General features: G+C 37.7%; 9 protein-coding genes and 1 pseudogene across 17 annotated transcripts; 5 read left to right on the forward strand and 5 right to left on the reverse strand.

Moving 5' to 3' along the window:
• Window positions 1-12,119: 12,119 nt before the first annotated feature.
• Window positions 12,120-29,138, forward strand: LOC139128521 (tax1-binding protein 1 homolog B-like). The gene is made up of 13 exons (XM_070694287.1): window positions 12,120-12,260; window positions 15,859-15,970; window positions 16,389-16,565; window positions 17,419-17,759; window positions 18,310-18,547; window positions 19,228-19,418; window positions 19,859-19,996; window positions 21,540-21,668; window positions 22,269-22,629; window positions 23,176-23,351; window positions 24,213-24,362; window positions 25,078-25,775; window positions 27,395-29,138. The coding sequence occupies exons 2-13, from the start codon at window positions 15,862-15,864 to the stop codon at window positions 27,633-27,635; spliced, it is 2,949 nt and encodes a 982-aa protein (XP_070550388.1). The 5' UTR covers window positions 12,120-12,260; window positions 15,859-15,861; the 3' UTR covers window positions 27,636-29,138.
• Window positions 29,139-31,744: 2,606 nt separating this feature from the next.
• LOC139128519 (non-homologous end-joining factor 1-like) lies at window positions 31,745-44,467 on the forward strand. Its single transcript, XM_070694286.1, has 8 exons — window positions 31,745-31,833; window positions 32,958-33,172; window positions 34,384-34,584; window positions 36,181-36,319; window positions 38,779-38,840; window positions 40,291-40,405; window positions 41,370-41,548; window positions 42,063-44,467. The coding sequence occupies exons 2-8, from the start codon at window positions 32,972-32,974 to the stop codon at window positions 42,162-42,164; spliced, it is 999 nt and encodes a 332-aa protein (XP_070550387.1). The 5' UTR covers window positions 31,745-31,833; window positions 32,958-32,971; the 3' UTR covers window positions 42,165-44,467.
• A 17,486-nt stretch (window positions 44,468-61,953) lies between these two features.
• LOC139128518 (sonic hedgehog protein-like) lies at window positions 61,954-102,780 on the forward strand. The gene is made up of 3 exons (XM_070694284.1): window positions 61,954-62,619; window positions 85,034-85,295; window positions 100,179-102,780. The coding sequence occupies exons 1-3, from the start codon at window positions 62,305-62,307 to the stop codon at window positions 100,847-100,849; spliced, it is 1,248 nt and encodes a 415-aa protein (XP_070550385.1). The 5' UTR covers window positions 61,954-62,304; the 3' UTR covers window positions 100,850-102,780.
• A 939-nt stretch (window positions 102,781-103,719) lies between these two features.
• Window positions 103,720-103,836, reverse strand: LOC139128523 (5S ribosomal RNA; annotated as a pseudogene).
• Window positions 103,837-112,944: 9,108 nt separating this feature from the next.
• LOC139128512 (fibrinogen-binding protein-like) lies at window positions 112,945-114,335 on the reverse strand. The gene is made up of 3 exons (XM_070694278.1): window positions 114,126-114,335; window positions 113,572-113,914; window positions 112,945-113,483 (listed from the first exon to the last, which is right to left on the reverse strand). Exons 1-3 carry the CDS (start codon window positions 114,333-114,335, stop codon window positions 112,945-112,947), a joined length of 1,092 nt encoding a protein of 363 aa, XP_070550379.1.
• A 303-nt stretch (window positions 114,336-114,638) lies between these two features.
• LOC139128513 (uncharacterized) lies at window positions 114,639-148,900 on the reverse strand. Of its 3 annotated transcripts, none has more exons than XM_070694280.1 (28): window positions 148,439-148,900; window positions 147,268-147,329; window positions 145,547-145,639; window positions 144,547-144,696; window positions 139,563-139,643; window positions 137,800-138,563; window positions 137,471-137,675; window positions 136,667-136,886; window positions 136,104-136,300; window positions 135,433-135,792; window positions 133,082-133,260; window positions 132,836-132,992; window positions 132,332-132,516; window positions 131,997-132,077; window positions 131,004-131,105; window positions 130,582-130,710; window positions 129,816-130,010; window positions 129,374-129,462; window positions 129,015-129,171; window positions 128,363-128,517; window positions 127,311-127,344; window positions 126,247-126,385; window positions 125,217-125,386; window positions 124,628-124,724; window positions 122,587-122,835; window positions 121,605-121,787; window positions 120,233-120,346; window positions 114,639-119,062 (listed from the first exon to the last, which is right to left on the reverse strand). In XM_070694280.1, exons 2-28 carry the CDS (start codon window positions 147,275-147,277, stop codon window positions 118,116-118,118), a joined length of 5,442 nt encoding a protein of 1,813 aa, XP_070550381.1. In that variant the 5' UTR covers window positions 147,278-147,329; window positions 148,439-148,900; the 3' UTR covers window positions 114,639-118,115. The 3 variants fall into 3 exon arrangements, with proteins under 3 accessions (XP_070550381.1, XP_070550382.1, XP_070550380.1); XM_070694281.1 differs by having other exon boundaries at window positions 122,629-122,835; window positions 124,628-124,733; XM_070694279.1 differs by having other exon boundaries at window positions 124,628-124,733.
• A 2,570-nt stretch (window positions 148,901-151,470) lies between these two features.
• LOC139128514 (tax1-binding protein 1 homolog B-like) lies at window positions 151,471-155,253 on the reverse strand. The gene is made up of 4 exons (XM_070694282.1): window positions 154,197-155,253; window positions 153,140-153,808; window positions 152,767-152,863; window positions 151,471-152,449 (listed from the first exon to the last, which is right to left on the reverse strand). The coding sequence occupies exons 1-4, from the start codon at window positions 155,217-155,219 to the stop codon at window positions 151,662-151,664; spliced, it is 2,577 nt and encodes an 858-aa protein (XP_070550383.1). The 5' UTR covers window positions 155,220-155,253; the 3' UTR covers window positions 151,471-151,661.
• Window positions 155,254-163,011: 7,758 nt separating this feature from the next.
• Window positions 163,012-193,462, reverse strand: LOC139128522 (glycerol-3-phosphate dehydrogenase [NAD(+)], cytoplasmic-like). Of its 3 annotated transcripts, none has more exons than XM_070694288.1 (9): window positions 193,258-193,462; window positions 181,448-181,625; window positions 179,249-179,389; window positions 170,809-170,947; window positions 168,517-168,629; window positions 167,821-168,051; window positions 166,978-167,084; window positions 164,944-165,072; window positions 163,012-163,503 (listed from the first exon to the last, which is right to left on the reverse strand). In XM_070694288.1, the coding sequence occupies exons 1-8, from the start codon at window positions 193,434-193,436 to the stop codon at window positions 164,967-164,969; spliced, it is 1,194 nt and encodes a 397-aa protein (XP_070550389.1). In that variant the 5' UTR covers window positions 193,437-193,462; the 3' UTR covers window positions 163,012-163,503; window positions 164,944-164,966. The 3 variants fall into 3 exon arrangements, with proteins under 3 accessions (XP_070550389.1, XP_070550391.1, XP_070550390.1); XM_070694289.1 differs by having other exon boundaries at window positions 163,316-163,503; window positions 164,959-165,072; XM_070694290.1 differs by lacking the exon at window positions 164,944-165,072.
• Window positions 193,463-208,562: 15,100 nt separating this feature from the next.
• On the forward strand, window positions 208,563-220,281 carry LOC139128506 (protein Daple-like). Of its 5 annotated transcripts, none has more exons than XM_070694272.1 (4): window positions 208,563-208,650; window positions 209,734-210,137; window positions 210,962-211,618; window positions 211,779-214,400. In XM_070694272.1, the coding sequence occupies exons 2-4, from the start codon at window positions 209,750-209,752 to the stop codon at window positions 213,065-213,067; spliced, it is 2,334 nt and encodes a 777-aa protein (XP_070550373.1). In that variant the 5' UTR covers window positions 208,563-208,650; window positions 209,734-209,749; the 3' UTR covers window positions 213,068-214,400. The 5 variants fall into 5 exon arrangements, 1 of the variants encoding a protein (XP_070550373.1); XR_011551322.1 differs by lacking the exons at window positions 208,563-208,650; window positions 209,734-210,137; window positions 210,962-211,618; window positions 211,779-214,400 and adding exons at window positions 217,291-217,425; window positions 217,702-217,848; window positions 218,893-218,967; window positions 219,702-220,281; XR_011551324.1 differs by lacking the exons at window positions 208,563-208,650; window positions 210,962-211,618; window positions 211,779-214,400 and adding exons at window positions 218,893-218,967; window positions 219,702-220,281 and having other exon boundaries at window positions 210,012-210,137.
• A 15,019-nt stretch (window positions 220,282-235,300) lies between these two features.
• Window positions 235,301-268,862, forward strand: LOC139128517 (dolichyl-diphosphooligosaccharide--protein glycosyltransferase subunit STT3B-like). The gene is made up of 18 exons (XM_070694283.1): window positions 235,301-235,511; window positions 237,081-237,189; window positions 238,619-238,728; window positions 240,048-240,136; window positions 240,657-240,745; window positions 241,599-241,664; window positions 244,695-244,794; window positions 245,508-245,606; window positions 250,918-251,064; window positions 251,788-251,836; window positions 252,035-252,189; window positions 252,806-253,029; window positions 257,122-257,309; window positions 259,323-259,494; window positions 259,929-260,102; window positions 263,670-263,783; window positions 264,726-264,938; window positions 268,598-268,862. The coding sequence occupies exons 1-18, from the start codon at window positions 235,336-235,338 to the stop codon at window positions 268,682-268,684; spliced, it is 2,361 nt and encodes a 786-aa protein (XP_070550384.1). The 5' UTR covers window positions 235,301-235,335; the 3' UTR covers window positions 268,685-268,862.
• Window positions 268,863-288,358: the final 19,496 nt, after the last annotated feature.

A 288,358-nucleotide genomic window follows, 5' to 3' on the forward strand; every position in this document is an offset into this window, starting at 1 on the left:
ATAGTGGATTTTGATGACCTATCATAGAATAATTATTTTTTCATTTTAAAAATTTTTAGGATAGTATATATCATAAAGATGGCCCGTCAATTACATACAGCATTCAAGGGAGCAGTTTTACGAAAAGAATTTCCTGAAGTCAAGCGAGTCAAGGATATCGGGGAGCTGGTGGATATTGAAGGTATGGTTAAAGGGGCCCGAAAGATGTACTCTGTTTATACCGAAATGGAAGTCAAATTATCGGATCCGAAATGGTAATACACAACCGCGTTCATTGTATGTTAAATTAAATGATACATACACAAAAGATGTAAGAGGATCGGGATCGGATGTGGGGCAACAATTAATAGATCGCTACGATCGTATGCTTGATACAATTGAAAATGTTGAGGGTTCTGGTCTCGTTCTCGAGGAGATACTTAATTTTGAAGTAATTCTAGTAGAAGTTTTACTCGGGGCTGGGGCCCCTACGGGAACGGAACGAGTCCAACTTCCCAGATGGTTAAAAAATAAGCATTGTGTTAGCGATCTGGTGCTACCTTCGGGCAGCGAGAACTGTTTTCAATACGCCATCGTAGCAAGTTTAAAGTTGACCGACCCCGAGTTTCGTGAAAAGAGGGGTGGTCAGGTAAGGAGAAACTGGAAGACGTACGCCCCATTTATTGCTGACTACTGTTGGGAGGGAATACCCACGCCCACGCCCGCCGATCTGACTGTATTCAGGCGCTTCGAGCAGCAAAATCCAGGCATCAAACTTCAAGTATTTCAGATCTACGAAAATGATCCCGCTCCCCCCGTCCGACATAACTGTGTTATATAGTGCCCCTGGCGGAGCCCTGACGGAACGGAAGGTGAAGCCCGTTCCGAAGGTGATAGGAATCAATAGCAAATATCTTACTGATAGTTGGTGAAGACGGCGGCCGTTCTCACTTCGTACCAATTACTGCGGAAAATCGCCTTCGTAATTCTCGTACTAATCGAAAGAATGAGCGCAGACGGAAGTGTATTTGCCCGGTTTGTAAAAGAGGTTTTAAGTCAACAGAAGAATTAGAAAAACATCAGGTGTACTGTGGAACAGACACTGCCCAGCCAGATTTTCCTAAGGAAGTGTGTCAATTTGAAGGACATCGGAAGAAGGTTCCTTCTCCCTACGTCGTCTATGCAGATACTGAGGCAATTATTGAGAAGGGGACCGGCCGGCACATTCCAATTTGTCTTTCGTATGTTATGGTGGAACGGGGGTGGGGAAGTTCCTCTTCGGAACGAGGCCCGGCCGACCCACTGTTTATGGTAAAAGAACATTCACAGGTCTCTCCTGTGTTACAGACTTTCTAAAGGATATGAAAGAACGGGCCGAGTATTATTCTAAATCGTATTATTGGAAAATAATACCGATGAGGGATCCTTCTAATTACCGGCGCGACGGATGTGATCCAGTCTGTATTGCATGTGGAGAGCCGGCAGGATACCGAGTAGTGAAGGAGGAGGCGACCTTCTATTGCGAAGGATGCCGGCCGTCGAGAACCATTCCTATCTACTTTCACAACCTCAAGGGATACGATGGTTCTTTATTTTGAAAGAATTACATGAAATCGTTACCGAAGGAGATGATGGGAAACCCCGGACCAGAGCCTAAAATTATAGCTAAGACGAGCAATGGAGGAATTATGGGTCTCTCGAAAACATTTATTTTTCACGCCTCAATTGTTGTTGCCGGAGGGAAGAGGGAGATAAAGAGACGTTTCTTTTCTATAAAGTTTATGGACAGTGCTCAGCTGATGATGGGGTCATTGGCGAAGTTGGCAAAAACTGTGCCGGAGACCCACGGGTGGACGGCGGCCCCACTTTCGTACCCGGACATTCAAAGGGCGAAAGGTTTCTTCCATACGAATATTTAGACTCGGTTGACAGACTGGGAGAGGAGGAGCTCCCGGAGAGAGGGGAATTTTATAGCGAATTGACGGAAGAGGGGATTTCGGAGTCTGATTACGAACATGCATTAAGAGTATGGGACGAAGTTGGATGTAAGACGATTCGTGATTATATGGAATTCTATTGTGAGACTGACGTTCTACTTCTTGCAAATATATTTGAAAATTTCCGTGACACATGTTTAGAAGCGTACAAGTTAGATCCAGCCCACTATATGTCAGCGCCTGGCTTGACATGGGATGCTATGTTACTTTACACGGGTAATAAGTTTAAACTCATTCAGATGCTGAGCAGATGACTTTCGTACAACGGGGAATTAGAGGTGGTATCAGCCAGTGTAATATTCATTATTTACAGACAATCATCCTGCTTACGGGAATTACGATCCAGAGAAGCCGGTGACCGAAATAAAATATCTCGATGCAAACAATCTCTACGGCTGGGCAATGAGTCAGCAATGCCTACGGGCGGACTTCATTGGATGACGATGGAAGAGTGGGAGGAATGGGCCGCCGAGGGGGAGCGGGGGGCGGAGCCGGCGGAGCGTGGGGACCTGGTTCCACCTTTCCACCAAGTTTTCTAGAAGTAGACTTAGAATATCCCCCCGAATTACATGAAGAACACAGCGATTTGCCATTAGCACCGCATCACTATGAATTTCCGAGGCAGGGCGGTCGACTGATTACAAGTGTGTTGGACAGAGAGTCCTATGTCTTACACTACAAGTTGCTGGAATTCTATCTTCGGATGGGAATGAGATTGAAAAAGATTTATCGGGTGCTTGCTTTCGATGAAGCTCCATGTCTCGCAAAATATATTGACTTTAACACTAAAATGAGGGCAAAGGGGAGGACAGATTTCGAAAAGAATTTCTATAAGCTGATGAATAATGCAATGTTCGGTAAGACAATAGAAGATGTTCGAAAGTACAGAGACTTTAAATTTGTTTCGGACTGGAACGGCACGGATAGTGGACGTAAAAAGATTCAGAAGTATAATCCAAAGATGAAACATATAACTTTCATAACTTCCGAAGAGGATGGCGATTCCTGCGACAGTGCCCTACTGGAACTGAAAACGGATGAGCATAGATATGTAAAACCAGTTTTCATCGGCGCCGCAGTACTGGAACTTTCTAAGCTGCTTATGTATGAGACGCATTACAATTACTTTCGGGTCAAGTTCCCTGGAATACGATTAGCCTACATGGATACTGACAGTTTTGTTTACAGTGTACCGATCCCGAACGCCTCCCCGGACCCGGACGGCTCACGCGTCAGCACTTTCAATGATATAGTCCGAGAAGATGTTGAAAAGAATGGTGAGAAGTCTATATATGATACTAGTGGGATGAGCGGACCCATGGTGACCCCAACTTTCCGAAGATTAATAAAAAAGTGATAGGTAATTTAAAGATGAGTTGAATGGTGAACCTATTCTTGATTTTGTCGGCATACGCTCGAAAGTGTATGCTTTTCGAACTCCAACTTCGGAGACGAAAAAAAATAAAGGGGTGAAAGATGTTTGTGTTAGAAAACATTTGAACTTTGAAGATTATAAAGATCTATTTGAAACTGGGAAGAAGCCGGAGCCGGCACAGTTTGTACAGTTTGTACGGAAAAAGGCTGGAGAAATCCGTAGTGAAAAGCGTAGTAAAATCATGATGGCGCCAAATGATATCAAACGTGTGCAGCTATACAATCCAGACACGGGCGAATGGCTGGCAGAAACATGGCCGATAGGACGGACGACGGGTCATGGTTATGGTTAATATTGTAAAGACATTAATCTACTATTTTCAACAGTGACCTGGGCATCACTGATAACATAAATGTGGGCAAATATATTATCATTGTGAGCGTCATCGCCACCCCACTCGGTATCTTTCTTCAGAATTTCAAGTTGAATTCCGTCCTTTGTGTTCATTACTTTAAGACCATTTCCATGAACTCAATATCTTAAAACTACGCAGATCGATAAACAGACAGAATTTATTCTTCAAATAATCGACCTCATCTATATCAATTTCACACCAATCTTTATCTTCAGCAAAATACCGTCGCACCTCTCGCCAAAATTGTCTTGGTATCATCTTCTGAGCGTACACTTTATTTGCAATGCCTTCGATTGATACAGACACAGATTCAATGGATGGGTTAAAGAAAAGTTCACTGTTCAGTTCTGTCTGATTCTGATTTTTAGTGAAGAGTATAGCGATACCTCTAATGCTACGTCGTGGTACATTTATATTTTCATTGATAACCGTGTCCGATTCTTTGAATGGGATTGTTCTAAAATAATGTATATGCTCGTAAAGGTAACTTTTTCCACCGTTGTAATAACCAGCAGTTGACCTCGCGAGATCGAGGTCCGAAATTGTTTCGTATTCCATTTGAATGTTTTTAATTTATAATTGGCTGTAACAACATTATTACTGACAAGTAATTGGGGGGCGGGTGCCAACGTAATTTCCCATTCAATATGACTCCCTAACGCTTTTGGATATGCAACTCCATGACCTGTTATTAGGGGATGAGTAAGACGAATAGCATATTTTGTTCTATATGTGTTGAGAAGTAAAATATCACCACGACGGCGGCATCTGCATCTTCGCAACCACTTCTCAATTTTCTTAGATTTTCGTTCTGAATTCCGTACAGTGTCATGTTAGTTCTCTCCTTTTTATGTTTGAAGAGATCGCGATAGCATTCAATAAGGTTATATTTATTCAAATCGAAAAGTGTCTGACCCTCAAATGTGAGTTTCATACGCTCCACCAAATTTTTTGCAACATTTTGTACTACTCGGTTATATTCATCTCCCATTACTTCGAGATCAAAAACCAGGTCGAAAGTATCTGGAACTAAGAGTACTCCGCTTTCTAACTTTGGACATCGTATGATAAGTGTCTGGCCTGATCTGCCTCACTGGATTATGAGCAATCACGTGATGAGTTCTTTCTGACTTCGTTCCATTCGGTATTCGGTTGGTGAAAGTCGGTGATAATGTTCTATCGTACCCCATTTTTCGTGTAATGTATATAGTAGAAGAAAAAAAGAAAATAAATCACATCTTTACATAAATATTTCCGTCTGCCTGAAAGATAAATCGATTGCCTGTGTCGCGAATCAATCGAAGAACCCAATATTCTTGGAGATGATGAGCCTCTGGTCATCCTCAGTATCCTGGAATACAGCTATGAATTCTAGTCGCTTAAAGAAGTTAGTCTTTTGACATTCCTTCACGAAAGCTAATATGTTATGATAAAGATTATCATCTTTGAGTCGGACACCTGGATTTGCTCGAAGTATATGTCGATTTACTCGTCGGAGTTTGCACCATTCCAATTCGACAGAGAAACCAACAGGTCTTTATTTTTAGAAAGAAACTTTGCAATATTCTTTTCACCAAACATGTTGATGCCATATTAATACATAATTTTATTTATAATGACTAATGTTAAACCAGTTAAAAATATCCATAGCTGTTCTCCAACAAATCCGACCACCGATCCTGCTGTTTTTAATAGAAAACTGACGAGGGAGCCGATTAAACCTGGTATTGCAGCAGCACTTTTTGCGGCCAAGGTTTTTAACCATTCGCCAAATTGCTTTACAATTTCTTTCGCTTTTGTATATACTTTGGGCGGACCTGAACCTCCTGTGTTTGCGCCAGTTCCTGCTCCCCCTCCTCCTCTAGTCACAGCCAGGGCAATTGTTGATATTGTCATTCCAAGGGCAGTCAGTATTGCAGCGATTGTTATACCATTTCGTTTAAATAACTCTGTCAGCTTCAGTCTCAGTGATAATTCTGGATCAGAAATTACATCACGAAGAGACCTAGTCGTAGCCAGACTTTCACGTGCCTCACTGATCTTACCATGTTCGTATTCAATTCGATCAACAATTTTAGCTTCTCTTGTTATGAGTTCAGCTAGTAGTTTTTCAGCTTTTTCTTTTGCTTGGGTGTGTTCTACAGGAATTTCCTCTAACTGTTTTTCAACTTCTCTTTTCTCTAGCCTTATTTTAACTTTTTCATTGTTAAGCTCGCCAAGACGCATATTCGCAATCCTTAATTCATCATTAATAGCTCTATATTCTGGGTTTAGATTGTTCCATTGTTCGATTTTATTTTCAAAAGCTTGTATTTTATCTGCATTACCAGAAGCATCTTGTCGTAATAATGTCAGTTCATCTTTGTATACACCCATGTCTTCTGGCGTCATCTTCTCAACCGGTATTTTATCGGTTATCACATCTTCAGAATGCAATGTACGACTCACATTTTTGGGCTCACTATATTTATATACTTTGTTTACAAATTCAGAACCTCCTTTTAAACTTTTTAATGTGGATTTCTCTAAAAATCTACTTCCTTTATCTGTTGTAACTCTGATTTTTTTATAATACAGATCACCACCTTTAATCTCAGCATTCATAATCAATTCGTCTCGTGCATACTGATTAGTAATATTATATTTGTCTAAGAGTTGTTCAGCCATATCTTGTGTAAGTTCTCTTCTCTGTCCAATCAAACGATCAACCTGTGGGCTAGCCAGGAAAGGATCAGCTTCTGCAAGGGCATTATCATCGTCTATAAAGAATGTTTCAGCAGTAGCGTCATCATCGTCATTTAAATTTGCATCATCGAAATCCTGGAGTGGTATATCTTCTCCTCCTTCTGCCATATTGTCTTTCTATATTACTACAATTATTTTTTATCCCCCCTTACATATACAGTAAAAATGCACATCTCAGTTGTTGAAAGCGTTGAACAGTTGGCTGATTACATAGAAAGAACAAGTGCTGCATATCGACGAAGTTATAAATTAATGGGTCGAATTGATATGGCTCTAATATTACTAAAGGAATTCTTGTAAGTTCTGCTGTAATAGCGGCAATTCCAACAGTTCCGGTACTGTTAGCCTTAACTCCTATACCAGGTGTTGTTATTGATGTGATACAAGGGAAAACTGGTGTAGCAAAGAGACGAGAGAAATATAAACATTATTACGTTCAATATAAACAGCTGCTTACACAAATACAAGAAAAAGGTGCAACCCTTCGGAACGAGGAGGCTCCGGAGTCAGAACTTATTCAGAACATATTTCATCAGGCGCTAGAAATACAAAAACAAGAAGGATTTAGTCCGCCGCTGGAGCGATATCTACGATATTATGGATTGAATGGATATGAAAGTTAGTTCGTACCGATAGGAACTTCGTGTTCAACATCAGCTAGACTCCGCGACCGCCGGACTGACAACGGGGGTCCTTTATATAGGCTAGTTTGATGGTGATGACTCACACGCCGTACACCTTCGGAACGTGTATAAACATGCTCAGCAGGGCCCGCTTAGTTCAGGACAATGCACTGTTGCGCGTGCGTGAGTTCATATATAGGTCAGGGTCATACTTTAGTTACATGGATGGTTAATTTTTCCTTCGCTTCATGTAGATAATGAATAAAATGGGGTTAAAATTCTTACTTCATCCCAGTTGTCCACGTTTACTTTACTACTTAAGATTATTAGATCGAACAAAAGACTGAGCTGTTCAGATAACCCGACCAACCCTATTTTTTACCTGCCGACCGTAAACTTTTTGGAGCTACGTAAATACGGACATTTTAAAAGAACGAAAAACCCTTAAAATCACGCGTTCGTAACTTGGCATTTGATTTTGCTTGAACGAGGATGTCTTTTCTGTTTTTCCCCCTTTTATATGTATAATACATTTTTCTGGAACTGTCGTGGCCAGTGATTGACCGTCCTGAACCCCTGAAAATGAATTTTTAAAAATAAAAATATTTTGGAAAACAAATTCCTGCCGACCAATACCAATTTAATTTTTGGCATGACATATACCATAAAGAACAAATAAAGAGTTGTATATTGTGTTCATGTTTATCAATTTAGAATTGTTTGTTTGTTTATCTAATTTTTGTTCCTTTGTTTACAAGTATAAGCTTAATCAATAAATGATACTTTAAACAGTTTCCCATACATGAAATAAATACCTTTCCTTTGCCATTAGGAGTTGGCATTCATCTGTTTCCACTACTCTCTGAAAGGGTATGTATAATAGACAGAGTGGTGGACACACATGAGTGTGACGGCCGTAGAGGGCGCACTACCTGCCCATTTGAGCAGGAAAACTAAATAAGTTATTCTGTTATTTGTACATTATATAAAATTACCAAAGTCAATTTATTACACAATTTCTGTCAGAAGGCAAGAAAGTCTATATTTTCTCGCTAAATTCTATACTAGTGACATTTTTTGTACTTCGAAGTTTTAAATCTTCAAGCAATTCTCGCTCCGTATAACGTCACTCTGATATTTGCCTTCCGAATGTCAGGGTAGTACGTCCATCCGTTACGACAGTTTCAACCCAAATAGAAAGGAAAAGTGTCAAACGTGTAAAGATAATTGAATATTATTCAACGGACCAATTGATCAAAAGCTTCCTTACAGAGCAGATGTTTTCTTCTCAACCATACGTAAATCAGTGTTTATTGTTGTTTCTCATGCTGACATTTACTGGAATAACTCAGTACGATCAAATTAATATTGACATTGATAACATTTGTGGTAAAAGTTGGAAAAAGCACTCGTTGTTGTGGTTCTAGAGTGAACTCCCACAATTTCAGTCAGAAGTAATCAAACATCGATTGACCCACAGTCTCGTGACGTTTACGAACTTCTGATCAAAAGAGTTTTTCTATCATAAAAGCACCCCAACCAACTTCAATTCTTTTACTAACACATGATTGTAGTCTACTTCCACAACAGTCTGAATCAATTTGATAACAGGAATCAGTGGCAAATCTCGTCCAACGGATTTCCTTTAACCTCACATTTAAATGTAAAATGGAATAAAGACACCTTTTTATGTTTTATCGAAAGATAATTAGACTACAATCCCGTTTTCATTGCATAGCTACTCATTCTGAAAATTTTATGACAAAACGAGGGAACTCCTCCCACCAAACAGGGGAGTGGGAGATTCTCATTGCGTCCATTCGTTTCATCATGACAGAAGGTATCCTTATCCCATTTTACATTTAAATGTGAGGTTAGCAAAGGAAAACCGTTGGACGTGTTTTGCCACGGATTTATTTTGCACCCTGGGTTTGAATTGAATCAGTTTTGAAAATAGAAGAAGCAAACTTTAGTTTGGAGTATCCACCAGTTATTCCTTTCACTGATCATGTTTTCGTAATATGCGAATTTTTCGTGGTCAGCGATGAAGAACAAACAAAAATGCACTCATTTTTCTTGATAGTGCAAGCCTCAGCCGGGAGTTGACGTGAACTTGAAACTCAAGTGACTCGTCAGAATAAATTAAACGTATTACAATCGTGTGCAAGCTTCATTATGTCATGACTAAATCTGTATGGCACCACTGCACTGTTTTTTGTTCTACGGTAAAATAATTACAACTATTCGCCGACAGTTTGAAAACTGTAACAGCATTATAGTTTGTAAACCTCTGCAGATATAATTATAATTAATATAACACGATTTGAACTAAATTTGGGATAATTGGATGGTGAAGTAAAATCTTTTTAACCTGAAAATGTCAGCTCATCTGCTTTTCTTTTTACGTTACACACTTGTCTTTATTAGCAATTTGAAATATTGAAACATTCAGCTATATGGTACCCAACATTTTTGAGCAAGTTGAAAAGTATGAAGATCCAATTATCCCAAATAAAGTTGCAATCGTGTCATATGTAAATTCGACATCATTACAAGAATACCAACACGGATATTTTTAACTGCAAAGATTGTACCTATATCCTCAACCCTACATTGACCAATAAAAAGCGCACACCATGATATTCACCATCTTTCCATTCTACTCTTCAAGTACCTAAGTGTCATAGTCACATCAACAGCCAATATTTAATTTCAAATTGTGCTAAATATTTGAAAATGATAACTCACGGCTTTCAAATTTGTTTGTGTAGGCTGTATTCTGGAAAAGGGAAGAGTTTATTCGGATAAAGTGTTTTTTCACAATTTGGAGTAGTAAATGTATTTTTGTAACGCATACTGGAAGCATTGCAAATAAGCCAACTCTTTCATGTCTTGCCAATTCTTCTTGGTGAGAGATTTATATATATATATATATATATATATATATATATATATATATATATATATATATATATATATATATATATATATATATATATATACACACACACAAAATGTATACAATGTGCCCTCCCAGTTATCACCATAATGGCTTTATGGCAATCTCTGAACTAGGGCACAGAGAGTACGGTTACACATTGTTGAGGATTGGAATATGGACTCACCAGAGTGCTCTAACGGCAACACGTACCATGAGCGAAGTATACTGCCAACAGTGAACGCCCCTTATTATACGCAAGAGGCTGCCCAACAATCTCAGAGTGCTCTAACTGCTATTAAAGCAGTGAGCGAAATACACAAAATGTATACAATGTGCCCTCCCGATGGCTTTATGGCAATCTCTGAACTTGGGCACAGAGAGTACGGTTAATATTAAACATATATTACCTGGTCATGAGGGTTATAGCGCCCGTCTATTACCCCGAGGGGCCGTGTGTTACCAGAAACACATAGCTATTCCCCGAGGCCGTAGGCCGAGGGGTATAGCGATGTGTTTCTGGTAACACACGGCCACGAGGGGTAATGAACGGGCGCTACAGCCCGAATAAAGTCCAGGTTATAGGTGTTTTAATAGGCCTATGATGTAATATGTTGGAGTGGTTCAGTAAGAAAACGTTTTTCCAAACAGGATCGCAATACTTCTGCAAAACGTTCAATGTACCTTTGATTATAGTTGTCGTCCGTTTCGAGTCCTTGTTTGAAACCAAAGCATTCAATTCTTCTTCAGAAAGTAGGATAAACCAAAAAAATTCTCGACTATCGTTTCGATCGGCCGCAGACGACATCTTTGTGTACATTCGGGTCCGCGCACGCGTCAATGTCGTTTTTGACGTCAGCGGGCATCATTTTTCGGAACTGATGCTTGGCAGGCAACAGTCTCATCAAATGATGCCTGATGACATCGTTTACATGGATCAGCACAAAAAGAATGCATCCCACGCGACTATCAACTGGCGAATTAGAATACAGACTGCGGATGAGGTATGTTACAAACGTATCTATTTTCCAGTCACGTGACGTATTCTGGCGAATCGCGACACGGAATTAGCAAGTGGTATGTATATATATATATATATATATATATATATATATATATATATATATATATATATATATATATATATATATATATATTCGACCGGTGTTAAAAAGGGAATCTAGATTTTATTTAATACAAAACATTTGTAATGAGAATTTAAAAATTGAACACAATATTATCGCAAACAGAAAGAATAAATTTAATACTCATTAAGAAATGGGGAAGTTTTTGGATTCTTGTAACATAGAACCGATTTAAAGGCTGATAAGCTTATGTAATTAATTATAATTTCATGACTGAATTATAGCTTTTCAGAGTCCTATTAATTTATGTAATTTTTGGTGATACTGACTCCAATGAAATCATTTTAAAATATGATAACTAGAAAAAATAAAAAGTCTAACCATCTCAAACTTTCTCTCGAAAAATTTTATCCCTGCCTCTTCCAAGACGTCAACGCCAAATGATTTCCACCGACCGACCTCCACGTAAAAATGAAGTTTCCCAACTTCCATTGAAGTAGTGTTGAAAAATAGATATATGTCAATACTAGAGTCAAATATCCCTGAATTGGAACATTTATTTTTTACATCCTTTCCCGGTATCGGGGATATCGAAGTGATAGGCCTAATCCAGGAAAATCAATGCGAGAATTCCTGTCACGGATAAGCTAACTCAGTCTGAACAGGTCGGTCTGTGCATAGACTAATGTCGAAGATATTCCCTTACGGACGGAAATAAAACTAATTTGATTTGTGGTATTTTCATCAAAATGCTCGAATTTCATTTACCTCTAAGCACGTGAATTTATGGGATCTTCAAAAAAAACAACCAAATAACTAAATAAATAAAGAAAGAAATGAATAATAAATTTAAAGTCTGAATTTACTTTATTACGTTGATACTTGCGGCATTGCACTGTGAACGTCGTACGTCATTACTGACTGTAACTGTATTAATTTACCTGTTTCTGAAGTGACGTCATTCCTAAATAAAACAGCGACGTCACACCGAACAACGCACCATCATACGTGACTGAATCACACTAACTTTTAAATTTGGAAGGATATGAAACGGCTTTTTCAATGCTATACCTGCTAGATCAGCTGTTAGGAGCATAACACAGGTTAGTATCGCAGGCTATCACTATTTTATGCGACGTAAAACGAAACATAAAGGCGTTAAAGTCTAGGCGCAGGCAATGTTTACATCGTCGGTCACATACAAGATGGCCGATTTTCAAAAACTCTAGTTTCATTTTGATATTCGCAATATTTCTAACAAAATATCAAGTCCTGTTTGACACACTTTGACTGAAGGGAAAGATACATGTAAGTTCCACGTATACAGATCGACCAGTATGCAGGTATGTCTGTCGTTTCTCCTTTGTTATGGGTGAATCAGTTGCTGTACTTCGGGATGTAACTTGTTGGCCATATTTATTACATCTACTGTTTCCTGTTAAGGCAGTGCGCGCCTCGAAAATGAAAGACTTAAACCTATGCTCAAACTTTCCGTTAGGAAAATTTGAATCTTTTCCTTTTGACATCAAAAATAAAAATCAGAGTTATCGCGCTAAATTTGGTACTAAAGATATAAATTACCCAATATTTACCAACACTTCAAATTCAACATGGCCGCCATGCATGTGTTAAGCCTGTGGGCTAAATAAATAATCGATTTTCTAACGAAAACTTATCTGCTCAATGAGCTCCAAAATCAGGCCCAACAAGTTGTAGACCAAAAACTAGTATAAAAGTTTGAACCGGAATATCTATCCCAAAGGTGCATTCTTACTGAATGTGACGGTGTGTGTATATCTGTGGTATCACTTGTCACATATACTGTCCTAATGGAAAGTTATACTCTGCTACTCAATGTGGAAATTTCCTTTCATTCAGTAAACTGATCTGTTTGGCAATCTTATCTTACACCAGTCTCTCTCAATACCACATTTACATTTTATCAATTCACAACAGGAATTCTCATACAACAGGTTTGTTCCCAGGCAGTTGATTGGCAGGCCATGACAACAAGACTTCACATGCACCGTGCATAGGTGTCATTCTGAACCAGTTTGCAGTGATATTACTGTCTTTCATTCAAGCATTACAGATATGCAAAGACCACATTTTTCATGGTCAAAACATATCTGATAGTGACATCATCATGTATCCTACTGTAACAAGTTAGATACTGTTTCACTGCAGTTCCGTAGTCATTACAAATGCATTGAATTGTCTATGTTTACATTGTAATGATTTAATGAGGTGAATGGTAGGGTAGGGCAACAATTCACAACAATCAATGTTACAGATATTTGGCTGATGTTCCATTAAATGCTATATGGTTATGAACGCTAAACAACACTGCATTAGTTAAAAGTGTTTTCTTGCCAAATTTTTTGCTTACATGTTTGAAGTGTTTGTGACATATAACTGGTGATTCATACATTATTTTGAGGAAAACATTCATGTTGATCTGGTGTTTCAACTTCATTATCATCAAATTCCATGTACTCAGTGTAAGTCACACATTTTTTGATGACATATCTATGGGACATTGCATCACCAACATAGGTGTACCTTCAACTGTACACAGATTGACAAAGGTATAATTATCATGAATCAGCAAGTCATATTGACAATGATAATATAAAATATAAATGTCAGGTACAAGTATTTTCAAAACAGAACCAATCAAAGTCATATCAACATTTAATAATGTCAGTTTCACTTTAGAAATAGATTCCATGATTCTTCCTCCGTACAATTGGCAGGATAAGGAACTTACATGACAATGGTAGGATTTAAATTCACTGTTTCTGCCAGTAAAACAATAGATTCTCTTATTATTTAATACATTAACTTGGATTTAGCAGTTTTTTGTTTCGGCAAGAATTGTGAAATTAAATCTCAGTGAATAACTAATGCTTTTACAGTACTTGTCATTATGTCTTACATTTATGGACAACCAATGATATGGTTGCTTAATTTGTAATCAGTCTTTCCATCGCTGTAAACATGAGTTTTCTTTTCTTCTGAGACAGGTCATTGTCTACTGTACACAACACAGTTACTGATTTGACCAGTCTGTGATCACCTTCATTAATAGAGTCACATTTATTTGATCAAGTTGAGTCATCAGTTCAGTGGCATTCAGCAAAACATAATTGGAAAAGATCAACAACAGGGAAAAGTTCAGCATTGCATAGTTTGAAAGGGTAAACAACAAGGGCATTTCACAACATTCCGCTGGCTTATAGTCCAGAATATTCTAAATATCTAAATCTGATATTATTTATAGTATCATTGTATCAATATTAACCCTTTGAGCATCAAAGTCTATTTTTGTCCCCTTTATAAAATAAACCTCAGTCAATTTTTCTCAGATTTTTGCCAAAATTTTGAGAAAAAACTGTAGCAAATGAAATGTGATGTCCATTTGGTCCAAAATTATCAAAAAATTACAGAAAGAATCATAAAAATTGGTAAAATTTTTCACTAAAATTTTGGCGGCAGAAAATCATAGCACTCAAAGGGTTTTAAATACACTCTGTAGTCAACTAACCTTTGACCTTGACTAACAGCTTGTGGTTTGTGCAGTAGGGATTGACTAGAGAGGAAATAGCTTAGCCTTGTGATTTAGAATTATTAATTGTTACTAAAACTATTTAGATTGTTGAATAAAGTCAGTGCATCCTTGAAGTCCAAATGATATACCAATGAGGCAAGATGTTTTCCATGATAAATTTTCACACTATGAATATTAAAATAATATCAGGATAATCTGAAGAAAGTTCTGTAGTTCCTCAAATTGACTCAAACTTTTCAAGGCCCTGATAGAGGGCACACTAATAATAATAATGGCTGTTATTGTGCTATGGCTTGTAAATTTAAAGATTGTGAACACATAGGTGTACATTCCTCCAAGCGCTGTGATTGGCTGATTGGTTGTACTAGTAAATGCAAAGGTGTACATACCTACATGATGACAAGGCTAACAAGTGTTTGTCGATAAATCAATCACTCACTCACAGTGTAAATATAATGCAAACACAATACAAGTCTCTCCATTGCTGCGGACTTTGTCCCAATGAAGAACCACAGAGATCAGCTGTCACTGTGTGTACAGTGACATCATGTTTTATTGAACAGGAAACGTTGCCCTTATGCTTGAAGTTAGTTGACTAATACACATAAATCAGCTCAATGAAATCCCACAGAAAATGTTGAGCAAGAATGAAGTCTCTTAGTTTTGTAGTCAATCAGAATCTAGATCCCATTGATCTGATCATGGGTCAAACAACAAGTGAGGTGTTTGAAAAGTTACGATTATAGAACCAAGAGTGTTTAAACAGTCACTAAATTTACTGAGAAATAAATTGGGCAGATCTGCATGTAGCCGCTCACCAAGAGTGTTTTAACAGTTCCTATACTATTGCAGTATGGTAGACCACTCAGTGCCTAAACAGTTGTACTAATGTAACATTAAACTGTGCAGAGCAACCAAAATATGATGTAGATTTTCTCACAGCCAGGTCACCAGCGAGGGACTGTGAGAGAGTCTTAATATGATGTACATGTACCTAAGTAATACTGCAGTAAATCTTAGACCATGGAACTGTGAATAAACTTTATAAACCCTAGTTAGGGGTGGTGCAGTCTAATCTGAAATAATGTGACCAATGACTCATTCACTATCATTGATTCTAATTCTTTCAGAGCATGGACTCCCAAGAAGTGTTTCTGGATACAGACAAACTTGAAGCAAAGCTGAACAGATCTGACTTTGCACAAGTAATATTTCAAAATGTTGCTGAAACTTACCCCCCAAGTAAGTGATCATTATGTTTCCTGAGAATTGTCCAACATACTACATGCTATATATATACCATGACAGATCACAGGATACAGAAGTGTACATACATGTATTTTTTGACTTGTTCTGATAATATGGTAATGTCACAGAGTTATGACCAAAGATCAGAACTGCATACAGATATGCTTAATCTGTTGTCGTTGTCTCTTGTGTCACATGATTTACCACTGCCTTGAGTGAAAAGACTGAATTTATTACACTTTGTAAAAATCCAAGAATACATTTGTTATGATTTGACATAACGAGACCTAGCAGAGCCATGGCGCTGGTCTTCAGTTGTTTTATAGACCATATTTCCTCATGAAATAAACTTACCTGTTTGTGTTACTGTATCTGTTGAATTATTGAAATGCTTATTCTCCGTTTTCACCAGATGCCCATGTAGAATGTCACTACACATTGACTGCAAGCATTCAGCCAAATTCCAGGGATTGGGTTGGTTTGTATAAAGTAGGATGGACATCAAGCCGAGACTATCATACATTCAACTATGCACCAGTTCCAACCCAACAACCTGGCAAAGAAATGGAAACAAGTGTCTTGTTTTCATGTAAGTTACTTTTATTGTTTTGTTAAGTATTTGTTTAAAAATCTCTTGTTTATTCAGGGTCTGCAAATCACAAAATTACATGTTACACTTCATGATATCAGTAATTAAATTTTCAGCAGAATTATAAAGATAAATTGCGTAAATGTAAACTACTGTGGTTCTATGTAGAATAGTCATGCATTTGAATCTAATCATTTTGTAATTGGATGTGAAACAGACAGTGACGCAATTAGATTTATTGGAAAATACCAAAGTTGTATCGATAAGTCACAACCGATCACTGCAAGGTGAAAAGCTGTTGTTGAATCAGTGTAGAACACAGAACATCAAGTGTCGCCATGATATCTCAGATTGTGGCCTTCTAATGCAGTTTTGCCAGTGCTGATGACATTCCAAATCTACACCATGAAGCTAGGTACTACGTTTGGGTTTACAAAGTCACATACACACCAAGAGCACATGGTTATGCAGTGTTTTTAGGTTTAGAAAGCCTCAAACAAACTTAAGACATATTAGACAAGTGATGTGAAATGATGCTGAATTTTGACATAGAGGGCGCTGTTCAGAGTAAAGTCAACATAGTCAAGAGGTATGTTCCCGATGAAATTAAATTGAAAGCAATTTGAATATATGTCTCTAAGAATTCGATCGAGAACAAAGGTTTGCAAGTTATGAATAAGAAAGGTACATACTTACAACAATAAGTGTTCCATGTCAAGAAATATGTCCGTTTAAATTGGATATCCCTGAGTAGATTCAAAATGAAACAGATATCTGAGAGAGACAGACAGACAGACAGAGATTCAGAGCTTGTTTTTAAGTCGTTAAACTGTATTAATTTTTCACTTCCTAGCTTACTATCTTCCCAAAGAAGATGGAGAATTCTATCAGTTTGTGTATGTGAATAGAAGTGGTGAAGTTAAAGGTGCCAGTACACCATTCCAGTTTAAGACCCCCTCAGCTGATGATTTTATTGAGATAGAAGACGAAAATACAGACATGTTGCTAATCAAGACAAAGACAGCATTCTGTGAGGAAAGACTGACTCAAGCCAACGAGGAAAATGCTAGACTGATCAGGCAGCTGAGAAAACTAGAAGATGACTTGAAAGGATTAACACAAACCAAAGAGAGTTTGGAAAAGGATATTGAAGAGCAGAAGAAAAACTATACACAGTTAGAGGGTTGGTATAAGGTGAGAATAGAAACACTTCAAACTTTTTGTAAACAGATACAATGTATCTATGATATAAGATACAGAGTATCTATGTGGTAATACACAGTGTATCTATGTTATATAATTAAGCAATAAAGCACACCCAGCGATGGTATACCACTCGGTTTTGACCAGTTCACGACATATATGGACGAGCATTAGCGAGTGCATATATGAAGTGAAGTGGTCAAAATCTCATGGGATACCATCACTGGGTGTGATTTATTGCTATTATATCATAACAGTATATTGAATTTCTGGCATGGAATGTCAAAAAAGGATTTTGCTTTCGCTGAGAGCTCAGGCGTGTGCCAACCTTGTTATATCCCGAATATACCACGGTTGTTTCATTGCTCAACCAATCAGATGACTGCATTGGCACCATCAATATACTGGTATGATGTAATGATGTATCTATGTACAACACCAGACTTTGTCCAGTTTGTATTCCAAGGATTTTCAATTAATTTGACCTTCTTGAGTTCAATTCGGATTCCTGACAAATAGTGTTCTGTTGTTGTGATCACAGAAAGCGTTGAGTAATGGTGGTGACATGGAACAGAAAAAATGTGTGGCAGAAAGAGCACTGAAGAAAAGTCAAGAAGTGATACAAACTCTGACAGAGGAGAAAGAAAAGTTGGAACTGACCGTCACTGAGGTCAAAGGTGAAATGGATGAATATCAAGACCGTGTTAAGGAATTGACCATTGTGATTTCTGAGTTGGAAAAAAAGATACAAGATTGTCAGACAGAAACTGATACATACAAGTATGTTTAAGGTAGTATGCACCTCGAAAGTAAAAGACTTAAACTTTTTCTCTAACTTTCCTCAAGGAATCTTTTAAACATTCTCTTTCAAAATCAAGAATAAAATTGGGGTCACCGTGCAAATTTTGGTACTAGAGAAACAAATTACCCAAGATTTACAGATATTAGATATTCAAAATGGGCCGCCATCCCTGTGTTAACTCTATGGAGAAAAATCAAAATTTTTGAATTTCGAAAACTAAGCCGGTGAAAAGTTTTCTTACACCAAGAGCTTTAAAATGACCCCCACATGGGGTATATCAGAAGAGAATTGTAAAAGTTTGAGAATCCGAACGTCTGTCCCCGAGGTGCCTTCTACCTTAAAACAACGTTGATGTGTGTGTGACCCTTGCATACAAAGTATATTTAACACCTGTGTGTTCATGTGTGTGTAAAACTTACATTAAAATATACATATGAATTTCCAGTGAGTTGAAAACAATTTATAGTCCAGAACTCTGGAATACTGTAGCTTGTCAGATTACCATAATAGTTGGCAAATAGAGCTGAAAAAGCCAGAATTTTGGTATTATTATTCATTTCAGTTGATAAGTTTTCAAAGTTATACATTGATCAGAACTAAGAAAGAATGTTGTACAAAATAAACACTTAGACACATATTTTACGATTGTTGAAATTCAGGAACACTTCCAGACTGCGGAAGGAGAAAACATGAAATTGAAGGAAGAGATTGTTACACTGAGAGAGCAACTGTCACAGACTGACTCTACTCTGGTGAAAAGCAAGGAAGAAAGTCAACTTTTGTATTCCAGAATTGATGAAGAAAAGAAGAAGTTTGAAAGACAACTGCATGTCACTGAGGCAGACAAGGTAATCAGTGAAATTATCAAATTCTATACTTAGTTACAACTGAACATAAAAATGTACATATAGGATACAATTTTCATTCTATGGCAATATAGCACATACCGTATGTTAACAGATGTTGTAATTTTTGTGATCTTTGGATTTATTAAACTTTACAACTTTTGGTTGTTTTTCCTGCCATGTGACATTTTGAAAAACCTTGACATGTTGACCATGTACGAAAACCAGAAATATTTCATGAATCCCACTGGAAAAGTAACACAGAAATGAATCTGTACAATTGGAATATCAGCATGCATGTAACAGATTGCTATGACAAAATGTAATTATATAGATGACTGTCAGTTTGTTTGGTCCGTGTATATTGGATTCACAATTGAGAGTGTTTATGACACAGATGTTTATATCAGAACTGAGTGTTTGATTGTTGTCTTTCATATCAGACACACATGAGAGCTCTGGAAGACAAGTTGAAGAATTCGGATGACAAAATTGCTGCTTTAGAAGACACCAAGAAACTACTGACAGAGGAAATAGACACTTTGAAACAAGTACAGGAGAATATGTCAAGAACTTTGGAGGTTTGTCTTACTTTACCGTACATTTGTTGAATGAAAATATTTCTCTGCTTTTATAACTTTTTAGGTTTGTATTGGCTTTACATTGGTTGAATGAAAATATTGCTATGTATCCTATAGCCATGGTTAGAGAACCCATTGTGTTCATCATGCAATCCTTACGTTATTGCTATGTATCGTATAGCCTTGGTTACAGAACCCATTGTGTTCACCATGCAATCCTTACGTTATTGCTATGTATCCTATAGCCATGGTTAGAGAACCCATTTGTGTTCACCATGCAATCCTTACGTTATTGCTATGTATCCTATAGCCATGGTTACAGAACCCATTGTGTTCACTATGCAATCCTTACGTCATTGCTATGTATCCTATAGCCATGGTTAGAGAACCCATTGTGTTCACCATGCAATCCTTACTCATTGCTATGTATCCTATAGCCATGGTTAGAGAACCCATTTGTGTTCACCATGCAATCCTTACGTTATTGCTATGTATCCTATAGCCATGGTTAGAGAACCCATTTGTGTTCACCATGCAATCCTTACGTCATTGCTATGTATCCTAGCCATGGTTAGAGAACCCATTGTGTTCACCATGCAATCCTTACGTCATTGCTATGTATCCTATAGCCATGGTTAGAACCCATTGTGTTCACCATGCAATCCTTACGTTATTGCTAGTATCCTATAGCCATGGTTACAGAACCCATTGTGTTCACCATGCAATCCTTACGTAATTGCTATGTATCCTATAGCCATGGTTAGAGAACCCATTGTGTTCACCATGCAATCCTTACGTTATTGCTATGTATCCTATAGCCATGGTTACAGAACCCATTGTATTCACTATGCAATCCTTACGTTATTGCTATGTATCCTATAGCCATGGTTACAGAACCCATTGTGTTCACCATGCAATCCTTACGTTATTGCTATGTATCCTATAGCCATGGTTAGAGAACCCATTTGTGTTCACCATGCAATCCTTACGTTATTGCTATGTATCCTATAGCCATGGTTACAGAACCCATTGTGTTCACCATGCAATCCTTACGTTATTGCTATGTATCCTATAGCCATGGTTAGAGAACCCATTTGTGTTCACCATGCAATCCTTACGTTATTGCTATGTATCCTATAGCCATGGTTAGAGAACCCATTTGTGTTCACCATGCAATCCTTACGTTATTGCTATGTTTCCTATAGCCATGGTTACCGAACCCATTGTGTTCACCATGCAATCCTTACGTTATTGCTATGTTTCCTATAGCCATGGTTAGAGAACCCATTGTGTTCACCATGCAATCCTTACGTTGGCAAATTCAGTTGTGACCAATAATGTTCAACTTGACACTCATAAATTCAACTGTAGGTACTTCAACATGAGTTTGGGAATAGAACAACAAACTTTATTTCACAGTTAGAAAAACAGTGAAAAGTACATGGAAAGGGTACAGCTTATGGAGTGGTCTTGGATTTTATGAGATAGAAATGGTATTCTACTGTGATGAATTTATCCTAGATGTAAACTGTTTTCATTTCAGATGAAAAGCACGGAAGCTGACAATTTGAAAACTGGATATCAGAAATTACAGAAGAGGTCTGAACAAACAAAATTGGAATTAAAAGAAGAAATCAAAGCAATGAGAGATGCAATGACTCAGTTAGATCAGGTAATATTATCATTTCAAATGGCTAGTTGATGTGACAGGAAATTTCACAAAGTATTCAAATGTTGTGAATTGTAACTCAATGTAAACAAGCATGGTAGCTCTTTTCTATGATTTATGAAAATGTCATGGCTCATCGTGAATGCAATTTTCTAACAAATAAGGTGTAAGACAAGGTGTAAGATTCTTGTTGAGAGAAAAGTAAAGAAACAGTGGGTGATTTAATAGTGGTGAAGTTTGTGATGTATTGGGTCAGATATCCCTGGATGTCCATCATTGGATATTTCATAGCTACCTATAGTGTTAGGGTTAGGATACCGAGTGGTTGACTGTCATACAAATGATCGTTCAAGTCAGCATTAATACAGAGGTTTAATTTTCAGTGATGTATGACACAGGGTGCCTTGACAAACATACCCCTTAGTTTACTATTCAGTTTTAATATGGCATATGTTAGGGCCAAGTAATGCTAAATCATGCTAGGGAGTCCTTAAGAGATAGTACTTCATATGGAGTAAATTTTATTTGATTAGATGTGCATTGTCATTGATAGATGACATCAGGAGTTTTCAAAAATATCTTGTTTGAAATATTTGATTACAGGAGAAGATGAAGCTGGTGAAAGAGATTCACAGACTTGATGCAGAACAGGAAGGTCCTCTGTTTGCTTTGCAACAAGTCAACAAACATCTCAAAGATAAACATGATAAACTGTACAAGAAGTATGAAGACCTGGTGAAACAGAGAGATGACTTGGTGAAGAAACATGTCAGCACAGATCAGGAGAGAAGTGATTTACAGCGTGAAGTGGAAGACCTCAGAGAACGGTTAGACATGGGAGCCGCTGCCTGGACTGAGAAATACAAAGAGTGTAAGAAACTAGAAACAAAAGTTAAAAAGTTGAGAAAGAATTCATCATCTTCAGGAAATATGGGAAAACAACAATCAGCTGATGAGGATATTGGTGAGTGTTGTATGTTTTCGTAATTGTGTTGCAATGATTTCTGAGTTTGAGGTAATGGTTTTGACCCAAGTTTTGGTCTCAAAATTTGAAATAAGCATGGTTATCAGTAGAACTTTCCGAGAGTCCATGGCATTGTATGTTGAATGTGAAAGGTCATGAACAGGAGGAAAGGTCACTGCAGATGGTTGTCATGGCAACAGTTCTATAATTCACAGGGAAAACAATGTTTATGGACATTAGACACAGATATGTAGACACAGATGTTTGCTGTTGTATCATGTCACAGTTTGTCATCTGCCTGTTCATAACACACAGATGACAGATATTGCTACCATTTTACATTCACATCAAAGAGATCCATTGTAGATTGCATAAAAAGCATTCAGCAGGATTTATGTGATGTTCAAGTCTACTTTTAACTAAAATTACCCAGATAATCTGTCAGATTATAGATTATAAAAGTATTATCTTCACCATGTTATAGTATCAGTTCATGAGACAGGGTAAATCAATAAATCAATTATTGTGTTTTATTCCTGACTGTAGTTCAAGAACAGCCACAGATGACAGCAAACAGAGAGAGAAGTGACTCTGGAACACAAATTGCAGAGAAGGATCAACACATTGCATTTGACAGTGTACTTCATACACAGCTGAGTGACTTAGAGAAAGAACTTATGGACAGAGAACAGAAATGTCAGAAATACAAGAAACTTTACCAGGTGAGTATCTGTGTATAAATGGTTTCTGTGCACCAGATGTTGTGTGTTCAGATACCTGATTGGATCATTGCCAGTGTAAGCACAATCAGGTTGAGTGAAACTAGATTAATTAATCTTCAAAGACACTTTCCTAATCAGAACAGTGCATAACAGAAGATGGAATCTACAGTATCACATAGCAGAATATAACATGTCTCATGGCAGAATATAACATGTTACATTGCAGAATATAGTATGTTACATTGCAGAATAAAGCTTGTTACATGGTAAAATATAGCTTGTTACATTGCAGAATATAGCTTGTTAAATGGTAAATATAGCATGTTATTTAAGCAGTAAAGCACACACCAGCGATGGTATACCACGAGATTTTGACCAGTTCACGACATATATGCACGAGCGATAGCGAGTGCATATATCAAGTGAACTGGTCAAAATCAAGTGGTTTACCGTCACTGGGTGTGATTTATAACTATTATATCATAACAGTATATTGAAATTCTGGTGTGGAATGTCAAAAACCGACTTTAACTCAATCTGAGAGCTCGCGCGCATGCCTGCCATGGTATATCGACAATATACATGTACCATGGTTGTTATCGCGTCTGGACCAATCAGATTGCAGCATTTCCACCATCAATATACTGGTATGATATAATAATCAGAATAACATGTATCACATGGCAGAATATGTAGCCTGTGACACGAGAAATTTAAAATCATAACGCCACAGAAAATGTAATTTTGATGTTATCAAATTGTAATTATCTATAAAGGACCCTATTTCCAAATATGTCCTTACTACTCAAGCTGATACAACATTGGACACAGTATAATTGATATTTTGTCATTGCATTGCAGGAAGAGAAAACCAAAGCTGAAGCTATGGAGACCAAACACTGTGAAAAAGTGACAGAACTGAAGAAAGCCTTGGATGATGAACGACAAAAATATCAAAATTTGATGAAGGAGTTGGAGGAAAGAAACAACCAACAGTGTCAAAGTTTACAGGTAAGGGTGTCGAGTAAGACAATTACTGTGATCAACACTGATATCGCATATATATGTATGTAATAGTAATTCAGTGAGCTCACAGCTACAGTATATATTAGATATATACTGAATCTTTACAGATAATTTAATGTTTAAACCGTATGTAATCATTTAAAGACTCCTGTAATAAAGGTATCTCTATGAGAAAATATTGAAACAAAAATACTAAAGAGATATTTTCCCTCATGGTGAAAGATGTGTATCACATGGAATATGATGTATTATGATATGGTATGATATGGCACACAGTGGAATTTGATGTGTCACATAGCAGAATACATTGTGTCATGCAGTACAATATATAGCATATCACACAGTATAATATAAAGTCTGACATGGCAGAATATAGTGTATCACATGGCAGGGTATGATATTTTGCGCAGCAGAATGTGATGTGTCACAAAGCAGAATATAGTGTATCATGCAGTAAAATACAGCTTGTCACACAGTAGAATATAAAGTATGACATGGCTGAATATCATGTATCACATGGCAGGATATAATATTTCACACAGCCGAATATGATGTGTCATATCAATATTAAAGTCAAAATGATCTGCAATAACAGAGATTTGTATTTATAGTATCAACACTGCCATGGTCAGTGTGAGCACAGAGATCGATCAACAAGTAGAATAGTCATTGATTTAGATTTGATGTATTTTATTGACAGGATGAAGTTCAACTGTTGAGGGAAGAGCTAGGAGTTGAAAGATCTGAGAGACAGAAAAAAGAAGAAGAGTATGTGAATTTACTTCGTCAGTTTGAAAACTCTGATGTATCTCTGCGTCCAGAGAGACCAGCTGCAGGAGACGTTGCTGCTGGACTGAGATTTCCAAATCCATACGAAGATGAAGCAAGAGAATTACGACGACAACATTTCAATGGAAACCCAGACCAAACAGACGGACTGAGTGGAGCAGTGCGTATGGCAAATGTAGGCGCACCACGACCACACCCAGCAGCTCCCCTGTTCAGACAGCCAATCAGAAACCAACCTCTTGGTCATCCCATGTTTGGAGGCAGACATGTCTTGCCACCACCGCCACCAACAAACACCACAGGGAGGCTACCACCACCCCCACCAAACACTACAGGGGTGTTACCACAGCCCAGGAACACTACAGGAAAGTTACCCCCGCCATTGGAGCCTGAAGTGTTGCCGTCAGCCAGACAAGCAGCAATCAGAAAGACAGCAGGGTTAAGAAACACTGGAACTAACGATGACCAGGCTATCTTACAAGAAGTGTTGGATGACGCCTCTTTGATGTCAAACATCGCTGGTACTGATGATGTGCGTATTAATGTTGGTTCAGAGAACAATGTGGCGCAATCAAACCAATCCATTGATGAGACAGTAATTGAAGACAGGTCAGTAACTACTCAAACATTGTCAACTTCTATTTCAATTGTCCATCCTGACCATGACATCTAAAGGAAAGTCATTCATTTCCAGTCCACCCTAAATTTGACAACTTGCTTTAATCATAGGCAAAGTTTGACTTGTGTAATTTGAAATAAGGCCAAAGTAAGTAAATTCTTTGTTTTGCATCCACGCATGCATAGGTTTTTGAGATTTTTTGCAGAAAAACACAAACTTTCCTTTTGAAAAGTGGCCATTGATGACTCTATTTTATCTCAAAAGCAAGTCATGGCTTTTAACTTTGCGGCCAAACTCTTCTTTGTGGCAGTCAGATGTCACTCATGAACCATTCGGTGATGTAAAACAGTACCCCTACACATTTACCCCAATTACACCAGATATTAAACAAGTACCAGCCTCTTACAGTGGACACATTAAACACACAATGAAGAAATCTAAAACTAATTAGAGGAAAGCAAACATCGATGATGAATGACTGTTTACTTTGATCCATTTGTCATGAAAATACAAACAGAGATCATAAAGTGTGTTACACTATGACAGGAGTATTCATGTTGTTTGAGAAAAATTGTCCTATAAAGGAAAACTGTTTTTGTGTTAAATTTTCTGTGTGTTTTTTACAGCCGCTTACCCACTGACCAAGTTTTAGTATTTTGAGTGGACGCAAAACAAAGAATTTACTTACTTTGGCCTAAATAGAAAGACAAAAATTGTTCTCTTTTTGATGAACAAAATTGGAATTTTATGGCAGAAAATGCAATTTAAATATGAATTGAAATCTCGTGTCAATTGTAAGATTGTCGGTAAGGTTAGTGGTTTTTGGAACCAACAAGGCTCCGTAAGAGTACATAGTCTAGTTTGACTGGCAACATGATTGGTGTGCCAGGGTATCTAGTCCAGTGTGCCTGGCAACATGATTGGTGTGCCAGGGTATCTAGTCCAGTGTGCCTGGCAACATGATTGGTGTGCCAGGGTATCTAGTCCAGTGTGCCTGGCAACATGATTGGTGTGCCAGGGTATCTAGTCCAGTGTGCCTGGCAACATGATTGATGTGCCAGGGTATCTAGTCCAGTGTGCCGGGCAACATGATTGTGTGCCAGGGTATCTAGTCCAGTGTGCCTGGCAACATGATCGGTGTGCCAGGGTATCTAGTCCAGTGTGCGTGGCAACATGATTGGTGTGCCAGGGTATCTAGTCCAGTGTGCCTGGCAACATGATTGGTGTGCCAGGGTACTAGTCCAGTGTGCCTGGCAACATGATTGGTGTGCCAGGGTATCTAGTCCAGTGTGCCTGGCAACATGATTGGTGTGCCAAGGGTTTTGAATCAACTAAAGGAAGCATTAGTTATCTAATATAATTGCGAGTGATTTCAGAAATATTACATCATATAGAAAGAGTAAAATTGACTCAAAATCTTAATTTGTAATATTTCAAAGTTCCAAGATTCACACTTGTTGGAAAAGAGTTTCATAAGATCAGCCCTTTTGGAATATTAAATTAGTCATGTGAATGGGAGTGAGATCAGGCAGATAGGGATAGTGATGTCTTGTACAACTTTGCTGTATTATTCCTCAATACTCAGGTACACTGTGTCTTTTACTTCCAGGGATGATGGTTTACAAGAATTCCATGATGCACCAGAATATCCGGAAGAGTCGGCAATGAAATGGTGCCCGGAATGTCATTTGTTATTTCCACCATCCTGTCCTCAAGATACCTTTGACCAGCATGTGGAGTCTCATTCCGGAAGAGTCTGTCCCATGTGTAAGGTTAAGTTTCCTAAAGATCCAGATGCACAGGAAAGTTTTGAACGCCACGTTCAGCAACACTTTGAACAAGATATGTAAATTTTAGAACACAAATACATTGATGATCTATTCAGACTAGATGATGTGTTTTAACTTCTTTAACTGATGTGGTATTCCAAATTACAAAAAATTCTCTACAAAACGGTATGATGTACCCTATTTGTATGGATATGCTTATAAACTTGTAAAGTTCTGCAAAATGAATATAACACATCAAAGCATGGTTTGCAAGCCAAGATATGTAGTCAAGATTTTTACAAAACATCACTCACTAAAGTTTTTCATCATTTTGTTCCGTATTGTTACACAATATGTGCATGTAATATAATTTATAATCAGGTAAGTACAAAGTGGGGTTTGATTTTAACAGCTTGAATTGCAGCGTGGTGATGATTCTATCAGCATGTATTATCAAATGAATCAATACTGTGCAGAGTAGTTTAACCGCAAAGTCTAAGTCAGCTGTATATGTATTATCTCTATATCTGCCAATAATAGGCCAACTGCTGTAACAAACCATTATTAATTTACATTATCGTTATCATTATTAATTTATTAATTTACAAGCATAATATTTTCAGTGTTAGAGGCAGTGTTTTCACAATGAATGCGTGTGTTTCACTAAAGTTAAAATGAATACTCTGCTACCAAAAGCAACCATGCTAGTACTAAACTGAGAGTCAGTGCATGGGTGAAGACTGTATCATAGATATGATTGTGTTTTACTGTGTGGTCTAGCAATATTTCTTACTTGCTAAAAACTAAACAGAGTCAAACAATCCAAGGTTTCTGCCACAATTCTTTTTGAGGTGACATTGTCGCCTCCAGCATGTTGTATGATTAAGTGTAAAGACAGAAATATCTGTGCTTCATGACAAACCACAATTTACATGGACATTGAAATTAATGTTTGGTACAAGTGATTCTCTTAAAAGCCGCAGTTTTACATGGAACTTTCAAATGTATGATGCGAATAGATGTATACATCTAATTAGGACAGGCAGTTGTCACTGTCTTGGACAGGCAGTTGTCACTGTCTTGAAGTTGTATTTTCTTTGTGAAATGTATTACTTTTCTGTTACTTTGTACATCATTGGTTGTGTTATCGGTTTCTCTTGGAGTTCAAATGTTTTTACTTTATGAATGGTATTAATTTCATTGAATAGAAAGATAATACTTGCTGCATTCAAACAGAATCAGAAGAAACAGTTTATTGATATTGCATCAACCAGTGAGAAGTAAAGATAAGAAATGTACAGCTTACCATGTTACACTATGTGATGGCTACCATGTTGCAGTGCGACTACCATGACACAGTGCTAGTTACCCTGTCACACAATGTGACAACTATTGTGTGACACTGACATGTCAAGCTATGTGACAACTACCGTGTCACTCTGTGTGACAGTTTAACAAGCTAAGCATGTATGGAAGTAAATTATTTGATAACTATCATCACTGTTATGATGTGGAATAAAGATTTTACTTGGTTTGTAAATTACTTCTTATTTAATCAGACTTAAATAAATCTTTACTAGCTTACCTGGTGTCGTTATTGTGAAATGTTTAGACTAAACTTTTTGAGGAAAGCTCTCATGAAAACATCCAATCAACATTTTGTTAATTGAATGACTGTATGAGTAATGTGAATGCAACCTTACTGTGGCTGCGGGTACATGTAAGGTGGAAATAAGTCAACTGACAATGTTTTAACACATTGGGAAAGAAGAAATGGTTCTGAGTATTGATGCATGCAGTAATTCTTGCATAACGTGAGCAAGGATTTAAAATCTTTATTTACAAAGATCATGGTCAGCTTGAATCAAAATGAAGACTATTGTAAAAGACTAGCATTCTTTTCTTATGTAGGAGCCTTAACTAAGAGCCCACGAAAATGATAGCAATGAGCGAGAATGTCTATAAACATACCACTGGGGGCGCTCTTTTCGCCAACAACTCAAAACGGACTTTCCCACACCAGAAAATTGATTCGCACTCAAACTAACATTTATTTAACACCTGCCAACAGGATTTTTGCGACCGAATGTTTTTAAGTAGCAAACATTTAGCTTAACGCTATTGTGGTGACTGAATTTATATATTGTATATCGGCAATAAATTTAGTTGAGATCTAGGGCAATGAATTTTTGTTGCAGATCAAGTTGGACAGTAAATTTATGGCAAATTTATATCATGGACCTGATGTTCACTTTGTTAGGATTCAGCAATTCTCTTCATGAATATGATGAAATGTATTCACATGATCGTTGAGGCAATTAAAAGGATTGTTATATCCGAGTTACAAAATTACAAAGCACAAAGAACTGTCATGCTTTGTTGTTAATGTAAAAACATGACTTTAGTTGTACCTTTGTAGATTTTTTTTGATATTGTATCATTTAAGGTACTCACAATTATTATAAGTAAACCATCACGAATTATTTGGTTTGGACACCTCTTCTACTTCCCCCTGGACCGGCCGACAACCGTAAGGGCAGACTCAGTGAGAGGCGACCGTTTACTTTTTGAACTGAACGCTGGGGGCGCTGTTCTGTCGCTTTTGAGGTGTACACGAATTTTCAGGGTAACTTGTAGAAAAAGCTAGGCAGTTTTAGGCAAAAAGAAAGCTTTTTCATTTTTATTTCATTCTTGATATAAAAAAGCGACGACACGATTATTAATTTGTTTGCATACTCATTTTTTTAGTTTTAAAATGGCTGGCCGCCATCAACATGCAAGATGAAAAACAAAAGATTCAATATTTTTTCCCTGTCAGTCAACCATTGTAACTACATTAAAAAATAAATAACAATTTTTCTCGAAATCTACTTTCCCTTAGTACGTCAGAAGAAACTTTGACCCTGGCTTGACAGATAAAGTGGTAAATATTCAGTCATTAGACAGAAAAGAAGAAAGATTTATTATAAATTCAGTAAATATTTCAGTACGATTTCACAAACATTTTATAGCTCTTTGACTACTTGGTTTAAGCCTAAGCCTTTAACGTTGGCCTACTCATAAATAAAAGATCGAAGTCATCAAAGAGGCCACACACATTTCCAAAGTCCTGATTAAAAGCTATGAAGTAAGTGTTAAAATTAATTTAAGCATATTTCTCCAGTGCAATTTCCAGTCATTATATATATATTCGCTATCCAAAGTACGTTAAATGTTTAACCCCCTTAAAATGTATATTTGCTCGTCGATCTAAATTTGCTTGTTAAAATTATTGTCCCATCCACGGAGGAAAATCTTCGTTTCCACAGAGTGAGCTTACAAATCTTGATGTTGTTATTTTTGCCTCTTATATTGCATAATACTTTGTTGTTGTTGTTGTTGTTGTTGTTGTTATTGTTCACGTGTTAACGTTGTTAATGTTGTTTAAAGTATATTGATTTTATAGCAAAATGAATTCATAGGATTCGAACCGGCTCTTCCAAATCGATGATTGTAATTACTGATCGCGGGTATCGATTACACTAAAGTCTATTTACAGCGTAGATATTGATAAATATTCCTTTACATTTTATGCAACGATATTGCTATGATTAAAACAAGCTTGACAGCCATAACAAATAAGTGGTTATTTTTTCAATTTTACCAGCAAGTAGGCAGAACACTATAAGCGTAAGCTTATCAAGAAGAATAACAAGATATCTATAAATTACTTGATCTACCACTAAATCTAGCCCTGTGTGCATCTGTATGTCTTACCGTTTGTACGTTTTGCAAAGTCTTGCACGTGAAGTTATCAACATTCATACAACAATCTCTCCATCTCTATGTTCAAGCATTTCCCCATAGCTTTTCAGGAAACAAATAGCGAAGCGACAAAAAAACCCTATCGCGTCATGCATCATCGTAAGACTTAGAAGATTGTGTAATGGGACGAAAATTTGTAAATGGTTGAAACTGTTATTAAGTCGTTGTCAGTTCATGGACCAGAACGAATAACGTTTATTTTTCGTCATCAAAATTTCATTTCGATTTATGAGAAGTGACCTGACTAAAAGCATGAACTACTTACTACTCTATGATTTAGTTATGTCACGGTGAATATTCGATTAATTATGTTAGTTGCACCGTAACTGCTTGGTGACTCCAGCCAATCAGAATAAGTTTACCCGGAAGTGCATCTTGTCGTTTTGACCGCGGGTCAAATTTAATTCCGACGGGGAGACAGTCCGTTCCGTGATCAGGCCTTCTTCCGTGATCGACAGACTATCGACTCGTAAAGGTTAGTTGTACATTTTATCAGCCATGTTGTGGTTTATCAGGACACTCTGATATCATGTGTGGTTTGTGATTTATCACTGAGTAATATCCATGACTGCAAAGTACCTGAGTTTCAGGAGGTCTGTAGGTACTCCCTTTAATGCGGTCCTACTAATTACTGCCCCTTTCGACCGTTTCGACCTTGTCTTCCCTCGTCATCTCCTCCACTCTAGTCAACTCGACCTATAATATTTCTTACGGTATCGAGAAGACAAAATTGTATCATGTTGTGTATCAAAACCGATAACACTATTGTTTTGGAGCAAACAGATTTTATCTCAGAAACACCATCCATTCTCCCAGGCAAGTTGCATGGTAGTAAAATGTAAAGTGTGAGGTGATCGGAGTGACTAGGGTACCGGGATTGAGGTGACTACAGTCAGTGACAAGGGGAATGTGAATTACTGCGGTTAATCATGCCAAAATTTTATACCAAATTATGTTGGCTGTGGAGTTGAGGTGCGTGGTGATGTCAAAAGAGGTTATCAATATAAAAACCAGCATTTACCCATTCAACTAAAATTTCAAACATTTTGCACAAAAATTATTGTGCTAGCTACCAACTGCTGTGCTAGCTGCTAATTACTTAGCTGCAGTACAGTAGCTCAAGGTTTTTGCCTTGGTATTTGGGTCGGACGGCAAAACCAGATCTGGTTTTGTCGTCAAACAGTAGCCCAGGCAAAACCTAAAGCTACTGTACTGCAGCTACCAATTGCAATGCTAGCTGCTGTGCTGGCTGCTAACTACTGAAATACTAACTGATGAATGATTTCATCAATGTAGGAAAATTTCATGTAATTGTCAGTGTTGGCCTGACTTGAGACAATTTGTATAAATTTCTAATTGACTCCAAGAGTTTTGAAAAGCTTTATGAAGGCATGTTTTATTCTTTGTAATCTCTGACGCTGTTGCAGTGCTACAATACTTGAAAAAAGTGAAATGCTTGCTATAAACAAATGGAAAGCTAAACTCTTACAGCACAATGGTTTGACCCAAATCCATTGTTATCAATGGCGATAGTGGATCTGTCCACAGGGAATTGGGGGTGTACAGGTTAAGTTAATCACATTTTCATGTTCCGTTTAGATACCTTCTGAAAGATGTCAAATAAGGAATTGTCATGGCGACGCCATTGGAAACCAGACTTGATGGCCAACACCTGGCAACCATTGACAATACAGAGGAACCAATACTTTATCAAGTTCCACATGAATGACGATAGCTATGAAATACTGGTCAATGACAGGGTACATACATGGTATGAAATGTGTGACTGTAAAATGTTCAAGAAACGTTGTAAGGTAAGATTGTTTGTGAACTACGGCTTCTTTGTGACCCAGGGCTTGTTTGGTACAGTGTGTTTCAATGAAATGAAACAATTAATAAAACAACCTAATTGTACAGAGAGTAAAGTTCAGGTTTAAAAGTCTGATAGTAAGTATCAGCCAAAGTTCAACCTTGAATAACATGGCTTTGTCAAGGCTGAATATTCACTCGGTATGTGGTAGTCCAAGTGAAAAACCATTTCTGAAAATAAAATAGTCCCAAGTCCACTTTCAGCCAAGCTGTGTGGTCAATATTAAGTCATATTATTACCGTTTCTGAAAATCTAACAAGTGAATGGTTTACAATTGATTTAGTTTGCATCCAGTCAGCCAGGGAATGCTAGTGAAGAAAACGCTTTCAAGTGAAAATGTAGTACGGTGTAAAGTGTAACAAAAGTACTCAATATTCTGTTTCAATATGCTAATGAAACAGTATTAATAGTAAAAAACACTCCAGACAAAAGATACATTATACTCCATACCCTCTCTTCCTTTTTATTCTGAATTGCAAAATGATGAATAAATTGCAATTGATGATCAATTGATCATTATTGGTCAAATTTTACCAGATTTTTACACTGTATGATCACTGACCAAAATAATTTACAAACGGCAAAACAGCTCTGAGCCAACACTGTCCATTCAGCTGTAGACTGCAGTTTCATTCCATGACACGTGAATAAGTAAGTGATTGTCCCATAGGACTAGAATATTTTTTAAACTCTTCACAGCAACTTTCAGGAAAAAGTTTTTCATCATTCATACGGTAATATGGAAACACACAATACGGTTATATGGAAACACACAATACGGTTATATGGAAACACACAATACGGTAATATGGGAAACACACAATACGGTAATATGGAAACATACAATACGGTAATATGGAAACATACAATACGGTAATATGGAAACATACAATACGGTAATATGGAAACATACAATACGGTAATATGGAAACATACAATACGGTAATATGGAAACACTCAATATCAGAAATGCACCAAAGTATTGTACTTCAGATTGTTCTGATCATGCAATGTGTTATGTTCTCAACTGTAAACAAAGATTAAAGTCCCTTTCATTGTACAGAAATTGAATCCATGGATAAATTCAGACTAATATGTGAATGTGCTGTATTCTGAACTGTAAACCAATTCAACACCTCTCCTCTCCTTATACAGAAATTAAATCCATCGATAGAAGCACCAGTCAGCAGACTTCTAGATCATCTGTGGAATAATTTACAGAAACAGAAGAAAGAATCAGAGTTCAGAGTTGAAGAGAAGACGTCATCAGAGTTTGTTCTGTCAATGAATTCAAGTTTAGCAGCTGGTGTACCATTCACATGGAAATTCAACTGTCAAACAGCGTCTCAAGACATGGTAAGGTCTTTGTCATCATCTTAAATTTCACCAGCCTTATCCATGGCCATTTTGTTACTTTGTATCTTGGCAGTGTTAGGCCAATTTTCAGCGGCTTGGAAGGTTAAATCTAATTAGTAGATTGAAATTATTTGCTGCAACTTAAGGTGTCTGAAACTAATTCTCTGTATAGATGATTGGCTGTTTTGAAGTGATTTGATAATTAGTATTATTCAAGGAACTGATAAGGTACAAACTACCAAGATGCTGCTCAATGCTCAATGCCAAGTATTTTTTTGTCGATATAGAATTCAGAGATTGTATTTTGCACGTAGTGAAATTTTGTTGAGTATCCACAACTTGATGAAATTGCAGAAAGTGAAGAAGAACAGTGCACATATAATGCGTTAATGATGTTGTAGGCAGTGATTTCTCAAATCAAATATTAAAGCTCGCGCTCATACTGTAAGTATTACCAATTAATAGAGTACCTATATGTAAGTATGTTCACTTTGCAAAGGCTGATAATACCAGTCTTTGAAGGGGATATAAGCTGTAACTTGTGGCAAGTTTTTCAGTATTGTCATGCTGAAATTTCGAGTATTCTTTTTGTCAACACAGCTTGTATGTGTGTAGTGATCATTGTTTATTCTTTACTAATTAATTCTAGTCCGGACTTAAATACAACTTTCAACAATAGAGATTATACACAGATAGGTTGTGTTGATATGCTCGATACTTGGCATTAAATTACAGTTGAGGGATTCAATGCAGAAAGTGTAGGGAAACCACAAAACAAAAGTTCTGAAAAAATAGCCAAATGATACATCTTATGGAGCTTTAACATTCTCATCGAAAGCCTACTACTTTTGTTGTGACGCCTGAAAATATGAAATGAACAAGCTTGTTTATTTGTCTGTCTACAACTTTGTAAATAAAATGCACGATAAGGTAAGAGACTTTGTCTGTACCGCAAATGAAGTACAGTCAAAGTCTCTCACTTAACCATTCATTTGACTTTAATACAAAATGCCTCTGTTTGAAAAGTTGCAGCGCTTGTCGTTGACATTGGAGAATTATTGTTCGACACTCACATAGCCAGAGTTCTCAGTTCAACCCTAAGAAACACTTGACTGAAACACAACTTACCCAAAGACATACAACATGTATGCCACACAGTGCTGTTGCATTCCCAAATTTGAGGCCCACTTTAATGGTTATAACTGTCAGTCCCAGCTATCAGTCTGAACAGATAAAATAGACGAACGTTTATTGTCATATTTTCTTACATTCATTGCTGTGGGATAATCCATCTTAAGAATGGCAAATACGCTGGGAAGAAGACTGTGTCCATAAAAGACAATCAGCAGTGATCAGTTGATAGTTCACAAAATAAAAGAGATGTGTCTGAGTCACTTTGAGTTAAGTACACAACAAACGTCTCTAGACTCTCTGATGTAAGGTGGAAAGTAGATCCCAGACATTAAAACTCAATAAAAACTCTGAATGTTTCAGATCAGTCTGTTGAGTATTGTAATATCTATGAAATTTTGAATTAAATCTTTAAAGTTTTCAGAAAAGACACTGTTGTTACAACACATATTAATTTTTCTGCAGATATCGTCCAATTTGACAGTTCCGTTGCTGACAATGGTGTCAGAGTTACAGAGAAGACAAGATGAATTATTCAAGTTGTTACAGAAGAAAGATACAGAGATTGAAGACTACAAACTAAGTGGAGCTAAAGTGTCAAGAAGTGAGTTGTCAAGAATATTTGCTTTGACACAGTGTTTATGGTGTAAAGGTGTACAAATGTTTGATGTGTGTGTTCAGCCAATAACATGGAATTTTGTGCATATGTGAACTACAACAAAAACACAGGTGTGTAAGATGCTTTGTGATCAAACAGCATTAATCAGAGTTCATGCAAGATTTTGATTTAATCTTCAGTGGTTCAAATTATCAAACTTGAAGAGCTATGTAAAATAGTAAATATAGTAAGGATAACTATTAACAGCTGGTACAGAATTGTATTTACTGTATTTTATTTTTGATTTGAGGGGCTTCATTTGAATAGGCTGGTGTTGATAGGAGGGGCTGACTGTTGGATGACAAGTTACTCAAATGTCAGATGCTGGGCTGTCATTCATGCATTTTTTAGATGATTCTGATGGAAAATTGTACCAGTAACTTTAGAAATGCAAAATTTAACAAATCTTAAGCCATGTTACCTGCAGAGCAACGTCAATTTACATACGTCACAATGACCTGTTCATAGATAGTGATTATTGTAAAGAATGGCTTCACATCATGATGTATTTATCTATGTCATGAATTTGCTGCATTGGACATAGTTTCCACAAACAGAAACGGAAACTATTTTAAGTCAACATTGTAAATGTCTTGATTTGATTTTTACCATTTGACTTCAACTAGATTTATTCTAATTAAAAAAGACATGACTTGTAAAATGCAATGCATTGTAAGGTCCATGAAATGGTCTAAACACAAATGTTAGAATCACTCCTATTGGCTCCAGGATACAATATATCCATTTCTGATATCTTCAATTATTATGTAAGTTTGCTGGACAATAGAGAGAGGTGTGAAATTGGCATTTCAAAAAAGGTTTATTCATTTGCTTTGAATTACATTTTACAGAACACCTTGAGACTGTACCATTTGACAAGACTGTCTTTGAGAATGAAATGAACACATTGAATTATATTTTACAGAACACCTGGAGACTGTACCATTTGATAAGACTGTCTTTGAGAATGAAATGAACACATTGAATTATATTTTACAGAACACCTGGAGACTGTACCATTTGATAAGACTGTCTTTGAGAATGAAATGAACACATTGAATTATATTTTACAGAACACCTGGAGACTGTACCATTTGATAAGACTGTCTTTGAGAATGAAATGAACACATTGAATTATATTTTACAGAACACCTGGAGACTGTACCATTTGATAAGTCTGTCTTTGAGAATGAAATGAACACATTGAATTATATTTTACAGAACACCTGGAGACTGTACCATTTGATAAGACTGTCTTTGAGAATGAAATGAACACATTGAATTATATTTTACAGAACACCTGGAGACTGTACCATTTGATAAGACTGTCTTTGAGAATGAAATGAACACATTGAATTACATTTTACAGAACACCTGGAGACTGTACCATTTGATAAGACTGTCTTTCAGAATGAAATGAACACATTGAATTATATTTTACAGAACACCTGGAGACTGTACCATTTGATAAGACTGTCTTTGAGAATGAAATGAACACATTGAATTATATTTTACAGAACACCTGGAGACTGTACCATTTGATAAGACTGTCTTTGAGAATGAAATGAACACATTGAATTATATTTTACAGAACACCTGGAGACTGTACCATTTGATAAGACTGTCTTTGAGAATGAAATGAACACATTGAATTATATTTTACAGAACACCTGGAGACTGTACCATTTGATAAGACTGTCTTTGAGAATGAAATGAACACATTGAATTATATTTTACAGAACACCTGGAGACTGTACCATTTGATAAGACTGTCTTTGAGAATGAAATGAACACATTGAATTTATATTTTACAGAACACCTGGAGACTGTACCATTTGATAAGACTGTCTTTGAGAATGAAATGAACACATTGAATTACATTTTACAGAACACCTGGAGACTGTACCATTTGATAAGACTGTCTTTGAGAATGAAATGAACACATTGAATTATATTTTACAGAACACCTTGAGACTGTACCATTTGATAAGACTGTCTTTGAGAATGAAATGAACACATTGAATTACATTTACAGAACACCTGGAGACTGTACCATTTGATAAGTCTGTCTTTGAGAATGAAATGAACACATTGAATTATATTTTACAGAACACCTGGAGACTGTACCATTTGATAAGACTGTCTTTGAGAATGAAATGAACACATTGAATTACATTTTACAGAACACCTGGAGACTGTACCATTTGACAAGTCTGTCTTTGAGAATGAAATGAACACATTGAATTATATTTTACAGAACACCTGGAGACTGTACCATTTGATAAGACTGTCTTTGAGAATGAAATGAACACATTGAATTATATTTTACAGAACACCTGGAGACTGTACCATTTGACAAGACTGTCTTTGAGAATGAAATGAACACATTGAATTATATTTTACAGAACACCTGGAGACTGTACCATTTGATAAGACTGTCTTTGAGAATGAAATGAACACATCACAGGTAAGACACTCTGACATGCATACCAGTGTAAGGGCCGTGGATAATTAAAACATGCGCACGGTAAACAAAACTAAGTGCGTTTGTCCTCAACCCCCCTCCCCTAAACGAAAGTTTGGAAGTGCGAAAATCAAACCAAGCCTCATTCTGTATCTGCATCCAATAATCGGCGATTAGCTATGTAATCACGCATACGCCACTGACCGCCCACCTCCCCGCATACCCCCTCTAAAATCAATCTCTGTTCAGCTCCAACTCAACCATGACGCAACCAACAGAATGAAATGAAACAGTGTATCCGAACTTATTATTACGTTATTTTACTCGTGCACTGATTCACATGTATGTCAATGCTGGTATATCCCGCCGTGCCGTACTGGCCTGGTACACGCCGAAAAAGTGCGATGTATGCGATACAGAAAACCGCGTAGCGAGATGTTGCAACAGGAAAACTTGTAGTGCGATTTTTGCGCACGCTAATCGAAATACAGCCGAACCCCCTCCCCCGTACAGAAGTTTCGTTTAACGTGCGCGTGTTTTAATTACCCACGGTCCCTAAACTTAGTTGACTTTTTGTGACAAATTTCAAATCCAATTTTTTTATCTCCTCCAACACCAAGCCACCCAATGAAACTATTAATCTATTACTATTAGTCCATTGATTATAACCATTTTGTATTTTGGTACACTTCTCACATTGGATATCCTGTTTAGCTATTCTAGCTCTCACTCCTTCACAGATATGCTTTCTTTATTGTACAGATCAATAATAAATACTGATTTGTTTGTCAGTCAAATTCAGCCTGCACCTACATTCAATATGATATGGTCACATTTTACCTGTCACACTTTTACTGGTCACACTTTAATTGTCACCATTTACCTTTCATCGGTTAACTGTCACATTTTAACTGTACTGCTTTCAAATCTTTTCTGGTTGCATAGTTTCTATGCTGCAGTTCCATAAATACTGACCTACCTATCAGACAAGTACAGGCAAGGTCCAGAAAAAATGATTTGTGGTCTCAGACCTGAGATTATCTATCTTCATTCAAACATTGACAGCAAGTGAAACAGTGTTAATACCTGATTAGTTTCATGTCTTTGTTTCGAGTTCTTATAGTGACAGCAGGACAAGCAATCATACACACACAGTTCTGACATTTTAACATTCTTTATGAACAGCGCCCTCATCGTTGACATGTCGGAGAGTCAAACCTCTTCACCTTGAGCTGTCCTTCACTATGTTATCTGGGTGACTTGACTTTGATGGTTGTCAGAGAATGTCCATGTGAGTAACAATGCATAGAGAATGCTAAAGAACAATGAAAGATGAGGTCAAGTTGGGTCAAATGAGGTCAAATGAGGTCAATGAATCACAGATATATTCCCACAGATGGAGTTTTGTATTTAATTCCTGGTGAAGTAATTGTCATGATTTGTTGATTTCCAGAGTTTTGAGAGAGAGGTGAAGTCTAGTGGGACCTCAGCGTTCACTTCATCAGGACAAGATCTGTATCAACAAATAATGATGAAAAATGCATGGTTAGAAAGAGACGTTGAAGACGGTAAGTTGTTTTGGAAAGTAGCACGGCCATTTTGAAGCTGAGATGGAAAATACAGAATTCTATGATATTTATTTGAATAAACCCTGGCAATATGTTCTTTGGATTGGAAATTTATCCTAGGGAATTTTTCCTCCTATCATCTATCAGCCTCAATCATTTGTATGGAAGTTCACTTTCCATATTAGAAGATACCATTGAAAACACACAGGTAGAAATGTGATAAATGTGAAATGTATCTATCTCTCTGGTGAGTTATTCTCTGCCCATTTTCACAACAATTCAACTTCCAAATTGTCTAACTTCACTGATATCATTGTCATAAATATCAATAATTAAAATCAATGTTGGCAAAACTTTGACTAAAATTTGAAGTATATCATGCAAAGAAGCAGAGCACATTGGGCATTGGTGCATAGGGAACATCAGATCAGTCATTGACACCGCATTGAACAAGTCAATTAGCATTTTTCATGACTTTACATAACCTCTATGTGACCCCTACATGACCTCACATCTTTGTGTTTTCACAAGGATGAATCCATGAATTTTACCATACACTCTGTAACACTGTCATCTACAGCTATTGAATTCTTTACGGAATTGATCCTAATGTTTTGTGATACTTTACAAGTGTGAATTTCACCAAGATCAAAATGTTGAATTTTTAATCACCAGAAACACCATGATGGAAGGTTATTTTGAGGTCATAAAAATAGTCTTTTGATCTAGAGAAGAAGTCTTTTCTGAACAAAATATTTGTTTTTACTTGAATGAATCACTAACCACAGCACCAATCATTTTCTCAATATGCAGATATTGTTTGTTTGTGTTGTTGATGTGTCAGAATTCACCAATAACATTCCATTTTCTGAAATGCAATATATCTGATATTGTGTTTATTATCTTTTATATTGTGTTTATTATCTTTTATATTGTGTTTATTATCGTTGATATTTTGACATAGAGGAATCAGATGAAGATGAAGAGGGTGTATCATCTTCAGACAGACTGACAAGTAGTGGTACATCACCAAGTGTCGATACCTCTAGGTTACCACCATCCTATCTCAAAGCTCAAAGATCACCATCACCAAAGAAATCACCGGCTAAATTATCACCGGAGAAATCACCAGCAAATGTAAAGGTCAGTCAGGGGTCATTGAAGGTCAGTCAATGTCACAGAGTGGTCACTGACAATCCATAATGTCATGTATAGTTTGTGTAAGGACCTTGAAGATGACATCATTGAAGGTTGGTTTAGGTCATGAAGTGGTCACTCCAGATTACTGTATGGATGACAAAAGGTCAGTCAAGGACAGTTGTGTCACAGGTCATTCAAGCTAAAGAGTGCTTTTGACCTTTCTTAAGGGCATTGTTCAGGCGTCAGATTATCTTGCCAGGAAATTTACAAAATATTACAATTTCAATGGAAAACAAAAGCCTATGACACCTTCATAATCCTCTTACAGACTAGAACAAACTTGATCCCTGGGATCAAGTCCCCTACCTTTAAGGGAGAATGTATACCTGATTGTTATTTAATTTTCAAACAAAATGAAAACTAGGAAGATGATCCACTCAATCATGGACAGACAATGAGAAATATAAAATTTAAATGGATCTATATTGTAAATCAAGATATGTTTGTTTGTTTGTAGGACACTGAGTTGATGAGGAGAGAAGCACTTGAAAGAAGACTTGCCATGGAAGAAAGTAAACTTGCAAGCAAGAAAAAAAAGACAAAGAAAGGATTGTTTTGAACTTGAAAATAATATTTGATGAAAGAACAGTGTATGCTGTGAATTTAATGATCAACTCAGAAGCATTGTTGAATATTGATCAGCAGTACTGGTAGTGGTACTTTGATTGCAGTGATATTTGTATCAGCAAAGCGGTACTTTTGTTGAAAACTTGTTCCAAACTCTTGCTCAAACTTTTCTTATGGAAGCTTTCAATTATTTATTGATAACTTAGAATATAATCAGGGATCACCATGGTAATATTTTGAATTGCAAAGCAAACATTCAATTATTTACTGATGTTTGAAAATTCAACACAATGGCCTTTCTCTGTGAATTCAATCAGTGATCAAACATAACATCATCTACTCTTGCAAAACATGACAGAACGCTTGATACAATGTAAGTTCCAAAACAAGATTACAAAAGTTATACAAATTTGAAAAGGCTGAAAAAACACCTATTAAACTCATACATATTTATTTACGCAATAATTTGACTAGCCCATACTGGACTCAAAGCAAACTTTGCACAACATAATGTACAAGGCCAACCTGAGTACATTATGGAGTGCAAAGTTTGCTTGAGTCCATTATGGGCTGGGAGGGGATGCATTATTGCTGTTTTGCCAGTGAATGTAGAAAATATCTTGGGCCACAATGCTGGATAATCTGATACATTATCAGTAATATTCTGTGGGTATGAAGTCACAAAACTCACTGGTATTTACAAAGCTGTAACATAATCTTTATTTTATTGGACTGGGCTGAGTTTAGCCTCAGTAAAGATTACTCAATCAATTTGCAATTCAAATCACCCAACAAATTCAATTTTGATGAAATTCAATAAATTATCCATTCCTTAGACATTACAACAATAGTCTAAACATCTCATGTATTTGAAATGTCAAAATTACCCATAATGCTATTCATTTGGTTTAATAATTGACTTTGTACTATTTGTATCCTGTATCTATTACAACAAGAGTGGATTAACCCTTTGCACTTTGACCTCTGACACCATGACCTCTGACATGATGCAGGAATTTTCATCCAAACAGAGTGCAAAGGTCAATAACCATACATGCAGCAATGTTCAAACACAGATTGGAACAGTAAATGAATCTAAAATTAATGTAAAACTTTGCACTACATAAATTTTAACAACTTTATCATTTTTACATTTTCTAATAAATGTAGTAATGTTCATTCATGATTGCATACTTGTATTGATGTATGGACCGACAATTTTATGTCAAAATATTTCCTAAATTCATGTTCTTGTTTGTCTTTTTTGGATTCTTTACACAGTTTATGAAGCAACCAGAGTGACAAAGTCACATTATCTTTGGATGTGTGTTGGTATTTCTCATCATTTTGGCAATACTGTAACATGAATCATTGTGACAAAATGAATGGCTGAATATAATCATAATACAACATACAGAACAGAACAGAACACAGTGTATAGGACTTTGATTTGCACTGTCAGTGTTTAGTTTCATTAATATGGTGAGATTTTATTTCACTGAACAGACAGTAACTGTGACTTGGTCCCTGTAGTTCTTATTTAAATGTTGTATCATGTACTTTCATATCAGCCTTTAGGTGCATTGATAGATGATATTATATTTAGCTTTCTCATGGCAGAGGAAAACACAGATAGGAACCGTTACTGTGTCCCAATAGTCCGTAGTTGGACATTGTACCGTACGTGTCATCATCAAAGACTATTTTAACTTCTCAGTTTGTGACAAAGTCACAGGTGAGACCTATAGTGAATGCGTAGAAATTACTTTTTTTTTCAAAACGGTAGTATAGATCTCAAAGACACCAGAATTTCACAACAGAACTCAAAACATTTCACAGCAGAATATACATAGATGATAATGATTTGGAGAATGGTATCAGTGTAATATGTAAATTGATGCAAATTAAGTAGGAAGCCCAAATGTAAAGAGATTCAGTGTTTCAGATCCAAAACACTGACAGATACAAATGTTATGATGATCATTAAAAGTTATTTTTATAATAACTGAACATTTAAAAGTGAATTTCTAGAAATTTCAATGTGTTTGTCAAAGTGTCAAAGTTTTTATGATTTCACAAAACAACTTAGAATTCTAACATGTAGCTGGATAGCTTGAAGTTCACCTTCAAAGTAATTTAACTTGCTGCTTGAGAAATACATTACATTGATAACCATCAATCAACTCAGACATTTATTGTAGATATTTTTGTCAGAAAATTAGACTTTTTGGAAATTTGTGACACATGCCATTAATGCATGCATATCAAATAAAATTCAGAAATTTTATAAAACCATTCCATGACCTCACTGATGAACTTCATCATGCAAATTCTCTACCATAATAATATTTCAACAGAATTATTGAAAAGGAAGGACAGAGACTTGATTTGTTCAATAATTACAGTGTTAATTAAGACTGTACTTTTTGATAAATGGACATTAAAATTGCCTTGTGTGTCAACACGTCTTCAATCAGTCAGTTCTGTGGTAGGTTCATGGTACTGGTGGCCAGTCGACTGGATGACACAGTGACATATACGGCAGTACATCATCATATTTCACAGGACGATACCATCCAGTAGGTTAGATATAAGTCACTTGACTCAATTTGACCATTTGAGGCCAGAGTCATTTCACTCACACAACGGTTAATTAGTGATTTCAAAAAGAAAGTGAAACACTATGAACTGAAAGTATTTACCAAGAAAGCTACCTAAGCATTGCACATTACGTCCCTGATACTGCTGCCCTTGCAAAGTTCAACCTTTTCTTGTCTTTACTCAAAGAATGGGAAAGGGGCATTTCGTTTTGTTGTCTGACTGAGATATCATGTTGTTTCCAAATGACGACGAATCATTTGACATTGCCAGTTCACACATGCCACTTTCTGTTTTGATGATCAATATTTCAAACAAGTACACAAGTGACAGGTACGTGAGCATGCATACTGCCACCGCATGACCAATGGTAAAAATCTTTCGTTTTACTAGTATGGTTTTAGTTCTGCTTTTGTCAGCTTTGGCATGAAATGGAGTGTATCAAACTTATCTGCCCTTTCAAGACGCCCTCAATGAAAAGTGAAAGAAGACATGACAAAAGCAATCTATTTTGGATTTTTGCATCATCATTACCCATAGAGAAATGATCCAGTGTGAATAAACTGGTGTACATTGTAAAATAACGAGCTGGGACGACAACGTAAAAGGGATGTAAAAAATGGTTGACATCAAGGGACGGTGAAAATATCGTATTTGTGTGACTTTTTAAAAAGAAATGGTTTTAGTGAATTTGCAATAATTAGTAATTCATCGACTTTGTTTGTCTTGGATCAAGTTATGTTTTAAAATACCTGCTGCCAGTAGCTATACTCGGCTGTCGTGAGGACATTTCATACTGGCTCTCTTCGTATGAAAACTCTCCATCAACTATTAAATTATAATTATTTGAGGAATCTGCGTTAGTTTTTGAAAACATCAACGATACAGAAATACACACATATCAGGAAAGTTCCATTGACGCCTGACCGAAAAACGCAATGTGAGCACACCAGTACAGCGCCCTCGCAATACGTTACTGAGCTTAGCTTTGGAACAGGGCTTTGTGTATCGATACATTGAAAAGAAATTAGCATTCAGATCCGGAGGGGACGTGGGTAGGGGGGATGGGGTTAGGTTATTTGGATGGATATATGCTTTATGGTCATTTCAATCATTTTTCAAATTTGTCATCGCTCAGCTACCTGGACATTCTGCTGTCGAAATTATCGATACGGTTTGAGAGAATTTTCTGTGTTCTGTCTTGTGCGCACTAGCTATTTCCTGTCATTTGTTTTCATAATCTGTTGTTTTATCAGGTTTTGGCGCCAATTCAATTTTCCGCAAGAGGCAGTCGTTAGACGATGTTGACAAAAATCACAAAGAAACATTCTGGTTAATTGCGTGATACCATAGTGATCAGGTCTGGTCAAGTGACAAGTGACATAAAAGGGTTGGGGGCAAATTATAAATTTGTACTCAAAATATAATTTTACTGAGTATATAAACGTAATAGGGATTTGGTAATGTGTGATAAGCAACGTAAATTGATGACAACTTTTGTACATTTCCGTTCTTTCACAATGTACTGTACACTTCATTACCGAGCCACACAGGTCGATGTACCAGAGACATCAAAGTCACGCAAACTTACAACATCCACCAACAGATATAGTATTGTGGTGGTTGCCCATAGCAACACCGGGCAGACGATAGTCTTGACAAAAGTACAGGGTCTTCCTTGTTGAGTCATATTCTATTTATATTTTTGTGTTTGAAAACAAGTCTTGGATTTTGCTGCATCTGTTTCTCTATCTTCGAATCGATATTTTTTCGATCGACCATGAGTCATGGTTCGTGTTTTGAAAAGTGAACTGTCTACAAAATGTGAGAAAAGAGGGCGCTGTCATGCCGATGACCGGATGAGGAGACTCCAGTTTGGTGAGAAAAGCATCATTGCAATGGTTGGGTTTGAGGAGTTACCATTAACAATGTGTGTTGGGGGAGGGGGAGGGGCCTGACTGCATTTAACTTTGATCTTCTGCCTACTGCTGGATGTAAGACTGCCGGGTGTAATGCGCATGTCAGGTTGTACATTTCAGACTATTGGAAATAGACTGTCTATTCTGATGCAAAAAGAAATTGACTTTTAAATTATTTCTTGTAAAGACACTCAGCATGCAATTTGCCCACAGTGTGAAAACTGATTGGTGTAGCCCCAACACGATAATTTCGTCATTGCAACAAATAATTTGCACAAAAGAAACAAAGTTTACATGTTTTGTAGACTTGCATAGAAAACAGCATTTGGAATTTTCTAGAAAAACGAGCATAGTGCGACAACTCTCTCTGTTTCTGGCCTTTGTGTCGTGAGTCGGGTTCGTACAGGGCTTTACACAGTGAGTATATCTTAACAGGAAAGTGGTAGCTGGCCTGAGTAATACTACACTGCTTAGAGGCCCCGTAAGGGATTCTGACTTAATGGTACCTGCCGGCGAAGTTCTGCTGGGGTTAACGGCCCAACCCAGGCCAATAAAACACTGGGAGTCGTGTATTACAGCTCTCTGCCATTCGGCTTATATTCTTTAATGGTTAAATACAGCATTCAACAGGAACTACACAGCAACAGCTTACTGGAACTAAAGCAACAGCTTTACTGCTAAACTCTCTGCTCTCTAAACTCTCTGCTTACTTTACTCAGGATCGTACGTAGCTCCACTCAGCAGGGAATGAATGTCTGGAATGCCAAGTATGCCCACTGGAACTATTGACAGCAACGGAGTACTGGAACGAACTGTCTGTTAAGACAGTCTGGCAAGGCTACAGCAGCAACACCAGAGTTTACGATGATACTCTGGGAACAGGAATGAGCAGCACACAGCCATTAACCAAGTCCTTAACTGGACTTACCCCTCTGCTCTGCTTAACAGGAACCGGGTCTCAGTGGGGTTGGCTGTCGGCACACTGGCCGCTGGATCAATGCTGAAGCCCCTCGAGGCTAAGTCAGCAGCTGCTCAGGATATCTGCAAGCCTTGCCGCCGAGACGTCTGAGATGTCTCGTACTCATACAGCAACTCCGTTCTATCAGCAACTCCGTCTATCTGCTTACAAAACTCTAAGTCCAGAGCTTAGAGATCTCTGCTACTACTGCTGGGCATAACAGCATCTCCTTCCCCTGTGCGTGGAGTAGCGCCCGATGCTAACTCAACAAAATCACACAAAACACTGGCTTAAGTATGACTTCTCCGCCAATCAGAAGCTACTTTTGCACACGAACAAAGCCTTAAGCCAATAACATACAATATCTTGCTCATTATGATTGCCTAATCTGTATATTAATATCCCTACTTAATATCATCTTAATACTAATACTGCCACGTTGGCAAAAACAACTGTCAGAAGAAGTGATAAATGACTACACACTCTAAGACAAAGAGACGCATTGGAATGCAGTCCAGTCATGTCATCGGATATGTCTACTGACCTCTTAAGTGCATGTACCAAGGACAGTACGCTACTCGCTACTATAATTAAACGTAAACACAACAATTAAAAGACACTTAACTAATTAAGAAACCATTACAAAGACGTTTACACATCCAGAAACGTCACAATAGGAATCAAGTGACGAATGTTCCCTTACAATACCATGCGAGAAGACAATCTTCCCAATTGAACGAACGAGAATTTACGAAGTTTCTACTTTTGGGGGTCATTCAAAATAAACACAACATTTCTACGGATCCAGACGAGGAGACTAAAATATTCACAAATCACCTCTAAAAAAGCATACCTTTCTCTGAGAGAATATCATATGCACTGTTCTTTTGGAAAGACCTTGGATAAACTGTAAAGATACATCATTGATACACAGCTTGAAGATTCATTTTCATCTGCATGACGACAACGAAGATTGTGGTCTGACTGAAAATATTGTCACGAGTTCTGTTATATCGCAAATCTTTAGGCCCGGTGATTGATTGATTGATTGATTGATTGATTGATTGATTGATTGATTTAGACAGCGTGAGAAAGGAAAAATGGTGAATGACGTATTTATCAGAGTTTCGCTTTGAGAGCATGTCTTGCAAACATTGTCATCGAGAAATTCCTCCGTGCGTCACGGAGACTGATATTGGCATTCTGACAGTTTTACACATTCATTGTTCAACCAGTTGTGGGTTCATTTTGAAGCTCAAAAATAAAGTTCCTACCGGCTTAGTTTCGTGAAAATCGAAAATTGAAGATTTCTCCATAGAAGTAACAGGAGTGCAGCCATTTTGAATTTCATATCGGTAAATGTCAGGTAATTTGTTTCCCTAATATCAAAATTGCTCGGTAATCCGTAACTGATATTCTGGTTTTGGTATGAGCATTACTCAAAACTTTTCTTATGGAAAGTTTGAGAACAAGTGTTTTAGTTTCGAGACGCAAAGCACCTTAAAGGGGAAACTCTCGACAGAGACCTGCCGCCCTGCAGTCCTCTACATTCCTTACGTGTAGCCTAAGTCTTTTCACAGTTCAATATACGTCTATACTACAGTCGGTCGTTCGATATCACCAGGCAGTGTCATGTATACGATATTATTTCTCAGATTGTGATTTCTAATTTCTTGATTTCAAAGGATGGCATTGATTTGTTTCAAGGTCAAGGAGAGAAAAGATTGATAATTGTAAAGACTGAAAAAATCGTTGCTACTTTCTTCCAGTGAAAGGAGATATCCGTTTGCATGGACAATGTCGCAGACAATTATCTGAGACAATTTATTGCTAGCATGAAGAATTGGGTTTTTTATTCTGGTTCTTCTACGTGATTTTAACAATGGTTTTTAAAAAGTTTCAATGTAAATTATTTTGAACTGATACTAGCCGTAATTACAGAACTTAGATTATGCAAGGTGAGAACACGAGATGACGATGTTCTATCGAGGACATCGAACTTTTATCTGAGACTGCGCAAAACTGTACTTCTTTACTGCTCGACGGCAGACGACCCCTTTTACGTTCTCTTCTCGAATTCTGAAAACCGTGCCTTCCTTTTTGATATAAAAATAAGTGTATAAAATAGTTGCGAACAATGTAACAGTTTTTGCATAGCCTGATGGTTCTCTTTCGTCCCAGTGATTTCCCCTCAACGACGTACCAACTCATGATCATTTCACGTGACAGCGCCCTCACAGTTTGCAGGTTGCGAAAGACCCAACATCATTTCCATATGAACGGTTCGGTAGTCGCCCGGGTTACTGATTTCATGTTTAGTTTCTGTGTTGGAAATTTTCCCCAATATTTACAATGGCATTCAGCATTTCATGATTTGGATCGTTTCATTTGCTGAATTTGTGTCTGAATGACCAAACTATAAATACTAAACTTCATGGCATTCTGTGAAAAGTGTTGATGACAGTATGAAATATCGCATGCTCGTATTTACTTGTTATTAACCCAATTCATTTGATTGTTAAATGCCTTCATTTTATGGAGTAAAACTAAGAAGAAAACATCCATTATTTGATTGTCGAAAACACAGAATCTGAACATCAAGCCGATCTTAAAATATTTGTTTGTTGTCAGTCAGTTTGTTGTCAGTCAGTTTGTTGTCAGTCTTTGTAACGATTTAAGAAAGAAGCACGACTTTCAATATTACTTCAAGTCAGACTTCCTTAAACTGACATTTAAAAAATAAACGCTTTCATTTTATCCTCAAACTTGCCAAATACATCAAGTAAAAACTACAGAGGGCGTGACTTCTTTCATGACAAAAAGTTCAGGCTTTTGTTTTCTTTGCGTCAGAAACGATTTGTTTTTCACGTCAAATCTTTAGGTCATCTGTTTTGATTTAATTATGACGGCTATCGACTGTCGAAACAAAATATAGATAATTCAAACGTTCATAAAATGTTTGTAGGTTGGAAAGTTTTAGACGAACTCAAGAGCATTTGCCTTAGGCTAATTATGATCTGACATGGCTGACGATGACTCAGGGTTTGTTATTGATTTGTGTTTGTTGCGATAAGGGTGTGTAGTGTATTGCAATCCACAGCGGAGTTTATCTCGATGTTCAAATTAAGGTCATGATTAACTGGATGCGTTCCATGTTGGTCTGAAAGAACAAGCAGCTACGCTGATCTAGCTAATGTTTTGTACCGCAGAACGGGACAACTCTATCTGTACTCTGGACATGCCCGTCTTTAATAGAGCTTTATGTGAAATACAGTCATGGCAATAAGTCAGAAAGAGACAGCAATCACAGGAAATGCCAACATCTCCTTGCCGCCTTCAATACAAATTGTACTCACTAATAATTCTGATAGTCGTTATCTTTGTGTTTATCAAGAAATGCTGAGGTTTCGTTTCCTACGGTACTCTAAATTTGTGTCTTAAGCAATGAAATGACATTGCTATTGATGGAAGCAGCCAGGCTGATGTAACGAGGAATCGACTACGCTACCAGAATAAAACATGGAGATCTTATTCTTAATTCTACCGTACTTTGAACACACGTCATGAATCATAATTCATCTAAAATCCAAATCCTACCAAGTATGGATCTGTAATAGACTCTCTGGACATCAGCTTGTATTCAAACGACAGTGTAAAGAGACTTTATCGCTGTTTTAGAGGAGATATAAGTTCCGGTTGCAAGTTTTGTATGTCAGGAAAAACCATTCATTTTTTTAAAACTTTTTCCAGTAACTCCTAGGGATTAAATGTGTTTGTATGTGTCCATCTAATCTCTTTTCTTTACTGAACATTATGGTCGTTAGTGTAACATGAATTTGCACGAGAGAGAGAGAGAGAGAGAGAGAGAGAGAGAGAGAGAGAGAGAGAGAGAGAGAGAGAGAGAGAGAGAGAGAGAGAGAGAGGGGGGGGAGGGAGGGAGGCGGGGCGTTGGAGAAGAAGTCATTATTTGAAAGTACAGACCAAAGTGGACCTAGGTCAGGGTAACGGTAAAATAAAAAGACGTAAATAACAGTGAACCTCTATTCCATAAATGTAATATACAGCTGCATGGCCATGCTGAAATGTCCAGTTTTACATGGCCATGCTGAAATGTCCATAGTTATGATTGGAGAGAGATCAATTAAGCGATTTGTACGCACAGTTGACTTTGCTTTTGCAGTTGTTGTATTTATGGTCATTGATTTCTACCATGTTGATGGGCGGATATGTTGCTATAGCAATCAATATAACCACCTGGCGTGTACTTAGTCCAATAATGCTAGAACTGAGAGGTGAACGAACATCTGACCAATCACAGCTTCAGAATGTCATACGCAGATGTATGAACAGACATTGCCAAACACAAGTAAAAGTTAGAATTGAGAACAGACAGTCAGAGTATATTGAGTAGAATGACGATGTGAAACTGCAAACAGAATGGGCAATGGTACATGACAGACGATATCAAAACTAGAGACTTCGTTTTCAAATAAACTGAAATGATAAATGTTGATACCAGTAACAGGATAACCATAGAAATGGCAGGAGACTCTAAGTATTGTAGCAGATATGGAGACTGGTAAGATTTTCAAGACAGGTGTTGACACCGTGATCCAAACTAGAACATCCATGCCTCTCCCAATAGACACATCATTTGCCGAGATCGCTGAGTCATAGATCAAGTGAGCGAACATCAATCGAAGTCTATTAAACTGTAGTAAGGCTTTTAAGTCAGTATTGTTACTAACCAAGATTAGTTATTCTATCCAGACAGTTTAATGTCTGTTTCCAGGTTACCGTTGCCACACTACTTAGCTAAGTTATCGTTGTCAATGTGGTACAGATCTGTCTGTCCATACATGTAGGCAGTTATGTTTTCGTTTTAATCCCATGTGCCATTGACACGTATAGCGTCCATGCCATCGACACGTATACCTTCGATGTTGTAGACACGCATACTGTTGACGACATTAACTAAGGCCAGGTAGAAATCGTAATCACAAATCTAAACTTCTTCGTGTCATGGACGCATATCTACGTACGTCGGTTGGATGCCACTGATGCCAGGATGTTCGTCCGTTTACTTCAGACAGTTTTACCTACTTAAAGGGGCAGTCTCCAATCCCTGGTTCTGGCATTAGTGGCTGTTCACATTGACTGTTTATGTAATTTAATAATTAGTTTGTTCTTCTTTGAAATGTGTGCAATGTTGGTCAGTTAGTCAAATTGCAATGTTGGTCAGTTAGTCAAATTGCAATGTTGGTCAGTTAGTCAAATTGCAATGTTGGTCAGTTAGTCAAATTGCAATGTTGGTCAGTTAGTCAAATTGCAATGTTGGTCAGTTAGTCAAATTGCTCAGAGTTAAAGCTGGAACAGAACCTGCTGCTTTAAGCTCTGTTATTGTTCAAATATATTTTGACGTTAAACATAATCTTCAAGAGTTCAATCAATCAATCAATCAATCAATCAATCAATCAATGGGAAAAGTGGTTATTTGAAACGTCATCGTTGTGTCAGAAACAGTAACTGTTGTCAATGAACTTTAGTTGAAAATCAAAATAGTGCCGCTGCTCCTAGGCCACCATGGTATTTATTTATTTATTTATTTATTTATTTATTTATTTATTTATTTATTTATTTATTTATTTATTAGAGATAAATTTGAATTTCAACGTTACCAATATCAGGATTGTTAGTCTAACCGTCCCTAACGCTACACTACCGCTAACTCTACACTGGTCTAACCGTCCATAACGTTGGTTATAATGGTTTTCTGGTTGTAAATATACAATAGGTAGCAATCCTGATACCGTCAAGATCGGCAGGTTTAGTCAACGTGTTCGGTGGGTTATAGGGCCAGGTTGAGACTAATTCTCCGGTTGGTATATATTCACAGGTATATTCTAGAATGATATTAGGTGAGTTGAATGTCCTTATTTCAGTGATGACGAAAACAACCTATAATGAATCGCATGTTACCAGACAGAGATTGCAAAAAGACATTTATGGTCAGATTGCATCGGGGGATAAGCTGTTGAATATTTCGTCAGCGGTATGTTAGTTTCAGATGTGTCCATGACTTTCAAATCAAACCTTCTTAAAAAGTTTCATCAACACCTCTGTTCAAAGCTTTCACTGGTACGCACGGTCTTACAGCTCAATGCCAGACCTCACTGTTTCAAATTACATGTACCACATTCAGCATGACCATGAATACACATTTTCATAGAAATTTGCGCCGCGAATTTTATGGCAACATGGTGTAGTTCACAATGCGGTATGTAAAAAACGAAATATCGCTCAAAGCTTAGATGGAGAGTAAAAAAGGACACTTGCACTGCAGTCAGTGGGTGTCAGGTCCAGTCACTGAGTGTCCGACATCGCAGAGTAAACCAACGGAAGAGAAGATCAGTGACACTAGCATTGCTAAATGAATTCCACTCATCGCTTTACGTTTCATTGTCGGTACGTCACCATAGGGTTTGTCTCTTGGCATACATTGAGTTGTTATTCAGGGCATAGCTAGTGATATCTGATATGCTTGCCAGTCCATTACATACTATTTCAGAGTAGTGCATCGAGTCTAATGCAAAGAATTCTGCTTTTAAATCCATTGTTCAGTCTATAGCATGCAACTGGACCAACGTAAAGCCCCGGCAACGTTTTTGTGTTTCAACTGCCGCCTTCTACAAAAGCATCTTAATGCCTATCTGGTTTCAAAATTTAAGACACCAACTCACAGAGTACAAAGATCTTCTGACTTTACAACATGAGTTAATCAATGCAACTGGACAAATTATCCAAACCTTGACAAAGTCCTGAACAATGTCCACTACAAATCCCAAAATAAGAGTGTGAATGGTGGTTCAATTACAGAATCCACGGTGAACAGTAAGGTGTATGTCACACAAATACGACCACATATATCAAGCAACGGCATTTTGTAAAATTGAACTTTTGAGTTTCTAGAGTTGCTTTCACAATATTGGATGTCGTGTCAATTTTGCGAGAGATTTCATTCTCGTCAACATACTTAGTTTCTAAACTTAAGACTTTGTTCAATTCTGAACGAAACTTCCTTTTTTGTAAACTTCTACATGGTGACGTCATTCAATACGCCATGCAAACATTCGATTCAGTACTGAGTTATCGTCTCAAAGAATCGATCTCTTCAAGTGATTTTTGTTGTGTGTGATGAGAAGGTGCGTGTCTACAGAGAAATGGATTGGGTGTTAGGTGAACTATAGTGACAAGTCATCGCAAGATACGGCAACTTCCGGCAAGGCCAGAAATAGTCTATCCATGAAAGGCAGTGTAAAGTCAGCCTAGATAAAGGCATTATATTGACGATAAGACTGCAAAGCTGCGATATATTTGAAAAGTTGACCTAAAATCAACTTCCTGGCTGATTCACCCGATTTCAGTTCCGATGATAGGTGAATCCGATGATAGGTACGGTGAATTTAATCTAGAAAGTCAACAGGAAGACGATCTGAATGAAAATAAATAAATACAATACTGTCAATTATCAGCCGCTTTGGATAATTGAAATCTTTCAATTGCAACATCTATTTGGAACTGTCAATTTGATAGTTTACTCCAACTTTCCGTCAAAAACAAACAAAATACTTTGCTAACTTCAACGGCTTTTCAAAAATATTACAAAGTTGCTGTCAGTAGCTATTAGACACGCTACATAATTTAGGATGAACTTGACGAAACAAACCAATTATAGCGGAGTTTTCTATAAATAGTACACTATTTTAGACCCATAAACATTCTGCATTGGTAATGAGTAATTATGGACTAATTTGCATACTCATTAATACAATTTGCATAAATGAAATATTTATATAGGAAATTGAACATTAGATGGTTTTCTGTGCGGTTCATGAAAAGATGCAATTAGGGTTCCTTTTGTCAAAAAGAGGGAGTGGATTTCAGAATGCCAAGGTCAGATTTTTGAACTTTAGCCGATGGAACAGTTCCAACGACGTAACTTACAAGATATCCGGGCATGCTGTAACTTTCTGTCTTCGCAAAGTGTGCCGCCATTGAAATCATCAAAGCAAAAGTCAACTTTTTTCCACAGAAACAAAACAATTATCCTTGTATCCTGTTTACTGATTTAGCTCCGGGCTTGTTTTCACGACGCAATTCTTGGATAACAGGAAAAATCTTCGCTTTTTAATCGATATTAGAACTAACTGTAGTGTGTTTATCAAACATGTATGTTGTACCGCTGGCTGTCCGGGGATTTTGCACCTTTGATCACTTTTAAGACACGCTGTGCAGTGGCTGTGGTTTGAAATGCATTATGTAAATGATGGTATAGCAGAGAGACAAATGATTAACTCTTGTGTCCCCCTTCGTTGTTTGAAATAAGTTGGCGTTCGGCCTTGTTCAACGCTCTGTCATTTTGGTCAAATTCAAAGTGAAGTGAAGTAGAAATAATGAATAAAGTAGTCTATTATGTAGTATATTGTTGACATAACCTTAACCATACTGTATTTGACAAAGTTTCTAACAATTATGGAAAAGAAGGGAATGGTGTTTCAAAATGACTTATTACATTTTCATGACACATATACTGAACGACGCCGTCAGTACAAAGTGTGTTTCTGCAGGTTTTATGAAATGAAGATACTTATGTAGAATTTATCCATCTTGAAGGAATAAGATGAGGTTGTAAAAGACGGTTATTGGCGTTTGTAAACTACAGCACTTCAATTACCATTGTTGAGTTTCCGTCAAATTCAATTTGTCGACAACTCCGATGACGATATTGACAGCATTGCTGACTTGATAAGTCTTGTTCTGGAAAATTTCAGGAATCCTTTTTGTTCAACTTTTCAAAATAGACTTCCTTTCACTGGTTTCTTAAGAAAGCAGTCAGGAAAAACACACCCTTATTTACAAAATTCATGGGATGACTTCAACTTCCCCAATGCAGGTAAAAATTTCAGAATTCAAAGTATTTCACGGACAGGATTGTTTGAAATAGAATCCCTGCACCCTTCCTTGATTTCACAATCCCTGAGAGTTAGCCAAAAGTATTCCTTTTCCTCACAAATAGGAACGCAAATTATCTCTACGGGACTTTCCATTTCGTTTTCCCCAACACAGAGAGTACGGTGCCGTGTTTGATAAGTTTGTGGCAATTACGCGGCAGCGAGTATAGCGTATCGTATCCATCAAACTGCAAGACTTGTAAATTAATTACAATATTCTGTCTATTTCGCCAAACACTTCATACGGTTAATTATTGCTAGCTGCATGACATTGGCAATGATGTCATCATCGTGTTCGTCCAACAGCAAAGTCACAAAATTGCTTTTAGCGTGACATCACGTGACTACATAGATATTTTATGGTATGTAATAACGGATGGATGACGATGTGAACGACCATGGGTCGCTAGGGACAATCCTGGGTCAACTTGAATAGAGGTCAACTGACCATTGAGGTCAACTGACCATTGAGAAAAGTAGAGATAAAGATTTGCTTCGAACACTTGACATGTCACGTGATAGCAAATGGAGACTATTTGGCCACAATCAAGACGCTATATGACCAAAATAAAGACGTTATATGGCCATAATCAAGACGCTGTATGGACATAATCAAGACGCTGTGTGGACATAATCAAGATGACACTGTGCACGGAATAATTCTGTATAACCCATGGACTGGAAGACATTTCTTTCATGCATTGTAGACATATTACAAGAAGCAGCATTGTACAACACGTCAATTTGACTTCGGTCACGGTCGAGTCTTATAATGACATTGGTATGGAAAAAGATGTGCATTTTGTACATGATGAAATAAAATGAAATAAGCTTGCTTTAGAGAAGTCCCGATAGTCAGACTGATTGCTCACGTCTGTACGAGACAGATATCATGTATTACTTGACCAATCAAAGACGAGGAAGAAAGAGATCAAAACTTAGATATGGCTGACTTGAACTTCTTATAATTTCTGTCAGCTGTAAATGGTATACTTCATCAAATCGAATTTTGATTCGACAGAAGAGGTTTTTGTAAAACATTAACGCCAGACTTTGGTAGTATGGAGAGTAGAATTTCGATCCAATGGGTTACAAAAACACACTAGAAAAGTTTTCAAAAGTTCGCTGACATAGGAAACTCAAGACATGGCGGAAAAGCCGGTAAAGTTGAAGAGTTGATGGCAATGGTCAGGAAAATTGACTCGATGAGAGATGAGAGAGTCAAGATAAGCCTATTAACGGCCAATATAAATGAATGTTTTGACATTCTAGGCCTGGCTTTCTTCTGAGATTTGTTATGTTGTTAAGTCAACGAGTCTTGCCCCGGGCCACAATCGGTCTGGTGTCGTTAGCATTTTTCAACAAAACCGAACAAGATGGCATATTATGGCAAACAAAGTAGAAGGCTAGCTTGATTTGAGGGTCTTTGTATGTGTTCAATTGTCTGGCATCCACTGTCGGCACAAAGGAATTAAATGCGCTGCCTGCTTGCTTACAGACCAGGTTAGTTTAATGAATAGATCCAGTCTCCCTGCTGTCACCAAATTGCTGTGAGAATTGAATAGTGTAAATCTCAGCATGGCTATAGAGTTGTTCACGACACACTCATTAGACAAACACTTGCTGACGTCTACTGCCATCTATTGTATGGTTTTTCTCTAGCTTCTAAGCCGTGCCCAGGGCTCTCTGCTTCCAAAACGACTGGCTTTCTTTACAAGTTTTGCTTCCCGCCTCACGGGTGTCCCCTTAAAGACTGTACCCCGTCAGACATTTGTTGAAAGCCTATCGGGGTTGAAAGATGGTCTTTTTTGTTGAAAACAAAGGGCGACAGGTTGGTAGCGCTATTGGTAGAGTTCTCAAGACACTAGTCACTCACGTCTAGGTGACATGATTGAACACTACAGAATTTTGTCTCACTCAAGTGCCGGATACGCTACAAGTGGTCCACAGTTTCATTTCAATATTGCCGCCCAGTGCCACTTTTTTCAAAGATTTGAACAATAGCAGGCGTCGTGTATACGCAGGACACGGCGCGTTCAGGACATTTTCAACTACTCGAAGGTTTTCTCTGTGGGTCGCACAGAGACACAAAGATGACAATTTGTAAAACAGTTGCTAAAAGTTTGTGTCTACACGTTGTGGTTGTTCTTTGGCGACGGAGAGCTGAGACATGACGTTAGGACCACAAAGTCACAGAGATGCTAGGAGTAAGGATTAAGAAGAATAAGTAGAATAATGATTGTCAGGAAGTGAAGGCAGATCCATTGTAAGCAATTTGTAGACCGCAATTACGTTTTGTGTGACTCAACTTACTTATGAACAATAGATATAGTACTTAGTGGCGCCGCAGATATAAAGGTGATCACAGTTATTTTAATTTATATCAATGTTTACACTTGACGGCTTTATCCCCATTACCTTCACTGGCATCTACTTTATCCCCTGTAGCTCTCTGTTCGGTGCAATTCATTACTTTCAACTTGAATTCTCTCTCTCTCTCTCTCTCTCTCTCTCTCTCTCTCTCTCTCTCTCTCTCTCTCTCTCTCTCTCTCTCATTAAAACCCCTCAGACGACGCTTTCTGGCAAGAACCAAAACTGCCAGAATTTGCCATAACTTACGATAGCAATACAGTATTTTACGATACTGTCGCAGTTTGTCATATTGTAGGTAGCTTTCATTTGAACGCTATCTAGACCGTTCTACTGTTCTAGGAGAACCTTGAATACCTTTCAGTTGGCAACTTGACAGAGCTTTAGCCAGCACAAGTGCATATTACGTCACTCTTGGATTTCGTGTACACGCTAAGAACAAATACATTTCCGTGGATTTTATCGGCGGTGCTTTCATTGGAGGACAAATATTTTTCTATCTAATTAAGTGACTATCCTCAATAGCACTGAAGCTAAGGCACTTATTCCAATACATGCACACAATTTTCTATAGTTCGACTTCAGGCAAGCGATATTTTCTCCGCTTTCATGTCTTGTCGATGTTCTGTAAAAATATATCAAATACACGGTGACCCGTTGGTAAAAGCCACAGTTTCCACTGCAACGTCATAAGGTTTCTCAACAAATGCCGTGAAATCCTTGAAACTCTCAGCCGGTGTTGTATTATGGGTAAAGTCATTGATTGTCTTGGAAAGAATTTCACGGTGTAACGTTACAATGCATTTCATGATTAAGGTCTTTCATGCTCTTCAATGTTCTAACGTTTACTCGTCTTGGCGGTTTCTACATCAAAGACATTTGCTTTTTGTCAATTTTATTGCAATATATTTGCAATGACACCATCAGCAGTCTGGCTGGTTGCTAGGATGACCACAAACAAAGTCGGTTGTAATGTCGATGGCTTTGAATTCAATCAAGTCCCTAACCAATTATTCGAACTTTAATACTAGGTTTCTGTTCAATAAGACAGTTAGATGATCAACTAATGAAAATTAACCACCAATTTTTAATGTTTTTCATGATTGAGGTGAAAACGTTTAGCATTTAATACGGCGACACGTTATAAAACACTTCCTTCAAAAATACGTAACGTCTAGTCGAGATGCCAACCATCACACCTAGGACGCTGTAACTCTAGATGGACGTGTAACTTTAACATTTGTCTTCATAATGGACCCACATAAAGCATAGAATGTATACAGATTCCTTGGCAACAGATTCCTTGGCAAATTAGGAGACCACATCTTCACTTAAATGGTCGTGGAGCTTAGCGGAAACGTGATGAAATTAGAAGTACCTTTATCGGTAAACCAGGGTCAGTTTTATGGAGTAAAATATTACAAGTATTTGGAAGGAAGGGATGAGGGTGTGTCCATTGACATAAGGTGTGCAGTGTGTGTTGACACTCAGTCCGTGGGAAATCCTAGCGGCAGACTCGACCTAGGTACCCGCCTTTTTACCGTAATGTCGAGGAGTTTATCCGCCCCTTCAACAGATAACCCGCTAATCGCATTCAATTTGCTGCTTCCGCAATGAATCAGAGACTTTCCTATCATTACTTGCAAATCATTACTTTGTCTTGTTAAAGCACGGTCCTTTGTGTAAGGACCGTGGTTCAAAGTCACTTCTACAGACATTTACTCCATCACAGCGTCATTTTATTTTTTACTTTTCTGTTGAAATCATTTTACATCGAGAATTAAGAGTTGGGGTTTACAGCCATAGATACTTGACGCCGAGAACACACTGCGTATTATCTCATAAACTCAAGCGATTTATGAAACCAGCCAAGTCTGTGTGCAGACTGCCCGCACCAAAATACATAGCATCGTTAAATGTCTAGCGCCCTCATAGGCAGTAATCTAGATTTAGTGTACAGTTACAACAAGGTACTGAAAGTAAGCCTTACCTTTCTTCTGCCACTCAAGGTAATTACAAAATTAGTGTTTTGTCATTGACCTAGAGTGCCTACAGACAGGTAACCTTGGAGACGGATATGTGAAATGTTTGCTCAGAAACCTGAACGTCAAAATGTGGACGGCAACTTTTAACGGGAACACTACCGGTGCGCTTTACAAACCACGGTGCACCGCTCACGCACCAAGTCAATCACAGTTGTGGATAAGTCGTGTCAAATCATCGATAAATTCACAGAAATTTCTCCGACTGATGTAAATTTGTCATCACTTAAAAATTCTTCATTCTACAACGATAGACCAACACCGTCATATGCAATTATTGCAATTATTTCACCAGAATACATTTCCATGGATCAGTTTGTTCCATGGATCAGTTTGTTCCATGGAACAAACTGATCCATGGATCAGTTTGTTGAAGCTTTATAATATCATCAAGTCTACCGAGCGAAATATACTACCTGCTCCCTCCCACCTGCTCCCTCCCCTCTCTCTCTCTCTCTCTCTCTCTCTCTCTCTCTCTCTCTCTCTCTCTCTCTCTCTCTCTCTCCTAAAACTTACAAATCGCTGCGAAATCACTGAAATCTATGGAAAGGCTAAACAATGCACAAAATGATATAAATGTGAAAACTGTTTATCTACTTTTCTGATTCTGCATAAAATGGTTTTCAAATGGAGTTTTATAATGAGTACGAAGTTCAAGTGTAAATCTGGGGACTTGACTTTTGAGTTACATTTGTTAGTGACTGCAAAAACCTTAAGCTTGTTCGTTGATTTGCTCAGGTTCATAGAATATGCCAAGATGTTCTTATTTAGTTTCAAGGTTTAAGGGTAAACTCCACATTTTGTGGAAAACGGTGAGTGGCGAGCTCTCCAGCCCGGCATGGGTTGTCACCGTGTTCTATAATGAGTGTTTGACATCTATCAGAACACAGCGACCAATCAGAGTGCGAGTATGTGTATGTGTGTCTGTGTGAATACCGTGTTGATTTTTGGCGAAGTCTTAGTGTTTGACAGATTGTGAAGAGAGAAGACTACACCATCGCTATCGGCTCTACCTTGAAGGAACCCGCCACTCTTTTCAGGATTGTGAAAGTCTCCAACCAGCAAGGCGCGACTCTCAGTCCATATATATAGGTGTGCCGCAGCACAGGTGCTATGATCTGTGATGGTTGCAAGCTGTCCCTGCTATAACGTTGTGCATATATGACAGGACATTTCCAAACCACATTTCAGACGAGATGAAGTAACGTCTTCTTAAACAGAGTTTTCTTCATCAATGTATCGTCAAAGTATGAAATTCAAGCAGACTATTTTAGTTTTGTCCATAGTCTTCTGTCTTCTCTTGTCCGATACCCAGGCTTGCGGCCCGGGTCGGAACTCACCTAACCCGCGGGGACCTAGTCGATTATCACCTTTTGTGTACAAACAGTATACGCCTAAGATATCTGAAGACACGGTGGGTGCTAGCGGGGCACCTGAAGGCAGAATTACTCGAGACGATGAAAGATTTAAGGAGCTGACACCTAACCACAACTCAGATATCATTTTTAAAGACGAGGAAGGCACAGGAGCTGATCGGCTGATGACACAGGTAAGTTCGCTAATTTCATGTCAATAAGAATTACAGTAATTGAGCTTGAATAGACCTCTCTCGGGATCCATTGTCAGACGCCAAAACTAACCGTGGCTATCAAGATCGACTTCTAAATGCTCTATTCTTTGCTCTAAACTGCAGACAAAAGACGACACGCGCTCCAGTTAGTCGGACCGTGTTAGACACGGCGTTTTCCATGTTATGGCTTTGTAAAAATCACTGACAAACAACAGTCAACGTGCGTACTTATCAGTATTGGCTTCCACCGTGCTTTACTCTAATCTTAACACGTTTTTTAATAAGTAATATATGAATACTGTGAGGTGGAACGGCCTCGTCAGCTGTGCGTTGATCTCACAGTGCACAGTCCCCTCGTGTCTCGGGATTGACTTCAATAATTCTTCTCACTGATTACAATCTGTATTCTTGTTTCGTCTTGGTCACTGTCATGGGTTCTCCTTAATGAAACCTTTAATTTCGTGCCTTGAATACTATAAGTTGTTCCCATGTACTCTGTCAGCGCTACTGCCGGAGTTAATGGCAGTGTACACAGCAGTAATACGCTTGTGTTAAAATCCAGATCGGCGCTTTTCAACTCACACCTTAACCTCGACAAGAATTTCAAGCAGAAAGCGAAGGAATTTCTCGTAACTTGTTCTTGGCATTAGTCTCACCAATACTGAATTTTGTTGTTTTATTTTGAAAACTAATACAGATTGACCTGTCTGCAGCATTGTCTAATTATGTCGTGGATTTTGTTTGGTGCTTACACTGTTTGAGGGCCAATGAACCGGTGTTTGTACAGGCCGCAGCATTGTAAACGTCGGCTTCACAGTAAAGTGTGTACACAGTGTGCTGACAAAAAGCATGCTTGAAAACAGACGGTGGACTGTAAAGATAAAACTGTGTGTAGTAGTTAGGGATCCAATGCAGTTAAATCACGTATATTGCTGTTAGTGTTCAACCGATCAATGGTGCATTCTGTACATGCTGCTTGCTTTATAATTGACTGCAGTGGCAAGTTCACAGAATTAAAAAAACCGCATAGGTCGAGTCCCTGGTGAGTGCTTGCTCGATATTCGGTGGTTTCAAAGAATTAGTCTTTTCCACGCCAGAATTATGACAAATTAAACGATTGCAACATTTTCGCTGACAAAATGGATCTGGTTCCTATCGCGTCAAAATAAAGCTGATCTTTAGCTTGAAACAGTTGGAGTAGGCCACTGTGGATATCTTAGAGCAATTAACACCGCATTGTTTACAGTGTATACAATGATCAATAACTTCAAAGGGATAGTTGATTGATTGATTGAGTAATTGAATGATTGATTGACTGATTGAATCACTGCGATTTAAGACGAGACTCTCATGAACTGTCATGATGAAGATATAAATAATGGAAGAGGAAATCCTTACAGACGAATAAGACATTTTTCCTCAGACTCTGTGAGATTCAAATCGAGAGAGAAATCACAAAGCTGTAATTTACACACTTTGTGATCGCATACTTTGTGAGTTTAATTCATGCAATGTTGTACTATCACTAGCTATGGGATGTCAAATCTACGACACGGCCATCGCTACCTATGGGATGTGAACTGTAAGAAGTCGACATTAAACTTCAGCTCACGTAGTAAGGCTAAGGATGCCAACTTTATGAATGAATACGGTCAATGTTTATTGGATAGGGCTAGATTTAATTATTACAAAGTGTGAAGGCTGGCGGACGCTGTGTCTTCATAAAATTAGACATCTTATAAACTGATCAAACGGTGTATTTTTATAAACGATTATCATTGTAGTCAGTACACAGTGCATTTAAGATACAATGCGCAGTCAGAGCGACGTAATAGTCGACGTCTCATTTGCATAGAAGACACATCTCACTGACTTCGATCACTAAGATAGAGAGAGATTTGCCTCACTTAGACTCTCATAAATTAACCCTATTTTAAGGCCATCTTTGCCGACTAACAGTCACTTTGTCATCTATTTCCATGGTTACAGTTCACAAATGCTTAATTTTGAAGGACGCCTCTACGCCATTGAAATAATTAACCATAAATTCGGAGATGAATTGAGTGGGACGTTTTCAGTTTGACGCCCCGACATCATTCACATTCTTAATTTACAAGGTTTCTTTACATTATCCGATTTAACCAAGGTGTCAGGAATTGTCTGAATCTAAATTAAGCTGACAATATTTTACTATTTTTGTCCAACTCAAGATGACCCTTTCATTGTAACTCGTCTTCCTACTGTAACACTTCCTTTCCTTAGCCGTATTTCCGTTCGATAATTTCGTCAAGTTGCTTCACAATGCAATACAATTTGAGGCTATTTTATCTGCGATAATTTCGTTTTCCTTACCGATTCATATTTTTGATGTCGAATTCTCTCTATGATAACTCATCAAGATTCTTATAATTTTATTTGGAATTTCTTCTGTAAGTGATTGTCGTTTCCTGTCTTTAAGCCTTGCATGTAAAAGTTCTATACTCTTAGCCAAAAAGCCACTCTATTTTAGTATCTATCGAATTTACTCTGATTAAGACAAATTGAATCCCACAGAATTTTAACAAATTACAGTACCACAAAGACAGTGAAGCGATTCAACCTGCCTACGCCTGACAGTTATGGATAGACACACAGCATTTGTCTCTCTCCATCTTTGCAAACTCTCATACTCTTGGCTGATGTCATAGTTTATGTGTACATAAATGGTTAATTTTAACGAAATTGTGACGTAATTTAACTTAGGCATTGAGAGATGAACTCAGGCCTTGACGCGGTACATGGTCACGTGACTCAATTAAACAAATAATGGCAGGCGCCATTTGGGTCACGTGTTCGGGTGAAAGTCTGAGCAGGATTGGAAAGAGAGTTATGAGTTTGATCAGCAGTGAGATGAGGTGTATGCCTAGTACAACCTTATGTCCTTCTTGAAAACATTTTCAAAATGCAGCTGAAATACCATTCCGTCTCATCAAACCATTCCGGAAATGTGTTTTATTGTATATTTTAAAGAAAAGAGAGGGGACCCACTTTTCTTATATCCATTTTATTTTATCGTATTTTCACGCTTCGTATGAAAGAAAATCAAGAATTTGTTTCAGCACGTAATCACGTGATTCGTTAGACATTTTCAATCCTTGTAGTGTGATAAGTTTTTCTGATAGGACGTCATCATTTGGATTAACTCTTAATAAAAGAACACTTTTGATTCTATGCTACGCTCTGTGACTGTTCTGGGTTCTATGTGCTGACCAGGCTGTATAAAATCTGATATATTTCTTAATTTGGGACAAAAACGATGATTTGAAAGGAGAGTGAAGAAGACACCTGAGACATAAACGAGCCACTGGAATTAACGTCAATTGATACTTTGTAAATACTTCAAAGTCAAGTGTATTGACAGCATTAGAACTTATCATGAAACGCCACAGAAAGTGTCGTAATGCGTGTACCGATAAGTGCAAAGGTCATTGTTGATTTACGTCATTTTAAGACAAGTCCGTGAACGTAAAACGGATGTAAATCTTTAAAATTTTAGAACGACGGTAAACAAGTAATTTGGGAACTTCTTTCATATAGTTCTACTTTCGAAGTTAAACGTAAATGCATAGATAGATAGATAGATAGATAGATAGATAGATAGATAGATAGATAGATAGATAGATAGATAGATAGACAGACAGACAGACAGACAGACAGACACACATACATGCATACATACATACATACATACATACATACATAATACATACATACATACATACATACATACATACATACATACATACATATATATGATTTTTGATTCCTATAATTTCGATATAACTTGGGATCAAAATGAATCACTGATAAATATGAATTATATTTCATAATAGTTCTTACTATTTCACATCGGTATGTACAGTTCTTTTAATCATGATGTAGATATTAACACTCCAAAAATATCTGTTTTCTGATGGAGACAGTGTTTCACCATCTGTCCGTTGTCTGACAAAACTAGAACTTTGAAGCAGTACACACAGTATCTGTGTCGAATTCATTGTTATTTACTTTCTTAAGGTATACTACTCGGAAAGTTGTATTCCAAGAAAATGTCTCCTACTTAAACCAATGGTGGCCAGAAATATGAATTCCGGTTTTCTTCAAATCAAGGGCACTGATGTCGTGGTAATCATTTCTCTTATTTGCTCCACAGTCACATGTGAAGTGTTGCTTCGAGTGGTACTTGCCACTTCTTGCGTCGCGAAATGACTTACAAAGTGCGTTGACCTTGAAATGATGAAACAATGAGAACGCTATGTGGCATTGACTGTTGAATTGAATGTTGGGTAATTTCTGTGTGAACGACAGCCACGGTTGGTGATGGTGCAATGACGCAGTGTGTTGCAATTGGTTTACTGCCCATGAAAAATAAGAAAGAAAACGAACATAGGGTGGTGGGGGTAGTAGTGGGGAGGGAGAACATAGGGTGGTGGGGGTAGTAGTAGGGAGGGAGAGATGGTACAGAGAACACGTATGAGGAGGTTCAAAATAGTAATCAGGATATCCTATTTTAAGACAAATATCAATAAAGCGGTATTCCATTTACGATTTGAGGCTAGCGTCAAAACGTTTAAACTTTAGCCGTCGTTTTACTAAATGTTGTTTATCGGCATTCTTTTGTACCACTTAACTACTGACCAAGGTCGACATTGTGAACACACTATTGACGTGTCCTATCGACGTCTCGGTATTTATAACACCACCTCTACTTTAAAACGTCCAAATGCAGGGGAGGGCTCTACAATGCAGGGGAGGGCCGCAATGGCTCTTAGTAATAGTAACTACTGTTTTGGGGGGAGGGGTGTAGAGGAGAGAAATTTCTCGAAGGCCTGTTTGACTTCTACTCCAAACTTTCATCAATACTTTGGCAACTTTTCTTCACCTTTACGCTGTTTACGTTATGTCTTCATTCACAGACTAGTCACTAGACTACTGTGTATGGTTGCTTCATTCACAGACTAGTCACTAGACTACTGTCCATGGTTGAAATCTTTCCATCAGATCAAATCTAATTTGAATTTAAACTCCTACAGTAACAAAATGTCAGACAACGAAAAGTATTTCTGTTCCTTGTTTGAATTTCTGGAACCGAACCAAATATTTTTCAATTTTTGCAGCATTTCGTGCTGACCTCATTCTGTAGTTTGACCAAAAAAATTACTTACACTGGTCTGCTTTTTAGTGGCCACATGTACGACCATCGTTATTCCGTTGTCAAGATGTAAAGTTTGGCCAATCACTTGGCTTCGCTATGGTCAGTACAGTGACGTTTGGCCAATCACTTGGCTTCGCTATGGTCAATACAATGAAGTCTGGTCCATGACTTGGCTTTGCTATGGTCAGTACAGTGAAATCTGGCCCATGGTTTGGCTTTGCTGTGGTCAGTTCTGCGTTTCACGTCCGCAAAAGGGATACCTTTTTTGATAAGGGTCAATTACGACACAATGTTGCCAATTTTGGATGTAAACTAACCGATTTCAGCAAAATTATTGTGTCAAGAATCTCACCAGGTGAAAAACAATCTGGAAGTCTTTCATTGGTGTGTATATGTCCTGATGTATCTAGTTTAAGCACAGTGCATCTGTGGATCACTTTTGAAATGAAAAAAAAACTTACCATGTTAACGGTAGACAGCCTATCACTTCGAAATATGTCTTTCTGATTCACTGTTGTCGATCGTACCACTATCTTTAATTCTCAACAAGGATAATTCTTAACTGACGTGAAATACACTTACAAGTTTTTGAAAGGAGACTAAACTCAGAAGAAAGAGTAAATCCTCGTCCACAAATCATACTTATCGCATCACTGACTTTCAGCAGTAGGAAAATACTATATTTTATGAGGCGAAATCCATTCATTGTGTGTATATGAATAATACTTATGTGCTGACAAACTTATCTAAAATATCATGTGGCAGTTTTAATTTTTTTCGAGTGACAGCTGCACTTGACTACAAAATACTTAGGTTGACGGAAATTTGCTTTCGAAACACAAATTCAGGTTATCACGTGACAAACTAAGCTATTTCATTTTTCATTGATCGAATATTTTTTCACCGAAAAGCGAAATAAATAAAGCAATAATTGTACGTTACCAAACTACTGCTCATTTATTCAGATATGTATTCATTGATAAAGTCAATATTCATTGATAAATTCAACATTCATTGATAAAGTCAATATTCATTGATAAATTCAACATTTATTGATAAAGTCAACATAATTGCTGGCTTTTCATTCATTAGGCCCTTGTTAATTCATTGATTGACTAGCCCTCTATTCATTTGATCGTCGCTCAATGATCACGTGATTCATGAAGTCACTGAATGGGTTTCCTTTGAAAGTTCAGCCTAGACTGCTCTGCTAATGACAGTTTCAAACACTTAGAAGAGAATCCATGGTTATACAAAGTACACACTGTTAAGACTTGAAAAAAGATCAGAGATATCTGAGGTGTTCACTTTATTCCTTTTGATGTGTTCTTATCAGTGTTTTTTATCTAAGCTATGATTCCACCTCTGTGTGTCTCTATTGCTTCTTATCTGCCTATAACGTGTACATAGCAAAGCAACTAAGTGACTGTCACAGAATGAACTCTACGCACAAGTACTAGCTTAATCCCTTGACAATATATTGCTATAAATTGTTCGCAAACGTTTTGTAGGAATAAGCGCGCGAAGAAGTCCATTCAGGCCAACAATTGAATCCACACATTCTTATAATTTGACAAGCAGTACCTTTTGATGAACGCATCTTCTAACAGATACATATCTGGATGTCATTGTCGTCACTTTGATGCAAATTTCAATTCACACACACACAAACATATGTTTAACTTTGATTGATCACGCCGTTACAGGATTGATACACTTACCGTTGGTCAGACACTGGTCAGATACAATGACAAAGTTAGAGAAAGGATAAAAAAAAGTAAAATACTCCGACGTATATAGACATGCATACATATGCACCAATAGACACTGACATAGACACTGACATAGACACTGACACAGACATTGACATAGACACATAGACACTGGCATAGGCACTGACATAGACACTAACATAGACATTGACATAGACACTGACATAGACACTGACATAGGCACTGACATAGACACTGACATAGGCACTGACATAGACACTGACATAGACACTGACATAGACACTGACATAGACACTGACATAGACACTTTCATAGACACTGACACTGACATAGACACTGACATAGACACTGACAGACACTGACATAGATCCGACATAGACACTGACATAGACACTGACATAGGCACTGACATAGACACTGACACAGACACTGACATAGACACTGACATAGACACTGACATAGACACTGACATAGACACTGACATAGACACCGACATAGACACTGACATAGACACTGACATAGACACTGACATAGACACTGACATAGACACTGACATAGACACTGACATAGACACTGACATAGACACTGACATAGACACTGACATAGACACTGACATAGACACTGACATAGACACTGACATAGACACTGACATAGACACTGACATAGACACTGACATATGCACTGACTGTCTGACTGATTTCTTTCAACTGATGGTATCATTTAAAGCCAGCAGTTACTTCTTAAATGTCAACCAGCCTCTGAGCGCAAAGAGAACGTTAACTACCAGTGTTTATAATAGAGGGGTCCAAAGAGAACGTTAACTACCAGTGTTTATAGTAGAGGGGTCCAAAGAGAACGTTAACTACCAGTGTTTATACTAGAGGGGTCCAAAGAGAACGTTAACTACCAGTGTTTATAATAGAGGGGTCCAGTTCTTTGAGACTAAATTTCCATTTCCATTTTGCACATATTAAACAAGGTGTAGTTGGCTTTCATGTGACGTGATATTGAAATCATTCTCTTAAGAAAGAGAAACGAAGACGATGACAATAAATTCATTCGTTAGAAGACAAAATGACCGTCAGTTAAAACTGCCAGCTGCAGCCAGCAGTTACAGACGCCATTAGATAGATATCTTAACAATTAGCAATTCTGCTTTTATAGCGACCAACGGAAGTGTAACTGTGTTGCACGGTGCTATCACTCTAATTCTATTCTCATTTACCCTATGACTGATTTCTACAAATCAACTTTTAAAGTTCCGATCGGAGCCGTCTGTCTGTATGGTCATAATCTTGTCAAAGTTAATATCTTTATGTCTGGTCTGTTTGATGACTTTATTACAACAACCGGGCCATCACTTCAAGACATGCCACGTTTACAGCCATTGGTAAAAAATTATCCTCGTGACTGTTACAGATGAAATAAAGATAACATAACAGGTGCTTCATTGTCCAAATGTATAAAATTTGAAGTCAAATGAAATCATTGATGATTTGTATACTTAGTATCGATGATAGAGTATCCTGGCCGTCCAAGTAATAAGATGGAAGTTTGTGGTTTGTGATAGAGTTAATTGTAACTTTTAGAAGCTCCATCAGGCAAAACAAATCACTTGACCTGACTTGTTGTGTAGTTTGAGTGATTGGTTTTAGTTAGATATACCTGCCCTGATAGCTATACACTCACAGCCAAAACGCTGCAAAGTATTCTTTGTTGGAACTGTTTATACCGACCAGGTTGTCGGATCGACAGAATTTCAAATCTATGTAAGGAGTCTTCCATTCAAGTTCGAAAGCAGTGCATCGAATGTTCTGTCTTTGAGTTCGAATTCTCCTCTGACTTCCTCCAGACGCTTTTGCCAAGTTTTACATCATCCGTGATGTCTCCCAATACAAAGTACGATAGCTTTTTCGTGTGTTCTTCCTAGTTCAGATTATACTAACACATGTACTAAAGTACTGCATGGGCAACTGTATCCTTGTTGCCTATCTCTGGACTGTACCTGCCTAACATGAAACAAACAGCCGCTTTTTCCAACCCTTTGTAATCCTTGTGATCAAATCGTTTTAAAGTGCATGGATTTAGCTGTATCTGTGTGCTTTCATCGGCCAAATTCTTCAACTGCCAACTCAACACTCAGATAGAATTTGCACAACCGCTTGACTTCATTTGAAAAGGACAATAAGTAAATCGTGGCTGTAAAGCCATAAGTTGCCATGGAGAATATTTTACAATCTTCATTCTACCCACACACAGTGTGATTTGTACCAGATCTTTTGGCAATAGTTTCATAACTTCGTTTATTTTCGGTGGCTTAGGAATTAATTTCATAACTTGATATTTTTACTCGATTGTTGAGGCGTTAATTTCACACGCTTTGTTGTGGGCAAGGGAAATGGTCATCACAACTAATGATGACCTCAATGCGAGCGTTACAGCAAACCCAACCCAACCCAGATGAATTCAGAACAATGCTCTGCTAAGACAGACAGACAGACAGACAAGGCAGATAGGACAGACAGACAGACAGACAGATAAACTGACAGACAAATAGCGAGATAACTATTCACATGCATCGATCGACTGATTTATTGAAGGTGTTTGTTTGTGTTTATCAATGATACATTTTTCGGCTTTTGTGGACACAGCAATAACGATTAAACAACAGGATTAACGGCAAATGTTGTGGAATTTGCCGATATTCAACATGAAGTCGATAGTAAAGTCGTGATACAGTGTATTAGCAAAGGATAATATGAAGTACAATACCCAGCCAAAAACTGTTCAACTTGCATGTCAAGTGTTTCCACCATTTGAGCAGCTTTAATCTTTGAATCAACAAAATATGCCTAAGTGGTGTCAGGCGGCAAAAGCCGCGCACCGTTGATTTATATATGTGCCGGCATTTTCAAAGAGGTAAAGATATTAACAGAACCCGATTCCTTCATAGAGATTTTATGACAAACATAAATTGTCACAACACACAAGCAAAGCTATTCCCTTAGATTACTGCAATTGGTTATTTGGGACAACTGCACACGGCTGGTCGCATCGCTTTCAACGGCACGTGATTAAATACTTGAAATACTCCTGCACTGAAATATTTGTCGGTTCCAGTACAATCTTCTGATATCTACAAATGATAACGTAATAGAAGTTTACTAGCAGATGGTATGCATGAAATGTGACAAACATTTGCAGAGTTAACCCTGCTAGGTCAAAGGTCATATCGGCTTCAAAATAGAAATACCTTTAATGTGTTTACAGGTAGAGAAATAAAAAAAATCGTTTTCTTTATTCAAATCACAACAGGGACAATTTCTAACCCTCGCTCAGTATATTTCCAAAAATATTGAATTAATTAACAACAATTGATTTCCGACACAAACCGATGATGTCGTCACATTTGCATTGACGTAACAAGAAACATGGACAACTATTAGAAAACTATTTTGCAAGTATGTATCGGCAGTGCAACCCTCCGCTGTCCTGACAAAAATCGATTTTTGCCACACCTGGCTTGAATCAACATCTATCTCGTTCTACCATCTGGTCAGTTTCTGCCATTCTTGATCTCGACACATTAATTCGATGAGTTTCAGGAGTGCTTTTAAATTTCTTCAACTTTTATCGGGTGAATTGTTCTCATACTTCAGTAAAATCAACATTTTTTGTCACAACAATCCTAAACATCTCGTCTGAGATTTCTGGGTTTGTCTCTTGTTTTCAAAGACGCCACTTTGAACCTTCAAGGTGACACATTCCATTGGATGTGGCCAGAATTTTAATCTCTGAAAAGTGACCTTAATTTTGATATCAGAAAAGTAAGCAATTATTTAAAACCTCATCTGTCGTTATAGAAACCGTAAAGTATAGACTCAACAAGCAGTTATTTCCTGTCTAGACTTGAGATAACTATTTTGAAATTATGTAATAACAAGTGGCCATTAGAATCGTTGCATTCAGTCTATTTCTCATTTAATAGTCGTGGTTGTCGTTCATGAAATGACCCGTTAGCTATCAGTATGGCCCGTAGTTAGATCACGGATGTGTCTTGAATAAAACTCTTCCGTATTTCATCTACACTGAAAAAGAGAAGAATGCTTTCTGCCTTCAGATGTCTGTGCTTCCAAATCAAATCAAATCAAATCAAATTAGATCAAATTAAATCGAATGCCAGCAACACAGTATGTACTGTTCGCTATTCCACCGAAAGCAAATGCGCGCCCTTTGCTAAGCGCTTTGACACAAGTTATAAAATCAATGGTATAGTCTGTTGTCTAGACAAAAACTACTGTGTGTGACAATTTGAACGATCATTTAAAATGCAAATATGTATTCTCAGTGCCAAGTACCCAGTACGATGTATTAGACTACTACATGATGAAATATGGACAACCGAGTATCCTATGGAAATGATATCATTGATACGGAATTGAATTCTAAATTAAAGTGATGGCAATGGGTTTTCATGTGACTGCCTGTTGTCCTTGTCTGACTGTCTGCGTTCCACTGTGACTGCCTTGGTTCCACTGTGACTGCCTTGGTTCCACTGTGACTGCCTTGGTTCCACTGTGACTGCCTTGGTTCCACTGTGACTGCCTTGGTTCCACTGTGACTGCCTTGGTTCCACTGCCTTGGTTCCACTGTGACTGCCTTGGTTCCACTGTGACTGCCTTGGTTCCACTGTGACTGCCTTGGTTCCACTGCCTTGGTTCCACTGTGACTGCCTTGGTTCCACTGCCTTGGTTCCACTGTGACTGCCTTGGTTCCACTGTGACTGCCTTGGTTCCACTGTGACTGCCTTGGTTCCACTGCCTTGGTTCCACTGTGACTGCCTTGGTTCCACTGTGACTGCCTTGGTTCCACTGTGACTGCCTTGGTTCCACTGCCTTGGTTCCACTGTGACTGCCTTGGTTCCACTGTGACTGCCTTGGTTCCACTGTGACTGCCTTGGTTCCACTGTGACTGCCTTGGTTCCACTGTGACTGCCTTGGTTCCACTGTGACTGCCTTGGTTCCACTGCCTTGGTTCCACTGTGACTGCCTTGGTTCCACTGTGACTGCTTGGTTCCACTGTGACTGCCTTGGTTCCACTGCCTTGGTTCCACTGTGACTGCCTTGGTTCCACTGTGACTGCCTTGGTTCCACTGTGACTGCCTTGGTTCCACTGTGACTGCCTTGGTTCCACTGCCTTGGTTCCACTGTGACTCTGCATAAAACGCAGAATGAAATCTGTGACAGCCTGGAGTTCGCTCCGTCTATTCGCCTTCACTGATATTTCAGTTAACACACAGAAAGCCAACGAACAATGCACTTCTAAAGGGGTCCTTATTATGATATGAACTGACTAATTTTAAGTCCATAGAGTATTTAATTAGCTGTTCATAATTTGCCCTCCAACTGAAAATTTTCCGACTTACCCTTCTGCACTCAAATTTCAGTTTTTCCTGTTCTCATATATTTTTGCCTGTTTTCCCTCCCCATTGCTAAATCCCCTCCCCATTGCTAATTTTGATGTTCCTTTGCCCTGTGGCAAAAAAATTCCCCTTAAAATTTTATCATTCCCCTGCAGACATGAAGCTTCCCTAACTGTGATGAAAAAAACCTGTCGATTTTCCCCATATTTAAAAAATATAATTTTATAAATAGGCTCAACTTTCCCCGTACCCGTTTTACAAGTAACTTCCCCTCTCCCAATCCCGGTCCCCAGGCCAATCTATCGATATCTGCCCTGCCCGACAAAAAACTAAAATCTGCTCCCAGTCAGCTAAAAATATGTCCCCTGCCCAAGCAAAATTAAAATTCGAAGTGCCCTCAAGAAATTGCTCCAAGAATAGTTTTTTTCCATGAATAGCTCCGGTAGCTGTACCTGAGAAATGTAATCACCATGCTGCATAACCTAGCTGCATTGATATGACGTGTGTTGCTGTACTCTTGATTAAGGCTGAAGTTTGACAGAAAAGTTTTCATTTGATCGGCAACTACGAGTATTGTTACAAACACGCCAGAAAGTATGTTATTGTTCTATTAATCTGAACTGACGTAGGCAGGGTTGTACATGTAGGTATTTTCACTGGGCTTGCGTGTCTGCAAAAATGTTTAAGAGTGACGATAATTAGATATCTCCGATAAAAAATGACAAAATATTGTGAAAATAGTGACTCTTTTCAATCGACAGAATGTAAAATCGCTATATTCAAAGCGAAGTCTACAAATTCATGTTACTGGTCCGGTGTCGATGTGACAAATTATGCAAGTGCCGAACCTCTGGATGTTTACAATCTTGTTTTGAAGTTTTGTTTGGCTTACAATACTTCAAGCAAAGTGTTTTGCCAAAGCAAACACTATTACAGTTTACAGTCACGTGACAGTACTTGTTCAAATGCCATCCATTGAGCCAAAGTTTCATCGCTGAAATGGTTGACACGATTCAGAACATTTGTACAAAAACACTTCTCAAACAGGTGGTTGCTTTGCTAGTTTTTTTATCCCTGAACTCCAGAAGATATTCTTAACAATACTGTTTGTAAATATATCTATTATTAAATGATTTTGGTCAGTAACAATTGCTATGTTTGATAAATATTCTAATTGCTTAGAAGTCAAAGCATTGCCCAGATTGATGTATTGCTGTAAGTTCATCTGATTAACACTTATTTTGTTCAACGCGTTTAAGTGATTATATTCTCTCACATGCCTCCACCAATTTCACAAGGACGCCGCTATTTCCATAGCAACCACGAAAACAGCTGAATAATCAGGACGTGACTTAAGTGTTGAGACCGGAATCGAATGGATTATGTGTAATTAATTGCTAGCTTGACATCCAAACTACTACTAGACGGCAAGCAACAACAATATTAAATACTATAGATTGAGGAGTATAACGAACTTAGACATACTGTAATTTTTAATTTAAAATTGAGAGAGCGATATTATCTACCTTTTTGTGATCCATGCCTTTCAAGCAACGATGAAAATACCAACAAACTACAAATTTCAAATCTTCAAGGTACTACAGTAACACAGCTACGTACAAAGCTGTTTTCTTATCTGCAGAAAACGAGAAAATCAATATTCACAATGCGACAAAAGCAATATTTCAAATAATTATTTTAATTTTGTAGCTTGTGTTAGTTTGATCAGTATCTGGTGAGTACCACTGAAGTATTTCATCGGAATTATTCTAGTCCTTGCCCCGATCTTCATGCATTCCTTTGCATAATTTAAATTATATTTACGTCGAACTCTAATTTAATATATTAATATATATTTGTAACAAATTATCCATTTTAATATATGATAGAATGTCTTCTAAAAACTTTTCATTCCAGCGGTTTGACAGTTTGTTGACCTCGCCGTTAATGGTGTCTGTTCTCTTTGCGGTAGTAGTTTTGTAAAGTAAAGCTCATGGTAAATTGGGGTCTCTGATCCCTCCTCTATAGCGTCTTCTATGCCGCCCATTTACTCTGTTGACTTGCTGAAATTTTCAGCCTTATCAAATTACACTGTAAAATAGACAAAGGCACAAGAATTTGTAGACCTGGAATTCTTGCTGGACGTAATTTTAGACTGTTCGGTAAAGGAGGGATGCCTTTTCCGGAAGATTTCAGATCCAAAACGGATCGTTGTGATGTGAATTAGTGTGTGTACCCTTCGGTGAGATTTTCACAATGTTTGTATTCACTCATCGGTCCAGTCTTGATACGCGTATCTTTCCACACCTTGGAAAATAGACTTATTTCGTCAGAAGAAAAAGAAGCAAACAACAACTTGAAGTCATTGGTTATGATATCGTAGTTAAATTTCATCGATGAATCTCAAAATATCCCCACTCTGATAAAATGGAATATGTGCCGTGTTCACTGAGATGACGGGCAAGGGTAAAACACTCATCATGTAGCGATACTAACATTGCAAACGAAGGAGCCTATATCTTGTGTAGTTTACTTCTAATTATAATGCAAAATACTCTTTAAAATAAATTTTGTTCGTTGTACGCTTTTTTGTTAATTTGTAGACTTGTTCTGGAACACTTCCAACATTAACTTTGTTTTTGACATCGACTGGACATTAGATTTGATGTAGTCTACAATATGTTTGTCGTTTTGCTTTAATTAAGCTATGTAGTATAGAATTGACATACTGAAACTGCAGCAGGTTAAAGCCAAAGTCATTTTCATTTCTCTTACTGGCAGTTTTCGCACATGTAACAACTTTGGTGTCTGGTACTTCTTGCTTATCATTTCGGAGACATTCAAAGTTGGTGTGTGTTTTGTTCTTCGATGAAATTTTCGTCAATGATTAGCTCAAACGTGTCCAATGCACAACACCAAAGACATGGAAATAATCCTAACTTACTCCGATTTGGTTGAGTTCATCATTGCAAATCACGTGACTTATCCGCCATATAACATTTAACAAATTTCACTCAAAGAGAGTCTGATAAGACGAACAACCTTAAAGTTGAAATTTCTTCATTTTGTTGCACTTGAAATCAATCGATGATATCAAATTTGATAAAAAATCCAGACCTGAACACATCGGGCGACACTGGTTGACCTCTTACCCTTCTCCTTCGCTTTGTTGGAGTTGTGTTAGGATCATAGCAACATTTAAATTAAATTTGAATTTCATGAAGATAATTTTGCCCAAGGTGATCTGTTAAGTGATGTTATTGCTCCCATTGCTAATTTGCATATATAGACTGCCTGTGTAGAAATGTCTATGACTTCTGCCGGTCTGTATAGACTGCCTGTGTATAAATGTATATGACTTCTGCCGGTCTATATAGACTGCCTGTGTATAAATGTATATGATTTCTGCCGGTCTGTACATATCTATGTCTACTGACTTCGATATTTCTGCCTGTCTAATAACGTCTGTGTCTACTGGCTTTGATATATCTGCCTGTCTAATAACGTATATGTCTACTGGCTTTGATATATCTGCCTGTCTAATAACGTCTATGTCTACTGGCTTTGACATCTCTGAGGACAGCTTATTTAGAACCAATACTGAAGTAGAATGGCTACACTTTGATTAATTCAAGACAAAAAATACCACATCCATATGATTGTTCATCGTGTCTGTAGCAAGGAGTTATTTTCACAATGATTTTCAAATGAGACACAGCTTATTGGTATCAAAACTAGTGAGACAGGGATACACATCCAAAAAGTTCTACGGTCGATATGACGACATTGTGGCCAAATATGACACCTCAATCACTCAACTGATTAGCGACAGCATTCCCGGCTGTGACTTATTACAGTGATTCATATACTGTATCACTTTATACAATATTTAGACAATTTTGGGACCAATCCTGACGGGTGTAGCATGCTAGCAGGGTACGCTTACCCATTCCGGACACCTGGTACCACCACTAACTATCAGTGGTTCAGAATGGTCCTTCTTAAATTTGTAAATCACAATTGTCCCATGGACCTGGTAATGCATTACCTTGAATGGAAATGATTATTGGACCAGTTTAATGTCATATTTTAAGGAACTATGACTGACATACATACTAAACACGAAACCCGACACATTATTCGGCAGAAAGACACGATACTTCAAATACTTGTCCGCCTAGCGTATCAACGGTCCCTAGTACAAATTAGACTTTTCTAAAACCCACGAAAAAAAATAAATGAAGTAGTGAATTGCATATACCATAAAATCTCTGATGTACCATTCATATTTTCAATAATTAATATGCATTTATCTATCTGTTTAGACATTTTCTTCTAAGGTTTTAAGATAAATGTTCAATGCAGTGAGCACGTTAGCAGACACTTCTTAGACAAATCATGTCAGTCTCGCTGATCCGCTCTCAATGTCTGATGTATCTGCATAAACTTTACGTCCTTCAACACAGTCTGGCATTTAATCTATTCACATGGACGTCTTCTCTCCTCTATACTTACCGCTACCCAGCTTTGCCACCGAGCAAGATCAAACTTTGCCAATGGTCAAGCTATTGAACAATAAGGCGTTCCAAACTAGGTGATTGGCCAATGAGGCGTTCCCAACTATAGATGATTGGCCAATGAGGCGTTCCCAACTAGGTGATTGGCCAACAAGGCCTTCACTTCAAATTGACTGGCCAATAAGGCGTCAGTGACACTTCATGTCATGCAAAGTCTAGTCTCATGTACTCAACGAATTTACCAATGGTACGGTCGACATGAAAGTCCAACGTGAAGCCCGATTTTGACTAAAATTATACTTTTTCTTTTCATATTACATCATAACGACAAAAATAAGATAACAGTTTAGTATAATGACACAACAATATCGAAATTGGGACGGAAGAACTTGACATTCACGTCGAAGATGAGTTGAAACCGATAACTCATTAGAGATGCAAACCCATTTTCCACCTAATATTCTAATTCTTCGTACAGAACAGCAAAATTTATTAATGATGTCCCCACGGACACCGTCCGGGGGGACTTATAGGTTTGGTCATGTCCGTGCGTGCGTCCGTGCGTGCGTGCGTGCGTCCGTTCACACAGATATCTCAGAGATGCAAGAAGCGATTTCATTCAAACTTGGTACAAGGATTACTTCTATGTCATACAGATGCCCATTGATTTGTTTTGGGATACGATCCAATATGGCCGCCAGGCGGCCATTTTATTACGATTTTTTCATGTACAGAGTCATAACTCAGACATGTTTCAACCAATTTTATTCAAAGTTGGTACAAGGACATTGACCAATGTCATAGATATGCACGTCAATTTTCTTTGTGATACGATCCAATATGGCCGCCAGGCGGCCATTTTATTACGATTTTTTCATGTACAGAGCCATAACTCAGACATGTTTCAACTGATTTTATTTTAAGTTGGTACAAAGACATTGACCAATGTCATAGATATGCACGTCAATTTTTTTGTGATACGATCCAATATGGCCGCCAGGCGGCCATTTTATTATGATTTTTTCATGTACAGAGCCACAACTCAGACATGTTTCAACCGATTTTATTCAACATTGCTACAAGGACATTGACCAATTTCATAGATATGCACGTCGATTTGTTTTGTGATACAATCCAATATGGCCGCTAGGCGGCCATTTTATTACAATTTTTTCATATACAGAGGCATAACTCAGGCATATCTCAACCGATTTTATTCAAAGTTGGTACAAGGACATTGACCAATGTCATAGATATGCAAGTCAATTTGTTTTGTGATACGATCCAATATGGCTGCTGTGTGGTCATTTTGTTACGATTTTTTTTTATATACAGAGGCATAACTCAGGCATATCTCAACTGATTTTATTCAAAGTTGGTACAAGGACATTGACCTATGTCATATATATTTACGTCGATTTTTTATGTGATACGATCCAATATGGTTGCTAGGCAGCCATTTTATTACGATGTTTCATGTACAGAGCCATAACTCAGACATATTTCCACCAGTATCATTCAAAGTTGACATTGACCTATTTCATACATATGCTCATCAATTTGTTTCACGTCATGTAGCAGTAACATGTCAATTATTGAAGTTTCGTAAGTAGGCTGATATGTCAAGAAATATGTACTGCATCAAATTCATGAAACTTTATACAGATGTTAACCGATGTTAAGCTCACATTGCTTTAACATTGAAAAGACATTTATCAGTGTCATTTTAATTAATTTGTAATTGCATAAGTAATGAACTTTTCTAATTAGGGTGATATAGCCACATAATACAACGTCAAATGTGATGAAACTTGATACAGATGTGATCTCATAGTGTTGTAAATACTGCATCAAACTTTATGAAATATGGTACCAGTGATAATCTGTTAAGTGTTAGAATTGTATGCAAAAATGTTTTGCAACATCCTGTTGATTAATTCCTAGTTGACTCATTTTATGAACTTTAGGATGGTGGCCTACATTGGTTTTATGTTTTCATCACCATGGAACTCATTCTTGGCCATTGAGCGCCATCTGTATCAAAGTATTTTTATCACAGACCTAATTAATGAAGAGGACTCTTTCCTCCCTGAGGACATGTAATCAAAGTACCCATTATTAACAAGTGGGGACTGTGTCATCAACGATGACTTGTTAATGATATCTTTAGAGATATTGCGCATAAATTTTACTCTGTACGTGTTGGAAGTAAGTAAAATTCCGTTTCACATCAAAACATGGACGCAACGAGCAGATTTCGTTGATCTTGACTTTGGTCTAGATAATGACCTCATGTGTAACGTTCGTAATATGTCAACAAAATGTGACCTTATCAAATTTAAGAACCTCTGTCGACAGACGCATTTATGTACGCGCCACTTTCTAAAGACACATTGACAAGGTGCTGGCACCACGCAGTGTTCGGCAAATACATGTACAGATACAGATGTGTTCAAGAAGGAAGGCAAATCATAAGACGGTGTCCTAGATAGTATCGTGACTGAAATCTCCTCTGACATTGCAATTCTCTAGAGAGGTTTGAATACTCATTATCTTGCTCAAAGTTGATTGATTTATTCTTTACTTTTAAATAACGTCTTGTAAGATTTCATAGATTGTGATCAAGATTCGCTCTCTTCATGTAGTACATACCCAGTCAATATTACCTGGTACACAGACTTCATGTAGTACATACCCAGTCAATATTACCTGGTACACAGACTTCATGTAGTACATACCCAGTCAATATTACCAGGTACACAGACTTCATGTAGTACATACCCAGTCAATATTACCTGGTACACAGACTTCATGTAGTACATACCCAGTCAATATTACCTGGTACACAGACTTCATGTAGTACATACCCAGTCAATATTACCTGGTACACAGACTTCATGTAGTACATACCCAGTCAATATTACCCGGTACACAGGCAATAAATAATGGCCGTTAGATGATCAAACCGTCACGTGCAAAACCGATTCTAGGCCCCTCCCCGGTAACCGATTTTGAGCTAGCTCCCCAAAACAGATTCTGATCCCCATTTCCCCTCAAAATCCCCGAACCTTTCCCCCAACTTGTACTAGCTGCTGATTCCAGGAATGCAGGAGCACTGCATGCTGGGAGCAGTGCATGGTGTACTGGTTGACTTAGTCTATGGGATAAACACACACATATAAGATAATCAAATACATGGTTTAATTGACCTACCTCAATTTACATTGGTTCATTGTGGATATCATCAAGTATCCCTACACACTAACAGTACAATCTCCTATGACGTCATTTGCCTATCTTAAGTTGTCCAATATTTATTTTACAGTATATCTTTGCTATAGAAACAGTACCATCTTCAAATCTACAGCCCATAATCTCCATATCACCTTAAACAACACAATTATGGAGATCTGTAAATGACCATTGTTAAGTTTCAACCTTGGATCATTCCTATCAGATTCTACAACGATAGCTGCACATTTCACGTTTCTAGAAAATGATAGAAAAAAAACTGACTTTTCTATGTTAGAAACATTGGGACACTTGTATATAATGGTTCTTAAAGAAAACTGTGGTTATTTCATTAATTTAGTCAGAGATAGACATCCAATGATAGTTTCAAGTGTTTCCTTTCCGAGTACATGCAGTCCTTCACTCTTATGTCCATCTACGTATGACCTTGCTCTGTCTATTGGTAACAATTTTTGTCATAATTTTTCTCATAATATAATAGTGAATCCTTCCGCTTAATTATGATTTGCAATCCACTGTTTACAAACAGGATGCGAAGAAAATGTTTTAAAGAATAATTATTTATTATTAAGCGGAGCTCAATTCAGAATTGTCAGACCAAGATTTAGGGAAGGTTTGTTCGTTTGGTCACCATTCAAGACTCTTTTCCTATTGGAAAACAAAATAATTTCCAGTCTACTTCAAGTCTATGATATACACATTTAGATCTAAAATTTTAAAGGTTTTGCCCGATTGGTGTCTTGTAATATGCGCAGTGTTGCTGGATTATTCGCTTCTGTATTATTTACATCAATTCAACAGTTACTTCCAGCAAATTTTAATATCGCTACATGTACGGATAAGATTTCCGTGGAGCGGACAATGCCTGTATTTTCTTTCAACTTATGGAAGAGTTTCGAGATGTGAGTGAGTTTGCGAATTGACCTTGAGTGTCAGACACATAAAAATGATCAGTCGTATCATAATGCATTGTGGGATTGAAACTGGCTGCCCTATGTTCAGCTACATTTGCAGTCTCTAAAATCAGAAAATGGTTGATGTCGTCTTTAACATTGATTGAGTATCTGAGCAGACATCTTTACTGATGAGATTTGTCATTGTGACAAGTGTGCACTTTGTCCCAAGCTAGTCCTTGAGATGCTGGCTTAATACTCTTATCTTAATCTTATCATATCTCAGAAGATAACGTTGTGCTATGTCTTGAAGGAAGGCAAAAACCATTTTACTTTTGTACACTAGAATCTGAACGTGAAAAATAAATATATTATCGGCATTAATCCCCCGGTGTCTGGACCAAAATGCTCGATGTGTTTGATACGTGATAGCTCTAATGTCATGTAACCATAGATTCGATGAATTGTTCAGATGACGTAACTGATAGCTACCAATCGACCACAGTTTGTCGTTACTCTTTTGGTTACGATATCAGCCCATCACGTGTCAATTTCCTTCCAAAAATAACCACAAAAATAATATGCAAACAAAGGATCGTCTGTTGAAAACTTCATCTTAAGCTCTCAGAGAGATATGCAGTGATCTAATTCCTCGACAAAAAGTGTATTTGGTCGCAGAAAACGTAGGAGGGAGACACTTATATCAGCCACCTTATGAGACGTCCGTGGGAAAAGTAAACCTTAAACGACAATTCTTGCATTGAACAATCTTTCTGACAAACATTTCGTAACTTTGACGCAAAAAGTCTTGTGATATGAAACACGCATTGATTGCTTGAGTGACTTTCTACCGAATGCTAGGTTTAATCCGGTATTACTCATCCAACAGACAATGCCCAATTACAGGATGCGGTACCCATTACCCACTATCAAATGGAGCAATGAGGAATAAAGTGCCTTGCTCATGAGCGCAACACCGTGTTGGAGTCCCAAACTCGCCATCCTCCGATAGTGAGACCAGTACCCCAACTACTACCCTACTACCCCACGCTGCCTCCTCAAGTTGATGTCTTACAACGTTGACAATGCTTGCCATTTTTGAAGTCGAAAAAAACGGGACAACTCATCAAGAAACGCAGTAAACCTTTCCCTTGATGATCAGAGTTCCTTCTCGTCAAAGTTTTCCTCTTTTTCTGCTGTCGGTTATTTCATCCCTCCCCTACTCATACACTCTATTGTATGTAATTTGATTCATCGAACAAACTGTATGGGAAGAAACAAAGCAAGACAACAAATGACGACATATTGCTTGATATCGTAATAAAATATAGCGATGCTGCCTTAATCTTACCCCCAATATCTTTTTTTCTCCTTTTTCACAGCGATGCAAAGATAAACTGAACTCTCTAGCAATTTTAGTCATGAACCAGTGGGAGGGTATTCAACTTCGAGTGACGGAAGGCTGGGACGAGGATGGACACCATGCAGAAAATTCACTCCATTACGAAGGACGTGCAGTAGACATTACGACAAGCGACAGAGACAAGAAAAAATACGGAATGTTAGCAAGACTGGCCGTACAGGCAGGATTTGACTGGGTTTACTTCGAATCCAAATCCCATGTACACTGCTCCGTCAGATCAGGTAAGATAATAGATTCATTTCGATCCAAGTAGTATGAACAGCTACATTGGATAAACGGTCTGCGATGTGATTTTCGAATTTTGACGCGTTTAAATGTAATAGCTAAGAGTCAACTAGTTGTTGGTTAGACTCGAATATCAGAAATCCGGTTTTGCTCTGAGTCTGATTATTACCATATTCTGACAACCATTGAAACGCTTTTCCGATGAGACAAAATGCTTCTCCGGGTACCTGAACATTTTCATTCTCACCGTCCGGGTTCTCATAAAGTTGCCGTCATTATAATAAGTAATTGAACCTTTTGATGGTTCAGTTTAAATAAAGTGAATATTGTTGAACCCTTCCAGTCTCTCAGATATAAATAAGGGTTGACCACAGACAGCTAAAACCAACGCACAAGGTCAAAGTTCAAAGGGACTATTAGTCCACTCGGAAAATGGCTATAGCAAAAATAGCCCCTTTTTGACATAAACTTTCCTGGTGAGAGTATGGAGAATAAAATGACGTAGCGAGTACCAAAGCAGTCTAGTAAATGACGTAGCGAGTACCAAAGCAGTCTAGTAAATGACGTAATGAGTACCAAAGCAGTCTAGTAAATGACGTAGCGAGTACCAAAGCAGTCTAGTAAATGACGTAGTGAGTACCAAAGCAGTCTAGTAAATGACGTAATGAGTACCAAAGCAGTCTAGTAAATGACGTAGCGAGTACCAAAGCAGTCTAGTAAATGACGTAATGAGTACCAAAGCAGTCTAGTAAATGACGTAGTGAGTACCAAAGCAGTCTAGTAAATGACGTAGCGAGTACCAAAGCAGTCTAGTAAATGACGTAGCGAGTACCAAAGCAGTCTAGTAAATGACGTAGTGAGTACCAAAGCAGTCTAGTAAATGACGTAATGAGTACCAAAGCAGTCTTGTAAATGACGTAGCGAGTACGAAAGCAATCTAGTAAATGACGTAGCGAGTACCAAAGCAGTCTTGTAAATGACGTAGCGAGTACCAAAGCAGTCTAGTAAATGACGTAGCGAGTACCAAAGCAGTCTAGTAAATGACGTAATGAGTACCAAAGCAGTCTAGTAAATGACGTAATGAGTACCAAAGCAGTCTAGTAAATGACGTAGCGAGTACCAAAGCAGTCTAGTAAATGACGTAGCGAGTACCAAAGCAGTCTAGTAAATGACGTAGCGAGTACCAAAGCAGTCTAGTAAATGACGTAGCGAGTACCAAAGCAGTCTAGTAAATGACGTAATGAGTACCAAAGCAGTCTAGTAAATGACGTAATGAGTACCAAAGCAGTCTAGTAAATGACGTAGCGAGTACCAAAGCAGTCTAGTAAATGACGTAGCGAGTACCAAAGCAGTCTAGTAAATGACGTAGCGAGTACCAAAGCAGTCTAGTAAATGACGTAATGAGTACCAAAGCAGTCTAGTAAATGACGTAGCGAGTACCAAAGCAGTCTAGTAAATGACGTAGCGAGTACCAAAGCAGTCTAGTAAATGACGTAGCGAGTACCAAAGCAGTCTAGTAAATGACGTAGCGAGTACCAAAGCAGTCTAGTAAATGACGTAGCGAGTACCAAAGCAGTCTAGTAAATGACGTAATGAGTACCAAAGCAGTCTAGTAAATGACGTAATGAGTACCAAAGCAGTCTAGTAAATGACGTAGCGAGTACCAAAGCAGTCTTGTAAATGACGTAGCGAGTACCAAAGCAGTCTAGTAAATGACGTAATGAGTACCAAAGTAGTCTTGTAAAGGACGTAGTGAGTACCAAAGCAGTCTAGTAAATGACGTAATGAGTACCAAACAGTCTAGTAAATGACGTAGCGAGTACCAAAGCAGTCTAGTAAATGACGTAGCGAGTACCAAAGCAGTCTAGTAAATGACGTAGCGAGTACCAAAGCAGTCTAGTAAATGACGTAATGAGTACCAAAGCAGTCTAGTAAATGACGTAGCGAGTACCAAAGCAGTCTAGTAAATGACGTAATGAGTACCAAAGCAGTCTAGTAAATGACGTAGCGAGTACCAAAGCAGTCTAGTAAATGACGTAGTGAGTACCAAAGCAGTCTAGTAAATGACGTAGTGAGTACCAAAGCAGTCTAGTAAATGACGTAGCGAGTACCAAAGCAGTCTAGTAAATGACGTAGCGAGTACCAAAGCAGTCTAGTAAATGACGTAATGAGTACCAAAGCAGTCTAGTAAATGACGTAGCGAAGCAGTCTTGCCATTAAGGTACAACTGATAGTTCTGTCGACAAGACAAAACTTAGATTAATATAGTCATCTTCCTAAAATTTGGAAGTGAAATCTAGCAACACGTGGTTGCATTATTTACAACAGCAAATATGAATGCTTTTTTTATCGAATATGGTCAGGCATTATCAGGGTTGAAGTGAGGTGACATACTAAACGCTTAGATAACACATGTTGATAGAATGACAAGCGGGCTGTTTGTCGAATGGCAAACTGAAACAGTCTGATAAACAACATTTTGAAAAGAGCGATTTTTTTCTCCAAATTGTCGATGAAGTCTGTATCCATGGTGATAAGTGAGTACGGTACAGTTAGTCTTTTGTGAGTGAGGCCGAGAGGTGATAACTTAATTGTATTCAAAGAGCTGTGACCAAACTAAGTCAAGCAGTGAGCACGGCGTGTTTAGTTAGACCCTTGGTGTAACTGAATGGAGTGGTTGACATTTGATAAGCCGCCATCGGAAGTCACCGGAAACCTATAAATCTGTTGTGATAATTATCCTAACTTGAAACTAAATAGAAAAACATATCCCATGATGCAACGTCATGTAAGCCATTCACGATATTACGCCGAGTTCTTCTTCAGTAAAATGCTGATAGTTCTAATGTCAAATATCAACTTAAGTAAGCAGCTTTTCCCCTAGATTACACAACTGTGTTGGTGAACTTACCACATGCTACTATTGGTACAAGACTAATATAGTACAATAATGAGGCTTCAAATCCCTGTCATCAATGCAATATTATGACTTTTGAAATACGCAGCTTGCAATGTAGTTGGTTATATCACTGCCCATGCTGCATTATCAATATCATTTTGTGCAAAATAACTGCTGAACGAGCCAAAATCTCTACATAGCCACTACAATGGTGAATGCAACTTGAACTGAGCGTATCTGCAATTAGAATACACACACTGATTCTTGTATCGTTAATAGCATACAGATATCTCAAGTTTATCGGAAGTTTATCTCTCAATTAATGTCCATTAATATTCCGTTGAGAAGATTCTGTAATTTTAAGTTTGTCCTGATTTGACCAGATTTGTCCTCATTTGACCGACTTTGTCCTCATTTGACCAGATATACTGCCTATAGCTGATATGCACTGACTGCCAATGACTGCAAACGACTACCATACTTTCAATGTGCAGTCATTCTTCGATCGTGTTCTGCCTTCTCATTGGTTATCAAGATGCAAATAATTAGTGTTCAAATTTCACCAGACGATGACTTTGCATTGGATCTTTGTTGGTATTTCATTTCATTTTGCACACACTCAGTCTGCTGTCCGTGTTCCAGTCACACACGCACTCTCTGTCTCTGTCTACACAAGTCACCTTCGGCGTCAACGTCTGTTCCAATGTCAACAAATTGACAGTTTGGAAAGTGTCATGCCTCGGAGACAAACCGCTTAAGTTAAGTACGCTCAATAAAATGGACGAAGATGGTAATTAGGCAAAAATCAATGAAATTAGTACTACAAGTGATTCAAGCAGAAATCTATCCAATTACAACACTTTATATTAAAGCTCAGCTAAAGTAATAAGATTTCATTGAAACACAATCCATAACTTCCTGATTGTCCAATCAGCTTAATATCCCTTTGCTTTGATCTTTTCCTGTTTGATCCCTTTTGACATCGACCAAAGTTTTTCATCAGGCTACAACCCTGCCCCTATGGAAAGCCAATCGTTCTGCTCTTCCATCAGTTTGTTTACCTGTCCTTAACTGACGACATGAATTTCACTGTATGGTGGCTTGGCCTTTGAATGTCCAGACACCTAAACCTTGTAAATGGGTGTAGCCTTACTCTGTCTTATTGTTCCATGCTTGTATTTTAAATATTTTTCTACTGGACACACTTGGCATACGATACCCTTGCTGGCCAAATAGCTGACTCGTCGTCTGTGAAGCAGAAAGAACGGACCACTTATCGCCTGCATCAGAGAATTCAAACCGCAATGAGTCTTTTCAGAGGCTGTATTTTATCTGGACTTCAGATCAAGTCTAACTCTGGCTGATCAAACCGTGATAACACATGCATTGACAAAATCATGCAGACGCATGTACAGGCTCTTTGGCATTTTTTGATTGGTGAAGGAGCCGTCTATCATAAACGCTGTCTGGATAAGATCCATTTATGCAGTGTCAACACAGTATTAATGTTAGCTCTATTACAGAGTATGAAGTTTGCATAGGTGTCGTGTTCTAGCTCTCTATTACAAAGTGACTACCTGCAAACTATAGAACAACGGCAGGGAACAAACACTGATCGCCGACGGCAGCTCCAGTCAAATCGACCTTCTTGATAATGTTTCACATTTAATAGACCTCAATGCATTTTCATTATTCAAGAAATGAGCAGACAAAATATGACATATTAACAGTGCCCTGGTGATCTGCAATAATAATAATAACTGACTATTAAAGGAACTGGTATAAAGACAGCACAATGTGGTTCAATGACAAAGAAATGTTATTAACTGAAGATGCAGTGTTTTGTACCGACAGTACAGTACCGGCAGTATAGTGTAGTGCAATGGCATTGTAGTGTGGTGTGGTGTACCGATAGTGTAGTGCAGTGACACTGTAGTGTGGTGTGGTGTACCAATAGTACATTGTAGTGTGGTGTGGTGTACCGATAGTGTAGTGTAATGACACTGTAGTGTTGTGTGGTGTACCGATAGTGTAGTGCGATGACACTGTAGTGTGGTGTGCTGAACCAATAGTGTAGTGTAATGACACTGTAGTGTTGTGTGGTGTACCGATAGTGTAGTGCGATGACACTGTAGTGTGGTGTGCTGAACCAATAGTGTAGTGTAATGACACTGTAGTGTGGTGTGGTGTACCAATAGTACATTGTAGTGTGGTGTGGTGTGCCAATAGTGTAGTGTAATGACACTGTAGTGTAGTGTGGTACCATTAGTGCAGTGCGATGTAATGAACGTGCAATATGGATTATAATGGTGAAGTGCGCTCTAACGATGCCAGTGTAGTGCGGTGATAGTAGAATGTGGTATAATGACACACTTATGTTGTCTAATGCAACTTTTGTCTTGTATCTACTGTCCAGTGTGTTTTAATGATGGTGTAGAGTGTTATGTGACAGTACAGTGTGATGTATTGATAGATAAGGGTTTCCTCGTGACTCTGTTACATCACAAAATAATGACTACGCTGCGGCATGGTGCAATGATAGTGTAGTAAATGCTTGTAGTTCTGTAGTATTGCACCTTGGTATTGTGTGTAATGACATTGGTGGCAGTATTGCACAATGGCAGTCCAACCAATCTAATGTAATGCAATGTTATTTCAGTGTCATGCAATGACGATGTTAGAGTGATATGTAGAGTCATTTTGGTGTAATGACGATTCAATGTAACCTATTGACAATCCCCTTTTGAAGTAATGATAACCGGGTTGCAAGAAAAGTGGAAGAGAATCACATATTTATCATCGACACGTGACCTGACACACGGCGATAAGATGCCAGCCAAATATACGAACACTGCCATGACAGAAACACGTGATGGGAATACACGCCATCAGTAACGGAATTTAATATTCCAGTAGCGAGTTGTGGTCGATTTAATGTCAGTCAGTATTGAACATGGTAGATAACACTTAATGTCGGTCGGCATTGAACTTGGCAGATAGCATGTTGTACCTGAGTCGATTTATATTCTTTAATCGTAAACTTGACAAAATACGTGTTAAGGTGACGGTCGTGTTCATAGCAATTCAACTTACTTACACTTTGACATTTACGACTAGACAGATGTCAGCACAATTCCACAAACAAGGTCGTCAAACGTGCCAAGTTACCAAGTCTCAATGTATTTGCTTAATTTTGTTATTTTCAGGCACACGTTGTTTGGTTCACTACCGTTCATTTTGTTTACTGCTGTTCATTAAGTAACCCTCCAACCTGGCTACCAGGTTAAATAGGAGAACAACATTTCCAGCTTCTCACTAACAGTGGCATTTTCTCTAACGTACTGTTGACTGGTAATTTTGAAGGGCGAAATGTTATTTTGAGGGACGCAATGCTATTTTGATAATGAAATAATTTGACATTTTTCAACACACACATTGGCAAGGAATCAAGGAATTCAGAAATATATTTGAAAGAGAAAAGAAAACAATTGTTGGACTCTAGAATAAACTTGTTTATTTGATTCAGCGGGTTGAAACCATGGAGTGAATGTCATTTGTAAGTCTTTATTAAATGCAGCAGGAAAGCAGGATATTTGCTATAAGACCAGTTCAAAAACTTTTTCACGTGGGGTAAATCAGTAATCTGTAGCAAAGTTGGCCTCTATTGTCATCCAGATTGCACACAAATCATTCACTCACGTGGACATTCATCAAATACCACAGCCACGGAGCAACACCCTTCTACATACAACATTAATTGGAACTCAGAAACACATGCAGCAACTCACACACACACACACTCATAATATTCAATACCCAGGATGACGGTACATAGCCCTTATTAACAGCAACATGTAAAATTTGATAGATCCGTTTACGTCAGTATCTAGAATAATAGAAAAAATTCCAATTACTTGCCCAGAAACACTCTTTTATAAAAAATAAGACAATTGTTTCAATCACGCAAAGTAAAAATAATTCATATTTTTAGAACGTAACGTAAAGTATTTTGATAATTATCGTAATCTATTCCTTGTTTTATTAATAATAATAATAATAATAATAATAATAATTATTATTATTATTATTATTATTATTATTATTATTTATTATTATTATTATTATTATTATTATTATTATTATTATATGTTTATTTTTATTATGTTTATTATTATTTATCAAGACGGTGTAAAGATTTACATATTTCCAAACAAAGCACTACAAAGCACCAAACTATTAGGGTTACAACTTTCCCTTGAACAGCATGTGAGCATGTAAGATGCAATTCTTCATCGTCTTGGAAAAGAATTCCAGGACAAAAATTCAGGCCATCAATTTTTTTTGACAGTGTTTCTTCTAGGTCGTTGTTGCTTCACTGCAAGCTCTGCAAATTTACATAGTGAGAATAGAAAGATTCGTTGCATGCTCAGGATGGTCGTTGATAAGTGATGTTCTTGTCACAGATACAGTCTTGAGATACCTAGGGAAAAGTCTACTAACTGCTCTAATTTGTAAAACACTGTCCAGAATGTACAATGTATCTCTAGCAATACGATGATAAAGCATCGTCAGATGTTTTGTGAGTGATTTGGATTCTTATCTCCTGCTCAATGTATAATTTGTGATCATACTATGACGTCATCCAACCTCGGCTCTCATTTGTCAAAGCGGAAGGTCCAATTGTTACTCACTGTATTATCATCTGTACAGTAGTTATTGGATGAACCCTTGCCATTGAATTTGTATTTTTCATCAAAGATTTTCGAATTCTTCAACTATCCAGCTAAAACCTGCTCTTTATATCGAAAGTATTGGTTAAAGTGCTTTCGCTTGAAGTATTGAAATTATAGCAATATCAATTATATTTCATTTTAGTAGATTATTGTCATTATTTTTGACGAATATTTGAAAATTTGTCAGAGTTTGTAAGCTTAATTATTCCGCAGGGTTATAGCCAGCATAATACATAATCGTTAAAATTAAAAATTTCAAAAGAAATTCATATGAATTGTTCAGGATGATACAGCTTAGAACTCAATCCCAGGGTTCAGTATTGTGACGTAACGATGTCTACAGAGAATAGATAGCGGTATGAATCTACATTCGTACAATCTGAAACTGTCAATTGTGTTCACTTGATTTCTTGGAAATACCTTTATTTTGAATTTTAACATTGATTTGTGTTCATTTTAATAACTTAGTCAATCGACCACAAAAAATCGAACATATTTATGAATATGAATGCATTTTAAGGTGTTCTAAACTTCATATCATATATTGCATTTAACTAAATCTCTGATAAGAAAATGATAGATTTCATACTTTATGCTTGTACATCCGTGTTTCACTAACTTACACAGTTAATTTAAAACTGACTTACACCGTTAGTTTAAAACCATAAATAATTGGCAAGAGCGGCGAAGAGACTGGCTTCCGATTTTCTTCTTTATTAATGAGACTGTTGGTCTGATTTGATAATATTCATCCGCTGTTTAGGCAATGTAGCCATGGCGTTGAATAGCTAATGAAGTCAGTGGCTGTGAAAATACGCCATGCATCATGTCAAGACTTAGCAAGGATCAACTGGGGACGGAAATATGACCTGATAAAATATTGAGCGCATAAACGCGTGGCTTTTGCCGGCAATCCTGCGAGATATTCATATTGTGGGATTGGATAGTTTCATTTGTAAGGTGATTTCAGTAATGCTGGATTACTGAGCGATGTCAGAATGATGGATGTTAGGAATTCAGCTGACAGTGTGTGGTTACAACGTCTATGAATTCAAACCTATCTCAATCACTACCGAGTTAAAAAAGCTTACAAACACAGCATCACACTGACACATTACTGTAGCCTGCACAATGGCTTGTCTACTTCAATACGGCGCCAAACAATCTCAACTACGGCGTCCTTCCATCTAAAAACCCTGCATTTGATACAGACGATAAAACATCAGCTTTAAATCACGTGATAAGATATGGTGTTGTTAAAAACAAGTTGTTGCTATAAGTCACGGTATACAGTATTTACTGCCAATACAAGAAAATATTGTTTCTAATTTGCTTCTTTATATAACTTTTTTCATTCGGAAATTTTGTTAGAAACGCCCACACTGAAAAAATTAGGTGTTTGATTTAGCGAGACGAAGACACCCCACAAGGCGATTAGATTATTTCAGTTAATGATACGTGTAATCTGCAAGTGGTAACCGTTATGATCGACCAATCACGATGATGACCGACATCGCGCAGAAAACACCAACCAATACCGAGATATACATGCAAATAAAACGATTTATTCGATTCCATGCTCGACAGTGATTGATCAATTCGATTCCATACCCGACGGTGATTGGTTAATTCGATTGAGTGCCCGACGGTGATTGGTCAATTCGATTCCATGCCCAAAGGTGGTTGTCAAATCCTGGGCAACACCTGTTGATTAGTTGACACTCCGAGACAAACTCACAAACATAAACAAACAAACAAACAAACAAACAAACAAATAAACAAAATGTCAATTACTAGAAAATTATGCGTGACAATGGATTGCACGTCAAATGCACTCAGTTCAGAGAATAATAACATGAACCTCGCTGACCTTTTAATCCGTTTACAATGATCTAAAACTCATCGGTTTTAATCCATCCAAAGGAAATAAGAGGCATCGTTCAACTCAGCGTGTTTAAGCCGGAAATAGCGTTTGACATAGAGAGGTGCTACAAGATATGGAGACTGGGTGCAACAAACCCAGCTATTCATGATAGAATGGTGGCATTTTAAAACAAAACTGAGTCCTTTTCACTTCTCTGTATTAAGTAGGAAAGTGAACAAAATGGCTAGCTGAAATTAACCCTTGATGCTAATCTCCTTAAAAAGAATGCATGTCACGTGACCTGGTGTGGCTTGTAACTCCCACAATTCGTTGGTTTGTTCGAAGTGTTGCATACAGTCCATATGATAGACAATTTTGTTGAGCTGACAGATTAAATGTTGTGAAAGGTTTCAGATGTTGAGTATATACCCAACTAAGGCCATTCAACGCCGGGTCTCATTGGAGGAAGTAATTTGACAAAACGAACATTACTGTTCATTTTCTCTACTACACAATACAGAACACGTAAATGTAAGGTATGTTTTCTGAATAACAAGTGTCAGATTATCTGATTGTATAAACATTACCCTTTTCAGCAGCAATTTGTTGCAGGGATAAATCCCTTAGGAATCTTAGATCTAAATTACCCTCACAACATATGTACCGTATCAACCACTCGGATGATATAGTGCGCATGTGTCAAGACAGAAACCTTTAACGAAATGCCCTCGCTTTGGTTCGTATCGTTGTACTGTTATATCTTAATTAATGCAGCTTACAAAATTAATCGATCAATTAATTAATTTACTTGAGTAGTTACTCATTCATCTTAATATGCACTTATTTGTTAATTTTCTTAATTGTTCATTTGCTCATTCTGTTTTTTGCTACATTTTGCGGTAAAATCTTTCAGAAGTCAATTTTAGCACTACCAATGGAATCAATTTAAGAAAAATAATTATTTATATATTTATGGAAATGATGTCTTGGTCTGCAAGAAGAATATCTCTTGAATACGAATTTACGTACTTTGAAGGTTGCCATGGTGACAGATAAATATGTACGACATCAATGTAACAGTTACAGGGTAACCTATTTTTTAAATCTGTCACGTGACAGTTCCTTAACTCTTGATGACTGACCTACCAGGTGTGTACTTTAAGGTGAAATTCAAAGACTTTACATGGCGTAGGGACAATAGTGGTAATGTCATTACGTGATGCCATGATTCCAGCCAATTTAAATAGTTTACATTCTCAAAGGAAACTAATTGTCTTGATCTGTTTTGTTCATTTAATCTTTAATGCTAATCTTAATTACGATCGTAATTATGATCAGGAATTGTGTCATTAGAATTTGAAACAAATTGAACCCTCTGTTCTAATCTTTTAGTCAACTGTTATAATTTGATGATTCAATAATTTATTTCACTGGCAAAAATTATACAAATGATGCAAATATGATACAAATACAATATTAGCAACAGAACAATAAAATGATAATAATAAAATCACACACACACACTGTTCTCCTGTTAGTACATTTAACAGATTCGCCAAATTCATTGTTCAATTGGATTTTTTGTCGACCTGTACCCTGCTTGGCCCTGAATTCATGATACAGAAACTGTTCAATTAACGTCAGATCATTAGCGCTGACTTCCCCGAAAGGGGAGGTGGCTACTAAATGTGTTGGAACAGTATTGCTTTCATTAAATGATAAGGTTAGATCACTGACATTTTGCGAAAGACTCCCCTCCCTCCGAGTCACCTCTAGGGCTCGCCTAAGGTACCCCACTCCCCTCCCTCCAAGTCACCTCTAGGGCTCGCCTAAGGTACCCCACTCCCCTCCCTCCGAGTCACCTCTAGGGCTCGCCTAAGGTACCCCACTCCCCTCCCTCCAAGTCACCTCTAGGGCTCGCCTAAGGTACCCCACTCCCCTCCCTCCGAGTCAACTCTAGGGCTCGCCTAAGGTACCCCACTCCCCTCCCTCCGAGTCAACTCTAGGGCTCGCCTAAGGTACCACACTCCCCTCCCTCCAAGTCAACTCTAGGGCTCGCTAAGGTACCACACTCCCCTCCCTCCAAGTCACCTCTAGGGCTCGCCTAAGGTACCCCACTCCCCTCCCTCCGAGTCACCTCTATGGCTCGCCTAAGGTACCCCACTCCCTCCCTCCGAGTCACCTCTAGGGCTCGCCTAAGGTACCCCACTCCCCTCCCTCCGAGTCAACTCTAGGGCTCGCCTAAGGTACCCCACTCCCCTCCCTCCGAGTCAACTCTAGGGCTCGCCTAAGGTACCCCACTCCCCTCCCTCCAAGTCACCTCTAGGGCTCGCCTAAGGTACCCCACTCCCCTCCCTCCGAGTCAACTCTAGGGCTCGCCTAAGGTACCCCACTCCCCTCCCTCCGAGTCAACTCTAGGGCTCGCCTAAGGTACCACACTCCCCTCCCTCCAAGTCAACTCTAGGGCTCGCCTAAGGTACCACACTCCCCTCCCTCCAAGTCACCTCTAGGGCTCGCCTAAGGTACCCCACTCCCCTCCCTCCGAGTCACCTCTAGGGCTCGCCTAAGGTACCCCACTCCCCTCCCTCCAAGTCACCTCTAGGCCTCGCCTAAGGTACCCCACTCCCCTCCCTCCAAGTCACCTCTAGGGCTCGCCTAAGGTACCCCACTCCCCTCCCTCCGAGTCACCTCTAGGGCTCGCCTAAGGTACCCCACTCCCCTCCCTCCAAGTCACCTCTAGGGCTCGCCTAAGGTACCCCACTCCCCTCCCTCCCTCCAAGTCACCTCTCTCGCCCAAGGTACCTCAAAGTAATTTTACGAAACAACTGCAATGTCACCGGGGCTGCAAAATAATTCACGTGTGTAGCCTACACCGTATCAAAAACACTTTACAATGGTTAAGAGATGACTATGTGTGGAGGAACAAATAATTGCCCATAATTAAACGTTTTACTTGGTGTTATGATTGCTACTAGCTTAGCATAGTAGAATCATTTTTGTAATTATTTAAGTAAAAGTCCTTTTTGGTGTGCACGGCTATGGTTTCTTGATTAAATCATCTATTTTCTCGAAGAAGTAGACACAAAACAGTCAATGCGGGAAATCGTTACAGGGAAACCAATCAAAGCTGCAAATGTAGATGTCAAACCATACACAGACTGCCTAGTTTCTTGCTTCCCAATATTCAATGTAGAGAGATTGTTTAAAGTCTGGTCATCTGTTCACGCTACTACCGATATGCATGATGAAAATTACTCAACTCTCTGCTACAAACAGACACAACAACTGCTACCTTGTAGGCAGCTGTTACTCACAATCCTAACAGGATACGAAGATTTCGTGTATCTTTGAAAATCATTACATTTACTGAATATACAATGGACTGAACACAGCAAGTATGATATTAAGAACACTTTACGTGACGGCTTTTTGTGAACTGCAAGTTGTAATGTCGGAACGACTGAATTGAAAACAAGGAGACGGAAGCTTTGATAGCCGATACCACGCCCACTGTACAAGTCTAGTAGATGCCACTCTTCAAATTTCGGTGGACGAAATGCGTCTACGACTCTTAATAAAACAATTTATGGTAAGATAAATGACATGAGTCATGAACTTTGACCTTTGGCGTCACGCAAAAACTCTTCTTAAAACTTGAAATTGGGCTTGAAGTTGCAAAGATAAAAGGTGGTTGATCATTTGACAACTTTACACTTGTAAATAGGACGATTTATCATCAAGAAGTGACAACTTTATAGACTTGAAACAAACGCTTCGGCGGTAAAAAATTAATATATAAACACAGGTGTTTTCTCTCTGTGCGATTTTGCCGCCTTAACCTCAGAGTACAGAGTGGTGACACAGGATTTAAAAGGTTGCATTGTTTAACAGATGGTTGTCTGTGATAGCTAGACTGACTTACTTTACTGATAGCGGGATTATAGGCCTTTCAACGTTACATCACAGCACAGACTTTGCAGATATGACAACGCTAACTTTTGATGTTGATTGACACTTTGTCCTACATCATTTGCTCTCACAGTGATCTTGGTGGGTAAAATAGCTGGTTATGGAATGGGGTGAGTTGGTGGGTAAAATAGCTGGTTATGGAATGGGGTGAGTTGGTTGGCTATGAAATAGGTGTGTAGGGTCGGAGGGAATGGGAAAACATACCAAGACTTCAATTTTCGCCCCGAATTCGATAATTCTTTGTAAATTTGAATGGCTGTTCAGCAAACAATTCTAATAAAATTAGACTCTGATGAACACCTCTGTCTTCTCGGAACATGTGGATGCAGCGTATATTAGTCTTTATCAATCCGTTGCTGTTGGTTTGATCTTCCAGACTTTATTCCAACAAAACTGGCTTCAAAAATTCAAAACACGGAAGCTTGAACGTTCACGTCTGACGCTGATTTGTCACCAATGTTCTCAGTGGTGATTAGCCTCGGTTTGACTTCTTTGATTTGGTTAGTGTTCCGTCGATAAAACCGTGCAACCAGGTTGATCAAAGTATTGTCTTTTCACCGTGCAACGAGAAAGCAGACCGCAAATATTGAAAGGCATAAAGAGACTGACGGGCTGAAACTCAAGTATTAATTTTAAATACTTTCTCAACTTAACCACGATTTGTATACCGGCGACCCTTTCAAAACATACTCTAGAAACTGTAAAACGCTGTTAAAAGTCGAAAAGGTATGGAGGTATTTAATGACGACAGGAGGCGTCAGCATTGACGGAAGTGTCTAATGGTTAGTAGATAGATGACTTGTTGACAAGTTAAAGGAAAACAGCGCCAACGCCACTCTGACCTGACCCCGTGCTTAACCTAGATTTGCTCTTCAGCCAACTGTCTTGCGATGATGTACCGAGACAGGACGGTTGAAGTTGATATTATTTGAATTTTCACTCGAGAATTATGAGTATTTAACCTTTAAATTGGGTCGTCAGTTATCTTGTTACGGTCAAGTTGATTGACATGTCAGAAATATGTGTCCTTGTTGGTTGATTAAATAGGTTACACGCCATGGTTCTTGTTTACTGATTTTGATAAAGTCGGCGTCTTAACTGACTGCGTTGACATGATACGAAGATGAAGTGTCATTTTGTCTTCAACCTGGACTTGAGAAATGTCTAAAATAATCATTATCGTTGTAAAGGTTTTGAACTACGTTAAACAGTGGATTCGATAAGCTTTTAGGAACTACGGAGCAATTGAGGTATTTGTTACCATGTAATAAAGTGATAGTCTGATGACCCCTGATAAACTCACCTCCACCGGTCAAAAGTCAAACGGCCCAATCAACAAATATTCACTCCAATTGAATATCTAAATGCATAGCTATAGATTATTGACTTCTACGTTTCGTGTTTTTCATTACAGAACACGCTGAAGGCCTCAAGTCAGGGGGGTGTTTCCCAACCAGTGCAACGGTTACCTTGGAAAATGGCCGTACAAAAACGATGGACCAAATCGAACTGAAGGATAAAGTTATGAGCGTAAACAAAGACGGGGATGTTGTCTTCAGTGAAGTCATCATGATCTTGGACAAGAACCCGACAGTGAAGCAAATTTATCACGTAATTGAAAACGAGGACTATGGGTACAAGTTGGTACTGTCCGCGGGTCATCTGGTGTATGCGTCGAAATTTAATGTGACCTTTGACCCCGGTACTAAACCAGTGTACGCAGAAGATGTAAAAATTGGACATTACATATATGTGGCCGAGGGTGTAGAAACGGGCACTCTGAAACCTGTCAAAGTTACAAATAAAACGAAAATTGAAGAATTCGGAGTTTATGCGCCATTGACTGTGGACGGTAGAATCGTTGTTGACGGTACGCTGACGTCATGCTATGCAATGGTGGACCACGATTTAGCACACTTTGCTTTCGCGCCTTTGCGTCTTTTACACCGGATTTCAACAACTCTTTGGTATTTCATGGCGCAATTTCAAAGTGAAGGGGTTCATTGGTATCCAAAGCTTGTCTATACCTTGACTGCAGGATATCTCGACCAGAGTCTCATTCATCCAAATGGAATTGTTGTTTGAGATAAACCGCCAAAATCTACAAACTCCATAGACATTCCAACTTTGTATTATCTTAACTCGCCTCTAGGGGGCGGTAGTACTTGAAGGAGAAATTTCTACAGTTTTCTGTTTGTATTGAGTTATGATCTCTTGACTGTTTGTGAAAGTTGTGAATGTAACAAGTACAATTTAAACTCTGATTGAATCATTTGAATTTAATCTGTACCTGAACAGCAATACATATTTAATTATCAAAGAAATATGAAACTATGCTCTCACTGAATAAAGCGATGGGAAGACAGAGACCTAGAAGAACTAGATATGAAGAGCTGTTGTTGTAGATTCAATATCTATTTATTACATACCAGATAGTTTACTTTCAAAATTCTACTTAAATGACGTCACCATTTTGTAGGTCACAAGATATTTTATTTATATTTTTGTAAGATAGAATCTTTGTGCCCATGCGTTGCTGAAACACAGTCCTTGTCACATAAAGACAGATGACGTCATATTCATGTTTTCAATCATTTTATCGGAACAGTATGTAACCGAAACACCAACATAAACCTAAATGTATGCAAGAAAGCCATTATAAAACAGTAGTGTGTTTCAAGGCAAAACAAATGAATAAATTATGACGTAGAGGTTACCCTTTATATTCCCTATAATGTGAACCAGAAATAACATACATATGACGTCACCAAAGTTTCTCATGCTAATCTCGATTAATGTTAATATTTTTATTGAAATTTAGGTGACAACTAGAAATATTCTGAGTATCCATAGTTACATTACAGAGTATATCGATTTCTATCTGACGAAAATCCTGTGTAAATATCGGAGAATAGGGTATGGAAATATTTCCCAGAATTCAATAGGGTTTGAGCTTGTTTTCTTTGCATTTCATAATAAAAGATTTAAATGCATGTATATATTTAAGGCTTTTGGTATGGTCACTTGTAATTTCCCGTGATTTGCAGAAGAGTTCAAATTAAAATCAAGCTATGAAAATAATTTGACAAATAAACTATCACTGTAGCTTGCAGTCCATCGACAATTACCCATCATATAACCTTTACTTCTAGTTAAGATCACGGAATAGAATCGTTGTAAATTAGAATTTCATTCTTTGAATATCAAATGCAACTTTAATGAGTAGACTAGGTGGTTCATCAGAATCTATTATCAAGAACTTACGACATCATTTTTCTTTGAAGTTGACTCCATATCTTTGTCAAGGTTATTCATTCTCTGGTCATAGTTTTGACAAGAATACAAATAACGCATCGAACAAAACAGAGAGAAGAGTACATAAGCTGAGAAACCTTATCTTTGTGATGATGATGACGAGGCGATAATACCATAAACTGTGAAAAAGTGTCGCTTATACTGTCAAATTATTCTGCAAATTGCTGTATTCTTCAATCATAAGTACTCTTTATACAAAAAATCGAATCTACAATTTAAGAATAAGGACTTTTACTTCAAAGCAAGTATGCAATTCATGATTAATCATGGACTTATTTTAATTCCAGACTTGACTGATTTTAAATTTCTCGTGGTTATCGGGTTTTTAGTTTTTTTCTTTTGCCATAATGGCCTTGCATTAATTTCAGGTTTAGGTACGTCACCTCTCTTTTAATAACCAGTATTATTTCACCAAACACACCATGCAATGTCATTCCTAAACACACACACAGAATCGTAATCCTAAACACAATCAGAAACATTTCTAACACAGTCAGCCAGCCACAACCCCCCCCCCACACACACACACAAACAGTCATTGCTATCGACATAAAGTATCATTCCTAATTCGTTCTGTCGAATCTGTAGACTCTAATTGCTAAAGGCTTGCAGCCACAGAGTTCAAAGGTCAATGACTATACAATTGCATAGCTTCTGTACTGAAAATATTTTCTAATAAAAGCTCTGATATAGCGATCAAATGTTTCAATGTGTTGGTGTCTGTACTTTTTATCCTGATAGTTGCAATTCTAGAGTTCAAGTAGTTTTTGATCCAATTAAGAACCCACCATGAACTTGAAAAAGCACGCCCCCTTCAACATAATCACCCATTGACTCGTCAATTATTAACAGTCAGAATGTAATTTTGTGTTCGACCAATTATGTACAAAGTCAATCAATGCTTACATGCGACATTGCGTCATCTAGAAACATGTGTGGTTACCAAAAGGTCTTTGTTTTGACGACAGGTATAGAGGAACACAAATACTTAAAAACTAAACATTTCACAACCTAAAAGCAATTGGACAAAATTATAAAAAAATGTTCACAGTGAGATAATCGGAGATATTAAGGTCAAGGGTCAATCGTCATTTCTATTAAATATCCTTCAGTTTAAATGATAACTGTGACGTCACACAATTCGATACAATTTAAGTGAATGTAATGGTAAGAGAGTACCAAGAGTGTGAATATTTTCATAGAGTTGCTTGCTACAAAGAAGCAGAGAAATCATTTCATTTCTGCCAAATGTCCTTCCATTTAAACAACGACGTTTGACCAAAAAACGATGATCGAATCAAAACATTCGCTTTAAAGCTGGACAGTTGTGTGGTCGTGTAAAATGTAGAGCGTGTGAAGATTCTTATGTCATCTATGGTTGATTTGAGTCAAAAACTTCAACAACAGGCAATGTGGGTGAACGACTTTTTTGATGAACGATTTTTTTTTGAAAATAATAAATTTATTGCAACATAGTCGCAAACAAAACAAATCTACATAACTGTGAATGCATTAAAATTACAATTGTCTTGTCTGAAAAACAATTAATTAGCTGTTTAATTACAAATATCATCATATAAATGCATTCAGGATCCATTCTTCTCCTTCAAGTCTTACAAGGCTTGAAAACTAATGAATAAAGCCAACAACACGTGGTATTCCCAGGCGGTCACCCATCCAAGTACTAACGTCAAACGTAGCTTAACTTCGGTGATCGGACGAGAACCGGTGTGTTCTAAGTGGTATGAACGACTTGCAGTTGTGGTTTTCTAAAACACTGCCCTCACAGTTCTTTTAATGAAAACCGGCTCTCAACGAATGAAACCACCAATTGCAACTGACATTTCTAGCAACAGCACTGGATATGGGCCACATCTTCCTCACGATGAAAATATGTGATGTTTAGAGGGCGCCTTTCAAGATGCATACATGTGATCACACTCAAAGCAATGTTCAAATTCAGTTGCAACATTCTAGCATTAACACACCTATGCTGTACAACACCCTACCATTAACACACATATGCTATACAACATCCTAGCATTAACACACCTATGCTGTACAACATCCTAGCATTAACACACCTATGCTGTACAACATCCTAGCATTAACACACCAATGCTGTACAACATCCTAGCACTACACACACCTATGCTGTACATCATCCTAGCATTAACACACCTATGCTGTACAACATCAGGTGCAGCCAAAGGAGCTATTCATCGAAAAAGCTATTCAGGAGCAATTTTTGAGGGCAGGGGAAATTTTAATTTTGCTAGGGCAGAGGACATGTTTTAGGTGGTAGAGGAGCAAATTTTAGTTTTTTTTGTAGGGCAGGGCGGATATCGGTTGATTTTCCTGGGGACAGGGCTTGGCGAAAAACTTTTTGAGGGGTATTGTTTCCAGGGCAGGGGAAATTGGCAAGTTTTTTTTCGCTATAGGGCGAGGGAGCTTCAAAAATTCAAAGTGGGGGGGAAACAGGCAAAAATAAGTGGGGAGTCGGTAAAAATGAAGTTTGAATGTGGGAGGGTAAGTCGAAAAATTTTCTGTGGGAGGGCAAATTATGAACAGCTAATTAATTACCCTCTTGACTTAAAATTAGTCAGTTCACATTATTTGTCATGCACAATATATCTTATCATAGTAAGGACCTTTTTAAAAGTGCATTGTTCGTTGGCTGCACTTGCAACATCCTAGCATTAACACACCAATGCTGTACAACATCCTAGCATTAACACACCAATGCTGTACAACATCCTAGCACTACACACACCTATGCTGTACATCATCCTAGCATTAACACACCTATGCTGTACATCATCCTAGCATTAACACACCTATGCTGTACAACATCCTAGCATTAACACACCAATGCTGTACAACATCCTAGCATTACACACACCTATGCTGTACAACATCCTAGCATTAACACATCTATGCTGTACAACATCTAGCATTAACACACCAATGCTGTACAACATCCTAGCATTAACACACCAATGCTGTACAACATCCTAGCATTAACACACCAATGCTGTACAACATCCTAGCATTAACACACCTATGCTGTACAACATCCTAGCATTAACACACCTATGCTGTACAACATCCTAGCACTACACACACCTATGCTGTACAACATCCTAGCATTAACACACCTATGCTGTACAACATCCTAGCATTAACACACCTATGCTGTACAACATCCTAGCATTAACATACCAATGCTGTACAACATCCTAGCACTACACACACATATGCTGTACAACATCCTAGCATTAACACACCAATGCTGTACATCATCCTAGCATTAACACACCTATGCTGTACAACATCCTAGCATTAACACACCTATGCTGTACAACATCCTAGCATTAACACACCAATGCTGTACAACATCCTAGCATTAACACACCAATGCTGTACAACATCCTAGCATTAACACACCAATGCTGTACAACATCCTAGCATTAACACACCAATGCTGTACATCATCCTAGCATTAACACACCTATGCTGTACAACATCCTAGCATTAACACACCAATGCTGTACATCATCCTAGCACTACACACACATATGCTGTACAACATCCTACTGTGACGTTTCTGGATGTGTAAACGTCTTTGTAATGGTTTCTTAATTAGTTAAGTGTCTTTTAATTGTTGTGTTTACGTTTAATTATAGTATCGAGTAGAGCACTGTCCTTGGTACATACACTTAAGAGGTCAGTAGACATATCCGATGACATGACTGGACTGCATTCCAATGCGTCTCTTTGTCTTAGAGTGTGTGGTCATTTATCACTTCTTCTGACAGTTGTTTTTGCCAACGTGGCAGTATTAGTATTAAGATGATATTAAGTAGGGATATTAATATACAGATTAGGCAATCATAATGAGCAGAATATTGTATGTCATTGGCTTAAGGCTATGATCGTGTGCAAAAGTAGCTTCTGATTGGCAGAGAAGTCATACTTAAGCCAGTGTTTTGTGTGATTTTGTTGAGTTAGCATCGGGCGCTACTCCACGCACAGGGGAAGGATGCTGTTATGCCCAGCAGTAGTAGCAGAGATCTCTAAGCTCTGGACTTAGAGTTTTGTAAGCAGATAGACGGAGTTGCTGATAGAACGGAGTTGCTGTATGAGTACGAGACATCTCAGACGTCTCGGCGGCAAGGCTTGCAGATATCCTGAGCAGCTGCTGACTTAGCCTCGAGGGGCTTCAGCATTGATCCAGCGGCCAGTGTGCCGACAGCCAACCCCACTGAGACCCGGTTCCTGTTAAGCAGAGCAGAGGGGTAAGTCCAGTTAAGGACTTGGTTAATGGCTGTGTGCTGCTCGTTCCTGTTCCCAGAGTATCACCGTAAACTCTGGTGTTGCTGCTGTAGCCTTGCCAGACTGTCTTAACAGACAGTTCGTTCCAGTACTCCGTAGCTGTCAATAGTTCCAGTGGGCATACTTGGCATTCCAGACATTCATTCCCTGCTGAGTGGAGCTACGTACGATCCTGAGTAAAGTAAGCAGAGAGTTTAGAGAGCAGAGAGTTTAGCAGTAAAGCTGTTGCTTTAGTTCCAGTAAGCTGTTGCTGTGTAGTTCCTGTTGAATGCTGTATTTAACATTAAAGAAATATAAGCCGAATGGCAGAGAGCTGTAATACACGACTCCCAGTGTTTTATTGGCCTGGGTTGGGCCGTTAACCCCAGCAGAACTTCGCCGGCAGGTACCATTAAGTCAGAAACCCTTACGGGGCCTCTAAGCAGTGTAGTATTACTCAGGCCAGCTACCACTTTCCTGTTAAGATATACTCACTGTGTAAAGCCCTGTACGAACCCGACTCACGACACAAAGGCCAGAAAGAGAAAGAGTTGTCGCACTAGCATTAACACACCTATGCTGTACATCATCCTAGCATTAACACACCAATGCTGTACAACATCCTAGCATTAAAACACCAATGCTGTACATCATCCTAACATTAACACACCTATGCTGTACAACATCCTAGCATTAACACACAATGCTGTACATCATCCTAGCATTAACGCACCTATGCTGTACAACATCCTAGCATTAACACACCAATGCTGTACATCATCCTAGCATTAACACACCAATGCTGTACAACATCCTAGCATTAACACACCAATGCTGTACAACATCCTAGCATTAACACACCTATGCTGTACATCATCCTAGCATTAACATACCTATGCTGTACAACATCCTAGCATTAACGCACCTATATGCTGTACAACATCATAGCATTAACACTCCAATGCTGTAGATGTTCTCAATTTGTGACATGTCAGTCTCCTAATGTGAAAATGTAAAATTCGAAAAATCTTTTGGAAACAGGTATACCTCTGTACTGAGAACATGACTTTGTTGTAAACTTGACGATGTTTGAAAGACTTGATATAAATAGACATCATTTCATTGACTACGGAATCAGACTTGCTTACTACTATGTTCAATAATTCCTGACAATGGCCATGGTCCGTAAAATGAGTAAGATTTCTGAATTTTTCGCATCATCAGATATGATAGGTCAGTAGTCTTAACGATATACAATATTTTGACAAACACGTAAAAATTGTAGATCCTGTTCTATATCTGTGAGAATAAAGTTTATAGAGTCATGGAACACGGGTACTGATATAAAATTCACCGACTGTATGTGTCAATAGCTTTGTATAGAGCCCGATGTGGTGTCTTTACTGATATAAACTTGTACCACAAATAGGAATAGATATCACAATGTCAGCAATACTTATCAGAAAAGAGATGAAAATTAGACGTTGTAGAACAATCTCTAAATTTATATTAACAGATCCTCGAAGTGTATGTAAAAACTTAGAAATAAAAGAAGATTATAAAGTGTTGAAGCACACAGAGATACTAATAATGAAGATGGAGATCGTGGCCTTTTTTGTTCACAGTGTGATTAAAATCAAGGAAGGCAAAAGGATCACCAAAAACATGACTTTGTGGTTTGTATTGTTCAATATCCAAAATGTCTCATGTTAATGTATAGTTGAACGAAAACATGAATGCATTGAGTAAAGCAGATATTATCAATTGCAAGTTCAAGGGATTCTTACACAAACTAGCCTCTGACGTTACGCGGGAAATGAAAAATATGCATATACAGAGATAACAAGTATAAAATTCTACCATACGCATCGTTCAGAAGAGGCTAGATCGTCGTAAGAGGGCGCAATATACAAAATTAAAATCCAGGATATCACCATGATGGTCTATGGTGTATATTTCCCCGACCAAAAACAAAAGCGTAAAATGTATTTATCACTAACTCAGATACGATGAAGATTATTGACATCGTGTATACATGTAGATCTGGAAATTTTGAATGACAGCTTCGAGGAAATCATTTTATTTGGCTATGTTGTTACTTTTATTGATTGAGACGTTGCTATGTTGTTACTTTTATTGATGGAGACGTTGCTATGTTGTTACTTTTATTGATGGAGACGTTGCTATGTTGTTACTTTTATTGATGGAGATGTTGCTATGTTTTTACTTTTATTGATGGAGACGTTGCTATGTTGTTAATTTTATTGATGGAGACGTTGCTATGTTGTTACTTTTATTGATGGAGACGTTGCTATGTTGTTACTTTTATTGATGGAGACGTTGCTATGTTGTTACTTTTATTGATGGAGACGTTGCTATGTTGTTACTTTTATTGATGGAGACGTTGCTATGTGTTACTTTTATTGATGGAGACGTTGCTATGTTGTTACTTTTATTGATTGAGACGTTGCTATGTTGTTACTTTTATTGATGGAGACGTTGCTATGTTGTTACTTTTATTGATGGAGACGTTGCATTGGTTTATCATTAAGCTTGGTCGTAGTTGCTAATAAACTTTCAGAGAAGCTGACCTAGTACATCTACCATCGCATCGACACCGTCAAGTTTAAATCTAGGTTTAATACGTGAAGGTGATATGTATCACAGTTACAGTGTAATTTTGAGCTGAAATTCTCTGGTGGTTAATAAGCTCAGAACCGCCGTAAATTATACATTTTCTGAAAGCCTACATATAGGGGAACATTTTGATAGCCACAGTGTCACCATTGTTTACATAACTATCACATGACAGGTAATTTGCATAACCTTTCAAAAATCGGTTTTCCCTATGTTTTGTCCCAATACCTCAAAATATCTGACTCAAACTTGCTGGAATACAAGCTGTCACAACACTCTTCTAAAGTTTGTCTAAAATTTTTATATCTTGCTTAGTTTTTTGAAGCACAATTCTAAAGAAATCAACTAGGGTTAAATTCACCTCAATGGAAGTTTTTCTGGCATAAAAATTGTTTAAGAAGGTTTAAAAAAATTCTGAGACACGCTTTTGAAGACCCTAAGAACAGCTTGCACTCACACAAATTTCAGCCACATATCTCAAAGCATTGAAACAAAACAAAGGGAAAACCGCTTTCTGAAAGGTTATGCAAATTACCTGTCACGTGATAGTTATGTAAACAATGGTGACACTATGATAAGCAAAATGTTCCCCTATATCTGGGCTTTCCGAAAATATATCATTTACGGGGTTCTGAGCTTCTTGACCACTGGATAATTGTTAGCTTAAAAAGGTCAATTTATTGTCTTGGAACCTTAATGCCAAATTATCAGTCACCGCTATGAACAGAGTCAGTTTGAAATGATATCCTGTGAACTTATCTCCAATCTTTGAAAGGGGTCTTCAAAACGTAACCGGGTGAAGAAAAGTGGTTTGCCTTGAAAATGAACGTGATCACGTGTAAATGAATATATGTAAACTGCTACACACTGTGACGTCACAGCAAGGTCAAGGTGATTGTGATAAACATTCCCTATATCTGTATATGTACATGAGTGTATCTGGTCCGATATACACACTGTGGTTAACAGTTTGTGACTTAGTTATTCATTGATCAGCTAGGTCAGTCTTTCAAAACACTGCATGTAAAAAGCCGTCAGAAATGACAGGTCGGTAGTATAGTAAGATAATTCTCGTGGTTGTAAAATCTGACACAGCAGATTACACTAATTGATACAGGGTTCAAGCCCACGATGTGACATGAGTGTTGAATCAATGATGAGAAAAATCCCAATTCTGCTCAAAAACGAGAAGAGAATTCATTAGAAATAAAGATTATGGTTTTTAAAAGAACACGATAAGAGTACTCACTTCAAAGAGTTGACAATGACGAACAACGTACTAAAAGAGCAGTGCGTACCCTCAGACAAAAAGACGTAACAGTGATCGTCCGTCCATTGACACCATTCCAGCTACTGTAAGTGAGTTGAAAATCTTCTGTATCTTCAGTATGTTTCAAATCCCGATTTTAGTGGCAGATTGACGAATTATCACGTTTCATGAAATAAGTGTACTGACTCGTTGTGTTACGCTGTATGCCAAGCACTACTGGAATTGGCGATGTTTGCAGGTATTACGTGCAAAAAATCACTTATTGTCGACACCTAGTATGATTTGACAATAGCCCGTACTTTGTTCACATCTGAAACGACTCCACAATAACCCGATATTAAAAGCTATATTCTAATCTGACAGCCCGAGTCAACAGATTTGAAGATAATTCGACTTTAAATCATTTTGAAGTGTTCACAGTAAAATGTGAGTTTTATCTTTAAGTGAAGTTTATCACATACGACTGTCATAAAATATTTGTAGGTGTGACGTCATCACCAAAACCATTGAGAAGATACATAAATAATCTCTAGTGATAACAATTTATCATCTCAAGCTATGCATACATTACAAATATTGATGAATTAATTTTGCATATACGAATATTAATATACGCACTGTAAACAGTCTATTTAACGACACAGTTTTTTAAATTTCTCGATAAAATTTCAAGTTCAGAGTGAAGCAGTTGAAACTACAGACTGATGGCACGACCTTCCAAACCCTATTATCACGTTAATTTCCACAACTTGATAACATCGTTGAAGTCTACACGATACATCACCCAACACGAGGCTTTGGAGTGCCGAATTCGCGAGCCTAAATTTGACTGTTACTTTAACAAATAATGTACTTACTATTCAGGGGGTTGGGGGTAGGGGTAGTCAAACTCGCAACAACGCCCGATATTAGTCCGTGAATCAATGGACGAGGAGTTCAATGGTTTTCGGATTAGTGAGGAGCGTACATGAAAAATAGCTGTACTGAGCGTAGAAAGCCATGATAACCTTAGATTGCTATCATGACACAGTGACATCGAAATGTTAGTGAATTAGATGAACAAATAACATATGGCCATCTTAGATTCTATAAAACCACACATATCTTTGTAATGTTACAGTAACATCGTACTCTAGTACTTTACATGTAAATGTTGAAACAATTGTGAGAGTTGGTATTTTATGCATGGGTGCTAGCATGCGCACTTTTTGGATTTTTTTTCACAACTTTACTTTTGAACAAAGATTGAGTCTTTGTAAATACACCACAGTCACTCATGGATTAATTATTAATCACAAACAGGAGGTATAAATGTACAAGTTTCAACAAGACAAAGAAGTGACCTAGCGGCAGACGTAGCGCCGTTTGCTGGAAACAATGTATGAATGGAATGGCTGAAAAATATCACCTGGATATCAAACAATGAACGGAATGTATCAGAATATGAAACAAAAAGCACCCGAAATTACTTTTCTTTAATCTTTTGACGAAATTACGGATAGTTTTCAATCGGATTCGAACCCACAACATGCGGCATCAGTCGCCTAGCTGAGAGGCCACAGACAGAACCACTCGGCTAATCTCCACTCCTAAAAAAGGGTGGTTCAATAGCCGGCTAAGTTGTTACATTTTTCTGACTGAGACCGCTCAACACGTTGTAGAGTTCGTGAAGCACTCACGCACGCATGCTCACTATCATACATCGCACACACACACTTAATCGAAGCGAAGAAACGAATTTCATCGCTTTAACTGGGCGAACGCTAACCTCGGGGACAATTGGAAAATGTAATGTTGACAGTTTTTTTGTCATGTAAAAGAGTTACAGTGTCATGAAGACATTAGGTTGATCATTATTGTCACGAAGACTGTCACATTCACTGTTATGTAGACTGTCACATTCACTGTCGTTTAGACTGTCACATTCACTGTTGTGTGCACTGTCACATTCACTGTTGTGTGGACTGTCACATTCACTGTTGTGTGGACTGTCACATTCACTGTTGTGTGGACTGTCACATTCACTGTTGTGTGGACTGTGACATTCACTGTCGTGTGGACTGTCACATTCACTGTTGTGTGGACTGTGACATTCACTGTTGGGTGGACTGTCACATTCACTGTCGTGTAGACTGTGACATTCACTGTTGGGTGGACTGTGACATTCACTGTCGAGTTGACTGTGACATTCACTGTCGTGTAGACTGTGACATTTACTGTCGTGTGGACTGTCACATTCACTGTCATGTGGGCTGTGACATTCACTGGTCGAGTGGACTGTCACATTCACTGTCCTGTGGACTGTCACACTCACGTCCTCTGGACTGTCACACTCACTGCCGTGTGGGCTGTCACATTCACTGTCGTGTAGACTCACATTCACTGCCGTGAGGACTGTCACATTCACATTCACTGTCATGTGGACTGTCACAGTCACTGCCGTGTGGACTGTCACATTCACTGTCGTGTGGACTGTCACATTCACTGTCGTGTGGACTGTCACATTCACTGTCGTGTGGACTGTCACATTCACTGTCATGTGGACTGTCACATTCACTGTCGTATGGAGCTGTCACATTCACTCTCGTGTGGACTGTCACATTCACTGCCTTGTAGACTGTCACATTCACTGTCATGTGGACTGTCAATTCACTGTCGTGTGGACTGTCACATTCACTGTCGTGTAGACTGCCACACTCACTGTCCTATGGACAGTGACATTCACTGTCGTGTGCACTGTCACATTCACTGTTGTGTGGACTGTCACATTCACAGTTGTGTGGACTGTCACAGTCACTGTCGTGTAGACTGTCACATTCCTGTCGTGTGGACTGTCACATTCACTGGCCTGTGGACTTTCACACTCACTGTCGTGTGGACTGTCACATTCACTGGCCTGTGGACTGTCACATTCACTGTCGTGTGGACTGTCACATTCACTGTCGTGTGGACTGTCACATTCACTGTCCTGTGGACTGTCACATTCACTGCCGTGTGGACTGTCACATTCACTGTGGTGTGGACTGTCACATTCACTGTCGTGTGGACTGTCACATTCACTGTCGTGTGGACTGTCACATTCACTGTCGTGTGGACTGTCACATTCACTGTCGTGTGGACTGTCACATTCACTGTCGTATAGACTGTCACATTCACTGTCGTGTGGACTGTCACATTCACTGCCTTGTAGACTGTCACATTCACTGTCATGTGGACTGTCAATTCACTGTCGTGTGGACTGTCACATTCACTGTCGTGTAGACTGCCACACTCACTGTCCTGTGGACTGTGACATTCACTGTCATGTGCACTGTCACATTCACAGTTGTGTGGACTTTCACAGTCACTGTCGTGTAGACTGTCACATTCCTGTCGTGTGGACTGTCACATTCACTGTTGTGTGGACTGTCACACTCACTGGCCTGTGGACTTTCACACTCACTGTCGTGTGGACTGTCACATTCACTGGCCTGTGGACTGTCACATTCAATGTTGTGTGCACTGTCACATTCACTGTTGTGTGGACTGTCACACTCACTGTCCTGTGGACTGTCACATTCACTGTCGTGTGGACTGTCACATTCACTGTCGTGTGGACTGTCACATTCACTGTCCTGTGGATTGTGACATTCATTGTCGTGTAGACTGTGACATTCACTGTCCTCTGGACTGTCACACTCACTGTCCTGTGCACTGTCACATTCACTGTCGTGCAGACTGTCACTTTACTGTCGTGCAGACTGTCACATTCATTGTCGTGCAGACTGTCACATTTACTGCCGTGTAGACTGTCACATTCACTGTTGTGTGGACTGTCACACTCACTGTCATGTGGACTGTCACATTCACTGTCGCGTGGACTGTCACACTCACTGTCCTGTGGACTGTCACATTCACTGTCATGTAGACTGTCACATTCACTGTCGTGTAGACTGTGACATTCACTGTCCTGTGGACTGTTACACTCACTGTCCTGTGGACTGTCACATTCACTGTCGTGTGGACCGTCACGTTCACTGTCGTGTTGACAGTCATTGTCATGTAGAGGTCACATTGATCATTATAAATTGTCAAGTAGACAGTCACACTGTCATGTAGACAGTCTGTCAACCGTTTATCGTCTTTAAGATATATATCATGTAGATAGTCACATTTTATGAGTGGAAAGATTTATCTTCTGAGACCCTGAGGCTGAAAAGCTGTTCAGACAAACGCAATGAAAAATGAATACCCATGATAAAAAATCAATTTAACTAAACAGAGAAATTTAATTTTCTATATTTCCAATCACCATATAAATACAATGACAGTATATCAAAATGACTGGATTCAAAAAAATTCAAATACAATAAAAAAAGTTTATTATCTTGTTAAAGTAAGGTGTTTCATAATAGAAGGTTTCTTCAGAGTAATGTACAGTCCTAGAACAATTCTGTCTTTTGTTGAACGTGATGTAATACAATAAATGTTTCATACTCTGTATTTTTTAAGTGAAATATGTGGAGAAAAAATAACACACCGTTCATGGTAAACCAACAGCACATTTACAAGGCTTAAAACAGCATAATAAAGGCTTAAAGAGAAATCACTGAACTGCTTACACGTATATTATTCGAATTCAGCAATGTTACAATTACTGCTTACAGGTATGTTATTCGAATTCAGCAATGTTACAATTGAACTGCTTACAGGTATGTTATTCGAATTCAGCGATGTTACAATTGAACTACTTACAGATATTATTCGAATTCAGCAATGTTACAATTGAACTGCTTACAGGTATGTTATTCGAATTCAGCAATGTTACAATTGAACTACTTACAGGTATGTTATTCAAATTCAGCAATGTTACAATTGAACTGCTTACAGGTATGTTATTCAAATTCAGCAATGTTACAATTGAACTACTTACAGGTATGTTATTCAAATTCAGCAATGTTACAATTGAACTACTTACAGGTATGTTATTCAAATTCAGCAATGTTACAATTGAACTGCTTACAGGTATGTTATTCAAATTCAGCAATGTTACAATTGAACTGCTTACAGGTATGTTATTCAAATTCAGCAATGTTACAATTGAACTGCTTACAGGTATGTTATTCAAATTCAGCAATGTTACAATTCTTTATTATTGTGTTTATCATTGGAGGTAACCCACGGTAGCAATAGGTAAGATTATTTGATGAATAGACCATGACATTAATTAGACAAATCAAGGAGAGTCAGCAGTGTTCACCATAGAAATTTGCATGACAATACCATTGACTGTACGTTAAAGGGCCAGTAATTTTAACATAGGATGGTTTTTACACTATATTTGGTTTAAATGTCAGCAATAATTCCTTGTTCAACACCAAAAGGCATGTTGATATAGACGGTATTCAGCTTGTCAACCCAGCCTGTACATGTGTAAACTGCATGTTCTTGTTGACAAGTTACTTCTGGTCCAGACTAAATTTCAAATGTAAACAATAATTATGCATTTCACACTTATATATGCTCTGTTGACAATCTATATAGAGGGTGATTCTTTGGGAGTAGAATAAGAACTTGCAATTGAATACAAAATAAAAATAATGAAAAAATCATCAAAATTTAGCATTTCTTTAATTTTCAAATGTATAAATGCACGGATATAATCAGTATTGTTAGTCTTCTCCTAGGGAGAACAGTGGACTGAGTTCAAGTAACACTTGAATATCTGAATATCAAGATATTACTACAAAACTATTAAAACATTTACAAGATTTTGTTAATACAGGGAATTATTAAAAGGACAAAAAATGAGACAAATACAGAATATATTTTTGATGACAAATATCTGTTCCTGTACTTGATCTAAAACTTTGAAATTTCTGATTGGACATGGCCGAGCACACAGCAGCATAATTTTCTATCAATTGACCTTTGATCTTGCTCTGAGTGCCAAAAAGAGCGACCCCGACATGATATTGAGAAAAAACCTGACCATGCTCCAATTCCACCAAAAGATACACACTGTAAGATGTAAAACGTAAACACATAATTTTTTCAAACATAACTGAGGCATTGACAGCTGTTGATCAGTAACTTGTATGTGAACTTACAGGCTGATTCTATATGATAGCTTTAGTGTCCAATAAACCAACACTCATTCTCTTGTCAAATTTGATGAGATTTGTGCTGTTATTTGACACTCTTTACTTCTCAACTTGTTAACAGTATCTTTGTAGTTGCTTGGATTTCCACTGAGCACTGGGCACTTGAAGAAAATAAATTATTCAAACAACAGCATTAGGTCATTTTATATTTTGATTCAAACCAGTTAATATGTATTTTCATGTAAGTACGTCCAATTAAACCATAGTTAACATTTAAACGTCAATCTCTGAACTCAGTCTTCCAACACGTTTGCTATACTCTATTGCACTGTCCCAAATAAGACCCTTCTTTGTGTTTTATTCCATTTATTTTGTCAGAAAATGCTAGCACGTACCAGCTGACCCATAAGAGTTTATCTGTAACATATTAACCCTTTGAACCCAGCTCGGAAATAAATGTCTGTGTGACATCATAGGTCACCAGGGGGTCAGGGTGCAAAGGGTTGACAAATTCAGCACAAAATATTGATATTGATATTAAATCCACTAAGTGCCATAAACACAGATAATGTCAATTTCAATTATTGATACTATCATAGTTTTATCAGTAATTTGCAATATAAACTATTTACAATACAGACATGAAAAGTCTTCAATATTGATCTATAATATCATCATTTACACAAACTAAAATCTGACAGTTATTTTTTACAAAATGTACATTGTTAAATAAAACATATTTCATTTTTATAGATTCATATTGATGTGAAACAAAACTGAAATCTTTCACAAATACCATGTCCAACATTATTCACTTCAAGGAAACATTTTCCATCAAAATGAAAAAAAAAAATTATTGATGTCATAAGCTTGCTTTTCACTATGTGATCTTTGGTAAAAGTTAAGCCATATTTTTTCACAAAATCACTTTTCATGGGACTATTGCTGTGACAGTTTTTTTCTCAATGGAAGCAGTTTATGTGTTCTTTGGTATTTTGTATTTTTTTTGGAAAAAATGTATCTTTATCATACAGTCTATAAATATATAAGTGACATGATATTGTGTGTCATTTAGTCTGTGTTTCAGCCATTTGTTTGGGAAGATTATGGCAAATGATAATATGAGGTTATTACGAAAATACTGCAAAGGATGCACGAGGACATTGGTGCAGCGTATCGCCCGACGCGAAACGGAGGGCGATGCGCGGCGCCAATGTCCGAGTGCATCCTTTGCGGTATTTTCGTAATAACCTTATCATTATACATTTTACATTACTGACTGGGGCATCAAAATGTCAGAGTAGTTACCGTTTTCGTGCTATGTCAACAATTTTTCTTCCGATTTTATCGCGCCAGTGTGGAACGCTACTCTCGGACGCGCTTCTGTAAACTTTGGAGTGTGTGCACTACACACGTACGTACAGAGCGCGCGCGACACTTGTTCTGGCACTCGTTCGAAGGGTCCCTTGAAACCGTTCCACAGTGAACGCGCACATACAGCCGTAGGGAATGGGGCGCCTTGAAACCGTACGTGTTACGGAACAAGCGTTCCGTACGGCATTTTTAGCACACGCAAAATTCACTTGTTCTCGATGGTCGATGTATAATAATGTTGGATACAATATCATGAAGTGATGCATGTAATCACAAGAAATAAAAATCAAAGTTTCATGTTTATGGCATTACATTGCGTTATTTTCTGTGTAAATGTTTGCTTTGACCTGTCATCATCTTAATTATCTTTCTTTGAAGATCTACTGAATGATCTTCTGAAAGATCTTCTCAGCATACTTGGTGACGGCAACAATCCACCTTTAAGGAATGGAAGTTTTTTGGAAGACGAAGGATTTACATTGGAATTCTTATCCACAGATTTACTTTCACTAGATTTTTCAGACAACGATGAACCAAAAGCCCTTATTGGTGATGAGAAAGAGGCTCTCCTCTTGTGACCTTTGACCTGGCATCTGTCAGGGTTTCCACCAATAGAATCTGAGCTTTCTGATAAAGCTGCTTCAGGCAGAGAACTGAAACTAAGACTTCTGCAGAACGCTGCTTTCTTGGATTTTACAGACACTGAAATATCATCTTTTGACTTTTGACCTTTGACCTTAGAATAACTCACATCAAGGTGAGATGAGTTCTGATGGTCTTGAGTTCTTAGTGAGGTTAAGTGACCATCTGTGTTTGTCTTGAAGTGAGAATTGTTTTCACTATCTCTAGTACTGTTAGTTTGTGATTGTATTGTTTGATCAGGGTCAGCTGTTGTCATAGTAATGCCTTCATTGACATTCTCATTGCTATGGTTACCATCTGGAGAAGACATTTCATTGGTCGGTATGCTATTGTCACTTGGTTTGCCAACTGATTGTGAAATATTTTGTTGGTCTTGATGGTATTGCAAATTTTCATAAAATGGCGTGAAATTTTTGTAGATACTTTTTGCAAAGTCAGTAGAACAGCCAGGACATTTCTCTCTAGATTCCATTCTGACATTTTCTGGTGGTTTCGGTAATGGAGCAAATTTTTTCATCAAAATCTGACATTCTTTCTGCATTTCTTTACACTTTGTTGACTTTGGTGGCGTCTGCGGCGTTGATGTCTGCGGCGTTGATGTCTGTGGCATTTGGTCTGCAGTACTTAGGTTTTCATTTGAATTCTGTCTGGTGTGTGCAACATCTGAAAATGAAGAAAGAAATAAGATAGCAGATTACTTTAGGTCATGGGGAGTCAGCTACTTACAGCTGCTACAGGTAACTGTTCTGAAAAGACAATTGACTATTTACTCATCAAGAGCAAAAGCCACCCACAATTCATTGCAGTCATTTTTTACATTTTAACTAACACTCCATCTTTAACCCTCAGCAAAAAGACATGACAAGTTGTACGGTACTCTTTCATTCTTGAATCCAAAATATGTCATGGAAAAGGTCCATAATATTTCTGTCTGCAAATTTGAAATCTAAATAGAATGTACTACCAGTGAATTCTACTGACATTAGTCTGTCTTCTTGAAAGTACAGTTTACAGACTTCAATGTATTTCTTGATACACTGGATATAGATAATCTTTGTTTCAAATATTAATGTAAAGTGTTTCTGTTTGCATCTTAAGCATCTTGCCTTGATACAATCTCTGCATACAATGTAAGCATTAAGTTTTGGTAAATGCAACGGCCAAATTAGCAAAAATCTCTAAATTGTCTGTTATCGAAAGGTTGCCGTACAATTTTATTGTTTTCTAACACTCTTGTAATGAATAATCCAGCAAGTACACCAGCAGAATTTCTGTATTTCTAGAATTTGAATTCATGTCAGCATCAGAAACTGATGTGATGTGACTGTCAGTACATGCCATGACTGTCAGTGACATACATGACTGTCAGTGACTACCACGACTGTCAGTGACAGACATGACTGTCAGTTACACATGCAACTGTCAGTGACATATTTACATGACTGTAAGTTACATACATGAATGTCAGTGACATACATGACTGTCAGTGACATACATGACTGTCAGTTACATACATGACTGTCAGTTACATACACGGCTGTCAGTGACATACATGACTGTCAGTGACATACACGGCTGTCAGTGACATACATGACTGTCAGTGACATACATGACTGTCAATGATACACATGAAAGAGGGTTGCTGAATTAATGTTTTATATATTAATAAGAATGAATGAATGAATGCAAAATTTGAACGCATATGAAATAACAAATTCATGAGTACAAATAATCTCAAAGTAGACTCAAACTGGCAAATATTGTCAATATTGACATATTTTACAAATAATAATGAAGGTGTTATTATTTTGACCCCAAAGGTAAATAACCTACCTGTTGTAAAGTGTTGAGTTTGTGACATCACCTCACTTTGACCTTTGACATGGAATTGTTTTGGAACTTGATAATGACTGTCCTCAGTACATTCTTGGTAACTCATACTTCTCTCTGTAAGGTCAAGGTCAACATCAAATCGGTTACAAATCTATTCAAAGAAAAGAAATCTTGAATAATTAAAGTAAATGAGATTTCATTGGTGGGAGTCGTGGCTGATTGGTGTCAAAGGTCAAGTTTAATATGAAGCTAACACTGACAGTCACATGGTGGTGTGGCTTGGAGTTCAACATTTCTCTCTCCGAAGTGGAAGTGTTGATACTGAGTTTAGAAACACAGAACTTAAGATAATAAAATACTCCTGATAAATTCATTGAATTTATCGATGATACAGGTTGTGTATCCATGACATTAAGTTGGCTGATTTTGACCTTCACCCCCATATCCCTCTCTAGAGATCCAACTTTACCATAGAAAATAATGGGATCATCGTCAAACCACGGTGGTAAAAGCTTTATAAAATAAAGATATTGTTGCTGAATCTTGTTCAATTATTCATGGCTAGCAATTAATTAATGATGACAAACTTCAATAAGGGCATGTTTTCCAATAATATCCAGTAAGTATACATGATTTATACATGATTTATTCATGGTAGTATATCCTGTAAGTATACATGATTTATTCATGGTAGTATATCAGTAATTATTATACACCTACTGCCGTAACCTATGGGAGTTTGACCGTCCAATAACTTTCCGTATTTTGTATAGTACGCGGAGTCCCGAATACGGGAGACGCGCGACGCACCTGTTTGACCTTCGACCTAGCGATTATCGGATGTAAACAAACTATGTTACGGTGAGTTATAGACATAATAACAACTTCCACCAAAACGTATTCGTAGTATAAGGTTTAAAACACGCTAAACACAAAACTGAATCTAAATGCAATTGATTTTTATTTTTAAAAAAGTAATTAAATTGAAATCATTCAGCGAAGTTTGCTTGTACTGCACTGAAAATTAATTGGCTTCGTGCCAACGCAAGGGACTTGTACTACGGAGCAGTAGATCGCGCGCGTTGCACTCATTTCACGCGTGCCGCATCCCTCAAAATTTACCATAGAATTAGTTTATACGGACGATTAATGGAGGGAGGTGTATAATAATAGGGTTATACACAAAATACGGCCCTGTATGGACTCGGGCTCAGTGAGTGACGTATTGGACTCGCCTTCGGCTCGTCAAATACGTCACTCACTGAGCCCTCGTCCATACAGGGCCGTATTTTGTATATAACCCTATAGTATACATGATTTATACATGGTAGTATATCTTAATTCAAAAAAGATAAGGATTGTTGATAAGCACCTTCTCTGAAAAAATTCTCCTTCCTTAACTTCAAACTTTGACTTCTTGTTAGTTTCCCTGGCGACAGTTTTCCTGGCAATGGCATTGGTCGTGATGGTAACACATTATAGTATGGTTCACAGGATAACACATATGGGTTTTCTTGGTTTCCATCTGTCTGGGCACAAATCCAGGAACGGGGAACTATGGGATACAATAATCAAAGATAAATAGTCTTATCCATCTCCATATTTACCAAGATTATGTGAATTCTGGATTTGGACTTTATATGACCTGGATTTGGACTGTACTGGATTTGGACATCTGAGTAGCTGAGTAATAGTTAATGTAGAGAGGTATAGCTGCAGCAATAGCTGATGTACAATGCTTGCTGATGTACATGCAGCATAGACCATACAGCTAGCCGATGTATAAGCTATTTACAGTGGTAGCTGATGTAGAACAGTAGCTGATGCAGATCAGTATAGCCAATGTAGAGAGGTTGCTAATGCACATCAGTAGCTGATGTAAATTCATGTACACAGGGTACCGGACATACAGAAATAGTGGATGTACAGTGGTTGCTGCTATAAAACAGTAACCAATGTACAGTGGTAGCGGATGTATAGGTTGTAGGTGATGAACAGCAGTGAAGGGCAAAGCACTATTTTAAACTTATGACTTTTAATACAATATAACCACAGTAATGTCATTTAATCAATATTGAGCAATTCTTGTTGACACTAGTCAGAACACTTTCCAGATTATTGCCAAGAAATTCTTATTGACTGACTGACTATTTGATTGATTGACTGTGACTGACTGATTGGTAGGTTGATTGATTGATTGATTGACTGTGACTAATTGATTGATTGATTGATTGATTGACTGTGACTAATTGATTGATTGATTGATTGATGCATAATCTTCACTTTCATTTGTATTTGAAGGATTCTTTCTCCTTTCATGTTTTGTAAATTTCATAATTATTGAATTGGTTTACCTTCAATAGGATTTTCACTTTTAGAAGCCATGACTGTTGTACCTTCCACTGTACTGTGTCCAGGTCTGGTTGTCTTCTCTCCATTGTACCACTGATCTGATAAATCTTCATTTAATCTTTCAGTCTGTTCTGTTGATCCCTCACTGTGCTGTTGCACTGCTGATATCTCATTGGTCAATTCCACTGAGCTTGTTGTTTTAATCATGGCTGTCACAGGTAAGGTTGCCTTCAACTTTGGTCTGAAAACATCTGATTGTTGGAATAAAACAAGTGATTGACATGACAGTTTATTGATTAAAACAGTAATATCACACTCTACTATTTTACTTCTATAACTTGAGACATTGATCGTACTTAATGACTGGAGATATTGATCGTACTAAAAACCTGCTTACAACACCATCAGCTGTGAAATGCATATACATTAGGTATACATTAGGTATACATTAGGTATACATTAGGTATACATTAGGTATACATTAGGTATACAGATCAGATAAATGAGACCTATGCTAAGGGAGTCCTCAGATATAAGGGAGGGGGGTATCAAAAGACAATTTTGTAACTGCCTTAATTCCCTTAAAACAATGTACTTGCATTTGGGTTACGGCCTTTCAACTTAGCGCCCAGTCAATTCAAACGACCCGTCATGACAGCGGCGCCGTCAGTGCCAAGTCCGTATACTTTATGGATATTTTCATCGCAGATTCCCTTTCTAATCAAATAGTCAATCAGTGCAGTTTCAACTCCAGCAGCGGTACAGTCCGTGATATGTTCATTACCTAGAAACGAAACCATCGCTTCACCATTTTCTATGTACCTTACGTAGATGGCGAATTGTGAATTGTGATATCGCATGTCTCGTCCAACATTATACCAATGTAGTCACTCGCACTGATGCTATCCATCAGAGACTTGGAAATTACGCGTTCGATGCACTCCTCAAATTCCATGACTATTTGAGGTCGTTTATAGTAGTCAATATTCAAACCATTCAGGTTTTGGGCATGCATTAAATCTGTAAACACGTCGTTTGGGAGATCGCGTTTTGCTATGAGGTAAACGGTACGCAACTGGGCGACATACGACTTCATACTATCGCTCTGACCTCGGGACTTCAAGTCATCTGCGGCTTTACAAGCAGAGGCAAAGTTAGACTTCAATGACAGAATCTGGATGCTCTGAACATGATTTCTTGAATCTTGGTGCCGAGGAAGGGTAGAGTTCTGAAAATTAGAACATCCATCCGTAAAAGGGTTCTTTGAATTAGCTTTCATACATACGTCGCACGTCATTACATTTCCATCTTCGAAATAACGCAACCATTTAAACTTGTCTAGCCAACTTTTTTGGAATGTACGGCCCTTCTTTGGCAAATTCGGTAGGGTTCCATCAGTTTTATCCGAATCGCCTGGCGTCGCTGCTTTCTCCGATACCGTATCTGAATTATGAAGCCGGCCTCTGCTGGTACCAGCACTACCGCCTAAGAATTTTCTGAGATCGGACTGACGTGGTTGTTTTGCAACCGCAATGATTAAAACATGCCTGATTCTTTGTTATGGACAATTGTCCAATCAAAGGGCGGTTTTCACAGCGAAAGCAGTCCCAACATCAGAACGCGTTCATGATACATGTGATAAGCATTGACCGTTGGTGATGTATGTTACAAGGTATCCGATTGGTAATTTGAAACAGCAGCCGAAATCTATCATGCGTCATAGTACCGCGATTTTACATATAAGGAAGTTGCATTTTGAACAGACCAATGATCTTTGCAAATGTTTGGACATTCCATTTCATGGAGGGACGGCCAGTGACTGTACGGATGTACATGTGTGTGTTTATTTTCTGCGTCCCATGGGACGCAACATTTATTTTTTTAGCGTACGGGTCGAGGTTTTATGCGTCAGAGACGCAATATCTTGCGTCATGTAAAACCCTGTCAAATAAAGCAGGAGTTTTGGAGACGTCACATTCCATCAATTTTTCAGACTGGAATGCTGATTGAATCCATATTTTACACCATCAAAGATCATCTCACCTCGTTTGGGAAGAAGATATCCATCAACTCCTGTAGGTACAAGATATCCATCCACATCCATTCTATCATTTCTCATGGAGTCTGTCTTGCATTGTGCCTGTATCATCAGAAAATTTCATCAGAGAAATCAATGAACATACTATTTCAAGTATGTTACATTGACAAGTTATTTTCTCTATTTAGGAGGGGGGTTTGAGTGGGGTAATCAAAAACAGCTACCAATACAGTGTGTTTTTAAAAAAAGACTAGACTATAACCCAGCAATGCAGACAATTATTATTTCTTGATTATAAGATTTTCGTATCATAACCAAGCTTGCATTTTTATTGAGAAATTCAACAAAAGTCATACCTGTATGGCTTATTACAGAGAAGAATAGGCTAAACCCAGAATTCAAATGGACCATGGTACAAACAACTCAGAATAGGTGTATTTCTATACGCATGCGTACACATGGATTTGTTTGTACAATAAAACCACTCCAGTCATCAACATACCAAATGCAGTCTAGAATTAACATTTTTACCAAAATGTTTAGAAAATTTATGTGAAGTCAAAAGTTTGTTAAGAGATTAGAAATCTCTAGTACCTGATCAATTCCAATGATTTCCAAGTAGTTGCTAGGCAACAGGCCAGATCTTCCATTAATTTCACATTTCCACCAGCCACGGTTTCTTTGTTCTTGTATTTGTATGACGTCAACGGCTTTCACGTCCAGTTCATCGTCTTCTTTAGCGTCATAGTTGTACAAAACTCTGGCTGCAAGAAAATGAGATGACCTATGACCTTGCTTGTGAAATCACGATCATTGTATTGTGCAATCGTTTTGAAAAGTGTTTACATCGTATTTGCACAAAAATTGTAAAAATGCGCGAACAAAGATGAAATTTCAATGACGTTACCTGTAACTATCAAAACCATTACCCTCCCCCACCGCGCACCGGTCGTCCTCCGAAAGGCCTAATCGTCTGAGGAACACGGTTGCTTGGAATTGCCAATGTGGTACATGCAAAGAGAATGTGATATCGCAGCGGTACTTGTGGCGTGTATCGAACGCGCTCGGGTCATTGAGGTCGTTGCCACAGTCCCTGTGGGACTGTGGCGATGACCTCAATGACCCGAGCGCGTGGACTGTGGCAACGACCTCAATGACCCGAGCGCGTTCGATACACGCCACAAGTACCGCTGCGATATCACAGCTAGCAAAGAGAATGTGACCACTCCAGGCGCCTGTGGGTGTACAGTCACTTGTGTGCACGGTTGATCTGCCTCGATCGCAATAAAAAAAAAACTACATCCCTTTGATGTTGGTTCCATACAAACAGGACAGTTTGTTCTGAGTTTGCCGTTAGCGTCAAGGAGCCTTATTTTCGCTTCCTTCACGATAACATTAAATCTGCGAAGGATTTAAACATGGCTGCGTTACACGGAGAACCTTGCCAGTGCACTTGATAAAGCGTCCGAGTGTAGAATTTATAGAAATAAAAAAAAACGCTAACGTTTTTGGGGCGTGGAGTTCAGTGTTTCAGCTTCCAAAACGAAGCCGTGTTCCTGGAGGACGAAAACACTTTGATTGAACTCCGATCAGTCCCTAGCGAGCTATCAGAGAAATAACAAACCTGCCGTCAAATCAAGCCAGCCGTCTTTGTCGTCCTTGTAGTCTGCTGGAATTGTCTCGTATATCGGGTCAGGTCGCCTGTATCCATGACTACCGCCTACGGGTGGATCAGGCAATGGTCGTCTGTGATGAGATGCACTCTAAACAAATGACAAATGTTAAATGATTAAACTACCGTTTTAAAGTTGGTCACTATGATCCATGTAACGTGACAACTGTCTAATGGAATTACCGAGACTGCATAATTTAATTTCCGCTGAGGGCGTGATTCGAATGCAGGCTTGAATATTAGGTCATGACCTTGCTTCTTTTTGTTGTGCCTCGGTACGAGTTCACAAAATGTGTTCACCCAATGAACATTCAAGGATATTCTGAGAGGTGGAGATGTTCTTCGTTTCGCAATTATCGTGCGTGTTTGATCGAAGGTTTATATAGTATTTGCGTTTGGCCACACACGCAAGGACAAACAAGTTATTGAATTTCTCAAAGTTTCCTCTATCCATCAAGTCTTTCATACCTGTTTTTTTATAGACGCTAGAAAAATAATTGGCGAGAATTTGGGAATACAGGAAAGAATAGTTCAACATTTCTTTCTACATCGTACATGGGTAGGGCGTCAAGACCAAATTTATTCCACCTGGCAGCGTGAGGGCGCTATCCCTGGGCTGGTGCGACTGTGTCCCGTGGTACCCGAGGGAAAATTTACTGTGGGGCTGGGAAAAGAATGTGTAAGCTTAAGCTTACATTTCTATTTACTAGGAGAACGAGATAGTGTTCATCGTTTTTTCTAGGCGTTTCAAATAAAAACGAGTCTGCCTTTCTCTTATCAATTGTCGACACAAAAAAGCCGAACAAAAGACAAATTTTAATTTATCAACGAGCATATCAACAGTGCCTTGACAGATGCACCAATCATCTTCCTACAGACGATAAACTCGAGATTGGCGGTTCCATGCACCTTGGCATGATGGGAACTATGTGTACTTCCCGGTAAGTAGACATACCATTATTTAATATTTTCATTTCAAAAAACATTAAACGACAATGAAAAAAGAGTCAACATACCCTAGATCTTTGATGAACTTCACCGCAACTGGCCCTGGACATGGTGAATAAAATTTATTAGCTCTCTGGACACAATGATAACACACAGCGTAACCGGGGCATAATCAGTTTATGGCCAGATGTACCAGCAACTATTTTCAAGTCATGACAAAATATTCATATAATCATGTAAATGGTAATAAATTCCATCAATACATTTTTAATTGTGTTGCAATTGAGAGTCGTGCATGTGCATCTGGGACAAGGTGTCTGTTCGTACAACATTTACTATATATATAAAGTCGTGGCAGTGTATAATATTGGCAAAGGGCTCTCAACATGAGTATTAGGCAAAAAAAATTGTGCTGTTCCGATAACATGGTTTTCAAAAATAGGGTAGATAGGTACGCAAAAAGATTTGATTTTCAAATTAATTTTATTTTTAAGCATGCGTTTTTCAGGGGTTTAAGGCGTCAAACACTGGCCAAATTTTTCCAGCATCACAGCATATAAAAAAAGAAAAACATAAAAGACATCCATGTTCAAGCAAAAATCAAATGCCAAGTAACGAACGCGTGATTTTATGGGGATTTTTCTTTCTGTTTTTTTACTTCAGTGTTTAGGTAGCTCTAAAAAGTCTAGGGTCGGCAGGTAAAAAAAGGGTAGGTCGGGTTATCGGAACAGCACAATATTTTTTCTTGGCCAAAATTTAGTCCGAATAATCCAATAAAAAAATTTCCTTAAAAGAATCCGATGTTGTTAAACATCGTTAACAGCAACGGGTACAAAATGTGTGTCCAACAAAACTATCAGTGATTTTTGACATTCGCATTGCCAAAGCGTAAATAAGGTACAGGAAAACAACAAAAGTAAGCTATGAGTTTCATGCTGTGTGGAATTATGGATAAAATTCCATGGCTGTTTCTCAGGAAAACATTTGCTTCGGGGAATGGAACATGGTGTCAAATACTTTTGTTACGTTTGTGCAATGCAAGTATGATTATAAGTACTTTTTCTGTAAGGGCATTATTATATTCTTGAATCAATGAACGGATTAGTTTGTTTATACTTACATGATATTTTCTTGACTTAAATTTCTCAGCACAGTTGCCACGTCAGGCCGTTGCTGTGGCGACAACGACCAACACTTGGATATTAAATCGTACAACCACTCAGGACAAGATGGCGGCCGTATTGGTAATTTTCTCTGCTTATGGCACTCTATAATCTGAAATTACATCAAAGATTTACGTATTGTCATCTGGATTTCTTCACAATTCTACTCATATAAAAACTAAGAAAGCAGTCTAACGTCGATTGATGTACACTCATACAACATGTTAAAGGGGGTGGTCGTCGGAACTCCGCTCAAAGGTTGCCAGGGACCCCTACGACCGATGTAAATACTGTATCTAGGGTACGTTGGCGATTGCTGAAAGTTGAAACATGCTTGTTAACAATGAATATCGTATACTTTATAATTTGCAGCTATGTTGAAGTGATACATATAGATGTCATGCATGAACACGCGCATTTCCGACGACCACCCCCTTTAATGTCAAAACTTGAGCGGTATTTTTAAAGGCAATTTACGAATGCACTGAACCAACGGAATAAACTGAAAAATCACCAAAAAAAACAATGCTTATAAATATCACATAGTGCACAAACCAATCACCGATATTATTACACAGTAGACAAGTTATTCTATCTGAATTTATTTACCTTTTTGTCGTCGACGGAACAATACGGCACAAGTCGCAGCAACGGGGTTTCCTTAGGTGCGCTATGGTGTAAGAACAGTTCCCACAGAACGCAACCTAAACTATAGACATCGCTGGATTTGGAATATGCACCAGATGTTATAACTTCAGGTGCTGACCTACAACGGCAAAAAGGCGGGAAATACTGCGATTATTCAGATCCCATCGTCGATCACAAATGCTGCATTAATGGTATAAATCGTTCATCTATCTCACTGAAGTACAAATACTGCATTAATGCTAAAGTCGTTCAGTCTATCTCACTGAAGTGTATACCGTTGTTGCTATGGAAATAGGAACTGCTTACTGGTTAAAACTTACCATCTATAAGAATCACTCTCTGCCTTGCAGAAATGAGTCAGACATTCTTGAGATAGTTTGACCAGTCTTGAAAGACGTCCTAATTTGACCTGAAGGACAGAAACCAGAATGAATATATTACGTTGTCACATTTTGACGAAAGTCAGACTTCATCATCATTGAACCATCAATATGACAGTGTGTGTCTTTGTAACAATTGTGTCTGATACATTCATTGTCAAACGGAGATTTCAAACAAAATTTTTTGACTACTCTGAAACAACGATACAAAGAGTAATCTCTACTAGACATTAAAATGAAATGTAAAAACAAAGGTATAATCATTGCAATTGGCACTTAAATATTATGTTATTAATCTTTAGAAGGACTTTGTTGTTTGTTATGATAGACTCGGTGCCACACACGTAGTATGGATATGTAGATTACATAATGGTTTGCTAACCTGTACTTGACCTTGTTGATTTCTGTAGACAAAACAATGTGATAACCTCATATCTCTGTGTATGAATCCGTTCTGATGAAGTTCGTATAATCCGCTGGTGATTTGAATGGCAAACTGTTTCAGTTGATTCACACTGCTACTTTGCTTTGACAGTACATAGCTCGCTAAATCGCCTTCATCCGGGTACTCACAAATCTGAAGACCAATAAATGATATCGGCAATTTTGAACTCTGCGCGCGATGAAAAAAATAGTGGCGAGAGTGATTTTGTACTTTATTAGTGTACTTTATTAGTGTACTTTATTAGTGTACTTTATTAGTGTACTTTATTAGTGTACTTTATTAGTGTACTTTATTAGTGTACTTTATTAGTGTCTCTAAATTACAACTTTATTAATATGGTAAGCAAAAATTTAAAGTCGTGAGATTTCATTCGGCACTACTTTTAACGTTTAACCTTTACTTAACCCAGCTCTCAAATTGTCAGCTAAGTACACATAGATTTAGCAATATAAGATGAGGCATTTTTGATAACGTTTATTGGTGCATGGGAACACGTCAGTGACTTTCGACCATTAAACATTAAATTCAATTTCAATATTATCTCTCGCAAAGTTTCACTACAGCTGGATGCGAACTCATCAGATATTGCAAGAAAACCGGCTACCATTCACCAGAAGTTTACATGAAATGGGCTTGGCGATGAAAATAGTGTGAAATTTTCCAGATTTTCCGTTTCTATGAAGACATTATTTTAATTACGTACCATATATTGACGTCCAAATATGAGCCCCTTAGGAATTGTAATGTATGTACAGCAACTCAGACTTGGAATGACGTCACTAAGATACCAACTCCCTCGGCCTTCTGGTATTTTCTCCATCAAACAGTTCAGCTAGAATGTGAACATGGTGAGATATAATGTGTACATAAGCTGAAATATGAAATAATGTAACAAATACATCAACTTTTGAAGGAATAGCATTAAGTATTATTCTGTTTTAGTTGAGGTGAAATGTTCACAAGACAAATTCTAGCAAGAAGCAGAAACATAATTGTTAAAATCCAGTTTAATGTAATTGTCAGGATTAAAATTAAACTTTAACCGACAAGATAATCTAGAATCTTAATCTTGGATTCGGTAATTGTGTTTTATCATTGATTCTCCTCGTTGTATTTCAAGCTTACCGATTGGTCCGTTGGGTTCTCAATCAGTTGCGAATGCATTGTGGGTATGTCGTCTGCTTTCACAGATTGCCAAGTGCAACACAATGGTTCATCGATACATATCTGTAGTAAATCAAATCGATTTACGTAAATGTGTCTTTCAGTGAAAATAACCATTCTTGTCTACATGCTACTGCCTGTAACACTTTCTACTGACATGTTAGGTTAGCATTGATTGGTTAACAGGTTCTCGTTAGTGAAATAAGGATAGCATTGATTGGTTACAGTGATAAGGGCTTCAAAAGTGAAAGACTTAACATTTTTCCTCAAACTTTCCTCATCTTTCAACCATTGTCTTTTAAAATCATGCTCAAAACCGGGGGTCATCGAGTAAATTTTGGTACTAGAGAAACAAATTACCCAAGATTTACAGATATTTGAAATTAAAAATGGCCGCCATCCCTGTGTTAACTCTATGTAAAGAAATAAAATGTTGTATTTTTGAAAAAGTAAGACGGTGAAATATTTTCTTACACTAACAGCTTTAAAATGAATCTTCACAAGTGGTAGGTCAGAGTAGAATTGATAGAATTTGAAAGCCCGAATGTCAGGTCCCGAGGCGCGTTCCAATTTAACTGTTCCATGAATTCACCGTCTGAAATTACTCTTTGCCAATGGAGAGCGCTTCTGTCGTGGTCTTTTGCGTTTTCTTTAACACAACTTCGTTGCGATCTGATTATTTCCATGCTGATTTCAACGTATGGATTTTACGACAATTCTAATGTTTAAATGTTGACATTCACAAAGCACGTCAGCTCGTCGTATGACGTCACGGCAATGTTGACAGTAGAGTGGCTGTTACAGAGTGCTTACAGTTAGTAATGCGTTTCCGATAATTTATTAATTGGTTTTGAAACTTTCCAAGACGTCAACGAGAAACATTTCAATCTGTTGACAAGGTAACCAAGTTGCTACGTTGTTGAAATGAACCATTGATTGTCTAGCACAACTTACCACGTGATCGATGCTTTCGTTTTCACTGCCTGGTTGGTGTTGTACTGACTGTATCAGTAGGTCAGGAGGCGGTTGAGGAATCTGGTGTGCAAAGGAAATTGAGATCACTGAATTTTGGGAAGAACATGCGCAGTATAGATCGACCGAATAAAATGGTACTTTAAAAAAATACCTCAATTCATCACAGGCGTCACGGTTTGATAGCAGCATCATTGAAAAACCTACATAACATTACCAGCGCCATCTCTGAACACTGTAACCCCGGCATTTAAGCGAGATAAATTGGACGCAGAGAGAGAGAGAGAGAGAGAGAGAGAGAGAGAGAGAGAGCTTACCATATTATTTCCATTATTTACGTCTGATTCATTTTCTTTCTTGATGTTTATTGATATTAATTTTTTCTCGATCTCATCGTTGCTTGTGCAATAGACATACTCATCATCAGTCACGGTAAAGTTGTTGCTATGACGACGTGCTTTCATAATTGGTGTCTTTGATGAGATCGGATGTGTTGAAGACTCTGTTACAGTTAGAAGAAATCAAGAGTAGACAGAGAAATTAGTGACAATTTGCGAAAATTTGTGAAAGGTAGACAGCAACATTACCATAGAAACACACTATGTAATCATTTCCCATTCCTTCTGAGAATTAAATACTAATGACAATGTCGAAAGATATTCTGAATTAAAAATTTTTTTCGAGCAAAGATTGATATATTTTCGATTTCGAAACGACGATTTGTTAAAGTTTGCCTTTATGTTTAACATTTTTTATTTTGATATCGTACTGGAAAATCTGCAGAATACAAGCTGGATGAGTGAAAAGTAATTCCTATTCACCTCCATCGGTTCGTTTGCTGATTTGTCGAAATTTCTCGATGATGACGTCAAAACCTGGTCTTTTGGACGGATCATTATCCATACACTGCATCATTAATTCAAACACGTCGTCATGGATACCGTCAGGTTTCTTAAAACGTAAGCGATGATGAACGATCTAGAAAAATAAAAAATAGCTTAACTGAGTACATTTTTAACAACGTATAAAGATTTCAACGACTGGAAATCTGAAAAATGACAGCCTACCTTGAACATGATGTCTTCTATTGTAAGTTGATTGTAGTCCTGATAAGGTTCACAGCCGTATGTAAGTATTTCATAACAAAGTACTGAAAACATCCATACATCGGATTTCATAGAATAACGTTGATAAACTACGGACTCAGCTGCTGACCAGAACACTGGAATCGATTCATCCAGACGCCCTGAACAGCAAACAAAAAAACAAATATGTTCAATAGCGCCTCTAACGTCGACAATTACGATCTAATTTTTCCACACGATCAGGCAGACTTTGGCAAATAATGTTGTGAAAAATTAAATGAAATTAAAAATTGTGTAATCTGCTAGATGATGTCGAGATATTTTTACATGTGTGTGTGTGTTTGATTTCGGGTGTATGTCAACATATTCACTGATATATCAACAGTCAGCTTTCTTTCGTTCGTCGACATGCAAATCAGTATAACAAGTACACTAACACAAATTAAAGGGGAAGTTCACCAAGGATGATTTTTACATATGTGCTAGCTTTGTGGTCACTTACCCCGGAAAAGCTATTTTCGCCATTTATAACTTGCATGATTTTTACAAAAACCGGTAGAAATAGTACAGGAAGTTGCCCATGTAATTTGAATCATGGGAAAAAGCGCCAAGCTTGGAGCTTGCATAATGTGATATGGAAGGTACCATTTTCCTCTGGGTATGGCATTGTCCACTCACCCATGCTTAAACCAGGCTGTGCGTATTTACATAACTTTTGTTTATACTGAGTATCCTTGCATAAACGATGAATCACTTATAATAAACTGTCCACTGTCAGATTTTGTGTTGCTGTTTACAACTGTGTTACTGCATGGATGTAAAAAATAGAAGGATACAGGACACTCCTTTGATCCTTTGTTCAAGGGATAGTTGCCGCCGATTCGTTATCTCGTAATCCCGTAACGGGATTAGCATGTTATTTTATTCATAGCGTGCCTTCGGGTTGTCATCGGTAAACGTCGAGTCTTTCCGTGCATTACCACAGACAGCGTAAAAATAGCGTCTTTCGTGCCAGTAATGTTGTTGTAGCAATAGTACGACCTTTTTCTATCTTAACGATGATATGCAGCTCATCGAGGAGGAAAACAATCGACTACATAGCTCCTGGCTCACTTTCTGTCTCCTGTAAACACGGTATAACAAGAACTGCGCATGTGTAATAACCTTTCCCCTTCTTGAACAATGCGTCAACCCGTGCAGAATGGTGACGCGACGCAATGAATTTCGGCGAAAAAATCACCAGGGAATTTTCGGCCAGGTACTCTGATCGATAAACATGACCAGACCGGAAAGTTATATATATGACTTTAGTTTTGGCGTAACAGTTCTTTCAGCAGTGTCTTTGAACGTCTGGAAAAGTGACTTCAAACGGGTGAACCATGGCCTGAACGACGAACGCATTTGCACGCAATCCTATGGGGACGAACTATCGGCGTACCGCAAATATAGCCCAACTTTAGAATACGATAACTTCAACGGCCAGGCGAACCAGCACTTAGGACAAACATTTTTTTTTAAGAGTTCATACCTTGAACCTTCTAATTAAGAAAAAATCAGACTCCGCGGTTAGATACTTTGTAAGTTAGAGTAATTTTACGATCAGGGGACTTTATCCAAGTCGGTTCCAAAGAATAGTCATAACTTGGTCAAATATGCGTCGATTTTCTCAGTCTTTGGTTTGTTTGAGCTCTGTGCAGTCTGGGCATTCAACACAAGCAATTTCACAAGTTTGAAAGTTTTTTTTATGAATTTGGCAACAATAATTTGATGTACATGATATTGTGAGTGAAGTGGGTGTGTCCGAGCCGTCCTGATCGCGGCAACCATGCCACAACTTCAAAGACCAGCGTAGACAAAGAAATAACAATAGGTGTGAAAGGGATTATAGGGCTGTCCTGTATCCTTCTATTTTTTACATCCATGGTTACTGTGAGTGGACAATGTGGGGGCCATACCCATCCGAAGATGGTCCCTTCCATATCACATGATGCAAGCTCCAAGTTTGGGGCTTTTTTCCCATGGTTCAAATTACATGGGCAACTTCCTGTACTATTTTTATCATTTTTGTAAAAAATCGGGCGAGTTATAAATGGTGAAAATAGCTTTTCTGGGGTAAATCACCACAGAGCTACCATATATGTAAAAATCATCCTTGGTGAACTTCCCCTTTAACGGTTCCTGCAAATATTGTTCCTTTGCCTTACGTGAAACCTGTTTTGAACAAGTCTAAAAAGTCCTAAAAAGATTGTTTATGTATAATTCTAATTTTGTCTCACAATACATCATCAATGGTTTGAAAGGAATTATTAATTTCGTTTTGAAACAAAGCCTACCTGTATATTCTCTGGTTTCTTCATCAACCTTAACAGCCAATTGGAATCCAGCAAGCAGTACTTGAAATTCACCATTGTCGTTGGATAGTAGTACTTTGCGCGCCATGACATTCCGATGAACGACGAGCTTCTCATTTAAGTACTGTAGGGCCCTGGCAACATCGATGGCAATACCTAGCAACAGTTGCCGTGATAACGAAATATTCCGGTTCCGGTTTGTCCTGAGATATCTTAGTAATGATGCGTGTGACGCAAACATAGTGACGTAATGGATTGGTGGAGTTGAGTTCCAATATGCCAACATCGGCAAAATGTTACGATTTTGTAAATCTTTTAGAATTTGGATTTCATTGCAGAGTTCTGAAAAGGGACAGAATAAAAACAAACAAGAAAAAAAAGGAACATAAATTTTAGCGGAGCCGTGAAAACAGCGAGCCATGGAAACCGTGAGCCCAAAAAACGGTCAGCTCTAGAAACAGTCAGCCCTAGTTACAGTCAGCCCTAGTAACAGTGGACCTTAGAAACGATGATGTCCATTTGTTCGTCACTTGGTTTCAGAAGATGTGTTTGAATAATGCAAGTAATGGGTTTGAAAAATAAAATCCTGATAAATGTTTAGTGATGGTTTTCATGCAAAGAATTAAGAAAACAAATTTCCTACTCATACTTACTTCTTATAGATTGAGTATCATTTTGATTTAGCTCTTCAACGGAATGTGTCGTAGAAACTTTCACAGCTACACTTTGCTTGGCGCCGATAATTGTACCTTTGTAAACGAACGAATGTTCCCCATCGTGGATGACGTCACTCAAATCAAGACCAATGTTCCGATGAATATTACAGAGATGGTTCTTGTTGATGCTATCTCTGTTTAAAACGGAAATAACAATAAAACATGTCACTGGAAAATAAAGCTGTAGTGATCACATACAGTCACTCGAAATTTGCAACCATCCTGAGCGGTGGTGTACGGTGTATCAGCCATCTTAATAAATATAGTCATTACTTTTTACTGGTCTTCAGTAGTGATTCTCATCAATACTTTTCAGCGATTTATTAGATTGATTCACACTTTTGTCATTTTACAACTCTGATAAAAAGTGATATGGAACATAACTTTAATACGTTACTTCCAACAATCAAACTGAATACAATGCCTTTCTCACTTGATATTTAATTTGTACAACACATATGGCCTATTAAAGGTGTAAAGTGTTGAAATTTCTGTGTTACCTTAGCAACGCCGAATTAAATTGACCATCCTTCATTAGCAACATGTGGCCAGTGTGGAAGGATATGACGTCAATATCGCTGTAAACCAATGGATGGCAGAGTTGGCTGATAAGATGAAGACCCCGGATGTAACCATTCACTTTTTTAAGCGCTGGGTTGTTGAAGAATTCGGCGATACTGAACACGTCTTCAGATTCAACAACAGAACAGATTCGAAGTTCTAAACATAAATAAAAGCTCTAATAAGTACTGATGGTTGGAGTTTACTTTTGATTTAATGTCAATTTGAACAGCGTCATTTTTCTCATTCGATTACAAACACTCTTTCGTCCGACGTCAGCTTTTCACGTGAGATGAATTTTCCGTAAACCGATAACTAACTGTGATTCAGTTGATGTAATGTGTGACAGGTACCGACGGTTCGATCGTTGTTCTTATGTGTCAAAGTGCATCTACTTGCAAGCTTCCAACACGCCATGCACAAAGTAATACTTTAGAGACAGAATAACTTCGCAAATCTGGTCAGAAAAAAATTGATAAAACATGATTCTTAATTTTATTAAGTTGAGTGAAAATGATTTCATTAACGCGGATGTAAGAAACTGTGTGACTATGTGACAATTTCTATTAATTACACAACCCTGACATATATTGCATTACGACTTGATCAAAAGTCATTAGAGATATTTAGTGTCATGACAAAACATCAAGAGCTGTCTAGCTTCATGGCAAAACATCAGGGAATGAACACAGGGAATGAACATGCACGAACATTAACAATGCAATATTTCAGTTTCTGGTTACCTCTGGATAGACTTGTATCGTTTGCAATTCTTGTCAGCACACACGCTGCACAGTATAAAAACACCCAGTCTTTCTTTTTTTCACGAATACTTCCCGAACGCCAAGGTCGTTTTCCAATCATTTCATTAACTTTGTATCTTAACAGTGTCTGCAGCGTTTGCAGAATTCGATATTGCACATACGCGTTCCCATGGTGATATTTCGTCTGAAATAAAATGAAAAATACAAATCACGTTTATTTAAGTCGTTTGAATTTTCGATCTTACATTTTCAATTGTTATGACGTCAGTTTAACTACAAATGAAGGAAATATGACAAGGGAGTTTTACCTTCAAGGCGAAATACAACAGAAATAAAGTTACTCCATATGATGTGTGTCCATCCGCGAGGCTAAATAGTTCCTTGACAGGATCCGTTTTAGTTTTCCTTGAGTTCTTCTCAGACAGGTCATCCAGTGTCTTCAAGGATTTGCCAAGATTATCACAACATCGTTTGAATTTCCCTTTGGGATATCTTACAACAGTTAAACTCTGACTCGCAAACCCGATTACAACTTCAAGTTCAGGGTCGTTTTTTGACTTCACCATATCTTGCAACAGTTTGTAGATGGAGTCAAAGCTGCGGACATCGAACGAACTCGGATATGTTGTAAAATTTCCTTTAGAGTAATGTAAAACTAAAAAACACAGGACATGACTGTAGACACGAATACGTTCTCGTTGATCGGCGAGTGATTCCGAACCAAGGAATTCAGTTTTCATTGTTTGACGGAGGTGGAATTCACAAGTTTGAATGCCTCTCGCTGATTGGGCGGTTAGTGGATCGCATAGAGTAATTTCATTCAAAGCTTGCAAGGCACGAGACATCACAATACTGCATGGTTTGTAACAGCTTAATATCGTCAATATCTGACGTGATTTCTCGTAATTCAAGGCGGCTTCCAAAGCTGGGTTGACCACATATTTTGGAATAATTTCTTCACAGAGATGTAAAATGGCACTGTTTCGTAAAGTTCCACTGGTCGATGCAAAACATTGCAGATAACCTTCCATGTTTTCATTGAAGAAATTCAACCAGCGACGTTTGTCGAATTCTGAAATAAAATGTAATAAAATGAAATTATGAATGTTGTAAATGTCATGACTTATTTCGAAAAAGGACCTTAAAGCTACAGTCCAACGAGAATGGCGTATGATATCCTCATAAGATGAATAAATTCATTGATAGAAAATGAAATGCTACCTATCAAAAGTCCTGACCCCATTTCTATTTTGTGAATCAGTGAAATTGATTTTGTCTCTAGTCGTATCACGGTCACTCCACACATTGTCACTCCACACATTGTCACTCCACACACTGTCACTCCACACACTGTCACTCCACACATTGTCACTCCACACAGTGTCACTCCACACATTGTCACTCCACACATTGTCACTCCACACACTGTCACTCCACACATTGTCACTCCACACATTGTCACTCCACACATTGTCACTCCACACATTGTCACTCCACACAGTGTCACTCCACACAGTGTCACTCCACACATTGTCACTCCACACATTGTCACTCCACACATTGTCACTCCACACATTGCCACTCCACACAGTGTCACTCCACACAGTGTCACTCCACACAGTGTCACTCCACACAGTGTCACTCCACACATTGTCACTCCACACATTGTCACTCCACAGATTGCCACTCCACACAGTGTCACTCCACACAGTGTCACTCCACACAGTGTCACTCCACACATTGTCACTCCACACATTGTCACTCCACACAGTGTCACTCCACACATTGTCACTCCACACACTGTCACTCCACACATTGTCACTCCACACATTGTCACTCCACACATTGTCACTCCACACATTGTGAATCTCCAATATGTGATCATATTGCTCCTTGGCTTTTTCTCTTCAGCGAACAAATTTTAAAAATTCTAAATTTGAATCTATCTTGCAAATCTAAGTAAATTTGAACACGGCAGATACCTTCAACCCAGTGTCAGTGTTTTGTTGTCGTTTTCAGTCTGATTGATTTCAAAGTGGCGATTTCTAAATTGACACGGTGGTTAACTTACGTTCGGTAGCAGTCAGTGACAGGTTCTGTGTAGTGCTTGTCAATTCTTTACCTTTTCTCATTTTTGGCATTCGATAATACACTGCAATAAAAAATGACAAAGATAAAGAATTAGCTTTGCCATTCTGGCGAGCCAGAGCAATAATTTCCGCTCCGCTGACCTACGCAAAAATCTTGACGGGTAGCGCTGAGCTGTTGCCGTAAAGAGGCGCGTGGTTTACGACGATGTAGCTTTGCCAACCATCTTTTAGATCAAAGGGGAACCGGATGATTGACGTATCCCCAACGACGGAGAAATATGTGGCATTTATGTTGATAAAAAGTGAAACAAATCTGTCGTTACGCTTACAACACGATTTGAACTAATTTTGGAGAATTGGATCTCCATAGTTTTCAAATTTCTCAAAAGTGTCAAGTGCTCTACAGCTGAATGTTGCAACATTACAAATTACTCATAAAAACAAGTGTGTAACTTAAAAAGAAAAGTGTATGTCCCGCATAAATTCAAAGTTAATTTTGCTTAAAATGAGCCATGCTATATGATTTTGCCATTTCTACTTTATCAAATAAATGCATCACCCCAATGAAACCACGCGGTTAAATATTATAAAAATGCAATAGGCCTATGTTGTGCGACTTTGAAGTTAGCTGCCATTCGGGTCGTTTCGGAATTCGCGGGCATTGCCACCGGAAATGACGTAACTAATAGAATGTACGAGTGAGTGTGTTCACCTCGGCCATAGCGAATGCTTACCGCTGTGGCTTCAACATGGTGAGAAGTTACGCCTTTGGTGGCTGAATTAACTGCAGCCATTGTCAGTTTATTGCATTTTAGAATGATGTATTAGCCGCATTTGACAAAATTACAAGAAAGGGTCGGAAAAGAGGCATTCAGACAAGCGTTTTCTGCGGTGCACATTTTCGAGTGCCGTGACTTAGAATAAACACGGTTCGGAAGCCAGATGTACGGTAAGATAGACTTTAATTCCTGGAGTTACTACATCGATTATGTAATCGCAATGCCGTACCAGTACGACCATTGTCACCAGAAAGCTTCGCGTGTATCATCATCAACTGTGGACAAGTGCGAGAACAGCAGCAAGACTGCGACAGGTTGCCCAAAACATGTCAAGGATGCGGGGGCCGCGGAGAAGTATGGCCGTGTTTACATCCCCAAGACTGATCGCCGATTCAGATGCTTTACGAAAGTGACATGACTGTACATAAATAAATGAATACAAGTACTAGATCCCATGCATGTGTGACTCTATAATTAGTAACGTTTAGGAGATATCTAATTTTATATTCCTAAAAGTTTACGTAGTGATTGACTGACTCTTTGCGAGACTGAACGATAGGTTGTGTATAATACAGCACGGCGCTGCCAGTAACAGTGACACAACGTGTAGCAAAGAAGTTTATACTGTTGACGAAGCAGTCGCGTTGTCGTCATCTGTTCCCTTCTGCTCGACTAAGTCTCCCCTAAAATATTTTAGCTTCTTTGAGAATTTCGCAGTCATGAAACAATGAACACTGTGCTTTATATCGCTGACACTTAATCAAGGAAAAAGACTGCGGAAGCGTAGCTGATCACTCCGTCCATAGACCCTAAAAACGGATGCTCCGTCACAGAAATGGCCGGCTGAGCCGCCCGGCCTCGGGTGCCAGTGTGCCCGATATTTACATCATGTCAATTTTAATGTATATCTTCCCGAGAATTTGGCTAGACATGTCTTTACGGTCACATATTTTTAAAAGTGCCAATGTTCATGTGAGGTTTTATAACGCCAAACTGAAGATTTTGCGGCGAGAGTACTACCTTTGGTGTTTATGCTAACATGACCCTCAGCCTGTTCCACTTCCAGCTGTTGAATGATAGGAAAGATGTGTGTTTGAACGGTGGACAATTTTCAACTTGATCTCTACTACATTTATCTACAAGCGCCATGGTGTAATTCAAATTTTTATATACAGATTTTGAACGAGGCAATTTGTGTTGAGAAGTAATAATAAGGTGGGATGGCAACTCCAGACTTATATTTATATTTTGTTAGCTTGCGGTTGTGTGTACGGTAGTGCACTGGTGTGTTTGACTGTGGTCACGGTGGGCTTGTCACTGACGCGACGGTCAACAAGAGTTCCGCTCTTGTTCTCGTTTAAGTTAAGGTTCCGACTGTTAAAATTTGCAGGCCTGTAAATTCTGAACAGCTTTGTCATATCTTCTGTGACGATGATATTCTCAGTTGCACTGCTTTCACTCATGAAATTATCACTATCTCCGTAGTCAATGCACGAAGTCACCATCACCCATTCTATTAGTGACGTCATAGCTACTTACGCCAAAACGGGGTGAGCTCGGCAATTTCCAGAAAATGTCGCCATGATGGAAATCGAAAAGTGCAACTTTTCCTGTGTTTTCGTCGAAATAACATAATACAACCGTCTAAAAACCGCTCAAATAAGCTTCAGTTTGCGTGTAAATGTTTGTTTTATTAATACCAATTTCATTGACAACCAAAACTATAGTATATGCCCAAAGTCAAACGAAAAAGTCTCAAAATGTGGCAGGACTCACCCTTTAAAAAGAAAAGCAGATGGGCTTACATTCGCAGATTAAACCGAAATTACTTCAGCATCAAATCATCCCAAATTAGTTCCGATCGTGTTTTACGTAAACTACTTAACATTTCTCTAGACCTTAATATTAAAGGCGACAATTTCTCTGAATAGTACAATAAAGTAATATTTAACAAAAGATGCAAAATCTTTACATATGCCTGTACCCCTTTATATATCTGGCGTATAGTACATTGCCCGGCAAATCTTGGTTTGGTCTGGTAAGTGCAGTTTGCCCTACTTTATATAGCTTTATACAGCTTTATAGTGGAACACAAAATATGTCTATAGGGGCAAAGAGTTCACTGCTTTTTGCGATGGACAGAGTGAAATCTTAAAACATGTAACCATAACGACCATAGCATTCAATGCAAAGAATGTGAAATGCCTTCATCTCACTTTGTACTCGTCGTTTGTGAATGTATTGTGTCAACAAGGCGTAAACTTTAAGTGTTTACAAATGAAACTTTTACAGCTTGAAAGAATAAGGATGTGACGGACAAAGGATTCCGTTTTGGTAGGAACTCTGACGTCACGGTTTTTGAATGAAAGTCTCTGTCACTGTGCCGTAATTACTGCTGTGGCAAACGATATAGGTGTTGCCTTTACCGCTATTTGACCATGCATAAACCATACACATTGGCGGCAAGCACAACTGTTCGTAGCACAACGTGTTCGTACACAGTTTATTGGTAGGCGGATGAGCCGCTATGTTTTATCCAGAGAAAGCGCGGACTGACAATTTTCATAATCGACGGACGTAGAACTTTAGCGGGCAAATCAGAACAAGCTAGGCCGATGAGCTGGTGTTACGATTTACCAATGTGGAGATTAACCTGATATAGGAAATAAATGTTGTTGGTGGTAAGAGCTTAGTATAGTGGGAAACTTTTGTTGTGGGGTCAGAGAGGAGTTTCCTAGGGGAGGGGATGGTAACAGTAGTGGGCGAGAAAGCAGATGCAAAGAGCTTTCACTGTAACTGTTTAAATAAAATTTTTCCCCCGAATATCTCCGAACAACATTTTTAAACACTGTAAAACATCTATAGTCGCAGTATGTATCTTGAAATTTGCTGGTTGACTTCCATACCTAATATGTCGCTTTGACAACAATAACTTTTCATGCAGACTTGACTGCAATACCCTCTTATGCAGACTCGGACTTTGAACGTACATTTTGATATCACGTTCAGATAAATTTTATACTGCTTAATACAATATATCTTTGAAAATTCCGGCACTCATAGATATCGATTACTGCACAAAAATGATGTCACTTGGCGTTTGAAAGGTCAGAGGTCACAGAGTACATTGTCTTCTCATCTCCTAAATCACTTGTAGTCAATAGTTGGCTTTGTTCCAGCAACCAAGGCATTACCAACAACAGACCATTGTGTTGATATGGTCACATATGTCAATTTAATGACTACCTTTCAACATTATCAATGGATGTCCTTTCCAAGTCTTTGTACTCATTAACTAGGAAGGCTTGCCATTGGCAATTGTCAAACTTTTCAGAATCTCTCAGTACGTGGTGCAATTTGTGAAACTCAAATCTTTGTTCAACATTGACTGCCGGCATTTAAGGCCCTGTGTCGGGTGTCAGATTGTCTTGTCAGGAAATTTACTAACTAGATTACGATTTCAAGGGAAAACAAAAGGCTATGACACCTCCATAATCTTCTATCGGACTAGAACAAACTTGATCCCTGGAATCGAGTCGCCGGCGACCCTACAAAGTTTATAAGATGACATGATCTAGAGTCATCACAATCTTCAAGACACTCTAAATTGTCAAGCTACTATTCAATGACGTCACCTTTCGCCTTGAAGACAACGCCATACTCATGGTGTCGTGTACATTTCAATTGTAGCTGGTAAACAAACACCTACTTCAAATTGACATTTGTAGTTCAAAAGTCTACCTGCCAATTGTACGCCAATTGTATACAGTGTTTTGTTATCATTGTCTTGATGACGTAATCTATATAAGATCGGAAAGTAGCATTTGTTGTCGGTTGTATATCACAATAAACAATGTATCCATTGATGTCTTTAGTTTTTCGGTGAAAAGTGAATTATTTTGAAAAAATTGGCTTGCAATGATTTTCATAAACTCTACCTGCATATTCTAATTGTGTACCGCCAGTTAAAATTTGTAATTAGTCATTTTGTAATCCCGATACAAATATTTAGCAATGTTCACTTTATCAAATTTGTGAATAAGTTTAGGACTCGGGCTTACTTATAGGACATTTCTTCACTGAATTTCATAAAATAGTTCCAAATTCTTACACTATGTACAATTTTTGCACACTTTAAAAGACCGAAGAAGGTAGATGACAACAGTATAAAACAAAACAAACCTACCAGGAGAACTTCCTGTGATCGGCTGAAACCGTTCGTATGTCGGAGCCTCGTCGGATTTCTTCGGCGGAAATTCAGAATACCTCGTCTCGTCGCTTGGATGTCTGTAATCTTGTGTGGACGATAGGAAATCTAAATGACGCACCAGACGGGCTATAACAAAAATATTACATGTCAAGGGAATGGCTGAGAATGATATCCATGGAAAAGTGATAAAGTCTGGCGTTTGTTGGTTTATTCTTTATGCACGGTGTTATCATCTTTATCTAAACCAGATACACTGATAGATAAACTTCTAGAACATCATATATGTCATCATACAGATCATCGTACAGATCAACATCTCCATCGAAATATAAATCAAATATTGTCACACCAGTCCTCATTATATGTAACCCTTACTTGCACATGAGCCGGAGGCCTTGAAACACAATAAACTAGAACTTGATCAACGTAATGTAAAAACAGAAAAGGACTAACGACATGTCCATGGACAATGTCATGAAGAACTGATGCGCGAATCGGGAATTCGGAACAACGGTTTGAAAGGGACATATTTTTTCAAGTTCATGATTATAGCATGCAAATTATGAAAATCTCTGGGAGTGTCATGTATTTACTTGAGAATTCGTAATATCATCAGTGTTGGAAACTGCCACAGTGTGGCTCTTCTTCTGACTGATAACTGTTTCAAAGTCTCATCCTTGTTCGATTGGTCATAAAATTTCGAACAACAAAACGAACCAGTCCAACATGACGTGTGCACATTTGTTATATATCTACTTCTGTGTCTGTTTCCTCCAGTGTAGATGAAACACGACTAGTAATGACATATGCATGTGTACCCGTTCGTTCAAGCATAGACCTCTACTGTCTATGGATCAAGACAGGAATAGATGGCAATATAATACGATCACAAAGAAAATAAATAAATATTGAAATCTGATGATTCTATCATTTCTGAATTTCAATATTCAAAATGTTAGAAATCAGTGAACCTTACCTTTCCTGTTTGGACTCGGTGTTCTGTATCGTCGTTTGTCACAATTCATTTTGGAGATTTCTGAAGCCGTCGCTATATCCTCCGAGTTCATCACTAATGACGAATTCAAATCATAATCAGTATTTATATGTGAGATAGTTGGACTCATTCCAAAAAACTAAAAATAGATACCGTCATGTATTAAGCTACTAGAACGATAAATAAACTAAAAGTAAAACTATCGCTACCGGAAAATATTAGGTTTTAATCAGCTGTTTATTGACACGATTGTATAAGTTCTCTATTTGTAGAGAGGGATCGCTTTCATAGCATGACTCCAAAGGTCGACATAAATTTGAAGAAAAGAAATAGGTCGATAGATAACAAAGATTAATGACTTTGATCAAGGAAGTTCAAGTTCGACTGTGCGATCTGTTCAAAGGAAATCGATCGCAATATACTTGCAATTGTTTGTGTCTCGGTCAGGGTCGTCTGCGTCAGGGTTTGCATGGGGTGGTATGACGTCATAAGACTAAACAAATGAGAGAGGAGTCACATGACATGTCACATTTTGTCTGATATGTCGTGTACATAATAAGATGGGAGCCGTATTTGGTATGTTGCTGTCCACGTTCTATGGAATATTCGTCCATTTGAACCCCATTTCTTCAAATTTGCCAGTTTTTATAACAAATCTTAAAATTTTTCTTTTTTAATCTGCTGTAAATTTTTCTCTCACTTTTTAAGATTTTCTAATTTTTTTGTCTCGATTTAACGTTATTTCTTACCGCTTATACACCTAGACATTTTATCTAAGTATTTTTCCATCATAGCTCTATAATACAGTTGGCGTATCTGATCACACCCTTCGTGTGGACTTAGACGCTATTAAACTATTATTACTACTCGTAATCCATATTCGTTGATCCAGTCATATCCTCATAATACATTCAGATCTTTCAATTACAGTTAAAGATCCATTAGCTGTAACTTTGGTCATTTTTTAAATTTTGTTTGTTCTGTGTATCATCTGCAGTTTCTGGTTTGAATCCCTGAACCATGGAGAAATTCCTAATATTTAGCTCATAAATATACCCTATGTGAGTATAATCTGCATTGTTATTGTTCAAATTTTGTATTCAGGTCCGGACTAGAATACATTTATCAACAATAACAATGGTCATTTCACATACACAGGCCGTGTTGGCAAACAGGGCACTGGGCATGATAATCGGATTATAGTAAAATTCTGTAGTTGATACACTGAAACAGAGTAGTGCAAAATAAGTCAAAAGTTACACCTTTAAGTACAATCGTCAACAGAGTTTGCAAACGAGGATTGATATTTAGGTTTTACAGCAAGATGTCTGCACAGAGAAACATAGTTGAAAACTGCCATGATATTTTCCTGTCGACGCCGACACGCTTCCAAATCTCCAAAGATTGCCGGCGTAATCTCATACTCATTACGCCGTATAAATTTCACTGGCTTTTGTCATGTCCTTTTAACATATGCCCTTTATCAGAACAATCATAATTTTACTCATCCAAGCATTTAATTTCAGAGAGTTGGAGATAATAAAAGATGTTTTATCCTTTATCAAAATAATTGACTGAGCTAAGGCTCTTTGCAAGTTATAAAAAAATATCTGTTCGTTGACAAAGACACAGATTCTCATCAATGCATAAGTTTTAGGCAGACCAGAGACAATAGAGAAAGTTTCTTTACTGGGCGGACTTACTTCTTGCCATTTTTTTTCAAGACTACGATCGTTCTTAGGTCAATCACATCTTGTTTATTGTTCTGTGAAAAAAATGAGAATAATTAGAAAATCCTGATGGCGATGACAATGATGATTTGTATCTGACAGTGTAGGGTTGGGTTAGGTGAAATTTGTTGTGATATCTTGGACGTTACCGTTTGTTGCAATGATACATCGACAATTAAACGGTCGTTGTGGTGTGAACATCACAAAGCAAACAGTTAAAGCTGTCTGGTTATCACGTAGTGAAAATCCACGTCTTTGTTTATGAATAAACCTAAACACTAAGCGTTAGTCTAATTCATCGTGGTGGTCAGTTGTGACGTCATCACTGGCCCAAGACTACAGCAGTAACTCCGGTCATACAGGTACTGACATAACAAAACTTTAAAAATGTCTCGATATCCTTTCAGCGGTCGAACCAGCTACCCCCACCCCCCCCCACCCACCCACCCTTACGGCGGAAATGGACCCAGGCGTTTTGTTGACCTAATAAAGGTCAGCACAGTGATTGTTATGCAAATTTCCATTTAAAGATTGTGCTCAGAATCCACCAAATAAAAAGTAGATTGACAATAAGGGAAACCAACGTCTTAATGTCCTTAGATAAAATTTATAAATCAGCAACGATTCATTGTTTTAATTTGAAATCTGTCTGAAAACCACATGTCGTTTTTGCTATTGACTAATCCTGCGTCTGCTTGGCATGTGTTTAAATTCAAGCCTCGTCCACTGTTATTGTGACCCACTCAGCAATTTTAATTAAATAGTTGAGTAACTGTATGTCCGGGAACTTGTATCTATTGTCGACACCTTACTGTTTCTACCGTCAATGACCGCCAGTGATCTGAAGAAACATTGATAAGATTTGATAAGATTTGATCTGGATAGCAAATGATTTGGGTGCATACAGCTCTGGGTGTGTCGACTCTTCAGTCTATGATCAATGCATCTGACACACAAATCGTGATGGAATTGGTATTGATAAAATCCTTGACGAATATTCTCTACTCCAGTGACGAAGACAGACTCTGATTTCAATGAACAGTCAATCACAGTCCCTCTATCCACAGGGACTGTCGGAGTCAATGAAGTAGATATACACAGACAATAAAGTGCATTTTAGTGATGTCTGAGTTTCAATACTTACTTGATTAAACCCTGTAACTCTGTCAATGAGATCACTAGTCTTATTCTTGAGCGAATTCTTCTTGCCTTGAGAAAGTTCGTCAGTTTAGTTGTTCTAGCCCCAGATTCTAGTAAGCGAGTTGTTTTGCTTTCAGTAGACGATGTATACGACAGTTAATGTTTGCACCAACACGACCGTAATCTGTGCATACATTGAGCACAGTATACAGTTAGCGACTGTCAACACCGTGTGTGTCAAAGGGTGACTTCATTTACGATCTCTGTCCTGTCATTGGAATTGGTCTGGAATATCCAAGATTGTAGTTGCATTCCAGTGGAACGGAAGGCAATTTCAGTGAGTTAAAACGCGAAGTCGTCCCCAAACCCAGACCGGTTATTCTAAAAGCTGCATAGCGAGAGAGATTTAAGTGTTGAGCCTGTGGACAAACCAAGCGACCAATTCAAAAAAGACGTGTCCTAACTTGAAAGACGGAGCACTGTGTATTAATAGTTATTCAAATGGCACAATAGCAACAATGGTGTGTTGGGTCACTCCGTCTTGGCACCTTACCAACATGGATGCCTTACAGACTTATTAACATATACATGACAAAATGTTCACAGTTTAATCAAGGCATGATAATCAGAATTAACAAATTTTCATGTTTTTAAAAAAAAAAGTCATTTGAAGTTATTGATTGGGTTATTTTCATAGAGTATTACAGAAGTATTTGAGTCCAATTTATCCCCCACAGAAATTCTCATTATTGCTACTTGCCTGGTAAATCCGATATCCAGCGTTCCATTGCATTGTTGAAACCATGCCGCTGGTGTTGCTAAGCAACTATATATAAGCTACCCACTACAACTAGCCTTGCTGATAGTGTTTCTGCATAGCAGTTGTTTTTCAAGCGCTTTGTAACAAAACACTTTGCATTTTTAAAAACCAAAACACCCTTGTTATGTACACCACTCATATACAGTGACTTTGACTGTAACCCAGTTGTAATAACGACTGTTTCTTCAAACAAAGTTCAAAAACTTAATGATTCTGAAAGCTATTTTCTGCTAGATTGAATTCGTCCGACAAGACACGGTACCGTCGTATTTGAAGTCAAAAAATCGTAAATAGAACATACGATAAGGTGTGCACACAGCACTTGAATATAACACAGATAAAAAAAATATAAAAAATAATAATAAACGATAAAAAAATAAACACAACACTTAAATAAAAATACTCAAAATAAAAAATATGCAAATGCCAACATAATATTGACAATATTTTATAAGACAATCCGTCGTGAGGATCGTGTAAACCAATTTTTAAGTTTCCGAATTGGTCGTTTTCTGCAAGCTGAACTTTTAACAGTACGACTATGTATTAACATTCAATTAAAATATGAACAATCGAAAGCACTACCCAGAGACCTACAAGCAACAACTGGGAATTTTAAAGAAAGTTGACAGGTGACGAAGGACAGTCACGTGATAAACTAGGTGTCACAAGGTAACGCGGAAATGTTCGTCTATTTTGTCAATAGTTTTGTAACCAAGATGCGAATGTGGCCGGCTATATACAAATTTTACATGAATTTAGCGTGCGCCTCAAAAGTGAAAAAAATTCAACTTTTGCTTAAACTTCCCAAGGAGATCGTCAATCATTCAATCTTGATTCGAAATCAACGATAAAACTCAGGGACACCGTGTCCATTTCAAAATAAAATTGCCTAAAATGTATCGAAAGTTAAACTTGACATCAGCTTCTATGCCAATACTAACCCTGTGGAGTAAAAACAAATTTTAGATTTTTTACGAAAAAAAAACAAGATTGCGACACTTTCATATACTCAATAAAGTCTAAGCAGCATACTAGCCATGGCAAGTAAGGGATTATTTTTAAAAGGCGGGAGTGACAGCTGAACCAAAGGCCAAACAAAAAATATGCGTTGCCGGTAACCCGACCTACCCGAGAAAACCCGCCGATGCGACCCTGGACATTTTTTCTCTTTTTTTTTGCTTTTCAAAAACATCCAAGCAAATTCTCTGAATTTTACCGTATTTTATAAGTCTCAACCAACAAAAAGGAACATAATCTTCCGACCTATCTACCCTTAATTTCTGAGACACGTTACTGGAAACACAAAATGTCTGTAGCTGAGTCTGTCGCTACGAGAAATCGCCGACATTTGTTTATTCAATATTTATTCATTAATCCAAATATTCAGTGCCTGTCGATAAATGTGTTGCTGACATGAAATCCGCCAAGATTATTTGTGATTGTGTGTAATATTGATGACGTCATCGTGTTTTAAAATATATTCCGTTAACAATTATACCACTCATTCATCCTACCAAACATATCGTATTCAAATCTGGGGTTATCTTTTTATGACTTTTCATGGCTGTTGACGTCGTTTTTAGAAAAGAATTACTGGCTTGATTACATTTTCTGAATTCCTTGCCCATACTTAAACTTTATTTGGACAAATTAACATATCGTGATGTACCGTTTACCTTAGTCGCATACTAGACTATAGTTCAGCTAGGATTATTTTCAGTGACCCCATCACATTGTAGACTTTAATCTATTGATTTCTGTTATTTATTTTGTGTTCTTCATCTGATGTAACAAACTCATACCATACAAATAACGATGAGGGAACCAGGGCGACAAAGTCACGTGACGTTGGATGTAAATGAACAACAGAAACAAATCAGTATTTTGGTGAATAATTAGCCATCATATCGATCTCGATGTTCATTAAAATTATTCTGCTATTTTTAGTGTTAATAAATCACCCAGCCCTGTACTTCGGTATGTATAGATAATCGGCAACAATTTAAAGTGCATGAAGGTATGTTTGCATATGTATGCTGTCAGTGCCAATATTTCATATATTCAGCGAGAAACGCATGTCAAACTCCATTCTCTTTCCCTTCCCATGCAGACATGTCAGCCTGGACATCTACTTTACAGAAATGTCATTTTAAGATTTTCACAAAGTAAAATGAAATAAAATAAAATGAAAGTGGACGTCAATTATTGTTGTTAATCGATGATCTTTAATACCTCTTCGAAATGACAGAAATCTGTTGGAAAATTTGACAGTCATGTGCTGATGTCTTGCCGTCTGATGTTGTAATATTCATACATCGGAGGAATAAATTTGTTGCAATTTGACATCATTTTCAAATCAGCAGCGGAGGATCGTTAAAATTTATCCAAAATCAGGGTCGCATAACTACAAACGCGCCATCATTGATCGACGTTTGGAGTGTCGGGGCCGACTTTCAGTTACAGTTTCGGACATTTCGGCCCAATCTATCTTATTAGTGGAGTTGTTGCTATTGGTCGCGAACGAGGATGAGTTGGTGTCGTTTGCTGCTGGGGCATTTTTGGCATTTCCACCACGGGACTCGTCCAATGCTGTTCCCGCCAGTCCCGCAAGAGTTGCCGGTGATCTTACAGTTTGCGAACGAGGTGACGTTTTCATTCTGTGGGCGCCACCAGGGAATGGTCGACGTTGTGAAGACGCAGTGTAAACTTTGGATTGATAGTTTCCATGGTGACGAAAATTCCCTGAACCTTTCCACTGATTCGGCTGGTCACGTGACTGGTAGTTCTTATTTTCTGAAACAACTTCAAATTTAGCAGGAGATAACTGGCTGGTGAGATTGTCGATGATATCCTGTTGGTTGATCACTTTCTCCTGAAGTTCTCGAATTCGAGCGCTGTTGCTTCTCTCAAGGCTGCTGTGTTGTTGTTTTTCAGACTCCAAATCATTATTCATTTGTTTTTCCTTGGCCATTGCATCGTTCAACATGCTGATTAGTTTGGTAATCTCTCCTTGTAGTTCCACAAGTTGACGTTCTCTGGCTGCTAATGCGTTGTTTAAGAACTTTTCCCGTTCACAGGCGTCGTTCAGGATTCGTTGGAGATGTTGGTTCTCAGACTGAAGATTAGATACTGCGGCAGAAATGTTGAGCATTTGAACGCGACGTAAACCTGGCAGACCACTGCGTTGTAAACCTTGGATTGGTATAGAACAGGAAATGATGAAAAACGATCAAATATGAGAGAGAGAGAGAGAGAGAGAGAGAGAGAGAGAGAGAGAGAGAGAACTTGATGAAACCACTTTTTATCATCGTGTTTGATGTAAAACAACCAAAATTGAAAGTCTCACGAGTCGCTTTGAAATTTATCCTCATTGAAATCGGTATCGTATCAGTCATTTAGACGCTATGTAAACCTGTCAAGGAAAGTCAGACATATGCACGCAAAGTGACTCACATCTGGAGTTTAGGGAAGGGCTGCGAAAGCAGAAATATAACTTGTAAAATACTCACAATCTGTCCGGATTTTACTGTCAACATTTTGTCCAGATTTAGTGGCTCTGATTAAACTACCTTTACGCATCTTGTCTTCAAAGGCACTAAGCTCTATCTGTTCAGGAAACAGAAAAATGAGACATTTCATCAAAGTAAGCAAATGAAAAGACTACGGGCCCTTACTTTTATTTAGGCAACGTTGAGGATATACTTTTGCTTATAGCAACGCAGTAACAGCATCCAAAAAATGCTTCAAAAACTCAAACTTCAAATAGTCGAAGCAGATATGAGTTACTGATGTCACGAATCTTTTTGAAACGATGTGTTATTAAAATGTTGAACATTCAGTGGGTTAGGCATAAAGATTTCCAATTTATGTTTGCATAATAACCTCTTTTCCATCTACGTCCTGTACATGAGTGTATCCTTCCGATGCCAGTGTGTACATAATTCCATCCATGTATTTTTCCAGTTCTTCATTTCGATCTTTCATCTTTCCATGCTCTTTAATCAACTCTTGATTTTGCATTTCCGTGTTCATATGTTCTTTCTTTATTTTCTCCAACTCATCTATGGTCGGACGTTCTCTCAGTTCATTCGTCACTTTACAAACTCTTTCCTCCAACGCCGCCTTCTCATTCAACATAGACTTTTTCTCGTCTTCTAGTTTTTGATTGGCTAGGAAGGTTAGATGTAGTCTGCTTTCAACATTTCCAAGCTTTTCACTCAGATGACACAAAGCTCCGTTTTCAGAAATCAAACTTTTTATCTGCTTGATCAGCTCTTCTGTTAAGATATTCTTCGACGTCAAGTCGGCCTCAAGTTGTTGAACTTGAACTTCCAGCTCCTTCTTCTCTCTCTGTAAACACTGCATTTGGTAGTTTGTACGGATAAACCTGTGCTCCTGTTCTAGAATGGATCGTTCCAGTGGACCGTACCATGTGACCGTAGGTAGAGATAGTCTGGGCGTAGGAAAACTTGTTGATTCTATCAGCGTGGCCAGTCGTTCGTTAAAGTTCTCTTCATCTTCAACTTTTGGACTCGTTAAACGCTTCAATATCTGAAAGAGATTACTTCATTCAATATTCTTTACGTAATTTCAAAACTCAAATATGCATCTTTCCATTGTTCAGAGTTGCAACTGTTTTCAAATATGACTGTAAAGAAATTGTACACACACACACACACACACACACACACACACACACACACACACACACACACACTCACACAAGATATTCTCGTTTGAATGACATTGCTCGACGCCTAAGAAGTTGTAGACATAATAATATCAATTACATCAATTACAAAATGATGATATCTGTCAATTAAGTTTCATCTTGCAATCTGACTGCCTCTCTGGAGATTGCAAGACGCATGAAACTCAAGTTATATTATTAATACATTGTACTGAGATTAAAGTAATGATGAAAATTATATATTAGTACCGTGGTTATTATACCCTCCATAGGTTCAGTTGAGTTGTCAACAGCTGCAATTGGATGTGTGGTGTTACCAGACTTTACCGCTGGGGGCGTTCTACAGGGTGTGAACAGAGGGTTTGGATTGTAAGGCAATAAAGCTCGCTCATTATTGCTATGGTGATCTTCCAACAAGAGATTGACTCGGCCGATGACGTATGAACTTCTAAGATTATTTTCGTCTTTGTCTTCAAATTTCAGCGTTTCCTTGTCAACGTGATGGACTGGAGTTTGTTTCTTCCTGTCATACGGTGTCACTGAGCGAGTTTTGCCCTTCATGTCTCTTCTCAGTTTCTTGTTTTTCCGTTTTCTTCGTCGTGCACCGAAAGTCGAAGATGAACGTTTGTCTGGTCGAAAATCAATTTTGAAGGATTGTGCTGTGGCGTCGTCTGACAGTTGAGTGACGTCATCTTCAGAGTCAGACGGTGATTTGTGTTGGTTTCGTGGCGGATTAAAATGATCGTCGATGAAGTCAAAGAGATCAAAGCGATCAGAATTAGAGCCAGTCTCTACGATTCTCAGACGACATTTATCTGTGTCTTGTGTGACGTCATTTGATCCGTGATGATCTTCCACCTTTTCACTGTCATCGTTGAAAACAAAACTGTCACTAGCACCGAGAATGTCACTGTCCTTGGTGACGTAAACAAACCGATATTGATCACATGACGACTTGATTGACGTGAGAGTTCTTGAAGGAAACAATACGTTATGAGTCTGGCATTTTGGATCTTCATCCGTAACCTTGGTAACCCACTGAAATGTTACATAATCTTTCTCAGACGACCAATTGACTGGATAAATGGCGATCCAATCACGTGATGACTGCGTGATTTTATTTCCCACAGTGTAGCTGACGAAAATATCTTCGTTTGGAAGATAGATGCGATGGACGTCGTTGAACTTGACAAGTTCAGCCGAAGAGTTGATGGTCTCACAGTCCGAAATGTCACTGGACGAGGATGAAGTGACCGGACTAGGACCGGCCATTTTGGGCCTTCCTTCGTCTTCCTTCCTTCGTCTTGTTGTACCTTCCTTCGTCTTCCTTCCTTCGTCTTGTTATTGACGATGTATCTATGAAACTGCAGTAATTATAAATGATAAGATAGTAGATAAGTTAGAGGTTACTAATTTTCCAACGGTCACACAGACAGGATAACAGAGTTGTTCATAAATATCCACTCCCTAGTGTGTGTCCTCTGAGTCCGATATTACAATCGTTATATCGATAATCATCTTTCAAATGTTTGGTCCATGAAAATATTTCATTCTATATTCCTTTTTCAACGGATGAACATTGTTGTTTTCAACACTGACATTGCCGTTGTATGGCGTCAATGTGAACATTGCTATTCTCATGATAATGTTGCTTGCTTTTAAAAACGCATACCTAATTTTGACTCTGTCAGTTTTTCTTTTTTACATGAACGGTCAATAGGATACGGCACGCTCCAGCGAATTATTTCATTGTACGGACAGTGAATTGAATATAAATTTTGACACTTCTAATCAACAAACATCTGATCTTAATAACAATTTTGTGAGTTCTAAAACAAACATAACGAAGATTTTAAATTAAAAAAAATCACTTACTTTCCTAAGTAACTAGTAAACGCAATGTCTTGTGAATTCTAAAACCTATTTTTAAACGTACGTAATAATCACCACGTCGTCTCGTATTGTCTGAACCACGTTATGATGTGTATTTGTATCTGCAAAACTTTTACCCAATCACAGCGTCGTACGTATGGAATATGTGACGTCAAAATAATGGAACAAAGACCCCGCATCATCTGAACCGCGCGTGTCGTTTCTATGGTGATTCGCCGTTCACTGTTCCGGCAGAACGCGTCATAGACCTTTTCCCGGTTATCCCACAATGCATTGCAGTGACTTTATCAAACATCGTATATAAGCTCAAAACAGCGAAAACATGCTGATTTGTGTTGTACAACGGATTGTTATAGAAGAATGACACAAATTTGCAATGCCAAATAATGCCCCGTGTATAATCTAACCATCAGCAACGAAAAATATAGGTCAGGATGTACCCTGCCATAGAGTTCTATGAGTAACGTACCCTGCGTGTACCCTACGGCTAAAAAGTTCTATGCGTAACGTACGCTTTGTATACCCTGGCGCGCACTGCATCATGGAACCGGTAAAAGAACTATTGGCGATATGTGTCCGCACGCAGCGAGTGATTTGCGCAGAATTAACTTGAGAGGGCGCGCGACTGCGATCGTGGGCAAAATAAAAGACCGCGGCCGACACAAGAAGACAGGCATAAATCTCATATCGTGAGGGCCTACAGCGAACATGCCAAATCTTTATACCATATATACTTTATACTTTATTACCAATATCAAATATACAAATATACAAGTCACACTAAATGGTGGCGAGGAAAAAAAGCAAAGTTCGAGTCAGAAATAATAGTTTAGAGCTAATCGAGCCTGGTCCCATTTTCATTAAATTTACATTGATTAATCTGTCACGAAAGGCTAATTATGTATACCGTTAATTAAAAATCAATAATTGAAGTGGAAATAAATAAATAAATAAATAAATAAATAAATAAATAAATAAATAATCACAAATCTTGATATTCATTTAAAAATGCTATCTTAATGATTTTATGAATAAAATCTTGTTGCTTTTGTCTTTTACGAATCGTCGTCGGTAAAGGTATGTTTGACCACAGGGCCTTGCGAGAATTATTAGTGTAGCAGTTATGAATATGATCAATAAATGTCTTGTATTAAACTATTTTTCATTATACAAGCCTTACCTGTGTCTAGTGTGTGACTATTACTTTACGCTAGCTATCCCTGTATAGTATTTCAAAGAAAACAGTCTATATCTGTTAATTGCCCTCCCTAATCCCCTTCATTAATTTGTTCTGCCGATCACTGACGCGAGGGCTTATCGCCCTGACCAAATAACTCGTTATGAGCTGCTAACGAGTTATTTGGTCAGGGCGATAAGCCCTCGCGTCAGTGATCGGCAGAAAAATTAATGAAGGGGATTAGGGAGGGCAATTAACAGATATAGACTGTTTTCTTTGAAATACTATACAGGGATAGCTAGCGTAAAGTATAGTCACACACTAGACACAGGTAAGGCTTGTATAATGAAAAATAGTTTAATACAAGACATTTATTGATCATATTCATAACTGCTACACTAATAATTCTCGCCAGGCCCTGTGGTTTGACCTCACATCAGTGTCATGATCACTTTATCGTCTATGGTGATGTGTTGATGTGTTCAATAGAGAGTACCTTTATTACATCAGGATTAATTTTTACAGCGAAAGGCCTTCATTTTAGGATCTACCTAAAGCCTTTGATCGATATCTTGTTGAGAGCATGTCTTGGCGAAAACTTTCCCTCTGTGAGTTATGCACTTATCAATCTTTCCTGAGGGGGTGCGGGTCTAAAAGGAGAATTTAAGATATTTTTTCCAAGTCATGTAAAAGTCGGCACACACTCAGGCTAAAATATATGTCAAGTACCCATGGATAGGCTGCACACAGACAGGGCTTGGCATCAGTCCAAATTTTAAATACGATCCGTATCGTCTCCATATCTCCTGTTGCCCCGAAATAACACTCCCCCGGTGAAAAATATTGATAAGCGGATTGAACACGATTGGGGCTTATTTGAGAGACTAGCATCTGTTTATCTGTTAATTGTTCAAATTTATCAAAAGTGTTAGGTGCCCTATAGCCGAAAGTTGCAATATTACAAAATTCACATACAAGTGAATCGCAAAATAAAAAAGTATATTAGCTTACAGTTTCTCATTAAACCACAGAATTTTTTTCGTTTTGTCTGTGATTAAACCATAATTACCACAATATTCTACTGTACCAAATTACTTCCAATCGTGGTATTGCCTAAGACAAGTTTTAATCCAACTAATGTCTCTAAAAAGTTACAGGTACACAGTAAACTGTATCCTACATCTACAAATTTGCAACAGCCCCGCTTTAATTCTGGTTTTGTACAGAATCTGTTTAAATAATTGACACGGCACAAGTTGGTCCATAGTTGGCCATTGAATCAGATCGCCTTGCTATTACGAATCATATCCTAAATAATGCAGTGTCTAGAAATACTACAACTATCTATGTTGTTCAGTGTGGCAATTTTTACAACAAGATGACAAAGGTGATCCTACATCCGAATTAGCAATAAAGTGTAATAAATTTTCTTCATGATAAACTACTCGCCACTTTTCTGACTGAAATTTGGCCGTCTTTCATCATGTCACCTTTCGAATTCGGGTAATGGTTGTAAACACCGTGATATGCTTGCACCGCGCAGTTACCGTTGAAAAAAATAGAATAACTTCTAGAGTTCACATATCATCATTTCAAATTACTCAGAAATTACTGAGAAAGCTAAGTGGGATTTTACTGTAAAGCCCCGTTAGCTTTCTTAGTAATTTGATTTCAAACATGATCGGGTGATCGATTTAACGCAAAGCATTCAGTTGAGAGGTGATCTCAAGTAAATAATATCACAAATATAACCATCTTAAGGAAAGTCGGTGAAAACGGTAGTGGTGATCCCTTCCAATCAGAAGTATTAGCCGACTTTATTTGTTTTTAAAAGTATAAACTTATAGATAAGATTATTGAAACAAGAATAGTGATGCTTGTCGACCCCGAGTTGCTATGGTAACATCCTGAGCACCATCGTCTAGAATCGATAGACTAACTTCTCGCTCAGAGTATGTTATACGTTACAGATTATGGATTGACCATCTTTGTAAGAGACAATAAATTTCTACATTTGTTTATTTCGTCTTCCTAATCTGGATTGAAGCCCTTTCATTCGTCTGGTACTCCCTAACCGCTGTACAACCAATCAGATTTAAGCCTAATGTGGTTGGTATCTCCAAAATCTCCATTCCATCGATCACACTGAAAGCCTTTACCTAGCTGGTACCTGACAATGGTAACCTGTGTGGAGAGCTAATGACAAATGAGAGAAGACACAATGGGTCACATGAGGAGTCCCATTCAGTGTTCTGCATAAAGTTTTCAAATTATTAACAGAGTAATAGGGTCGTTCACAGTTTACGTCACTGTTCTCTCATTAATATGAAAAAATAAATATTTGTCCGCATATTTAGATTACGCTTTTGAAAATTACGCATGCAAGAACGACGAAAATACATCTCAGTGGGCGACTGCTTGTGTAACAGTGAATACTAAAAAAATTATTCACGACTCAGAGTACAAGCTGCAAAAACAGCCACGCATGCAACATTGATAAAATTTGTCCGCATTTCAAGCTGCGTGTCCGATGTCGCGCGCGTACAGCTATATTTAGTAACAAACCTGTAACCGTGAACAGCGCTATTCATGGGTGTTGTATGCTTCTGAAAGTCATTTTACATAACGTCAAAAAGTAGTGATTTCCTTATTAATACATTTATGTCATGTAGGTTTTCCAGAATGCACAGCCTACAAAATAAGTGTAACTAGTTTGGAATACATCATAGATCAAATCTTCTCCTGGAATGTTTTCAGCAAGCTGAAACTCATGGAAGTTCTTTACTCTGACTTGATACATTGAGTGACTTGCAATCTTCAAGGCGGGCAAACATGGCATGATTCACATATTTTCATTAAAAATAAACAGAACTTACTAACAAAATAAATGTGTGGAAGATACTTAAACATTTATTCACAAAAAAATTAACTCAAAAAGTACTGAAGAACATGAACTTAAAATACACCGCTAGGAGACTGTATGTTTTGAGATTCTGCTGTGACACTTAGCAGACACAATGGCTGGGACAGTGGATGTATGGAGAAAGATGATGAGTCATGCAGTGACACTTAGCAGACACAATGGCTGGGACAGTGGATGTATGGAGAAAGATGATGAGTCATGCAGTGACACTTAGCAGACACAATGGCTGGGACAGTGGATGTATGGAGAAAGATGATGAGTCATGCTGTGACACTTAGCAGACACAATGGCTGGGACAGTGGATGTATGGAGAAAGATGATGAGTCATGCAGTGACACTTAGCAGACACAATGGCTGGGACAGTGGATGTATGGAGAAAGATGAGTCATGCTGTGACACTTAGCAGACACAATGGCTGGGACAGTGGATGTATGGAGAAAGATGAGTCATGCTGTGACACTTAGCAGACACAATGGCTGGGACAGTGGATGTATGGAGAAAGATGAGTCATGAAGATATTCTTATCAACATTATTCTGATATTGTTTCTTGTCTTTACAATAAAATGCAGTGAGAAAATTTTCAAATAAATTCAGTAACCAATGTACAAAGAACTAAAATAAAATAGCAAATGTCAGCACCATTCTGCTTAGTGCGTGTTTGATAATCTCAAACATTCTGCTTAGTGAATAGTTGATAATCTCAAACATTCTGCTTAGCGTGTGTTTGATAATCTCAAACATTCTGCCTTAATGTATGGTTGATAATCTCAAACATTCTGCTTAGTGTGTGTTTGATAATCTCAAACATTCTGCCTTAATGTATGGTTGATAATCTCAAACATTCTGCTTAGTGTGTGTTTGATAATCTCAAACATTCTGCCTTAATGTATGGTTGACAATTTCAAATATTGAACATCCCTGTGAAATGATGAGAATTAGTTTAGGAAAAGCAGCATGCACAAACACTCCATTCATCAAAACCTTATTTCATTTCTTATAAATTTCACTAATAAAACAATTACAATGACTTGCTTAAAAGTTTCCTGATATTAAAATGACTGAAATCAATGAAATGCCGACATCAACATTTGAAATCATTTTCACTATCTTCTGAAGTCTATCATCCCTGTTTTTTGTCTTCATGAAGATTTAAAGTGCAGCTTAGGTTTTTCAAATTGCTCAGATCACTCTTATTTTGTTGTACAAGACACAGTCCCTCCACAAGGGACTGTGTACAAGACACAGTCCCTCCACAAGGGACTGTGTACAAGACACAGTCCCTCCACAAGGGACTGTGTACAAGGGGTACCTGACTTACATAACTGAATCATTTGCATAAATACAAAGGTCATTAACATAAGGTCACAGAACACAATAGCAATAAAATCTACAAAAAATTAATAGTTCCCTGATATTTTCTTAAAAATTCACTGACAAAACAGAATTATCAAGACATCTCTGATCATCATCACCATGGAAACAGTTTACACGATTTATGAACAAAATTTTGATCAGCAAGACATTTGCAATACTTTTTGATTGCATCAATGACCTTTGGCCCTAATTGACTCTGTCTACATTACAGCAGGCAAGAGTGAAATTCAACTGTACAGGCACTCAGGAGCTAAGTGACCTCTGACCCTACTCTACAGGTCAGAGGTTGCAGAGTGATGCAATGCCAATACATGGCCAAGTTTTTCAGTCTATAGAACAGCCTTGCATAGTCAAAAAGTCCATGGATAATTTTGAAGTTTGTCAGATTACGAAGTGTAATTCACTTCTGTGTTGTACCAAATTCAGAATTCATTATGAATATATCTGATAAATTGTGATACTACATTCAGAACTAATTGTTGGTATATCTGGACATGTCCGTTATTGTCAACAATTTGTCAGTAATTCTACCAAGTACTGTCACATTACAGTGTCGATCTAAAAATCTCGACTACTAAATATTTCCTCTCCTTGTCTTTCCAATTACAAGTTCTGACATAGCCATTGTCATTGTATTTAGTTTATGGATACAAAATCACTGACAGAAATCTCTCTAGGTCTTAGTCTAAAACTGGGCTACACTGTTGTAAAGTCATTTCTATTATACTGTCATGAGAACTAAATTGGATTCAGTTTTTCTAGCAATTCCTACATTACAGGTTTCATTATCACCATACGGTATATTAGACTCTAGTACAGATGTATCTGTAATGATTTACATAATAATAACAATATCTAAAACAAAGACTAATTTTGACTTGACATTGTCCAGAATGGGAATATTACCAAGGACGGCACAACTTAACTGCATCTTACAACAGTAAAAACTATCTACTGTTGATTGACCAATCAGAGTGCTCAATTCAGGGTGTTTTATTTACTCGTAAAGCCTTGGTCACCAAATTCCAGAAACGAATGACAGCGCCGTAGTAAAGTACTGTCCAATCAAAAGTGAACATGTCATATTCTGTAGACATCTGGTACGTTTTTTCCATAATATTCAAATTTGGTAACACGGCGGAAACCAGCTGAAACACAAAATCTGCGGTGGTACAAACATAAACTAATGTCTCTCTTGCAGCCATATTGGATTGGGTGATGCCAGCCATATTGGATTGGGTGATGAAATAAATTGACTTGCATATACATGTCAAAGAGTGTTGTCCTTGTACCAACTTTGTGACAAATCAGTCTTGTCTGAGAAACAATTCCTGATGGACAGATGCATGGACGGACACAACCCAATCAATGAGTCCCCATTGGGGCCTTACTCCATTCGGGCCTTAGTCCAGCAGGGACTAAATATAAAAGGTATACTGTCACCTGTTCCCATTTTGCCACAGTTACCATGGAAAGAGAAAATCTAACAAATCACAGATTTAAAAAACAGCGCCCTCACACGGGCATTTTGAATGCCAAGGAATGCCCCTTTGACCATATATGGGCATATTTAGATTACAGGTGACAGTATACCTTTTTGAGGATTATTCTTTTCCAGAGTAGAAAGGGTGATAAGATGACAGGATAACTTGCCTTCTTTGATGGGATTACTGACAAGAAATGACCATATCATCAATTCCATAACAAAAGAATTCATTCACCTTTATATCATAAACGTACTACTTAGCGCTATTTTGTCACATTGTCGATTCTCTCTGATTTCAAAATAAATAGTTTGATTGTCCAGATTTGTAAAATACAATAAACCTTTCAACATAAAGAGAATTATTTATGATACAGTTCACAAAGTTATTGACAAGAAGGCAACTAATTAAATTAAAACACACCAAGTGAAGTGACATTTTTCACAAAAATCAGAAATAAAATGAAAAGAGCAGAAGTACCCTAAGCTAGTCTTTTTGTGTCAACATAATCCTTTCACAATGCCACAATTTACAATTACAGAGAATGTAAGAGACATCAATGAGGTCATGTGATGTGGAGGTCATGTGACTTATGGAGGTCATGTGACTACAGATGTTCAGGGTGATCATGAAGACATTTAATCATTTCTTGAGGAGGTAGACCATCAGCACAGATACGATGTATTGCCGTGAAAAGAGGAAATCTGAAATATTAAACAAATAACAAACAACCAGTTAACAGTCTGTAGCAATATGGGTAGGTGGAAGTTAGCTATAATTTTTTGATGCAGTAGTCTGGTTTAATAATTTATGTGACCAAAACAGCAGTTACTGTAGCAACCTAGCAGCTGTTGTCATGGTAATCTGTTAGTTGTGATGGATAGATAGCACTTCTGTTGAGTAAATTAATGATATTTGTCACTGGATTTTACAGTTCAGAAAACAAAATGAAATTCAGTTGTCTGCATCATGTAACTATCAGACTTCCATAAATGAAAGAGGATCAGGTTTCATTTTCCATGATGCATCAGTCAGAAGGCATCTCAAATTCCTCATTTAGATCTTCAAGGTCAATGTCATTGGAGATCACTGATCTTCAAGGTCAATGTCATTGGAGATCACTGATCTTCAAGGTCAATGTCATTGGAAATCACTGATCAAAATTGTGTTACGAGTTGTTTTATGATTGTGGCAATGACCAACACCTGTGACTGGGTATTAACAGACAAGCATTGCATATACAACTGGACATTGATGGCCACTCTATACAACTGGACATTGATGGCCACTCAGCTTGTCAGATTGACTTTTGCCATTTTCTTAAATTGACTAAGTACTGAATTCCTGCACTAATTCATCAAATTAATATAATGTACAATATACTGCAAAGTTTGTTGAAATACAATCCATTTAAGGAAAGACAGTTTGTAAAAACATACTTCATTTTTTTTCTCTTGCCCTGGTTGTTAGTAGTATTTTGTACACAGATTTCATTTTTACATAGTGACATATGAAATCTATTGGACAGGGGGTTTATTTCTCATCTACTTTTAAATACAAGTTGGCAATTAGTTTTTAAGTAAAAGTTTCCCTATTCTGACAAACTACGGTTGATTTCAATTTCAAGGCCAATAGTCTGAAATACTTGTCTGACATCTGTTGTGATAAAATTGTGAAATCATTATAAATTACAGGTGTACAGTGACATGCCGATTCTGTAACACTAATGTCTTACAGAAAAGGTATCTATGGTCACATCAGGGTTATTATATGTGATTAATTTGTTCCACCTTGGAATTATTGACACAAACAGGATACACCAGTGCAGGGTTTGTTAATATCAATATATCAGTATCACCATCATGGTTAACCCCAAGACAATTTGACAAAACAAATATCAAATAAGACAAAACAAAAAACAAAGCAAGTGAGATAGATAAGGGGATAGATAGAGTGAGGAACATTACACAAAACATGAAGGCAAAACTTTGGTGAGTTGATGTATTTGTGTCTTCTAAAGAAGGCACATCAAGATGGTTTAGACGGTGGAATGGTAGAAGTATGCAGTGATTGAAAGGGATGTGTTAGCAAGCGATGACAATTAATATGCAAAGCAGAACTGAGAGCCCATTGGATCAGCTCACCACTCATTTACATACAACATATTCTAGAGTAGTAATTGGTGTTCAGGATGGGAGAGAAGGCACTGTATCATCTCTGTGGCTGGCATGCCTTCACTACATATCTTATGCACTGCTGTAAATAGTGGGAACCTGTATAAAAAGCAAAGTGTTGGCAGAACATTGTCAGACAATACACTCAGAGAGAAAGAAGGATGCATCACATACATGGTACAGGGCACATGATGGAATTGCGCTATGCATGGTACAGGGCACCAAGGCACATGAATGTTTTACACTATACATGGTACAGGACACATGATGGTTTTTCACTTTACATGGTACAGGCACATGATGGTTTTTCACTACACATGGTACAAGGCACACGATGGAATATGACAACATAGCACAAGGCACATGTAATTACATTGCACAACATCATGGTACAGGGTATGTAATAGTGTTACACTATGCACATTGCAGAGCAAATAGTTGTAAAGAAGAAATACAAAAGAGGGCACACTGCATGTACAGGGCACATGATGGCAAACTTATATGAATGGCACAGGCAAAATGGTGGCAATCTAAAATGCATGGTACAGGGCACAACGTGGCAATCCAATATGCATGGTACAGGGCAAATGATGCAATACATTATAAATGCATATAATACACAAAAATCAACGTAAAGTATGATGTCTTCAATACCAGAATATTGTCACAAAGTTCATATTTCTTGAGGAGGCTGACATGTGGTGAAAGAAGTCGGCATTCATGATACAATAAGTGGACATAACAACACCATTTCATTATTTGAAGATTCCACTGCTATGTCAGATACACTACATATAAAACAAATATTGTCAGAGATATTGTTGCTGATATTAAGCTCTCATTTGATAAAATTTAAAGCTCCATAAGCTATAAATTTGGCCTATTTTTCAGAACTTTTGTTTTGTGGTTTCCCTACACTTTCTGCATTGAATCCCTCAACTGTAATTTAATGCCAAGTATCGAGCATATCAACACAACCTATGTGAGTACCGGTATATTCTCCATTGTTATTGTTGAAAATTGTATTCAAGTCCGGACTAGAATTCGTTTGTAAAAAATAAACAATGATCACTACACACATACAAGCTGTGTGACAAAAGGATTCGGGTCAGACAAGGTAGTTGATATACAGAAGCAGAATACTGAAAAACTTGCCACAAGTTACAGCTTATGCCTATTTAAGCTGGATGACTAAGCAAAGTAAAAATTTCATCATTTTCTTTAGACCTGGTAATTACATATGTTGTAGTAGGTAGCGAATAGACCTGACATACACTGGAGAAACTAGTGTTGCAATTTTACATTTTGAGAGACATCACATAGGAATACACATAATGCAGTGAGACTTGAATAAGATAAATATCAGATAATAAAGATGTCTAGCTGAAACATTGCTATTCTCTGTCAGAGTTGATTTCTACAATGTTCCTTTATAAGTGACTTTATGACTCAATCAAGAAATAAGTGAGTTGCTAATCAGATGATGAATATAGACATCCAAACAGACTGGTCAGCCGACGGTGAAAGCTCTTAACGATGGCTTTAGAGAAGAAATTTAAAGTTACCAGAAGATCATGGACAACAAAACCTTTCAGATTATCAACTCATCTGATACATGTAAGTTCTGTACTTCACTGACAGAGGAACTGAAAAGACATTTTAGACAGAGTCTTTGCTGGCGGCAATGGAAGAATAATCATGAATAAACTCTGGTTGAGTGAATCAAAACGACCCAAACTGGTCAAACAACTAAGATGGCTCTGAAAAGACACTCTACGCCATGTTGAAAAATTCAAAGCACGGTACAACAACAAAATGATAATGTCATATGATAGTGAGTACATATTCAATAAGTACTGTTACATGCTAGTGCTGGATTTAGGGGCCTTCCTATTTTGTCTTTGAGGGATGTGATATCATCAGTTTTTTGCAGTACCACTTCTAGAATGTTGCCAACCATTCTTACAACTCTTTCAGCGTAAGAACAACAGAGTCAATACTTACTTATCTTCCATATCTTTGTTTTTCAACATAAAATTCACTTCCCTCGCTGTGTGAGGACCCTGTAAACTCTGACCATTCAACATTTCAACTTCCAACTGTTTGATTGGCTGTTTAGGAAACAAAACATTCAATTGTTAAAAGACAAGCCTTTTGATTGGTTAATTTCAGAACAAAATCATTAACTTTAGATGCTGATTGGCTGATTACAAACAAATCATTCAATAGTTTAGACCTGTGCCCTTTGATTGGCTGTCTGGAAAGCAACACATTAAAGTGCATCATTTCAATGGCTGTTTCGAGGATATATCCATCCTTTCAAATTCTATCATTTGATCATTAGGTCTTAGCCTTGTACATACAGAGACAAACTTTGAATTTGCACTCATTAAAATCTGACATATGTAAATGTAAATATTCACTGGTTGGAATGACCAGTGGTTTTATTACTGTATCTAAGAATTCTACTCATCATCTATTACACAGACAGTATGTAGGTCAGCTTGCAACAATTACTGCATAGATCTTATAGTGAACACAATATCAGTTGCTACAGTTCCTACAAAGATCTTATACTATGAGATCAATGCTGCGTAGTCAGATATTTCAAATCCCTCAACCAGAATTGCATTTGAAGAATTAGTTCACCTTCATAATGCTATTTGACTTAAATATCCCTTGGGCACTAAATCTGACTGGTGCTACCAACTAATCTATTTCTTGTTCAAATTCAAATTGATTTCCTTTCTATTTCTAGTGCACAGTTGCAACCACATTACTGAAATTTTGACAACACACTTTTGTAAAATTGACATACAGTAACATAATATGGTATCATCAAATTACCTTCCCTGTCTTGACGAAAGCTTCAGCAACTCGACGATTACGACCACCGTAACATGTTGTTACCAAGTCACCCACACCACAACTTTCAAGGAAAGTGTCTGTTTTAACACCTTGATAAAATGTCTGTGCAAAAACCACCATTTCCATCAAACCAAGACGGATTACAGCAGCCTTTGTGTTGTCCCCGTAACCAAGACCATCAACGATACCAGCGCCAACCGCTACAACATTCTGAAATCAAAGCAGATAGAGTTAGATACCAGTACACTGTACAATTACTGAACAACCAGAAAGCCTCATTACAGATACATTTGTGTATTCAGTACGTGTCGGTCAGCAGGGATGGCACATTATTTTTAGATCCAGAATAGTTAACAAAATATGATAATTCAATGAAATCAGTGTTGTAACAATACATGTATATGCTCAGGTTTAGTTTCCATTCAAGTAATCTCGCCCTTTACACATTTTTAGGTTTGTTTTATCATGTATCTGAATAAAGGCCGAACCGAAAACTACATGTCAACACTGAGGAAATGCGAAAAATCACTTGTATTCAAGAATACACAGTGGTTGACAAGTATAAGGCCTGAACTTACAATCTCTCAAACTCCTGATTACCTGTAGTCTTGTGAACTCTGTGTAAAACCCAATCATACAGATTCAAAATTCCCAAAAATCATTAACTGTACATACCTTTAAAGCACCACACAGTTCTACGGTAGTAGCATCTTCTACAATAACACATCTGAATGTCTCTGTTTCAAATAATTCTTTCAGAAGTGGTCCATACTCTTGTTTGACTACACCTGAATTCAAATGTCAACTGTCATTACAAGCTGAATTCAAATGTAAACTGTCAGTACACCTGAATTCAAACATAAACTGTCAGTACACCTGAATTCAAATGTAAACTGTGACTACACCTGAATTCAAATGTCAACTGTCATTACAAGCTGTGAAAAGTAGTGTCAAACACACTGTGCTCACATGTGATCAGATGTGGTATATCAAAATGGATAAAATGCCAGCTTTATTGTAGTGTTTGGCTGTGCTTGGTTTCCTTAAACCATAATATACAATTTGGCAGTGCTGACAATGCTGTCAAACCTATATGACAATTGTATGTGCCAAACAATCTCCAAGTTATTGAACAACGATCTCAGTGTCATTGCCAAACGGGTAAATGTCCAACACAAACCGTTATTTACCAAGGAGACTTAAGCAATAGGTGTGTACATGTATTTTAGAACCCTGCAAACCTAATTCCAAAGAATGAATCAAGAGATTTGTGTGAAGGACATTATTTGACCTTCAATAACAAGCATTTCCTTAAAAATACAATTGTCCAAAAATGGCAGAAACCCTGCAAACCATATTTCAAAGCAATCTCAGCATTTGTTTCTGAACGAAATTTACATAACTGCACCATGCAGATGTAACACTTGGTAATTCATAGCCTGATAGGAAACAATGTAGTTTTTTGCCATTTTCTGCTTGTTTTGAAGTTATTATTTCCACTTTGGTGGTACCATAACTCCAATATACCATACCAGAATAGTATCAAATCAGTTTGGATGTCCTGACTACTTTCTATATGCTGGGGGACATATATTTAAATTCTATAATTTTTATCATCCTTTTCTGATCTACCACTTGTGCAGGTACATTTTAAAGCTCTTGATGTAAGAAAACTTTTTAGCATCTTAGTTTTTTCTAAAGAGTTAACACAGAGTTGGTGGCCAGTTTGAATTGAAAATATCCGTAAATCTTGGGTAATTTGTTTCTCTGGTAACAAATTTGCACAGTGACCCCTCATTTTTATTCTTGATTTTGAAAGAGAATGGTTGAAATATTCTTTGAGAAAAGTTTGAGCAAAAGTTTTTCTTTCACTTTCGAGGCGCATACTACCTTAAATGAAGACAAAAAGTCAAAAGAATGTTTTGTAGCTTCTGAAAAAAATAATGTGCTTGTTTGTCACGTTTTACTGTGCGTATATCATCCTTCACTACTGTAAGTTTGGATCAACATTGCCCTTTCCAAACCAGTGAGCTGTATTTTTCTCGTGACCAAGCTGGTCTTGCAGTTTTGTGCGCAGACTCAGTAGAGCTAAAACGAACAACTTAGAGGGTCAGATCTCTTGTTTTGAGTCGAGTTTTTCTCGATGTCAGATTTGCTCCAGTTGCTTTTTTTCAGTCATTTTAGAATGGTGAAAATAACAAACAGAAAGGTTGGTTGTCACCGACAGTTAATTTTAGGGTTTATTTGCTCCGAAAAATGGGTCAGTGTCTGTTCACTGAATTCAAAAACCGGGCCCATTGACACCACAGCTTGCTTCAATGCTTGTGCAGTCTGCACTGAACATGTTTCTGTGACAGTAAAGTCCAATTTTTCGTGTCAATTTTGCTATCAGAATTATTTTCAGAGTGTTATGGACATTCATATGATGCACAAAACCTTCAGTTCGTCTCCTTTTCTCAATCATACAGAGATGATGTGACACAGAAACCTTATCGGGCAATGAGCTTTTGTGAACGTAACTCTCAACTGGCTGATAGGCTTTCATATGCAAAATCAGCGTACCGAAATTTACTCGTGGTATTGTTTCAACAGTATTTTATTGAAGTAGTTCAAAAAGTATCAAAATCGAACTAAAATTAGTTTCATGCGTTTCACGTTTTTTCATATCATTATTTTTACTTCCGGGTTTACGAAGCTCTAAAATGTCTAGGGTCGGGGGGATAAAATTGAGGTAGATCGGGTAATCGGAACAGCACATATTTTTTTGGGGGGCCTTATTAGGGAAACAAATATCCTTAAACTGCAAAATGCATGGGCTACAGCCATTGTCAGTGGCCTACCAACTACAGAAAATGGTAGCGCAAGTGGACTACCAGGGAAAAAAGTTAATTTCGAGCCCTGTCAAACTTTCAAAGTACTGTAAAATTCATTTCAAGTCACAAGTAACATGAGAGGGACAATACTCACCTATTGTAGTCTCACAAAAATTGCCAGCAGCGACCTCTGGAGCAAGATTGGCACCCATCAATACATTACAATCAATCGATAGTGTGCTCTTTATCAGATGTGATATTAACTGTAAACCTTTATCTTTGATGTTTAAACCCTGTCAAGAAAACACAATTAATAAACACATGATAGAAATACTTTTTTTTATTTCTTGTGGCAAAAGTTTGCCACCGGATATAAAATCAGGTGGCAATTATGAAAAATCTGGTGGCAGTTTGTGATCGGTATAATACAACATTTTGTCATTGCCACATACTCATTCTAATTTATAAATTCTTGAAAATATGGTGAGTATACGTCACAAAAAATCAACCCATACTGCAGGCTTCGAAAAAAAATTTTCAAACTTACCAACCGTGGGACACGTGAATTTCATTTTTATTTGCTCGACAGGAAAAATACTTGCCCTAAATTTATAATAACTGTACTAGTAATTTGTAACAGAAAGCAAGAGTTTGGCCATATGAAGTGAATTCAAAGAGGGAAAAAACAGATTCAAACATGAACTACATTCTTGTTAAAATGAAGGACTATTACCAAATCTGAAATGTCGCAGAAGAAATGTGAGAATACTTTAGTTTTTTTCTGTAGATTTGGCCATCTAGAAAACATCTTTGAATTTGGAATTTTTCCACAACCTAATCCAAATTAAAATCTTTGCATAAGAGTAATAAGATTGTGTGATTTACAATGTGCATGGCTGGCTGCTGCTCTTTATTATCAAGCTGAGATTACAAACTACTCTGCTAGTGTTTATCTGCCAATGCATACGCACAGGTACATCTGCAACCCTTTTACCTGTTTACATGTTTACTCACTGAGCACAGCCGTCTTTCAAAGTTTTATTTTGATAAATGTATTCGTCAAGAGAGCAGATTCAAGTTTCGTTTTCGTTACTCTTCAGTGCAGATTTGTTTTCTGTAAGTGAGAGCCGATCCCTAACAACCAAGGTCACGTAATTTGAAACTGTCTGCATCTCACGCACTACGTAGCTGCAATATGTGGCCTCCTTGGTCGACTGAGCCCGTTTCGACTACGATGTAAACTTGTACTTTTTCATCTGGGTGTTGATTTACGTGAACAGTAAGCATTGCCGAGATCCATGGCTTCGAATAAGTTTACATCCATTTACCAAGCACAGGGTGCAATTACACTATCGATCGCGTGAAGCCGATCGACTGTCATACGACTCATGCTGCACTTGCACAAAGAGAATACCACTGTCAAGAGCATACCACTTTACGGCACACATACAAAACAGTGAGTTCACTCCGTGTCGTCGGAGAGAACATGTCGCAAAACTGTATTTTTACGACTTTTGTGTTTTACAACAGCAAGAACGATTATTTTGCGATGTCTGGCGGATTTTCAAGGGTTTTCAGAAAAAAACTTTTGAGAGTTGAAGGACTTACAATGATTGTAGGCGTGTACAGACCTAATGAAATACGTTTTCAAGCTTGAATTGTCCAGAGCTTTGTAATTAGTTAATTCAACCGCTGGTGCACTTGCCCGTCGGACGGGAAGCATATTGATTTTACTTGCCCGAACGCAAAATTCACTAGCCACGGGCGTCGGGCGATAGGAATTTTTGAGCCCTGTACTGGCTAATGAATTGCAAGTATTTACATGTATTGTTATTTAATTCATGCAGGCTGCAGTTTGGCTTTGTTTTCAAAATGTCACAACATGCTTTTATCTTGTGCCGTATGACTGCATATGCGGCTATCACAGAGGGCAACAACATGTCCAGTGTACAAAAGCTGCTGTCATCGATATGGAGATTAGCCAATCACAAGTTTGGATTCACGCTGTGTTTTCATTCATGCCAAAATGTCGCAATTAGTTTGGGGTTTTTTTTGGCTAATGATTTTTTCCGCCGTCATGACAATGCGTGTTCCTTCAGACTAGTGGTTCCTTCATTCAAGCTGTAGGATCGATGACATGATGACCCAAAATTTAGTGGCAGAAAAATACCACCAGAAAAAATTTTGGTGGCAGATTGACAGTTTTTGGTGGCAAATGCCACCATTGCCACCGATTATTTCGATCACTGAAACACATCATAGATATACATCATACTCTGTAACAGCTTGAGGAAGTGGCACACAGTGCATTAACCCATGCTGCTATCACATTGAAGATTTAAACTACTACCACAAGACGTACAACAGCCAAGAACCATATGGTGCAATAGAGCAGCAGAGATACGGCATGACAGGGATCTAGCTGGTAACCATAACAACACAGACCGGAATGGCATGGACAGACAGGGAGATGTCATGAAGTTGCTCCATACATGTTTCTGTACATGCAATGACACAATTCTGGAAAATGCTATCAGCTAGGGAATAGAAGATACTGATTTCACTGCGTGGTTTACATAGTACACTTATATGCTTTGTTCCGTGTTTTATACATGGAAGATATGTAGAAATGGTCCAAGCATAGCGCCTCTTTTGGCACAATAAAACTGGAGATATTCTAGAGGATTTATAATGGAGTAATTCAATGTTTCTGCTATACAAATTATTTTTTGCTGATTATGTCCATGTTCAAAAATCTATTCATGTCAAATGACAACCACTGTGGAAATAGACCGTCAAACACAATGACCAATTCCAAGCCTGTATCTTTCTCTGCAGAATCAAACTGACTACGAAATTCCTGGAAATATTATTACAATTGGTGAAATTTGAGCTTCAATTATAATAACTGAAATATAGAGAAAATTTAAAACACAAAGTTACATAATCAGCCAATTAGAATAGACATGGAGATTCAAGACCACTAATTCATTTCCCATAGGCCACCACAGTAGCATTGAGCTCGATTTTCCTATTTTAAAACATTCAGTGACATGAATCCTCTTAACAGGTGTTAGGTCAATGTCAGCTTGACTACTGATGAATTTTTCGTGTGGGCATTTGAGTTAGCACTGAAAATAGCGCCCTCAGTGGTGTTTTTGACAAATTCAGGCTTATTATTATGATTTCTATCCAATAATTGGCCTTAGAACTCCACATACTACCAGCCATTATTCACAACAGTCTGCACTTTGATTCAGGCAGAAAAATATCTTTACAAAAATACTTCACAGTAAAGTTCAATCTAGACAAGCATCCATGCAGGTATCAAAACTTCAAGGTCTGCACTATTTTTCTTCCTAACTATCTTCGTGGGTAACTAGCCCAGAAGTGAATTAATGGTGTTATGCCTGCAGCTGTACAGGTATGGCTAAAAGATCACATGGTCAGTGTCAAAGGTCAAATGATCAGTGTCAAAGGTCAAATGGTCAGTGTGAAAGGTCAAATGGTGAGCGTCAAGTAAAAATGATGACATGACAATGAAATGTGTTATAGTCAGCAGTCCCAATTCTTTGAGGATAAAAGACAATAACTTAAAATGATGAAATGGTGTTTACAAAGAAGGAAAACAGAAACTATGAATCAAGATGGAAATCCAATATGGCAGCTACGCGTACATTTTATGTGACATCAAGAATAGGACTTTTCTATTTGGCAGCAAGGAACACAGAGAGTCACTGAATTCAAAGTCTGGACAAAACTACTGTTAACTTTTTGGTTCAATAATAGAAAACTATGTGTTCTTTTAATGGCTTCTTTCTTCTAAAAAGTTATTTTATCCAGAATTATATGACACTTAGGCACCGCTAACAATAAATTAGTCTGTTCATCATAATAGCACTACACACAAACCAATACAACCACCAGAACCATTGTTATAGTGAAGTCAGTTTTAAAAATGACCAAATGAAAACATCATCTAAATCCATAGAGGGAAAATTACTTGCAACTTCACTTAGGCCAAAGTAATTAAATTCTTTGTTTTGCGTCCACTCTAAATGGGAAAAGGTACGCGTCTAAGCGGCTGAAAAACACACACAAGAAAATTAACACAATGTAATTTGATTGCAGCAAATACAAAATTGTAACAAAATTTTAGTTCAGAAAAGCAAAGCGGTTAATGTCCTAAAATTTCCTATTCAAATACACTGTGTGTGTTTTTCATGAAAACCTTCAAAACCTAGGCGGGTGGGGACGCAAAACAAAGAATTTAATTACTGTGGCCTTATCCAACTGTTCCAGTCACACTATTGTAAAATCTTTCAATCCTTCATTTGACATAAATCAGGGTAAGATCATACACACAGTGTACAGAATCTTCAAACATTTTCTAAATGAGAAGAGCTTTACGGGACATGACAGGTATGACCTGACAGATGTCAATAACCTTCATGTAAACAACATGATGCTGTCAACAATCTTACTATCATGTGATATCAACAATCCTAACACCACTGACCTTGACAACCTTACTACTGACCTTGACAACCTTACCACTACCTTGACAACCTTACCACTACCTTGACAACCTTACCACTACCTTGACAACCTTACGACTAACCTTGACAACCTTACCACTGACCTTGACAACCTTACCACTACCTTGACAACCTTACCACTGACCTTGACAACCTTACCACTGACCTTGACAACCTTACCACTACCTTGACAACCTTACCACTACCTTGACAACCTTACCACTACCTTGACAACCTTACCACTACCTTGACAACCTTACCACTACCTTGACAACCTTACCACTACCTTGACAACCTTACCACTACCTTGACAACCTTACCACTGACCTTGACAACCTTACCACTACCTTGACAACCTTACCACTACCTTGACAACCTTACCACTACCTTGACAACCTTACCACTACCTTGACAACCTTGCCACTACCTTGACAACCTACCACTACCTTGACAACCTTACCACTACCTTGACAACCTTACCACTACCTTGACAACCTTACCACTACCTTGACAACCTTACCACTACCTTGACAACCTTACCACTACCTTGACAACCTTACCACTCCATGAATGCTTTGAACATTCAGACTTCATACCTTGTGATTTACTGACTTTGCCAAGGGAGACTCTTTACAAAATACTTGTGGAAAACAAGTAATCAAAATATACCCCCACATTTGAATAACAATAATATCCTACCCTGTTACTGAAAACAAGGGTTGAAGCAATTCGGCAAGTTGTGTGATATTGAAATAACTTTCAAATTTGTGCTCTCTACTGCAGTGCAATGACTGGCTCAGTTACAAAGGCAATAGTTTATCCATTAAATCACAGCACAGCCAGAGACAGAATCTAGGCAGGCAACTCCACAACCTGGGTGTGTACCATTGGTACCATCAAAGGTTTTCAAGACAATGACATCACTTTCAGCTACAGAGGGCAGTGATATTTTCTGATAATATCTGACTAGCCTACAGTTCCTGACAGTGTGTGAAGGAAATGAGGGGAAATGCTAACAATGGTTATTAGTGAACAAAACATTATTCCATTTGACAGTATAAACTGAGATCACAAAATTATGCAAAAGCAGAAATAGAAAATGACTATATTCACGGTTTCACTTCCCCTTTGACATAAATAATTCAGAACAAGAGAAATTCTGTTTTTCTCAATGGGATTAAGGGCACTCTTCTTGCCTACGCTACACAACTGAAATATAATTTATTTCTTGAATTAATTAATATACATGAAAGACAATCTATCCCCTTGACTTGATATATTTCCAATAAATCTGCTTCACTTGATGAAGAACAAAATTTGAAGTTTTAAGCTTAGATGCCACACAGTGATTGCTATATGCAATGAGAATTATACTTTCAAATTCCAATTTACTCGTATTTTTTTGCACCCACATTTTAATATCATATCATTTTTTACTATTTTATTAACTACATGAAGGTCAACTTTCCTGCATTTGTTGCTTTGTTTATTGATGGCTTTGTTGACAAGATTTCAAATCTATCATAATTCTGTCTGCAGCTGTTACCAGTACAGTCAAACCTGTGTGTAAAATGGTCATACAAGAGACCAAGAAAAAGTGACTACTATATAGAGGTGGCCATTCTATAGAGGGTGGGTGTGGCATTACCTTCATTGTAGTTAGTGTGCTGAGTGGTGAATTAGAAACAAATAACATTATCTATCAAAAATAACAAAATTCAATATCATATATCCCTTGAAAATCATGATACATGCATTTAATATTTGAAACAATTATGATGCAGATATAAAATCAGTCAAAATATTAAAAAATTCTCGCAATCCAGTTTTAGTATTTTTTGACAGGATCATTCAAAGTCAGATATGCTGACTATTACAAACAGTTTTGTAATAAATTGCACCAACTTTATGTGGCCACTGATCACATTGTGGCCACTGATCACATACCGGTACTGTAAGAGAGATAGCTGTTCTTCAGAGGGGCTTTAACATGTAAAATGTTTCAGGGTAGCCACAAAGTGACCACTGTAATGAGATGACCGCTCAGTGAGAGTGACCACTAAGACAGGTGTGACTGTACTTCATTTCAGATATTAACGTTTTGATCTCAAAACGCCTATTTCCAGGAATGATACACAGGAGAAGTAATTTTGCATTGTGTAAAATACCTTCACTGGTTTCTGTGTTAAAAGAATTGAGACTAGCTGTCCTTGATGTCTGTGATGTGAAATTACAGATTGAGTAGTGATCATTTGACAAGCACTACGCACGGCGGTTAGTGGCTATCATTTTGAACAGCAGCAACACAACACAATCATTTCAAGAAAGCCAAAGTATTCAGTAAATCCAATACAAACATTATCGATGAAAGAAGCAAGATTATCAATGCACATAACAAACGACAGTGTTAAATTTCACATACACTGTTCAACTTGGTCATCTGGTAATTCTTTCTGTTTCTAAATTTCCCATGATTCTTTGATTTTTGTCTTTGTTTGGGAGATCCCATATCAGACTGCACCTGCAGATTGTAATTATGAAAGGTCAGTATTGTGAAATAATGACTCTAGGTGAGATCAATAAAAAGGAATAATGACTCCTCATAAAGAACATGGTGAAAGGTCAGGCATTAATAAAGACCCATGAAAGTGATCAAATAAGGTCAGTAAGTTAGAATAACGGCCTTTTAGTAAGGTCAATAATGAAAAGGTTTACATGGATGAACCAAGACAAAGTTTTAATTGAGACAAGAATTCTGAGAATTTATTGAAAGAACTTTGCAAAATTTTCTGAAACCACTGAAACTGAAGTATGGAACACCAAGTATGAATAACAAAATAAATGTCCAAAACACACAAACTGTTCATCTGAATTTGGCCATCCTGAGCAAACTTACAAACCCAATTTTAGGATATCAGACAAGGTTTTAGAAGATAGATTCCTTAAACAAAATTTGCACCATACCTGTCTTCCAAATATTTAGAGTTAGACAAAATTTGCACAAATCTGAAAGAGGCCATTGCTAAGATCTACAAACCTAATTTTAAAGCATTAACCCTTTCACCACCATGGTTTGTCCCAAATCCATTGTTTTCTATGGTAAAGTTGGACCTGTATACAGGGAACTGGGGGTGAAAGGGTTAAGTTGATGAATTTGACACATCAGTTTCACTGAATAACTCCAAACAGATGACATGTGGCTGTGGATGGATGATCAACAACATGCAGACCGCTGACCAACTTAATAGACTAGGGACAGCATTGCTATGAATCAAAAAAGTCTAACAGTCTTTCTTGCTCATAGTACAAAACAAACTGTGAATTTAATGACGTGGAGTAAGTCTGACAACAGATACATTTATGTCTGACAACAATTCGTTGACTATGAATGGAAAACCATGTCTCAAAACATGAAAGCTATAAACTCCAAAGAGTCAAAGTCTTTGTACAAGATAGAATCCTGCAGAGACTTTAATGCACCTGGATAAATTTGAATACCCTTTGTTATTCTTAAAAATATCAATTCAAAACATTGTGAAAATTTGCATTGAAGAGCGATACAAAATGCTAACAACTATTTCTTTAACCCTTTTCCTGCCAGACAGTATCACTTCCCAACATCAAAGTCAGTAAAAAGCAGTATTGAGCGAAAACGTGATGTGTTTTCACCCGCTTGGCTTGGTCTGTTATAGCATCTTTAGTCAAAAAAATCAACTTTACAGTATTTATGTTTTCAACAGCTTTCAAATGTACAGTATTATGTTAAAATACATCATATGGAATATGTTGTGTTTCATTAATTTTAACCACCTTGACCTGGTGGTGAAATATGGACTTGGCAGGAAAAGGGTTCATTTAAAAATTAACTGCAAAATAATGCTGCCAATGTATCATATTATGACATGTGAAAACAGAAAACGTAACCATAGCTACAGCATTGGTGATGATCATGTGGTGTTTACACATGATCACATGACAAACATGTGACGATGACAGAGTATCATCTGTGGTTGCTATGGATTATTGGAAATGAGAATTAAAGAGGGTGTGCTGTACCTTAATAAGTGAGACAGCAATGCTGTTTGGTTTGACGATGTCTTTCAGTTGATCACAAATCCCTGTTACAAACTGATGTGGTACAACAAAGACTAGGATATCAGCGCCATTGGCTGCTTCCTTCAAGTCTGGTACAGCAACCTGTAAACAGAATTCAAGATGATAGCAAATTCAATGCAGTTACACACACATATATCCTGGTAGGACGCACTGAACTTGAAGGCAATAGTGCAACATGGAAACATTGAAGTGATTCTGAAGTCAGTTGGATTTGAAGACATAACAGCTTTAAGCAATATCTACAAGAAATTTAGAAAGCTATGGTGTTGCATTAGTTCTTTGGTTTGAATTGACATTATTAGACAAGTAATTGGTATACAGTTCTACTCAGTGGAACAATCAGCTAAATTGTGCTGGATCTAGAAAGGACAATGATTGTTGCATTGACTGTTGATGCATTGACTGTTGATGCATTGACTGTTGATGCATTGACTGTTGATGCATTGACTGTTGATGCATTGACTGTTGATGCATTGACTGTTGATGCATTGACTGTTGATGTATTGACTGTTGATGCATTGACTGTTGATGCACTGACTGTTGATGCATTGACTGTTGATGCATTGACTGTTGATGCATTGACTGTTGATGCATTGACTGTTGATGCATTGACTGTTGATGCATTGACTGTTGATGCATTGACTGTTGATGCATTGACTGTTGATGCATTGACTGTTGATGCATTGACTGTTGATGCATTGACTGTTGGTGCATTGACTGTTGATGCATTGACTGTTGATGCATTGACTGTTGATGCATTGACTGTTGATGCATTGACTGTTGATGCATTGACTGTTGGTGCATTGACTGTTGGTGCATTGACTGTTGGTGCATTGACTGTTGGTGCATTGACTGTTGGTGCATTGACTGTTGGTGCATTGACTGTTGGTGCATTGACTGTTGGTGCATTGACTGTTGGTGTATTGACTGTTGATGCATTGACTGTTGATGCATTGACTGTTGATGCATTGACTGTTGGTGCATTGACTGTTGGTGCATTGACTGTTGATGCATTGACTGTTGATGCATTGACTGTTGATGCATTGACTGTTGATGTATTGACTGTTGATGCATTGACTGTTGGTGCATTGACTGTTGATGCATTGACTGTTGATGCATTGACTGTTGATGCATTGACTGTTGGTGCATTGACTGTTGGTGCATTGACTGTTGGTGCATTGACTGTTGATGCATTGACTGTTGATGCATTGACTGTTGGTGCATTGACTGTTGATGCATTGACTGTTGATGCACTGACTGTTGGTGCACTGACTGTTGGTGCATTGACTGTTGGTGCATTGACTGTTGGTGCACTGACTGTTGGTGCACTGACTGTTGATGCACTGACTGTTGATGCATTCACTGTTGATGCATTGACTGTTGATGCATTGACTGTTGATGCATTGACTGTTGATGCATTGACTGTTGATGCATTGACTGTTGATGCATTGACTGTTGTTGCATTGACTGTTGATGCATTGACTGTTGTTGTATTGACTGTGATTGTTTTGTACCATTATTGTGAGTGTTGTGTTGTAATTACGAGGCAAGTACAGTGATTGATTGATTAATTGATGAATGGATTGATTGATTGTACTTGCTTTGACTTAATCATCACAACAAGACACACAGCAATGGTATACCACAAGATTTTGACTGACAACTTTATTAGAACTTCAGAACTGAATGGTCCACTCAGACTGTTAACATATCTGATCCAAAAATGGCGGGTACTCGACAACAAGTAAACTGCACATGCTAAGGAGTAAAGCTCCTTGGCTTGGTGCATCCACCTTAGCTTGGTGAAAGTTATCATTGACCATTTTATAACATATATGCGCGAACAGTAGCAGGTGATTATATGAAGTGAACTGGTCAAAACCGAATGGTATACCATCGCTGGGTGTGATTTATTGCTATTATAGCATAACAGTATTGCTACAGTACACCACTCGGTTTTGACCAGTTCACTTTTATATGCACTTGTCACTGCGTCCTGAACTGGTCAAAATCTGGTGATATAACATCACTGGGTGTGCTTTACTGCTTAGGTAATCATTTATCATAATATTATAATATATAAATAACTCATATCAGCAGTTCATATCTGTATACCAACAGTACAATGTACATACTTACCACATTTTCTGGAATTTTATAACCAGGAAGATATTTCACATTTTCATGCTCTGTGTTTATGATTTCTGTCAACTTTTTCCCATTTACAGTTTCTTCAAAAACCCACATGTCAACACGATCTTGAAATTTGGAATTATTTATGACGTTGTTTCCCACAATCCTCGCGATTGCTGATCCCCTGTGAATTGGAACAGTATAAATTGAGTCATCACAGTATAACAACAGAAATAACAGAACAGTAGAAATTCATTCACTTCACAGAGTTTAGCCAAGAAAGATTAGTCTCTGGATATCCTCTCTTTAGATCCCTGGTAGAGGGCGCCACGATGTCAGCCATTCAACTGAATATGTAGTCCCACCGCCAAACTCAAATTGGTTGTCAAGACAACTCATACAATCATTATCTGAATGTTACTGTACTGGTTTCACTCATATGAGGTTCACTGCAATGTCAAATGCATCATGGGAAGTACAATTTTTTCATGCAACATTTTACATTCTGTTTCAATGCCCTGATACATTAAAATTATTTGAAGAATAAAAGGCATTAAACTTTACCGCTTCATTGTCAACTATTAAATCAAAGAGCTTGGCTTTTCATTTTACGTACAAACTGTTTTTTTTGAATAATGCCTTCACTGACAAATGGCCTCAATATTTGTTACTACAACATTGTATAGAATGTAATTGTAAATCTCATTTGCATACAAACTATGCACACCTGTCACAATAAACCAGTAATCTGATGTTGCACAGGCAATATGATTTACTCATTTGTCAAACGCTGAGTTGGTTCTGTAAAAAGCCCAAGGTAACGCTCTGTACCAGCAAAGGCTGCAAACAGATGTGTAAAGAAAACTTTCAGATTATGACTACACAGACAGTGTAGGCTGGTACATCTACATGTGTGGATCTGACTACACAGACAGTGTAGGCTGGTACATCTACATGTGTGGATCTGACTAAACAGACAGTGTAGGCTGGTACATCTACATGTGTGGATCTGACTACACAGACAGTGTAGGCTGGTACATCTACATGTGTGGATCTGACTACACAGACAGTGTAGGCTGGTACATCTACATGTGTGGATCTGACTACACAGACAGTGTAGGCTGGTACATCTACATGTGTGGATCTGACTACACAGACAGTGTAGGCTGGTACATCTACATGTGTGGATCTGACTACACAGACAGTGTAGGCTGGTACATCTACATGTGTGGATCTGACTACACAGACAGTGTAGGCTGGTACATCTACATGTGTGGATCTGACTAAACAGACAGTGTAGGCTGGTACATCTACATGTGTGGATCTGACTAAACAGACAGTGTAGGCTGGTACATCTACATGTGTGGATCTGACTAACAGACAGTGTAGGCTGGTACATCTACATGTGTGGATCTGACTACATAGACAGTGTAGGCTGGTACATCTACATGTGTGGATCTGACTAACAGACAGTGTAGGCTGGTACATCTACATGTGTGGATCTGACTAAACAGACAGTGTAGGCTGGTACATCTACATGTGTGGATCTGACTACACAGACAGTGTAGGCTGGTACATCTACATGTGTGGATCTGACTACATAGACAGTGTAGGCTGGTACATCTACATGTGTGGATCTGACTAAACAGACAGTGTAGGCTGGTACATCTACATGTGTGGATCTGACTAAACAGACAGTGTAGGCTGGTACATCTACATGTGTGGATCTGACTACACAGACAGTGTAGGCTGGTACATCTACATGTGTGGATCTGACTACACAGACAGTGTAGGCTGGTACATCTACATGTGTGGATCTGACTAAACAGACAGTGTAGGCTGGTACATCTACATGTGTGGATCTGACTAAACAGACAGTGTAGGCTGGTACATCTACATGTGTGGATCTGACTAAACAGACAGTGTAGGCTGGTACATCTACATGTGTGGATCTGACTAAACAGACAGTGTAGGCTGGTACATCTACATGTGTGGATCTGACTACACAGACAGTGTAGGCTGGTACATCTACATGTGTGGATCTGACTAAACAGACAGTGTAGGCTGGTACATCTACATGTGTGGATCTGACTAAACAGACAGTGTAGGCTGGTACATCTACATGTGTGGATCTGACTACACAGACAGTGTAGGCTGGTACATCTACATGTGTGGATCTGACTACACAGACAGTGTAGGCTGGTACATCTACATGTGTGGATCTGACTACACAGACAGTGTAGGCTGGTACATCTACATGTGTGGATCTGACTAAACAGACAGTGTAGGCTGGTACATCTACATGTGTGGATCTGACTAAACAGACAGTGTAGGCTGGTACATCTACATGTGTGGATCTGACTACACAGACAGTGTAGGCTGGTACATCTACATGTGTGGATCTGACTACACAGACAGTGTAGGCTGGTACATCTACATGTGTTGATCTGACTACACAGACAGTGTAGGCTGGTACATCTACATGTGTGCTACTGATCACATATTGTTACTGAAGTGAATTCTGTAATTTACAGATGATAATGGTAAATTACGGTGACATTGGCAGTCACTGGTAAGTCAGTTTCAAAAACTCACAGGCCTTCATTAATTCAGCAATTGTAGATTTAATGAAGATGACAAATCACCAATATCACAAATTACTCAGTGAAATCTGTAGCAGGTTGTTGGACCAGGATTGACATGAAACCATTGTCACAGTCCAACTCAGAACTGACCCTAATTTTGTTACCAAGCCTCATTTTGATATGATGTATACAATTTTGCTTGACATTTGTCTGATACATCTTCTTGTAATTTAATTTGGACTGAGGTCAGAGGTCAACTGATAGCCGACCTGTTAATGTCATCTTTGAACAACTCTGACACAAGATTTATAATGTATGCTAATTATGTGTACACCAACACAATAGGATCAACAACCAGTAAATGTTCATGTGCTTCCAAATTTACGTGTACACACAGAGCGTGTTGGTTGTTACAGGTTAAATTTCTATCTGTACATAACCTCTATCACTTGCTCAGACAAGAAAACAACCAGCAAGGTATTCTGTATGACAGTCACAGCATACATCAGACATGGTATGTAAGCACTGATTGCTGAAATTGACTTTTCATGGAAAATGATATTGAAGTACTTGATGTAACAATTACAAATGATAATTTATTCATGAAGTATTCCATGATAATGCAACATAGACACAACAATGATCAGTTTGTATTTGTTCATCTGTTACAAACATTGTCATCTTTGCAATGGCAGATATGGTTGACAACTGTTCACCAAGGACTATATAACCATAGGGCCTTGCACAAAAATCTGGCCCCAGGGATAGGGATGGGGTAGGGGTGTCTAAGCACAAGGTTCATATTGCTATGGTTTATTTTATTTTAATGCGTTTGACTATGATATATGATTTATACTACCAACCTTTCTTTGCAGCTTTGGTGTCTTTGTCTTATATTAGCGGTGATAATCTGGTGACAGCATCCACAGATTAGTAATTACCTTGGTACTTTAGCGAATTAGGCACTCAAACTCATCAGATAATAGACTAAATTACTACCTTGCTTGCTTGGCGAATTAGGCAATCAAACTGGTCAGATAATAGACGCAACACAGTGACAAAACTTTGCTTAAGATTGTCAAAGGACAAATACGTTGCACGGCGAAGGAGGAAAAGAAATCGTTACAAAACCAGTGCTAAAATAACACAAAGACACCAAAGATGCAAAGAAAGGTTGGTGGTCACATGATAGTAGGTATCCCAAGGAAATTTTTTGACTTTGTTATCACATATTTTTGTTAGTTTCACAGAAAAGTACATAAAATTTGATGAAAAATGATACCCTATTTTTTAAAATTATCCAAAGATTAAGCGAGATTTGACCTTCATTTGACCTTTCGGATAAATGACCTAGTCAAAATTTTGAAAATTGGCATTTTCAAGGCTTCCTAGAATTTTAAAAATTTACCTAAAGCAATTTATTTATCCAGTTTCCAGTGAGAAACAACCTACAAAATGACATTTGGAAGGTAAAAAGCATATGAGAAGTGGAGTTTTAGCACAATTCATTGACAAAGTTTGAGAAAACCCCATTTTCCAGGGGTCGTAAATTATCCAAAATGGCCATCCGGGCATTTTCACAAAGCTCAAAAAATAAAACTTTCAAGGTTAGGGGTCTTAAAATACTTGTACTGTTACTAAATGATGCCCTTTTAATGCCTATTTTTTTCTGTGTACTTCAGAAAACTGTAACTTGGAGAAAAATTGGCCTAAAAATGCAAATTTAGCCAATTTTACAGAGTGATAAAATTTGCCGAAATCACCGAAAATTCCACAATTTCAATCTCATACAAAATCAAAACCGTTAATGCAAATTACATGAAACTTTCAGGGTGTATTTAATTTTGCTTGTTCTTTGCAAATAACTAGTAAGTTTACCTTTATTAGTTTGAAATATGCTACCATGTGTTCTCAACTTTTGATTAAACTGCTAAAAAGACCGAAATTCCAAGATTGTGATGACTATGTCAAAATAGCTAATTTTGGACAACAAATTTTCAGAAGTATTCTTTAAAATGACTTTATATCAAAGACTACATTAAAAATTGCAAAATAAGCAAAAAGAAAGGGTATGTGTAAGGTAAGTACCAGCTTTTATTTTCTGTTATTCATTTTCATCAAGTAAAGAGATGATTCAAAGATAGCTGCTCAAGTCATGAAAAGTTTCTGGTACAAACTGTACCTTTTTTCTATTACATCTAACTCTGGCACTACACAACATCTACCTTTTGCAATAATACTAAATTCGCATGAAAAACAAATTTTGATTCTACATACTCATCAATATCCACAACAGAAGGCCACTTAAAGGTATTTCTATACCCAGCTGTCATGAATTGGACTGTAGCTACCTCTCCAGATTTGGCCTCAACAACTTCACCAATAAAGTATCCTTGATCATAAGCTACTGCTACAGGCCACCTTGACGTGTAAATTCATACTGAAAGTTCCATTCAGTTTCCTCATCATCAGAAAACTCATCAGATGAACAGTAAGCAAGCTCCGATTCAGAATCTGAATTGGAAATCTGATCATGCTTTCGTTTTCTACTCTCAGGCCGACTGTCAGACTGTAGCACTAAACCAGATTCTGCAACTGCAGAAGGATTGGAATTTAAATATGAAATAAAATCTGTTTTGAGACAATCAAAGGACTTTCTTCCCATTATTAGCCTGTCATCTTTCTTACCCATCACTTTCGTAATGTATCTAATTTCATTTTTCAGAACACTGATTTGTTGTGTTTTTGATTTGACCCTTGACAAAACCCTGGCAACATCACTTGCATTCTTGCACGGCCCACCATGACTAAATACACTTTCAGTTATGTTTTGTAGACCAGCTGCTTTTGCTGCTTCTTTCTCTTGCTTTTTTTTTCGAGTCTCCTCTAATCTTTCTGTGTTTTAATTTTCACATTTTTTTCAATCATCTTATACTTTTGGCGCATAGCCACAGCTTTTGAGCGAGCAAACTTTAACAAATGTTGTTGTTCATCGAAACTTTTGCAAACAACCACTCTGAGATGGTGTGATTTGTCTTCAACATTTGTATGCTTGAATGATAAAATAGTGATGCATGTCGTCTTTTAAACATGCCAAAATCCAAGTCACCAAACTCGTACTCGCTAACTAGATTTGTTAATCTACAATGTTTCATGGCATTTCTCTGAGTTCCTGGGTGGGTTCCGAACTGTACTTTCCCCCAGGGAGGAAATCTATGAGTTGTCGTTTTGTGACTACAATAAATGATGTCATCAGTTTTTCCAGTGTACTTTTAGTCAATGGTGAAGTAATCAAATCATCTGAGAACAAACTGTCATACACTTCATCCCTACGGGGATTGTATCTGTCACTGAACACTCCATTTTGGTCTCTTGCCATCAGTGATGTTGAATCTGTTTCCCATTCTTGAAACTTTTCAAGCATTGCTTGAATATAGATATACTGGTCAACATATTCAACATCACTTTGTAACATTGACCAAAATGGACCAGTCACCTTATAGTACAGGATCCCCAGGGCTCTTGTCAATGAAATTAGCTGTTGACAGTTACAGTCAAGTAGCACACTTTCCAGTTTCATATTCATAGACTCAAAATAATTTGTGAGAAAGTCTGATATATCAGCAGCATGGTGGGCTAAACTACCAGCCCCTTGAAAGAAATTATTAAAGCGATTCATTCTGAAACTGGTTATGTATGACTTCTTTTTCAAGTTTTCATCCAGAAAGGACACCCACTTCATTCTGCAGCCATTTTTCTCATCTCCTCTTGGTCCAAGCACATCACAACCAGTCCTAACAAACCGACAAGTTGCAGAGCCAGAGGCAGATTTAAATCGTTGGAATTTCGTTGAGGCATCACGACCTAAACCATGACCAAGCTCTGATGCAAGGTCTCTTTCAATTTCCTTCAATTTCGATTCAACAGCTGTGCTAAGACCAAGAAGGAAATGGGCATTGCAGAATAAAAAGTGGGTGTCCATTTCTGTCCCAAAATACTGAGTTTTGTATTCAGCTAAAAGCTTATTAAAGGATTTATTAACGCTAGATCGGTCACCCATAACAGCAAACATTTTTCCAAAATTTTTTTTAAAATTTCAACAAGACAGAAACTGTCAATACAGAGGCCAACTTCAAAGAAGTGTAGAGGGAGTGGGAGCACACAGCTACTCCAGTCATTCCATTACAAGAGTTCTGGTTTCACGATCCATATTTTGTATCAGTTTCTAAAATATCAAATGCATGTTTAATTAATCTGATTTGGTAATAATCTTTCACAAGTATGTCCAGGATGTCCATGTCTCGAATAGTTTAATAATTATACTTTCAAAATTAATTTTTTGTAACATGGGGAAATCAATTTAAACTTCCAAGCTTTCACTATTTTTTTCTCTATTCTCAAAATATTGACTGATGTCTTCAAAAAGTCAGTGAAAATATGATTGCACTTTTGGCCATTGCATTGTCACAGTGATTCTGTTGTCAAGTTGAGCGATGAACGCCATCTTTGATATGTCAGAGATAACATATATCCGATGAAAATCACGCATTTGTAGAAAGAGTCGATAAATAGAGTTAAAGATAGCTCACACTACGTCTTGGCATCATTTCTAATTTTTTTCCGGATGATATTCAACTTACTATTGTATCAATGCTCGCCGGTACTCGAGCTCGCTCAACTCAGATCGGCCAACAACATAGCCAATTAATCCATGACGGCATGACAACATACACACAGATCTCACGGAGGTAAAAAATCGTTTCACATTAGCGCTCGTAAATCAGAAATTATCACAGAAAAATACCATAACATATCTTCGAAACTCTTTATTTCGTAAAATACTCACTTATTTCAGAAAACAGTGTCGTTAACAGACCCATTTTAGACGGTGACTCGCAATGGCGATCGCGTTCACTCGCCCCGCTGCTGGTTTCCGCCATCTTTGACTCAAATAGTCTCACATACATAGCACCTTATTCGGCAACGGCGCTGCGTGTTGATCGTAGTTTGTAAAAAACGAAGTTCATAATCGAAAAGATCACTTCATGAGCTTTTTAAATATATTTTTTCCCTCGGATATAGTAAATTGTGGACGATTTGCGAACACTTTGAAATTTTGAATCGATTTTTAGCCATGAAATCGTCAGTGTTGAAAGGAAAAAAAAACACACGAATCGGCAGCTCTGAATTCTGTGAACATGGTAATCGTATTGACAACGCTATTTGCCAATCCAACACCGAGCGCGAAGGGAGATACAGAACATCGTTGCAATCCGTGATTTTGTAGAGTGCGTTCAGTTTGCCGTCCCGCACGCGTACGTGCGTGATCACGTGGATTGAAGTTAATTTTCTTGAATTTTCATTTCGTTAACATAATAACCACTCATATCAACAGAAAGCTGAGATAATAGTCTTTCATATGAAACTAATTTTGTAGAAAATATAAAAAAATATAAATAAGTTGTTAGGGTTTAAAAATCTGACATTTTTTATTTTTTCTTCAATGGCTACATTGTACACCTCTATCCACTATGCGTTTGGGATACATATCATAGTCAAACGTATTAAAATAAAGAAAAAACATAGCAATAAGATCCTTGTGCTTAGACACCCTAGTACCCCCATCCCTATCCCTGGGGACGGATTTTTGTGCGAGGCCCTATGATATAACTAACCTTGAGCTTGAACTGTACAACATAATATACATGCAGTATTATCTCAAACCATGGAGGTATCTTTCTACCTCCATGCTCAAACAAAGTGCCTGCACTCACTGCTAGTACATGTAATAGTCTCCTCTATGGAATCTCTCAAAACAGTATTTATAAGCTACAACTTGTTCAGAATACCTCTGCCCGCCTAATCACCAAACCAGGAAGTTCAATCATGTCACTCCTGTCCTTCGCGAGCTCCACTGGTTGCCGGTCAACAAGCGCATTGAATTCAAGATTTTGTTGCATACATTTCGCATAATTCACAATAGTGCACCACCTTACATGTGTGATCTGCTTTCCAAATACCGACAGGTTCGTTGTCTCCGCTCTGAGAATAGTTGCATGTTGAAGTTACCGAGAGTTTCAACCACTTCATTTGGTAACCGCGCATTTAGCTACGCTGTACCGAAATTATGGAATGACCTGCCGATTTTCATCAAACAGTGCACTTCCCTGGATCATTTTAGACGATTGCTTAAGACCCATCTTTTTAAACACGTCTATGGATTTTAATCTAGCCAATGTTTGACGCTTTTTATTGTTTTGTCCACGTTTTATTTTGCTGTTCGTGTTTCTTTTTTTTTATATTGGAGTTTAAAATTATTTTGTGAGTTCTTTACTTATGTCAAAGCGCCTTTGAGCACTTCATTAGTGGATATATGGCGCTATAAAAATGCTTAATAATAATAATAATACTTATGTCTCAAAGAACTAGTGTTTGATTAGGCCAAATATAAAAATATGTGCTGTTCCGATTACATGGTTTTCAAAAATAGGGTAGGTAGGTAGGGAATTTTTTTTTCAATTTTTTTTTTATTCCTCAATGTGCATTTTGTACGCGTTCAAACAAACTATCAGTAAATAATTTCCTCATGAAACACACTCAAATTGAATATCAAACTATTAAAATAAAATAAAATCGCGTGATTTCATGCGTTTCATGTTTTTTCATATAGTTATGCTTACTTCCTGGTTTATGAAGCTCAAAAAAGTCTAGGGTCGGAGGATAAAATTGGGGTAGGTCGGGTAATCGGAACAGCACATATTTTTTATTTTGGCCTTATTTGCATATCAATTTGCATTTTGGTGTTCTATTCAGTTCATAAGTACACTCAGTGTGACATTTTTCGGACAGGGTAGTAAATTTCGCCCAAAGTCGTTTCGTAAATGACCAGCAATACGAAATCTTATTACCATACCTTTCGAAACTTTATTGTGGTTATCCTCAAACTCAGTTGACACGACGGGAGTGGTATTTTGGGGTCAAAGTTGCCAAAGTTTTGACCCCATGTCGATGGCGTAGTAATCGGACTGCAATCCCAGAAATCGGACGTTGTGTTTGGAATGTGATTAGGAGCTAAGTATTGATAATTTGAAACTTCAAACCACCGATTTTTAATTTCGATGTGTTTAGAAAACTGTATATAAGAATATTTCATGATAATTAGTTATGTTTAATCCATGGACGACTCAACTATATTTCGACGTGTATAGCGCTTAGATATCGGACATGGGCTGTCTCCGTGTGTGTTGCTTTCGGCACCTTGTATCGTATGGTGTGGCTAACTTCGCTAAGTTTGTTCAGTGAGTATTACTTATAATTGTTTCCATTGCATATTTTGTTTGTATTAAAATCGCACAGGCATTATTTAATAAAAATAGCGAGTATATTTCATCGTATGGAATTATTTACCTGTCAAGCTTTTACGCGGTAAGTCACTTACTACGTTTACACATGCTAAATATTGTCTGTCCGAAAACTTGTACACTTCTTACGTTCATTAAATGTACTTTTTTCTCTCGAAACAACTGCGCAGTTTTCGTTGAAACTACATGCAATCGTAGAAAACAATGGAAGAATATTTTCAAAATCATTATTCTCCCCCACATTCAATATTCAATGCTAAATAAGGACTTTAGTCAAATTTCAGTTACTTGACCTGACGGCAGTATGTTGACAGTATCACTGACGCGGTATCAGACGACAATTTGTGACCGCCACTCGTAGCGAACTCGATAGCTTATACCAAAAAGCTATCGAAAACGGGACAACAGTGTCACCTGTTTTAATATGAGGTCACACGACCTGTAAAACGCTATCGATACGGAGCGAAGTGAGTGTAACTAACAGCATGTCACTAAATGTCTGAAAACTGAGGTCGTCCGAAAACTGTCACACTGAATGTAATTTATCAGCATTTGACTTGACAATGGAAAGTTACAGGACAAGCTGAAAGTAATCAGCACTGAACACTTCTTAATGAACATTTTTACTGTGTACTACCGGTTTGTAGGCCATGGAGCTCTGTTTCTAGCTCCATGGCAGGGCATATGCAATCTGGGAGACAATACATTATGATCCTGTATTGTGATATGAAGTGAATCTTCAGATCAACTGGCAGGCTTGTAATGTGAATTGATGTAAATGTAATAGTTGGAGTCATATAATAGTTGGATTTAATCGGCCAACTACAGTGTCTGCAAGACAAAAATAGTATCTTGAAAATATTTTATCAACAACCCCATCAACTGTGAACAGGGAAATTACATTTCCAATGTTACTCTGAGTTAGTTCATTGACTCAGCCCCACAATAAGGTCAGAGGTCAGTTGCAATGATCATGGTAGACCTACTACCAGTAACAAGCATGCTAAAATAACCATAGTTGATAAATCCAATGGGGCAATTAAAAAAGTATCTGACAATTCTGACATTTGAAACGACTCTATCAAAGCAATTCAATTGATAATTCCAAACTATGACATAATTGACACTTTATTTTGATATGACGAAGTTTGATTTGTTGTGAAATATTATATTACAAACTTTACACTGGTATACATCCAATACATGTAATACTGTATTTTTATTACATATCTGAGGCGATAGCCTAGATTCCTTTTCCGTCCGCTTGCCTCCGTGGGGACGGAGGTACGGAGGCAAGCGGACGGAAAAGGAATCTAGGCTAGAAGGCGAGGACTCAACTCGCCGATCAGAATTCATGTACCCAGTGGTAAATGCAGGTCAGGGTCTGTCATTATTATTTATTAGTTAAATTGTACTGATATAAATTCATTGTTCCATTGCGATCGTGTGATCTCTGACCAGGCGTCAAATGTCACGTCAAATTTTGACCATTTCACATGATAGATGAGGTCCCGTACATGCACGGTGACACGTGGCTGTATAAACTACTGTCTGCAGTTTATACAATGGCAGATCCAATTCACATGTAATATCACCAACTCTCGTCATCGTCGAATTCTACGTCTCCATTTGCTGAAATACACTGATACGTCCCGATGGCATACTACATTGTTCTAGTTACGAGCAATTAGGTAACTGATGGGTTATTCAGCAATTTCAAGGACGTGCTATATTCCCTTTTCAAATTCAACGCTTGGACAAAGAAGCGCAGCTCCGTTTAGGAACCTCACAACTGGGACGCTTGACAGCACCTCGATTAACTATAATATTATAATGTCTTTCTGGTTTTACAACAGTTTCTAATACTTACCAATTTCCCGACCCGACAATGCATACTTTCGACGGGGAAGACATTATCGTATACCTCCGGATCACAGATGAGTTTGTAGTAAATCTATTTAAAGGTTGCTCCGTTATTCGATGAGTGATCCTCGCAGAGATATTCGCCAGATGATGGCGAATCGTAACGAAGCGATGCAAATAATGCATACTGCCGATAACCTATGACCCCCCTCGTCTTCTCGTCAGTTGCGAGACACGGCGAGAGTACGATGAACGAATGTTGCTCAGGAGTTACAGAAAATTTATTCTTTTGTTTTCACGTGTAAGTTGAAAGTATCGTTGCTACATATGAAGTAATCCATTCGATCTCGAGAAGAGAAACAGGAATATCCAAAAAAGTCGCAAATAACTCGTTTAAAGTCGTTAGAACTTTCTTGACAATGCACATTGTACAGATGCGTTTGTTTTAGTTTAACTACGTACTGTGAAATTACTCGACTAAGTTCAACTATACTGACAAGTGCTGCTGTAATAGAATGTGTAAAGGAGGGTGCTAAAACGAGTAGGTATTATTTCCGGCAAAAAGGGTTTCTGCTGACTAAAAAGGTTGTTGTAGAATGTGTTAAGTGGCTGCAAAACGACAAAAGACATTACAAGACAAAAAAATTGCATGGAGTGAATGTCTTTCACATTTTCAGAAATAAATATGGCAAATTTTTCAATAGATGGTCACTGGTCACTTTGCCTTCAGTGATAGTGGTATTCTTGCAGTAATTGGAAAGAAACAGACTGACCTATGACCTTTTTTCAATCCTCCAAAAAGCGATATACAATTAAAACATTGAGCTTGGTAGCTCCATGATTAAAACAACTTCTGCCATAACCGCACTACTGCCAGTCCTACCCTTCCATTATCACACGTATTCAGCCCCTTACAACTGTCGGCCACCCCTAAAAATAATGGTACAGCCTGCTGGGCACTTCTGTCCTCTATTTATAATCATCTTTACTGCCTTGCAACAGATTTCACTGTCACTCTCGAGGTGCTTTATTCACTAATATGTCAAACAAATTTCATACCAGTGTAGGTTTTGTTATAAAATCTTGTACCTGTCAGTTTCTATGATACTCAGACTATAACTAATTTAACACCAACAGTGAAAGAAGGTACTTGTTTTCTAGGTTTTTATTTCCAATCGTCAACAACAAAGTTTCGTCTTCTAAAAGATAAGATATTGTTTAAAGAACATTGCGTTTTTTATATAAAATAATATGTTTGTATTATTTTCGTGTGCTAAAATCCTACCCCGTTGAGTATGCTAGTGTTTGGAAAGGTCTTTTGCTTATCTGAATACAGATTTCTGTTATTTCCTTCAATATGGTTTCCGAATAATATCCGAAAAGTAAAGTCGTATGTTTATGCTGTCAGTATATAATGTACACATCATCATTGTAATTATCATAACCATCATTATGTTTAGTACTGTCCATCACTGTTTGGTACTGTGCATCACTGTGTGGTACTGTGCATCACTGTTTGGTACTGCCCATCACTGTACTCTGCATATCACCGTTTGGTACTGTCCTTCACTGTTTGGTACTGTCCATCATAATGTATTCATAATACTGCAAATTAAAAAAGACTAATTCGACAATAAGGCATATTTCGCCGAGTGCACCGAATTTATTTGCTGCAGACTGCGCTGGTACTGCTTTAAGATGAAATATTACATGGTCTGTATGTTGGAACACACAATTGCAGTTTTGTACGGAATATACAGTTGCTTTTGTGTTTTGAAATAGCAAACTTGAAATCGTCAACGTCAACTCCATTCATTAAACCAGACATGACATTCGCATTTCCAGGTAAGAGAGTGCCGATACAGCCTTACAGGTCAAATATTACATCTGATATTTTATCAACAGGAAATCGATCCTGTTGGCCATGTCGGCTAGTTTTGGCAGAACACTTAAAATTCCGCGATACATGTTCATTTCTTGTTCGTCTTCGAAATATTTTAAATGATCATCCACACTGCTGTGATCTAAATTGGAAATGTCAAAGGTCACCGAGGTCAAAGTTGACCATGTGTTCATCATCACCTCCAGTTCCCCCATGGTTCGTTTCTGTAGGGCTGTCTTCATAGATTCTGGATAATTTTTCATTGTCATATAAATATTCATTTTACTTGTTGCCGAAATGTTCGAAAATTCTTGATATTTTGGAAGAAAGCATCGATGATAATATGACTATTTGACTCCTTGGGATCGTCAGTGCATTTATTTATTCTTTCCTCCAGTAATTTCAGTGATGTAATCTTCTCATCGTCTTGTAAAGGCAGTGACTTGAGTGCTCTGATGAAGTATTTGATAGCCTTGTCAAATTTGCTGAGCGACACCAAACATGCATTGAGTTGTTTAGAATAGTGTCTGTGTACTTTCTTCATAAAGTCCAAATGATGTTTTTTCTTCAGTTCTTGTTCTGAGAAAACAAACAAACAAACAGGTGAGTGTCACTTCGTTGATGAGTGATATCAATGAGGAAAAAATGATTAATGTTTCAGAAGGTCAAAGCTATTAACTTTCACATTGGCTGAATGAAAACGCTTGAAAAAGAATAGTGTGTAGCATTGATAGCAAAAACAGTCGTCGGGTGTTGGTGTACTGTCACGTGATCTGCTGTTGTCAGCATGAGATCACGTGTTTCATCAATGCGTCAGATTAAAAACAATTAACTTCAAGGATATATTGATAAATCTTTCAAAGCAAGAACAGGTGTAAGTTACAAATATACCGCATTGGATGATTATTTACGTTGGCTCAAGTATACCGTGCTTTGTCTGACTATGACTTTTTGACCGTGTCCGAACGACATCGTGGGCTATCATCAGGACAAATTTCAAATCCAGTGAGACAGTCTTTTGAATATGACGTCATCCTAGACTTCAAACAACGCTCCGCAATATACAATTTATTGACATCAGCTTGAGTCTTGAAGGAGAAATGTTGATATTTGCTTAAATTATTTCACTCTCGACAGATGTGAATCTATTGGTCGTTGGAATTCATTTTATCATGTCTTGGCACGTTGCAGCTGGTCCTACAAACTTTTATTGGAGATTCGATTAACTTCGTACTAGGGCATTGAGATAACTATTCATTTTAAATTAAACGATAAAAATCAACAAAAAACGCTCGAAAACGCCCAACAGAATAAACACTCGCCATTCTGTGTAACACTTTCATTGAGGACAGTGTTTGACGAAGTGATCAGTCCTTGCTTTGTGACGTAACAGTGTTAGAATGTGTTGCAATCTAATTAGAGCGTGTCAATACGGACCAAGGTATTAACACCAAGTAAAATATTGACCTAGGTAAGACCAAATAAATTATCAACAGTACAGTAATAAAGAAAATAACAACAATTGTCTCTATTGTAACTCATAATCATTACGGTCTTGTATTTCTTCCGAAAAACTTACGTCTTGTCAAACAAGCTACGGTAACCATCACAATGTGTGGAATTCGTTTCCGATTACGCGCTGCGAGTCTTACTGGTGCTGGATGAAGGTCGATACGATGAATCATGGGATAGTTTGCACGGAAAGTTCAATATGATCGATTCCTTATTTCGGTCTCTCAGTAATGCCGTACAGGAACGCCACACATCGGCTTATATATATGAAGAGTTACACAAACCGTGATATATCTGATATATATGAAGAGTTACACAAACCGTGATATATCTGATATATATGAAGAGTTACACAAACCGTGATATATCTGATATATATGAACAGTTACACAAACCGTGATATATCTGATATATATGAACAGTTACACAAACCGTGATATATCTGATATATATGAACAGTTACACATACCGTGATATATCTGATATATATGAACAGTTACACAAACCGTGATATATCTGATATATATGAACAGTTACACAAACCGTGATATATCTGATATATATGAAGAGTTACACAAACCGTGATATATCTGATATATATGAACAGTTACACAAACCGTGATATATCTGATATATATGAACAGTTACACAAACCGTGATATATCTGATATATATGAACAGTTACACAAACCGTGATATATCTGATATATATGAACAGTTACACAAACCGTGATATATCTGATATATATGAACAGTTACACAAACCGTGATATATCTGATATATATGAAGAGTTACACAAACCGTGATATATCTGATATATATGAACAGTTACACAAACCGTGATATATCTGATATATATGAACAGTTACACAAACCGTGATATATCTGATATATATGAAGAGTTACACAAACCGTGATATATCTGATATATATGAACAGTTACACAAACCATGATATATCTGATATATATTAAGAGTTACACAAACCGTGATATATCTGATATATATGAAGAGTTACACAAACCGTGATATATCTGATATATATGAACAGTTACACAAACCGTGATATATCTGATATATATGAACAGTTACACAAACCGTGATATATCTGATATATATGAACAGTTACACAAACCGTGATATATCTGATATATATGAACAGTTACACAAACCGTGATATATCTGATATATGCGCCCATAAAGAGGTCGAACTCAAGAAGTGGAAATCATATCGGAGTTTTTCTTTTATTTTAACAACGTAGAATAGATTGATAATGGAATAGTTTAATTGATTTATGGATTTATGGATCGATAAATCGGTACAAGAAATAATTGACAGGTTGATTGACTGGTATCCTAGCAACCTGTTATTGTCCATTGTACGTGCCGGGTTACACAGTAGCTGTAAATAACATGATTCCATGGCCTTTGTCCTTTGATCTCACATTCCACAGAATGACACCTGTACGACATGTTCCAGGGGCAGCCAATCAGCTGATTTTGACAAATGGCAGCTACAGATGGTGTGTACACGTATATATGCTATGCTACCATATTTATAATAAAATATAAATACTTAAGAGAATAAAAAAACGGTCGGTTAATTATTTTAATTGCATAATAACACACGTTGGAAAGTGCAGAACAGTCTGAGAACAAAACATTGCATTAAACGCTGCCAATGTCTTGTATTTCCCCCTACCTTACTGTGACCTCACTGTGACCTCACTATGACCAGCAAAGCACGACTCCTACGCTCTAAGCACAGAAAATATATCAGTACCCGCTGCCTACTTGGCATACTATTTTATCATGCCCATCGGCACACTTCTGAGAACAAACAAACCATACTGAAATGGAAGCAGAACAAACCCCATCCTCCGGCGAGCGAGTGTGGGAGAGCCCTCGTACGACGGATGATCTATTCAGATATCCATTCCACCCGTTGAGTCGTAGAACTGAGGAAAGCCCGCTGATACGGGAAAAGATTGCCCGCTCGTCCAGCACTGTAACTATTACAAAAGCCATGTTGTAGGAGTAGCTTTGTTGGCTGCCCCTAACACTTGTGTCAGAAGTTGGATTTTTTTTTCATTGGCAGATGACTGACAAAAGCCTTTCTATTTGTTTGTGTCTTAATTTAAGCATAGACAGTTCACCCGCTACAAAGTTATCGGTTCAGAGGCGCAGTCACCATGGCATCCGATCGCAGACTCAGACATCATGGACTATAAAATCTCCATGACAACATGGAGTAGAAAGAAAGACACTCTATACTCTAAGGCGTCATGTGGTTAATGCGTACATGGCGGTGTGGATGACTGTTTTGCATGTCTTGCAGTAACAATGAAAATCTCTTACAGCTGACGGCTGACGTGGGTATATTCGATACACCAAATTAATTACCCGGCAACTTAGTTGAGCAGTTTGCTACATGCCTGGTGTTTACCTGAACAAGAGTCCTGTGTTTTATTGTCTGATGACTGATAAGAAATCAACCAAACTCAGCAGACAGCTCCTCCACTGAGTAAAACGATATGCTTATACTGGAACAAACGATTTTCGACAGGCACCCGTAGTCCATGAAACAGTTTAGCCTCAACTACACCAGGTCGCCGTCGGCAAGTACGCGTTCGTTATGGATTCCGCGATACGTACAGATACCGTGGTAGTGCTTCGCTTAATATTGAGAAAACTTGGTGGGATGGGGGTTGGGGTTTATAAGGTAAAGCCTTACAGGGTGTGACTAGTTCTACTATTATTACTACCACTAATTTTGTATATGTTCTATTGTTTCTTGTATATTGTACGGCGCCCCAACTACAGGTCGTAAGTTTCCTATGATAAAACATAATCTCCATGGATTTGCAATTGGCCAATATCACTGCAATTATGCTAACATTACTGCAATTATGCCAATATCACTGCAATTATGCCAATATCACTGCAATTATGCCAATATCACTGCAATTATGCCAATATCACTGCAATTATGCCAATATCACTGCAATTATGCCATTATCGGCCATTGACAATCCCATCCGTTTAAGGACCATTACCATGATTTTGGTAAGCTTCGCTGTCCGGCAGGTGCCCTGTGATTTCTGTGCGATTGGTACAAAGAGCAGAATATGACAAATTAATAAGACCGTGTGTATCAAAGCAAAGGAATTTCCTCCAATCGTGTTTTGCTTTGAATATTGAAATATATTCGGACGAAATATGAAGTAGTTTGTTTGTTTGTGTAATTATATCGAGTTCGTATATTGTAGCATTCATGACACTGTATATATCACAACTTTGATCTGTACGGAAATATTGTCACGCTGAAGGGCGGCAATAAAAGCACTATTATTTACAACAACGATGTTCATAACAACATCAGACTATCGACTTTAATCAGTCATATTCATGATCAGATGCAAAATACAGCGAACCATTTCAACTGTGGAGGTTTACTGACAGTCTAGATTCTACTACATTTGCTAATATGAAAAGTTTACCCTGTGAATATCCGATAAACAGGTGTATCACGCCAAAGCTAATCCCGCAATCAGCAGCCAAACCTGGTGACGGAGAGCTGCAACGGTTTCTATGTAAGTTCACAACAACACAGCCGACCTGTCAGCGCTTGGCAAGCTCACAAGTTTAATTTATCAGCGTTCATTTGACTGTACTCTAACAGCGAACGTTGCGTTGGTCGCAAGGTAACGAGAACGTATGCAGTCTCCTTCAAGATTGGAATCTTTGAGTAGATTTGTCTTGTAAGCATGTATATGTGCCAGTCTGTGTTTGATAGTGAGCACAATGTCTCTCAGAGAACGGATCGTGGATGTGGTATTGGTTTGAATTCTCATTCTATGGTCATTTTTACATATCCTAGGCAACGATGACCACACTTTACAAATTGATAAGTGACGTGCCAGTTACCGAACAATACAATTTAATCTCGCATTCTGCGACCCTTTTGTTTTGATATTAACATAGTATTCGTTGCCATGGTAAATCTGTATGAATAACAAACACCTGAAGTGGCTTAACAGTTTCTTTTTTAAAACAGTCGTCAATACTTGAAGGCAAAAATTCATGAGAGACATCAACTGTCTTCAACAATCTTTTCACAGAGAATTTAGATCTGTTTCAAAGCGCTGAAATTGCCCACCAATCAAATTGCGGTGTTTACACAAATAGTTTGTTTTACCTGGTCCCATCACAGTCCTTCCACTCATATATATTTAGGGACTGTGCTGAAACCAGCTTCACTCCAAAATAGTTTCTGTGATTCGTTTAATTAATCTCAGATGCAAATCAGAGAGACATAACTGCACTACTTCCACAGTTGCACGAAGTGATTTGTGACTCAAAATACTGAGGTAAAGATTTCGAACACTAACCCGAGTCATTGCTCCTACCGTCTTCCGGTGTACCAATCGTCTCCATATTGGCAAAAAACACTAAGTGACGTCACACTCTAGTATAGAGTCGACGATTGTTCGGAACAAATTCGATCTTAATTACCCACTCTGTCTCTCCAACTTCCCGTCAGACCGTGTGAATTTGAAGCTTGTGTACTTTGGGATTCAACAATGTGGATTGCCGTTGTACCTTGGTCGTACAATAGACGAGAATAGCAGCACTATACGACACAACAACAGCGTGGACAATCTGAACACGACGAACAAATGTAACACGACACTAAAGGCTATACACCGTTTTATTGACTTAATCTTAGCACGTACAATGCCAGTCCAGAGGCCTCGCTATGTTCACAACTGTACTATGTAATTGATACGCCTATATCGTCTTTTGAGAGTTCTGTCATGACCCCACACAAACCGAACGTGTGCATGCATAACTCAGTGCAAGGGGTCTGTCTGTGTTTTCACAATGCTTAGTCCTCAACAATTCCGTTTTCTTTAACCGAGGTAATACAATACAATTTTAGAGTCAACTGATATAGCGGTGTTTTTAAAGAGTCCTGTAATTTTGAGTAAAACAGCCGTCTTATCTGGGAATACTGTATAGGTTCTCAAGGCAGAAAATATTCACTTTTACTTGTAAACGGTAAAACGTTACACTTCAACAAATCTATTCGGTTGTTTTAACTTTTTAGACAGCCACATATCATTTTTGAAACCATGAACAAAGTGGAATTACCGCTGTAAGATAACGCCGGAAAACCAGGCGTTTTAACCCCAAACAGTATTCATTTATAGTAATTATTCTCATCGATAAAATAATTATATCAAGTAGCGTAAAATTGCGACAGACATTTTGAAAAATGGCAGAGACTAAATGACTGGCGTTTGACGCAGTGGTGTCACCGATTTGATGACCGGATTAAAGTTGATACTTTAACATCTTCCAGAACACAATTTATGAATTTTTGGACACTACAACTTTTCACTTATCGTCCTATATTATTTATCATAGCAAACGTATGTGATCGTGCTATTTCATTTTTTCCACATTTTCTGTGTTTGCATGAGGTAGTTCTCGAAATAAAGGATAAAAATAATTTATTGTATTTTGAACAAGAGTTTGTTTTGTAGGAAACCTTAAATCTCGATCAGTGAGTCCGACTAGAACAGCGATAATTCATGTTACGCATTGACTTGATTAATTGGAAAGCTAAACGCTATCCAGACTAAATCAAGTTGTATGATAAAACATCGTTACCATGGTGACTAAGAGATGAAATCGACACGTCATTTACGATTGAAAGCTAAAACCATTTTAAAATCAGAAATGCATTAACAGACTAGAGATCATCGAGAAATGGACATGTTATCCTTCACAGTTTTCAAATACACCACATCCGTTTTCATACCGTAACTATAGATCACGGTATTTGCCAATGAAATGAAACCTGGCCGTGTTTATTTCAAAGATTCAATTAAAACCTTAGAATGTCACGTGATCAGAATATTTCGAAAGACTTTATTGAAATTTAGCCGTCAGGGATTCAGAGAGTATTATTTTGTGCTTGTGACGGTGAACTTGAAATCTGAATTTGTCTACAAGTAATGCAGAGCGCAGTTTCAAATGACCAACAGCTGCTCCAATGAATTGATCCAATGAACCGTGACAAGCAATTGATCCAATGAATAATGACAAACAATTGATCTAATGAATCCCATCAAATACCATTGAACGTAGTAGCATTGCTCGGCAATGCCAGGCTACGACTGTCAATGCCAACACGCCAAACACTTGACAAGTGCATAACATTTTAGAAACAGCTGTATCATGGGTGATTGGGGAAAACTGCCTTTCTATTGTTATTTTTGTCCCTGAAGTAAATTTTCTTGAATCTAAGTGTTCGAGAATTGCTGCCTTGCATCGGATGACTATACTTGATCTTATTGACAATTGTCGACTTCTAAACGGATAATTCAACGCCGACATCGCAGGTTAGGTATCGAATACGAGAAGAATAGGCGCAGACGACAACTTTTGACCGTAGACTCGAGAGAAACATGAGGATTGAATTTATAATACCAGCTGTGTCCGATTTGATCTGATCATATCACAGTCTTGTTCAAATCCGGTCATATCGAAATGCCTGGTGACTTGTCAGTATCGTCTACATATTTCATAAGATAACACTCAATATTGTTTCTTTCAAATAAATATTGTCATGACAACAACAATATTCCATGTGTAAACAATAACAACGTACATTTTCCGCAGTATTTTGAGCTTTGCGAGACACGTTCATTGTATTTCAACATTATTTCAAGAAGAGCATTGGCAATTTTTCGATCGAGTTTCAACTCACGACATACTATAGCGATCAAAACTGCTCGGCTAAGTCTCCCACCCAGCAGGAACCGAAGTTTGTTTTGTCATAGCAGGGACAAATGTCAGTACGCTGACTCTGCCATGGCAATTCGACAGGCAACATAGCCAAGAATATGTCGATGAGTTTGTTTACGAATGCGTGTACATCGACAGACCATTTGTTGAAAATGGACAGGGTCCAATTTGAAAATATAGACAATCAACTCATGACAGATGATCTTGACAGTGTAACAATCATTACATGCCATGAACACCAACTCCACCAATGATATGCCATGAACACCAACTCCCCCAATGATATGCTATAGACACTAACTTAAACAACGATATGCTATGAAAACTTAATTCAACTATAATGATATTCAAAATAACTTCTAAGCGTTAAAATACAGGTCCAATTATGCACCAGTCCTCTCTTTCACCGCAGATATACAACAGTAATTTTGATTTACATTCATCTGAGAATCCAAGTGACAAGTAGTTCAAAGACAGAATTTGGCGATGATTATAAATCGAAAGCCGTCTTCTTTCTGTGGCTTCATGTCATGTTACTGAGTGTACAATATTTGTTGCGACCCATCCGTCTTTGCTTCTTCTTTGCTGTTTATTGCTGTCATCAGCCGATACTGTAAACAAAGGAGCCGATGCTATCAGCCAAGGTGAACGACTGATGACACAATCAGCCAAGGAGTACAGCTAAGAATAAGCGAGGGCGGAAAGTTCACGCAACCATCTCTGAAATACATGGGATTTTAATCAATATGTTGCTGCTGTAGTCCACGTTCTGAAAGAGTAGTTGTCTCATAACAGCTGCTTGCCATAGCTTGGTTGATTGAAACAAAGGCGTCCATTTTGATGATGGAATTATTATGCATGTTACAGTGTTCAAATAAACTCTTTAAAATCGAAGCATTGGGTGTAGGCAACTAAAAAGTAGATGGCTCGTCAGTTTTTGAAATATGTTGATTGACGCGACGAGTGATCAGAATGATCATGTAAGATGGATAAAAGGAAGTGTTCAATATTTCCAGAAAACGCAGCCAGTATACGTACGCAAAGATGAAGAAGCTAGTTATGTTTAGCAACTCTTGATCCCAACACCTGTCATAATTTACGATCCTCCTAAAACTTAACGTGTATGAAAGAACATCGAACTCTATCTGTGAATTTCAGGTCCGTAATTACGATGCAAAGGACAAAAAATTCAAGTCTGCATAAAAAAGATCATAACACTGCCGATAAATTGTAGTACTCCTAATGAGTTTGTTCAGACCAACCATGGAACAGTCGATGAAGCACAGTATCCCGTACGCCTTGAACGATGGAACAGGTAAGAACAATTTGACCAGGAAACATGCTTTATTTGTGAAAACTAAAAGTCAACGAAGGAAAACGCAAACGTGACGTTGGTGAAAGGAAATGTGTCAGGATGCCCCGTAAGACTTTTGCGATCAAATAATTAGTATGACAAATGGCTTCGTTATTTTCCGATTTTAGACACATAGACACACCCACAAACTGGTGGGAATTGTGTAATCCCACAACAAAATGCGAGAGGACAAAATGGATGGTGTTTTACACACTATGCATGTGTTTGGGTGCATTTTTGTATATGTGTACGTGCATCTGTATTATGTGTGTGCCTGTATGTAAGCGTGTAAATCCCATAGAGTCATAGTTCTGATGTGGTGTTTGGCGTCATAGTTCAGATGCTGTTTGGTGTCAAGTGTAGCGCTCGTACAACTCTTTATGACGTATCACTGACAGCGCCCATGTAATGTAAGTGTTAAATCGCTCTAGACTCTAGCACCGATATGATGGATATATTATTCTGATAAATATGGTTGCCTTGGTGACGGTTGCTAATGACTATTTATAAATCATTGCAAGCGAATTTTAATGTAATCTTCCTCTTTATGATTAAGGCTAGATAAATTGCAAGAATAATCCAATAAATATGCAAAATTCTGAATTCAGTTGAGGGAGAAATTTTGACAAATTGAAAACAAGTAGACATGCGTGCATCTAATCGAACCATTGGCTTGGCAAATTATGCAAAGTATACTTAATATTCACTGTCTAAAAACAAAAACATGACGTTTATAAAAGCCGTTTATTTTCAATATTCTGGAACTGGTCCGTGGTTGTTTAGTCGTAATGGTTAGAATAGAATATGAATCGCTGATAACATCTTAGCAAGTAGACGTATTGCATGTAGATTAGTGATAACAAACATCCACAGACATTACACTACACTCCTACTAATCGACAATCGATACAATCTACCTGTGTTATCTTTCAAAGCACAGCAATACAAGTCAATACACAATTTATTGCAACAACTGATGTAAGATAATTTACTTACTTTGTTTTATTTCTCTTTCCTTGGCAAGTTGTCGTTGTCTTCGTCGTCTTGCCTTCTCCTCCATATTTCTGTCAACTTCATTCCAGGACTACGACCAGTGCTGATGACGTCACTCTTGTGAAGTCCCAAGCACTCGGCAGATAGATACAGGTCGCTCAACGGGACACATCCATTTATATATAGGGTCCGAAGAAGCTGACAAGGGTGACGAAAACAAAGTTACATCTGTGTTCTAGATTATTGTCGGCATTGTTGAGTGATGAGAAAGAAGTATTTCACTGGTGTCACAACCACTTGAAAATGTTTACGTTTTCATGAAAGCGTCCACTTAAAAATTTCTGCTCATTTAAACTCCAACCCCCTGTTAAATCGTGTTAGAATTTATTATCAAAATCAAAGCTTGCTTGTATACTCACCGGCAAAGTGTTAATGGCAATACAAGTTTACATACAACATTCCATAGTCGTTTATCGGTAGCTAACGGTCGACATCGACCGTCTTCACATAACTGTACTGAGACTAGTCTTGCAGTGTTGTATTTCAGCCCAGGGGGAAAGGTGGCGGTTAAACGTCACAATTCAACTTGACGTCATTTCGGCCGTAATGTAAATTTCACTCGTCTGTCAATTCGCTGCTGAATTCTGATCAGAATTCGTACTTCAGCTCGGTCAGAGCTATTTTATGGTGTACGTTACTATGGTTACTGTATCACAATTTTGAGTTTGAAGACTACTTAAGCTGCATATGTCACCATGCCAACCAAAGAGTATACCGTATTTCGCACCAAGGTCTGTTACATCCATTGAGAGGTTTATTTACGCATTTGAATGTTACCATGGAGACATGTTAACTATTTGCAAACTATGCCTGAGAAGCAATTCAAACTTTTCTATTTGGTATACATCTCCTTCTCGGGGTCATCGAGGTGACTGCGTCGTGTTTTTTTAACTTTCCTGTATTCAAAACGCTGTGTACGAGCTTATAATGATCTGTTTGGCGTCATATCAATAGCGCCCTCATTAAAGTTTGGTAGCAGCTCTCGTCACAGGGTACTGCAGGCATTATTCGTCTTGAGGTCGTCAATACGATTAATAAATGTCAAGTATTCATTTTTTTATTATACAAGCCATACCTGTGTCTAGTGTGTACCTGTTATTTTTCCCTCGCTATCTCTGTATAGTATTTCCAAGAAAACAGTCCATATCTGTTAATAACCTTCCCTAATCCCCTTCATTAATTCATTTGTTCTGCGGCGTCGGTGATCGGCAGAATAAATTAATGAAGGGGATTAGGGAGGGTAATTAAGAGATGGGAACTTTTTTCTTTGAAACACTATAGCTTACTGACATAGCGAGGGTCAAAGTAATCGGCACACTTGCGATACAGGTAAGGCTTGTATAATGAACAAAAAATAATAATGAATAATGTCCGCAGTACCCTGTGTTCTCATCAAAGACGGCAGTAACAAATTAACTGTATGTAGAGTTGACGTAGGCTTTGTGCCAAAGAAGTGGACACAACAATTTCAATGCGTGAAATGTGAACCCAAGTTTTCTTTCTATTTGTGAATAAAAGCGTTGTTCTTTTCTTAAAACATTATTGTCTGTGATTGAATGATATCCATTGCTAGTGGCAATCTGTTTGTCCATAATTAAGGCTGGAACGTTTTTATTTAATTTCCCTATGACGGTCATCGTATAGTGAGGATTAGCAGATTTCTAATTTGGAAATGGCTAGCAACTATAAAATCAGATATATTTCATTATTTCACGACATACGATTAGTGTTTTCACTTGTATGATCAGTGTCGTAACAATATATGCAAGTGTTGCGCAATATCTCTGGTTGTACAGTAGGGAGCGTTACGCAATAAAGAAATACATTTTTTTATGATGTCTTTGATATTTCCAAAAAAAAGAACCGTATTTTCTCTCAACAGTCTCCGCCTCTTCACCGTGACCTTATAATGTATGGGAACTCGTCATTGACTGACCCCGATCGCTCGGCTTTTCTCGGCATCAGTTACTGGTTGGTTCACCAACGATCTATGCATCAGCCTGCCAGAGTATAGGCCAAGGCCCCTACTGTTGCTTCAATTTAAATTGCGATCACCTCAACGCGACAGTCTGATGTTCTATAAGCTTACCGACAGTCTTGGGACAAGTCTAATCAGTTGGCCAACACCTCATCATCTCGACCTAGCCGCGTACTCGTGTGGTTTGTACACATGGAATAGAATTTTGTTGTTTATATTCTTATTGAGTAATAATTTGCTAACGGGGTTTATAGGATCTATGGCTAAAGGGAAAAAAGGAAGAAATAAGCTTAAATAGAAAGGAATGGACACCGGCGCAGAACTCTTTCTTCTTGGATCTCAAAGCCTTGGAAGCTGGAAGCTTTTACCGTTATTTAGGAGGTTAATAGTTGAAATGGATCAACAAAAAGAAAATACTTGTATCCTTCAATTTTATAACGCAACAACAACAACAACAACAACAACAACAACAACAACAACAACAACAACACAACAACATTTACACACACCCATATTTCTATTTACACCGTCATGCCAATTCACCAAGCAGCGTCTTTGAAATTTTGTCTGGATTTAATTCCATGTATCTGCAATATCCTCGTCAATACGCAGGATGCCACAAAAATTCAAGTAACAACCGTTTCTCCTGCTAATGTACCTGATGCGCAGAAATTTCATGGAATATGTCGTACCAATAAAATTTTTACTTGGAACGAGGCTGGGTAACAATGTCATAAGGGTTAAAGGTGAACCGTCGACGTCTGCAGATCTGCTGGGTGGTTGTGTCGTGGCTCCCCAGGTAGAGGTACGTAAAAACTTCCCTGGGTCCTGGAAGCGATATATTTGTTGCATCATCTTCAATATTTTTATCTGTGAATGAATAGACGTTGTCGGTACTGAATATCAATAATTCAAGTACAGATGTAGATCTAGATATTGGTCTGTCGTCAACCCTTGAATCGGGGCAGTCACGGGCAGTAATTAGTAGGACCCCTTGAATCACAGTCGTTTGGAGAGCTATTCAGTGCTGGGACTATTCGCCCCATAGACGAGTGTACAGAAGCGAGAAATACCCCGTATTTCTCGCTTCTGCACACTCGTCTATGGGGCGAATAGTCCCAGCGCTGAATAGCTCTCCAAACGACTGTGCTTGAATTTTACTGCCTGACCTCTCTCTTCCTAATCCTACCTCAATACACATCGACGATGTCATCGTTCGAGTGCGCTCAGAGCCAAGTAAATTGTTTGGAAGCTATACTCTTTAAGTTGTACTAATTTTGAGAAATTGGTATTCTTACAATTAAAGATTATTCTGTCGGAAAGCTCAAACCTTTATGGATGCAGATGTCATCTTGTAAGCTTTCAGTTCATAAACAAAACCAATATTTTGCGTTTGTCCATAAATTGTCACATTACATTCACGTGATGGTAAAAAACCCAATGCAAAGAGCTATAGATTAGTGAAACATCGCTAATACTCGTCCAATGGTGTAGGAGCATTATAATTTTTTATTTTTTTATCTTAATTGCTGTTCATATATCGCACCACAAAGTTTTATGAAGATCTAAACCTTAAAGGGACGCGGTTGTCGGCACTGCGCATGTGCGACTTTCTTGTTTACAAACAATGTATTTCATGCACTATATGTATATGTATCATGTCAACAAAGTTGCAACATATATATTTCATGATGTACATTATGACAAACGTGTTTAAACTCATAAGTCAGCAACATACCTTGGATACAGTGTTTACATCGGTCGTAGGTGTCCTTATCGACCTTTGAGCACAGTTCCGATGACTGCCTCCCTTTATGGTGTGCAATAGTGTTTAATATGGCAGAACAGTGTATCAGTATTGTTTTGTTTTAACATTCACACTCTGCAGCAAGATTAATGTTACCATGGCAACAAAACCTGACAACACATCTGGCTTCTGTAACTGCCATCATGAGTGTACCAATACATCGGATTGTACCTGGAAATATTTAAATTACGATAGTGATCTCCACCATGGCGGCTGTGCGGTGAAGTATTACAACATGGAATTCCTGGGTGTGTGTGGGAATTGTGGCAAGATGGTGGCAAGTGATCGTGACATCAAAACTGGGAGAAGGCAATGTCACACAGGAACTACTGATGCATCCAGTGAGAACAGCAAGGATGATGGCTTATGCCAGATAGATTCAGCTAATGAACATGCCAAGTTATTGACAACATCAAAAGATAAAAGTACCAAAGTTCTGTTGAAGCAGCCAATTACAAACAGGGAAATGGTCAAGACTTTAGCAGGTATGGTAATTTAACAATAAATTTCTGTTGGAACTGAAATTGAACAATTATGTGTAACTGTTCCATGTCTTTACCATCCTTAAAAATTTCTTAAAAACATCAAGATCATAGCGGCTTAATCTAGCATAACAATAAAGGTCCTGATACCATTGTGTATGATCTGAGACCAACATAGCCATTTGCTCAACTGATTTCAGTAGCAACTTTTTATACAAAAGTTAAAAGAAAGGCAAAATTTATGTTGTTTTAGTAATAGCAATGACAATGTAAATGGTTCATTGTTGAACAGGGCAACAAATTCACTTATCTTACAGTGAAAATTTATCTGTTCAATAAAGTCTACTTTTACAAGTATTCCATCCAAAGATTCTGAATAAGCAGTGTGCAATCACAGTTATGATGGTATGGGTTCATAATAGAATACTAACCACTTTGCACTGTGGAAGTAAAAATTGGGAGAACTGATTTTACCTGAGTTTGTATTTTTGAACTCTTGATATTCTTGCATTCATTTCACGATGTGCTGCTCTGCTACACGCAGAGTCTGACAGTGACAGCAGGATGTGTGTTGGACCAATGGACCCTCTATAGAGGGACTGTGGTTTGACTGACAACCCTGAACTGTGGTTGGACTGATAACTTGGCAGTGACTTCTAGATGTGTGTTAATACAGTATTAGTATGGTTTTGATATAAACACTGCACTCAGTTGCATATAAGACATATTTGTATTTTGAAGAGAGATGTCAAAACACACTAACTTGTCAAGGCATATGGTTACAAATATTTACAGCATCGTGAATTTTTTGTAAATTTGTTTTTTAGATTACAGAAGAACTGAAAAGTGTTCAAATTCATCAGAAGCCAAGGATTTTGATTGGCTGAAAACAAAAACTGTCATAGATGATGTCATAGCTCTGAACCAATCAGCAGATCAATGTCAACAAAAAGAGTCAAGAGGAGACAACCATGAATGTAATGAGGATGCCATAAGTAGTATGCTACAAGATGACAATACATCAAAATGTAAAGGGAATGATACTCCAGGTACATTAACTGATAAATGTACCAGTGACATCACAGATAAGGGTGTGAAGAACGGTGACATCATAGATGAGTTTGTAAGGACTGGTGACATCACAGTTGAGTGTGTACAGACCAGTGACATCACAACAGAGTGTGTAAAAACCAGTGATATCACAGCAAAGTGTGTACCGGTACAGACCAATGATATTACAGCAAAGTGTGTCCAGACCAATGGCATCACAGCAAAGTGTGTACAGACCAATGACATCACTGCAAAGTGTGTACAGACCAGTGACATCATAGAAAAGTGTGCACAGACTGGAGATAAACAACAAAACAATAAAACAAAGCCAGTGATTGATTATTTTCATCATCATGATCACAACTATACAGTGCAGCTGCCAAAACATGAAACTGTAGAAAAACAAAAAGAAGAAACAGTTAAAGATTCTGTCGGTAAGAACATAAATAAAAAGTGTCCTTTCTTAGAATTTGTCCAGCCTGACAATTTCATTTGTAAGACAATTTAGAGAAAAAGTAACTGTTGGATTGAGAACAGTTAAGTTGTATGTCCGATATCTACTCTGAAGTGATATTTTGAACTTTGACATTGCAGATTGCCATGGTGATGGTGACCTTGACGATATATGCGCACCATGTTTTGATGATGCCACTGACCCAATGATGGAAGACAAACACCAAGAAATAATGAATTCCTGGATTAAAAATTGTGCTAAATGCCATGAAATGCCTGCAGTTGTTGATGATAGTATTGAAAGAAATACCACAGCCAGTACAAGTCATAATCAGCACTGTCATCACTGTTTAAACAGCGATGTGACCAATGACAGTAGTTGTGTTGACAGTCAAAGACTGGCCAATAAAGACAGTAGTTGTGTTGACAGTCAAAGACTGGCCAATAAAGACAGTAGTTGTGTTGACAGTCGAAAACTAGCCAATCATGACAAGATACAACACAAACAAGAACAGCAACAGTCAATGAGTCAAATTTCTGAAAGTTCAAAGGTTGATGAAAAATCCATGGAGGAGCACAGCCTGTCACATGGTGTTTCTAGGGAAACAGTTGCCATGACAGCAAACAGTAGACATTCAAGGAATATTAGTATCAGTGACATGCAAATGACCAAGACAGTGTCAGATTCAGATTTGAGGGACAGTGATCAAGAAGTGGTAGATCAGAGTGTTGTCATGGAAACAGTGGAAGAATTTTCTCAAGTCAAAGATGCCTATGGTAGTGAAATTGAGTATGTGAGTAGAGTTTCAGTAGACTTGAACCATCAGCTGAACAATGATGGAGACTGTAGTACAATGGTTGAACAATCAAAACATACATGTCATAATGAAATGTCAAATATGAGAAGAAATGTGGAAGAGTCCATGAATAGTGAGGAATTGCCCTCCATCAAGAGGACATCATTTGATGGATCAACAAAAACCCAATACTCTGCAAAGATTGAAAATGATAAAATGTCAGAAAGAAACAGAAAAAATGCAATACTTGCCAGGGAAAACAGACAAAAGAAGAAACAGTATGTTGAAAAATTAGAATTGGAAAATAATTCTTTGAAATCAGAAAATCAGGAATTGAAGACAGAAGTGAAGAGTTTGATGAAAGAAATATCAAATTTAAAAGAAGAGACTACATATTTAAAGAGTGTACTTGCTCATCAAAGCACTTTGTCAGGATTGTTGAAAAATATTGAAAAAAGTAATGTAACCTTGACAACATCATTTAAAAGACAGCATTATGATGAACCAGAAGCGAAAAGGTTTAAAAATTCCACAACAAGTGGTGGAGTGTGCCTTCATGTTAGTGATAAAAATGTATCATTAGAATTCTGTGCAAAATGTGCTGCAATGGCTGGTAATCTTGACCAAACGTAGCAATTAGTCCGAAAGGAATACTTTGTTTTTTGTGTGTACATGTACAAGGATTTATTAAGATTTAAAAGTTTTTAAACAAATGATTTGCTTTTTGCAATTGCCGTTTTGAAGAATTTAATGAAAATCACTTCTCTGTAGGTAGTAGGCATACCTATGTAGTTGATAGTTGAAACCAATGAATGTGTGGCCCAATAGTTTAACTTTTTATATGTCCAATGTCGTTGATGACAAATGAATTAAGTCCAGACTAGAATTCATTTGTCAACTATAACGTTACGTCCTGCACACCGTAAAGTGTTGCGATGCTATGACGTTGTATTTCAATATCTTTAGTTAAACAAATAAAACATGAGTTTGTTTTATGAAACAAATAATCACAACACCATCACTGCTTCTGTCCTTTTAAATTGAAAGCCGTCAAACTTCCATGAGAGTGTTTCTACAAAACAGTTTTTATCATTGCCAGGCAGATGACAATATTACAAGATGTTCTTTGATATCAGTACTCACTTTCATTGCGCTTAGATTGTGTACACTTACTGAACTTCATAGAATGCTGCGGCAGTGTGAGAAAATAGCTTCAGGTCATAAGGACCTGCACTTCTGTGGCCTACAGTTCTAACATCTAGCTAAGCACAAGCCTAGCCTCGTTCAGCATTCTGTTGTCGGGAAAAGCATACTAGTAATACGGAGGCACCTGTCACTTACAGTGGCTACGTCAGTAATTTATGCAAAAAGGCATGAGAGGTGCCTAGATGCTATTTCTAAAGGATAACCATAGGGGGGGACTGCATTAGGGAGCCTTCAGTAATTACAAGGGGGAGGGAGTCCATGCACATATGTACTGTTAAATGTGATCCTCTCCTATCCTCCTGTCTAAAATGTGACCACCCCCAGTGCAATATACTTGACAACCACTGCAGTATTCTCCCCAGGAATGACTGAAACAGTGTCAGCTAATTGACATAATATTATGTTTAATTGTTATGTGAGTTAGGGACAGAAATTAAACGGGGGAGGGCTGGTGTTTTGGGAGGGAATGTCACAATGTATCAGGCAAGCATTTTTGAAGGGACATGATATTTTATACCTTTGTGGGAGGGTCGCCATATTTTATGCAACTAAAGAAGGCAAGATGTGGCTGATTTAGTGCTTCATCCCAAAATATCAAATCATAATACATGGAGTCTATCAGGCAAAATGTTGACAATTTCCCCCACAAAACAAGCTATATCTGTAATTTCTATATGTTTAATAATGTATTTAAATGTACTTTGCTTGAAGTGGGAAGTAAAAGGTGTGTTTGAGAACCTTGATTTACATACATGGGGGGGGGGGGGAGATAGTTTATCAGAGAACAATGAACAATGTTTTTCCAATATAAAACTAGCAATATCTGTGCATTTATGGATGTTTTATAATTAAGATGAATGTACTTTATTAGACTAGGGTGGTTACAACTCCATGTGTGTGCAAGAAATTTGATTTTGGAATTTCACCGAAATGTTGATTCACTATACATGCAATGAGATAACTATGAACAATTTTTTTTTAATATAAGACTAACAATGTCTGTTCATTTATAGATATTTGATAATTGTTATACACTTTGCCACCTGTCACATATGGTTTTGTCTCGTGTCTTTCATAAGTTTTAACTGTTCAAGGTGTTTAATGTAGGATACCACATCATTTTCTTAGCTTGTGAAGCTTGTTGTGTTCATACATTTAAAAGAACTGATATATTTTGTCTGCAATTTTCCTATTCAGGAAATATCAAATGGACAATTGAAGGTTTGGCAGTAAAATCAGCTTCTGTTTAAAGTGACCCTCCCCAAAGATAGGCTTATAAAATTTGACCCTCCCCCTTCCAGAGTTTTCTAAAAAGTGACCCTCCCTCCATTCCCCTGGCCCACCCCTTGTTATTATTGAAGGCTCCCTTAGCAGTATCCATGTCATTTTGCCCAAAATTACTGTTTTCATTTAATTCCCTACATTCTATGTTTAATTGGTAGATGTAACATTTTTTCAGAGGAGCAGCTTCTTCTGGTAGTAATTTCTTAATCTCTGTTTTGTAGAACAAAGTCTCAGATTGACTCTTGGAATAGCCATGATGGGAAATATTAGTTTTCAAAGTATACATTTTCATTCATTCAAGTTGTTTAGTCAAACACTCATATTTAGTTATAATATAAAATAAAGTTTCCAGATTTTACAATTCTAAGTGTGTACCTTGTCTTCGGTGTAGTGTCACTAGACTTGGTTCAAGTCTGTGATTTGTGAACGTTTGAGTGGAGTGGGGTAAACGCGATGAGTGGGATGAACGCTATACAGTTCAGTTCAGTATACTAGGGATTGAATATCTTGCCATAACGTCCTACGTCAAATCCTGTTAATGGTACGGAAGTATCTATCAATGTTATTCATGAAACTATTCACATCCTTCGAAAGTACTACATAGTCAGGTAAAGAGTTCCACTCATCAACAATGCGAAGGGAAAAGGAGTATTTGCGGATATCCAGTCTACACGATTTCTTTTGCATTTTCTCTGCATGTTGTCCTCTTGTAGTTTTAGACAAACATCGCTCCATTATTATGTTGCAGTCATCTATATTATTCAAGATCTTGTACACTTCTATCATATCACCTCTCACACGGCTAGTTTCCAAGGTAGTTAATTCAAGTGAGGATAATCTTTCAAAATGTGATTTGCCTCTACATTCTTGGATAGCCTTGGTAAAACGAGCCTGAACTTTCTCCAATATACATATAGGCACCATTTTACAAGTGGTATAGCCACAAACTGATGACGTCAAATCACCATACACAATACACAGTGTCACAATTACAAGGCATCTGTGTTTTGTGTATGGCGATTTGACGTCATCAGTTTGTGGCTATACCTCTTGTAAAATGATGCCAATTATATCCTTTTGTAACCAAGGAGACCACGCTTGAACAGCATACTCCAGGTGAGGCCTCACAAATTGCTTATGAAGGGAAGCCTGAGCATGATATCTCTTGTGTGCGACATGAATGATCTCTTGATCATACCAATTACACGATTTGCCTTTTTAACTGCCTCTGAACACTGACGACTGGGTTTTAAACTTCTGTGCACTATAACTCCAATATTATCTTTTTCTTCCTCAACTTCTTCCAAAAGCACATTGCCCATTTCATAATTCCATTTGGGATTATCACGTCCAACATGGATAACTTTGCACTTGTCAATATTAAATTTCATCAACCATTTATTAGACCAGTCCACTAGATGATCCAAATCCCTCTGCAACATTACGTGATCATTAAAGCTTTGAATTTCTCTATAAATCTTTGTGTCATAGGCAAATTTTTTCAGACGAGCATGAATATTGTCATCGATATCGTTTATAAAAATGACGGCGAAACTATAAAACTCACGACTGCGCAGACTCAAAGGTATTAAACGCGTTCAATCGTTGGGAAACCCTGGGCTGCCAAATTCAAATTAACACATGAGAGAGACACATGCATGAGAAACTACTTCAAATGATTTTATTTTTTAGAAATTCACTGACTTGAACCACAGGCGTGATGTTTTCTGGGTAGTTTCTATAAGTGTAGTTTATTCTACGTTTCGACGTTCTCTTCCGTAGCCTAATTAGGCTACGGAAAAGAACGTCCAAACGTAGAATAAACTACACTTATAGAAACTACCCAGAAAACATCACGCCTGTGGTTGAACCAAGTCTATAGTGTCGCCACAAACGCTTAGAAATAGTATAGTACGGCCAGTTATCGTTAGTTAGATACAGGTAGCAGTTGGAGAAGAAACAAAACTTCAAACTTTCGCTTTCCCCTTTTGGTTGCGACGGGGGGGGGGGGGGGGGGGGGGGGGGAATGTATTGTTATCTCAGAGATCGCTGACTCCACAGAATATTGAGTGTACCGTACTACTTCTTCAGTGGCAACATCTTGCGACCAGAATCCAACCGCGAGACCCGAACTGTAATTTGGTATTTAAGCACCCCTATCATTGGTCTAGCAATCAAATGCAGAGCCACGATCAAATTTTACAGTATTCACATTATTCGAATTTTGTCTTATTTTTACCTGAATAGTTGTAATCACGAACTAATTTTCTCATGGTGATTCGGCTAGGTGGCAGAAGTCAAAACGGTAAACAGGTAAACGTCAGTACAACGTTTTCGTGAGATGGAAATAACGTCATGGTTAAAAATAATTGACCAATCAACAGGGAGAATTCAAACCATGTGATTTAATATTGGCCAATCAGAATACAATATGTTGCAATAGTTACTGCATGGTGTCACATACTGAAATATATTTCGTCAAGAGAAGCCGACGCTGAAAGGTAACTTTTCCTATCCAAAATTTGTGGCTCCGTTCACGTTCTTGTATCCACAATTCTTGCTAAGCAGTGTATCAGAACGATTAGTAAGATCTCTACAACAATCGTGCTATAAGTTTAGGACAAGTGTTTGAGCGTGGCTGTGTGATTGTCTCGCCTGAAGTTGAACAGTTCTGTTGTGAACAAACTCTGCAATTTGACAAGTTTACGGGACAGGCACGATGTCGTTTGATCTGGAATTAGATACAGCGATTGATATCTACACACCTTGCCTTATAGACTCTCTTGACAAGTGTTTAGAAGAGGACACACTTTTTACAGACGATTTGGATCAGCTTGGTAAAGCAGCCACCCGACAACGAAGTGAATCGAGTATGTCATCCAACGACAGTGACCCAATGCTGTGTGATTTGTCGTCAGATCAAGGTATTTCACCTCACCATTCGTTGATTTCAGAAGATGATGACATAGATTTGCTGAAATTCCTTGTTAAAGATAACGAAATCGAGACTTTCCCATCTTCGGATGCAGTCGATGTTATTAATCCACCCGCGGAGATCACATCATCAGCCGGCGTGAAATCTAAAACAGACTGTCACTCTGATAGTTCCTCACTGGTACAGAGAAACCGGAAAAACGCCATCGCCGCCAGAGAAAATCGCCAAAAGAAGAAACGGTATCTAGAAGGACTTGAGTCTGAAAATTGCAAACTTTCTGCCGAAAACCGGACACTTAAAAGTGAATCTGGTGAACTCAAACGCAGGATCGAGTCTTTGGAAGAGGAAGTGATGTACTTGAAAAGCGTCTTAGCCCATCAAAGTACCCTCTCTAAGTTGCTGAAAAATATTGGTAAAACTGACCTCAACTTGACAACATCGTTTGCTGTGAGAGACTGCAGTGAACCAAAAGCAAAAAGACGACGGACTGTGAAGAAAGGAACCAGCGGTGGAGTTTGTCTTCATGTTTCTGAAGATACTGTTTCTGTGGAGTTCTGCTCTGAATGTGCTGGCATGGCAAATACCAAGACACGCTCTGAACGAAGACACCGTTGGAAATGCTGGAAAACTGAATATCTATATGCAACCAGCGAGTCAAAATCCGGGAAGAGTTGCTATGGTTACTGGGGAAATTCAGTGAAAAAAACTCCCAGGCGTACAAATAGTATTCTTGTTGAGATTTTAGAATTTCACATTTGATGTTGATGATAAATCAATATAAGTGAAATGAAGTCTTTGAATATGAATGTTACTGTATAGGGCAGTAAACATATTTGATATGTTCGGAGAAGAAGCAAAGACAAAACAGTAAACCTTAACAATGGATCAACAGAAAAATTGAAAAAAAAACCCGAGTTACCGTCCTGTTAACTAGTTATATAACTAAAGAAGGATGGCTAATTCTAACTCTATTTTCCTTTTAGATTGGTTGCCATTCAAGCAAGGTATACTATAGATTCATTTCTATTTTCAGAACACAGTGCAGTGTATTGCAGGGACTTGCTGAAGTGATGAAATGGAGTGATGTTGGCAGTCAATTTATTATTCGGTAAGGTTTTCACAAGTTTTAGTATTCACATTTCATTGCAGATTTCATTGTTCAGTATTCATTGTGTGTACAACAGTTATTTTGACAGTGTTTATGATTGACTTCGATACCAGTTTTATTCATACCTTGTGATTGTTAACTTGCAGTATATATAATTATTTTTTTTAGTTATTGTTCAGAAAGATGTCAGTTTTCTGTCAAATGCTATTGTTGCTTTCTTGAAATGACATTTGCAGAGGTGTTAGTCAGAAAGAAGATCTCTGAAATCACATCAACCTTTCTGTTTATCTATAATAGACATGACAATGATTTAAAGAGATTATTCACACGAAAAATTCTGTTTATTTGTTGAATCTATTCACTATTCCTACAAGCAGTGTGTGATCAGAAATTGCAACCAAACTGGTGTAGAATTACCAAATCAAACAATTCACATGGAAACGATGTAAATGATACTGAAAATATAGATTTGGAGATAATATTGTCATTTGGAACAAGATAGTTGACTGGATGTGCATGAATTTAGCCTGCAACTGATTCGTCGATGAAACGATGATAGAGGGACATTCTTTCCCTCATGCAAACTTTGCCGTCTGTTTATAGCATTAAAAGTAACATCAGGATTAAATAAGTGCAAAGTAAGCCATGCCATCTTTAAAATGCATTGCATGCTACATAGCAGTGAGTTGTGATTCTTATGGGAATTTTTCTTCTCTCTTGCTGCCCCAATGAAGATGACAACATTTGTCACTAGTGAGCGGATTGCCATGAGTTGCGGCAGATAAGCTGGAAAGTGGGAGAGGGCGCCGTTTGAAATAAGAATGAGGTATTTGGTAAACAGGTAGTATGATATAACCATTGAAATGTGGACATGATACACAGTCTGTAATTGTTGTGAAATTTTATCGTGAGATATCTGGGGTTGAAACTAATTCTGACGCCAAATTTGCTACCCTCCACAATAACAAAGATGCCATTGTGTTGAAATACACAGCATCGATGACTATCAAATACACAGCATTGATGACTATCAAATACACAGCATTGATGACTATCAAATACACAGCATTGATGACTATCAAATGCATCAAATGGAAAGACATTACGTAAAGAGTGACATGTGGAATAGTGCATGCAGTTTCAAAGAGTTGGTCTGAAATAGCCAATGTACAGTCCAGGAACCTGACATCATTGATGGAGAGACTCTGGCCAACACAATCCTACTTCATGATTTTTGCTATTTTATTTACCTTTGCATAGAGATGTTATTTAGCTTTCTAGAGATACGACATTAAAAGGTATTGATATTTCAAATTGCATGGTTTTCTCCTATTTCAGAAAGGTCAAAGGTTACATGCAAGATCAGCGTCAGTTGTGGCAGGCAGGTAGTAGAGTTCATCAACACAGACATGTCAGTACACGCCCTGATCCTGCAGACACAAATCTGTAATATGAAGTGTACACGCCTTGATCCTGCAGACACAAATCTGTAATATGAAGTGTAATGCTTAGAGTAAATGTGTGGCCATAAGACACATCAGACGTAATATTTCGGAAGTTGCGATAATAAGAAATGAGTGTTTAAGTACACTTTTCATTTAACACAATATTTGCTCTCATTGAAATTTTATCTTGTAACAATAACTGACATTACTGGTCAGCTTTGATGTTCCAACTTGCTTTTGAATTGGAATTCTGTCAGCAATGTCACAACTTGTTGCAAACCAAAGCTGACCAAGAAAGCATTTTGCAAAGTACATAATTCTGGTAACAAACAAAATAGTCATCAAAATTAGTTTTCCCAGAGCAATCTTGGTCGTGTAATCTATTGTCTATGTCCAAGACTGGAGAAAGCTAGTAGTGTTATGTACTCCCTGATGTCAATTTATAAATTTCCAACATATCTAAAGATCATCAATACTGTTTGATTATTCTCTCTCTGGGTTTGTCATAGATGTCAAGTCAAACACTAGTAGTTAGGAACCCAAATGAATTGTGTTGTCCTCGGTTGAACTGACTTCTAGAAAATAGTCTCTGACTAAAATGGTTTTGATAAAATGCGACTGCCTTATAATCCCGACTGAAAAAACTTGTGTGCTAATCCATAGTGACTTCATACATGTAAATTCTTCCGTAATTATCTTTCACCCAAGGTACATAAACCGCCAAACAGCTCTGGATCGCTGAACACTTTGTCTATAGTTTGAAAGAGATGAAATCTTTGTCAAAGCTTGCACCACTAGATGTTATTTTAAAATTACAAAGCCAAACCTTGAGACTTGTCATGGGTATTCAATAATGCACTATCATGTTGTTGTTGTGGAAAGTACATAGAGATGTGTAATGCCACTGAATATTTCATTCACTTTGAATTTTGAAGTCTTCTTGAGAGAATACCTATTCAGTACTTTATTATTTTCAGTGTGTGTTGAAATCTTGAATAATAACTTGTCCAAAGTCATCCCATTTTTATTCACAGATGCCACTGACTATATCACTAACCTTTCTAGACTACTGCTTTGAAATTAAACTTAGCTGGTGGAGGAAACGCCTAGGTTGAAGGCAAGTCTGGAATCCTGAGTGAAAATTTCAGCTTGCAGGGTACATAAGGCATGGCAAGCATCTTTTAACACAATTCATATGGGTTCCTAGCCACTACTGTCTATAATTGACTGATAGACTGTGATTGACCCCTCCTATAATCAATACTGGTGACATAGATCTTTGTGTCTGATTGGATTGAGGTGTGTACCTGTACAAACACACCAACCTGCTACATGTTGCATTTCTTGCATGTCACTTTTGACAACAACAATTGTATGTGAGTTGTCATGGTAATAAAGTGGTGTATATCGTGGACCATGGACTTTAGAATACTAACTTTAAAAGGGTTCAATGAACTTTTCAGAAATTTTAAAAGGACCGCAGTTTTCATCCTGAAGTTTTCTGGCTGTACAGTAATATTTGTATCCTGGTAAGTTTGCTATCGAGACGATGGTTCACTATCAAATATTAATGCATCTAGTCAAATGGCGTGTCTATTCAGGACTGGTTACAAAGTGTGAACCTTTTAGGGAAGATATTACCTGGAAGTATAAAAGCTGATGCATTAGAGAGTGAAAATTCATCTGCAATGTGTTGTTGACCCTAGTTATGAAGAGACCATTACAAGTCAAAATTTCCCATGAAAACCATAATCAGCTGTGAAAAAATTGAGATTTTTTTGAAATAAATTATGTAATTGTTGTTTTCATTTTGAGTAGACTGTTCACTGGATAAATGGCACTGGGTACGCCAAAGTTATTGTAAAATCCTTCAAGCATCTTCTACAAAGTCAAAAACAGCAGTGTTGTCATACACTGCACAGCCCTAGGTAGCAAATGGCTGATTTAATCCAGAATTCATAGTCTCTTTGGATCATCTCATGCTATTAATCCTAAATGAAAGAAGGAATCTTGAAATGCAAATTGTTGAGTTGATATACAAGCTTTGGTTTTCACCATGGACTTAAATATGTGACGTGACGCTCGCAAAAATGGAATTGTCATCATGCTATTCTTATTGTAGAATGCTTGAAAAATATTTTGAATGGTGATGTTTCGATTTATACAACCTTGATTGTACTTTGCCCAAGATGATGGCTACCAATATCTTTGATGACCAGACCTGTACTTCCAGCTTCCAAGAAGTATGTGTATTTTCATATTGGTCAGTAGGCCACTTTGCATCCCTGAGAGTTCAGCAGTTCAAAACCTAGAAAATTTACATGTGGAGGATTATTTACACTTGATAATTTTCATGCGATAGAAGTGCCTATTCAAAAATCAGGAAACTACTGTGTTTCACTGCTAAATTTACATTTCATAGTGACATGCAGGCATGCATAGGTTTCAAGGTAGAATGCGCCTTGGGAACAGATACTCGGACTCTTAAATGTTCACATTTATTGTTCTCTGGTCTACCCCTCACTGGGGCTCATTTTAACCCATTCACCCCCAATTCCCTGTAAACAGGTCCACACCCACCATTGATAACAATGGGTTTGGACCAAACCATTGTGGTGATAGGTTGAAGCTCTTCAATGGCTTAGTTTTATGAAAATCAAAAATTGAACTTTGCCTCTAGAGATAACACCGTGATAGCGGCCATTTTGAAAGTCAAATATCAGTAAATAGTGAGTAATATGTTTCTCTAGCAGTCATGTAATTACATTGGTTGAAAACATTGATTGTATTGGTTAATTGGTTGAAAACTTCATTCAGGAAAGTTTAAGAAAAAGTTCAATTCATTCTCTTTCTAGGCACATTCTTTTATACCAACTAACAATTTACAAAATTTGTGAACAAAGATTTGTAGACTGAAAAGCTACTTTGTGAAGTCTGATTGAATATGTTTTTGTTTCCATGAAAACTTCAGAATGCCCATCATGCAGAGACACAGAATTTAGTAACTTTAGCCTTGCTTAATGAAATCTTTTGAGATAAAAAGAATGCAGATAATGTTAAATCTTCATTTTTTACTGCCTTCTTGGCATCAAAGGATTGATTCCTTTCATTTACTATTAAAAAAATTTCAGTCTTTACAAATTTTCACTTCTTGTTTTTGGTGTTGGAATTTGGTCATATCGTTCTGCTTTCTGAAATGATTGTGTGGTACAGTCATTCATCAGATCTCTACTGCCGTTCTTCTAGCTCTAAATTCATTTCAGTGACATTGTTTAGCCCTTTGAGTGCTGTAATTTTTCTTATCAAAAATTTAGTGCAACATTTGACTAATTATTAGTGAATTTTTCTGTAATTTTTAGCTCCCATAGCCATATGTATATATGGCAATGGAAGCTATTCTTATAGGCTAGGGAAATGTCTGTATGTATGTATGTCTGTATGTCTGTACGTCTGTATGTCTGTATGTCTGTCCGTCAACATCAAAAACTCCAAAACCGCTGCACATTTCATCTTGATATTTGGTGTGTACATGGATGATGGGCTGTAGATGAGATTTTGTTCAAATGAAGTTGTCATTGCCAAAATATGCAAATTAAGTGAAAAATGTAAAAACAGTCAAAATTGAAAATCTCAATAACCACTGAGCAGATTACATAAAAAATTAGCATGTAAGTACTTTGGGCTGACCTGAAATAATTGCGCTTTTTTTGATTTTTTGATATTGTTGAAAATATACAAATTAGTGCCAAAAAAGGCGTTTTTGGTAAAAAATCTTCTTCTTCATGAACCGCTGGTCAGACAGCTTTGATATTTGGTATACAGCTCCCTAGGGATAACCCAAATTGGATTTGTTCAAATTGTGATGAAATATGCAAATCTGTATTTTTAAGGAATTTTTTGTCATTTTTGGTCAAAAATTTATTTCATCAAAACCGCTCGTCTGACAGCTTTGATATTTGGTATACAGGTCCCTAGGGATAACCAAATTTGGATTTGTTCAAATTGTGATGAAATATGCAAATCTGTATTTTTAAGGAATTTTTTTGTCATTTTTGGTCAAAAATTTATTTCATCAAAACCGCTCGTCTGACAGCTTTGATATTTGGTATACAGGTTCCTACAGATAAACTAAATATGATATATAGAATATATGATGAAATCTGCAATTTTGTATTTTTGGTGCAATTTTTGACATTTTTGGTCAAAAAATGTGTTTCTCAAAACTACTTGTCTGATGCCTTTGATATTTGGTATACAGGTTCCTGGGGTTCTCCTAGTGTGATATAGTGAAATTTGATGAAATCTTCAATTTTTGTATTTTTGGGTCAATTTTTGCCATTTTTGGTCAAAATATTTGTTTCTCAAAAGTTACTCATGTGATAGCTTTGATATTTTGTATACATTTTTATACATAATTATGATGAAATCATCAATTTTGTATATTTGCAGCTAATGTTGCCATTTTAGGTCAGGCCATCCTGAAATGAGCTATCAAAGATCTCAACCATCTTCATCAATACATATGTCACAAAAAGTTGCTCTCTACATAACACAGCAGAGCTCTGTCGACTATTGGGTCGCTTGTTTTTTTCAAAACCACTGGTCAGACAGCTTTAATATTTGGTTAACAGGTCCCTAGGATGACCTTAGTGAGATGATTTCATACAGTCAGGAAATACTTAATTTTGTATCCATGTCTATAGTAGCTTCAGGGACATTGGCCCTATGTTTAAGATAATGTTGTGATTCAGTAAGCATTTGAAATGGTAAACTGTATTTGGTGTTGAAATGCGGTAAAAAATAATGAGAAAACATAGCTGAGGTGATTTTAGCAGGTGTGGTTTCCAACAAATATATTCAAAGTTTTTTCAATGTTAAAGAGTGATGGAAGGGGGGGGGGGGGGGTCCTGGCAGATTTTGAAAAAAATCCAAACAAATGTCAATAAAAAAATCAGCCACAAAGGTGGGATAGTGGGAAAAAAAGAATGTACAGTGTATCGGATAAAAAAGATGTTCCTCATCAATCTTCCAGACAACCTCTTTTATCAAATGGTACACCCTGATGTATTTTTGTGTGCCATTAAACATGCAGTGTATTTTAGTTTAAGATGTCAATCAAGTTAGGTAAGGATTTGAAAGGAATAGTCAAGTTCACCACAGTTTAACTTTATCTCTTGTGTCATCATCCTGTGTAATTGGTTAACTTTGTAAGTTGCTCCAGATGTGGATATACCAGCTGTTCTGGAAGAAAACAATGTTTACTTTTCCCTATAGGGTTTCTGAGTTAATGATTGCATGTTGAAATCTCTCCATGTACTGGTGCATGGGCAAAATGTAAATATTTGTTGCATGTTATGTATTTCAGTCTATGTCAAATATTGTAAATGAAAAATCAAGAACAGTTTGCTGTGTGCTTGTACAGATAACATGTATGTCAATTAAATTATATAAAATAATTAAATATTAATATTAAATTAAATTATGTCAATTAAATATTAAACTGCCTTGCAGTTTGATTGTCTTAAAAATTATCACAGAAGTAGAAAATGAAAAGAAACTAATCAAATTGCTGTAACATATTCACCCTCAGTGTCTGTAGGCCTATACTTAACTATTTTATCATTACATTCAGCTTTTTGTTATATCTTTATCACTCTCCATGGGCCAAGGCACACTTGGGGTCAATGTCATCACTCTGTGCCAGTCTGTGAATGTCAGTCTGTCTGTATTTAGGCCCATGTTTCATACAATTGGTGGTTTGTTTTGATAACTATATTTGGTATATAGGGATAACCTAGCAATACAATTTTTTTGACAAAATGTGACATGACTTCGGTGACCTTTGACCTCAAATATACATATTTGTCCATAACTCAGTAACCACAAGTGCTACATCCTTCATGTATAGTATGATGGGACACCTTATGATGCCACATATTGTACCTCATTAATTATGTGCATATCTAATTTTGAGCAAGCCAATAGAGCCAGAGGTCTGATTTTGATATATAGGGATAACTATAGGAGAGAATTTTTTTGACAAATGTAATGTGACCTCGGTGACCTTTGACCTCAAATATACATATTTGTCCATTACTCAGTAACCACAAGTGCTACACCCTTCATATCTGGTATGATTGGACACCTTATGATGCCACATATTGTAGCTCATTAATATGCACATATCTCATTCTGAGCAAGCCAATAGAGCTGGATGTCTGATTTTTGGTATATAGGGATAACTATAGAAGAGAAATTTTTTGACCAAATGTCATGTGACCTTGATGACCTTTTATCTAAAATATATGTTTATGTCAATAAATAAGTAACTACAAGTGCTATGTCCTTTGTATTTAGTAGGATGGGAGACCTTATGACAACACATGCTTTACCTCATTAATTTTGCACACATCTAATTCTGGGCAAGTGAATAGAGCTAGAGGTCTGATTTTTTGGCATATAGGGATTAATTAGCAATATAATTTTTTTTTCAAAATGTCATGTAACCTCAATGACCTTTGACCTTGATTATACATATATATGCATATCTCAGTAACCACAAGTTCTATACCCTCCAATTTTGATAGGATATTAGACCTTAAGATGTCACATCTTGTACCTCATTTATTATGCGCATATGTATTTCTTGGCTGGCCAATACTGCTAGAGGTCTGATCTTTTTTCCCGATTTAGAACCATAACTTAGACATGCCCCATGTGTTTCAAATTGGGAACAATGACATAGACCTATTTGCCCATAGATCTCAACATATACACTCCAGTGATACTTCTTAATGACCACATTTCCCTGCCCCATCAAGACTAATACTCCTATTACAAGTGGGGACTGTCATTGTCAATGACTTGTTTAGTTAATGGTTGTATCACAGTATACGATATTCTAATTCTGTAGTTTTTCCATTTTATATTCTGAATAAATACATTAAACATATTTCACTATCTCCAGTACATTACATTTAAGTATTTTCACTTCATGCACTTTATCCCTTTCACACATGTTCAAATATCTGACCAGAGAACAAACACTAAATAGTCCAGGATGGGAGCTACAGTGTCATTGACGCTATTTTTGATAATTCTGGACCAAATAGATAACGCTTTCCATTGACTTCAGTTTTTGATCAAAATTTTGGAGAAAATCGGCGGGAAGATTTGTCTGGGTCTGAAAAACATTGTTCGGGTTAAATTTTATGAAGGGGACAAAAATTGACGATGGCACTCAAAGGGTTAATGTACATGGCATACATCATATCAGCAGTGTATTGACATAGGTGATCATACAGACTGTGAGAGTAGAGCTGACAAGATTGATGAAAAGTCAATAATATACAGAGAGGAGAACAACATGAGAATTATGTCAAGTGGACCTTGTCTCCGTAAACCCTTTGTGCTCTAAACAGTCTCTACACGGCAATGTGATCAAATTTGCAGGATAGATTAAATCTGATATGGTTGTATTCTGTAAATTGGTAAAAACTGCTCAGAGAACATATTGAGGAGCTTGCTGACAGCGTGCATCCTTTGACGCAAATGTTGTTTATTAGTTCAGAGACCAGCTCTGGAACTGTTAGTTTTTGCTCACTTTCCTTCTTTCTTTCTTTCTTCTTTCTTTCCTTTCCGGTTTTACTACCATAGAACATGCTATACACAAATTTTACCTTAATTACCCAGAATGCATTGCGACACGCTTATGACGTCATCGCTCAGCTCGGACGGGTTTTACGGGCATTTCTTGTTTGTTTATTTATTTTTATTTGGCATTGCTCAACTATCATATTGCGTTCAGTTATTAATAATTCTAGCTTTATTTCGCTTTGTTTTTTGTTGCTTTTTGATTTTATTTTTCTCTAAATACTCGCCGTACGTGGCTATACTGTTTCGCCCGAATGCTCATGAAACAACATGGCGGCGTATCGATCGCCTCGCTCGCACAGAGACAGAAAAGTAGCCTTTCCCTAAGTTTACAAGCGCGGCTGGGCACATCGTGTACCTAGGCGAGGTGGGTGTGCTCGAAAACGATGATCAATGCAAAATTTGGACTCAAAATCGGCTGTTTTGGCGGAGAAACTGCCCGCCGTATTTCTGAGGAGCCACCAGCGGTTTTTCCTATATCAGTCTGCGGGGCTGTGGTGGGAGGCCGTTTAACGCCGGTAACACACAGCCCTGCCATGCAGAGCTAGGCATTCATAGTGAACGTACTGTCTGTCATGCACCGGCATGCGTTGGCTGCACGTAAAAGCAACTCAACTTTCCAAGATCAAATGGTCAGTATCTTGTGAAAACAGCGAACATAGCAATGAAAATTGTTTTAGTCTGTGCTTTTAATCAAATGAAAATGCATGTGGCTCAATTTCAACGGCCTAGGTCCGATGTTTCCTCTCGTCTGATCATCGTCGTAAATGACACGCCTCTTTACGGCAACAACTCAGCGCTACCCGTCAAGCGATTGATTTTTGCGTAGGTCAGCGGAGCGAAAATTATTGCTCTGGCTCGCGAGAATGTCGTCTGATAAACATTTCCGTGCGTCGTCGCCCCCGTATGTATCTGTTGCGTTTTTACCGTACATGTAGGCATTTTAATCTGTGTACTGTAATTCCCCGGATGCCTTGCTTTTAGTTGTATTATCAATGGTGTTTACTGCTATCAGCCTGAATATTAAAATCCAAAGCACTCTTTCATTCTGCACCTATCTTTGTCACACATTCTCTTGTTTCTTCCGCTGCTCTGGTCTCTGGAACTTCGCTTTTGCTTGCAAATGCTTTCTAGTTAAATTATAAGTTTTACTAGTACTTTACTCCCATGAATACCAACATCAATATGTTACTCCAACGGACATCAAGAAAATGTAAGTGTGTGGGGATTTTTAGTTATCACTTGATTCAAATTATGAAATCTTGTTTATCAAATGTATTTAATGGACCACCACTGCATACAGACAAACATTTCAGTGATGTTTGATAGTTTTCTTGCCAAGAACGGTCTTCCAACATTTATTTTCCTGTCTATGTCTGAACCAAATGGTATGGTCTAACAATGTTTTGCCGATGGTATGCTCTAAAGAGTAGTGCTACAGTACCAATGAACTGTAAGGAAAGGCTGTTCTGTACTTAGGGACACTGTATACTTCCATAAGGTATGAATCTTTTGACAGTTCAATCCAAAAAAAGGTTGGTTTATAGTAAATCCTACGAAATCTCAAATCTTGCAAACATGTTTTATGTATTTAAAGGCCCGATAGCTGTATCTTTTTCGCATTATTTTTGTGATTTTACTTCCAAACTAAAACAAGTTCATGGGAATGTACTCATTGAGGGGTGTTTATACAAGTATAATAAACTGTCCACTGGGACTACATGTGCAATTTTGAGCAATATAAATAATAAATGTTTGCCCAAACATAAAATGGCGCCCCCCATGCAAATAAAGCAAAAACACAGTAGGCAGTGCATATATGCATTGGAATCTTCACAGAAACAACAGAGTAGTCCAATATAATGCATAGTGCTGAATGTTTTCCACTGTGACACCATATGCCATGTTTTCTTTGTAATATTACCAATTTTTAAAAATGACGGGAAATCAAAACGGTGAAAATTTTAACTGTCCAATTTTTCAGTGGTTAAAGATTATATCCTTTAAATCTGTAGAATTTAAAGAAAAACCAGAGAGAAAAAAATCTTTTTCAGCTCGACAAATTTCAAGAGTTGCAGCAGCTACAAGGGCTTTAACAAAATGTACGTTATGTTTTCAAGTTGGACTCTAACTTGATCTTCCTTGAAATAAACCAAACCTACAACAAAACATACCCCCCCCCCCCCATTTCTATAAGTAATCCATTAAGTTTGTACTTCACACAATTCAGAAATTTCTGATGTGGCTTTGATTCAGTCAATGTTAAGGGAGTTTCCAACAAGGTGCAATGTCATTGTGAAGGCTATCTTTGTTTCAATATAAATAAAAATAATCTTTATTTCTTGTATGGTGCATTAATAATACAATATCTCAAAGGCTTAAAGGCGGAGCCTCCCTTTAAAGGAGGAAGCGAAGCTATGGCGGCGTTCATTGTGTAAATGGACACCAAACAGCAACACGCGGGGCACACGCTCCAGAAAATGCCACATTTTAGTTTTCCCCGGCCGCATAAATGCAAACAAACTGCCCAGCGGTCAGCGCAAAGTTGCTGCCGATCGAACTCTGTGGTTATATTCAAAGTCTAACGCGACTGGAAGACAATTTTAAAGAAATTCGAGCGTTGGTGGTAGGGAATCAATGACTGTTGGCGATTTGAACTGACCGTCAATCAAACGCTTGTATAAACCCTGTTTGCAGGATTAGCAAAAGGTGACAAAAGGTTGAGATCAGTTTGTGTAATTGATGTTATAGAAATCAAACACCGTACTGGCCAGGTGTTTGACTGGGAGGAGAACTCAACTAATGCGAGAACCTGGGATTGAAAAGTGCGGCTTTAACATTAATTCGTAACAATTGACAATAAGAAGTGTACAATGAATTTGTTATCAAAAAAATCCTGTTATGGATGACATAGGTCGGCAGTTTTAAAGCCCTTAAAATTGCCAAGTGTGTGAATTATCCTGAAGGTGTGGAGATATTGAATTCCACAAGCAAAGCACATACATTAAGAAGACTATGGTAAGCTTTGTGACCAATGCATTGAATTTTGTAGAACTTAATTTCACCATTGGAAAGGGGTGCAACGTTTGACTGGTAGGTGTACTACATCAGGTCAACTGTCCATCAAGATTAAGATGTCACATGACTTCTTAGAACTTCAAAACTAATGCAAAGAATTTAAAAGTTGATTTGCTTCTGATCGCTGATGAGAAATCACTTGTTGAGCCCTTATCCAGCACATCTTTGTAATTTCTGTTTCTTTAGCTATGTTATCTTTGTGAGGTTCAATAGTAACTGATCCCCATTGCACTGCCCTCTAGTGGTAGAAGTAGTTAAACTACTTGTTTGCAGAATGGCACAGGACCAATAGAAACAAGCCTGCAGCTGTTGAAAGCGAGAATGTCTCATTGGAGAAAATAAAGAACTGATAGTTTATAAATTTCTTAATCAGGCTGTAGTCTTCTCTTTTTGAACTGAACTCTGATACAGGTGTTTGACAGGTAATCTAAACACTGGGAATGGAATGTTTGCAATGTTAGGTGTCTGTGTTGTAATAGTTATGAATTGTACTTTCATTCCGTAGTCTACCAATGTTAGTTTCTCAAGTTATCAAGTTATCACATTATATATTCTTGAAAGACTACAATGATAATAAATACTTCAGTGCCAGAAATACGTAAATCCTGCATATCAAGTTTTCATGCACACTACTTAAAACTATTATTTTGACAGCATTTTATATTCAGCAAGTGATGGTATAGTGGTAGTTGTTAAACCTTTACAACAAACGGTATAAAAAGCCATTAAAAAAAACATGATAAATTGTCTCTCTGCTAGATTGACAGATATATTGGCCAGGTATGCTTTCATTACAAAGAATACTGGTATTATGTTGAACTGCTGGCTCTGCACTTTTCACAGTGTCTCCATAAATATGTTACATCTTCATGTCCTCAGCAGTGAACTGATTCTGTCATAATACCGTAAAAAGCATAGTACCACTTTCATGTTAAAGTCTTATTGACCACCATATTTCTCATATATTCACTGGTTCTGACAACGTATGCCTAATGGGGTCTTATTATGTTTGTGACAATAAAGTGTGGAGGAACTAAAAAAGCATGTATACTTGTGGAATACTGACATCACTATACAACAGTCAGAAACCACCTAAGTAGATGCCTCTTGTGTTCAATGTGCAACTTTACCATGCAGACATGCAGTAAATTAAGCCTTTTGAGCGCCAAAATCAATTTTTTTTTGCCTTTCTAAAATATACCATAGCCAATTTTTTTCAGATTTTTTGCAAGAATTTTGATTAAAAGCTGTAGCTGATGAAATGTTATGTCCATTTGGCCATAATTTTAAAAAAATTACAAAAAATTTACAACAATTGGTAAAATGCACTAAAATTTTGGTGGGAAAAATTACAGCTCTCACAGGGTTAAACAAATGGGCTTGGGTCTATTCTTTGCTATGTTGAGACGCAGACTCAGGATCATGAAACTAAGGTGTGTCTGACTTTTCAAAGGTGAAATGATGAAACTTTCAGGAAACTGCTAGGTTGTTATCTCAAAGATGGATATAGCAATACAGAACAAAACAAAAACCAAACATTGTCAAAATCTTTTGGTGAATGTAAGTACGGTGCTCTATCGTGCTAAACTCATGATATTTTTTCCAATGAAACAGAGAGCAGATATTCCTTACTTGTAGTGTTCACAGTTAACCATCCTTCATTAACATATTCTGGTCTGAAATGTATGTATTACTGCTTTCATTGTTAATTAAGATTTCCACTGATACTAGAGGAATGTGATGAATAAAAGAATAAATTATCAAATAATTTCCTTGTTCTGAATTTTTTGTGGCTGTTCCAAGGGGCAGAGGCTGCAGTATTTTAAAATGTATATTCATAGCTACAAAATAACTTTCCCTGGCCTTCAACATTTACAAAGGATCAGCAGCCTCATCTGTTGAATGAATGTTTCTGTATGGTAGTTAGTGATGAATGTTTTTCTGTATGGTAGTGATGAATGTTTTCTGTATGGTAGTTCTGTGTACATGTCAATGGCTGCGCAAAAAACAATTCCTTGTTAAAGGCTCCCTAGCTTATACAAATATATTCATAAGGCTCCCTAGCTTGTTAGTACTATCAATTTGTACATTAACATGGTGGATTTTGGAGGCTGTATTATAATTTGCGTCTGAATTGAACTGATAGTCTATGTACACCGTGACTGATATTGTGATGAACAACACACACTTGCAAATTATGAAAAAATCATAAATTCTCATTGGAGCATTGAACCAGACACTGCATAAAGATAGTGTGTGAAGAGCCTTGACTACATTGTATGTGAATCAGAAATCGCAGAAATTGTAGAATGAAAAATGCTGATAATTCCAAAGCCTTTCAAAAGCTCATCCAAACTTTGTTTCAGTAATTTATCTGCAAAGTCTCCAACTGTCTTTACAGTGTATTGAAGAAGACGGTTGATGCTACTAAATCAGTTCTTTACGTTAAGAGAATTAAAACACATTTCTGTATCGTACATATACTTGCTAAGCACCTCTACCACCTCTAATATGGGAAATATCAGGCACATACATTTTCTGTAAAATTGAAGTGAGATTGATTGAATGCATATTCACATTTTATTAAGTAATGGATTGAGCCATTTAAATGGGGGGGGAGGCATGAGATTAGTTTAAAAAAGTCACAATTTTTAGATTCTAAGAGTCACCATATATGTTATTTAACACCAAATTTTCAACAGTTTCTATATCAGGAAGGGAGACCCCCTCCTGACATGACTCAGTGCATTCACTGTCGTACAACTGTCTGACCGGTCTCATTGAACACTCAGCGACTATTAACACACAGACTAGCTTCGAACCGTCCCTTTCATGGATTTTCTAGCTCAAAGCAAAATGCTTCCTTTTGTTGCATTTCACTGGTAGAGAATACCTGGCAAACTGATATTGAATCAGTTTTTTAAAATATAAAAAGTTCATATGATGCATACACAGCTTGAGTCCTTATCCTGCATGGCAACACCTGGCAACACCTAAACATCCCATTAGCCAAGTCCAGTCTAAGCAGCAGCATTTATAGCCAAAACCAGGACTATTTTGAGTTCCTTGGCATGGTCAGTAAAAATTATATTTACATTAATTGTTTCAGAGGCCAAAATTCAAATTTTCAAGTCTCAAAAATTTGTTCAAATACAAATGTTATAGTTTATTTTCTCAATGGTTTTAACCAAGGGTATCATGGTGACATGGACTTGGCAGGATATTAGGGTTAGAGTTGTACTGGGCCAGCAGAGGTGAAATATGATTTAGTCTTGTAGCTATCACCGAATGACACAATTTCAACATTTCACCACAGGGAATTGAGTAATCTTGTTGTTGTTGTTGTTGTTGTTGTTGTTGTTGTTATTGTTGTTGTTGATGGTGATGATGATGATGATGATTACGATAATAAAAAATATTAAAAAACAATGTGTCATTCCTTGCTGTTGTTTGTCGATGTTGTAGATAATTGTAAAAGAAAACTGTAATCGTGGCAAAAAACGTTGGGTGACCTACGTCGTTGTTTTGCCACGATTACAGTTTTCTTTTACAATTATCTACAACATCGACAATCAACAGCAAGGAATGACACATTGTTTTTTAATATTTTTTATTATCGTCATCATCCATCATTATCATCACCATCAACAACAACAACAACAACAACAAGATTACTCAATTCCCTGTGATTTCACCGAATGACACAATTTCAATATTTGCAAAAGTTCAGCATCAGGAGAGAATATCCCCTGCTTTCCTCCCCACACCGGTCATCAAAATGCTTTGTTTGGCTTAATTTAATTTAAGAACTGCTCCTGTATTCTGTATCAGCAGCAGTGACTTTACAAGAAAAGATTAATTGAAGTAGACAGGTAATTCCTGTATCAATAAAAATCATCCTTTGGAAAGGATTTTTTCGTACTACTATTCATGTTTGAAATTTCAATTTATTCCTGAAAATATTAGGATGTATTGTTTTTACTCGTACGCTTGCATTATTTATATTGCCTCAGTGACGAGTGAAAGACAAATTTTCATTCCGCAATAAAATGAGTACAAAATATAATATTACAGTTTCATATTTTTTTAGTTTCATATTTTCGTTCTGGCATGTATAATCTACGGCTTTCACGTGGGCTGCTCTGATTGGTCAACTACACACTTGCTCCGCTGATGGCGCTGTTCACTCAAGATGGCGGATACTGACAGTAAAGGAAAGCATGACATCCGTGGTTCGCTCGGAAATCCTGGGGGTTGGCTTGGCCTTCTCACATTCTTCGTTCTTGCGCTAGCATGCTTAGTTGGATTTTCTTCGAGATTGTTTGCAGTCATACGATTCGAGAGTATCATCCATGAATTCGACCCATGGTGAGTTATCATTGTCATGTCAGGCCGTGTTGTGTACCGCGCCGGGCCTTTTGTACGTGTATACTGAATGCAGGCATGGGCGCCGGTGTTGCTGTACACGATGTGTGTGATTGAACCCATTATTAGTTGTAGGCTGGTGATAATAGCGTAGAGGGGGCGTACTGATACCGATACTCATTTTGGTAAATATGAAGATATGGTGCATTTAAATGTCATCTTAAATTCTGACAAACAAAATCTTCGCTTTTCCAAGGGTCCAGTTTGGAGTTAGTAAATTTGATCGAATGCCCCGAGAAAATTATTTTAATTTTTATTGTAATTTTAATCGTACTAGTATCATACTTACAAGCCTTCACGTCTGACTGTATATGGAGTCCTTCAGGCAGGAAATATGTGTTCAACCGGTTTTGTTTCGTCTCTTTATTTGATATACTTGTATGCTTTCCAAGTAAATTGCAAGCACTGTGCATCCATTGGCGTCCATGATAAAGCCTAAGGGTCACAGGTACACAGGTAGTCCATGCATGACTTGTGTTATACTATGTTATAGCGTGGTTCACAGTCCCTCCACAAAATTTGTGGAGGGACCGTGCGTGGTTGTAGGTATCTTTAGCTATATGTGACATGATGTGTACTATTTTGTTGTTTGATGTTTGTGGCTAAAATAGTTTTGATGTAAAAATGGCAAAGTTACTGAGATTACAAATACCCTCTTTAATAATTCAAGGCAATATTTTAAATTGCTTCGCTGTAAGCACACTGGGTGTTACATGAATAATGATTGTGATCACATCAGTAAAATTTGAGACTTTGTCCAAACCACCTGACATTTACTTGCCCATCATAAATACTAGAATTGCTGACATTTGTATTGTCAACCAAATGCTGCACGTTGATCACATGCTGCAGCTTTTGTAGTCTTTTCAAATATCACTGAACAATTTATTTGTCCATGTAGATTTATTGGACTAGAACAGAATAATATCTCCACAGACTTGTTTTTTACTCCTCTGTCTATGGTATATCATTATAGGATCTGCCAATAGACTAGTTTTCTACTCCTCTGTCTGTAGTATATCATTATAGAATCGACCAATAGAATGACTGGTCTTTGTACATCATGACATAACATCCCGCAACAACTCCAAATGTTATCATCTCAATGCCACTTCTATCAGGTATACGAAAGGTTGTTCTCAGTTTTAGATAACAATTTTCTGAAGGTTTACATGAGTGAGTTGGTAAGATCACCTGAGTAGTGATAGATTGATAACTCATCAATATTATGCACCCACTGTTTTATGTTGTAAAGAAATGTCTTGATTTCTCAACGTAAAGAAATGTTGAAATCTTGTCTGCTATGGCCGTGTCATTGGTAGTGATTTCTGTACGCTTGCTGATTGCCCACTAAGCACTGAAACTCAATCTAGACCAATCATGGCACTTTTTGTACGTAATTGTTTACATGAAAAATTGGATATTTACAGTCTGTCTGTACCGTACATAAAATGCAACTCTATCTCCAATGTGATAGTTATAACTTTGTTCATTGTTTGGATTAATTTGTAGGTTCAACTATCGATCCACACATCACCTTGTGTCTCATGGCTTTTATAACTTTTTGAATTGGTTTGATGAGAGAGCATGGTATCCACTTGGAAGAATTGTTGGTGGTACAGTAAGTAACAGATACTGCTGTAGTACAACATAGTGTGTGCCGGGGATGGGATAGTTTACTCCTGTAGGAAAGGTGTACGTGTATGTGCCGCCAGAATGGGTCACTTTTTTGCGAAAAAAATCCCAAAATATGGGTCATTTTTTCATAAAAAATAACCCCTAAACATTGGTTGATAACAAAACAAATATCCCATGCTTTAGGGGAACCTTCACATGCAACAGAATAAAGGTGAAAATTCCCCCAATTTGTCAAGCAAATCCCTAGCAATGTGCCATATTTTTTGGAATATATATGAACAATTGTTTCAAACCTGGGCGGCACCACCCAACCCCTACCCCAAGTGTGTATCTGTATATAAATTATAATACATTTTGTTATTATGATGTTAAATGAATACCAGTGAGTGTCTGTAGTACAGCATTATAACAGATTACAAAATACAAATGGGGTAAATGCGTACATTGTTTTTTGAAAATAAAGTCTCAGCATGGTCAGTAGAGCTCACAAGATTATTGTTTAACAATTTATGATAATGATATCTTAATTTGCCTCCTGTTGTGTATTTTATTATGAACATGCTGTGTTTTGTTTTCAAGTTTGTGTCACAATTAATGCTGGAATTAACAAATGGTGGCAGATGAGCCGTGAAAACTACTTCAAAAATTGAACACAAAATCAATATGCCATGATATTCTCATACAGCGTGCATATTCCGGCAACTATGTTTCTGAAGCATACTTCTTTACATCACATAGTGCAGTGGTTGTCATGGTTGCAAGAAAATATTTTGTCATGTATAAACATGTATCTCAAAATCTGATTTTACAACTGTCATATTCCCGTGATTCATAGCATTATTCAGTGTAATGCAGAATATATGATGTGGTCACTGCATATGGAACACACAGTGTGGTTACTGCATATGGAACACACAGTATGGTTAAAACATTGTGACATTTTACTGCTGTGCTAAGTTCCATATCCACCATATGCTGACAAATGTTGGGAAAAAACCCAAGAATACGTAGCATCAATTAAAACATTGAATACCTTCATAAAACCAAACTCAGATCTTGATTCATTAATTATTGACCCAATAAGTGGCCAGAATAACATACCTGTGTTTTGTAACAAAGTTTTTAATTTGGAACTTGTTGATTGATTGATAAATCGCAAAACTTCTTTTTTCACCCTAGTATTATTAAGCTGCAAAAGAAAAACTCGGAGATCAATCAATCAATCTAAACTCTGAGATGTGTAAAACAGATGTAAGGCATTGTGTCAGTTGTTTCACGAATAATTTGCTGTAAATGAACAGAACAGATTGGCCTTTCATGAAATGTTGACAAATTTACGTATAACTAACAAGGAACTTAAAAAAAACATTTGCAATGAAGCAAAATTTTCAAATTCCATTTGTTTTTGCAAGGTGTATCCAGGGTTAATGGTGACTGCTGGAAGTATACACTGGGTTTTAAACACGCTGAACATACCAGTGCATATAAGAGATATGTGTGTATTTTTAGCACCGTTATTCAGGTAAGATTGATGTATTTTCAGTCACACTATTCATCTAAAATGCCAGTGATGTATTGGATCATTATAATTAGTAGATCATCTAGTATATAATAAAATCAAAGCTCAGTCATTTTATGTGATCTAGAAGTTCTTGCTTGAGTTTGCCTCATTGTGGCACGGCCCTGTAGCACCAAGAACAATGATTGTTGATGTAAGTAATTAGCTGCATGATGGGTTGCTTTACCAGTCATGTGATAACACGGACAAGAGATTGAGTTGAGTTGAAAACAGTAACTTTCAGCATAAAACTCATCTTTCAGAATGCTTTCTTTGAGCGATGTGAAAGTGTTCAGGTTCAGATTATTACATTCCTTTTTATGGAAACAAAATCAATGAATTCTTTTGAATATCAATTGCCCCACTTATATATTGGTATGAGTAGTCTTGTAATGGTTGCCAAGGTTACAAGTTTGATAAAAATAGCCTTTGTCATTACCAGTGTTAGAAATTATGAAACTTAAGAAAATTGCCGAGACAGCCATGAAATAATAGATGTGAAATATCACTGCTTGTCTTGTGACTGTGTTATGAAAGTTTTGATAAATTAAACACTGTTTTTGTTAGTAATAGTTTAATAGACAACTTTGGTCATCAATAATATATACAATGGCATATTACTAAATATATGGTCTGTTTTGCATTTAACGTCTGCCCCTGTTGATATCTGGCGTATTGCTGAGTGTTGTCAGCCAGTAATCCATGCATTTAGAGAATTAGTCATCTTAAAATTTAAGGAACAGTTTCATGAAGTGAGGTTTTGAAGAAATCTTTGTCTATAAAATGAATCTGTATTGTCAATCTGTTGACAAAACATGGACTTGCCTTAAACCTCAAAACTGATAGTTTAGTATTTTTGAAGAAAATTTGAAATTTTGCTGTCATTTAGTTCAGAAATCTGAAATGACTAAAAAGCAAAGCGCTGATAGCCAACAGATTTCAAATACGGCAAAATTCATGTTGACAGATTGACATGATACATTATACGTGGACAGATGGAATTGTTTAGAAAGATTTACCCAGTGGTATGTGTACCCTCTAAGGCACAGTATGAAATGTCACAACACAAATTGTCTTTGATTACAAGTGAATTATTTTTCTTCATGTAAAGACAGATCTGATCCAAAGAAATAGAAATTTAAGAATTGTAATAATGTAATGTTATCATTCTGTTTAAACAGATTGTGTGAAAAGTTGATGTGAATTATCTTGCTCGGTCAAACTGAATGAGTAGAACAGTACAGAATGTCCAATAAAACTCTGTATTTTGTTTTCTACATCAGTGGTTTAACAGCTCTAGCTACGTACTTGTTAACTAAAGAACTATGGAATGCCAGTGCTGGACTTTTAGCTGCAGCATTTATTGCCATTGGTAAGATCAATTACATTCCAAGTCATTTTTCTTTTCAAAAGTCTAATAAAATTTCACTTTAAAATGCTGATATCTGAGAATTGATCTTTTTAAATAATTTTTTGATACTTGATGATCACAACTGTTTAATTCAATGACAGAAGATTACACAGAGCATTCACATACTCTGTCATATATTTCCAGTTCAGTGTAGGAAAGTTAACTGTAACAGATTTCACTCACCAAATGCAAACATTTTTGTACTTTAAGCTGCTTAAACATAGTATTCTCCATAATTTTACTGGCATTTCCTGAAATTTTTGGTGGCAAATGCAAGTAATGACACAAAACTTTCTTGGCAGGCCAGTTACAATGTGATCTACAAACCATGATATGTTCATGATTTGTAATTTTATCTCAAAACATTTTCTTTTCTGTTGAAAAATGTAGGTACCCTGTACACAACCTGACAGGATAAGGGGGAAATAAGTCTCAGTTTGGAGTTAACATTTTTAACTCATGATATTTCTGTTGTTCTTAGTGCCTGGGTACATCTCAAGATCTGTGGCTGGCTCCTTTGACAATGAAGGAATTGCAATCTTTGCCTTACAGTTTACATATTTCTTATGGGTAAGTTTGTTCTTCTGAAATGAATAATTTAATACTTCATGACGTCCTAGACATTGCGATGTGAAGGCAAAGTGATGTCTTCCCATCAGATAAAGTTTAAAGGTCAGAATGATGCATCATGGGAGTGAAGATTGTGTAAATGCATTGCTAGTGAGATAAACTGATGTTAAAGTTTTCATTTGAAAACTTGAAGATTTTGAAATGTCTTCAGAACAGCAACTCATTCATATCAGACTGCATTTCATGAAATAGTTTGTTAAATTGATGTCTTCAGAGTAGCATTCTCAAGTACAACTTTATCCTTGAACAAAGTTAACCAAGGGTAAGTTGAAATATCAAAATGCAAAATGAAGATACACAAATTTTGAAGTATTCAGTCAAGTGAGAAACACAGACAGATACGGCAATATTACATTAGTGGTATCACACCAATGTTTTCTCACAGCAATTTATGAGAGAGTACTGTAGGCCTGATCAGCTTTTTAAAGTGGTTTACACTTTAGGTATAGAATTGCCAATCTTAGTCCATGTATCAAAGATGGCATGAACATATATTAAATCTGAATGGATTTGCCACCTCTGTAGTAAATAGTAATTCAGTTTTATGCCAGAAGTCCTTATTTGTCAAAGTCCATACTTTGAAAGCCAATGCTGGTTTATGCCACCCAGACGATCAACAAGTGTTCTATTCTATACAGATTGGAGTCCATTCACTTGATATGAAGCAGTAAACACAAACTGCAATACCTGTTTTACATGCAAATGTTGTAGACCGTGTCCAATACTTCAAAGTCAGTAAACATAGTTAAAAATATATCTTTTTGTAAACATATTGCTTCGTTTTAAATTTCAGGTGAAATCTGTGAAGACAGGATCTGTATTTTGGGCAATTTGTACATCTTTGGCGTATTTTTATATGGTATGTAAATGTGAGCTTTATGAAATAGAATAACTTATTTTTCAGGTAAAGTAGAACCACTTATCTTCCATGAACTGATCCAAGGAAAATAATTCACTGAGTTGATTTCACAAAATTGCAAAATTAAAATGGAACTCTGTACATGATTTAAGCAAGTGTTGATGTTAGTCTATGAGGCTGTGTTCATCAGCTAATGAACCCACTAGCTAGTGAACCCACTAGCTAGTGAACCAACCAGCTGAGTGAACCCACTAGCTAGTGAACCCACTAGCTAATGAACCAACCAGCTGAGTGAACCCCCTCAGCCAGTGAACCCACTAGCTAATGAACCCACTAGCTAGTGAACCCACTAGCTAATGAACCAACCAGCTGAGTGAAACCCCTCAGCCAGTGAACCCACTGGGGAGGTGAACCCACCAGCTGAGTGAACCCACTAGCTGAGTGAACCCCACAGCTAGTGAACCCACCAGCTGAGTGAACCCCTCAGCCAGTGAACCCACTGGGGAGGTGAACCCACCAGCTGAGTGAACCCACTAGCTGAGTGAACCCCACAGCTAGTGAACCCACCAGCTGAGTGACCTCCTCAGCTACGTGAACTGAGGCCAAAGTAATTAAATTCTTTGTTTTGCGTCCTTACCCGCTTAGGTTTTTAAGGTTTTCATGAAAAACACACACAGTGTATTTGAATAGGAAATTTTAGGACATAACCGCTTAGCTTTTCTGAACTAAAAATTTTGTTACAATTTTTATTTGCTGCAATCAAATTACATTGTGTTAATTTTCTTGTGTGTGTTTTTCAGCCGCTTAGACGCGTACCTTTTCCCATTTTGAGTGGACGCAAAACAAAGAATTTAATTACTTTGGCCTGACCAGCCAATGAGTGAACCCACCAGCTAATGAACCCACTAGCTGAGTGACCCACCAGCTAAGTGAACTCACTAACTAGTAACCCACCAGCCGAGAGAACCCACTAGATAACTGAACTCACTAACTTAAGAACCCACCAGCTAATGAACCCACCAGCTAAGTTTATTAAGTCCCCGCAAGCGGGGACTTATGGGTTAGGTCATGTCCGTCCCGGCGTCCTTCCGTCCGTGCACCTGTCATCAACGATTCTGTGGCATCTGTGAAGCGATCGTTTTGTAACTGGGCATAAATGTAGTACCATATGGTCTCTTGATGCACAGTCCTTATTATCTCAAAATAATTCAATTTAGTCACCAAAATTACTCTTGATGTCTTTTATTCAGACTTTTTTTCTCTGAATCCGAATCTGAAGCCAATGTTTGGATCATGTAATACACTGATGACGTAAATCACCGGACTGTTCGATTATTTATGGGGGAGACGCTAGCAAAGGTTGTAGTCGATTCCAAAAGGTATTTCGCAGGACTGGTGACGGTTTCGGTTGGTCAGTTTTAGGAGTTTTAGGCGTCAAGCGTTGTCTGTCGTGATGAACGAGAGCCACAGAAAGCTTTAGTAATTTGCAAAAAATGTCATCTCGTCAGTTTTAAACGTCATCGTTGACAAGCACTACGGTTGTTTTATGCGGGCTCCCGTAAAATAATGGTATGGTCAGACGATTTGAATCGCTGTGAATCACATGCAGTGAACACGTGCTCTGAAATGTGGCTGTCTGATAAAGTTATCTATCTGTTTGGGATCAGACGGTCCGTCATCACGGGACGAAAAAATGAAGGCGGCTTCGACGTCGACTGCATTTGCCACGAATGATGCCGTCCGCAAAGTAATGCAGTACCGAAAAACCGTCATTAATATTCAACTATTTTCGCCACTCGGAAGTTGAAAGAACGGCTAGTACGGGATCGAAATAAAATACTCGAGAAAGAACGTCGACTTTCAAAGTCTGAAGGAGCCATGCTCTGCCCGATGGCTATCCCTTGGTGGAGCGTAACGGTGCGAAGGCCCGCGCTGTTTTTGGAGTTTGGTGATGAATGCCGCAAATAACAACGTTGCAGACGGCCTGCTGAAGCAAACAATATTCGTTCGTATAGCCATGACATGCATGTTGATGATGCCGATCATTGACCAATGTAATTTTGTCTTTCATAGTCAGGATGCAAACCTTTCGATAATACAACCAATGATACAGTCGACCATCGCAGAATTACGGACAGTGTTAGATGTAAAGGAATCATGAACGCGAGTTCAGAGAAGAAATCGAAGCCAACCACACGACCTGATATATGCTAATGAGAGCTGCGTCATCCGCTTTGCCTGTGCAAACTCGCGTCGACGCTTCATCGCGCCGAACATTTGATACAGCGAACGGAGGAGCGATTTCCTGCCAACTGTACTACATGTACTAATATCCTATTGTGTCTTGACAAAGTCATAAATGCAAGTAAATACCCAGAGATTGACAATGAACTCCGTGACTACGGTATCGAGGCACTTGAAACTTCATCGATCATCTTGGATCAGACTACGTAAACCGTGAGCACTCACGGCAACGCGTTTAGAAACGACTTCAGACAAGCGAAGTTTACGCTGAGAACTCGGAGTCATGTCGTTTGCTAATTCAAGAATATGCGGAAAGGTTTCCTGCAGTTCGACAATTGACATGTATTGCAGTAGTAATTCCTGTATCCTTGGTTGCATGCGAAAAGGGCTTCAGCTGCTAAAACAGGAGCCCGTAGTAGATTTTCCGACGGCAATGTAGATAATTGATGTTGCTCTCAATGGAAGGGCCGTGTGTTGCCGATTTCCCGTACGGCAGAGCAGGGAGATATTTGCCTCGAGGGCTCGCAGAAACCCTAGGAATTCTTAGATGTTGAATGTTATTGACATGATACTCAGAATTCAACATTAACACAATTATCAGTAGTTTACAGCTACTAAACATTCCAAACAATGTAAACAGCGGGGACTGTGTCATCTTTCGATGACTTGTTTCAACACCATTTACTTAGAACAACAAGAAAACCAGAAAGGCAAACGTATAAAAAGTTTCAGCTTTTGGTCCCTTTGAAAGAATTATGTATATTTCATTATTTTGTTTATTTTTAGGTGTCAGCATGGGGTGGTTATGTCTTCATTATAAACCTCATACCACTTCATGTTTTTATACTCATGCTGATGGGAAGATACACACAAAAAGTTTACGTTGGTAAGTTTTTATTTATTGTTTAGTGACTGTAAGCAGTGTAAGTCAGTAACTTAGTGACTGTAAGCAGTGTAAGTCAGTAACTTAGTGACTGTAAGCAGTGTAAGTCAGTAACTTAGTGACTGTAAGCAGTGTAAGTCAGTAACTTAGTGTAAGTCAGTAAAGGCTGACTTACAAAAGGCAATGTGTTGAGCAATGTGAGAAGCAATGCATGTACTGCTGCTGTCCAGCTGACCATGAGTTCAGGCTGCCTTTGTCACATGATAAAAGGTCAAAGGTCATATCTGAGTTGACTGTAATAATGCAGGCAGCATGCCTTCACAGAACAATCTCTTGCAGTAATATGGTAGGATACAGGAACTTTGCCTGCACAAAACAGTTATGTAGTCAGAATTTGTGACTTCTAATCAGTCATGTCCGGAAAGGTTGGGAAAACAGTGGTGTTTATGTGAATTTTGTCCCGATTTGGTCTTTGTGAGCTCCTAATAACTAGACTGATGAGTTTTGACAGATTGTACATTGGATTCAAAAAGTCGCAAAAATGTGTACTTGCACTGCTTTGAAGTGATTTCATCACTTATCTGTGGAAAGTGTCTCAGCAGTGGTAGTGAAGTGAAAAGATAGAGAAGTAAAAATTAACACATGAAAGACACAATAGCCATCAGAAAACCTGGTCTCTGAGAATTGATTTGATGAATAATTTATTTTTTTTGCAGCATACACAGTGTTTTATATAATTGGAACTCTTTTGTCAATGCAAATACCATTTGTTGGGTTTCAACCTGTCAGAACAAGTGAACATATGGCTGCTGCAGGTAAGTACAGTGCCCTCTCTGTCTGTATCAAGGCGCCTGTACGGCGCTTATCTGACAAAACGTGCTTATCTGACAAAAATACCTAATTACTGCCTGTAGCCTTACTCATTTGTGGAAAGTAATCCCTCGCACAATACTTCGTCTGTTAAAACACACAAACGAAATATTAATTTGAGCAGTCTAAAATCACAAACATCACAAAAAAAGCCATATAATAGTGAAAAATACAGTAAATTTCATTGATTGCGTAAAATCGTCGAGCACCTCAATTAATCTCTGTATATATCGATCAACACATAGAGGCTGCCTTAAGGGTAGAGGAGAGGGCACGAGGTCACATGAGGTCGTGCGCTCTCACAGTGGCGGGAGTATCAAAACCACCACAATGGCAAGCAGAGTACTTGTGTTTTTAGCTCCGCTGTCAGCGACGCGGAGCTTATCAAATAGGTTGATTTTCCGTCGTCGTCGTCGTCGTCCGTCGTCGTCCGTCAACAATTGCCTTCTCCTCTGAAACCGCAAGTCCAATTGCTTTGAAATTTTATATGCAGTTCACTTGAGGTGACCTCACTTCAGTTTGTTCAAATCGTTGTGAAATTTGCATATTTGTATTTTTGGGGCATTTTTTGGTGTTTTTGGTAAAAAAATCTTCTTCTCTGAAATCGCTTGTCCGATCGCTTTGAAATTGATATGCAGTTTGCTTAGGGTGACTTCAGTCAGATTTGTTCAAATCGTGGTGAAATTTGCATATTTGTATTTTTAAGGCAATTTTTGTCATTTTTGGTAAAAAATCTTTAAAAATCTTCTTCTTCAAACTACCAGTCAGATAGCTTTGATAATCGCAATCATACCAATCCATAATCCAATAACACTAGGTCAAAATTTGTAAGACAATAGTTGTAAACATAGACACAAAACAGCACAGAACAGACAGTAAATAGACGGTACACAAACATATTTGGTACATAGGTCCCTAGGGATGATCTATTTCAGATTTGTTCAAATTGTGCAGAAATATGCAAATTTTCATTTTTAAGGCAATTTTTGCCATTTTTGGTCAAAAAATGTCTTTCTCAAAAAGTACTGGTCTGATAGTTTTGAAATTTGGTATACAGGTTTCTATCGACGAACTAAGTAATATGTATTGAATTTCTGATGAAATCTGTAATTTTTTATTTTGGGGGCAATTTTTGCCATTTTTGGTCAAAAAATGTGTATTTCCAAAACTGCTCATCTGATAGCTTTGAAATTTGGTATACAGGTTCCTACAGATTAACTAAATGATATTTATTGACATTATGATGAAATCTAGAATTTTGTAATTTTGGGGCAATTCTTACCATTTTTGGTCAAAACATGTTTTTCTCAAAAAGTACTGGTCTGATACCTTTGAAATTTGGTATACAGGTTTCTACAGATGAGCTAAGTAATATATATTGAATTTCTGATGAAATCTGTAATTTTGTATTTTTGGGGCAATTTTTGCCATTTTTGGTCAAAAAATGTGTATTTCCAAAACTACTCATCTGATAGCTTTGAAATTTGGTATACAGGTTTCTACAGATGAGCTAAGGAATATATATTGAATTTCTGATGAAATCTGTAATTTTGTATTTTTTGGGCAATTTTTGGTCAAAAAATGTGTATATTCAAAACTACTCATCTGATAGCTTTGAAATGTGGTATACAGGTTTCCATAGATGAACTAAATGATATTTATGAAATAATGATGAAACTGCAATTTTGAATTTTTGGGCAATTTTTCCTATTTTTGGTCAAAAAATGCGTGTCTCAAAAGTACTTGTTTCACAGCTTTGAAATTTGGTATACAGGTTTCTATAGATAACTAAATTTGATCTTTTGAAATTATGTTGAAATCTGCAATTTTTATTTTTGGGGGCAATTGTGGCCATTTTTGGTCAAAAAATTTATTCTCAAAAATTACTCATCAGATAGCTTTGGTTGACATGTTCTTAGGGATGATCCGCTGTGATATATTCAAAGTATGATGAAATCTTCAATTGTGTATTTTTACAGCTTATTTTAGCCACTTTTTTCTGGCCACTGCATCGAGATATCAAAGATTTCCACCTTCTTCATCAACATGTGTCAAAAATAGTTATTCTCTACATAAACACAGCGGAGCTATATCGGCCGCTAGGTCGCTTGTTGTTTTTCATCACCTTCCCCGATCGCTAATTTTGCCATTAAGGCCTAAGTACATTAAATTGTACTCAATAAACATGCAAGTGGATGAGAAGAAAAGCACCTACATGTTGCAATACGGAATATCTCCATGGTCTCAACTACAGTATACTGTAGCTGCAATAATTGTAGAGCGAGCGCGAGCCCGGCCGATGGAAGAAGAACCACAGTAAAAAAGAATAATTACAGGTCAACAATTTGAGAGTAGTTTACAGAAACAAAATCCTTCGTACAGAATACTCCATGAATTAACCCTTTGCAGCCCAGAGCGCCCTCAAACGCCCTATGGGGGTGCGGCCAAAGCGCCCGAAAGCGCCCGAACATTCCAGACTTCTGGGTCGATTTGAAAATGCGGGAAACGTAACGGTTTTCCGTGATGAACGTATCATCATTTTCTGATGACGTACTAAGCACATGTTAGGCTACATTTTCCCGCTCATAAATATACAGGTTGCCATTAAAAGTTTTTGCACAAAATCGATCGATGTTTTCTCGGACGCGTCGCTAAGTTTGAATTTTAATTTTTTGTTTACGTCCTGCCGTAGCGTTAACCCTCACTGAAAAATCGCGGATGTCGGTCGCTCGAATACCTAAATCATGAGAATTCTCCTTGACAATGACGAAAAGGAGTAATTTGAAGGCTTTTCAGACGTAGACACAGTGAGTGACATAGACGTTGGCGAGATCGATGCAGCGCTACGGCAAATACTCCAGTTTTAGGACTTCAAACTGTAACCGGAAGCGCCCGATATCTTGCGTGAGATCCATCGTCGTCCCTGGTATAAAATTTCGATCTTCCGAATTTTCTGGTCGCTGAATCTGGCCCTTATCATCGTTTAGGCGTCGGAGCTCATCCAATAGATTATTTTGTCTGTTGATTCCGTTTTCAAAACGTAGAAACAGTGAGTGACATGACGTAGGTGAGATCGATGCAGCGCTACGGCAAGTACATGCTGCATGCAAACTATAACCGGAAGCGCCCGATAAATAGTGTGAGATCTCATAGGGTCGCCTCATGGTAGGAAATTTCGATCTTCTGAATTTCTGGTCGCTGAATCTGGTTCTTATCATAGTTTAGGCATCGGAGCTCAGCCGATGATTATTTTTTCTGTTAATTCCGCCGCCTTTCCGTCAACAAGTTGTCGATGAAATCAACCACTACGCGACTCAGTGTCGATGGCCCGGCGCCGACGTAAACCAGTACTGGTATGAGACGAAGGTTGATGAAATGCGGGCGTTCATAGCAAAATATGATCGAAATTCACACCATGCCAGATGTAAACGACTACTGGTCAACAGACGACAGATTACAAGTACCGGGGATCGCAAAAGTAATGCCAAAGAACCGATATCAGAAGTATTTTCATGTCAATGATAATGAACTCGATGTGCCCGCCTGTGACCTCAACCGTGCATGATCGTACGTTCAAAGTTCGACCTCATCTTGACCTCAGGCGTTCAATTTTCTTTTCCCGCAAATTACGGTCATTTCGCCAGCTGTCGATTGATTAGACTATGATAAAATTCAAAGGCCATATGATCCAGTACATGCAAGCCAAGCCAGTCAAGTAGTATTTCAAAGTTTAGATGCTTACTTGTCCCCTTAGCGGATACTGTCTGAGATTCGATCCCCAGAATTTATTGGAAAGAAAGGCGGACGTACACGGTACAGGCGCCAAAAAGAGAACTATCGTACCCTCATTTTTTGAATTAAAGACACTTTAAATAAATAAATACTTTTATTTTGTTGTAAATTTGATAATTTTGTGTTCAATATTACTTTTACTTTATAATACGTTTAAAAATGATGCAAACATTTCCTCAATGTGCCATGAAATTTTGCACAAGTTGGTTGATGATATATAATAATATGTACGGCAAATTCTCGGCTCTATGATGCTACAACAATTACAAAATTAGAAAAACATTGATTTTCAAAATAACATCATGTAAAAAAAGAAGAAACACTCAAATTATGTGTTTTGTTTATTTTTATTTCATCTGGGACTTCTTACCTGAAAAGGAAAGTGTAAAACTGCGCAATAAATCAGCTGCCAGCTTCATTTGATGAGGAAAAGTGTCAAGAAAATTTCTTGAATTCCCCATAAGCAATATATCATTGGAAAGGAAATTTTATAAGCTTTAAAATAATTTCAGGTTGCTGTAGTCAGTTTTGAGCCACTTTTTTACAAATTTGGAATAAACAATACACTGTAATGATTACAGAATATTTTAATTTTTGAGTGGGGAGTTCTGGTCTCCACTGTACATTGTTATGCAAATGAGCTGGGCTGCAAAGGGTTAAAGTTAAATTGGCACACTCAGTGTACACAACATCGTACGAAGCGCGAAGCATGAAGTGCGCTGTGGCTAAAGCGACTCCCCAGGGTATTGCTAAAATGAGTTTTGTCAGATAAGCACCTTTTGTCAGATAGGCGCCGTACAGGCGCCCCTGTATCATAGCGCCCTCTAGAGTTGGTCCTGAATATGAATCAACAGAGTGACTGGCTCATTAACCCTTTGAACCCGGCCAGAGGGGTCAGGGTGCAAAGGGTTAAATCTTTGTCAACAATGAGGAGCCATGTTTATTATCAAGAGGCACATGGTGCATACGAGATAGAAACTAGATGTATTCATAAAAATTTTGTAGAGCAAGAAGGCTGGAATTAATTCAACAACTCCATGTTATTTAGAAGTAAAACTGATACCTCAGGTATTTAAAGTTTGAAGAATCTATCACAATATGATGTACTGTTCTTTTAAATTCTAAATGAAGATAAACCAATATTGAGCTGATCAACTGTGGCCTGCTGCAGAGTATAATTCTTGAACTCTGATATGTAATGCATGAATCCAGGATTATCTGAGGACGATGATAAGATAAACCAATATTGAGCTGATCAACTGTGACCTGCTGCAGACTATAATTCTTGAACTCTGATATGTAATGCATGAATCAAGGATTATCTGAGGACGATGATAAGATAAACCAATATTGAGCTGATCAACTGTGGCCTGCTGCAGAATATAATTCTTGAACTCTGATATGTAATGCATGAATCCAGGATTATCTGAGGACGATGATATCACGCTTCTTCTTTTATTGCAGGAACTTTTGCACTCATCCAGGCATATGCAGCACTGAAATATGTTCAAGATTTTTTGACAAAACAAGAATTTAAATCATTATTTGTGTTCGCAATTACATCAGTTGCTGGTCTGGTATTTCTAGCAGTAGTGTATCTAACATATGCAGGTAAGCTATCAAGATCTTGAAAACTAGCCACTCCAAGAAACCCAGTTACCATGACAACACAATACAATGATGTGTGACAGATTGAGTAGCTTGTTAACAAATTGTGTAGCTTGTGACAAGTTATTTGGCTTGTTGACAAGTTGTGTAGCTTGTATCAAATGTTTGGCTTGTTGACAAGTTGTATAGCTTGTGACAAGTTGTGTAGTTTATTGACAAGTTGTTTAGCTTGTTGGCAAGTTGACTAACTTGTTGACAAGTTGTGTAGCTTTTGACAAGTTATTTGGCTTCTTGACAAGTTATGTAGCTTGTTGACAAGTTGTATAGCTTGTTGACAAGTTGTGTAGCTTGTATCAAATTGTTTGGCTTGTTGACAAGTTGTTTGGCTTGTTGACAAGTTGTGTAGCTTGTTGACAAGTTGTTTGGCTTGTTGATAAGTTGTTTAGTTTGTTGACAAGTTGTTTAGCTTGTTGACAAGTTGTTAAACTTGTTGACAAGTTGTTTGGCTTGTTGACAAGTTGTTTCTGTTGTGACAAGTTGTTTTGCTTGTTGGCAAATTTTAGATTGTTGAGAACAAATTGTTAAGGCATTACAATAAATGTTCATGTTTATTCTGTCAGATATTTAAAATGATATAACTGATAGGAACTTCAATCAGTATGATTAGATTTGATATGATTTGATATGATTAGATTTGATATGATTTATTCCATGATTTATCCACAGGTTATGTAGCACCATGGAGTGGCAGGTTTTATTCACTCTATGATACAGGGTAAGTCATCACGCATTTGTTACACGGCAACCATCAGAAACAACAGATCATAGTAGAAAGTACTGTTTAAAAAGTAAAGTATTTCATTCTGTTTTTCCAATGATTTGATAAGGCACAATGTAAAATTTTATTCATATTGCTATGATTTACAACAATTTACACAGTCTCTTTTTATCTCTGTCTTTCCTCAATGACTAGGTACGCTAAAATCCACATCCCAATCATAGCATCAGTGTCAGAACATCAACCAACAACCTGGGTTTCTTTCTTCTTTGATCTTCACATCCTTATTTGTACATTCCCAGCTGGTCTCTGGTTTGTCATCAAAAATATCAACGATGAGAGAGTCTTCAGTAAGTTTGCTGTTTTGAGTTTTAATCTCCATGGTTAGGTTATTAGATGCATGGATTTTTTGAGTTCAAGTTGTATATGAAAACATGAAGACAATGTAACTTATGTAAGTTGTCTTGGTAACATGTTGTCATGATAACGGGTTTGTTAAGAATCTCTCTGGCTCAATGATACAAAACATAATATCAATTGTCAGTTATCTTTGAAGTTGTACCTTTTCCAGTTCAAAGAGCAGTTCAAGTGCTTTCATATTCCTCAGAATTATTTCATTCAAGTGAAGTTCTTCAAATTTGTTTGTTTGGATGTTTAGCATTATTAACTATAATAGTAAGTTCAGAAAGTAAATAAATGTCATATTATTATGTGACTGTATAGTTTGCAATATGGGGTCAAAACACATCTAATTGGACATTGTGGAGTCAAATATGCTCTGATAAAGTTAGTCTTTCAATATCGCATGCAAAAACTTTAATTTAGAAAGACATTGAAAACAGATAAAATTGAAATAAGAGAAAAGCTGTATGATCATAATTTAGTATTTAGATATATCAAGTTTAGAAATTGATGGTTTGTGGAATGACTCCAACTACATGATGATAATATTTTCTATATTGACAGTTGTACTCTATGCTATCAGTGCAGTGTACTTTGCCGGTGTCATGGTTCGCTTAATGTTAACGCTGACTCCCATAGTGTGTATCCTTGCGGCCATTGCATTCTCTAAAACATTGGATCATTATCTGTTGGATGATACGCCAAAGAAACAAGATGATGAAGATAGTGCAGATGAGGATGAAGATGATGATACAGAGAGAAAAAATCGTAAAAATTTGTACGACAAGGTGAGAAGGAAAATATAAACTCTGCAGCTATGTTGTCATGGCTACATAACAGCTATGTTGTCAAGGCGACATCACTAGTTTTATTGTAATCCATTTATAGCTGTTACCATGACAACATCTATGTTTGATCAACTTCCAACTTTTTACGTTCAAAGTTTCTCCTTAGAGGCTCAATAGCTGTATCTTTTAGCATCATTTTGTGATTTTACTTCCAAACTAAAACAAGTAAAACAAGGAGTGTACTCCTTGAGGGGTGTTTATACAGATAGAATTAACTGTCCATTGGGACTACATGTGCAATTTTGAGCAAGATAAATAATAAATGTTTGCCCAAATGTAAAATGCAAATGAATGAAAAACACTGTATGTCGTGCATATATGCATTGGAATCTTCACAGAAACAAAAGAGTAGTCCAATATAATGCATAGTGCTGAATGTTCTCCACTGAGATACCATATATTTTGTTTTCTTTGTAATATTACCAGTTTGTAAAAACAGTTTGAAATCAAAATAACGGTTAAAATTTAAATTTACATGTCCAATTTTTCAGTAGTTAAAGACTATATACTTTCAATCTGTAGAATTTAAAGAAAACCAGAGAAAAAATAGAAAACCTTTTTCAGGTTAACAAATTTCAAGAGTTACAGCTACAGGGACTTTAATATTGGTCAGTCTGATTCCTGTCATATACCGGTATTTAGAGTACAGGTGCAAGTGATGACCTTAAAGGGACATTATTTGTATCTTTGACTTTTTTTTCATTTTTCGATGACTGAAATCCCCGGTCAAATCAATAGGAGACCTAAATTGTGACTATGGACGGCTTCAAGGATATGTAAAACCACCTTCTTGCTCTTTACGGCAAGGTTCAATGTTGGTAAGGGCGTCCGCGCGATTTGAACCAACCGCCATGATTGAACCCAGCACATGACCAAATATTACTACGCATACGTCAACCATCAAAGTACAGCTGGAACGTGAAAGGTCTGTGACCTACACACTAACTTCGGCACAACGGATATCAAGTAGCACACTGCGCATAAACAAATGCACGTATCACAAACTACTGTCAAATAGTGAAAACTAAGCAGGGCATTTGCTTGTAAGTTGATTTTAGTATCGATGACACGGACTGTGGAACAAATAAAACCATAGACGCAATTGGGTCAATGGTAAAACTAAAACGATGTCAGATTGCTGTGGTGATAGTGAAACAGGTACAGAGTAATGCATTTCCTGTGCATTTGATCGTTAGCAAATCTTCATCAACTTTTAAGATTTTTACATGTAGGGCATTTTCTTGCCATTACGTTGGTTCGTTTTACAAACACGACATGACCACTTGTTGAACCTGGAAACATCGCACTCGGACTGAATCGCATTTCGAAACTGAGTACATCGCAATGACTGTTGCTTAGACCCGTTCGCTTAGGGGAGAACCATTTGATTTCTGGGGGGGGGGATATGGAGGATTTTGAGAAAAAAAAAATTGTCACCAGGTGCAATGGAAGAAAAAAAAAATTGATCCTGTCATGGCCTGAGAAAAAAAAAATTGTCATAACAGACAGAAGTGAAAAAAAAATTGTCACAATGTACCAGAAATGAGCAAAATTTGGAAACCGTATTCTCATGTATTCTTTGTCGGCGCGCCGCCATAGGCAGCACAAATGTTTTTACCACAAGCAATTCTTATGTTTTTTTCACAGCACTTATGATATAAGCATGCACTACATAGGTCTACTTTACACCTCAGTGCACTCAATGTTTTCCTTCCCTTTTCTGACCCAAGAAATCATATTTTATTTTGCACCCCCCTCTCGTTTGTTGTGCTCTCCCCCTTGAGTCTTCTAACAGTTTTACTGGTAAAAGACAAATTGAAAATACCTCTCAGATTGCACTACACTGCACCGTGGCGCACATCAATTTCTCAAAATTTTCACAGGATCTAGGACAAAACTGAACTGTTGTGAATTCATCCTTTATTATCACAGAAACATATGTTTTAATTGACCTCAGTTCAATGACCATTTTGACAGTTAAACATACCATATTCAGGCTTTTCATTAGAAGCTGGCAGCTGGAGAAATGACACAAGAAGGTCACAGATTTTCCGTTCCGCATATTCATTTGTTTTCAGTCTCTGCAAACAGAACTGTTTTCACAAAATGTATTGTCATTGTTTGGTTGTTGAATATTGTGACTCAAAACACTGGTCATGCATAAAGTGTAAAAAAAAATATCAGTGCTCAATGTCATTTTCAAACAGTTTTACCGAGTGCAAAATAAACTGAAACTCCTCTCAGATTGCACCATTAAACACATCAATTTCTCAAAATTTCCAATATGAAAGGGGGAACCTCCCTCTCGTGTTCTCCCTTGGGGTGTTCTAACTCTTTCACTTATTAAAAAAAATTAAAAAAACATCTCAGATTGCACCAGACTGCACCATTGCACACATCAATATCTTAAAAATTTCCATGCAAGATAGGGGAAAGCCCCTGTGACACTTTCCCCCTAAGCCTCTCGCGTGTTCTCCCCTGTACTTTCAAATTCTGCCCGGTCAGATATCCTAGTGAAAACCCTGTCATAATACCCATCAAAATTAAACAATATACTATATGGTTAGATACTGGTTATAGCGTGAGCTTTTATATCTTTATTTTATTGTGACTTTGAATTTCATTTCAAATAGGTACATCTATAAATAAAGTAAAGGGTAGTTATTATTACATATATGTAAAGACAATGCCATGAAAATTCCAACTGTATTCAAATTTGCGTCATTTTATGGACTCAAAACACGTCCTGATGCTTCAAATATTCATATTCTTTGCCAACTCTGGTCACATGATGTGTCATGTGACCAGTCACATGATCTGGAAATACAAAACATGTATGTAAAAGTGGGAAATTTCATACTGATTCAGAAAATATATGGTTTACTGGTACTAACTTGTTTTTTACTCTAAGCAGTGTTCGTGCATGCAATGACCACACCCAAGATTTTATCAATATTTACATGTAAGGGGCCTGGTATATAGGAATACATTGGCCTTGGTAGTCAAGGGGTTAAAGCCCCAATAGCTGCTAATTTTATGCATTATTTTCATGATTTTATTTTCAAACCAGAGTTGGTTCGTTTAAATGTACTTGCTGAAGGACGTGTATTGAAGTATCACTGCTCGCTGATTTGTACCATGCCTACACGTTTTAACAGGTTTAATAATAAATGGGTGCCACACCCATAAAATGGCGCCCCTCGTGAAAATACAAAAAACAGTATTTTCCTGCACATATACATCGTGATCATAACAGAAACAAGTATGATGCCATTTACTTGAATGCATCACACGGTAGCTAACATTTTGTTGTTGTATTCTTTATTTTTCTGTCATATGACGAGTTTTTGAAAATGGCGGGAAATCTAAAATGATGTTAAAACCTTTGCATTTACATGACACTCATGACACTCATGGCAGCGTTATACACTTTTTCAGTCTCTTAGGGGTCTATTTCAAAGAAACATCGAGGAAAACGAAGGATATTTGAGATCAACTTATTAAACATTTGCAGCTATTGGGGCTTTAACAGGTACCTAGGATGACCTTAGTGAGATAATTTCATACAGTCATGTAATACTTAATTTTGTATCCATGTCTATAGTAGTTTCAGGGACATTGGCCCTATGTTTGTAATTTTTGGTCATTTAATCTTTTAAAATGTTCAGAACTGTAGGTCAGGCAGCTTTGAAATTTAAAATTTATACCCCTAGAGATAACCTATCACAGATATATTCTAATCTTGCAGAGATTTCGAAAGTTTTATTTTTAAGGGTAATTTTTGACCAAAATTTCTTTTCATGAAACCCCTTGTGGGATGATCTTAATTAATGTGATATGCTCAAATTATGATGAAATCTTTAATTGTGTATTATTACAGCTATTGACAGGCCGTCCTGAAATGAACTATCAAAGATTTCCACCTTCTTCATCACCACATGTGTCACAAATTGTATTCTCTACATAACACAGCGGAGCTCTATCAGCTGTTAGGTCACCTGTATATTTTGATAAACTGATTCTTTTTCACAGGCTGGCAAAATTCGAAAGATTAAATCAGGACCAGCTGAAGATTCTGAAGGTCTTGGTAGTAATCTGAAGGGCATTGTTGTTATGGCTTTGATTATGATGTTAATGATGTTTGCAGTTCATTGTACCTGGGTAACTAGCAATGCGTATTCCAGTCCAAGTATTGTACTTGCATCTTACAACCATGATGGGTAAGTAGTGCAGAAACTGAAACACAAATATTTCTAGTCTTTACAAACACTTTCAGAACCAGCCCTAGTGTCTTCTCACAAAATCACTCTGCCACACAGGAATAGTCGTTAGAGACCGTATTTTCCAACACTCTCTCATTCCGAAAAATATGTAATTACTAGAAAGGAAAAGAAAGTATTTGTTCATAATACAGGGATGATCATCCGAGCTGGACAGTTGCCTATATGTTGTTTAACTTTTAGGTGCAGCACATAAAAGCTATGCAGATAGCATTGTAGGTGAAAAGTTACAGTTCTGTCTGTCACAAATGTCTTAGTGAAAGCATCCATTCATTCCATTCATGTTTATCTGTAGGTTTCATAAAAACTGATTGGTGTCCATCTGCATACAGTGTATTTAATTCTGTCTACCGAGAGTGTTGCCAAAAGACTGTTCTCTCTATTTACTAAGTTATTCACACAGTGTGTGTCTGCTGCACAAAAAGTAAACATAACATATAGGCAAGTGTCAAGCTTGTATGATCTGCCTGGTAAATGTCAATTATTCATTAGGAATTCAGTTTCCATCTTATTATCAATAATACATCGACGTAAACATGAATTTTACGCAGAGATTGGTACAGTTCAGTGACAGTGCATGTGTGTATGATGACAGTTAAATGTCAGTGCATGTGTGTGTGTTGACAGTCAGTGTCAGTGCATGTATGTGTGTTGACAGTTCGGTGTCAGTGCATGTATGTGTGTTGACAGTCAGTGCCAGTGCATGTGTGTACCGGTATGATGACAGATCAATGTCAGTGTGTGTGTGTTGACAGTCAGTGTCAGTGCAGTGTGTGTGTGACAGTCAGTGTCAGTGCATGTGTGTGTGTTGACAGTTCAGTGACAGTGCATGTGAGTACCGGTATGATGACAGATCAATGTCAGTGTGTGTGTGTTGACAGTCAGTGTCAGTGCATGTGTGTGTTGACAGTCAGTGTCAGTGCATGTGTGTGTGTTGACAGTCAGTGTCAGTGCAGTGTGTGTGTGTTGACAGTTCAGTCCAGTGCAGTGGATGGAGTACCGGTATGATGACAGATCAATGTCAGTGTGTGTGTGTGTGTTGACAGTCAGTGTCAGTGTGTGTGTGTTGACAGTCAGTGTCAGTGCATGTGTGTGTGTTGACAGTCAGTGTCAGTGCATGTGTGTGTGTTGACAGTCAGTGTCAGTGCATGTGTGTGTGTGTTGACAGTTTGGTGTCAGTGCATGTGTGTGTGTTGACAGTTTAGTGTCAGTGCATGTGTGTGTGTTGACAGTTCAGTGTCAGTGCATGTGTGTGTGTTGACAGTCAGTGTCAGTGCATGTGTGTGTGTTGACAGTCAGTGTCAGTGCATGTGTGTGTGTGACATGTTAGTGTCAGTGCATGTGTGTGTGTTGACAGTTTAGTGTCAGTGCATGTGGTGTGTGTTGACAGTCAGTGTCAGTGCATGTGTGTGTGTTGACAGTCAGTGTCAGTGCATGTGTGTGTGTTGACAGTTTGGTGTCAGTGCATGTGTGTCTGTTGACAGTCAGTGTCAGTGCATGTGTGTGTTGACAACAAAGGAAATCACAGGATATCTCTCACAGTTGTATTTTACGTACACAAACTTTGCAGACACAGTGCTGCAATAAACAAGATTTCCTGGAAAAGTTAGGCATAGTTGTAGTTAGAGATTGTTTTTGGTGAGTTAGGCCTAGTTGTAGTTAGAGATTGTTTTGGTGAGTTAGGCATAGTTGTAGTTAGAGATTGTTTTTGGTGAGTTAGGCATAGTTGTAGTTAGACATTGTTTTTGGTGAGTTAGGCATAGTTGTAGTTAGACATTGTTTTTGGTGGAGGTAAATTTCACCGTCATTAGGTTAGTCATTGACAAGTCATTGCTATTCAAGTTGAAGTAGCAGTAATGTAAAATAGAAATGTGAGCATACTTGAGATAATGCATCATGTATGAACTGTTTAATGCAGCCGTATCATGATATAAATATTGTGGTATGTGACAGGACCAGGAATATCCTTGATGATTTCCGGGAAGCATATCATTGGTTGCGACAAAACACAGATGATCATGCACGAGTGATGTCATGGTGGGATTATGGCTATCAAATCGCTGGAATGGGAAACCGAACAACACTTGTGGATAACAACACATGGAATAATAGTCACATCGCTTTGGTAAGATATTTTGTAGTATTTTTGCAAGATCCCTCTGGTGTAAAAAGTTGTTTTGCAAACTTTACACATGGATAGCATTCTGTACAATTCATCATGCAGGTCATTTTTTTTTATGTGATCCAGTATGGCTGCCAGAGAGCCATTTTGTCAATGGTGTAATAGACATTGTCCATGTACCACATCCCCACCAAGGTGTGACAAAAATAAACGTTACACTCAGCACAGAAAGATTGAAGGGAAAATATTTTTCAAATATTATGTGGTGTTAAGCAGCCATCTTGCGGTGATTCCATAATGATTCCCCCCTTGTCATTTGACCATTATTTAGGGATATTTATTTTCATTTTAACATAACTTATATTGGCCAAATATGTGTATATCACTACAACCAAGAAGTTTTGATCATTTTTAGCAAATTGAAATATTTATTTCAGGTTGGTAAAGCTATGTCATCAACGGAAGAAAAAGCTTATGAAATAATGAGAATGTTAGATGTAAACTACGTCCTTGTGATATTTGGTGGAGTGATTGGTTATTCTGGTGATGACATCAACAAATTTCTGTGGATGGTTAGAATTGCTGAAGGAGAACATCCGCAAGACATAAAGGTTGGTTTCTAGTCTTTGACTTGCCAGTTAATTACTAGAGTTTAGTGCAGCCAAATTGTCTGTTGAAGAGTTGGTGGATTGGTATATTAAAACTAAGGGACAATGTAATGTGACTCTATGATACTGAGTATCCTAATGTCGTGACTGTGTGGCAGAGTCAGTGTTTCCCCTGGGTTCCAAAATCTTGTAGCAAATTTGGCTAGAAGCCCTAAAAAATTATTCGCCAAACGAGATATTCAATTAGCCAAGCCGATACCACTGATCACAAATGACGTCATTTCTTTCTCATTAATATGCAAAAATAAATATTTGTCTGCATTTTCCGTAAGAATGACGGAAATAAACCCTGTTAGTGCTACTATGGATACTAAAAGTAACACCAATTTATGGTTCAGATTACAAGGTGCCAACATCATCCACGCATACAACATAAAATTTGTCCGAATTTCAAGCGACACTTGTCCAAAGTTAGGCGTATGCAACTATATTCGATTCAGTAACAAACCTGAAATCGCTATCGTGCGATACTGTACATATCGCTACAGACATCGGCACCAAACCTGGTTCAGCATACTAGTTTTTTCAAACGAATCAGATATCCATTATCGTAGCAGTTCGAAAGTAAAATACTCTCAGACTTGAGAAATATGTGCATTTTTTTAGACTTCCAATACATTTGCTTTACGCTTGAAGTTTAGCAAGCGAAGCTCGGACAGCGCACAGCGTATCAATGGCGCTTGGGTTAGGGGTCATCATCAAAGACGTAAGTGTGTATTCACAGCCACTTGAATCATGCCATGGATCGCGGAAATCACGTATCGTGCGATACTGTACATATCGCTACAGACATCGGCACCAAACCTGGTTCAGCATACTAGTTTTTTCAAACGAATCAGATATCCATTATCGTAGCAGTTCGAAAGTAAAATACTCTCAGACTTGAGAAATATGTGCATTTTTTTAGACTTCCAATACATTTGCTTTACGCTTGAAGTTTAGCAAGCGAAGCTCGGACAGCGCACAGCGTATCAATGGCGCTTGGGTCAGGGGTCATCATCAAAGACGTAAGTGTGTATTCACAGCCAGCTTGAATCATGCCATGGATCGCGGAAATCACGGATCATAAATCCAAATGTTCACGTCTATTATGTAAACAGAACCGTAAAATATCAAATATATACCATTTTGATATGGAGAAACATCTTTTTGTTTCACTGACTATCAAGTTAAATGCTCAAATATCGCGACAAGACTTAGCGTATTTGCACGATGTGAATGCGGAACTTGGCCGACTCAGCGGACGAGCGAGCGCCTTCTCTGAAAGTCTGTATACGATGTCACGTCACAATACACCACGGTCCGTGATACACTGAAAATTGCCGCGAATTTATATTTAAGGAAGCCAATTCACACAAGTTTCTAACGCCAGTAAAGGTATTTTCTTGTTGGCAGCAATACACCAGGAACATTTTCGCTATTCAAGTGTGCCTTACTCGCTCTACGTTCTAAAAAATGCCATGCGTATGCATGCCGCTACCTTCCTTTCCAAATTCACGGTCGACTTTCCTACATTGATCATAATCTTTCTTTCCATTTCATAGCTTTACTTGCACGTAGAATGTGTGTTGTAGGGGTGGTTCCCCCCATATTGGTGGAGCAGCCAAAGTCAAAAAGGAAAGTTTGCCGTTTTTGCTTAGTTTCACAGTCACTACTATCCTTCAGTGTTGACGATGACATGGCTGTCACTGCACGGAGTTATCACATATTGCGCGTAGTCAAACCCAAAACTTCGCAACATTTTAGTCAACTGGTCATGATATACATGCGGTACTATTGATTTGTGAGTTATTTCGTTACAATTTTTTCATACTGTATGTGTTACAAATAGGATCTCCTGACGCATAAGGTCGGGGATGTAGAGAGATAAAGCATGACGTCTCAAGTTGAATGCAGGACATCGATGTGCGCGCGGACAGACAAAGTGATGACGTCATAGTGCAATTTTCGATTCGCAAGTTTGGCTAACTTTTGCCAAAATCTTCTCGCCAAACGCTACTTTTTTCTCGCATTGCGATTTGGCGAACGGGCAGCGGAAACACTGAGAGTTATATCCTTTATTACATACCTCATGTATCTAATGTCACACGCTCCAATTCAATGGTAACTCGTTAATGACATCACAGGCCGCATAGTCATCACTTGACTGAAAGTGAACCGGAACTATTTTCAACTTGACAACTTTTAGATGCAAAAAATATCGAAATTTCATGTTTTGCATTTGAAATCCGGTTTGTGGAAAATTTTGTGTCAAAAAATTGATAAACCACATTTGCCAATAAACCTAAATATTTTGAGTGAAAACTGTGTAAGAGAGGCATGTAATGAAAACATAGCCCAAACAAGGGACTATGTACCGTCGGGGCAGGAGACAATTTGCTGTTCTTACGTCGGGCAAATGGTCAACCTACCCTCGGGCATATAGTCCATGTTTGGGCTATAATTACCGTACTCGTCCCAGTATAAGCCCCGGTTCTGCAGCACTAAACTGAAGTAAAACTAGGGGAGGGGCTTGTACTCGAGCAACCCCATGTTATCTGCCATGGGCGCTTAATTTATGCTAATTTTATGCACGATTTTTTTTAACACCACCCGATCTTTCTATCGCTTTCAAAAACGACTTACACATCCAAAGAAATTGATTACACAATCTCTGAATACAGAAGTGACATTTTGGTGAAATTTCAGCATCGGGAAAAAAACCCAAACTTGAAACAAAGACACGTCATGTATGCTGCTAATCAACAGTAATGTGAATTGACATGCATTGCCTACATGGAAAGGCAACTCAATATTCCAGTATTAAACTGTCTACATCTGTGAAAACAACAACATTGCAGTGAAAATTGTAATAGTCACCAGGAAAAAATCTTCACAAATAAAAGGGTAATTGCTTCAAACAAAAGAAACTGCGGAAAACATCATGGTCCAGAATGAAAATATACAATAGCGGACGTGAGTGAGACTATTCCATTTAGGCGGTGGGGGTCATTTTCCTTAGATGCTGTCAAGGGAACTCCAGTTTCCAATTGTTTTAGCATCTTTCAATAGTTTCTTTATCATCTAAAAGTGATTTTACCAAGTTTAATGACCAAATATACTCTCCTAACCTTTCTGTCTTTGAGTTACACTAGGGTAGGCGCTCATACATGGATGTAAGGCATTTTCAAAACCTCTGAAATGGGAGGGGGGGTTATACATGAGTAGGGCCTTATACTCGGACGAGTACAGTATATATGACTGTGTTGTAGAGAAATTCCCTTCACTTGACTGTGTTGTAGAGAAATTCCTTTCACTTGAATCAGAGTCACTGTGATTGCATCATGACGAATCAAATTGGCTTGAAAGCCACACTGATGATGTTAGGGAATGGTGTACTCCCCCAAAACCACTTTTGCTGTACACTACCTTTGACTGTGTAAGTTTTCAAACCAAATCCATGTGTTGACTTTGGCTGGGAAGTGATCATAACACACTAAACACTAAATCCATGTGTTGACTTCCTCACAGGAGAGTGATTATTACACACCAAATGGTGAATTTCGTGTTGACAGCGGTGGATCACCAACTTTACTCAACTGTCTCATGTACAAGTTATGCTACTATCGCTTTGGAGAAATGCAGGTGAGTTTCAACAATTGTTGAACCAATCAGTTTTGTCAGCAAAGTATTGACTTGTACACTTTGAAATGCAGAGTATTGACTTGTACACTTTGAAATGCAAAGTATTGACTTGTACACTTTGAAATGCAAAGTATTGACTTGTACACTTTGAAATGCAAAGTATTGACTTGTACACTTTGAAATGCAAAGTATTGACTTGCAAAGTATTGACCCGTACACTTTAAAGTGGAGGCAAGGGTTTGTGTTAAATGATTTACAAATACAAATGCAATACAGTCCAGCAGTTCAATAACATTAACAATGACTCACACAGGTTCATATTCAAATTAGTCTCTGTGTTGTCAGAGATTCCAATAGACAACAATTTTGAAGTCATCTATAAACTAAACATACACTGTTTTATCAAGATACAGTGAAAAGTACAGTTTCTGTCTCAGTAATGTTTGTTAATAACATTGTAGGTATTTAGGTAAGTGGTAAGGAAAATGAATACCATATACCAGTATTTGTATTATGCGTATGTAAATTAAGATGCACATCTGGCAGTTAAAAATCAAATTTATTCAGCTGACGGATATCTTTGATATTGCAAAACTGATATATTGAAAACCCTACATAGTCCAGCAGATATTGTGTTGTTAGAAATCATACTGAAAAAATAGAAAAACAAGTTTTGTAGGTTGAAATACTGGTAAATAGCATTCATTTTCCTTACAACTTACCTTATCAATGTCAGGCAAGAGGTCACCAGCCTTGTAAATGAACTGTCATAATTTTTCACAGCTCATGTACAATTTGTAACAGGTCATCCATAATGTGTAACAGCTTATCTCTAATAATGTTATTCAACCTTAGTGTTACATACAGAGATAACAACGATATTGTGCAACAATTGATGTTTTGACACTCGCTCACATGGCTAACACAATCCCTTCCTTTCAGCTTGATTTCCGCTCACCTCCTGGATTTGATAGAACACGGAATGTAGAGATTGGGAACAAAGATATAGACTTTAAACATTTAGAAGAAGCATACACAACTGAACACTGGTTGGTTAGGATATACAAAGTGAAAGATCTTGACAACAGAGAGAGTGCACATAAACCAATTCGACAGACAAAAATCAAAACAAAACCAAGATATAGTCCCAGAAAGGTAAGTTGCTGTTTTTAATCCAATGGTATTCAGAGTTGGTTTTTCTGTCGTTTCTGAAAACCAAAATCAGATTTGGTTTAAAGTATGAGCTGAAACAATTCTTCTGCAGGGCTCGAACTTAACTTTTTTACCTACTTGCCCCACGGGCAAGTTTCCAGAAATTTTACTTGCCCGAGGAACAAACTTACTTGCCCGATTTTTTTGTCTGTTTGCATTGTTTGGGCAGAGATCACGAAGACCAAGCAATCTCAAAATGTAGCTGACGGCATCATATCAATGCAGGTTCTGTTTTGTCAGTATTGATAATCGTGTTAATTGTTACGATCCATTAGTGTTGGTCTTCGTGATCTCTGCCCACTCGTCCACCAACATTCTAGTGCAGGATTGGGGTCATACAGTTGAAGGGTGGCCCATCAATCGATATTCGCATCAGCAAACCTCTTTCCAGAAGTTTTGAAACTTCCGTTGTCATTTCCTTTCAAAGTTTCATATATGTCGCACTTCTGCTTCTTCACTAACTTTCTACTGAACTTGATGCTGCGACCGCGCTATAGCTTTATCACCATCGATTTCTGAGTGGCCGGCCGGTTGAACGTGTATTGTATCCCCTGACACAGATCCTGTTCCGGAATCTGTGACTTTGTCAGGCGTAGATTTCAAAAAATTACATGAAAACAGGGTAGTTTGCTTCGCTATGACGTACAGTCTGCGTTGTCTCAGTCAGGTCACCGCGTGCAAAGTGGCTGTTGAAATTACTGACAACACCCCCTTGGAGTCAATAGCGACAAGCAAGTGAGATTAGACTTCCCGAGGGAGGAAAGACAACAGCTGAATATCACTCGCTGAATGTTGACGTCCATGGCCAGCTTGTCGGTTGTGATACCCGCTTCAGTGACTTGAAACAGCGAATATTGTTTAACAAAATTTCTTGAGTTTTTTATTCCCAGAACATGTAAATTTTATCAAAGTCTATCGCTTGCCCGACCGGGCAAGTGTAATTTATTTTTACCAGCCCGATGTCAGGTTTTACTTGCCCGGGCAAGCGGGCAACCGTTAAGTTCGAGCCCTGTTCTGCCATAGGATTATTGCCAAAGGAACTCTGCACTCACTTTATCAGGTATTATGGTTTATACGTCCTCTGTACCATCCATGTCAGGGACATTGGCCCTATGATTTTGTTGGTACAATCTGATTTGGCTGGCAGACAGCCATTTTGTTTCCATTTTTCATGTGTAAAGCCATTACTTAGACATGCAATGATTGATTTCTTTCAAGTCTGGCAAAAAGATAGTACACTGTGACTGACATATGCACATCAAATTATTTCGTTGTACAATCCAATATGGCTGCCATTTTGTTGCAAATTTTACATGTCTTAACCCTTTGCACCCTGACCCCCTGGTACTCTATGACATCATCGGACATTTCTGTCCTAGCCGGGTTCAAAGGGTTAAGCCACTACACGAACCTTTCACGACTGTTTTCTTTCAAATTTGCCACACAGACAACTCATTATGAGGTATCACAGAGGACTTACAGATTATGATCTGTCTGTCCATTTGTGCCTCTATGCACGAGTCTGTCTGTCCAGGGCCTGAAAAATTTGATTTTTATCCACTTGTCCCCGGACAAGTAGCCTCTATTTTTCTACTTGTCTGTAGCAGAAACTCACTTGCCCTGAAAATTTTCCAAAAAAATGATTCTGCTCTTACCCAGATTGTGGGACCTCTCCTACAATGGTTTGTGACAAATTGGTGGTATTTACAGTTTTTAGTCCCCACGGACACCGTCCGGGGGGACTTATAGGTTTGGTCATGTCCGTGCGTGCGTGCGTGCGTCCGTGCGTGCGTGCGTGCGTCCGTCCGTTCACGCAGATATCTCTGAGATGCCTGGAGCGATTTCATTCAAACTTGGTACAAGGATTACTTCATATGTCATACAGATGCACGTCAATTTGTTTTGTGATACGATCCAATATGGCCGCCAGGCGGCCATTTTATTGCGATTTTTTCATGTACAGAGCCATAACTCAGGCAGGTTCCAAACGATTTTATTCAAAGTCGGTACAAGGACATTGACCAATGTCATAGATATGCACGTCAATTTGTTTTGTGGTACGATCCAATATGGCCGCCAGGCAGCCATTTTATTACGATTTTTTCATGTACAGAGCCATTACTCAGGCATGTTTCGACCGATTTTATTCAGAGTTGGTACAAGGACATTGACCAATGTCATAGATATGCACATGAATTTGTTTTGTGATACGATCCAATATGGCCGCCAGGTGGCCATTTATTACGATTTTTTCGTGTACAGAGCCATCACTCAGGCACGTTTCAACCAATTTTATTCAGAATTGGTACAAGGACATTGACCAATGTCATAGATATGCACATCAATTTGTTTTGTGATACGATCCAATATGGCCGCCAGGTGGCCATTTTATTACGATTTTTTCATGTACAGAGCCATTACTCAGGCACGTTTCAACCTATTTTATTCAAAGTTGGTACAAGCTTATTGACAAATGTCATAGCTGTGCACGGCATTTTGTTTTGTGATACGATCCAAAATGGCCGCTGTGCGGCCATTTATTACGATTTTTTCATGTGCAGAGCCATAACTCAGGCATATCTCAACCGATTTTATTCAAAGTTGGTACAAGGACATTGACCTATGTCATACATATGCACGTCAATCTGTTTTGTGATACGATCCAATATGGCCACCAGACGGCCATTTATTACGATTTTTCATGTACAGAGCCATTTCTCAGGCATATCCGCATGTTTCGACCAATTTTATTCAAAGTTGGTACAAGGACATCGACCAATGTCATAGCTATGCACATCAATTTGTTTTGTGATGCGATCCAATATGGCCACTGTGCGACCATTTTGTTACGATTTTTTTCATGTCCTGAACCATAACTCAGACATGTATCAAGCGAATTCATTCAAAAGTATTTTTATCACAGACCTAATGAAGAGGACTCTATCCTCTCTGAGGACCTGTAATCAAAGCACCCATTAACAAGTGGGGACTGTGTCATCAACGATGACTTGTTAATTGTAAAAAAGTACATTACAATAATGAAATTAATTTAATATGCTTCAGTCTTTTGTGTGAATTCTTGCCAGTTACCGCATTAGATGTGTTTAACAGAAATAAATACTAGTAAGATGTTTCATCACACTTATGACTACAAAACCAGAAGTGATTGAAGACAATAGCCTAATGCAGACATTTAACATGGTTTTTTTACTACTGCTGTAAAGTTCACTTCATTTTTATAATTGCCCAAATGACTGATGCTTTTTCATTGAAATTGCAAAAAAAAAGGTTGAAAACACAAAATCTGAGAGGAACTCCTGTCTCTTCATAACTCATCTCATAGCTTTGTTTTACATGTCCTCAGGGATGATCTTAATGTGATATGTTCAAATTATGGTGAAATCTTCAATTGTGTATCTTTGCATCTATTTTTGCCATTTTTGGTCAAGCCATCCTGAAATAAGCCGTCAAAGATTTCCACTTTCTTCATCACCACGTGTCAAAAATAGTTATTCTCAATATAACACAGTGGAGTTCTATCAACCATTAGGTTGCTTGCATTAAGTATTTAATATTCAATAATTAATTTTATATTCCCACAGACTCTTAAGAAGAAAAGAGGTTTTGTGAAGAACAAGCCAGTCATCAAAAAAGGAAAGAGGAAACAAAAAACCAAAAATAAGAAATAAATGTCATATATAAAAGTACACAGAGCTTGCAGGATGTTATGATTATCAGAATAATTTTCTTTCCAGTGGATTCTATGAACATTTAGATCTTCTGTACTCTGGAATGCTTAATTTTTTATGAATATATTTTTGATGGATTCTTGCATCTGACCAAAAAATATCGTTAAAAATGAAGTTTTCCACTGTACAATAATTGCTTAATTGCTTTATCGAATTTTAATCAGGTCTCAGCTCAAATCAATTCATGGAAAATGGAAATTACAGTGGTTTCTTTATGAGATGGGTAATTGTGTCTTTGTTTGCCAGTTCTTTTATAATATAGAGTTCACGTTTCCCTTGCTAAACAAACAAAGGAAGACAGTCTCAGTTAAATAATTCGGTAAAGTTGACAAAGTGCAAAATTTATGAAGATTTTCATGACATGTAGCGGGTTCTTTCTAAATGTTTCTATTGAGTTCAAAAACCTGTATCCATTTTCAATGATGACAACCCAAGATTGGACAATAATTTTTCAGGACAGTGGTGTGCTTTAGTGTCATTCAGGAATTCATGTAATGCCATGGTCCAGGACTGAAATATAATGTCATCCATGAATACATGGTGAAACAATTCCAGTTCAAAACTTGCTACATTAATGGAATTTAATGTCATCCCTTAGTAGAAAGTAGAAACAATGTAAGACAGTCATGAAATGGAAATACTTCTTTTCTGTTTAAATTAGAATATCTGATGACCAGGGTATCATCTCAGCTTTTGCTACAAGGTTGAAACCTATAACACTATTGGAACCAATTTGGGATAATTGGATGGTGAAATAATGTCGATATAGTCTACAAACATAATCTTTGAGCACTTTCATTAGTGGATATATGGCACTATAAAAGTGCTTAATAATAATAATAATAATCTTGTTTGCTTTTCTTTTTACATTACACACTTGTTTTTATGAGTAATTTGTAATATTGCAACATTCAGCTATAGGGCACCTAAGACTTTTGAGAAATTGGAAAAATTTGAAAATCCAATTATCCTAAATTAGTTCCAATCATGTTCTTGACAACAAGTGAAACAACCTTACATGATGTTGTTCATTGATAACAAAGTTGTTATTTGTGATGTTATGTTGACATATCTTATAGTTGCTCCATTTATCTTACACTTCTATAACCTTTCATGGTTACTGAATTACAAGATTCTCTTCTGAATGGCAACTCTGTCAAGTTTTTTCAGTATTGCATTTGTGTCCTCACAGCAGTGACTAGGAGATCAAGTTGAAATTGGATTCAGATTCAAGCAGATTAAGTATAGCCCAGATCTATATCCTACCAGATCAAGGTCCAATTCAGATTTCAATACAGGATTACACGTCTTTCTTCTTCATTTTTTTAAATCTACAAAGCTTGGTCACAAATTATCTTTTTTGAAAAGTTGCTGCTAGAATTTGAACAATTTTCAATTTTTGTTAATCTTACATTTAGCATGTAGATGACTACCATGGGTTGTGCATTCTTTGTTGTAGAAAAGAAAGAATGTTTCATTGTTATATTGACATTTTCTTAATCTTTTCACAAACGATCCTCATCAGAGGTCATTTTGCAAAATATTTGCTAAAAGTAGGGTCACTATGTTACATTACAATGTCATATGAAAAGGTTCTTTCTTTCTCTGCAAAAAATCTGTGAAATATCTCCCTCAACAGTTTTCATGTTTCTTGATAAGTATATGAATGTGTATTTTTGTTGTCTGGTCAGTAACAAATTTGTTTCTTCATAATAAATTTATAGACCATATCTTAAGGAACATTGTAAGAAATTGACATGTTGGAGAAATGACAAGTCTGTAGTCTTAGTGAGCATCTTGACTTGAGTCATATAAAATCAAAGACTAACACCTATTTGTTTATGATGTATGTCAAAACAGAAGATGAGAACATCAATTTTTCTCATCATATTTCTTGTCTGCCCTCTCCAATCTAAATATGCAATTATAAAGAAAATGGCAATTTTTGTTGTCACATAGTCATCCACAGCAAGCATAATTTCTTCAATACTAAATGATCGGACTATTATGTCAACAAGATGCTCTGATTCACCGGAAGGGAGCAAAATTCTTGATTAAAAATGTCTGAATGTGTGAGTCTTAATTTAAATCAATCAAAATTCATGGTAAAACCATGGTGTCTTGGAAGTTCAAAGTTCAAATTAGTTGGGTTCATTTGTGCAGTCTTGGTACTGTCTTGTAGAATTTGTTCATTTTGTATATGTAGAACAAAAACCCATGTTGCAGTTTTCCTACATTTGAGAATAAAGCATTTTTCAAATACTTATTTCATTAGTAGAGCTATGCTGTTTCTACATGTGTACAATAGTATGCCTGCCCATGTTTACCACACTTTGTTGCGGGATATTTACACACTGGGCAGAAATGTTTGCATGTTAATGGGTTGTTCAGTACACAGATTGTATTTACCACACACTCATGCATTTTCTGGTATGTTTGTTGCTAAATTTAGGGCTTTCAAGAATTGTTCTGAGGTATTGCCAAAAAATGGGATTTCCGGTCTCAATATGGAAGCCAACCTTGCAGGCTGCCCACCTCCACCAGCACAGTTCTACTCCGTACACCATAAACATGGTGTTCACTCTCCTGCCAGCTTCCACACTTTGCCACAACCATTCACACTCTAGCTGTCATTACTCATTCCTGTACTCATACAATGTTGTGGTAGGTATAAACACAGGCTCTTGAGTCATGCAGGCGAACCGCTAGCCGTTGATTTTACCTTCTCGTGTCTATTTATAGACAGAGAAGGTATTAGAGTTGAAAACCAGTATGCTGCTGTCAAGACTTCCGTCTGTCAAGATCCGTTGACGTATGCCATCGTGATGGGTCATATCATAAACTGGTGGGGGTGTTCATGGCTCAGGTTGAGGTGTGGGAGAACGATTTTGAGCTATGACAAAAATCAAAAGGGACTTAGCGGCATAGCCACAGTGTTAAGCCTTTCTCCAAGGTTTCTTAGTTGACTACAATCTATTACAGACTACTGAGCTGACGTTAGGGGTACTCACTTTGTGTTTGCTCACTCTGTGAGCGCTGGTGTTTGGTACTGAGTTGCGTGGATATCCCCTCATGGCCTCATGTGATCTGGGCCTGTTGCATAATCTGCAGAGATGATCATATGCCTCCGAGTCTGAAAACTGTCATTGTGTAAGCCTGTCGGCATTTTCCTTGCATTTTTTCTCATTTAATTTTGCAAAATATCGGCGAGTACCTCAATATTTCAAGATAACCCTTTCTTCCCAATCGTTTCCTGGAGTTTCAGAGTCATATGAACGAAAATGAGTGAAAGTTTTAGACAGGAAAATCGGACGTCGGCCATGTTCAATGTTTACACACAGGGGGCTGTCTACATGTCCGTCCCCAGGGGTGGGTAGGTGTTTCGTTGTATCCCTAATAAAGATATATTCTACCAACCTTTGGTGTTTCGGTCTTAACTTAGCACTGCCCTTGACAATCTTGCGTATACGTTTTATCAACATGCTGCGTCTATTATCTGATGAGTTTGAGTGCCTAATTAGCCAAAGTAATCAAGGGTAAATTACTAATCTGTGGACGCTCTCACCAGATTATGTTGATCATAATACTTTCAATGAAGTTCCAAACATGTGGCAAAGGTTCAAATTTACACATAACTGCAATATATAATGAAACACGTGAGCATTTACAGTTCATATCTGGTTTGATAGTTGTTGATGAATATTAGGTTTCATTCGTCATGCTGTGCCAAGTAGCAAATTACTTTTTCCTCTATATTTCTTTATATCATACCTCTATTCAAACAACACTCAAAGATAGAGTGGCCAGAAAGAATTTTTGGGTAAACTCAGAAATGGATATGCCATATTGAATGCGAAAGTGAAATTAAAATTATGCGGGAAAGAACTCATCAGCAACGTTTAGGGATTTTTTATCCCATGGTTGACAGATATTCAGTGTCTTTCGGTTGAAAACATATCACCAAAATGGGCTATACTTTAAAATTGCAGCTTCATTGTTGGAGAGTGGTATGTGCGACATTCTTCTTATTCCATCATTAGCGTTGGTCATTGAAATACGCAAATCGCCATTAACGCAAAGAAACCACACAGAGACAATTAGGTTTAGCAGAAATCCAGGGGCGATGGCACATCCTGGCGTCATCACCACCTTTCCCCTATGACCACTCGCAGATTTGAGGAGTTAGGTGCGGAATTGTGTCTCTCGCCACGTTCCTGTTCTAAACTCTGTGTATTGTCAATGGGAGCTAAATATGCTAAACACGATAAAACACAGTTAAAAACACAGCTAAATTACGATAATTAGCCCGATCTAAATAGCGTTCTAAACTTTCTAATTTAGCTGGAGTTCAGCTCGGCCCTGAAGAGTCCAACATTTTTTCCAGCGATATATCCGATAATTACGATATTTAGCCCGATGTAAAAAGCGTTCTAAACTTTCTAATTTAGCTGGAGTTTAGCTCGGCCCTGAAGAGTTCAAAATTTTTTACAGCGATATATCCGATAATTACGATATTTAGCCCGATCAAAACATCGTTCTAAACTTTCTAATTTAGCTGGAGTTTAGCTCGGCTCTGAGGAGTCCAATTTTTTTCCTGTGATATATCCGATAATTACGATATTTAGCCGGATCTTAAAATACCGTAAAACGGTTCTAAACTTTCTAATTTAGCTAGAGTTTAACTCGGCCCTGAAGAGTCCAAAATTTTTGCCAGCGATATATCCGATAATTACGATATTTAGCCCGATCTAAAAAGCGTTCTAAACTTTCTAATTTAGCCGGAGTTTAGCTCGGCTCTGAAGAGTCCAAAATTTTTTACCAGCGATATATCCGATAATTACGATATTTAGCCCGATCTAAAAACCGTTCTAAACTTTCTAATTTAGCTGGAGTTTAGATCCTCTCTGAAGAGTCCAAAATTTTTTACTAGCGATATATCCGATAATTACGATATTTAGCCCGATCTAAAAACCGTTCTAAACTTTCTAATTTAGCTGGAGTTTAGATCGACCCTGAAAAGTCCAAAATTTTTCCAGCGATATATCCGATGATTACGATATTTAGCCGAATCTAAATAGCGTTCTAAACTTTCTAATTTAGTTGGAGTTTAGCTCGGCCCTGAAGAGTCCAAAATTTTTCCAGCGATATATCCGATAATTACGATATTTAGCCCAATCTAAATAGTGTTCTAAACTTTCTAATTTAGCTGGAATTTAGATCGACTCTGAGGAGCAAAACGTAATTTCAGCAATGTATCCGAATAATTACACCGCTAAGATCTCTTTTCCAACTTGTTCTGTGATGTGAAATATTGGTAACGAGTGTTTCAAACATGAAGATCAATGGGTTGAAGACGACATACTGTAGAACAAAGAAAATTATATAAAATACTAGGAGGACAAACAAAAATTCTTGACTTAAATTTTAAAATGGGACCAATTTCTGAAGATAGCCCTAAAACACAGGTAATTCTCTGTTCCGATTTGTTCTTAGATGTGATATATTGGTAACGTACGTTTCAGAGAATGATAAAGTACGAAGACGACATGTTGTAGAACCCAGAAAATTATATAAAATACTAGGAGGGCAACCAAATTAACTTGTACGCTGCTCGATAGTTGATGTGTTATGCGGTAAAAATAGCGGTTGTTGGTTTGTTTCCGATTTGAACTCTCTGTGAATTGTCCCCTGTACCACGCTCGCTGACATATTCGCTGATCAGTTCCCACCTCTTTGGCGTTCGTTAAAGGAAGTGACGGGCAGCGTCTACAATACCAAGAACTTGTTGAACCGAGATACCCAGTGATGTACTGCTTTGTCACATCAACAAGTACTGAATTCATGCATTTCTCCCAGGTTGGCGTCAGATTGTTTTGCCAGGAAATCTACTTAGTAGATTACAATTGCAATGGAAAACAAAAACTATGACACTCTATTGTGTGCTTACAGACTAGAACAAACTTGACCCCGGGGAGCTCCAGGTTTAGTGTGGTCGAGCATATTTGTGTGGCCGTGCCAAGTGATCTAATAATTTGACAAACGTCGACGTGTCAGATTCAAACGTGTTAATTGTTCTTATCAACAGACTTTGTTTCTGCTAGCCCAGATTGTGGGAAGAAAGGTTATTACACCTGGAGGAATAAATAAATAAATGGAGGAATAAATCAAAGACCCTCATTTTACCACAGTGACTTTGAACAAACTAATGGAAATGCATTTTCCTATCTTCATTAAATATCGGATGTATCGCTGGAAAAAAATGGACTCCTAAACTCCAGCGAAATTAGAAAGTTTAGATCACTATTTAGATCGAGCTAAATATCGTAGTTATCGGATATATCGCTGAAAAAAGTTTTTGACTCAACAGAGCCGATCTAAACTCCAGCTAAATTAGAAAGTTTAGAACGCTATTTAGATCGGGCTAAATATCGTAATTATCAAATATATCGCTGAAAAAAATTGGACTCCTTAGAGCCTATCTAAGAAAGCGTTTTTAACTTTCTAATTTAGCTAGAGTTTAGCTCGGCTCTGAGGAGTACAAATTATTTTCCAGCGATATATCCGATAATTACGATATTTAGCCCGATCTAAAAAGCGTTCTAAACTTTCTAATTTAGCGGGAGTTTAGATCGACCCTGAAAAGTCTAAAACTTTTTACCAGCAATATATCCGATAATTACGATATTTAGCCCGATGTAAAAAGCGTTCTAAACTTTCTAATTGAGCTTGAGTTTAGATTTAGATTTAGACAATTCTAATTTAGCTTTCTAAACTTCTAGCTAAACTTTCTAAAAACGATAAAACACATTTCCGCACCTTACTGGGGAGCATGGTGTTGAGCTGCAAATATGCAAGTGTTTGATGACTCATTGGGTATGACGCAATAGATTAGATAGCAATGAATGAGTGAAGGGAGCAGGTCTAGGGTAGATATAGTGAGTGATAAGGTACAACAATGTGTGTGGCCCACATGGATCACTATGTAATAGTTGGCCTTGTGAACTTTGGTTGAAGACCAACCAGCATGCAAGATGTTTTAGCGGGCCACAAACAAATTTACGCAGTGAAACATCAACTTGAGTGGTAATTGAGCTGCTGTTATCATCAGACACAATGCAAATTACAATGTAAGTAAAAAGGTACCCCTCCATGTTTAAATTCAAACATGTTCTCCGAGTAGGTTTTCATCTTAATATCAGTGCATCTAATATGTAGACTATTTTGAAAAGAAATTTATGAAAACATATGAAAATATATACTTCTCGTTTTAAAAGTATACCTTCCTTCATCTATTTCATGAATAAAAGAGAGGCCACATGTAAGCATATTTATTGTTTGAAAAATGTTGAAAGTTGGTAAATATGCTGTGAAATTTTGATGGGCTAGCACTAGTTGTCCTATTACATGGTACATCATATCAGAATACATCTTCCTTCTCTTTACATCACAATAAAAAAGACAGTGATTAATACTTTCACAATAAATTCTATTCGTACCCCTCTTACTGTTTTCAGAGGAGCTATTTTCAGTCACCTTGCAACCATTCGTGAAGCTAATTTCAGGAGGGCGATTTTTAGCTCGCCAGCCAGTTTCAAATCACTTACTGTTGTATATATGTACAATTGTACACGGTCATGCATAGATTGACACCATCCTCCAACAAAAAGTCATAGTTAGAATCTGTGTTTAAACAAATTTTCTTGCTTTCATCATACACATGTAGAGCCAAATGCAAGGGCCTTTTATTTCCCCCACCCCTGGGTATTTGACATTTTGTAGTCCAAGAGTGGGGAATTGTACAGGGCTTTAAAAAATTGTTAAATTCCCCGTTAGTCCCGTACTGGTCCCCCCTCCTCTCAACCACTATAGAAAACATTACATTGATAAGTACATTATTCCATCCCAAGTCTAAGTGAACATTTTAGACAAAAGTGTTATGCAGGCAGCTGAATGGAGCAAACGTGAACATCTGTAATTGAAAAAGACTATTTTATTTATCTTTTATTAAAGAATATTATATCAATATTGAAAGTAATAGATATTTGAAAGCCAACAGTGGTATGTTTAACTGTTTTACATGAAAGATTACATAACATTACCAGTAATTATTTGTATGTATTTCTACCAGATGTATAGAGTCGTGTCTTAACTCTTTTTCAACTTTATATCAGATAATGATTTCGTTCTTCAAAATAACATTTACTGGTATTTTGGAATATGTCAAACAATATTTGTAGATTAACCACTTGCCAAGCAAACTTAAGAGATTGACAAAGAAAGTTACATCTGGAGGTCTACTTTGACTCAAGTCACAGTTAAACATTATTTCCGCATTTGACAATATCACACCGTATTGCAGAACACGATTGGAACTAATTTGGGATAATTGGATAGGCGAAATTTCTCAAGAATTTTAGAAATTTGTCTAATATTACCCCATAGTTGCTTATCATCTTTAAAATTTATTCAAAATTTATGATGCTGTTGAAATGTTATGGGTAAGAATCAGCGCATGATAGTATCTAATGCAATATTGTTCACAACATATGAACAATATTCATATTTGAATGAAAATGTGTGAGTTTGCCTATAGTTTCTTCATTACTGAAACACTAGTACTAATCTCAGTTTGTCACTTGCCTCGACCAAAATGAAGTCTTTTGATTGATTTACAGTTAAGTCAGTCAGGGTCATTTAAATGTGCCCTGACTCAACTTAATGTTTATGAAGCCTTAGATTCACGAAAAAGTCAGGGGCATTCAAAAGTGCCCTGACTCAAAAGTCGTCAATTAGAGAAATTTTAAGCATTTTGTCTCATTTCTTCGGTACATTTACACAAAAATCAACATGTTTTCATAAAAATGAGTCCGATGAAAGAGGTATGCAATAATCATTGTGTTTTCGTTGTTTTTTTAGGTGAGAACAATATTTCAAATTTTACACTATTCTATCATTTTGTAAAATTTCGGCTGTAAAAATTTGGATTTCGTTACATTTCCTAATAATTACTCTCATCCAATTTTCCCAAAATAGTTCCAATCGTGTTGCAGATAATAAATTACAATTATAGAAATATTTTGACAGAGATGTTTGCTAAAGCACATTCAAGATATATGTGTTCTAATGATTTAACACTACAACAAAATTTACAGCAGGTAGAATCTACTTTTTCAGTAAAAAGATACTAGTTACAACGTGGAAATCTATTGTCCAGTAGTGACTTCCACTGATTTCAATTCTTTTGTATTGTTAACATTTTTTCAAATGACAACACTGTTTTTGTTGCTGTTCAATTTAAACACTTGAAGCAATGTATACAATTTTGTTAATCAATATGAATGGAATTTTTTCTTTGCAAAGGGTGTGTAAAAACCTTTGAAGACAACTTGGAAAGATGAAGGAAATTGAAATCTTTCCATACTTACATTGTAGCTTATATCTTCAGTTGCTGCTAATAATTGTGTGTATGGGCCAACATGCATTCAGAAGACTTTATTGTCAACCAAGTCTTACGATTTCAAAAGTGTACTGATATGAAAAATAATTTAAACATTCCCTTGTTCATTTGGAAAATTGACTAATTTTGTAATGTTCTACTCTGTTATTGAGTGACTTTAGTGTGCTTGCTAATGTTTGTCCTTGACTCTGCTGTGATGAATGAAAATATCTTAAAGTCTGCCGAAATCAATTTTTAGGATAGTGACATCTTTGTGTTCTGGTAAATGTTTGTGCTGATGTGAGCGTCTTTGTATCATTATAAATTACTGTAGGTTCATACTACATAAAATGACAGATTCAGTGGGTGTGCATTATAACATCTTTTTTCAGAACAGAATTACCGTTTTAGTAGTGCCACCCCCTGAAATGGCCCGTATGCACTGTCTGACAAATGCTGGGGGAGTAAGCAACCATACCACACTGTTTTACACATTTAAGTCATGGTATTTGAGGACCCCATTGCCAAAAATTCAGCCCATAAGGAGGCACAAGTAGACCCACACACAATTTCCACAACCATACTTTGGTATACATGCCCTATCCTTTAATGGGTCTAAAGATAGGCCGAATATCAAGCAGTGTGACTACCAGTAATTTTGTGTGGCTTGAATATGAAAAAGTCTAAAAATCATAGCATCCCTGGTAATCAAATTATAGGCAATGGCCTATCCTCTTTATTTTTCTGCAAATTAGCTGCAAATTCGTTGTTTGCGGCAAATTTGCAGCAAACTGATTTAAGGGTTTGCAGGAGGCTAGTGGCAAACTTCTGCAACTCCTTCCTGCAAGCTGTATGCTTGCTGCATATTTGTGGCAAACTTGCTGCATATTTGCTGTAGAAATAATATTCAGTAAGGGTAGCGACCTTTGAGCGCCATTCCAACGACCACCGCCCTTTAAGTATCCATGACGTTATATGTTACCTGTCAAGGAAGTACACAATTTGGTCTTGCATCCAGAGGCACTAACAGTGCATATGCAATGCAATAATTTTCCTTTGTAGAACTTTACGATAATCTGTCAGTGTTATAACAGGATGCAAAACGTTTAGCAACATCCCATCAATTAAATTGACTTATTTAAAGCCTTTTGTAATAAAGGTGGCAGGCAAGATTGACTTTACGTTCCACCACCATGGTATCGACCTATTCCTGTGGTGGCCTTCTACCAAACTTTTAGCAGAAATTCAGTTTATACCTATCTTAGCTTCAATTATAGACTTGGTTCAAGTCGGTGAATTTTTAAAAAATAAAATCAGTTATAATAGTTTCTCTTGTGTCTCTCCTATTTCGTACAAACCTATTCGGAATTTGGTAGCCCAGGCCAGGAAGCGATTGAATGCGTTACCTTTGAGTCTGCGCAGTATAGTGAGTTACTTTCTGCCGGATTCACGGTGATTCCGGGTGAAAACCCCCTGTATGGCGTTCACCTCACTCATCGCGTCCACTCACGCGCGCGTTTCAAATGAAAGCAAAATACAAATCATTGCGTTCACTCCACTCAAACATTCACAAATCCAAGATTGTTTAATATTACGATATGGTGAATAAAAGGATCATTGCATTTATTTTGTGTGGAATACATGGCGAGACACCGGTGAATCGATAGTGCCTTGACCCTAGTCATGTGATTTGGGTCTCCGGTAAACCGGTTTGTTGATTGAGTGATTCGCCTTAACGGTGTTTCGGAACCAAAAATGGGGTTCCTTCATCAGTCGCTCTCTTGTTTTGTATCCCATCCGTTTGGTTGTGTGATGAAGTCATCTTCGTCCTCCAGGAGGAGAAGCCAGATTCGTTATTGAGAGAGTTAGCCACTATTGACTGACTCCATAGTGAGTGATCCGGTGTGTGGTGTCATATTAGGCCTATATTTAACATGACCCAGCATCGACCGGAGTTTCAGGACGCTTATAAGGATTTTTGTTTTAGGGCATATTTTGAGCGTTGCTAGTGCTCGTTATGTTAACAGTAAATGTTATACTAATCTGTCAACGATTAGTTTGTTTTAGGCATTTAAATCGATTATGCGAACTTTTAGTTTTGTGTCAATTTTTCGTGGACTTTGTAATAGATTTCGGGTCGATATTGGTGCCTGCTTTCCGGTGTTTGAAAAGCATGTTGTGAATCTTGTTTCTCTGTGTTTAGCCATTCCCGTGTTTCATGGTTTCGTTAACAATATTTGCTGTAAACGGCCTTTGAAATCGGTTTGGTCTGAGGAGAGTATTGGTTTATTTAATTCATGCCGCCAACTTTGATTACTTATACGGCAGCTCTCTCAGTTTTTGATTTTCTTTGCCAGATGATGTTTTCTGTATTGATCAGCAGTCTTTCAGTTTGGTTGATTGTAGTACAAATTCGATGACAGATTGCATCTTGGTTTTATACGATAAAGTGGTATAAAATGGAGACAAATTTTTAAAAAAATGTTTCCCGTTGTTAAACCGCTATCGTGAAACCTTTAACTGTGTGAGCGATATGGGCAAAGTGTGTTTGAATTAACTAATTAATTAATCAGAGTGTTATCAGCATTGTTATTGTAGAAATTTTGTATTCAAGTCCGGACTAGAATTCATTTCAAACAGTGGAATTCAGAACAGTTTGTTTGTAAGATCATAGTTAATACTCATGTTGAAAATAAAGTTGTTTACAGTTTGAAGTACATAATGGTTTTGTGTTTTTGAATGAATGGATTTGTCAAAAATTCAGGACAGGCAACTTTCTGGCAGGACAGGCAAGTTTTAAAGTTACCAGTCCTGATGTCTGGCAACTATTTTGGCCAGTTTCCAACACTGTTATAACCCCAAATTTTTCATGCCATGCATACATGATCGTCACTCAACAAACCATTTACATATGTTTTCAGCTTTTTTCTCAATTCATATATGTCCCTTTCCTCACAAAAGTGGGCTTAAAATTGCAATGTGAAAGATAGTCTTTCAGCTATACATGTATGTTACACATTGACTTTGTGGTCTGTCTAATTCACAGTGAGTGGGGTTGTTGATAAATGCCGATAATACTAGGCGGTCATTATGTCCAAGTGCCATTGGCCGTATTTTTCATTTATACAATGACTTGTTGGTGCAGTATTTTGACTTCCATTAAGTTTCATGTAATCAATCACCTGAATTACAGGTGAGGACTATGTCACTTACAGTAACTCGTCAAAATCTGTCGAGAAACGTTATCAAAAGATAGCTACTTCTTAATTCCTTGACAATGAAGACAGATTGTCATCTCTTCAGTTCCTTCCAATATCCTGTGTTTACACATAGTTTTAATTCTTTCTGACGTGTGACTCATCTCTGACCAATCAAAGTCAAAGACACTTATTACTTTCCCGCCAAAACCAGCTATATCACAGCCTGAATTAGCCTCTTTACTTTAGTATATGTTTATGTACAGCTTAGTGTATGTGTACGCGTATACTCAGAGCGCATCGCTCACCACTGGATCTGGTCGTCACTTATCCACCCACTGATACATTATGCTATTGTAGCAGTAGTTCATCGTAGCTGTAGTAATAAAGTTTGAAGAAATACAGTCGACGCCTCTGTCTCCATCACTTGAACTCAAAAGATCCTGCTTCGTAAACAATCCCATACAAAATCCTTAAGATGGAATACTTCAGAAATTCTTAAAGTTTGTGGTCAAAAATCCACTGATGTCATGCCTAAACATTTATATAAATAGAATTAAAAAAAAGAAAAGCAAAAACTATTTGTGACGTTACATGTGTGACCAATTTCAACTTTCAGCACTTTAAATTTCAAATTTGCTCTGTATTACCAATATTAATGAGTATGAATATTATCATATCTTTCCTCTCTTTTACAGTATGTGTGTAAACGTCACTTCCAGAAGATATCCAACCGCATGTTCCCTGGTTTAAAGTCAATCACTCACTTTGGATGCCCACTTTCTACGCCTTCCTGAACTCACTACAACAAGAACATCCTTCTGTACGTATTAAACTAGTGCGGGTACAGTGAGACAGTTCAGTTCAGTTAGGGATTGAATATCCATAGATAATAATATCCCGTCATAGTCTTGAAGTGGCACGGAAGTGTGTGTCGATATTCTTCTTGAAGGTGTTAACGTCTTTGGATAAAATAACCTCATCAGGTAAAGCGTTCCATTCGCTGACAACACATATCTATTAGGAAATGAAAATTTTCTGATGTCCAGTCTGGCTGTTTTCCTCTGTAATTTGGTGCTATGACCTCAAGTAGCTTTGTATGTACATTTTTCAAAGTCCATATTCTCTAGAGCATTGATGTCTCTTTGCAGCCATGATGACCAAGCCTGTGATGCATTATCAAGGTTAGGTCTAACAAACTGCTTGTATAAGCGATGAAAAAATGTCAGCTGAATAAAAGTGAAAAGTCCTGCGGATCATGCCAATGACTCTGTTCGCTTTCTTAACCGCTGCGGAGCACTGGTGACTAGGTTTCAAGTATTGTGTATAATAACTCCTACATCTTTTCTCCTTCCACTTCAGTAAGCACTGTACTGTTCATTGTATCCTGACATTTCGGGTTTTTCAAACCAATGTGGAGTATTTTACATTTACTGTCATTAAATTTCATTAGCCACTTGTCAGTCCAACAAGCGAGACGATCTAGGTCACTCTGCAAGGAAGCATGGTCATTGGGATACTGGATTTTTCCTGTAGACCTTGGTGTTGTCAGCAAATTTCTTAATTCTGGCTTTGATGTTTATGTCAATGTCATTGATATAGATTAAAAATAGCACTGCAGGGCCCAAAACTGATCCTTGACGCAGACCGCTAGTAACAGGTTCCCATGAGGAGCAATTTCCACACAGCACAACACGTTGTGCCGATCACTGATCCACATCTCAATCCACTTGGCAATCTCTCCAACTATCCCATGCTCACATAGTTTGACAATTAACCTCTTATGTGGGACCTTATCGAAGGCTTTTGCAAAATCTAAATATACAACATCCACTGGGAAACCCTCATCAGCAATTATGTCGACACTAATTATCCAGGAATTCTAACAAGTTTGTAAGACAGGACCTGCCGGAAGTTACTAGATAAACCCATGCTGGGATGGTAGAATTAAACTATTAACCTTTAAGTGTTTGACGATGGCGTCTCTGATACATGTCTCAAGCAATTTACACACAACTGATGTTAAGCTTACTAGACTGTAGTCCCAGGTGACGATTTTTCACTCTTTTAAATATAGGGCACACATAGGCTGTTGTCCAGTCATGTGGCACAGAACCTTAATCTTAATCTTAATCTTTATTTCTTGTATAGCGCATTACATTAAAAATAATCTCAATGCGCTTTACACTTAAAATCAACAAAGAGAAGGATGAAACATAAAATTGTTTTAAACTGACAGTAAAAAAGCAAAGGTAAAATTAGCAACATGTTATAAAAACTCATCATAAAAACTACAAGAATTACGGATAAAAAGACGTAAAAAGGTGAGTTTTGAGTTTACTTTTAAAACATCCAATGATTGAACCGCTCAAATATATGTAATGGCAGAGAATTCCATAAGCGAGGTGCACAAATTGAGAAAGCCCTATCACCGTAATACACTGTGTTTCCTATTGGCTGATATAAATTTACAACACTAGAGTGAGAGTGAAGTGTGCGCCGAGTGTCACGGACTGTGAGCAATTCACCTAAATACTTTTGAGCGTGACCATTGAGTATCTTATAAGTGATGCTAAGAATTTTGAATTCTATCTTTTGCTTAACTGGAAACCAATGTAATCTGTAAAGACAAGGTGTGACATGATCTGTTTTTCTTGTTCTAGTAATTAAACGAGTAATTAAACTCTAGGTTCTAGTAATTAAACCTTCCTTCAATGATCTGTTGAAAAGTATATATTGTCAACGAATATACAAGTTCATTGCTACACTCAACAAGTACACGAGTTGAGATTTGGTCAGTGCAGATGTGATCTTGGACTTGATTTTCGACACCAGCATACACTCAAAGTTAAGTTTTGCTTCTTTGACTTTCCTTAAGGTGAGGTTTCTGTGTTGTGCATATTTCCTGTAGTCAGTCTTATCACCAGATTTCCAAATTTCTTCCAAAGTGTATGTTCTTCCTTATAACATGCAAGATTTCCCTGGTAATCCACCTGTAGGTTATGACTTGGCCTTTTCTTCATGGGAATACATTTTGTTGAAATTTTCTCAATTGAATGCTTGAAAAAGTCCCAACTGTCATTTAGTGGAACACTAATATATTGGTGACATATATGCTCTGGCCAGTTGATCACATCCAACTCTCTGCGTAGTTCATTAACCCTTTGAGCGCCAAAGTCTATTTTTGTCCCTTTATACATAAACCCAGTCAATATTCCTCAGATTTTTGCCAAAATTTTGAGAAAAAACTGTAACCAAAGAAACATGCTGTCCATTTGGTGCAAAATTAACAAAAAAAAATTACAGAAAAATGTGTGTATGTACGGTATTTTTGAGGTCTAAATTCTAACATAAACCCTAACACAGATCATCCGAGGGTCTATGATTCTATTCACATTTACCGGGAAAAGATTTGAGGTCATTCAAATAAAGGTTGAATTATTCAAATGTGGCAGAAATATGGTGTGTGTTACCACGCTCAAAAGAGTTGAAAAACCTGTGCAATGATTTACATACACCATGAACATCCATACATACACGTACATGTTGCAAACCTAATGGCATGTAACCTAGAGGGGAACTTTTGAGTTGCTGAGTGGTAGCACACTTTTAATTCACAAGCAACATTGTTGGCGAACTATGGCGATTTCAGACTGCTTACAAACCTAAACAAAATGTATATTTTAATATTCAGACAAAATGTGTTATACAGTTGTGACAATTATGGCGGCAATCTATGAGCAGCTCCACTGACAGTGTTTTGTCTTTTCTGGTTTCCAAGATTGGAGTCTTCAGCTGTGGACCACCCACCATGACACGCGGCATTGAGAAAACATGTGCAGAACTCAACAAGATAGATGGAGCGGCATTCATTCATCACTTTGAGAATTTCTAATGTGCAAATACCATAGTTGTCATTGACAAGTATTTTTTCTGTATCTTGGTTTCAGTCTTGCCCTTTTTGAGCCAATAGATATGACAAGTTGTATTGTATCTTCATTTCATGAATTGAAACTGTTTTGAACCCTTGTGATAAACTCCGTAGATACAATGTTTCACAGTACCCAGTATAGCTTGTACTGTATACACACACAGTCAAACACAAGATGAACAAATGTGAAATGTAGCAGATAAGATAGGCAATGTATCTTCATTTAATGAACACATTTTGAACCCTTGTGATAAACTCCATAGGTACACAATGCTTCACAGTGTAGCTTATACCATATACCGGTGTATATACACACACAAGATGAACAAAATTAATGTTAAATATGTGGCAAATAAGACATTTGAACCTGGTACAATATTGAATGCAGAGGACAATGCAAGAAAACAAGCAGGTATTGCACACAATGTGTTCATCTTATTCAGATTTTAAAGAAAAAAAATCACTTTTTCAAACCTGGAAATTAACAGTCAAATTTGTTAGATAAATTATAGGCCTGCAACTGTGCCAGGAATTCATATGCAAATATTTTGTATGCACATCCTGATGGTCATATTCATGTCAATGTTTAATGAATCAGACAAAGATGCTTTAACATTCAGTGATTGAGACTGATTGACAGTGATGTCAACATGATGATGGCTTCATTTAGTGCTGTCTTTCATTCTGAACCACAAACCATGCAATAGACTGGATGTTCAGTACTTTCGGCCTCAGCTGCTATTTTTCTGGGAAAAATGATTCTTCGTTCTATCTATACTACCGTTACATGTCACTTAGGGGCCGTTGATAATAAAAGCTGACGCATGACAAACGTTAATTCTTTCGTTTAGGGGGGAGAGCGTAAAAAACTGGTTTCGTTTCATTTCGTTTCAAAGGTGCGATTTTGCAGCGAGAACGCAATACTAGCTTCGCGTTCATCGAGAACAGAATGACCACAAAATACGGAGACAAAAAAGACAACGAAAAGACATAAATGTGAACTTTTTCAACATGAAACATGTATGTCAAACATTTTCCTACGTGCGAAATATATTAAAATGCTCTTTGTTTTAAAAAGTGAAACGCGCAAAGTGGAGGTTTATTAATTAATGTGCACTTCCGGTATTTTTTTATTGGCATACAGATTGGAGATATCAGAAACGGCATCATAGTACGAAATTGATTTCGCATAAGAACTTCGTTTTGAGGGGAATTACGTTTCTTGTGCGTCAGCTTTTGTTATCGACGGCCCTTATTTAACTCAATTTGCTTCCTACTCAGATACCGTGTTAAATACTGCCACGCGTACGTACTGTGTCTGTTGTCTCCACCAATGAACTATGTTGGATGTCTCTATCACTAGACTGCTTTATATGCTAAACCAGAGTGAATTGTCTTGTCTATCTAAAAAGCTGAATTTATTTATTCAATTATTTTTTAAAATCTGTTCTTAATCTATTTCTAATGAAATCCAACAGATGAAGTCCAATAAGAGGGATGCATATAAAAAGTAAAACTCAAAAAGAACTATTACATGACAAGGCTACAGACAAGAAACAATAGTTTACACACAGTGAAGCCAAAAATCAATGATACAGTTATCAAATTCATTCCATAAGATTAGGTGTTTCAACAATTTAAGAGATAAAGAGTAGATAGCTTAGGATTTACAATGTAACAATTTTAAAACTTGAAAACAGGTCAACATCAAATAATATTTAAAAGCATCTGAGATAAAAATTAGCATTTAAAGAGATTGACAAAGCTATTGCATATTATATTCTAAATAAATTTGAAGATTTGGGATGCCTTGGAGGGATCTAAAAATCAATTACGCTACTAATATCCAGACAATCAGCAATAAAATTCAAACACTTGTAAACAAAACTGGGATATAAACTTTGACAAAGATCTAAAATTTGACAGCAAATGAAGAGAGGTGTAAAATGAAAATAACAACTGAGACTACAACAGCATTGTACTCCAATCTTTATTTAGGAATTTCATTTGACGCTGTTCTATTTGTTGTACAGAGACAATCTACCAAACTACAATTCCAGGATTTTCCTAACAAAGGAAACATTAAGATTTTGTATATAGCATCTGCATCAGTGACAGCAGAACATGTGTATAATGAAACCAACCCAGACTGTCTTTTTTAATCATTGATTAGTATGGTGTGTGTACATCTTCAATGGCATCAATTAACTCTTGCAATTACTTGTAAGCTTATGGTTGAATTTAACAAATACTGTTCCAAAACAGATAAATGCATAAGCAGAGCAACCAGTTTACTGCAGTGTTACATGCCATATTGGTTTCACAGCTTACTGCAGTGTTACATGCCAAATTGGTTTCACAGTTTACTGCAGTGTTACATGCCATATTGGTTTCACAGCTTACTGCAGTGTTACATGCCATATTGGTTTCACAGTTTACTGCAGTGTTACATGCCATATTGGTTTCACAGCTTACTGCAGTGTTACCTGCCATATTGGTTTCAAAGCTTACTGCAGTATTACGTGCCAAATTGGTTTTCACAGTTTACTGCAGTACGTGTTACATGCCATATTGGTTTCACAGCTTATTGCAGTGTTACATGCCATATTGGTTTCACAGCTTATTGCAGTGTTATATGTCGTATTGGTTTCACAGCTTACTGCAGTGTTACATGCCAAATTGGTTTCACAGTTTACTGCAGTGTTATGTGCCATATTGGTTTCATAGCTTAATGCAGTGTTACGTGCCATATTGGTTTCACAGCTTACTGCAGTGTTACGTGCCATATTGGTTTCACAGCTTAACGCAGTGTTACATGCCATATGGTTTCACAGCTTACTGCAATGTTACATGCCGTATTGGTTTCACAGCTTACTGCAGTGTTACATGCCAAATTGGTTTCACAGTTTACTGCAGTGTTACATGCCATATTGGTTTCACAGTCTACTGCAGTGTTACATGTCATATCGGTTTCACACTGTCAAATCCTCTATTCTGCAGTGTTACATGTCATATTGGTTTCACACTGTCAACTCCTCATTTTCCATTTC

The sequence above is a fragment of the Ptychodera flava genome, unplaced genomic scaffold (assembly GCF_041260155.1).
Source record: "Ptychodera flava strain L36383 unplaced genomic scaffold, AS_Pfla_20210202 Scaffold_57__1_contigs__length_852473_pilon, whole genome shotgun sequence".
Lineage (NCBI taxonomy): Eukaryota > Metazoa > Hemichordata > Enteropneusta > Ptychoderidae > Ptychodera > Ptychodera flava.

Bases quoted from the DNA above. Each gene is read 5' to 3' on its own strand.
- LOC139128521 (XM_070694287.1), top strand. From the start codon at position 15,862: ATGGACTCCCAAGAAGTGTTTCTGGATACAGACAAACTTGAAGCAAAG. The intron at 16,566-17,418 runs GTAAGTTACTTT...TTCACTTCCTAG, and splicing joins AACAAGTGTCTTGTTTTCAT to CTTACTATCTTCCCAAAGAA. The intron at 19,997-21,539 runs GTTTGTCTTACT...TTTTCATTTCAG, and splicing joins ATATGTCAAGAACTTTGGAG to ATGAAAAGCACGGAAGCTGA.
- LOC139128514 (XM_070694282.1), bottom strand. From the start codon at position 155,219: ATGGCCGGTCCTAGTCCGGTCACTTCATCCTCGTCCAGTGACATTTCG. The intron at 153,809-154,196 runs GTACTAATATAT...AATCTCTTTCAG, and splicing joins TGGAGGGTATAATAACCACG to ATATTGAAGCGTTTAACGAG. The intron at 152,864-153,139 runs GTTATTATGCAA...TTTCCTGAACAG, and splicing joins AGGACGTAGATGGAAAAGAG to ATAGAGCTTAGTGCCTTTGA.
- LOC139128512 (XM_070694278.1), bottom strand. From the start codon at position 114,335: ATGACTGTCAACACGACAGTGAACGTGACGGTCCACACGACAGTGAAT. The intron at 113,915-114,125 runs GTGAGTGTGACA...CACAATCCACAG, and splicing joins ATGTGACAGTCCACATGACA to GACAGTGAATGTGACAGTCC. The intron at 113,484-113,571 runs GTGTGGCAGTCT...ACAGTCTACAAG, and splicing joins CACAGTCCACAGGACAGTGA to GCAGTGAATGTGACAGTCCA.
- LOC139128518 (XM_070694284.1), top strand. From the start codon at position 62,305: ATGTATCGTCAAAGTATGAAATTCAAGCAGACTATTTTAGTTTTGTCC. The intron at 62,620-85,033 runs GTAAGTTCGCTA...CCTTTTTCACAG, and splicing joins CTGATCGGCTGATGACACAG to CGATGCAAAGATAAACTGAA. The intron at 85,296-100,178 runs GTAAGATAATAG...TTTTCATTACAG, and splicing joins ACACTGCTCCGTCAGATCAG to AACACGCTGAAGGCCTCAAG.
- LOC139128522 (XM_070694288.1), bottom strand. From the start codon at position 193,436: ATGCATTATTTGCATCGCTTCGTTACGATTCGCCATCATCTGGCGAAT. The intron at 170,948-179,248 runs GTACAGCACACC...TTTTCTTGACAG, and splicing joins TTGCTGTCTCACTTATTAAG to GGTTTAAACATCAAAGATAA. The intron at 168,052-168,516 runs GTATGTACAGTT...CTTTGATTTCAG, and splicing joins AACTGTGTGGTGCTTTAAAG to AATGTTGTAGCGGTTGGCGC.
- LOC139128513 (XM_070694279.1), bottom strand. The intron at 144,697-145,546 runs GTAAGGTTCACT...TTTTTGTTATAG, and splicing joins ACCGAGTCCAAACAGGAAAG to CCCGTCTGGTGCGTCATTTA. The intron at 129,463-129,815 runs GTTAGCAAACCA...TCTGTCCTTCAG, and splicing joins ATCAACAAGGTCAAGTACAG to GTCAAATTAGGACGTCTTTC.
- LOC139128519 (XM_070694286.1), top strand. From the start codon at position 32,972: ATGTCAAATAAGGAATTGTCATGGCGACGCCATTGGAAACCAGACTTG. The intron at 33,173-34,383 runs GTAAGATTGTTT...CTCCTTATACAG, and splicing joins TGTTCAAGAAACGTTGTAAG to AAATTAAATCCATCGATAGA. The intron at 41,549-42,062 runs GTCAGTCAGGGG...GTTTGTTTGTAG, and splicing joins AATCACCAGCAAATGTAAAG to GACACTGAGTTGATGAGGAG.
- LOC139128517 (XM_070694283.1), top strand. From the start codon at position 235,336: ATGGCGGATACTGACAGTAAAGGAAAGCATGACATCCGTGGTTCGCTC. The intron at 237,190-238,618 runs GTAAGTAACAGA...TGTTTTTGCAAG, and splicing joins GAAGAATTGTTGGTGGTACA to GTGTATCCAGGGTTAATGGT. The intron at 245,607-250,917 runs GTAAGTACAGTG...CTTTTATTGCAG, and splicing joins TGAACATATGGCTGCTGCAG to GAACTTTTGCACTCATCCAG.
- LOC139128506 (XM_070694272.1), top strand. From the start codon at position 209,750: ATGGCAACAAAACCTGACAACACATCTGGCTTCTGTAACTGCCATCAT. The intron at 210,138-210,961 runs GTATGGTAATTT...TTTGTTTTTTAG, and splicing joins AATGGTCAAGACTTTAGCAG to ATTACAGAAGAACTGAAAAG. The intron at 211,619-211,778 runs GTAAGAACATAA...TTGACATTGCAG, and splicing joins AACAGTTAAAGATTCTGTCG to ATTGCCATGGTGATGGTGAC.